Source organism: Perissodus microlepis, chromosome 1 (assembly GCF_051167445.1).
Source record: "Perissodus microlepis isolate ML-2025 ecotype Zambia chromosome 1, ASM5116744v1, whole genome shotgun sequence".
Classification (NCBI taxonomy): domain Eukaryota; kingdom Metazoa; phylum Chordata; class Actinopteri; order Cichliformes; family Cichlidae; genus Perissodus; species Perissodus microlepis.
Window position 1 is genome coordinate 8,656,154 of NC_140461.1, and position 216,651 is coordinate 8,872,804.

Genomic DNA, 216,651 nt, shown 5'->3' on the forward strand with positions numbered 1-216,651 from the left:
ATGCTCCTGCACTTCTATAACATTTTGCAGTCATTTTGATGATCTATTCCTCCTTCAGATGCCCACAAACATTCCTACCTGTGGCATCAGACCGTAACCTGATCATCCCCACCCACTCTTACCCCCTGCTCCCACATCTTCTTTGTCAGATTTTCCACTTTGCTCAAGCCACTCTCCCTTTCAACTGCTCTGTTCAAGCATCTTTTTCTGACCCGCTGCTTGTCTTTAATCTCTGCACCTGCTTTAATTTAATTGACTTGTTTGCATGTAAAAAACTGTATTACCTTCCCTTCCAATTAAAGACCATCTTACCAAATCTGCCTGTGTCTGCACTTTTATAAGTTTATTTATAGAAGCATTAAAGTCAGTGATTCAGTCACAAAGGTCACAATTATTTAAAGTATGGCTGTTAAAATGTTAAATCTGAAACAAAGTTAAAGGGAAATTATAATTCTCATTTTCAGCGTCTATATTTTTTATCATTGGACGCACCTAGCTTTGCATGATTCATCTTCATACTTTATCATCAATTCATCTTCTACCTCAGACAAGCTGTTTCACTTCTTCTCCAGATGTCCTCAGATTTCCTTCCATTCATAAACAGAGGGTTCAGACAGCAGGAGGTTAGGTTTTCTGCAATCAAAGCTAGTATTGTGTACCTGAAATCACAATATTAGGGACATCCATTCTATTCGGCATCATACAGAGCCAAGGGTGAAAAAAACTGAGCATCTCAAACTCTCTGAAACTCTCAATCTCATTTGAAGTGAGCATTCAGAGGAAATAAGAAAAACACAACAGATCTCTCTTGAAGAACATCTAATGGAGACTCTCTATCACCCGTTAGTAACCGATAATATTTTAATTGCTCTTGTACCGGATGGGTTTTATGTATTTAGCCTAAGGGTCCGGAGAATATTCAGAATTTAATATCTGACATTAGGCAGAGATAATGAACCTACTTTATGCTCCAATTAGCCTAAATGTTGTATAATGCTGCACCACAGGGGTGCAGTCTCTTCATTCATCCCAACAACCCAGCAGTTGCATTACAGTTGTAAGATCTAAAGGGAAGCACCATTGAGGGACAACTTTAACTCTATAACTTAGCTGCACAAATCGAAAAATAATCTTTACTGTTTTATTTCATGCCTAGAGGTTTTGTCAGCATAAAACCAATTTGTTCCAGTATGTAAAATATTTGTGCTTCTAAATGCATTAAATATTTTATGCTTGACTTCAGGCTTGTTTTCATGTCTGTAATTAAAAAGCTTTGGAAATTCCACGTTCGTCCCTGCAGTATGGGTTTATCTTGCCAATGTGATGTTTACAGGAACATTTGTGCACTAGATCAGTTTTCTGAAAGTGTCAGTACCAAGGGATCTGCCTCATCAGTGGATTTCAGCCAACATACATAGTTTATGCTTATCTCTATCATTTTATGCCATCATGTTTAAATTTGTGTTTGTTAGTTGTTTCTAGTTTGTCTTTTCCTTTTTTAGTTTTTAGATAAATGGTTTCTGATGGTCTTTTTTTTTTCAGACTTTTGACCGTAAGAGATCTCGGCTGTATCCCAGGAGGGAGAGTCCATGGCATGCTACAGGGTTGCGTGCAAGGACGTGATTATATCACAGTATTTTACTAACTGCGGGCAAAACTGCCCACTTGCACATATTTAATGCAACTAATGATGTTGTGTGGGACTTTCTGTTGTTCCCACTTGAGCGGGGGCGGGAAGGTGGTGGTGGTGGTGGTGGTGGTGGGGGGGGTAAGGTTGTAATTAAAGTTTTTAATTAAAGGATTTATTTATTATTTCATAATGTCAGTCTTATTTTTGGCTGTATCAGCACACTAGAATTTGTAAAACACTGACATTAAGAGCCAGTAAATCCTGCAGGGTCATATCAGGAACACAGAAGAAAAAAAGAGATTTCATGTAAAATCAAACTGAAAAAGTTCCCATCTGACCACATTCATATTAACTGATCTTTTTATGTACAATAATGTTTGTATATCTAACAATAATACTATGAAAACTGTCAGAGTTACAGGTCTTTGAGGTAAATATAGGGTGGGTCCAATTTTCACCTGTCACAGGAGATACACATGAACTGTATTGCGATTTATCACAGTTTCAATAGAAAACACCAATTATTTGTCTATAATGTTAACTGATCCGAGCATTGGTCACCTGGATATTATATCGGTTTTCTTCAAGATGTGTGACCAGCAGTGTTGGGTAAGTTACTTTAAATTAGTAACTTAGTTACATTACTAGTTACTTCTATCAAAAGTAACTCAGTTACTTCAAGTTACTCGTTACTTTCAGAGTAACTAGTTACTAGGGAAAGTAACTTTGGTTTTACTCAGAATTCTCTTGTTAATGTGTTGCTTCCGTAACTGGATACCCAGCAAGACTGCCAGTCTTCTAGCTTGCTTACTTGCCACAAGTGCACTGTGCCACCTACCAATAGAAAGGAAAAAATAATGTGCACATTTCCACGAGAGAAATCCCACACCTGATTCTATCCTAGCCTGCTTTTTACATCCAACACAAAAACTGCAGTCGTGGTGCTTTCGATTGTACTCAGAACTCGGAAATTCTGCCTTCTGAATAGGAAGATGTAGGTAACACCAGACTGAAGATGAGCTGCATACAGGGCTGGACTGGGACAAAAAAATTGTCCCGAGCATTTTGACTAGAGACCGGCCCACCATTATAGGAAAAATCATAAAGCCTTTGAATGAAAATAAACACTGTTGTGACAGTGATGTACACTGTTCTGATGGTATATATGTATCAATCTATCAATTGTTTGTTGTAAGACTCAGATAATTATTTTTTTAAAAGTGAGACATTTTAAATGAGAATAAGAAAGTATTTCCTTGTGCCCCCCTTTCCCTTTTAATGCCCTACATGGACCCCTGGCAACACTTTGCTAGACCCGCCCCTGCACAGTTACCAGCTGTCAGCTACTTAGAAAAGGATCCTGGTGTTATTTGTCTCTCAGAAACAGTTCATAACTTCCCTTCAACTCATCCATGTCACCTAAAAGGTAAACCTGTTTCTCCATCACAGCTCTGATGATTCAGTAAGGACATCTCCTGGTTTCATCTTCATGTTTCCCTCTCACCACATAACCAAACCGATATCATGACCAGCAGGTTTACAGCTGTGGCTCCAGCAAACATCAGCTGATACTAGAAATTAATATTAAATAAATTCTAACAACAGCTGATCAAACGTGCTGCTGTTGTTTAGCGCGACATCCGCGGTTTCCTCTTTCTGGCGCAAAGTGAATGATAAATAAACGAGGGAAAAGCCGATCAGCTGATCATTGATCAGTTTCATGATTGAAGTAGAAACAGGAGAGGGAGGGTGAGAGAATGAGAGAAGAAGAGGCAGCTGACAGCGTAAAGACAGAGAAAAACTCCAGCTTTGTGTCTTTTTCCATTCTAGCTGAAGTCCAGGACAAACTGTGTTCCTTTTCAGCTCAATACGAAACGCGTAATATTTTCTCTGAATACGAGACGATTCAGTTTTTTACGGGACGGTTGGCAACTCTAATAATTAACCGTATGAACAAAATAAAGTAACATAGCACATAGCATCAGTAACATAGCACCACCCAGCTGTATAGAAACTCCGTCATGCTAGCTAGCACGCAGTACGAAAAAGTCAGCATAACGAAAATAAACTCCACCTAAACTTGGTTCATATCTGACCCAGATGGACTGCAGGTTATAACTTCTTACCTGAAGTTCAGTTCACCTGATACTCGGACCGGCGGCCGCTTCGGGTCTCTCCTCTTGCCTCCCTTTTCCTTCATCCACCTGCTGGCTTCCACCACTTGCTAATGTTACTGAATCTGTGGAAGCTCCGCGATAGCCACCACACGAAGTAACGAATAACGAGCCTATCTAAATCCCAGTAACGAGTAACGCGTTCCCGGTTTTGGCATAATAACTAGTTACCACAATAATAACGTAGTTACTGTAACGCGTTACTTAATAACGCGTTAGTCCCAACACTGGTGACCAGGTGGCTTTTTATAACAAGTCATAGCATCTGAAAGGTCCATCCATCCATTCGCTACCGCTTATCCTTTTCAGGGTCGCGGGGGGTGCTGGAGCCAATCCCAGCTGTCATAGGGCGAGAGGCGGGGTACACCCTGGACAGGTCGCCAGTTTGTCGCAGGGCTAACACACAAGGACAGACAACCATTCACACTCACATTCACACCTAGTGGCAATTTGGATTGGGAAGAAGCCGGAGTACCCGGAGGGAACCCACGCAGACACGGGGAGAACATGCAAACTCCACACAGAAAGACCCCGGCCTGATGGTGGAATTGAACTCAGGACCTTCTTGCTGTGCGGCAACAGTGCTAACCACCGTGCCACTCTTTTTTATTTTTACCTATGTTTTGATACTAGAGTCATCTTCCAGCCAAGATTCCTTCTGTCCCAAAACAATTTCCCAGCGTTTTCACGTTTAAATACTTGCAAACATAGCTTGTGGCTTTGAAATAGAGAAATATTTCTGATGTTCATGTTCTGCATGATAGCTGGGTGATTGATCAAACAACTTTCAGTCCATTCTCAGGATCGATGGATACACTCCCCAAAAGTTGATTCTGTTCATCTGGACGTAGCGTTTTTAGTGGGAGAAACGTTTCATCACTCATCCAAGTGACTTCTTCGGTCTCAGCTGACTGCAGGTTTCCCCAAGCTTATAAACAGTGCATTTGCATAATGACTGAAACTAGCACCACTGAAGGAACAATGGGCTGGGAGGTCAGTTCCTTCATCATAATTATGCAAATTCTCATGACCATTGATCAACAACCACTGATCAAAGACCACAGATCAATGGCCATGAGTACCATTCACAGAGAGTTGGGGAATGGCTGCAATCACAGCATAGTAATATGGTGAAAGATGTACCCTTAGGCCTCCTTTCCCTTTTCACGTAAATGGCTTCAAACCAGCGTCATATGATATGACCAGTTCCTTCAGTGGTGCTAATTTCAGTCATTATGCAAATGTACTGTTTATAAGATTGGGGAAACCTGCAGTCAGCTGAGACTGAAGAAGTCACTTGGATGAGTGATGTAGCGTTCCTCCCGCTGAAAATGCTATGTCCAAATGAATAGAATCAACGTTTGGGGATATACCTGGATGATTGAGCATGCATCAAGAAGATAGATAAACTCCTTTTTTCAGCCTGTGAAGTCTTTCTTTTGGAAGAAGTTTGCATCTCCGTTTTATTGTCCAGCTGTGGTGAAACAGCTTGTAGTCAACTCCAACCAATTTTTCACTTATCAACATGCTGGTCCACCAAATTTTTTTATGTTCGCTTCTGTGTACAAAATCATCTTATATCTGTATTTTCACACATTTTATTACTTTAACTACAATTGCTCCCTCTTTGACAAGATTGAAGGAGAGATCTGAGACTACAGAGTATCTAGGTGAACATAAAGAAAACAAACAAACAAACAAAAAAAAACTAATCAAGAATAACAGAAATCATAATAGTGGTTTTCAGCTTTAATCAGGCCTTCTGCTTCAGGTCCTGTTCTCATTTGACTCTTCTTTCTTTCACAGTGTATGTGATAAGAGAGCAGTCCATACAACATGTTCACTTAAATGAAGATGAATTAATAAAACAGAAACACCAATGAGGCTTGATGAGATATGGATAGAAGCATCAGTTGGTGGGCAGTAAATTGCCATAAAATGGATCCAAAAATTGCCAATTAGGAGGACGAGGTCATCGAGAGATATGAATGACACAAAAGCAAAACACAATGCATGCGGCAAGTCAGGCAAGTATAAAATACTGCAGTTTTTTAATTTTATTTTGTTCAAATAGTGGCAAGTCATTGTTTCAGTAATTACTTGGCTCATAGTGAATGTTACAGAAAATAAATAGTGTCAGTGTGGGACTCAGTGAAGCTGATTTTAAACTGATTTTAACCACACCCTTGTTCCTTTAACGTGGTAAAAAGAGAACCATCCTCATGTCGTTAAAAACTTTGCCTCAGAAGACAACAGTGACTTAGATAACAAATGTACAACAGTATCTCTGACTACACAACAAGATGAACTACAGCAGCAGAAGACCACACCAGGTACCGTGCCTGCAAGCTAGAAACAGAAAACTGAGGATACAATTCGGAAAGACTCATCAAAATCAGACAATTGAATGTTGGAAAAATTCTGCCTGGATAGTACAAATCTAACCTTTGTATAGTAGAGACAGAGTTTGACACACACTGGGTGCTGCACTACCAGCTGACTTTGTTTAAGCAACCACAGTCAACCGGAGTATTGTTGCTGAGCCTGTCCACACCTTTATGACCACAGTATACCCATCTTCTCAGGGATACTTCCACCAGAATACGGTGATGTCTCACAAAGCTCAAATCATGTCCTTTGAGCACCTTTGGACCTTGGTGGAACGGGAGATTTGAATCCTGGATGTGCAGCCAACAATTCTGCAGGAACTGTGTGATGCTATCGTGTCGTTATGGAGCAAAATCTCCGAGGAATGCTTCCAGCACCTTGTTTAATCTGAATCATTAAGAAGTAAGGCAGTTTTGATGTCAAAATCCAGCCACCCAGGTACTGTCAAGGTGTAACTAACATATCGAGTTAGAGATGCTGAGTGTACATAATTCTTGAATTATGATTAAAATAACATTCAGAGAAAAAACAAAACGAACATCAGAAATCGTTTGCAGTTAGCTACAAAACCACTTTATTGAAAAAGCAGATTATGTCATCTACAGTTAAATGATACGTCCCGATTTTAATACATTAAATAACTTTAGACTTTTTCATGTTTAGATAAATAGATCTAGTTTCCTTTTTTAAAATGAACCATCTAGGTAATCAAAACACTTAGCGATATAAAAGATGTGTGACAGGTATCCAGATGTGCTTATTGGAACTACGAGTAGGAGAAGATATCTTTTCTTTCCAAGTGATTTTTGACAGAATTATAAAATAAAATAAACTAGCCTTTTTATGTACAGGGTAACTACCTGTGTGCTATGCAGCAGAAACTGAAGTAGTACTTTTAAACAAGCGAATTAAGACATCTTTGAAGGGGATAAACTGGGCTTGTTAAGTCGTTGATAAAACACAAAAGTTCAGAAAATGCCTCATTCTTCAAGTATAGCACACATGACTTAACCCTTGTACAAAGTTGAGGTTAAACACATCAAATACGGGGGGAATGTCTCACGTACCGTATGCAGTCCTTTTGTTCTTTTACACGTACTAGTCATTATTACATTCAAACGAATCTCATTACATCAGGTTACATTAAAAAGCCCTTTCGGCCTGTGGTGACCCCTGCCTTCAGTCTATGCTTCAGTCTCTGTTTTGGACACATTCAGTAGTATTTAATCAGACCTGCATGTATTACAGTATGAATAACAGCACGGCCAGTGTTTGCAAGTAACAATTGGTGATTGTTTTACTCAAGTTTGCATACTTGACGGGTGGAGTTTAAGTGCTACGGTCAAAGTTTGACGTATGAGCTACTGGAGCATTAGCTGGAACATGTGTAAACTTCACATGTTTGAGATCCAGTATGGTACAAGAGAGAAGTTCAAACAAACACCAACAATTAGAGACAAACATCTGGAATATGGTAAGCAATGAACAGACAGCATCATCACAATCATTACCAGGTTTGAGAGCGCAAGGATCAGTGTGCTGGATGCTGCTGAGCCCTGCAAACACAGTGAGGTGCATGTGCCATGGCCCTGCCACTAATACGCACACACACACACACACACACACACACACACACACACACAATATTAGACATTATGACAAGTTGCTCTTATTTCAAATAGGCTCATATTGTTGGGGTTCATCTGCAGAAGTGCAGGATTTCTTTCAGAATTAAGAGCTTTCCTCACAAAAACAATGCTTTAAATATAATCAGGGAATGATCAATAGACTGCCAGTTCAATTAAACACACTGATAACAGTCCAATGAAGAAGGTTGGGAATTTTTCCACGCTAACACAGCTTGAAGTTTAAAGTATTTAAGTCTCGTGTTGGTCTTCCTTTGCATATATGTATAGATATATATGCACATCACTCACTAAAAGACATACATATAAGTGCCTGCCAATGCACACACACACACACACAAACACACACACACAATCAAAGAAGGGGGTGTGGGTGGAACTCCCTAAAGAACACAGGTGGGACCAGCAGCTCCGTGTTCTCAGGTACATCCTCCCGAAACACAACAGCAGGCTTCATGGCAGACCAGAGAAAGACACACAAACAAACCTGTTCTGTCTTAAGGCATGTGGACAAGTGGAGATTCCTCATAGTAATGCACGATGTGCTGATGTGATTTAAAAAAAAAAAAAAGTCTGCAAAAACATCAGGAAACAGCACCCTGAACAGATCTGGAGCAAAAGGTATTTGTAGATAAGCGTTCAGTCTGTTTTAACCCGCTTGGTTTACCCATGGTAGCAGAGAGAGTGTCAGTGGTGGCCAATTCACTTGAGGCCTTTTATGTCTCTCTTTTAAGGAAATTCAGCTACTTCCTGGTTGAAACAAATGATCATATATTCTTACCTGCATGACAATCACCAGCCTATCAAAACGACACTGTCCCAGTCTTGTAGCTTTAAAAACTGTTTGAATAAACTGTCTTTAGCCAAGAATATACCCTATATAGTTTAAAACAAGGAGTTCTCACACTATTTTACTGGGGGAATTTTTTTCCACAACCACTATATTATAAACCCTAAACAGATTAATTGTGTTTAGTGTCACCAGATGATGTGGGCTGATATTTCTCCATGCGCGCCAGCAAGCCAGCGGTCTAATACACCAAGCTAAATAGTATCAGGAACATTATAATGCACCCTGAGAGAAGTAAGAGCTGGTGACAGACTGATATGATGTTTCCCAACCTAATGTGGGAGGGAAATAATGGATCCAATATGCTGCTTTTACTGGCGCAAATAGTTCCAGTCTGTATCTGTGAATTTAAACAATGAAGTTCAGTTTTCTAACTTACAGGAATTTATTCTGAGGACCACTTAGCTATAGGTTGCGGACCCCTGGGGATCCTCAGACCCCACTTTGAGAACTGTAGATAAAAAAGAGCTAATGAATGCTTTATTTTTGGAAATTTCTCCAACAGTGAGTCACAGCTGGAATTTTTCCTGTGAGCTGTGGACATCTGCCTTGTGCGACTGCTGAGTGTCCTTTAGTGTTGCACCAAAAGCCCTAATCCTCTGTATTTAAAGACTTATCTCCGGCTAATCTCTTAAGACGTTAGGATTAAGCTAAGTCTTAATCTTAATGATATAACTTTGATGACTTGTGGTATGATGACAGAAGGCATGAAGATAAAGTTTAAAGGGTCTGAAATAAAGATTAATATTTGTTTTACATTTTGTAGGAATGAACTACAACGTATAGCTGCCTCTATATAATCTGTGCGATGGGACTGCTTATCTGTTGTCTGTTAAAGACAGAGAATGATAACATTGGTTCAGTCAGGGAGCACATGACCAAAAGAAGTATTTTCTATTTGGCCTGGTCTGGGACTCCCTTGTCCTTAGAGCACCAGCGTGAAAATCCATCTCCTGTGATGGAGATGGGTTGCAATGTGACTTGCAGGTGTGTAGTACCTGTATGCAGGTTTAAAGCTTATTAAATAGTGCACCCTGTATGTGATTTGCTAATTGGATCTGTAGAAGGCTGTGAGCTGAGAAGAAGAAGAAGACTGCACCCAAGCCTAGTTTCAAGGCCTGCCTGAACTAATGCGATGCTTGATTTGTAAGCTTTCTATGGTGAGTAAGGGCTAAATGAAACTCATTTCAGTGGGTGTACAAAGTGGGACAAAACAACTGAAGGCAAATACTATTTGATCCTGGTCTGCTCCTACAAAGCCTGTGAATCTCTGACAGGCATGAAGAGGCTCTGTGTCCTGGAGGAGAAATGATACAACAGACCAAAAGCTTCTGAGGCTTTAGACTGATTCTACCATGAGCGCAGCAACATTAAAAAGAAAACAACAAAACAAGAATCTACATCTAAGATCTGATGTGGAAAACGTCTGCAAAATATATATCCATATATAAAAGACAATCTATGTGCATCTAAAATTTTCTGTCATCATATAATCATTAATTAAGACACTGCTTGTGACTTCTAAGTGGAATGTCAGTCCGTCCTCTGGGCTTGTGGTGCTACTCTGCATCGGTGATGTCGAGGTGGTGCAAGGGTGACAGTTTTTCATCACAGCCCTGTGTCATGAATGCTGGGTGTCCATTGCATAGCCTTTAGCAGGACTCCATTTCAGTGTTAGAAGCTACACGGGGAGAGCCCACTCTGAAGGCACGGCATGCCCACCGTTGGGCCTGTCCAGTCCAGCCAGCACTGGAATGCAGTGGCTCGTTCCCCGGCCTTCCTGACGCTAACATCAGCAGCGTTCTCAGATGTGACAGCACTGGTGAATTCACGTGGTAAATTGCTTCAGTCAAAGCATAAGAGTGAAAGATACAGAAAGGATGAGAGAGAAAGCAAGGAGAGAGTTGAATTTGCGCTTTCTCCTCCAATCCAGAAACCCTCTTTCTGATGAATGTGCTGGGGTCAGGAGGTGTGACGTCATCAGGGGCCTCTGGGTGAGCTGGCGTGTTGACTTTCAGGGTTAGGCGCCCAATGGGGAGGGGGATGGAAAGGACCACAAATGGAGGGTAAGGGAGGGACCCTTTTTCCCAACCCTGGCATGTAATAGCAGGGCTTGTGGTGGGAGCTGCACTGTGTGTGTTAGTCCACGGACTGGCTGTCCAGCTGAGGACGGGGGCAGTAACTCAGATGGCCACAGAGAGGCTTCTCTGGAACTGCTGAAGAGGGTGCAGGCCTTTTTTTGCCCACTGCTGGTGTCCCAGATCACCTGGGATGTGGAGCTTAGTTCTCCCAATCACAGTTCAGTGACATGGAGAGGGTAGCTGGGGGGCGCATGGGCAGGAACCTGCGACTGGAGCCGAAGGATGTGGCAGTCGTGGCAGAGCAGGTGGCCTTCCAGTGGATAACAGCGGTGCCTTTCCTCATCATTTAACTGGAGACCGCAGTCCTGAAATAAATATAATTACATATATTTAATAATCACGCTCACACATATTAATAAAAATCCATTTTAGACACTATAAAACATGTATTTTACATGCACTGGTCACTGGTTTTATGCTATTTTGCTTCCAAAATGTCTCAGACTGGTGGAACAATCATACAGTCAGGCATTTACCTTTTGCTAATTTGAGATTTTACACATGAACTTCAGACATTTTCAGCAGAATTGTGTTGGGATGATTTCACAAGGAGGAAACAGCAGGAAAGAGTGTGCTTCAAAGACTGAAGCTGAAAATGTGGTTTAGATGAGAGAGCTGCCTGGACAGAGCACGCCGGAGGCAGCACACATGGTGCTACTTTGACTACTGGCTGTACATTTTGCAGATCAGAACAAAAACCCCAAATTACCCATCGACCTTTTCAGAAGTGAGCTTGCAGCTTAAAGACTGTCTAATTTCATCTGACGTTTCCACTGTCACATGGATCTCTTGGGCGCATGCACCACTTGGCGCGAGTAAGCAAACACGTTTTGTCTTTTTAAGTAAAATAGTAGATGTTTATGATCCACAACCTTCTCTGTGATCTTCCTCTTTTCCTCTTGCCTGATAACTTCATCTTCAATCCTTTGTCTGATATATCAACCATCCCTTCTCTGCACATGTCCAAACCATCTCGACCTGAGCTGTTCCTCTGATATACTCATTTCTAAGCTTGTCTGTTCCAGTGATTCACAACAAATATCCAGGTTTCTGCTGTGCATATTTAAATAGTGAACTGTAGACCTGCAATACAAAGTAACTGGAGAGGTTTTAAAGTAATAATTATAAGCTTTCAGTATTTAACCAGTAAATATTGAATTTCAAACATATATCTTTAAAATCAGATTTCTTTCTTATATTTTAAGCCCGAAATCTCCACCTATAGCTACCAAACTTTCAATTTTTGGAGGTTTTAATAGCATTCAGTCACATTTATGGAAGATTTTACTCTTAAAAACTTGGGGAAAAAAGTATTTTTTTTCCTGTTGATAACAGCAAAAACAGATTTCAACAAATTAAGCCACCTGCAATATAAAAGTACTTTGCTCAGTGTAAAGTTAGTTAGTTTTTAATTATTTTTACTGTCTTTACCTGTAGTTTCTTCCCTTAAAGAAATAATTTGAGATTTTGGGAAACAGGCTTGTTTGCAGAAAATGAACAGATGAGAAAACTAATTAGTGACACCAAGTTGTGCCAGTGACTTCAGTGTGGGCGTCTTTCTGGATCCTCATTGTAAACAGGGTGCTGACTCTGAGACAAATCATAGACAGTGAGTGGGTTTATCCTTGAAGAGTTCAGATGTCCAGAGGGAACTGTGGGTTTGAGAGAAGCTGCCTCAAAAGGTGGGGATAGAGGCTGTGCAAATTGTATGCTTTGATGAATGAGCACACTGATCTCTGAGCCTGCAGAGGAATTCTGCACATGGCTGACACGACGAGACCCCGATGTGGACCCTGACCATGTTGGAGGGATTACATAAACTGACTGCTAACCACTCGGGTGATTTAAAACCGGATAAACAGCTTAAAAATGTACATATTATAAATGAATTTTCACTGTGCATCGATGTGATTCTCGCTGTATTTTCAAAACTCCAACTGTCGTGTTACAGCATTACAGAAAAAACATGTTTTTTTCCCCCTCAATATGTAATTATTTACCATCTCCAGAATGATTCAACTGCAGACTTTACCCTTCCTGTCCATAAGCCTCCCTCTCACCCCCCATTCAGAGCTCCACTGAATGATTACCCGATCTGATAACGATCTGATGCATTTCTATGAAGCGGAACCTCAGCCATTCAGACATATGCAAGTTGTAGCCTGCTCAGGGGATAGTAAAAATGATCTCACGATTTAGAAAAAAACCCCTGCTCAATCGCTGCAGGGAGGCGTGAAATGTTTATTTGTTTCACTATACATTCATGGCACACTTGAACTAAAAAAAAATCTAGCAGCCAAGTTGAGCGACAGGATGACTGAGATGTCAGAAGCTGGGTTTAAGCAGCAAGCCCCCAGCCGAGCTGCAATGCGCTTTGTCAATGAGTCACATATTGAGCTGTAACCTTTGGTTGATATCCATCAGTATGTTTTTTTTTCCGTCTGTGTCTCATTCATTCCACAAGAGCAGTGATTCACACTCGCTGGTAGAAAACAGTGAGTCTATTCTTATCCCACGATTTGGAGATCTTACCACAGTTCACTGTGTTTACGGGACTAAGCAGATGTGCACGTGTGTTAGTGTGTGTGTGTGCTAAAGCAGTGTGCAAATATGTCCTTGTGTGTGTTTTTATAATTTCAACCGCCTCAAAAGTTGAATCACGCACAGTGATGCTTAATTGACTCTAATCAAATCCCAGGCATGGCAGATCCCTCTTACTCATACCTTGTGAAGTGTGTGTGAGAAAGAGAGACTACAGTCAGTGTACGCAGTCGAAGTGACTCACCTCACAATGGTAGCACTCCACGTGGTAGTCCTTGTCCATAGAAACAACCCGAATAGTTTCCTCAGAGCCCTGTGGAGACAAACACACAGAAAGTGATGAGTTTGATGTTTGAGCCCTGCAGCTTTTATTATTATTTTTTGATTCATTCCTTCTACTTTTATCTAAAACATATTGGCTTTTATTTTCACCTTCAAAGCTTTTGTTTGCTTTGGTTTTTGTACATTTTATCTATAAGCATCTCCCTGTTGGTGATTGTGTGCTAGTAAGAGATCCATTAAAAAGAAAATCCATGAAAAATTCAATGAAAAAGAAAATCGGCCGATTCTTCCCTCACAGGGCGCCGCTATGTGGAGCTGTTATTTTTCGATTGCTTTGTGAAGTTATATTCTGACTTTGTGCTCGTTTGAATCTGCAATGGGTGTGGTGGATCTCCTTGAGTGTGTCAGAAGGGCGACTCTTCAAGTTGAATTTTTGAGAATGCAGATGTAAATGAAGGCAGTCAAATCTGGTGAGAAAGTGAGTGATGAGTGAGAATTAGGTTGTTCTATGTGAAGGTGCAGTTTGGGTCAGTTGTGGTGAATGTTCTCCCTCAGACACGTTGGGATGTTACAGAAAACCTCAACACTCTGACAAAGATCCCAGGGGGGGAAAAAATCACGCAGTAAATGTTTGTGAATCTGAGCTTGGACACCTGCTCTTTGCCTGATCGCTCCCGGTTGGTATCTGAGTTGTAGCAGCATCTCTTATTGCCATTCTTGATCCCAGATTAGATTTTGCCACCTCTTTTACATAGATTCGGAAAAAATTAGTTACATGAATGAGCCTTTTGCAAATACACCCGACGTTCACGTGATTAATGTCAAATTCTGGTCTCTGAGTCCAACCAAAGTCATCAGTAACACTCAAAAACAGCAAGATGTAATATTGTTTTGCTTGTTACCTGGGCTGGAAGGATGGGCTGGTTACATGAGGCACACTTGGGGGCAAAAACCCTGTAATGGAAAAAAAATCATCAACCTTGTGTTTAACTCAACTAAATCTAATAGCAAGTTGTTTTTAGACATATAATACACATTCATACCCAATTTTTGGATGCTGTTTAAAATGTAAACAAAAACAGAATGCAATACAAATCTCACAAACCTATATTTTACTCACAATAGAACAGAAAACATATCAATCGCTCAAGCTGAGAAAATCTACCACTTTAAGGGAAAAAATTGGCTCATTTTTCATTTGCTGGCAGCAACACATCTCAAAAAACTTAGGACGAGGCCATGTTTATCACTGTGTACCAACAACAGATGGGATGGGCGCAACAAATGATTGCTCTTGCCATTAAATTCAAATTGATGTAATATTTATCACGAAATAATAAAATATTTCAATTTAAACATGTGACATGTGATAATTAAATATGAGTTTATGAGAATTGCAAATCGTGGCTTTCTGTTTTCATCCCAACTTCTTTGGAATTGTGGTTGTAAATACCAGGACAATAATTAAAACAAACAGGAGGGTGTGGCGTACCCCCGTGATACCTACGTGTGGTAGTCTTTGACACAGTAGATGTTGTTCTCAACGTCCACAGTGAAAGGCACTCCATCTAGACCCTCCTTACACACAACACAGCGGAAACAGCCGGGATGGTAGGACTTGCCTAGTGCCTGGAGGATCTAAACTCCCACACAGAAAAAAATAGAGAAGAAAATAGAAGATAATAACAGTTCTTATATAGGACTTAAATAACAGGTATGGACATGCAGTAGGACATAATAGGCAGAGAAAGGGTTACACTCTCTAAAGGGCTGTCCAATTTTTTATTGGAATAGCGTTATTCAGACAGTATGTGAGATTGCTGGAGTGAAGGTCTCAAATATAATTGACTTTGGACTCCTGCAGGACAAAAAGATGATAACTTTATCGTGGAGAAAAATTGATGTAGCTATAGATATATGTATGAGTGAAGGAAATTATATCTTGTAAAAATACTGGATTATACAACACTACATCTTTTTTATCCGTATCTTCTTTAAAATTCTTTGTTAAATATGTAAAGTAAAATTCTCTGTTCTCCTCTAACGGTTGTGAAAACACAGCAGCATGCTTAACTGCTGAATCAGATTAATGATTTTTATTAAAAACGTGGTTGATAAGGAAAAAAAGGTCGTCATTGCTCAAGGCTCTTACCATCTCCATGATGAGGTGACCACACACAAAGCACTTCTCAGCCGTCTGCTGGAAACCAGAGTACTGTGGGTGAAACCAGACATGCAGATTATCATGCCGAGTATTGCTTTTTTGGATACTGTTGCACTGACTGACCTTGCAATCACAAGCAATGCTTCACACCTTCTGCATGAAAACATGTTTCAATCTTGTATTTATCTACAGAGGGAATTGCTATGCTTGTTAAATGAGATCTGTTATGCCCTTTTCTCCTCTATATCTTTATTTTTGAACTCTGCGTGAATTACAATCAAAAACAATTCTTATTTGTCTCATACTGAATGTAAATGTAGCCTCAAAAAAGCTGTTACAGTTTCTCTCACTTTCGCTCACTTTGGCTGGCTGCATCTTCTAATGGTTCACTTACACCAGAGCAAAAATAGGATGTCAACCACCTAGCAACTAAGCAGAATTGTTTGTTTCCCAGTGACTGTATTATTATTATTATTATTATTGTTTTGTTTTGCATTGAGCGTGTGGCACATTCAATTTCTGTGGGACCTCTGTGCTCACAGTCAGAGCTGTGCGTGTCAAATGACCATATAAGGATATCATCTCTCTGACATTGTACAGAACCAAGAGCTGAAAAAACTGCCAGTGTTCAGTGTTTTGAAGCGTGAGCTGTTGAGCTATTCAACCTTAATGTGTTGACCTCATTATTTGTAACTTTGACCATGTTAAATGTAACAGTTTAATTATGAAAGGAAATAAGTAAAAGCATAATAGATACACTTTATAATGAGATGACCAGGCTTTATTTAGAACCATCTCATCATTCTCTTAGCCTCCATTACTTTTTTTTACAGCTATAACTAATTCGTCAAAGATTCCTTCATGTTGAGGGAGTTTAGTGCCCTCTGTCTTCTACAGGAAATAAAACACTCGCCAACACATCAGTAGCTCCTTCCCTTCAAAGCTGAAGCCCAGGCGAATAATTAAAGCGACCATCTGCAGCACACAACCCCCTCTGGGTCGTGACCTGATTGATACAGAGGGGCCTGCTAGTGGAGACACTGCTACCAGGTGGAGGTGGTAGGTCATGATGGGCAGGCTGCCCCCTGCCCTGACATCTCTGCTCTGACTCTACCATCTGCCAGCACCTCCCCCCACCTATGAAGCACCCCCAGGGTGACAGCCCAGACTAGCCGTGCATCAGCCGTAGGAGGGAGGCGGAAGGAGATTAGTCTCATCCCGACATCTCAAAGGTGCTGATTGTAAATTGCAAAACAGGAATCTGAGTGTTTCCTAACAGGCCAGCAGGTTACAGGAAAGCTGCCTATAAACAGGAAGTACTGTCAGCACATGAGGCTAACAGTTATGGTGCAATCTGGACAACAAAACCAATTTCAACATCTGTGTTAGAGGAAGTGTTTGCAGCCACCTTCCTTGTTTGAAATTAGTTACATTTTATTCAAATCACATACAGCTAGAGTAAACAAAATATGATGGTCACGATTCTCAGTGTTCAGTGGAGCATGAGATCAGGTCCAGTGTCTGGCCTGTTAACCTGCAGCAGATGGACCAGGAGTCTGAGAGTTGCAGCTGTCCAACCCTCCTCCTCCTTCTCCACCTCCTAATTGTAAGTGCCGGGGAGCAGCTCGCAGTGTAATTGAGCTCCTTGGGGAAATTATTAGTGTGAATTGAAGGGGTGGTGCTAAAGCCCTAATTGTAGCTGTTCAGTGTTTTTCCTCCAGAGGGTTCAAGAATGTAGCCTGAGGTCCTAATTCTTCGCTCTTTCTGCTCCACCTGCATCCCCGTCTGACTCCAGCATGAGGCAAACACACAGTGATGCACTCATCACAGAACAAAATCAATAACCACGAGAGCACTTACCAGAAAGTCCTCCTCACAGTAGACCTTTCCATTGACGTTGTAGAACGCTTTCCCTCGTAGCCTCCTCCCTGAAAAGATGAACAGCAAATTAAAACAGTGAAGGGAAGGTATCTGCCAGTGGACTGATGACATCCAGATGTTACAAACTGAATCAAAAGGAGAACTAATGATATGTCAGAGGACACAAAGGCTATTTTCCGAACATATAAATATAGTCATCCCTTTAAATTCTGGCTTACACAAAAATTGTGAAAACCATTGCACTGAACATCGTTGCACACCAACCTTAGGCCCCCCCCCAACATCAACATGTTACCTCAGCAGAACAATGCTAACTGCTACATACCATGAAACCCACAAAGTTTTAGGAAGTAAAAAGAAGAAACCATCACAAACACAAAATAAGTCCAACACACAAACACTCAAATGACCCAAAGGCTTGACTGCCAAAGTGCCATGACATTCTCAAAGGTGCCATATTCTTGCTTTGAAGGGTCAGAGATGGCATGAGGAGGATTTACACGATATTAGGCAGCTGGTTTGAATGCTGTGGCAACAGTTTCCACTTTTCTTGCAAACTGACCGTCAGGTCAGAGGTTGACTTTCTTTTTGCATAAATTCCAAAACTTTTTAAGAGGACCTGCAGATTTTTTCTGTGTAACATTTATTTGGTGCAACCACACTTTAAAATCTTAGCTGAGTGGGAAAGAATTTGACAAAGTTTATTGTAAAACCATCCCAGAATACTAGAGAAAGCAAAGAGATGAGCTTATCTAATTTTCCACATTTTAAAATCTGATGATAAAATAGTAGATTTTCTTTATTGCTGGTTTGCAGATTTCTGTCACAGCTGCACCATCCACCCACTGTTTAAACCTACTGTTTGTAAAGGACATGAAAAGGAAGCTGAATTCGGAATAGAAGAAAGGTAGCTTAAATGAAGGAATGTCGGCCTTCTAGTGAAGAGCAGTTAAAATTGCATGTCGCAGGTAGAGAATGAACTGAGTAGCTGCACCGAGGTCCAGTATTAGAAAAATAAATTGTATCTTGAAAAACAAATCCTCCCGCAGACATCAATAATAAAAATATGGAAGAGAAAATGTGCACTTTTAGACTTTATTTGTTAGGTTATCACTTCTTTGTCCCCCAAAAACTAGTTTTGAAACAGTGTTGGAAAAAAATAAACAATGAACCAATTATTTCAGACAGAACATGCGACATAACACTTCTGTTAACTTTTACATGCAAAAACACATCCTACTGTATCCTCTTTTATCTTCCACGGCCACGGCACACAGAGTGCGGAGCAGATGGTTCGCCAAAAACAGGCAACTTTCTGCCTCCATTTAATTACCTCAACCATTGATCCCGACAAGAATCCATTCACAACCCATACACAATCAATACAGCAGGCTGCTTGCCAAACCTCCCCCAAAAATCTCCGCTCTTCCCTGCTATTGTGCACTGCTCACAGACAGACCAACAATAGCAGACTGGAGGGAGGATGCCCCTTATTCTGACACATACAGAAAACGACAACCAGCTTTTCAACACCGCTTCATTATTCTAAATAACTTTAAAACCCTAAAAAAGTCACAGGCCCACAACACATAAACATGTCCACACTGTGAGCCCAGGTTCAGGACACCGAGCTTCTAGCGCAGAGTGAGAACACTGAATTCCTCTGGGTTAGCCTTCATTCATCAGAATCCAAGTTTGAATCCAAACTGAAAAGGAAATTCTGCTGCGGGCTGGCTTCTACAGCCCCCTGCCATGCATCTCACACTGCTCACCCATTCAAATTCATTTAACAGCAGCGGTGTCTCTGTGGCAGCACGATGACTTCACCCAAGCCTGGCAGACGAAACCCATGGATCTCATAAATCTGCAGGATTAGTCAGATTTAATTGTCGTCCTGATCCAACACTGATTTTATGGGTGTCCCAGCATGAAAAAGATGCTGCTTTTTTTTTTTTAACTTAAATTTATGCAGTCGCTATATTTCACACACATGCACTCACATGCACTCACTCACACACACACACACACACACACTGTCACAATGCTGGGAGATGGCAATACATTAACATCCACATAAATGGCTGGAGCAGCAGAGGAATGTTGTCCACACAATAGGTGAGACTTTTAAGACTTTGAGACTGAGGAGCAATTAGCATTTTGGTAGCGAGGAGCAAAAAAGAAAAGGAGGATTGAAGAAGAGCTCTTCATAGATGAGACTTTGAAGGGGCTAAACTGGCAGGAGCAGTGAGATTATAGTGAACAGTGCAGCAGCAGGGGCTGCGAGGTGTTGCTGTGTGCTGGTCTGTGGCCTCTGCTCTGGAGTTTGGGGTCTGGAAGGTGAATACAAAGGCCCCAGTGCTGATGACTGTGTGGAGCGCTGCTAGGGGAGCAGGCCGACTGAGCAAACGGGGACATTCTTTCTGCCTGAGGTCACTAGCTGGTCCCATTCATCCCCCCGCACCTCTCCAGCACCCGCTCTCTGCCCACTTCCATCACCGAGAAAAAGAGGGGGAGGGCTCCATGCCTCCCTCTCGCTCCTTTGGCCTTTTGTGACCAGACATTGCTGCAGAGAGGCCGAATGTCCTCACAGTCCTGCAAGGCATTGAATCAGTAGCTCTATTTATAATTTGCAATCTACCTGCAGGTTTTACAGAGCCTGATCCATGATTATAGCTCAGTCAAACTGCTCCCATTAGGCCCCTGACTGCATGTAAACTTGAGCATATTTTACCCATCCTGGCATCATAGACTAGCTAGATGTGCAGTTTGGGATTTACTTTAAAATCATTTTATCATTTTCATGTCTCACTCTGCTTGCTTGTCTTAGTTATTACTTTTAGAAGTTCCAACCAGAGGTTGTGTTAGACTTTGTCACCGTCTTTCATTTTGATGGACAGGGTTGTGAAGTTTCCTAACTTATTCTCTCATTACCTACCTACAAATAAAAAGAGTATCCATTGATGAGGACATCAATGCATAAAGGACAAATAATGATACATCAAAAAAAAGAATAGAAATGTAAAAAATCTGCTGTAAGGTCACTCCACATGTCAGCACCAAAAGAAACAGATTTGACAGTTCAAGCAGAGGCACTAAAACAACCTTGTGTCTAAACTAGCAAATATAAGGTGACTTGAGCTGGGTGCTTGATTGAGTGTAATCAAATGCATCAAAGAGGGCTGCTGCAGAGGCAAAAGCTTTTTGTGTCCGATTTTATTTTATTCTGAAGGGCAAACTCTGTCCAACTTCGCTCTGCTGCTACACCCAAAACTGAAATTACCAGCATCATGTTTCCAGCAGGAAAGTGATCGTAAGTTACCAAAGGTTTTTCATGATTAAACTTTCCAATGCTGCAAGCGCTTACTTCCCCATGAGGTTCATTTTGCCTGCCTAATCTGCTCCTTCTGCATGAGGAACCAGCTGCACCCATGACTCAGTCGTAATCACGCTCTAACACCTCACTGGAGGATTCAACCGTGTATGTTTAATTTTAGGTTGTATATATAGAAGAGAGCAACTGGTGTGTTTATTTAATATTTTGATGAATCCACCATCTAATCCATCAAAAAGACTGACAGACTTCAGATTTTTCCATCACTGTTTAAAAAAAAGAAAAACATTTAGTTAACTGGAGTCAATTTTCAATTGATTCAATTTTAAGTCAAAAGTTGACTCAGGGCACTTTAATTTCAAACCATGCTCGCATTATTTTGACATCACAGCATTAGAAACTAGAGGTTTACAACTGATTTTGTTAGGTTATTTACATAGTCATTGTATTTACTTAATTTCATAGTTTATATTTTATAGGGACAGGTATGTAACATGCCTAACAGCTCAGAGCTAATTTTCAATGGCATTTAAAATCCATGAACGTCAGCACACCACATGCATATGAGTTTGGTATGGTTTATAATGACACATAATGATGAGTGATTTTCTCCTCTCCCTCTTTCTGCTCCTGACCTCTGCACGTATGACGGCCGCGTGCAATTTTTGGTCATTTACAAATCTCAGCTCATCTGTTAGTGCATGCATTTTGAATGCTGGTGTTGCCATGGAAATGAAGACTGATGTGTCACCGTGGCGAAGGTATCATTCGGCTAAATTTTCCTCTGGTGTGGCAGTTTCGGTTAAGCCTATTCAGTCAAAAAAAGAAAGAAAAAACCCAGCAGGAGTCACTCGTCTTCACTGAAAGGATAAAAATAATTTCATTGGGCATCCAGGTTGTTTAGACGCTTTCACCTAAAATGAGAGCTGTGTATTTTTTCTACACAATGTTAGTGTGTCTGAGATTCATCCTTGGATCATGTGGGGGATGTGGCCTTTTCTATGACTACCAAAATGAGAATGTAGGAATCTTATTTTTGCATAATACAAAAAGAAGATTTAACACGTTGCGGTGACTTTTTTTAAGTTGCATGCTGTTTCTGGTCTGAATAATTTTTTCCTACTGATAAGATACAGATATAATTGTGATCTTTTGTACTTTCTGGACGCAGGACATGTGTCGACTATTCTCTGCAACTCTAGGAAACTGACAAAAAAATCCAACCCTTAAGGTTAAGTTCATGGCTGGAGTTCAAATAGAAGTGAAGATGACAGGATTTCTTTCAGTGTAACCTGAGCTCATGGTATGCACATGAAGCTCGACCCAAGACTTCCAAAGCCACAGAGAGTCCCCTCTTTGGATAGTACTTTCTGAACATTGAGGAATTATTATATGTTTACTTTGAAAATCCTTGTATTATCTCTTTTGATTTTTTTAAGGACAGGCATTTATTAAACAGAGTGAAAAAGTGTTACTTCTCTAGTCATGTTATATGTCCAGCACACACACACACACACACACACACACACAAACATTAATTTTCTGTTGCAGCAATGGTAAGTTACTGACTTTTTCAACTGTTGGGCTTGATAGCTTTACCTGGATTAACGCACTGAATATGAAGCTGAAGATTTAAAGGAAGGAAATAATAAAGGTTTCATAAATATGATGAATTAAACTATGGGTAGAGAAATGAAGCATGCTCCACGTTTCTTTAGTTTGACTGACATTTTCCAGTCCAGTCCATTAACAATGGAAGTTTGAATTAAGACCTCAATAGCAGACTTTTTAACTGCAGCCTAAAAGGTGTCGCTCTCTTTGCAGCAGCTCAGTTGCATCAGCTGAGCTTATAGCAGCCACATGCTGCAAAGAGAAAGGGGAACATTTCAGAGTTTGACATAAAATAATTTCTTTAGTAGAAAAAAAATGAAAACCAAGCCTCTATTTTTTTAATGGTTCATAGTAGGGCTTTCCAGCTTTGGCAGAAATCATGAATCATGACTACTGAGGTTACAAACACTTATAATCACAAACTTTAAGCAAAGAAAGAAGAAAAAAGCCCCAGTGTGTCCTTTTAATTTGTCCATTTAAGTGTCCATAATCTTTAAATGAAGAAATACATATGAACTAAAATGAACTTCAAAACTTTGCAGGGAGTGAACATGAATTCATAAGGCTTTTTGGACTGTCAGTTGAAACTGATCCATTGATTTTGCAGCCTTACACTCTAAAAACTGATGAAATATTATTAAAACATTTTCCATGACTATCTCCCCAGACTTGATTGCTGGCCCTGTCTCTTTCTAACTAAAGATCTTTAGATATAAACCAATTGCAAAACGATATGAAGAAGACAATCGTGTTCCTTAATGATCTGTCACATATCATATCACATAGAATCCCATTTCCCATCATACACTCTCAAGCCGCTGCTGCCTTGAACTTGTGAAACTGTTGTTATCTGCGTTTGCATTGACGTCAGAAGTCAAACATAAGCCAGTAAGAACAATTAAGCAGATGTCAATCAGCTTAAACCCTTTACATTCTTGGTGATTGGGTCTAATACGGTAAAAGAAATTGTCAGCATAAAACAGACAACAACAGACAACTACAAAATGGCGCCGGTGAGGTCGGCTGCCGTGCTGGATGCTCTGCCCCAACTTCTCCACTTTTTCGTCACTTTTTGTTATATCTGCCATAATCTTGCATGGGCATCATGCAAAACACACAAATTCGCTACAGTAGAGACACTTTGGTTTCTATTGGTCTACAATACACGAACATTTCACCATGTTTAACTCCGGACCCAACCTGGCCAAAGGAGATCCTGAGAGAGAACAAAGGACGCGACCCTAAGCGACGGCCTCGAGGTAAACGAGCCGGCATCAGGAACAGGCTACGGGCTCGCGCACACCGCGCACCCATGCCCAGTATCCTGCTAGCCAATGTTCAATCCATCGAGAACAAGCTTGATGACCTCAGAGCCAGAATCAAGTTCCAGAGAGACATTCGGGACTGCAACCTCCTCTGCTTCACCGAGACTTGGCTGAACCCAGCGATACCAGACCACGCCGTGCAGCCGACGGGGTTCTTTTCGGTTTACCGCATGGACAGGACAATGGAGTCGGGGAAGAAAAGAGGTGGTGGAGTGTGTTTGATGGTGAACAACAGATGGTGCGACAGCACAAACATCTCCCCACTCACACGCTCTTGCTCGCCCAATCTGGAACTTTTGATCGTTAAATGTCGCCCTTTCTATCTCCCTCGGGAATTCACTGCGGTCATTGCCTGCACTGTTTACATTCCGCCTCACGCGGACTCGGACACTGCCTTATGTGAGCTACATGAGGCTCTCACACATCAACAAACACTTCACCAAGATGCCGCACTCATTGTTATGGGAGATTTTTACAAAATGAATCTCAAACGGACATTTCACAACCTTCACCAGCACATCAACTGCCCCACCCGGGGCACTAGGACATTAGACCACTGCTACACCCCATTCAAGAACTGTTACAAGGCTCAGCCCCTGCCGGCATTTGGAAAATCGGACCATGCCGCCATCTTCCTCATGCCTGCTTACAAACAAAGGCTAAAGCAGCAACCACCAATCAGGAGGGAGGTCGCTCGCTGGACGGACCAATCAGTGGCCGCGCTGCAGGACGCACTGGATGACGCAGACTGGGACATGTTTCGGCGCAGCTCTGATGACATCAACATGTTTACGGAAGTGGTTGTGGGATTTATCGGGAAACTAGCGGACGACACAGCAGAAAGAACTATCATCCGAACGTTTCCCAACCAGAAGCCGTGGGTGGATAAAAACATCCGCGACGCTCTGAGATCATGCACCGCTGCCTACAATGAAGGGCTCGTCTCCGGTAATATGGACCTATACAAGGCTGCGTCCTACAACGTGCGCAGCGCGGTCAGAAAGGCAAAGCGGAGCTACGGGGAAAAACTAGAGTCACAGCTACGACAGTGCGACTCTAGCAGCCTGTGGAAAGGACTGCGGACTATAACGGACTATAAACGACCACCTTCTTCAATGATGAATGCCGATGCTTCACTGGCTGATGAGCTGAACACGTTTTATGCTCGCTTCGATGCCGCAGCAATTAAAACAACAAACGGCTGCGCGCGCTCGGAGTGAAGAAAATGCATTCGTCATCACAGAGCATGCCGTGAGGAACACCTTCAGGAGGGTGAACACCAGGAAGGCAGCAGGACCAGATGCAATCCCTGGCCGGGTCCTGAGAGCCTGCGCTGACCAGCTAGCACCGGTGTTCACGGAGATCTTCAACCTCTCCCTGGCCCAAGCTGTGGTTCCCACGTGCTTCAAACAGTCCATTATTGTTCCTGTTCCAAAGAAACAACAGCCCGCTTGCCACAATGACTACCGTCCAGTAGCACTGACTTCAATTGTGATGAAGTGTTTTGAAAGACTGATGAGAGATAACATCACTTCTTCACTTCCTGCCATCATCGACTCACTTCAGTTTGCTTACCGGACTAATCGTTCCACAGACGATGCCATATCTCACCTGCTCCACACATCCCTGAGTCACCTGGACACTGGCAGAGGGAATTATGTTAGGATGCTGTTCGTGGACTACAGTTCAGCATTCAACACAATAATTCCCTCTAAGCTTTTCACCAAGTTGACGGATCTAGGACTCAGCTCATCACTGTGTCAGTGGATCCTCAACTTCCTCACAGACAGACCCCAATCAGTGAGGGTGGGAAAACAAGTCTCCCCCTCCATCTCACTCAGCACTGGAGCGGCTCAGGGCTGTGTTTTAAGCCCCCTGCTGTACTCACTGTACACTTATGACTGTGTAGCCACATCAGACACCACCTCCATTGTCAAGTTTGCTGACGACACTGCTGTTGTGGGCCTGATCTCCGACAACATCGAGACGGCCTACCTGGAGGAGATTAGGAACCTGGAGACCTGGTGCCAGGAGAATAACCTCCTCCTAAACATCAGCAAGACTAAGGAGCTGATCGTGGACTTCACTACAAAGCAGGCGAGGAATTACAAACCCCTCATCATCAGTGGCACGCCAGTGGAGAGAGTGGAAGTTTCCGATACCTGGGTGTCCACATCACTCAGGACCTGTCATGGTCCTGCCACATCAACACCCTGGTTAAGAAAGCCCGTCAGCGTCTCTTCTTCCTCAGAAGACTTAGAGACTTCCATCTGCCACTGAAGGTGCTCAAGAACTTATACTCCTGCACCATCGAGAGCGTCCTGACGGCAAACATCTGCACCTGGTTTAGGAACAGCACCAAGCAGGACAGACGAGATCTGCAAAGAGTGGTGCGCTCAGCCGAACGCATCATTCAATCAGAGCTCCCTGACCTGCTGTCCATCTACACCAAGCGGTGCAAGACCAAAGCTAGGAAGATTATGATGGACCTCTCCCATCCCAACAATGGACTCTTCTCACTGTTGAGGTCTGGGAAGCGCTTCCGCTCCCTTAAGGCCAAAACAGAGAGAATGAGGAGGAGCTTCTTCCCCCAGGCTATTCGGGCCCTGAACCAGGTGTAGGACTGGACTCTCCCACACACGTCACTGTAAGGCTGGACTCTCACACACATCACATCACCACACGCACCACCACACATTTCCTATAATCCTATAATTCCTATAATTTATAATCTTTATAATCTCTTCTGCTATTTGCACATTCTTTACTGTAAATTCCTAAGTTAATTTGTAAATTTTGTAGTGACCTGTAAATTGTAAATATTGTAAAACTTTTTTTCTGTCATTTAATGGTCGGGGCATTGTACAGCTACAAGCATTTCACCCCCATGTCATACTGTGTATGGTTGTGTGTGTGTGTGTGTGTGTGACAAATAAAATTTGAATTTGACAACGCACAATATAATATTTTACCATTAACGTTTGAATTGCTGATCTACTGAGCTGACCTTTTGGCCAGATAGAAAAGCTGAAACATCTACATCCCTAAAGCAAATGCTGACACAGAAGTGGATCATATCAGGTCACATTCCAACAAGAAGTATTTGTCAACTTCCTACTGGTGACACGCCTGCTGGTGTGTTTCAACATGAGATAACTGTTCCCCTCTGAGAGGAAGTTTATCCCGTGGCAAAACGTGCTTACTAAAAGAGCACTTAGAAAATTTGCTCTTACACTGCTCTTGCTAGCAGTTAATCAAATATAAATAGCATCTGAAAACCAATGACTTCCCAAGGTTAATAGTTGCATTATTACTTCCTCTACGATTTTATGAGTTAGTCAAATTTTATCAGTAGCCAAACAAATTTGAGCTTTACAAAAAAGGGTAAAGTGAACCCATCACACATCCTCAGGTTGGTGATTTTTGGTGGTACTGATGAGCATCTGAAAACCAATCACACCGCCGAGTTTGGCTCCTCAATCAGGTCAATTAGCTAGAATAAACAGTTCACATGACAGCACGGACCTGTCTGCAGTTACAAGGAGAGAGCTTCAGTACATACAAAAGCTTATTGTTTTACATTCACATCAAAAGACAACAGAAAATTTTGTTAGCTGTATTTTAATTTAATTCCGCGCTTTGTCACTGACAATAAACCAGCCTAACAGAGAGGAATGTGCTGGCAGAAGGCATCACTCTGTTCTCTCTCTGGCAGAGAAACCACGAGAGCGTTTGCCTGGCTGCAGGAACAGATAAATGTGGTGATTGGCTCACAAAGGAACTTCAAACTGATTTTTTCATACAATGCAATTACAAGCCTCTGCAGGCCTTCATGTTTTTGGTATTCTGAGAGAAACCCCAGTCACGGAGGCTACAGCAAAGTCTGCTGTAAGCATATTATCCAGCTCTGAACAGTGGAGATTAACATCATATAGACTGTGGATAAAAATAGACTCAAACTTTAGTGTTTTGCTCTGTTATGTATTTTCTGAAGCAAAACTTATCAATAAAGGGGAGTAACCTTGGTCACTGCATTCCTTAACTACATCATAGGCACAGATACTTGCTTAACTAGTGCTGAATAACAGATTAATTTTATATTAGGATTTAATTTACAAAAACAAAACATAAAACAAAAAAATATGGGTTGCATCACATTGTTTTGACCAATTGCCACCACACCCTTTGAGCCACACTAGATAATACTAAAACCAGGACAGACACATGCACTGTCAGATTTACTCCCAGTTTTGAGTCATCCAGAAGTTGGAAATGATGCAAGCTCCGACTTCTAGGGTATGCGCAAAAGTTCAGGTCAAAATATCTGGCAAAGAGACAGGTTTCACCTCCAAAAAGAATTCCGGAACATTGCAATAGTGTCAGATCTTTGCAAGACATTTCATTGCTTTCTGTGTGGACAAAAGTGGAAAACGAGAGAGAAAGATCTTCAAACTGCTGGTCTACCCTTTGAGTTGTAATGTATAACTGCAGACGAAAGGCAACAGAACTGCAGGATAACAGCTAAGGATGGCATGTCTTCAGCTGTGCAGAAAAAGATGATGTGTGGATGGGAGAGATATGAGTATGTGCAAAAAAAAAGAAGCTTTTTTGTAAAAAGAAACTCCTAATAATATCCTCCAGTTTCAGGCCAAGAATGAATGAGATACAGCAAGCGAAGGCCACACAATGATAAACCAAATGTTGTTCGTTGTGTCTATAAAATAAGTTTGAGTCCTTGTTCCAAAAGCAAATGAGTTTCCATTAAATAATGTTGACTTTTCCATGTCTCTGGCCTACAATCAACCTGAATGTTGTACATTCACTGGCCACTTAGTCAGGTATTTAACTGCTTCTTAATGCGCATATCTCAGCAGCTAATCACGTGGCAGCAAGTCAGCATCTTTAGGTATGTAGATAAGGTCAAGGCAAGACTGCTGAAGTTCAAATGAGTTCTGAGCATCAGAATAGAAAAGGAAGATGATTTCAATGATTTTCAACTATTATTCAAAATCTATTTCACTATTTCAGAGAGTGCTGGTCTAAATGTTGATGTCAGGGGTCACAGAAGAATGGCTAGACTGCTTTTAGCTGATAGGAAGGTAGCAGTATTCAAATACCAAAATATGCAGAAGAGCTTTGGTTGGTAGAGTCAGATAATATTTGTCCTTTTCTTTAGTACGATTGTGTCAAAGAATGAGCACATTTTTAGCCTCCAGCAAGCGGACGACTGAGTCTGTCCACAAAATAAGACAGTTGACGCAGACAAAAGAAATCTGTTCTGTTTACTGTCAAAAATAATAAGTTGTGTGATTTTGTTTTTAATGGCACCTGTTTTCATTTGAGGTGGTGGAGGGTGGGGTGCTCTAGTCTGTGATGTACCATTATTTTTCATTTAGCATTTTCTGCGCTTTCATAACGTAAAAGCAGACAAAGTAATATGTATATCTTTATTTGCTATATCTTAAAAAGAGATCCATACATATATTTTATTTGCTGTGTGAAGGTATAATACAGCAAATAAAATATAAAAAATACAGCACGGGTCTACTGTGAGCAACAGGTGATATCTGCTGTGCAACAAAATGTTTATAACGCTGTGTAAATGAAAACAATATTGGGGAAAAAAGATCTAAAAATAAATAGTTAAATTTTTCATGCATGACTGGCAATGAACAGATCACCTGTCTGAAGTATTTAAATAGAATTTTCCACATTTTTCTGAATCAACCTCTAACTTGCCTAGAATAGAAATAACATCAAAGTGGCAGCTGCAGCCCAAATTGAGGGCAAAGTTATGATACAGATCCTTGTTCCAACATGTCTCACAGCATCCAGCCTTCCTGTTATTCATTATAATAAAAGAAGGATCTTAAATGCAAGCCCAAACAAAGCAGAAAGGGTTCCACCGAGGGTGTCACAAACACAATACTGCTGCTACAGGCTCGTTAGCTGCCGGCTCACTGACCACCTGCTAATGAGAACAGTTGTCCGCTGCTTGCATCTATGAAGAAATATTTACCCAGCATGATTACTAATGAAGGAAGTTGCCTTATCCTCATTATCCATCCATCCAGTTTCTTCTAATAACACTACAAGTTTGCATATATATGACATGTACGACCTCGGGAGTAAAACAAAAAAGAAAATTGAACGCGCCCTGATTTCCAGTGCCTTGCAGGTGCAACTTGTGGCGGTAAACGATTAGAGAAATTCAAGCCCCTGAGCTGCTGCCTTTTGGTTCAGTGTAGCACACAAATGAGTCATCAGGTGTTTTGCGGTTGACAGTCTGCTCATCCAGTCTGAAGTGCAGTGTTTACTTCTTTTCTGTTCATCGACACCCTGTCTCGCGCTCATCCTGAAATTTTACATTCACCACGATTAAACTGTGTTTACGTTGAGAAATATGTCCATTAGGGATGTTTTGACAACTGTTTTCCATGCCAAATATAAATGGGAAAATAAATATCATAAACTAAAATTAAAAAGAAAAATAAAGCTCTCAAAAAACAGAGTTTACTGTATAATAATTAGATTTGCATTTAGCAGTCATTAGAAACAAATCTTTCAATAAAATTTGAATTTTAAATGTTTGTGCCATTTTGCAAGGACACAATGTGACATTTATTTATTTATTTTTTTTTGCAAACTGTGGCTAAGGTTAGCATTGCTAGGTCCAACAGCATAACAATTACTCATCCAGTCAGTTCAGGGTAACGTTTAATGCTATGACCAACAATTACAGCTGCAGATATGAATAAATTCATTGCTCAGTGGCACTATTTATAACCATAGATACCTCAGCAGATGCTTATTATTGCTAAAATAACCCTTTTAATGCCTGTTTATATACAACTGGTAGCTAAAAATATATAAAAATAGCAAGAGCGATGGTAATACAAAAGATTACAGGTTTTTCTGTTTTGCATTTTCTAATTTTAAATATTAGACTCAGTAAGTGAGAGATAGAACAAGACCTCATGTTTAAAGTTTACTTAAAGACAATGGTTAAACACTTTTGTCAGTTTTACTGTGCTGATATTATGTAGACCATAACCTTAGGTTTTACAATTTTTCTGATTTTACTTGAGTTGATTTGACTTACAGACCAAGTGTGATAACATTATATGTGTGTTATATTTTAGCCATCAGAAACTTGTGAATTGGCATAGACTGACTGACTTTACTACTTAGCATGATGGACACTAGAGGAAGAAAAATAAGATATTTCATATTAAAAAGTCAAAGTTCAAACCGATTAGACCCAAGATTTGTAAAACTATGTCCTCCTGTGGACATGTATTTGCATCCACTTTGGCGTACGTGTGCCAATGCCAGGCCTGCCCCCTCTGATAAGCAGGTCTGGTACACTTTGTGACTGTCTGACTGAGGTCCTCCAGGGAAGGTTGGCTGAAGTGGTGGTGGCGGCGGTGGGGTTTGCATTCTTGGCCATTTCATGAAAAAAGGGTGCAACCATGGGAGTAAGCCAAGAGGAGGGCTCAATTATGCATGGTTAAACAAAGCCCAAGGCTACCAGTGAGCAATGTCTCAGCAAACTCAACCTCACTCTGGAGCTTCAGAGTCCAGAAAGAAGAAAAAGAACCCGAAAAACAAACAGGGGACATAAGCACGAAATTCCCGATAAATCACTGGATTGTGTTATGACAAGACCAGGCACTTTGAAACTAAACTTCTCAGAGGCCTTCAAAACATTGCTTAAAAGAAAACATTCCCATTCACATGAGGTCAAATGAAACATCAGAGTTTATGTTACCAATAAACCATCTTTAGAGGAGAGATGGCCCATGAAGCAAAAAAGACAACTTGTTAACTAATCGTGGACATGATTTCTCCAATAAACGCAACAATAATTCTCCAGGGAGCTGTTTTTTGTCTAAAAGCAATTACGCTCCACATAGCTGTTTTATTATGTAGCTACCCTGCTCCCCACAAGTACTCCAGGCATGTTTTCAGGGTATTTTTAGCCCTCAGAGGAAATTATCTGGTTGTCTTACAAATAAGTCTGTTTGAAAGACCAAATGTCGAGAACAACCAGTGTCTTCCTTTGTTTTGGCAATGAACACTGACTCCTAAATGAACCCACAAAAAAAGTTATCAAGGCTGTTAAAACAGCTCTTAACCAAGCCAGAAGCCACTTTTCCACATTAAACACCCAAACTTCTGCAACTGGACACTCAGCTTCTGGCCCCTCTTTCTTCCAGCACACAATAAATAGGAAAGTATGTGGCTTTGGTTACATCTAAATTGTAGGAAGCTCTTCCAGAGCCGGAGGGGGCGAGGTGGAGGATCGGTATCCATGTATAGTTACACATATGAATGGAACCTGCCTAAAAAGCTTTCTCCCAAGATCTTCCTCTTGTTTCCCCAGGAAACGGGAGAGGAGGGCTGGAGTCGAGTGTCAGGGGCGTCCAGAAGACACGCACACAGACACACACACGCACACACACACAATCTATACTGTCCTTGGAGCTCGAGAACAGATTTAATTACAGCCTTACAAACCAAATAATGTCAGCATTTTATTTCTTTGTTTCATTATTAGCCTGTTCCCGCTGCAGAGAGCTGCTGCCCTTTTATTCTACAGAGCGGACTTCAGCCTAGGGGATTATTTTAAGAAGCAGATGTTTTGATCCAGACTGTAACACCAGATCTAACAGCAAGCTGGTGATACTAATGATGATTTTTTTAGGCAGAGACAGCAGCGGCAGAAGCTTACAGCACGGCTGGTGCTGCCTGTAAGAATTAGCACATTTGAGACATCACACTCCTGAAATGATCACTTCTCCAGGGAGCACGAAAGCTGGGCAAACCAAAAAACAAGCATAGACCCAGGTGTCTCAAGTAGTTAATATAACACAGTGCTCAATGGCCCTTTATAGATACAATGTTTTTGCCACTTTTATGTTAATGTTTTTACCTGATTTTTGCTCAGCTTTTGAATCTTTACTCACTCTAAATGACTGTGTTTATGTTGGGGAGAGTGGGTGGGTGAGAGCTGTGAACCAATTTGAATTCTTAAATTATATATATGTCTCAAAATGAGCAAGGATGTGCTTATTTTAAAAGATATTTTTGTAATGTATTTCTGCGGGGGTAAAAATAATTATGAATCGACATTTACAATACCAAATATCATGTACCTTCTGCCCTTTTTGCAACAATTTCGGGAGGAGGGGAGTTGCTTCTTCTAATAGAAAAAAACATGCTTATGGTTTTGGACAGATTCTATATGAAATAAGTTATGCAATTAATGTTTTTTCCATTGCTTCATGCAGTTTACTCTTTAGAGCTAGTATGCACATAAACTACTGTGTCATCTGCATACATTTGGACACTGAGTTCAGTACAGATGGATTTCAGGTAGTGTAAAATTAAATAGAAAGGCGTGCATTAAAAGGGGTTAATGACAGCTAGTTACCTCAACTGGAAAAACAACGCATGCATCATAGATTTGTGAGACTAAGTAATAGGTCACCATTTTCCTAAGCAGAAAGGAAAAAATCACTGCAATCAGCTGCATCTGAAAGCAACAAGCTATTTGTTGTAACTCAGTCTGCATGGCTAATTAGCATAGTGTAAAATTACAGAAATAAATGAATTACTTTGGTGAGGAATGAATGGCCATGGGGGGGAGATTTTTATGTCAGGAAAAACTGTAAAACATGAAAATAAAGTTAAAAGTCCAAAATTTCTGTTCTTCTTCACATTTTCCAAATCCATCCTGTGGGCCGGATTTGAGTCAGTTGGGCCCGATTCTGGCCCCAGGGCCTTATGTTTGACAGCCCTATTCTAGAAACAGCCTCACAGTCTTCATATTTAGAGTAAAGACACATCAAACTAACATACAGGCACATCAGACTAGCTACTTTTATTGTTTTCTTGATTAGCAATAAGACAGACAAAATTAATATTAACCTTTTTCATCTTGCTACAATATTTGCAGATGCTCAGAGTGACCAATAAAATTTTAACAGAGTCGTTTGGTACCGGGCCATGAGAGTTGAGGCTCAGGTGTGAAATTATTAGTTTTCAGGGTTTTTATCGGTTTTCAGCGTTATTTTGTTATCGTTTTGATCGTTAACTCGGTTTTCCTGGGTCTTTTCACGTGTGTTATGAATAAATCTTCTGTTTTTTCGGTACCGTTACTAGTTTTATTTTGTTGTATTTATCCGCGACACATTAAAGGCCGGTCCGTGAAAATATTGTCGGGCATAAACCGGTCCGTGGCGCAAAAAAGGTTGGAGACTGCTGACCTAGATAACAGGATAAAAGGTAAGAAAACAGGTAACATTCTACATATTTAGGTGAAGATGCTGATTAGATTCACTCACTGAATTTTACCTTTTACACTAGTTTTATAGTGTCTAGGGATGGGAAATCCAACGTATAGCTCACGAAACATCTGAAAATCTACGTTGCTGATCTGGAAATGGTTTTTTTTCCACATAGGTGTTACACAAACCATGAGTGTAACATTTTTTCACACATACCCCGCATATCAAGACTTTGTAGAAAAATGCTTCAGACAGAAGCCCTAGTGCATGACTGAAATTCAACAAGCTGAAATAAGATGTCTTGGGCGTCACCTCTGCAGAGAATTCTCATGAAGATGGCAACATGTTTTTGACACTGACACACAATACGGATATTTCTAGGACTTTTTTTTAGGAAAGGTCATGTAAAATATCACCATCTGCTCTTTAGAGTTTTTCACAATTCTCTAGGTGCCTCGATAACCACATTCACACTGCAAAAAGTAGAGCTGTCTGAAACAGAGTGCTTATACCCAGCACTTTTGGCTTCTAGGGTAATAAACTAAACTCATTATTTGAAACTGTTGCTATGTTGAATATGAGCATCCACCATTGTAACAGTTTATGTATGACAGAAAATAAGAAAAAAGCATAATAGACACCCATAAAATAACTGCCTTACTTACCACAAGAGCAGCAGGTGAAGCAGTTTGTGTGATAGAGGTTCCCCATGGCCTGGCACGCTTGGCTGGCTCCATACACACCCTTCCCACATTTGACACAAATACCTGTCGGAGACAGTGAGTCAGTTACATGATGATGAGGACAACAGTTTAATGGAAAAGTAGAACAAATCTGCGATTCTGCGAGGACAGAGACTGCACTGATGCTGAAAAGGTCTGTATGGTCCAGTGAAGACACAGTCTGTGTTGTTCTGTGTGTGACTCTGACATAAGGAACAATTACTGGACTTGATCCTGTCACATTTCTTGTTACACAGCAGGAAACCTGTCAATCTGTTTGCACATTTATTTAATTATGCAAATGAATAACACTGCAAAATTATAAATCTGCTAAGAATATCACACGGTTCCCTCGGCAGCTTTTGATCGCCTTTGAAGACCAATATCACAATGAAATTCGGAGCATTAAAACATTAAAGAGATTATTACAGATATTCAGGTTTTAGAGACAGAGAGGAAATTTTAGTGTTTGAATATTAATTCTAAAGTCATATTTCATGAAGCGATTTCTACTTTAGTTGTGCGCATTTGACTCCTGTCATTTCCATGCATTACATCATACTGTTTGAAGCCGACTAGATCAGGAAAGCTGATGATTACATTAAAATGCACTGACAGGAAATGCAGTAGAAGTGAGGGGATTGTTAGAAAGGACAGGGCGGAGAGAAAAATCATCTTCTACTGTCCTGCTGTGAAAAGCTGTATTCAAACGGGCCAATGTTGTTTGACGGAGAACAGATTTTACTTAATTGGTTATCATAAATATTTTGTAACCAAACTGACACATGCAAAGACTTTACAACTCATAGTGGTGCTGTTTCCTCCTTCATTATAGTATATTAGCTATTACCACAACCAGCATTTTATTACTGCTCGGATCATGAAGCCAAACTCGCAGTGGTCACCTATAAAGTTTAACCCAGTAAACAAAGATGACATGATAAGCAGCTATAAACCTGCATTCATGCACATGGATATTAAATAATTCAAAGAATGGTAAAATATACTGGAAATTAAAAGACATTTTTGACTACTTTAATGTTATTGACATTAATTGCGTGAATATATCCGCTGGAGTGGAGTCCTTGTTATAGTAACATTTGATGTTCTACGATTTTACTCATTTTTTATGAGCAGCTCCCATCTTTTCCTTTCTACATACACTTCCTGCCCACTTTATTAGGTACGTATTGCTAGTACCGGGCTGGACTCCTTTTTACTTAAAAAAGTGCCTGAATTTAGCATGGGATAGTGGAGGAAAGGTGAGTACAGTGAACTCACTATCATGTGCAAAGAAACATGTCAGTTTGAGCTTTGTGACAGGGCACGTTATCCTGCTGTATGCAATCATCACAAGACTGGTACATTGCGGTCAGAGAGAGATGGACATGGTCAGCTTCAATACTCAGGTAAGCTGTGGTATTTAAATGATGTTTGGTTGACATTAAGTGTGGCAACAAAATATTGCAGACACCATTACACCACCACCACCACCACATGAGACCATGGACCCATCATGATATAAGGCAGGGTGGATCCATACTTTCATGTTATTTCATACCATCTGAATGTTGCAGCAGAAACTGAGGCTCATCAGACCAGGCAACAACTTTTCCAGTAGTCTAATGTCTAATTTTGGTAAGCCAGTGTAAATTGTGAGTAGCATCTGATGTGGTCCTATGCTGCTGTCTTCCACATGCTTCAAAGGTAACAAGTGGTTATTTGAGTTATTGTTAACCGTCCTATCAGCTCAGAGCAGTGGGGCAATAAGCTTCAGACCTCTATCATCACAAGGCATTTCTCACTCAGAGAACAATCGCTTACTGGATATTTTCTCTTTTTCAGATCTGTAAACCCTAGAGATGGTTATGCTGAAAAATCCCAGTAAGACCACCAGTTTTTGAACCACTCAGACCATCTCGTACCAACAACCATCCCATGTTCAAAGCCGCTTAAATCGCCTTTTTTCTGATGCTTGGTTTGAACTTCAGCAGGTCATCTTGACCATGCCTAAATGCATCAAATACTTACCATGTGATCAGATATTTGCATCAACAAGCAATTCAACAGTTATACTAACAGAGAGATCAGTGAGTGTAAAAGCACAGTTGAATCCTGCAATAACCATGTGATGGTTTGTGGAAATAATTCATTTCAATCCATCCCTAAAGTCCAACAACAATCCATCAGATTACAATGCTGCTTTTACCCTTGAGGGGAAGTGATGGACTCAAATGCCACTTCACTTAAGCCTGAACTAACCATCAACACAAAGTGCTGTGACCTTTAGCGAAGACACACAATTGGAGGGGGAAAAAACAGTGGCTTAAAATTATTAGTAGACATCAGCAGCAGACTAACAACCTCCAAACTCTCACACAGGACAACCTCCACTTAGGCCACATTCCTGAGCGAGTGCAGGGTCAAAGTCTGGGTGGGGTGAGTCCAGGGTCACTGTGGCTAGAGGACACAATCTCTCAAGAGATCCCAACAGGGGAGCTGCACCACAACAACACCCCTAATTTAATTTGGTTCATTATCTCTGAAATCAGACCATGTATACACTTTCAGTGATGCACTTGTGGAATTTCCTGGCTTTCTGAGAGGGTTATTTCACTTTCATAACAGCTCTGGAGCACTCGGTGACACTGAAAACTGGTAAAGGACGAGCACACAGAACAAAAACACCCACAGCTTGAATGTCTTTACTGGTTATCTGAGGTGTTTCTGCATATTAATTATTTGGAATCAAAAGCTGATGTAACCTGGACTGACTGCACTCATTGCTAAGAAAACAGGAAGAACAGCGGGATAAGAATGAATGAGTGAACTTTAAAATATCCAAGCTGATCAGACAATTTTGCCAACGCGAATGTCTGTAATGTAATTGCTTTGCTGCTTTCTGCCTGTTAGAATCTAAAATTGTCCCTCTTATATTCACATACTGCATTAAATCCTACACTTCTACACAACTCTTTGAGTTAACTGAGTCAGTTATGCCAGGTTCTGACTTGATTATACTATTTCTTTGGTAACAAACCGATGATTAAAAAAAGATCCTGTCATGACTTGAACAGGCCACACGTCAGACGTTCCTCAAGCAATTACAGCTGGGAATAAATAGTTGTTAGGGAAACTAAACTCTCAGGGACAGAGAAGATGTACATTTTGTCCCTGCGAGTTCATTCTATACTAATGTACCTCCAATGGTTAATTACAGGGTCCTCAAATTAACTTTGTACTTTGTACTTTAAGATTTAAAGGTGTAACATTAAGATGCAGTGTGTGTTTGCTCAAGTACAAACATAAATCAAGTTTTGGTGATATTAAGTGGTCTTTATCACTGAAAAAGCACGATACAAATGACAGTCCATATCCAGGCATATATAATGAATTTAGTGTCCAAGTTTGAACCTTTTTTTAAAAGTTAATTTTTGTATGATTACATCCATGTTCCTGTCACAAGAGACAAGCGTACAAATAAATTCGCCCTTCTCAAGGGTTAAGGGCAGTACGTTAAATGGTGACACCCCCAGTCACAAGCCAACAGATACAATAAGGCATTTTTCTTTGAGTGTACCAGAACAAGAATGTGAACAGGCAATGACGTCTGAAACTGTGTATGTGATATTAGCGGTTTTGTGTTCAGTAAAGGCTAAAAAACAAAGAAAGAAAAATAAGACTGGCATGATTCATTGGTTGCACAAAAACTGGGTATGTGACGTTATGGTCTGTCAATCCTATAGTGTGTATCTGACCCTTGTGCAAAAAAAAGAAAGAACTCCATGCTTCTGTTGCTCAACACCATTTACCCAATCTATGTTGTAACATGAGAGAGAAGGTAAAAAAAATATACTGTATGTATAACATGCTCCGCTTTTCAGGTGTTATAAAGGACCCGTGAAGCTGTGTTTGACTCCAATGATTGGAGTCCGTATTACGCTGTCTGAGCCCACATTAGCCTTAGCAATCCTCCTACTTAATAAATATAATAAATATCCCCAGTTCACTCAGTAACTGCTCCACATCAAGGCTCTAAAATCAAGAAAAACTTCTTGAAAAAAATCTCACTTACAACCATCACCAGGCCAGAGTGAGATCTGAAAACTCCAGTAAAATTTTACATCCATCTAATGAAAACTGTAATTACAAGAGGAAGCCTTTAACCAATGAGTCAGTAACTACTGCCGTTACTAAAAAAATCTCACCTCCATCTCCAACAACTGTGATTCAAAAGAAATGAAGCATAGTAATGCTGCATTCTTTTAATTCAACCTGCTAAAAAGGCACCAGGTTACTGTTTAATAACTGATAAGGTCTGGCTCTGGTATGGGGACCTCCAGGGTGTTTAAAAAAGATAAACCACAGTCTGTTAGCATCATACTCCAATGTTCATACCAAGTTCTGTTTCCTTTCTGCTCTGCATCAGAACAGCGAACTTCCTTTTCCAATTATTTGGAATGACAACTATGAATAACTTGGACAAGCGTCTTTTGATGCAGTAATACTTCACAGATAGGAATGTTACTGTATGAGTGAAGCCAACTTCCTGTTATACTAAGACTACATGCATCAGCATGAAATGTGTAGGTGAGTGTAAGAAAGTCTCAACATTCTCCTTTCTACTGACTTTTTTGTGACTCAGCTCATATTACAGGGTGATGTACATGGTGCCTGTGCATTGATTTCTGCACTGCGTGACTTACTGTGAATCTGCCTGAACATCGATAACCCAAATCGCTGGTTCTCTGCATTGTACTCCTCAAAATGTGGTGGTGGTTGTGTGTATGTTTAGTGAAACAACACAATTTTTTGACGGATTAAAAGACTCGTGTATACCCTCCACTTCCAATTCTCACATCACCACGTGTGCCTATTTTTACACACATTATCCAGCTTCTCGATAACAAGAAAAGGTGATTCATAAGTGGTTTTAGGCTGTTTGTTTGTTTTTTAAATAACCCTCTAGCTCCTTCCTTCGTTGTTATTTTTTATTGGTTTCCCACAGAAGTGATCTATAGCTGAGAAATTACTAACATGACTTTTTGGCTTCAACTCTCTACCCAACGGCTAAACTGAAAACCTATGATTTATTCATGCAGCTACGTTGATTTACCTCTATTGCTTTAGTCCCGCTAGCTGCAACTATACTGCAGTTACTGTGTGTGAGTAGCAATGTCAAGATTTCATACACTGACATGTAAATGTCAACCATAAATGTGTTTTGGTGAACACACACGAAAAATGCGAAAGGGTCTCATGAGTGAGGATGCGGTTATTCCTTTACAGAGCAGCTGGGAAAATCTCTGAAGTGCTCTTTATTAGTCATTTAAAACAGGGAGCTGAACATCTCATGTGCCCATTTCACAACATATCCATTTGGCACTCGCAGGATGCAGTAAAACTAAGCAGTAATGTTTGATTTTAGAATAAACTGTAAATAAAGATGGCCATAGGTACCATTATGTCACCCACTGGTTCATGAAGGTCAAACGTGAAGCCTCAAACTGAACATTTGTCATCACCATCTTGATGTTTTGAAACCAGGCGTGATAAGTAAGGGGCAGGGGACAAATAGGCCCATATCTCATCGGCTAGTGTTTTGTCAAAAATAGTGTAAACTATGCTATGTTTCATCATCCTTTTTGCCTATAAAAAAGACCACATTTTGCAAAATGAATATGTTTTGTATCCAATAAGAAGTGAAACTACAAACTGAGGCCATAAACTAGTGAGGAAGTAAGCGAAAGAGCAATTTTCATAAAGACTTCCCATAGATCACAGGAGTCGCCCCCTGCTGGTGGATTTAAGGCGCTTCTGTGCTGGCTTCAATTTCAGCTACATCCATCTTTTAGATGCAGTATAAGAACTATGGATGGCAGTGGTGTAGTAAGCACACAGTGCAATGATTAGACTGACAGAGAAATAAGTGAGTGCATTTGAATTACAACTTGTTCTGAAAAAGAAAAAACACTAAACTCTAGTGTGGAAGATCACATAGAAGAAAATCTCTCCAACCATTCTGATCTAATATAATTAAAAGACATTAAAATGGTAAATTAGAGAGTATTTTATAAACACTCTGGTCCTTCACCTCTCTACCATCACTAAAGACAACAGCGGACGTGCTGTGAGTTGTAAGAAGGCCTGCACAGCCTGATTCATGAAACTTTAACCACTGCTCAGTGAGAAGTCAGTTGGACTTCTTAAGGCACAATATCAAACCAATCTCTGTAGATATGAGTTGGTTACATGAAAATCTTCAGTCAAACAAATGGAGACTCAAACCTGTAGCACAAGCAGAGGGATTTTTTAGTTTGTGTCGCCCGTTGCATCACTTCCGATGCTTTAAAATCTCTGCACGTCTGCAATGGAGAGATTCCATTACTGCACATAGAGTAGGTTTACAGTCCTGGGCATTATAGCAAATCCTGATTTACACCTACTCTAAAAAAAAAGACAATATAACAAAAGACAGATGCAGGAGAGGGGATCAAGAGAAAGCTGTGATTCACAGCACTGTAAACAAGCACATGTAGTCTGGTGCACACTGGGAATGAATAACACAGTTAACTTCCCACCATGTGTGGAGGGGGACATGTTAAACTCCTCAAGAGCGACTGCCCTGGTGAACTGTGAATGCTCCTGTAGCTTTTCACACTTCAGCGGACAATCTAGGCTTAAAACTTAAAGTGAGACTTTTAAAAAAATCTATACCTCTAATCTCGTCAGCTGCAGTGTGCATTCCCAGTACAGGCGTAGGGTGCAGTACAGCATACACACAGTGTGCTGTTGTCCACAAGTCAGCATGTGTGTGTCAGGCATGGGCATGACTACTGCCATTATAATTCTAGGCAGGTGATCAGACTTGACCCCCACCAACTATGTCTGGCCCGCCAGCCAAGATCGTGTGCCAAGTGTCTGGTGTTGCCCAACTCCCCACTGGCTGGTTAATGAAGGGCTTCGCGGGGGAGGCAGGGTGGGGAGGCAGTGGTTTAAGGTGGTGGTGGTAGAGAGGGAGGGACAGCAAAGCAAAAGGGTGGGGTGGGCCTCACTCACTTTGCTGCTTCAATTGCAAGCTTGTATCGGGCCAGCTGTTGATTCACAGCTCCTCTGCCACTATAACAAACAGAGGCCACACAAGAGCCAGCCGGCAGTGCAGAGTGGGCAGAGTGGGACACTGGCAAGCAGTGCTGGGCCCCCCGAAAAGAAGGCCCAGCGATCAATTTCTCCACTGTCGCTACGGAAACAGAGCTGTCTCTATTGGACCCGATGTGAGGAGCGTCTGACTGCATTCTTCTCTCTCCCTCCCTTTCCTTTCTTTCCCCATCTCTATCTATTTCCACCCTCTTGTTTCTTTATCTCTCTTGCTCCCCTCCCTGCTGTCTTCCTCGTTTCACCCTCCTGTCTTCCATCCTCCTTCTTTAACCTGTTTCTCTGGAACAAATCAACAGCTGTCTCAGACTCACTCTGAGCAAGTGCACCGGCTATAAAACAAACTACTGCTCTTCGTCTGCAGCCATTTGTCTGGCTATTAATTCAAAAGGTAGACAGAAACTTCCTCAGCTGGCTTTCTGTGGCTGTGTTGCTGCTAGTCAACCAAACTGTTTTAGTGTCAAGATTAAGTAACCACGTGTTCAATTTTCAACATAGGGCATCTTAAGGAGTCTAAACGGCAAGGGGAGGGCCTTTCTTTAAATCGCAACGCTCACAGTGACCGCAAACTCTAACAAACTCGGACCACACTGCTCTGAATGACCTGGCAGAACAGAAGGTTCCATTCAGCAACGTGCCGCGCTCTGCAAATGTTAGCTCTGCCAAGACAGAAATTAGTATTGCCCTGCAAAACCCACTCTTATCTGCCAGAGAGGGAGCTGTTAGTGGTGATATAGCTTTAGCAGGTTGCAAACAGACCTTGAAGAGATGGCAAACCTATAAATAAACCTGCCCGCACAGAAAAATACTCTTTTAATAGTTGCCTTGAATTGTAGATTCAGTGGGCAGATGTCTGCCCTTTTAACACAGATAGTGAGATTTCGTGGTAGTAATACCACAACATATTTGGCATTGCTATCATGCCTTGCCCTTGGTCAAAATTGGGCTGTTTGTATGAGCTGCTGTGCATTTTACAACCATTAGACACGAAAAGTTCATGAAACAAGGCAGAATCTCAATCAAATGTTAAATGAAAAAATTCTCTTGATTGCCTATAAGTTAATGCAAGACCTTTATTGCTTAATATGTGCAAAAAACTAGAAAAAGGTTTTGTGAAAGCCACAGAGTCAAACCCTTATGCCCATTCACCACCAAAATATAATAGTGATACAGGAAGGATTGCAAACTAGGAAAATATATAGTATTAGGTCACATTGTAGTTATGCTATGCCATGCAAGTTTAGTGCCTTGGTGTTCAGTGCCTTATAAGATTAATACTCTATATTTAAGAGTAAGTGAAATATTTAAATGGCATTAATTTTGCAATCATAAAATGTTTTAGGAAATATCATTGCAAACGTATGTGCAGGCATCATCACTGTGCCCTTAACAAGCACAAATTTTTAGTGCAACTTGCAACAAATCCCAGCTGTGGAGACACTGACACGGGTGTTTTATGCAGGAAAATGATATATAGTCTGTGTTTCGTATTTGTTTGAAATTTGTACTTCTGTGTGTAATAAACAATGGCAATAAACTGATTCTGCAACACAGATTTATGTTTCCAGTGATTTTGTGTTTGCAGCCATCGCTAATAGTATTTTTGTGTGTTTCAAAAACAAACCTACCAAAGTATTCCTTTTTCATGTGCATCTCTAACTCCTTCTCCAGCTCCAAGGTGAGCGCCTCCAGCCTTTTCTCCGCCTGGCTTGGTCCACTCTCTCGACTGGGGGTCACCTGGTAAGGTAGTTTAAACCTCTGGCCCGAGGAAGCCGTTTTTGAAGGCATCACATAACTATAAGAGGAAGGCGACCCTGAGGGTATATCCGCGGTCCCTCCCGTCTGCCCCGACTGCTGCTGGGGTTCAGGCACTGCCGAAAGCCCCTGGAGATGGATGCGATTCTGAACTCCGTTGGAGTCCCCAAACTCCTGCAGCAGCGTATCTTCGTGTAAACTGGTTCCCAGCATGGATGACCTAGGGGAAGGAAGCTGCAGATCCGGATAGGTGCTCATAGACCCCCTGGAGCTGCGGGAACTTCTGGAGCTGTGACTGGAGATGCTGGACCGGGGGCTGACCACGCAGTTTGCGCTTGTCCCCGGTCTTGCGCTCCCGTCCTGGCTGCAGATGCTGGAGCGAGGACTCGCCAGCGGTGCTGAGTGCAAGACTCCCTCCAGATCTTGGTTGACCACGGGCCCGTACCGAGAGTCAGAGTAACTGGATCTCGGGCTGGTAGTGAAGGAATACTGGCTCGCAGTGCTCGACCTGGGGCTGGTGTGCCTCTGGTCGTAGCCCATGCTGATGCCGCTGGTGCGGTTGCTGTTGGGCTTGCTGCAGCAGTCACAGCTGTTGAGGCTGGCCCGGGGACTTGAGTGTTTACTCGTGTCGCTGGCGGTGCTTGCATAGCTGGATCGGGGACTGAGGACACTGTTTCCTTCGCAGTGAACCAAACTAGATCTAGGGCTCGTGTACCTCTCCTGACCCGGTACCACCAGACTGGTACGCGGGCTGCTGATGCTCGACCTCGGGCTGGCATGCTTGCTTTGCTCTTGAGAAGACAGAGAAGATGCCAGGCTGGAGCGAGGACTGGTGGCGTTATATCTCCCGTCGTGGCTGCTGGCGATGCAGACACTGTTGCACCTGTTGCCGGGCACAGCCACCGGTTTGTTGAGCGGCACGCCGTCAAAGGTGGAGCCGGTGCTGTACCTGTGGCCCTGCACCTCCAGAGAGTACCTCCTGTGTCTCTCGGAAGTGCCTGTATAACAAGGCAAAGCTACTTCGGATTTGGTGCAACAACCATCCTCGTTATAAACCGCGTCCCTCTGAGGGGCGCAAAAATCCACAGGAACCGTCCGGTTGCAATTCACCGGGCGCACTGGAGCCGCGTTGTACACTTTATTCCCGGACGAGAAATTCTCCACTGTGTGATGCTGCTGGTGAAGCACAGAGGTCCCATTCATCGGCTTGGCTTTATGCTCAACCAGTGCCGGAGCCGAAAAGTCTAAATCGGGGTTAATCACCAAGTCTCTCCTCGCATCGTACATCCCGTCCTGGTACGCATCATACAAAGAAAGGTCCTCCATCAGTTTGGTGGCCCGGAGTCCCAAATCTTCCTGGTAATGCTCCATGTTGTGCTCCCGAGGAGAGAAACAAGTTCAGAGTGCGCTCCGCTGCGCGAGCCAAACTATAGAGCACCACGGAGCACTAATTGCGTTTCACATGGAAATCAAAACAAAACGCCGCCGTACAGCCGTCCCTCACTCACAGAAAACCACTTACATGCCCGCAAACCCCGCCGAGAGCCGCATCGTCTTCTTCTGCTTCCCCCGCTTCGCCGAAAACACAAACTCTTTCTCACAGTTTCAGCCGACAGCGATACGTTTGTCAACTTCAGTTTTTGTTAAGTTGAAAGGTCTTTACAGTCAACGGCGCGCTGCGCGGAGGAATTTCCCCTTGTTGGTTTTTCCTCTAGATTTCCTTTACGGCCACTGTGCAAGAAATCAAAGTAGGTCGGATAATCGTATATGCTGCAAACACCCTTTGTGTGCAAGCCTGAGCGCACAAAGAGCGCAAAAATCTCAACAAAACGCTGTTTAATGCAGGGGACTCGTTCGCGTGAAAGGAATGCGGGGAAGGAGACTGGATGCGCTGCGCCTCTCTGGAATGTGGTTAATGCTGCAGAGAAACAATGATTGCGACCAACTCAGCAAGGGGCTGCCGGCTCTGAAGAGAATAGTTTAAGAGAGAAGGGGACGTCTGCATTCATCCCGGGCAGACTAAAATACCACACAAAGCACGCCTCACCTGGTCCGACTCCTTTTACACCAGGAATGAGCTGCAGTGATTCGGTATTAATGGAGGGCAGATGCGTTTAAAATTCAATTTTCAAAGATGTTCTCAGATATCGTTTTCTACATATAAATAAAGGGTAGGCCTAGATCATGCTTTTAATGATTTATTTTACAATAAGCTGCATAAAAACACGATATGAGGATTTCAACTATAGCAAAACAGTTTAAGAATTATGAAAATATGCAATCTCGATTAACCTTGGAAAAAACATGTTATTACTCTCTGCAATAGAAAATAGTCGCTAAGATCTTTAACATTTATTTAAATATACAGATATATTTTCTAAATGCACCAATTAAAACATGTCTTCCTGGTGATAAAGGGAGGAGTTTAAAAATCAAAACCCACAATTCAAATTTCACAGGTCAGGTTTTATTAATTTTTGCACAAAAATATATTTAAAAATGTATTTCTCCAGTAATCATAGATGTTTGCCCTTACAAGTTAAAAAAGAGGTAGCATGTAAAAATTAAACTAACTTATGTTACTGCTTTAAACTGCGGTCATAGACTTGGTCCTTAGATGGCTGGATTTGTTTTAATGACTTTAAAAGAAAAGGTGCACATGGATGATAACATATTAAAATATGTAAACTGTCTTTTGATAGTCAGTCTTCACACAGTATGGATGATGTTTTGGGCAAAGTCAAAAGGCAAGACTACTTTACATTAACTGCCGACGACTGGCAGAAAAGACAGAGACACAGCCACCAAGGCAGAAACAAACAGGACGTTGAGCAGCAGTCGACTGAGGAAGGAGCGGTGACATTTCTTCCCGTGGCCTCTGCTTCTGAACCACTGCACGACCTCATCCAGGTTGTACTCCCTGGGCTCGTAACTGAGCTCCGCCTTTGCCTTTGCCATGCTGAAGTAATGCGTCACGCCAGTTTTATACACCTCTGTACGTGTCAGCAGCGGCTGGAAGTTATAGAAGGGGCCGATGAGGCAGTGAATCATTTCTGTGAGGAAGGCAAAAAAGTAAATGAGAGAGATAGGAAGGCGCAGTGTGGGGAAATGATAGCCTAGGCCTTCTACCAGAGGTCTGAAGAATTCAAAATTGTTGACAGGCCTTCCATCTGAGATGAAGTAGGCCTGGCCAGCGGCGCAGTGCTGCTTCTCTGGGGTCAGAGCCTCAGCAGCTAGCACATGTGCTGACACCAGGTTGTCAACATGGACGAACTCCACCAGGCTGCTGGGTTTACCGTAAACAAACCTGAAGATCCCCTTCTCTATATAGTCAACTATCCTGGGCAGATGCCTCTGCTCTCCTGGCCCATAGATACCTGCCGGACGCAGTGCGCAGGTGCTCAGCAGGCCCGAGCGGCCCTTCAGCACTGTGCCATTAGCTTTCAGAACTGCCATGTCAGCCAGGGACTTGGTTCTGGAGTAGTGGTCCGGGTGAAGATGGAGAGGTAGATAAGGCAGGCTTTCATCTCCGTTCTCTATTACCTGACCCCCGAACACCACATTGAAGGTGCTGGTGTAAATCAGCCTGGACACTCCGTGTTCTACACAGGCCTTCAAGATGTTCTGTGTGCCTTGTACGTTCACTGCCTCAATCAGCTGGCGATTTAGCTGCTCCCTGCCAGACATGCCATAGGAGGCAATGTGGAATACACAATCCACCCCTGTGACAGCCTTCTCCACGTCTGGATATTCACGTATATCACCCTGCACAAACACAACATCCTCTGGCAGTTCTTGACTTGGGGGGATGATGTCAAACAGGATGACTTTGGCTCCTTTTTTATGCAGAGACAGAGCAAGCCTTCAGGGGGGGAAAAAAAGCAGCCCTCCATTTTAACAAAATAACAGGCACAGTAAACCAAGGACAAAAGTACAATAGATGCACATATTTCTACCTTCAATCCTACCACAGTTCATGTCAAGAAAGTTTATCTTAATAAGATAACTGGTGTGATAACGCCACCTTGTGGTGCTTACCCCATGCTGCAGCGTTTGCCTGCATTTAAATATTTTATAATGTGTAGTAATAACACAAAAAAGGCAAAATTGTTCTTACCGATTACCGAAGTAGCCAGATCCACCAGTTATTAAAAACGTCTCTTTGCTAGCATTTCCCATTCCACGTGGATGAATCTGTGAGGAAAATTAAGAAAACAATATTATTAATGTTTGTTTGTTTTTTTAAATACACATAAATCAGCCTGATGCATTTAAAGAATAAAAGTATTAATAACTGAAATAAAATCGTAATTAAACAGCTTCCGGTTACCTAACGTCAATCACAGCTTGCAGATTCAATGACGCGTTCCACCTGAGCTATTAAATCTTTCATGCTGCTACGTCAGTGTATATTTTTGTTTCCCGAGGTGACTGCAAGTTTAATTCAGTGAATAAAATCTAACTAATCCATACTTGTAGTTGCTTGCGTGAGTAGAGTAAAGGTGAGCTTGAAACTATGCACATGCCCTGTGCGCCAAACTGTTAAAAGCTCACATATTCAACGGACACACCAACCTGAGCACGAGGCAGACAAAAACGAGACAAATAAGTGTCCAATATGACTCATTCAAAACTCCACTGTAATCCTGGAAACCTCCAAAACAGCGACAGATAGCACCACCAGTGTACCTCCTCACCAGTGACGCTGATTCGTTAAGCACGGGGACACAGGAAATCCAGCGAAATTATCTTCATGTAGCAAAGCATTGACAAATTGTAAAATAGTTTTAATGGTAGCTAAACGCAAAATTATACACCAGATCCGTAGATATTGTCGAATTTCATGGTTTAGATTTACAGACTGTCATAGCATACACTTTAATCTGGACTAACGATACACGTCTCATGCTTTTGTTTTGAAAGCTGTATTTTAGACTACGAAGACTTCCGATATTGACTTTTTTTTTTCACCGATTTTAACCAGAATATTTTTATTAACACGATACAAATTTTGCTGTGTGTATAAGCTGTGTCAATGGTGTCTGAAGGTGGCTATGGCTGCTTTCAGGATGTTGCTGTTAGAAACTTTCCGCTGTGGCCTGAAATCAAAATGATAGTTGCCGTAAAGTGACTGATACTGCTGTGAGGGCCCTGATATTTACAGGAAGGCTTCACAGCAGTCAAATCCTTTAAAAACATTAAAAAAAAATATTTGTCTGAGCCACAATTAAAAACAATATAATCATTTCCAGAATAAAAAAGTTTAACCCACCAATTTACAGAGAGTGGAGTTTTCAGTGAGAACTAATAAAGGAGTGAAATATTGCTCTATGTACACTGTACAGACGTTTCCCCTTGGATTAGTAGAATTTTAATTTAATCTGTAGTTGTGTGAGGGGAAAACGTGAATAATCCTTTTAAAAGGTAAAATAAAAAGAGGATTTACGTAAGTATTTGATTAGTAGTCCCTCTAGTGGTGATACAAAATGAAAATTGACGACGACGTCATATTTTACTCTCAGTTGCCACCCAGAACAACAACGCAGAGCTGCAGGTTACTTCAAAGTCCAAAGGTAAGCGGCTGTGTTATGTAAGAGAGATCAGTGAAGTAAAGAGTGCACTAAACTGTTAAAGGAAACAGTCCGGTGGGAGGCACGGCCAACGGGCTTTATGTTTCCTAAAGTATGCGTATTTGTCGATCTGATCGTAGTGACAAAAAAGTAGGGTATACTTTTACAGGCACACGGATGAACGTTTGTCGAAATTGCCTTTCTCGTTTTACATAATTTACTCACTTGAAAAACTTGCCCAAAGTTGAGCAGGCCTGCACGTTACGTATCTGTACAAAACGCACCACCCAAAATGTGCAAAATGTGATAAAACAGGAAGATACGCGTCATGAGCATGTTTAGGTCGAGTTACACCGAATTGTTGAAAACAAACAAAAACAAGTCCGTGATAAACTACTTTACAACATGTTTAGGAGTCGACTTTGCAGATATAAGTGCAACTTTTAACTTGATACAGGACTGATCACTAAATTCGGTATAATATAATCCGGTGTAAAGTATCCTGTGTCTTATCTGAGGAATATTACGAATGGTGTCATAACCTGCATTTTACAAACAGGATGGATGTGCGTGAGTACTTCAAAAGAATTGGTTTCCATGCCTCCTGTGATAAACTGGATCTTGCAACACTGAAGCTGATCCACAGACAGCACGTTATGTCCATCCCATTTGAGAACCTAAGCATCCACTGTGGCGAGAGGATCACCATGGACCTTGAGGTCATCTTCAATAAGGTCGTGAGGAGCAGCCGCGGAGGCTGGTGCCTTGAGAACAACTCCCTGTTTGGCTGGGTGTTGAGACAAATGGGTTTCAACACGACAACACTGAGCTCCAGAGTTTTCAATAGTTTCCTCAATGACTTTGGCCCACTTGACTCTCATCTCATTAACAAGGTCATCATTGATGGGAAGGCTTATATAACAGATGTAAGCTTTGGGGTGTCATCACAAGTGCGAGAGCCTCTGGAGCTTATTTCTGGAAAGGAGCAGCCCCAGGCAGCGGGTGTTTTTTGCCTCATAGACAAAGGGGACATGTGGGTGCTGGAGAAGACTGGCAGAAAACCAAAGGTTCCTAATCCAGAATTTGCTACATCAAGTCTAGTGAGCAGGAAGGAAACAAATCAGATCTACTGCTTCACCTTGGAGCCTCGTGGGGTAGATCATTTTGTAGATAAATGTCACAGGCTGCAGACCGACCCCGCCTCACTGTTCACCAATAAGTCCATCTGCTCTTTGCAGACTCCCACGGGATTCAGAGCCCTGATTGGAAAGACCTACAGTGAGGTCACCTTCAAACCAGAGGAAGGTGTTGATGTCTTAGACATGAGGGACATATCAGATGATGAGATAGAAGAAATTCTGATGGAAAAGTTCAACATAAAGCTGCAGAACAAACTAAAGCTCATGAGCAACAAATCCTGGTACACACTTTGAAAACAATCCTCACATATCAACATTTTATGTTGAAGCTCGTCAGCAAAATAAAATATTTGACAACTCCATGAATTAAATTATTTAGATCTTCAGAATTGTAGTTGCATAAAAACAGAAAGAAATGATGTGCACTGAATGACTGAACGATAAAAAAATAACTCCAATTCCAATTATTCAATTTGATTTTATTGTATTCATATAGCGCCAAATCACAAAAGCAGTCACTTCAAAGCACTTTATATTGCAAGGTAAAGACCCTACAATAATACAGAGAACACCACAACAATCAATTATCCACATAATCATTATATAATTATGAACAAATATTATTAGGCAAAAAACATAATGTGTTAAAGAAAAAAAAGAATACATATATATATATATATATACATATATATATATATATATATATATATATATATATATATATATATATATATAATATTTATTTATTCATTTATGAGATAATCTTTATTAGTCCCACAGATGGGAAATTCACATTGTTACAGCAGCAAAGTACACTAAACAGGAAAATATAAATAGATGCAGCATACCTAACCACAGTAAAGCTATGCAAGTATAAATGCAAGTATAAATATTTTAATTTCTAGTGTTATTATAGTGTAGTCGTTTACACATTTGCTTTTCCCTTTGGGTTTCCACCAGGAATGACAAATCGAAGGTAGAGCCACCTGCTGTGGCAGCTCCTTGTAAATAAGGGAGCAGCTGAAAGTAGCTTTTTTTGGAATTGTATTATAGTGGGAAGTGAGAAGAAGGGAGTAGAGGAGAAATGCTCAGTGCATTATGGGAAGTCTGTCAGAATATGTAAATTAGGCTTAAAACGTATCTGAGTTTTATCCCTAATTTTAAAAGTACATAGGGTATCTGTGCATTAAATAAAATGATTTACAGTATGAGGGAAAACATACCATGTTTGTATTTTTCTGGATATAATAGTGAGTGTAGTGATCTTAATATTTATAACTACCTTGAATGTTTTTGTGTCACCTTTTTTTTGTTTTATGTTTGTATATTTATTAATCCCATATATCATAATGCTTAAACTAAGATAACTTATTTCATAGTATTTATTCTCAACCTTGTAAAACAGCAAAAGATGAAAACTGAGCAAATCTGAAGACATCCTGACAAAAAAAATCATATATTGCTAGAAAGAGTAAGAAAATATGCACACTGCTTCTCTCCAGTTTAATAAATTCAATCTCAAAACATTCTTGCAAAGGCAACATTTTGATCTTGAAATGAAGAAAGAAGATTCCATGAATATTTCTATTTTTCAAACTATATTACCTGTTTATCTGTTCACCATTGTAAAATTATCATAATGCTTATATATGGTAACTGAGTAATTCACAGTATTAAAATGTCCTGTTTTGTGAAGTTGTTATAGTGTCATAGGTTTATACAAGGATGTTTGTATATCAAATGATTTGTCCTCAACGCCTCTACCTCTACATGACTGAGACTCAGATCCTCATCTTGGCCATCCAAAGGCAGTTCTTAGATCAACATGTGTTAGATAGAATAACCTAAATTGTATTTTAACAGACTTGAATGGACAGTGGCTCTTTGGGTTTCATGATATTAAACATACTTTGCTGTTTTATTCTATTTTCTGTGTCAAGGTTTCTTGCTTTTACAAAAATGATGTTGTCATTACCGATTATTCTCTTCAAAAGAGAGCAGGGATCATAACACATTATGATCCCTGCAGTGGGTGGGTCCTTTGACAGACAATACATAAATAAATCAGCCTCTTTTAACAACAGAAAATATGCTTTTGACAGTCTTCCTCTCAGTAAGAACTTTTGTTTTTCTTTTGGTAAACTTACCAGTTATCCTGGCAGCTGCTCTGCCACAGTTTGCTGGTTTTAGTAGTGTACAATGAAACTGACCACGTTCTTTAATAGACAATTATGCTTCTAATATTACAGTTTAAGTGAGTTCTAATCAGGCTGTACTGCTCGTACACATCCAGTTGTTAGATAAAATCAACCTCACATTTCACCCATTTCAAACTTTCTGCATGAATGATCTGTCCACCAAGCTCCTGTTAATAACAAACCTTTTGTAAAACCAACAACAGGACTTACTGTAAAAGAACCAGAGCATATATTCTTTCATATGATCACATTAAAGAGAAACTATTTTGTTTTGTAATATCATAGAAATTGCCATGATATGAATGATATCGGTCATTATCTGCAAAATCATTGACCATATTGTATTAATGTGGGTGTGTTTTATTGCCTGTGTACTGGACTTTTCTCTTTTGAGGCGAGGGATGCGTTATTTCTTCTTTCCAAATGTGTATATATTATAATTTTAATGTGCTGCTGAAAGAACTTTAATAACTGCATGGATAAAATTCTATAAATACTTCTTTCCATGTATGCATTGACTTCTCACTATTTCTCTCAGTGAAGCAGCTGAGTTGCACCAACTCTATCACTGATTAACTTATGATCAAGTAAATCAGTAATATACTGTCAGGTTCTTTTGGCTGTTTAAGCTCACCCACTTTATTGCATGAAGTTCACCAGGTAGAAGAGATCAGTTACTGCCCTCTTTTTTTTGCCTTCACAGATATATTCCTCAGAAAATAACTTTGATCACACTATCAAACAAAGTAAGGTTAAACATTTTTGCTCCGCATTTCTTGTTGCAGGTTATTTTCTGTTACTTTAAAGAAAGGAAAAGTGTTAAATATACTGATTTGCAATGACTGCAAGTGACATCTTTATCAGACTTGATTCAAAGAAGCTGCAGGATTTGCTTTTGAAGCTTTAAGGGAAATGAGATGGATTTGCAGCATAGTAAGAAAAACCATAAGTAGCTCACTTACCTTTTTCTGTTTTTGCTTCCAGACCCTCAAAACATATACTCGATCAAACACCAATTACATAAGGTAAGGATAAAAAATTTCAGATTAATTTAGTTGTATTCAACATTTGTCATTAGAATGATATTTATAGTATTAACCAAAAGAAGGTGTTAAAATGTATTAATTTGTGCAGTAAATGCCAAGTTAAAGTCAACAATTGCTGTACCCATAAAAACCACATTATTTCATGAAAAAATAATTTATCATTTACCACCATTTACAACTTAAAGAATTGTATTGGTAAGCTGCTGAAACGATGAAGCTAGGATCACTTGGTTAAAACACTAATGCTTCCACCATCTTGCATTTCCATTGTCTTTACGTGAACAGAAAACAGGAATTAAATGTAATTGTTATAAATTTAATGAGATACTCTTACATCCATCCATTTTTTTCCATTCGCTTCCGCTTATCCTTTTCAGGGTCACGGGGGTGCTGGAGCCTATCCCAGCTGTCATAGGGTGAGAGGCAGGGTACATCCTGGACAGGTTGCCAGTCTGTCGCAGGGCTAACACACAGGGACAGACAACCATTCACACTCACACCTATGGGCAATTTAGATTTTTCAATTAACCTATCCCCACAAAGTGCACATCTTTGGACTGTGGGAGGAAGCCAGAGTACCTGGGGAGAACCCACGCAAACACGGGGAGAACATGCAAACTCCACACAGAAAGACCGTGGCCTGATGGTGGAATTGAACTCAGGACCTTCTTGCTGTGAGGATACAGTGCTAATCACAGTGCCACCGAGATACTCTTACATGAAATGTTAATTAAGATTAGGTGTCTTAAATTGAATGATTGATCTAAGATTGTAAGGAAGCGAAGAGCATACCAGGCTAGACCTAGAGTTGGATATCTGGCTGCATCCTGTAGATTGACAGGATGTTGCACAAAATGAAAGGTGTTGTGGTTTTTTAATGTATTTTTTTAAAGCTTTGTCAATGAGATGGCTGCAGAACTAAAATGATTATCAATGTGTTGTCCTGCATTTTACAGGCAAAATGAATTTGGATGAGTACTTCAAAAGAATTGGTTTCCATGGTTCCTATGATAAACTGGATCTTGCAACACTGAAGCTGATCCACAGGCAGCACATTATGTCCATTCCATTTGAGAACCTCAGCATCCACTGTGGAGAGAAGATTACCATGGACCTTGAGGTCATCTTTAACAAGATGGTGAGGAGCAGCCGTGGAGGTTGGTGCCTTGAGAACAACTCCCTGTTTGGCTGGGTACTGAGACAAATGGGCTATGACACTACAACCTTGGGCTCCATAGTTTTTAGCACTACTGGTGGTGAATATCACTCTGAGGAAACACACCTCATTAACAAGGTCATCATTGATGGGAAGGCTTATATAGCAGATGTAAGTTTTGGGGTGTCACTCCAACTCTGGGAGCCTCTGGAGCTCATCTCTGGAAAGGAGCAGTCTCAGGCGGCAGGTGTCTTTCGCCTCATAGACAAGGGGGACATGTGGATGCTGGAGAAAACTGGCAGGAAACCAGAGGTTCCTAATCCAGAATTTGCTAAATCAAGTCTGTTAGACAAGAAGCAAACACAGGTGATTTACTCCTTCACCTTGGAGCCTCGTGAGCCATATCATTTCTCTCAGGTAAACCATGACCTCCAGACAGACCCCACCTCACTGTTCATCAATAAGTCCATCTGCTCTTTGCAGACACCCACAGGATTCAGAGCACTGGTTGGCTGGACCTACAGTGAGGTCACCTTCAAACCAGAGGAAGGTGTTGATGTGTATGACATGAGAAATGTAACAGATGATGAGCTAGAAGAAATTCTTAGGGAAAAGTTCAATGTGAAGCTGCAGAACAAACTGCAGGCTGTAAACAAAAAAGCATGCTACACACTTTAGAGAATTAACCAGCAGATGTCCTGCTTTGAAAAAGCTTTAAAACAGTAATCAGAATTAAAATCAGAATACTTTATTAATCCCTAAGGAAAATTCTGTAAATCAAGCTTTGCAAAATTTCTGTTTTCGAATGCCACAAGAATGTCACGTTTCATATGATGCATTTCTATGACTGAAAGAAGTAAAGTCCCTTTTTCAATGTGTTGTTTCATTTTATTCACACACACTTTTGCAGATCCAGAGTTGTAAATATTTTAGTGACCACATAAGGAGATCGGTACCAAAATTAACTTTTCCTTTGCATTTCTCAAATACAACTATGAAATTGTATATATTTAATTAAACAAATACAACAAATCATGTTCTGTCACTTGAAAGAAACATTTCTACCTCAGTTGTTCGACTTGGAAAGAGGTAAGTGGTACGATAACGACACCTTGTGGTATAATAGACATGGTGCAGTGTTTAACTGCGTGAAAATGTGTCTAATAACACTAATTTATTCATATCAGTGACCAAAACCGCAAGTCTCGTCCGTGGATAAGCAGATGCAGCTCTAATTACCTCTGCTTGTCGACACACAAACCTATATTTTATTTTGTTTTCATAAATGTGGTCGAATTGAATCTCATGTGTTTATACGAAGTAGATGGTTGTGGTACTTAAACGTGAATGAAGTTAGGAGACTCATGGCTTCACGCCTGAAATAACTATTAAAGATGCCTGTTACGTTCCCCTGAGGGGTCTAGGCAGTGAGGGGGAAGTAACAAAAAGTGACCGGGTCAGAAAAAGGAGTCAAGGAGGCAAAAGGGTTAAATTAAAGTTTTATTAAAGTTTCTATTAATACTAACTAAAAGAGACGGACAAGCCGCTATCACCATTTAAGAAAACAAACAAAACTCAGGCGTTGGTCAATAAAGTAAAACGTAAGCCAAAAAGAAAGAGTAGCTCACTAGCTGCAAACACCACAACCACACACAGCTCACTAGCTGCAAACACCACAACCACACACAGCTCACTAGCTGCAAACACCACAACCACACACAGCTCACTAGCTGCAAACACCACAACCACACACAGCTCACTAGCTGCAAACACCACAACCACACACAGCTCACTAGCTGCAAACACCACAACCACACACAGCTCACTAGCTGCAAACACCACAACCACACACAGCTCACTAGCTGCAAACACCACAACCACACACAGCTCACTAGCTGCAAACACCACAACCACACACAGCTCACTAGCTGCAGCTACAACCGCACTCTGGCACTCTGGCCCAGAGCTCACCTTTCCCTGGGCTTAAATCTCCTTGATTACTGACGAGAGTCAGCTGCACAAAAGGGAAAAGGTGGCACCTCAGGCAGAAGAGGTAGTGGGACACGCCCACACTGGCACCTTCAGGAGGAGGCCCTGCTAGGGCCGTAACAATGCCAAAGTGACGTCATTATTTTTGCGACAATAAATGACCTGTCAGAGACCCGAAAACAGAACAACGTAACAAGGAATATCGTTGAAATTACAAATTTTAATTCCCAACTCTTACACTTTAAAATCGAGACCTTTAGTGGAGCCTGGGAGAAAACAGCTGTTCATACCAGTTACATGATCTCAAAAGGATTCACACACTCCAAACCAGGATAAGCCAATAACACTGCACACGGTGAAATAATTCTTAAAACCCACACAATAGAGGTGTTTGCTTTTACGATTATGATTCTCCCAACGAGACCCACCTAATTTCTCTCCTGCCGCCAAATAATAAAATTCAAAATACTACAAACCATATTATGATGATTAATTATCATAAAAGCCTATGTATCCTTGTATTTTCTCTGTCTCCCCTGCCTGGCACGTGGTTTGGCTTGTACAATTAAAAGGCTTAAACCACGAAACCTCCAGCTCATTCTCATACACAGAATAAATAAACAACAGCACCTGATATCAATTAATGTTGCGTCAATGATAATGAGTTCCCAATCATTTTATAGTATTTACATAAATATGTTACTGCAGTCAAAACCAATTTAAAAAATAATAATAAATCTATATGCAAAGAAACGAAAGTCCAGTTTTAGATTTGAAATACAAATTTGAATAACATGTCGAATTTTGCCATAACCAATAATGCATGAGGTGGATTGTAGGGTTGCAGTCTTTGCACCTGATTTGGTACAACTCTTATTTAATCTGGAGCCGTGTGAGAGGAAAAGTGTTTATACAAATATAATTGAATTTCGTAAAGAGTTGGTTAGTAGCGCCTCTAGTGGTAATACCTGGGGTTTTATAAGTGCAGCTGAGCGTTGACAATCACGCACCATTTGACCATTAGCTACCGACTCTAACAGCACGCAGCTGCAGGCCACAACCCAGCCCACAGGTAAGTTGGACTAATTAAAGCAGTTACACAAAACAAGAAGCTAATGTGCTTAAAATAAAAACTAATAGTGACCACTGATAATACATTTTCCACACTGTTTCTGTACTTTGGCAATAGATGTAAATAGTCAAGCTAGGAGATATTTTTCAGATTGTTCTTGAGCAAAAACTTTACCGTGAACAAGACTTTTTGCTCCTTTTAGTCAGGGGCCAGCGCCATTTTGACGGCGGGAAAAACAAGGCCAAGTAATTATTCCTAATGGTCTTACCTTGAAACGGAGTTATTGCAAGTAACCTTCCCTCCAAATACTCCTGAGCAAAATGTCACAGCTAAGGTTTAGGATTTGCGCTAATGTGACTAGATTTATTAACGAGAACTGGGTTTCCAACACACCAGTGTTGGCAGTGTTCTACCGGAGGTCCACCACACAGCCAAGTGTTCAAATTCAACTGCCATCAAAAAAAGAAAAAAACTGTCATCCCTGTGTCAAACTCGGAGACATGGCGCCATGATGCTGTCTGCATTTACTCAAGACTTGACAGAAACTAAGAGGATGGCTTTCAGGGTCCCTTTTTTTTTTTTCTTTTTCCCCACCGAAGATAAAACCGTGTAGGAGAACCTACAGACCCGTTAAGGACTTTTATGTCTTATAGGAAGCTTTTACCAGTTGTCCTCTTATTTATTCAAACAGGTATTTGCTGGGAGTGTTATCTTCGTTTTAGCTTATAGGTGCTGTGTGTGGGTTTTTGTTTTTTTTAAAAAGCTTTAAATATGTTGAAAGCAACATTTGATGTGGCCACTTCATTCTTTAACACAGCTTGAGCTCTTAGGCAAGCTTTCTTGTAATTGAGCCTTCAGGAATAGTTTTCCCAGGCTTTTTGAAGAAGATTCCCCCCCCCATCCAGGTATGCCTTGACTACAATGCTAGGGTGTTTGGGATCATTATCATGCTGAAAAAAAAAAAAAGGAAACCTTTTCCAATCAGGCTTCCAGATGATATTGTATTGTGGCTCAAACTCTGATGGTACCAGTTTTGGCGAGGTCCCCAACACTGATTTAAATGCAGCCCAAAATCATGTGTGTCCACTGGGTTTTACAGGTGGCTGCAGATGCTCACTATACCTCTCCCTTGAGCTGGATGAGTCTAGCTCATTAGAAGGAATAAAGAGGATATGGTGTGTTTTGTGGGAAAAGGCTTTCATCACTCATTGGAGCAGAAACTCTGAGCCACATTCATGAAAGCTTATTTGTTTTGTGTATTGCTTCTGTCAGCTAAGCAATTGGGATGCGCCACCCCTATCACCATCATGATCGATGCATATTATTGAATGAGACTGGCTATATACACTCCTTTTGTAGTATAAAGTAGCTCACTTACCTTTATCCTGTTTTTGCTTCCAGACTCATCAAAACACATCCTTGATCAAACACCAATCAAATAAGGTAAGATTAAACATGTTTGCGCAAAATTTTCAGATCATTTTAATTGTATTCAACATTTCTGGGGGAGCACAGCCCAAAGACTAGTATTGTTAAGCAGCTGTTGAAAGGGTTAAATGAGGGCTAGGATAACTTGCCCTATTAAAACCCTAATGCTTCCACCATCTTGCATTTCCATTGTCTTTACATGAACAGAAAACGGGAATTAAATTTAATTGTTATAAATTTAATGAGATACTCTTACATGAAATGTTAATTAAGATTAGGTGTCTTGAATTGAATCATTGATTCTTAGATTGTAAGGAAGTAAAGAGCCTGCCAGGCTAGACCTAGAGTTGGACTTCTGGCTGCATCCTATAAATTGACAGGATGTGACACAAAATGAAAGGTGTTGGGGTTTTTTGGTTTTTTTTGTTGTTTTTTTTTAAAGCTTTGATAATCATTTCAGGTCTGCAGCATGTCCCTTACAATGTGTTGTCCTGCATTTTACAGGCAAGATGAATTTGGTTGAGTACTTCAAAAGAATTGGTTTCCATGGCTCCTATGATAAACTGGATCTTGCAACACTGAAGCTGATCCACAGGCAGCACATTATGTCCATTCCATTTGAGAACCTCAGCATCCACTGTGGAGAGAAAATAATCATGGACCTTGAGGTTATCTTCAATAAGGTTGTGAGGGGTACCCGTGGAGGTTGGTGCTTTGAGAACAACTACCTGTTTAGCTGGGTGCTGAGACAAATGGGCTATGACACTACAACCTTGGGCTCCAGAGTTTTCGACCCGAGCATTAATGACTTTGAATCGCAGGAAGTACATCTCATTAACAAGGTCATCATTGAGGGGAATGCTTATATAGCAGATGTAAGTTTTGGATTATCTGGCCAAATACGGGAGCCCCTCGAGCTCATCTCTGGAAAGGACCAGCCTCAGGACGGAGGCGTTTTTCGCTTCATATGCAAGGACAATTTGTGGATGCTGGAGAAGACTGGCAGAAGAACGGAGGTTCCTAACCCAGAATTTGCTAAATCAAATCTGGTCAACCGGAAGGAGACACGACTGATCCACTGCTTCAGCTTGGAGCCTCGTGAGCCAGATCATTTCTTTCAAGTGAACAATGACCTCCAGACAGACCCCACCTCACTTTTCACCAACAAGTCCATCTGCTCTTTGCAGACGCCCACAGGATTCACAGCACTGGTTGGCTTGATCTACAGTGAGGTCATATTTAAGCCAGATGAAGGTGTTGATCTCTATAACATGAAAAACATAACAGAAGATGAACTAGAGGCTGTGCTGATGGAGAAGTTCAAAGTGAAGCTGCAGAACAAAATGCAGGCTGTAAACAGAAGAGTAGTCCTTGAATTTTAGAAAATTATTCCTCATACATCCTGCTTGGGAACACTGGCATGAATGAAGCTCCCTGGCTTTCTGTTTATTTGAAAGATTGTCACTGGTGTTGAATGTGTTTTGTATGACTATAAATGATACACTTGCATGGAAATAAAAAAAAATAAATAAAAAAAGTCAAGGCATCATTTCAGTCTGGTTTTGTTTTTTTCCTTCTATTTTCCCCTCCATACACTTCTGCAAGTTCAGAGATGGAAGAAAACATATCAGTAAATTGTCTAGTATTTGATTATTATTTTTTTTATTTTTGTTTTTAAGGCTTTTAGAACAGTAAAACGTATAAACAGATAAAGGTCAAGATGAACATTTTTCCAAATATCACTCAAATGATTTCTAGTCTTAACTAAATGAAATCAATTGAAGTCTGCATTGTCCCTCTGACAGGAAGGTGACCAGTCCAAGGTGTACCCCTGCTTCTCCCATTGTGATGGCTAGAATAGGGTTCCAGAACAATGCCATCTCTGTGATCCTGAACTATGTGCGGGTGGATGGATTCAAACAATCATTGGACTATCTCAAATCTGTCTGCTCAAAGATTTCAAACTATTAGATGCATTTGAATCCTACTACAATGCTTGCATTTTCTCCCATGTAGTTTTTATGTAATCATATCAAACTACTTTCCATTCGTAAGAGCGCTTTCTGGAACATAGAAACCAGGTTTTCTTGACTGTTACATAAGCGAAACCTGCCGTCCATGCAGTTTGCCTGCAGCAGGCGGGACTTCAACGTTGGCACCGCCCTTTATTTGGGTCACACCCAATCATATTAGCTGCGCACACACTCGATCAGGATTGGTCAGCAGGCCTGTCCTACAGCTGAGGGGAAGGGTGTTGTAGCTGCTTCTCAGACCATAGACAGTGGTTCAGACATGAACTCCTTGGAACAGGCCGAAGGTAATCAACAGTAAAAGCGACTCAAATTAATCAAATGTAAAGTTTCAGCGGGTATAGTCGTTGCAGCTAAAGCCACGGAATGTTTACTGAGCAAACGTCTTAAGATGGGTTGTGAAATTTTGGCGTAACGATGCATTAGCCGGCTAGTTTTCTTAGCATGCTTGTTAGCCTAACTGACAAAACATTCAGCCACTGATACCCTTCATTATTTACACGCAAACACATGTTTAATTGTTAAATCCCCCCGCTTTTGCAACTGGGATCGTAGAGTCATAGCCAGCAACTTTTTTTTTTATTTTTACATATGTAGGGAATATGATCAGCTTGGAAGTGAAAGTGTAGCAAACCTACAGGGCATTTAAGAGCTTCATTTTAAGTAATGGTGGGTTTCTGTCTTCAGTTTACAACTTGGAGTGTTGACACCAACTGAGCTATAGGGCTAAGGCTGGCTTTATTTTAAGATTAAATTTCATGACATTCTTTTGGGGAAGAGACTAAAAAAAAGCTTTTCTGGGGATACCTGCGTAATCCTTGGTCCAAACACAGCGTCTGCTCATGGTCCTGTTGTTTTCTTGCAGACCTGAAGGCCTTTGAGAGAAGACTGACAGAGTATGTCTCCTGTTTGCAACCTGCCACAGGCAGGTGGAGAAGTAAGTAACAACAGCAGAGAAGTTACAGTGGTTGACATCTTTTTGATATTGCAATTAACCTGAAAGAAGTTCATGTTGATCTCAAACTGCAACTATTAGCTAAAGCTCTACGGTGAGTTGATTTAATATCTTGTTCTTATGTTTTCTTTCAGTGATACTGATAGTGGTGTCTGTCTGTACAGCTACTGGAGCTTGGAACTGGTTAATAGACCCAGACACACAGAAAGTAAGTATTTGTCGAGAAAGTCTGACTCGAAGAGAAATCAGAGGTATATATATATCCCTTGTATTGAACAGTATGGCCAACAGGGATAAGTGGTATCATTAGGTAACTTTTGATCCAATAAAAGCAGCCTCATGCATTAATAGATAATTGTTCATGTATTAGTACAGTTTAGGTGAGTTCTAATCAAGGTATAGTGTCTGCACATGTGTTTTAACTATAACTGACCACATTGTCAAATTTTAGGCTAGTCTTATAAGAAGTTTTTCTGTCCCTTAAGCCTCTTTTCTATCTCTGCCTGTCTGAATATCTCCATCAGCTGTAGCATATCTCGAACATTTAGCTTGTCTCCCTGGATGTGTTCATGGTTTGAGGTCTCCATCTTTCTGAAAATTTTTCATTCCTCATTCTATAGAAGACCAGCCAAATTTGAAGATGTTTTCCAGATTTTTGTATTTATTTATATCTTACAGTGTCTTTGACAGGATCAATGAAGTCATTCAAAATTTTACCTTCATTCTTTTCTAAATCTCCAAGTTAAAGGTCCTTGAAGTGCATATGGGCATGCGGAAATCTTGTCTTTCTTCATTTGTCTTTCATGCATTTCTGAGCCTCCATAACTTCATAAGTAAAACCAGTGGCAACATAAAAATTTCAAAATTGAAAGTTACATTTAAAAAGAAATACATTTTTCATCCACCCAGAAGTGTCACTTTTTCCCCCCTAAAAAACTGATCATCAATAGCATGGGACATAAAAGTTTTAGGAGCAAAAATGAATAATTAATTTCTATGTCATAAAATAGCAGACACAAGCACTGGTGCTAGATGTTGTCATCACATCCTAAAAAAAACATCTGTAAAAGTAAATATTTTCTTACCCAGATTGATGTTGCTTTGTTTCCTTTTGTTATGCAGGTATCTTTCTTTTCATCCCTATGGAATCATCCCTTCTTCACCATCAGCTGCATCACTCTAATAGCTCTCTTCTTCGCTGGAATACACAAACGAGTTGTGGCGCCGTCAATGTATCCTTGTTTTTTCTGCTTCAGTAAACACAAATTAGCGTAATATAATACTGACTCAAGTAGCTGGATCGGGTATCTGTGACAGTTGCCCATCAATTTAATTCAGTTAAGTTCCTATGTTTACTGTACCACACACATCTGCAGTAGTGTACTGGTGGCTAGTGTGGAGAAAATTAAACTGACTTCTTACAGTTTACATCTAGCCTGATGTTGCCTTGCAGATAAAATAATTCCCAGGCTGTGGTTTTTCCTAATCTCTTCATCTTGACCTTTGTGATAAGATCATGGGTCCTCAGACAATCTGATTATACTCATATCAGACAGATGAATAGTGTCATGGTGGATGCTGTCGACATGGGTCTGCCATGGTGAAACTAAGATGGACAACAGAAGCTTGTCTTAGATACTTTTGAATCTTATGTTTTGTGCAGGACATATAAAAAGAGAACATCTGGAGGGAAAAATCTTACTTTTAGTTTTAAATAAGTATCTTATTAAATGAAATAACTTGAAATGTTTGCCACATTGGCCATCCTGTCAACTCATATTTTCTCTTCCCACTGGAGAGATGATTCAGTCTAGTTCCTGCCTTAGTTCTGCCCATAGTCTATATTTATAAAGCTTTCTTTCCTACTATAAGTAAACAGGCCTCAAACAAGACAACAGCTTGATAAGAAGCAGTGTAGTGGTCAGAGTCCACATGTGGGTTTAACAGCCTGTTGTTGAAGGCTCAAAACCATATCAGGAGATTATGTCATGGAATAGAAAATGCACTGTTAATCAGGATTTGCACTGCACTTGTCAGCTAGGTTAATTACTTTATTTGATGTGAATGGACTTTGGTTTCATAAAGGGTGGTTTGGTGTACATTTTGTTGTAGGAGGTTATTAAAGCACTGAAGCATCTTTCTTTAGTATTTAGAGAATTTGACCAGCTCTTTTGGGTTCCATGCAGATACCTCTAGGTCACTTCATTCACCTTCCTAAACAGCCTGTTTGACTGGAATCCCATCGTCTTTGTCACAGTAAAGAATTGAGTTTACTGATTTCTCAATAGTTTCTGTTTTTGTACATGGTATCAGCAGATGCCCAAAGCTGATTTTTGTCAGGTTGAGGAACATCACATAGTGGATTTATTCCTATTTCCATTCCTGGTTATTGTCTTTAACCGTTACCCCTGCAGTATTGCTGCTCGCTGCCGCACAGTTTTAGCAGAATACAACATGTCCTGTGATGATGTGAGTCAACATGGTGATTTTTATTTTTTTACCATTTTACTAAAATTTAAGGTTTTATTTTATTTTTAATTTTTTCTTGTCTTTTCGCAGACGGGGAAACTTATTCTGAAACCACGACCAAACATCCAGTGACCACACGCTCCTGGGTTCTGTCAGGCCTCATCTTTGTTGATTGCCTTCTTGTCTTTAATTCCTTTGGATGCTCTTAGATGAAGTATGATGGGAAATGCATTTTCAGCAAAGAAATGAACTGAGAGGCCCTTCTTTTTTTTCTTTTTTAACAGTGTTGCTGTGTTGTCATCATTGAAGCTGCTGATTTACTCATGCAACCTTTGACATATTTTACACATTCAGAGTGAGGGTATATTTCTGTTTCTGTTCAGCATGTATTTTATCTAAAATGTTTCTATTTTAAAGGTTATTTGCCTAATAAATAAATTCATAAGACGTGGGAATATCAGGGCTGTCTCTTTATTTCTTGTTGCCTTCTCCTATTCTTCCTATGGAGTTTGTCACATGCTAGCCTGTGCGCTTTTGCGACAGCGTCGTGCTTTCTCTTAGCAACCAACACTTTACGGCAGGGAACAGTCTTCCACATGGCCTCCAACAAGGCAGAAGCCGGAGCGTGTATTTGATCCGCAACAAACTCAGTGTCAGAGAAAAGAAGAGGGGAGTAAACGCCGCGTTGTACGCGCAACTCGCACTTTAATAATCACGTGAAATGGGTAAAAGTAAAACCACTAAGTTTAAACGTCCGCAGTTCAACTCGGTCGGGCTGCCGGTGACTGTGGTGAAGGAAGGAGACGGTGAGGAGGAAGAGCATGGTGATGATAGCTGTCCAGCTGCGGAGTTGCTTGAGAAAGTAGGAATATACACTGCTTCTTCTTACACGAATGTCTCTAACTTTTTAAGAGCTCCTATTTTTGCAGTTTCTAACATTTTGAATAGCTGGTGTCACGTGCTTTTAAACACGTTTCCTATAGTTGCAGAGTCCCAGCGCTGATGTGCGAGAGTTTGCATGTGCCAGTATTTCTCGGGTGGTGCAGCAGAGTCAGACCATTCCGGGTTTCCTCCAGAGGGATGCTGTTAGGCGCCTGGGTCCCATGTTGCTGGACCGGAGCCTGGCTGTCAGAGAGACTGCCACTGGAGCTCTCAGGTGAGTCTGGGTGTAGCCTCTGTAGAAATTATCCACATATCTCACTTATCTTAACTGCACTACTGTATAGTTCTGTGTAAATAATCATTCTGTACATACGATAAATTTTAATCCTACAACTGTTTATAACTTGCATAGTTCACATTTCTGTATAACTCTATAGCTCAGATTTCTGTATAGTTTTTTTTTATTTCATATTTATATCCTGTTCATAGCCTGTACATAGCTTGTACTCACTACAGCCTGTACATACTTATAGTTATAGAATATTCATAACATACTTCATACCGTGTACATTATAACATACCATAATAGACCCATTTCTGTAATATACTTACATATCTATATTATTGCTAATATATATTGTAATATATCTATATCATGGCTAAAGCACTTCTGGATGGATGCAAACTGCATTTCGTTGCCCTGTACCTGTGACATGTGCAATGACAATAAAGTTGAATTCTATTCTATTCTATTCTAACAAATAATCTGGGTTCCTGTAGGGATGGGTATCGAAAACCGGTTCTTGTTGAGAACCGGTTCCCACTGTTTCAATTCCTTGGAATTGTTTGCCATTTTTGCAAACGATTCCCTTATCGATTCCAGTCGCCCCGAATGACGTCACCACGTTGCGGAGCGTCATTTACCTGGCAGGAAACATGGCGGCTCAAACGCTCAAAAGTTTGGTTATACTTTACCAGAACGGACGCATTTAGGTGACCATGATGAGAGAGACAGAGTCTGGCTCAGATGCTGGCAGTTCTCGCTGCAGTTTACCGGTAGCGTCTCCTTTCAGGCCAGGATAGACGAATGTCACCGAGCAGTGACTAAGTTTGTGGTCAAAGGCTTGCACCCATTTGCCACAGCAGATGCCCCGATTTTCGGTAAGTGGATGTGTTTAATTGTAGGCAGGGACATTACTGGATATTCTTGTGTAATTGCTACAGAATAATTTATGTTATACTTTGTTATTGCTACAGAAGAATATTTATTTTATTATTTTACATTTACTATTTTTTTTCCTGGGGACCCTGTGACACCCCATTGAAGAGCCATAGGCTGTGGATCTCTTAAGATCTCACTGTTGGGTTTGTAAGGCCATGTTACTCCTAAATTTCTATCTTGTTCAAAGAGAAGATATAAAACAAAATTCTAAGCTAATCGACCTTAGTGTTCTCCTTTTTTTTAAAAAAAAGAATCGATAAAGAATCGAATCGTTAAACAGAATCGAAACTGGAATCGGAATCGTGAAAATCTTATCAATACCCATCCCTAGGTTCCTGTCACTTGACGAAGACCTGGACCACTCGGGTCATCTCACAAGTAATCAACACGTGTGACCTATTTTGTTGCTAGAATGGGCCATTTTAGTGCTGGGGTCATCATAAAACATATTTGAACTTTTCTGTGTTGTCAGTTTGCAGTGATTTGTATGAGCAAGGGCACAAGAGAAGTGGCAGTCTCTGGTGGAGGTATAAGGTAGGGATGGTCGACCAAAACAGAACATCATTGCCGTAGTTAAAGTAGGAGGTGATGAGGCATGAGTGAGGGTGCCAGCTGCAGAGTTTGAGAATAAAGGTTTCAGTATGGACATGTGTTCTTGAAGTGCTGGAAGGCAGACTTAGAGATAGATTTGATGTTGTTGACCTCCAGAGACCTCACTCTTCGGGAGCTTTGAATTGGGAACCACAACCAAGAGTTCATTTTTATTGTTGTTCAATTTGAAAAAGTTTGCTGACATTCAAATTCTGATGTCTTTTAGGCAGTTTTACAAGGCACAGAGGAGGGAAGTGACTGTTATGCTGATGATAAGTGTGTATCATCAGCATAGCAGCGGTAGCTCAGCCCATGGTTATGGATGATGTGACAAATTAAAGGGCCCACAACTGGCAAACGGATGATGAGTTGTGGGTGCCCAAGGCTCCATGAAGCACATGGGCAGCAAATTGTTGCTAACAGAAGAGCTAATGAAACTTGCTGAAAACCTCAAAGAGCCAGTTCCTGGCATGGGTTGTTGCCAGAGTTGTTTCAGTGGCAGGTGTGGGACCCTCACATTATCATTCTGGCTGTTTAAACCTCCTTTGGTTAACAGTGTAGTTGTATGTAGATACTTTACGATGGAGTGAGAATCATCAAGAAGAGGCTGTTTATGCTAGCAAGACAATGCTTTTAATATTTTCTTCTCTCGATTACAGCAAGTGAGGATGTTTATTGCTTGACCACATGCCTTAATTTCTCTCCCATTTTTGTGCCCCAGATTACTACTTGACATTAGTAATGTTAGTGCTTTTCCTGCTGTGAAGAAAGTCAGGTGCAGGTAGAGGGAAGTCAGTTGTCAGTCACATGCTTCTGCAGTTTTTAAAAGTGTGTTATTGGATAATAAAAAAATAAATAAAATGAGTCACATTGTGCCATTTCATTTGGCTCCCTTATATATATTTTAGTTTACCTGCTACACATGCTTTTTGCTTATATGCATAATACATGTATTGTGTGCTAGTTTTTAGTGAGCACTGTTGATACTGCAACAGAAAATGCAGAAAGCTAAGAAATGTGTCTACAAAAGCCCTGGAAAACATTAGAAAATGTAATCATGGCTCTTTTCTTCCAATCACTTCAGTCAGTGTGGTGTTACAGAACTGAACTTTTCTCGGGCTTCACAGAGAGAGGTGCATATAAGAATACAAATAGCACAGCTCATAGTCCAGTGCGTTTACCTCTGAGTGGGTGGCATTTGTTGACTTCTACACACTATCCAGGGAGCTGCTTTGCCTAAACCCATCCTCGCATCCCTTTTCTTAACTGCTTATCCACCTCAGAGTCATGAGTGGACTGGAGCCTATCCCAGGTGTTATGGGGTGAAAGCTGAGATGTAGCCTGAACATGTCAGCAGTCTAATAGGGCTAACACAGACAGACAGACAACCAGTTTAGAAATCACAAGTTAACCTACTGTAGATGTCTTTGGACTGTGGAAAGAAACTGGATTATCCAGAGAGAAGCCACACAGACACAAGGAGAACATCCAAACTTCACACAGAAATGTTCACAGTTGGGCAGAAGAACCAAGGACCTTTCTGCTGTGAGACGACTGCATTAAACCTCACAGAATGTTTCTAGTACTTTTCCAGTGCAAAAGTCTTGAGCCACCCCTTATTTCTTTATATTTTTCTTGCAAGGTGACAGCCTTGCTTGCCATTTTGTTTAATGTCGGCTTGATCAATAGTTTTCCAGGCTTTTTTAAAAATAGTGTTTTTGCACCAACAAGTTAATTCCCAAATAGCTATTTAAAAAGAAGTGTGAGGATGACAGAAGAAGTGTAAGGCTTACAGCAAATGAAACGGTATCAGAAAGTCATGTCCTTAAGAAATAAAACAAATCCAGCACAGATGTGAGAACTACATCTGGCCTTTTAGTTAATCAATTTCCTGTTCACTAAAGTCTCATAAGAAATGGTCTCAGTTTAAGTTTGGCTGGCAAGAAGACATTCTTAAGGGAGAAAAGGCTAAGACATGCCAAATCACACAAGAACTGGAATGAAAATAAGTGGCAACAGGTCTAATAGATATAGATGGATATATAAATTTGAATGTTTTTGTTTCAAATTGTCAATATGTACAGAGGGAGGTACAGCAGTGAGTGTCTACAGCCATCTGTAAAATATGGTCCTGGCTGTGAAATTACAAACGCAGAAAAGTATTGTCAGATTTTTTTAATCCCTTTGCAACACCATCTGATAAGGCTCTGATTGGCAAAAAAAAGAAAAGACTTTTGCACAGTATTGTACATTGTGCGTAATACCATGCTGTGCATGATGAGTACAGTACTGTGTGTCATATTGATTCTATAGGGGGCGCCATGCTACAATCAAGCCATTGGGCTGTTTTAAGACTTTTGGTTTGGTTTGGTGGCTTCTGTCATTTTTCACAATCCTGACAGCTTAACAGGGATGCTTTCATTGATATTTGCAGATGGGCAAAATGGATTTGATTTGCCTGTTAGGTGTTCTTCCTGTTTTGTCACAACCGTTGCAGCCACTGAAACGGTTACCATCATCATAACTGTAACATATATTTCTTCTTCTTGTAATATTAACCTCTAGTCTGATTTGAGGCCTTTCAGTAAACCCTAAATAGCATTTCGTCTCCTCGAAATCAAAACAAAACCATTGCTCACAGTGGATCTCCCGGCTCCCCCCCACCTAGGGATGGGTATTGATAAGATTTTCACGATTCCGATTCCATTTTCGATTCTGTTTAACGATTTGATTCTTTATCGATTCTCTTATCGATTCTTTTTAAAAAAAGGAGAACACTAAGGTCGATTAGCTTAGAATTTTGTTTTATATCTTCTCTTTGAACAAGATAGAAATTTAGGAGTAACATGGCCTTACAAACCCAACAGTGAGATCTTAAGAGATCCAGCCTACGGCTCTTCAATGGGGTGTCACAGGGTCCCCAGGAAAAAAATTTGTAAATGTAAAATAATAAAATAAATATTCTTCTGTAGCAATAACAAAGTATAACATAAATTATTCTGTAGCAATTACACAAGAATATCCAGTAATGTCCCTGCCTACAATTAAACACATTCACTTACCGAAAATCGGGGGCATCTGCCGTGGCAAATGGGTGCAAGCCTTTTACCACAAACTTAGTCACTGCTCGGTGACATTCGTCTATCCTGGCCTGAAAGGAGACGCTACCGGTAGACTGCAGCGAGAACTGCCAGCATCTGAGCCAGCCAGACTCTCTCTCTCATCATGGTCACCTAAATGCACAGTAATGGCAGGTTTTGTAATAAGGCAGATCGCGCTAACATAATATGCACTGTTAGTTGATTATTTACCTGCCGCATTAACGGGAGAGGACGTGCAAACGTTACCGCTGCTGCTGGGTTGAGATTCACGAGTCCGGAGCGGAATTAAAAACACGACATTCATTTAAGGTCATCGCGTGTTTTGTGAGCAAATGCTTTTGCATATTCATAGTGTTTCCTCCCTTAAATGAAATATCTACTTTTCAAGTATTGCAAGTCGCCCTGTTGTCATCCGTTCTGGTAAAGTATAACCAAACTTTTGAGCGTTTGAGCCGCCATGTTTCCTGCCAGGTAAATGACGTTCCGCAACGTGGTGACGTCATTCGGGGCGACTGGAATCGATAAGGGAATCGTTTGCAAAAATGGCAAACAATTCCAAGGAATTGAAACAGTGGGAACCGGTTCTCAACAAGAACCGGTTTTCAATACCCATCCCTACCCCCACCCCTCTTCTTTCCTCTCCCACACACACACAATTACAAACAGCATCTCTGACCGCGAGTCTCCTCTGAGTGACTGATGACTATGCGTCTGTGTGTGTGTTCCCTTGACAGGAATCTGAGTGCATGTGGAGGTCAGGAGGTGTGTGAGGACATGGTGAAGCACGACGTCATGACTCCTTTGACAGCACTGCTTAGAGAGGTGAGACTCCATGGCTGCTTTTCGCTCACCGCATCACTTCAGTTGCTCCTCATCAGCAGCTGTTACAGCAACATCAAGCTATAATATCCTCAGCAATTACTTTGTATCTCAGAGCAAATATAGTTGTGGTTATATATAAATGGACACTGGCATCAAATCCAAGCTCAGTGTTGGCCTTTGTGTAACTTAAATTACCCATAAAAAGTTTCTCACATTTTTGAGGGTCAGAAATGATCTAAATATGTTCAGATGAATGATTGGAAAAATGAGACCTGTTTTACTTGTTCTGTTCACATTTGCAACACATTTGCTTTCCAGTGCTGTGCTGGCTTTGAAAGTGCCGTTGTGTCGATGAAAGACCAAAGTAATGCAGTGGAGGATGTAGCCAATGAAGCTGTACACTTGCTGTGGAATCTATGGTAAGTTGACCTTATTTGTTTTCATAGAAGGCTTTTTTAAAAATTATTATTGGCTCAGAAAGGTCAGTTTGGCCACATACATAATCAGCCAGGTCTTGCTATGGGTCTGACTATAAAATCTTTGGGGACATGCCAAAACATCATCCATTCATCTGTCCTTTGCTGTTAGTTAATGATCAGCTCATGAGGGTATTCTATGTCTAGTAACTACATAAAAGTAAAAGAAATCCAGAAAACCCCATATATTTGTGAGTTTATTCCTTGAATTTAGTTTTCTGACATCGTCTCTGATAAATCACTCTCATTGACCTAGGCATGCTTTGTATTATTTGTTTGTCTTTCAGTGAAAGCAGCAGCCAGGCGTTGTCTGTGTTTAACAAATCCGGTCTCTTGGATGTGGTTATTCAGTGCCTGGAGAAACACCCACACAACCTGGAACTAGCCATATCTGCTGGTATGTCTAAAGCATGTATTCTTATTTGCTATTTAACATTGAGATTTTATTAAATAAAGGTGTACATTTTGTAGGTTTTCTCTAACCATCTTCATTTATTAGGCGACACACCTCTAACAAGTACTGACAGGATGCTTAACACATCTGTGCTATTAATATGGTACTAACACCAGCAAAGAACTCCAAGAACAAAGCTAGCTTGTAGCTTTTGTGCCCAGTTTCAGCTTTTAAACACACTCTCCTCTGTGTGTTCCCCAGCTCACTGTTTGCACACTGTGACTGAGGATAACCCAGAGCTGCTTTGTAGCATGAACACTGCTGTGCTCGGAGCCCTGGAGAATGTGCTGCTGTCATCTCAACCAGGCGTGACACAAACTCTCCTCAGGACACTGGCTGCAGGTACAATTTGTCCCTTTTCATGTCTTTTTTTGTTGTTGTTCTAAACTTAACCACAATTAGACAAATTGACCAGCACAGGAGTCTGTAAATTGTAATGTGTCATACCCCTTCCTGAGCCTGAACTCTGTCTGATGTGTTGCTCAGGTACGCTGTGGAACATGAAGAGTAGTCTGCCTGCTGCTCGTCAGGCCGAGACCGTCAACGCTGTGGTAGCTACCTTATCACAATGCCTGGATTTGGATGCAGGTATGCTAATACCTGAACTTAGACAAGCAGAGGAGCTTCGCCACAGAAACGCCCCAGCTGTGTCAGACATAGAGGGCCAAGCTCCAGAAGAGCTCGCTGAGGAGGAGATGATTGAAGAGGAGGAAGCACCTAAACAGAAGAGGAATGGAAAAGCTGCGAAAGTTGATAATGACTTCTCTGACCTCTTGCCTGTACGTATTAACTCTTGCAATCTCTTAGGCCCATTTAGAGTTAAGAAAACCAAAGCAAGGACAGTTACAGTTGAGGAATTGGCTGTTTCATACCTCTAAATTGTCTGATCCGTTATATGGGTATTGAATTAATTATGCTCTGCTTAGTATTAAAATTCTGTACTTTCAGCCTGTGGGCCTCTGAGCATAGAGGTTGAAATCAGTAAACCCTTATGTATTGCCATTTGCATTCTTCCACTCATATGTAAAATAGTCTGAGATATTGACCAGTATTATTTTATTATATGCATATTGTCTTCTAATTTATTCATCAGCACAGAGCATACGCTCTGTTTTGCACGAGAGCGTGGACAAGTGTTTTCAACTGTAAAAATGCAAATGTTTCCAATTATGCTGAACAAAAAGTATATTCTACCTGAAGCAAAGCTTTTCAAAACTCAAAATTCCAATGTAAGCATGGTGTACATGATGCTGTAATGATCCCTTAAAGTAAAACCATTGGTGGCTGCCTATTGGCTAATTCAGTACTTGACAGAGGGCATTTGGGGTAGAAGAATGTATGGCTCTTATTATGCATTTTTCACTGGAAGAAAACTGACTTACTTTCATTTGGCTTTTTTAGACCAATTTTAAGTGATTAGGGTTGGGGTTCTAATGACTCATAAGTCAAAGTTTAGGGCCATTTCTCAGGTGTTTTAAAGGGTTAATCTCAATTTGGTTTCAAGTTTTTTGTTGTTAGGGTTTCTTTGTTTTGTTTTTGAGGTGCACATTAATGCCTGGTGAAAAGGTGGTGTGTGAGTCATGCTGAAATGTGAGCCAGAGCGACAGGGCAGACAAACTGTCGGGTTTAGGCGGGAGCAGATTAGGGACACCCAACAAGGTTCAGCTGAGGACCAACTTGTGGCTTCCACCAAGTTGACAGTCCCCAGACCTGACTCCGGCGAGACAGAGCTGTCCCTCTAAGCTCAGTCAGAGCCGAGGCCCTAGGATTGTGGGTGACATTCATGGTGACGTACCAGAATACCCTCTAATATTGCGGGTTGTTTGGGTTGTTCTAGTGTACCAGTATAAAGATTCATCTATGGTAAACCGTTTATTTATCATGCAAACACAGTTTTACACTTATTCCTTCAGGAGCAACACCCTTGAACTGGGTTTTAATGCTCACTGCACCGCAAGAAGGGCATAGTGGAATGCATCTGTAGGATTATTTTTCTTTGTGGCAGTCAGCTGAACCCAGTCTGGGTGATAAGAGTGCTAAAAGGCATTGTTTTAGTAGAATGTTGACTCACATGGCTGATTGTTTTTGTCCAGAGGGGGAAGGAGGAGCTGAGGGAGGCAACGGCCTTGCTGACAGCCCAGCAAACGTCCTTGGAGATCATCGTCAACATGTGCTGCTCTGACGGTGAGTGGTGTGGCCACGGACAGCCATGCTGACCCCGGGCACTTTTCATCAAATATATTTCCTATGACACAGTCACCAACTATGTGTTTGTCTATCGGAGAAACTATTATAGCAAGAAATGCACACAAAGGTCTCATTTGAGAACCTAAAAAAAAAAATCTTCATTGTTAATTTCTCTAATTAACTCTCTGTGTGTGCACATGTTCAGACCCTTCTGATGACGAGTGGGAGGAGGAATCAAGCAGTGATGAAAGTGACATGGGTCCCGATGGTCTTTGTGATGGAGTGTCCAATCTGATGTCTCCATTGTGCTTGTCAGCTGAAGTTCAAGGGGCTTTGATCAACCACAGCATACCACAAAAGGCAAATGACAGTCTGCTTCTTCAGTCACACCTCGGCCAGTTCATCACCAAAGCTTTGACGCGCTTGTGAATGTTGTTAAGCTGTCATTTTAGCTTGCATTGCTGTAAATACAAATTTCAGATTAGATTGATTATGTGGTGAACCTCACCCATCTTCAATCCTGAATGGATTGAGTTGTTTGTGCTGTTTCATAGAGAACTCACTTTCACATACAGTTTATATGCAACTACGCAGCCACTGCCAAATGTAAAAGGGCTGCCATAATATTCCTTTTTTTCCTGTTTTAAGGTTCTGAAGAAGACAGAGTTCCCTAAAAAGGAAACTGTGGATTTGTGCCATCAAAATCCCTCCTGGAGAGGCCTGATAAAAAAGTAAGCTTCCTCTCTTCTTCCATTGAACTTCACTGTCTGAGTTTAACTATCTTTATTCTTTCTCATTTATAAATAAATGAATTTTTTTTTAAAGTCTCTAAATTTTTAAATAAAAAGTCTCACCTTCTTTTTAGGATGGAGCGCGTTCAATCCCGGGCACTGACTTGCCTCCACAGTATCCTCTCCACCATGGATGCACAGTCTTTGGGTGGTGCAACAGCCCTGCAGGAAGCAGCACAGCATCTCTCCTCTCTGGTCTTTGGTGCTCCAGGTCTCACATTAATAAAACTTCTTCTGCAGTATTATAGTACCATTTGTTATTTTTCTATTTAAAGAATGCAAAAAAAAAAAAGTGAGTATGCATTTGTGAGAATGGAAACTACAAATCGAAACTACATTTGTTTCTTTCAGAGATTCCCAAAGATGAGGAGTTTCTAGAGGCTGTCATTAGCGCCATGCGATCTCTTTTACAGATGATTGCCTCCAAAAATATCCCACAGGTAGATAAGACGCCACTATTTAAATAAACAGCTAAATCAGTTTTGGTGATTACAAAAAGAGGTCAGTCTGTGCAGCCGAGGTCGAGGTATCCCGACTTTTAGCTGCTAGCTGAGGGTAAATGATAAAAATGCTTGATTCTACATTTCCCTGTGCCTAATTACATAGTCTTTGTTATCATGGCTGCAGAACACATGACAGGAGTGTACAGGTTGAATAATACTCCATATGTTAGTTCCGTCTTTGGTAACTGCATAAAAACAGACCTGAATGTAAAATTTCCGCCTTGAACGGAACTTTAAAATCCACTGCCACTTCACACTTGCTTCTTTTGACCGTTTTTGTTCCTGACAGCTCAGTATCTATGTGTTTGGCTTTTGTTTTTGCTAGTGTATGACCCCCCAGCAGCTGATGAGCTTGAGCGAAACGGCCACCCACTGTGATGTTGTCAGCGTGAGGGTCAACGCCGTCGCCATTCTTGGCATCACTGGCAGCACATTAGCCAAAGAGAAGGGCACTGCAGAAACCCTCCAGGTATCTCTTTCTCTCGTTTATTCTTTTGGAAAAGTCGTTCTTCCTCTAAGAACCTCTTCTTCCACAGATGATCGGAAATGCGTTGCTTCAAGTTGCCACAAGGGATCCTGAACTCGTTGTAAATGGAGAAGCCCTTGATGCTTTGTTTGATGTGTTTGCGGATGGAGAGGAGGCAGAGACAGCTGCAAAAAACATCAGTCTACTGCCTGCACTGAAGGCACTACAGCCTGTCTTCAAGACCAAGGTACCAAAGATAAATTCATCTTTACTGATCTGTGTGCTTGATGATTTCTCAATATTTTTTCAGCTATGCTTTTTTTTTCCCCTGGAAATATACGAAGCACATTTATTTTTTTCTTATCTCGCCACTACATTGTGTGAATTCTCCTTTGAATAACAATTCTTTTTTTTTTTCCACTACCAGATTCGTAAAGAAGGAAAAGGCAAATACTGCCCTCAGCAGCTGTGTGTGCTGGATAACATCAGAGTGAACCTGAGAAGATTTATTGGTTATCTGGAGAAGGTGTTGAAAAAATGAGGACTATAAAAGCCTGTTTGGTTTGGACAAATATGCTAGCAGGAGCATAGAACGAGACAGAATATGGTTGTGAAACCAAGTATTTATGTTTATATTCTTTAAATGATGGTTTACTGTTTGTTGTGCAGAGCAAAGGGAATGTAATAACCGTTATTGTATGCTGGAGTTGGCAGGTTTTTTTCCCACCTAAATTAAACTCAAAACAATTTTGAGACTGAGTTTGTATTTTCATGTCTGATTGAAACATTTTTGAAAGATCAGGTGTGGGATCTGACACCAACTTTTCTTATGGGCATCCTTCTTTGAATCCAGCGGGCTTGACGTTGGTGTTTGCAGTACTTCTACAAGAAGGCTGATCTATTCAAAGTATCTGTATAATTATGAGGGGGATTATATTGATGGCATTTACCATCTGGATATGCATTGTACTTTGGAATTCTAAGTTGTTGTTTTTTCCAATGAAGACACTGGTCTGCATACACATTTTTTCAGTAATTGAAGGAGATTGATGGTAAATTTTGTAGATTTTGTTTAATCTGTCAGTAAAATTATACACAGATCTGAACTGTCTAAATCCCAGAATTCCCTGTTTTGGTCATAATGTGGATATCATCATACGTGACTGACAAAAATTCACGTAAAGCTTGTTAGCTATTCTTGCAGTGGTTTCTTAGACTTTTTCAACAAAATATCCATAAACTTGCTTATTTCAGTAAAAATGAAATTAATGTGTGAATATGTCATCAGGCTGTGAAGGAATACCCTTTTTGAAATAAACCCTGATTTTTTTTTTTTTTTCAATGTTCTTCTTTTGCATTATGTGAACCATTTCAGGAATCTTTCCATGACTTTCCAAATACAAACTGGTGGAAACACTGAGATAATATATCTCAATCTCAATTAATTTATCTTCATAAGGTGTTGGACTGCTTCAATATATACTGGCATGCTGCCTGCAAATCTCTGGAAATCTACTGAAGGGACTAAACGTGCCTCCAAAATATTTTCCCTCATGTTGTGTTTTGATGATGGTGGTTGAGAGCATAGCCTTGTTGGTCCTAAATCACTCATAGGTGATTTAGGACAAGTCACAGAGGACTTGAGATCTAATGACTACAAAACCCCCACAGCATGTGACTCGCATCATTTTCCTACTCAACAAACCATTCAGCTACCCCCTTGTTCCACATGGAGCGTATGTGGGTGGGAGGTATGGTGGATGCTGACTGAGCAATTTACTGACCTTAAACAATATTCATAGTATGTTGCAACAGCTACCTTGACTCCCTCCATAACAAATATTCAAAGACCAGCATATCATATATTTTTAAGTATTGGAATTGATCAATAAAATGCTGAAAAAGTGTGTTGCTTTTGGGAATTTGAAAACTGAGTATGGGAACTTTTTTATAAGATTTGAGATTTTGTAGAATCATTTATTAGATTAGCTGAAAAAAAACATTAATAGTGACCCCTTTTTTTAAAATTGCCTGGTTAGAAGTTTATATTGCATCTTCATCTGTAAGCTGTTAAATCATGGTTTGCATTGTTGTGAACTATATTTACTCTGCATGAGTACTTAAACACACTGGGTGATTATTGCTGCCCTGCATCAAAATATAAAATATCTGCTGATTTCCAGAAAAAACATTATTACCTTGTTCAATTCAGTTAAAAATGCCTATAAAAATATTCAGTCTCATAGTTTTGTCACAAAAAAGCAAATCAAATTTTCTTCACTTATGGCCTGTTTGTGCTCATTGTATTTCAGCTTCTCCAACACAATTTGTATATTTGCATAGCCTTCTTTTAATTGCACAGAACGACCAATTGACCATAATGGCTATTATACAGTAGGATACACTTTAAGATGGCTTTTGACCTCTCAGTTGATGCTAGACCAAAGTAACCCAGCTGCTTCCTTCAGCAGATTAAAATCTTGTACATATATGTACAAAATGACCAGGCAACAAATAAGCTACTAGAATCTTCAAAATCATTAGAATATTGTGGCTCTGGAGAAAAGAAAAACCCCATCAGACTCTTCCCTCTCATTACCTGAGCCAGTAAAAATGTGAGGTGGTATTTAATCTGGAGGATGTACAGGTCTCATTACTGATGCCTGGTTAAGGTAAACGATAAATTATTTTGTTTTGGAACTGTATCTAGAAATATATTGATTAAACTGAAGTGGCAGTTGTCAAAGTGTTTTTGTGGCTCCCTTGATTAGACTGGAATACCAAAACACAAGTCTTTTCTCTTTCCCTTAATCCATGCTCTTGACACACACCCTGCAAGCTGAATGAGATGCTTATGGCTTGTCTTGGTCACCCACTGTCATCCAAAAAATGAACAAAGTATGCCCTTTTCATTAAATCTTTGATGTTTCGTCAATGTTTGGATGTAGTGGAGCATATAAATAGAAAAAAACCCATCTTTTCATATCGTATTTACAATCGCCACTTGTGAAATAACATGACTGTAGAGCAAATTGAGTATGAATTTTGACATCAGCAACCCCAAATTAGTAAAGTGTTTGATTTCATACAGCAAGTGGGATGCTAGACAGTGTATTGGTATGAGTACAAGTCTACTTTGCTCAAAGTGTCTGTTTTTACTACAGAATGGATGAATGAATTAGAAGGTATTTTCTTTAGCATTATTTTAAAAAGGTGCAATTAATGGTAAGAAAAGGCAATATCAAAGAAAATCCAGGGTGTCTGTAACATTCAGCATAATTTTATTTTTAAAAAGCAAGGCTCTCAATAAGGTTTTGTTTCCTATGTATGCTAAGATGTAAGTTAATAATAAGGAGTAGGAAGGCTGTTTTTTTTCTTGAAAATTTTCCCCCTGTCAATTTAACATTTTACAAGATAAATAATTCTATATTAAACATTAGTTTCTTTTCAATTGTTTCCCGACGGAAAAATTAAAATCATCAAATATGTCCCGAGTTTCTGTTCCCAAAGTTGGTTTAATTATTAGTTTTATCTTTAAATTAACTAAATTGAGCGTGTTATTTATGCACTATATGTCACGCGTTTCCCACGTTTTCTCCCATTATAATAATCAAATAAGGAGAATCAGACGTTATTATGTAACAAAAAAATAGTCGTCCGTTGCGTAACAACACTGCCCGCCCCCTTTTCACTCGCTCCGCGCATGCGAAGTACAGATATACAAGCCGCCATTGAGGGACCCACGATCTGGAGGAAAGGGTCAGAGAGGTACTTCTACCAGCGGTGCCTGCACGTTTTTCCAGTCTTCTGCTACAACTTTGGCTTCAGCTACCGTTTTTAATACTTGACTCAGGCTCTTGACTTATTTGCTGTGGATGTTTTTGGGTCGAAAACTGTCTTCATCGTTACTACAAGGGAGCCTGTTGTTTTTCTTTTTTTTTTTCTTTTAAAAAAAAGTAGATTCTAGAAGTAACGGGCAGCAGCTATAACGAGGCTACAGCAGGCTAGCTAACGTTAGCCAGCGACCTGGCTAGCTGCACACGAGCTGAGCATTGCTCGGTGGTGGCGGGGGGGCGGTTTGCCTACAGTGTCATTTGATGGATCCGAGGATCGCCTGGTTCCAACCAGAACAACGTGGACCCGCTAACAACCTGTGGATGCAGATTTGGGAGATGACACAGAGAATTGGCTACTTGTACGTGAATAACAGCTACACTACTGTATCGAGCCCAAAAGCTAACGTTAACGGGGTGTCGGGAGCCGTCGTCGCGGAAGGAAACGAGGCACCCGATACAAAAAGCAGCGGCATCGGAGAAGCCAAGACTCAGGGGATGTCGGCCCCGATGGGGGATGGAGAATTGACAGTACAGGGGGACTTTATACCACTCGAAACTAACAGCAACCACAACAGCCGAGTCGTTGGTACGGGCGGTGTCGGTGGAGGAGGGCAGCAACAGCACGGCAGCGGGGTCGCTGTTAGCAGAGTCACGGACGGACAGCCCCCCAAAAGAAAAAGGGACAACAAAGCTAGCACTTTCGGATTCAGTGTCATCTTGAACGGTGACAATAAAGAATATGTTGGTTACACGGGCACGCCATGGAAAGAAAGGAACTACTCAGAGGGAATTATAGGGTAAGAAAGAGTTTAACGAAGTTGGAAAAGAGAGAACCTTCATAAATCATTTTACTGTATTGGACCCTTAATGAGGGTGTGAATGTATAAGCCAACCCCAAGTAGGTGTTCACCTGCAGTATTTTATTTATTTATTTATTTAAAGCCTAACTTGAACACCTGCATGTTGAGATGATTAAGGCTGTCAGATCCCATCCCCACCCACTTTGTCAGCTCCACCTATCGTGTTGGGCAACCATGTGCAATGTTTGTAATTGCATTAAGGCTCATTTAAGCATAAAATTTCATACTTTTGGTTGAAAGGCACCTTATTTAAGACTATTATATAAGGTTATGAAAAGGTGCTGTGGTGGGAGTGGCGTGAGTTCACATGGCTCCTTGGCCAAAATCATATGGTATCTCCTTTGCAGTCCAGAGTTAAAAGAAAAAAAAGTTTGATAGTGCTCTCTGCCACTATCATGAAACACCAAAATAAGGAAGTATATTGTGGAAGAATGGCTTTTTATCCCTCCAAAGTTGCAGAGACTTAGAGTCGGTGTTAAGCTCTATGGTTTGCATATCGATGACCAGCTCCTTGTTACAGTCTAATTATTATTTCGATTCTACGTGGTTCTGGATAAATATTCAACACCATATGAGTCTCTGTAGTATTTAGAACATTATAGTGATCATTTAGGTTAAGTGATAAGTGTACACAGTCTTGTTCTTATACGTACTCATTACTGTTGCTGGGTAAAGTTCATGTTTGCGTTCACCAACAACTTTAGGCGAAAGTGGGGAGGGGAAAAACTCCTTTAATAGAAACGAACCTTTGGAAGAAACAGACCACTTCAACTGGTTATTAGAGGGAAGCAAAGAGAAGGAAAATGGAGAAATGACAAACAGTACAATAAAAAGTCAGTAAGTTGGTGGGGGTCAGTAACTGCGGATCAAAAGCCTTCTGCTCTTGAGCCAAACACACCTGCAGTACAAGGAGAAAGAGAGGACAAACAGTTAATGGCATTCAATGCTGGTGTACAAATGCTCAGAGGGTGAAAGATATGACAGAGGACAAATTGCAAAGGTAAAGAATAACATCATGACACTGACAAATACAAGGTGAAGGAATGCAAATCAACTCGAAACAGGTTGGCTAACCTGGGCTGATGGTAGATCAAATCTGCTGTATGGATGCTATACTACGATTGTGGTTGTGAAGTGGCCTTTTAGTTAGTGTCACTATGGATTTCTATTAGCCTGCGCAGTGTGATCATGTGCTGTTAGTCTGTGGACAGCTAAGGAGTGTTTGTAGCCCCTTTTAAGGAATTAAATTATTTTCCTGTTATTTCTAGCCACTAACAGCGGTGTATTTTAACACAGAGTGCACTGTGAAAGCAAAAGAAAATGCAAGTTAAAAGAATTTTTGGCAGTGGTGGTGATTTTTGACCAGCACTCACGGATGGTCAACATGTTTATAGCATTGTTATGGCAATCAGTCTGTTTCCCTGCTTACAAACAAACCCTGCTTAAAATCTGGTTGTATTTGAAATATTTATTATAGTCCTAATGCTTTTCCTTTGGAGAGGGGTCAAAGATTCTTTGGGTACCAACATTATTCATATGCAAGGGAAAAAAATACTGGAGTTTAATGCTAACTTCAGCAGTTATTTGATTCATAATTTCCACAAAGCAGATTCTGGCAGCTACTAAACTATACTATCACTTCATTTGAGAGACTCTCACTTCATTTATTGAGAATGAGATTTGATTCCGTAGAGAGCATGCATGTTTAAATTGCCGGGCTTATATTGTTACTCCTACCTACTACATTTAGTCTTCTAGCATTAGTCTACAGTATTGAACTACATGACACAATGAGAGAAGAGTGCCTATATTAACTTTTGGCCTTTTTCTTTTCATTCTTGTCATTTGTTTCTTTTAGATGTGATCACTGTGGGGAAATATTTTGGTGGGTGGGGCTCTGTTTTAATTTTCTTTTTCTTTTTTTTTAAAGAGCAGAAGTTTGTATCTTTTCCCACCCCTTTCTGTTAGGCAAGTGCAGACAAGCAGAACACCCTAGTGTGGAGTTTAGTCTTTGGCTGATTCTCATTTATAGTAATATTGCAGCTCTGTGTTTGCTTAAGGACATTCCTTAGTGATTAGCCTGGCTAATACCAAAACCTGAACCTCAGAGTCAGAATCGGACTTCAACCACCATGGAAGGCTTTCTGTTTAACCATACTGTAGTTAGTCACAGGGCCAATGTGATGTATGGCAGTACAGTAAATGTATTTTGAAAATGAACATGTGCAGAGCTACTGTATATGTGAATGGTTCACTGTAAAATATCCCTTGTTATACATGTTTTGTTGCTAGGGAGTTGTAGCCTGGGAGCACACTAATGCAACACCTTGAGTCAGACAGATGGAATATACTTTAAATCAGTGGCTTTAAAAAGCACTGCTGTCATGGGTGCTAGCATTAATGGTCATGTTGTTCATGAGAAGAGTATCTTGTGGCTGATTGGTTCTTGCTTAAAAAGACTACACTTTTCTACTGTTTTTGACTGTGAGATGTAGTTACCTGAGATTTCAAAGACCGCTTGTCCTATTTTATTTATGTCATGTGCACATTTCTTGATTTGGCAGGCATATTGGATGTGATACAACCACTGGTTGGTAGGGGAAAAATGTTCCCCAACTGGTTGGCAAGTTCCTGTGTGTCGCTAGGTGAAATTGGTTTCACCAATTTCTTTCTTTTTTTTTTCCCTTTTTTTTTTTTTTTTTTTTTTTTTTTTTGTAAATTAATTTTTTTGCTCAGAGATTGGCACACTTGCCCATAGAGTTTCATGTTTATCTTAGCGTACTTGCTAACTCTAAGCCCAGAAGTAGTAAAACTTGAGAGGGTACGATGGTAAACTGGAAACGGAGAATGCTTGCCTTTAAAGCAAAACCTCTGTATTTTGCAAAATGTTGGCTACACCACTGAGGCACAGCTTTTACTTTGAAGGTGAACCCTCTTCATGTTCAGTTTGCGTCACAGTTTCACTACAGCTTGGAGAGTAGCTGGACAGTGTTTCTTAGACAATCAGTCATTCCCATTCAAAGTACAACTGTAGCAATATGTCACCAAAGCAATTACAAGGCTGTTATTTAACCAACTGGTTGGGAGATAGACTTTTCCCTAGCAACAAGTGGTTACCAGGGGGCTGGCTGGCTAGTCTTTAGGCGTGCATGGGTGGGGATTTTAGTAATAATTTTCCCAGCAACTGCAGTCAACCTCTAGCAACCACCGAATGCTTTATTCACGTGATCCTACATTGTCACCATGACAAAATGGTGTGGAAGTTAATACCAAGTGATCTGTGGACATGAGTGTGCAAAACATCAATTGAAGTTGATGAGGTAATGACCCTCTGTCTTGAACTTTTTCAACAATTTGAATTTATAGGCTCAGTCACCAGTTTTCGTTCACAGTAAGACTTTAAGTCTACTCTCATAAAAATTGGGTGATTCTAAAGATCAGACCCAAGCCATGCTCATTGGTTAACCCCATCTCCACCTGCACTTTTAGTGGGATAATGTTAAGTTTTGCTGAATTGAATTATGGATTTGTTGCTTTGCTTGCTGAGCTTGCAGTGAAAATTCCAGTAGAATTCATCTTGTCAAGTGCTGTTACAGGTGTTAGCCAACCAGATGAGCTTTATTCAAATCATTTGGTGTGGCTTTGGTCAGTCAAATCAGGTTATTAAAATATACTGAGAATAAAGTGGTTGCACTTCTAGTTTGATGAACTGTAGACAAAATGAATCCTTGTGGAGAGTCATCACCCTGTCTATTAACAAATGTATTAGCATGCAAGCTAGCTTGTCTCAGTCCAAGATTTATTGTTGTACCTTTATAAGTTGCTGTTGCTATGACAATCATGCCAACATGACCAGAGAAATCTTGCATTACTCATGTTAAATCTTCCAAGTTTCTTCTCTGTGATTCATCTGTGATTAGTAAGAGCTATCTAAGTGAGCCATATAATAATAATAATATTGAGCAAGTGTTGGTTACACATGTGTGAAAAACTGTTCTAAAGCCTTTCATCTGCGCTCTTAGGAGAACAGGGTAGTGTGGGTTCAACACAGAAATTTGCAGACATAGTCTATATTGTACCTGAGCTTTTTGTTGTTGTTTTGTTTTAATAAACAAAACAAAAAAACAACAAACAACATAAACTGCCCACTGTGGCTACTGTTGGTGTCATTTTGGTTCTTCCTTTTCTCCTTCAAGCCCTCTTCTCCTCCAGTCAGGATTCTACTAAGATCTAGTGTCTTAGTTATTTCATTATGGGCTGTTGGTTGTGTACCCAGAATGTAGTGTAGGAATAGGCACACAAATTTTCCTTTACAGAGTGGTATAAAGCAAAAGCGGAAAATGAGCATTTCAGTTCTTCACCTTTTGATTTTTAAGAAGAAGGTAAAGAAGTAAAACAAAACAAACACTTTAAAATAAAAAATTCCACTCAAGATTTTACAGGGATTTCTGTCTGGTTTTAGTCTGTGACCAGCCAGATTTTTGCCATTTTTGCCCCCCTGTGCAGTGACATGCTTTAGATTCTTTTTCCCAAATCTGTCATGTCAATGTTTTGGGCAGCAGGCGTATGTAAACCAGAGAATCACTGTTGCATTTTTGGTATTTGAAAATGGCAAAACAGAGCAATAAACAGTGCATTTTTCCATGGGACAATCTGTACACTATATTTGGGCATGTGGGTTGGCTAGAGAGGCAGAGGCATGTGCTTATTTGTGTTTGACGCTCCTCCAGGTTTTCTGGAACTTAAATGGTCCAAGCAAGCAGCCTGCCTCTTGATGGCAATGGATCAGTGTTTACATGCTCCACACGGCCTTGCATCCATTAAACAAAGCCAACCCACTTGAGAGTGAAACCTGAGCCCTTTCTGTCCGTCCAATCAGATTAGGAGCTTGAAGGGAGTGTTTCCACCTAATTTTCTAGTCATGTAGAACAGCTATTTAGATTCTTGATATGGTCACAGGAAGTAAGTGTAGCCTGGTAGAACTGTGGCCTTTTTCTGTCCTGCAGAACACATGTTGTGCTTTTTATTGTGTAGATAATATCTCAAGGTTCAAGTCAGTTACAGCAGGGACATGATGTTAGAATTCAAAGTGATAGGTAGTTTTATTAGCTTACAAGGCTGCATGACTCTAGTAAATTCATAATCACAATTGTTTTGGTCAGTAGTGTTGTACTGTGGTGATTGTGTTGACTAAAATGGCTTTGCCCTTGACTGTTAAATTAAAACAAAACTAAAAAAACAAAAGGGGGGGAAAAAGAAGCAATTGAATCAGTGAGGAGGGTGGAGGACACATTGTGATCTGGTAGGACGTTTTATACCCAGACTAATAGGTGTTTTGATTATATAGCTGTTCTCAAAAGGCCAAGTGCTCGTCTGCCCCAACTGTGAAAAGTTTGCTTGTGCAGACGGCCCCAGTTGGCAGTAAACTTGCATGCCTTGGGAGACCTACACAGTAGTAACCAGAAAGCAATAGAGAGCCATAGCTAATCGCAAACCGTAGCATGCTACAGACAGTAAACTGGGTGAGAGATTCTGAGGGATCTCAAGACCAAAGTAACTGTTCATGATTCTTCCACAGATTCAACTGTGGAAATGTTGCTTTACTTCCTGTCAATTGGTAAACTTTACTGAAAGCCCTCTTCTCATCATTACTCTACCTGAACAAAATGGTGATTTGAGCTTTTAGGTTGGGGCAAAAATTCACTGCTGTAAAGTAAAAAGATGAAACCTGCTTTACAAAATGCAAAAAGGAGTCTTTAAATGCAGATTATTTTGTTTTGATGATCTTAAAATTAAGCTTGCTATACTACACGTGTCCATTTTTGTTAACTTAAATGGCGTTTCCAAACATGGGAGACAAAACATCTGAAATAGCAAGTCATAGTAACAAAGATTTATAGCTAATGCAAGTAGTCCAGAGGCATTTAAGTAGACGTTAAGGTACCAGGTTCATTGCATTTGAAGTTAACTGAATTTGTGTTTAATATTTTGGATATGTTTGTGCCTGCCCACAGCCACGACACAGAAATAAAAGAGTAAAACAAAAAAAAAAACCAACCCTCATGTCAAACCTGACCATAGTTTTCACCTTAGCTGAGGGCTCCAGTTATAGAGTACATCTCTTACAAGCTAATTAAATGTGTGGTTAATAGTTCACTAATGAGTTGCCTCACCATATTGTTTTATTACCATTTACTGCATCTGTTTTTTAGATATTTATATGACCCCAGGACACCCATAGACAGTGCCTCTGTGACTAAAACTCTGTTAGTGGAGCTGTGGTTCATCTAGTTTCTGCTGGCTTTGGCATCCATGTCACCCTCTCCTTTTTCTTTCTCTGCTTACTGGCTGGCTGTCAGCCAAAGTGTGTAAGCTTGTAGCGAGAAAGAAGCCTTCGTGCGTGTCCTGTGAATACCATGTAAAACGGGCCCCCTCTGAACAGCACGTGTGGGCAGCTGGTCATACTGTCTTCCCATGTGTAGTGAGGAATGTAGTTGTTTTTTTGGGTTTTTTCCCTTTTTTTTTTTTCTTCTCTCTTCCAGTCCTGTGGAAACTTCCTGTGTTCCAGAGCGATGCAGTGAACTTGTAAAACAGTATTTTCCAAAGGAAAGATCGTAACTGACTCTTGTCTATTAGCAGTTTAAAAAAACAAAACAAAACAAGAAAAACAGCCACACAAACTTTTTATTACCATTTTCTGGTTATTGCACTGTTGTAGGTGAGCTTTGCATGACTGACAGTTAAAAATGGAGCCCTATTTATTTAAAGCAAGGCGTTTTAGCTCCTCTTCTTTTAAGCTGATTTTCTTATAATTGGTTGCTCATTGCGAATAGAAGGTTTGATCAGCAAATGGGTGGACTTTCTATGCTAACAGCCTGGTACAGAGTTGACTGTCTGAAACTGAGTGCTTAGAGGACCCTGAATTTTGGTGGTAAATACACAGAACTCATTATTTAAACCTATCACAGTGATTGATATAGAGATTTTCCTGGTGACTGTTTCAACTAACAGAGGACTGAAGACCTAGTCTAAAAGCTAGAAAACGCATGGTTAACAATCATGTGGTTGAGTTTACACTGAGACTGCTGCATACTGTTCTTTTACATCAAAGTACTGCAAAACTGTGCTGGTTTGTCCACATGTTTACAACTAGCAGACGTACTCCTGGATTGTATTTGATGACTAGCCAGGGCAGCAGCATTTTAAACATTAGTTGCACACATCCTTAATATGAGCATCAACCATTGTAACTTTATTTATTTATTTTTAAACATGATGATTAGCATGATTTTCAAGCTCCAACTACTATCCTGGACTATATCAGGTTTCTGGTGTAGCTATTCCTATTTAGACCATAGCACCCTGGTACATCATTCAGGTGTACCCAGGCCTGTCACACTCAGTCAGCAGTGTGTGGGCTTTTGTGTAACTGGAGCTGTGTTGTCCCAGTGGCCAACATTTACCACCCGGATCAGTTCATTGATGAAACATTAATGAATATGCCATCTGTGTGACACTGACGCGTCTACTTCTGTTTGTGCTCGTCCTCATTTAGCAACGCTGTGTGTAATGCGACTGGTTTGCCTCCAGGCATCCCCGTCAGTCCAAAGCTACTGTTGTTGAAGATGTCGTTTCATAGACACAGCAGTGTCATGTAACGCTGCTTTAGATGTGCATGGAACCCTTTGTTGCAAAGGTTGGCACAGCACAAATTTCAAGCCTTGATTTGACTAAAAAAAGGATAATGTTTGAACTTGTTTTGGCTAAATATACCAACAAAAATGGTGAGAACTGTAGCATGATTAATCTGGTGCATAACTAGACTGCATTGAGCAGGTGTTTTTCGGCACAGGAATGTCTTAAAGTGGCCATTAAATATTAAATTCTAAAAGTTTGCTTCAGTAAATACATTTATTGGAGCATCCAGTAAATGTTGCTCAGTGTGATGTGACAGTAACCTCTTTTTCCTTCATTCTCACCAACTTAACAGATGGCTCTCATTCACATGAACGCTTTTCAGCACCACGCCCAATCCTGCATCTCTACCCTAATTTTTCTGTCTTACCGGCCCAATTATGCCTCCTGGACAGGGTGTGTCCTCATGAAGTATAGCCCCTTTTACAGGAATTTATTTACAAAAACATTCAAGCATGCATAAAAAAAAAAAGTGCATTTGGTTGGAGTGTACCGTCTTGTTTTCGAGTATAAATTTTAATGCATAACCTGAGTCCTTGTGATTTGTGCCAAGTTTAGTGGGGAATGAAGCCAACCAAGTTCAGGCACTCAACTCAAGCTGTGCTGTGTCAAGTCTCACCCTCACTGTCAGCAATTTGAAACTTAAGCTGCCAAGTTTTTCATCCTTACCTCTGACCTGTCAGTCCTGCTCCTGCACTGAATCACTGCCTGATCACTGATGTTTTAATCTCTGTAGGCTTTGAGGGAAATGGTTACTCATTGCTTTCATTTTCTATCTGTATCATATTTGTTATGCGATTAAGAGCTCAGAGCTCTGACTCTTCCGCTGTGATAAATCATTTCAAATGTGATTTAACTGACTGGGAAGATATTTTGATTATTGTGGAGCAATATCGTGAATTTCACTGATTAGGGCACATATGTTGCCCTACCCCCCCCATACATACATGACATTTCCTAATGGTGCTGGACACCTGGGGACCTACACGTTGAATTGCAGTCACCAACCAATCATTTGATAGAAAGTAAAACATTTTTAAATGTTTTCTAAGATTTGTTTGAACTTTTATAGTAATATTTAGCTTTTTAAGTGCAATTGGTGAAAACTAGACCTTTGACTATGCTTTCAGCTTTCACAGACTGTTTTCATAGTTTTTTCTATTTTTATAAATGAAATGATGAGTAAAAGCACTGCTTTAATTCCTCAGACTGACACAAAGTCAATTCTAGTACTCTGGGGAGTAGGGCTGTGCGATATGACCAAAATCTCATATCCCGATATAAGACATCTATCGTCCCGATAACGATATAAATCACAAAAATGTAGCATTTTCTGTGAATCTCGGGCAGCTCGACTTGCGTGAAGTGTTTCCAGCTGGGTGTCGTGTACCTGGAGTCGAGTGTTTTAACCGATGCATGAAACGATACATTTTTAGACATAAGTTTAACGGCCGCCGTTTTCTTTGAGTATTTATTACACAGCCTGCTGCAGGGAAAAGCCTGCTGTAACGTTTGAGTCTAAGGTTTATTTTTTAGCACCTGACGGCTCTTTTTTTGCTTTTCATCCGTAAATACTCTGCATACTCTTCCACGTGATTCAGTTTATTTTGAAAAGTCTCAACAGGATCTTGAGCTTTATTGTGAAAGGTTTATATGGAAAATAAACAAGCGGACACGCGTTGGTTTTACCGTCGTTGTTGCTAACGACAACGCATAAAAACAGGCGCTTGTCCGTCTGTAGTGTGATTATATTAAATATAAGAGAAAGAGAGAACTTTAAGAAATTAATATAGCCACTACAGTGACCATCAAAACGATGAAAAAATATTGCCGTAAACAGTTTATTTTGCGACACCACGAAACAAACGATAGCGTAAAATGAAACGATAGACGTTTTTATATCGTCATCCAATATATATGTTATATCGAACAGCCCTACTGGGGAGTCAAAAAGTGGTGTCAGAAGAAAATTCAACATTGCTCCTAAGCAGCTCTGCTCCATTCATATTTTATTCATACATATTGACCAAATTACACTAGAGTACAAAACATAACTGGTTTAAAATGAATCACTAATGTTAGAGGCAGCAATTGGGAATAAACATGACTGGCAACATTTCAAACACTAGAATAAGCTTGTTGGAGGAAAGTGTTAGACTTCTCTCCAAGTCTCAGCTCTCTGGAAAGCTGCTCTTCTAGATTATGTAACACCACAGTGATATAGGCAAGTGGGATTATGTGATAAATGGTACCAAGGGTCCTGATGCTTTCAAGTCAGGCAGGCCAGAGGACTGGGATGTAATTTGATCCTAGAAGGTGAGGCCAGAGGAGGAATTCATTATTTGTTTTTAAATGTGTGCTCTCATCACGTGAAAACAAGGGAGCAGTAGTACTGTTTGCTGTAAAATGAAACCTAGTGGTGCTGTTGGTAAATGAAACTGCTTGACATCAATGTTCTGTTGAGAATGCATTTGACAGAGGTTAATTTAACTTGACCTATTTTTAGGTATCCTGAATGAAGCCATGGTGACGTGTGTTCTCTAAACCATGAAATTAAAAGTAATTCTTCTGTAATGCAGATTGGAGCTTTTCAGTTTCTGTTTACCCTTAAATGAAACTTGGTGTGTGATTGAGGCTGAAATTTCTCCAGCGTCATTGGAGGGGTGGGGCAAAAAAACCCCCAAACAACAATTTGCATTCTTGGATGTCCAAAAGAAATGAATTGTATGTAGTACCAGCTTGTATTCTGTATAACCTGCACTTAAGGTTATCAAACTTTTCAGAAGGAAGATGCAAACAGCAGTAACATGTTTGATGTGAAAGAATGAAGCGAATGAAACTAAATGAAGCCATTCTGTTCACTTTATTTCTGTATTTGAGGTCAGCAGTCTGAAGATTTCTTTAAGATGAAACCATCCTTCCAGCTAATGGAAGCATCTATGTGACAGATGTAATATCAGCATGCTTTTCTGGGGAGAGAAAATTGCTTTGGGGATCTTGTCTTGTCTTTATCTGCCCATAGTGGTAATCAGTTTTCAGTTAGTTAGTATTACTTAAAAGTATAATCTCCCCACAATTTTTCTTTGCATTTTCAGTAACTCGTTGACTTACGAACAGCCAGTTGAGCAGCATTGAGACCCAAGAATAGCAGTTAAATATTAAAGTTTTCATTTATCACAGTTAGAACAGTAGTGTAATATTTTTAGAAATCATCCTACTTGACCCTCTGCTAATGGAACTAGAATTCCTGATTTTAAAAGTGTACTTAATTTCATAATGTAATCATTGCTCAAGTTAAATGCCCTGTGCTACTTTGATCTAGCATAGGGCATGATGTGCCCCTTTCAGAGTTTTGGGTGTTTCATAAAATTGTCTTAATTAATAAAATAGGAGTGCCTACTTTATAATTAATTATGATTATTGTTATTATTATTTTAACTAGCCATCTTTTTGTGTTTAGATTAACTGTTAATTTGTACACACAATGTTCTTGTCCAGCAAATCAGGGGTTAGTTTAAGGACATCAAGATGGCATTTGACTAAAGGGGGGGAGAGTTCTGCATTGTAGGTACAGTTAAGTTTCTGAAAACAAGAAATGATGAAGGTGAGGCTCAGTTTCCTTAACTATCAGGTGAGGAGAGCTTGATGTATAAAGCCCCAGTAAGCTGACACACACAAGCTCTTTGGAGTCGAATCTAAACAACAGTCAGCATTACCAGCTGCCATATGCTTTCTTTACTTTATTTTTAACAAAGTGGTGTCACTGTCTAATATGAATTGGTTAATTTTGGCCTAACATGTGTGTCAATTGTCTGCACACAAACTTGTCTCTCCTTATGTGTATGTAGACATGACTGGTCAGTGAAAATGTCAACACACGTGGACAAAGTGACCCATTCCAAGGACAAAAGCTTAGCCCTTTCTACTTTTTTCCCCCTTTTTCTTTTAAACGGACTTATGCACTGTAGAGGACCCTGTTGTTTTTACGCTGCCTGACAGTTTACGAAATATAAATGGTTGGCTTTAAACTTAAAACACCACGAGTTATGTTATGTTTGGAAGACTAAAACTTGCATGCTATTTGGAGGAATAACACCCAGATATTACGTGTCTCAGAACACCATTAGGCAACTCGTATGCTTTTTTTTTTTTTTTTTTCTTTTTTTCTTTTTTAGAATGATTGTACTGATAAGCATGAATTTGTTTGCCAAGGGAAGGTCAAGTCTTTGGATCCAGCCTGCTGAGTTGTCTTTAATTTTTGGCCTGCGCACTGTAAAATGTGCATGAATACAGTGCTTGCATCTTCTAAACAATTGTCCTTGCAAAAACTGTTCAAATATTAAAATAATTTGCCTGGAGATCATGCTCTCATGTGGATTTTCAGCAACTAAAGCTTATATGCAGAAACACTGCTGCTAGTTATATCCTTTTCTTGGCATTACATATTTGCAATGCTACTGTCAGAGGATCCCAGAATGGTTCAACCCAGTGAGAGAAATTTTACCTTTTGTTTTTGGCATTAGACTTTTACTAATTACTTTTAGTAATGCATTTTTAACTTTTGTTGTTATTGTGTGGGTTGTTGTGTGTTGTTGTGTTTTTTTGTTTTTTTTTTGACACAAATTTATATTGTGGTGGTTTCTGCATTATTTTCATTCTTTGCCTCTACTTAACTGGTATATGGATTTGGATGCATATGTCCTATATGATATATTATTGTACCGCTGTACTGTCACAAAGAACCAGATGGAGTAAGATTTCATGCAGTAATGACTAAACTTTAGATTTATTTATTTTTTTTTTTAAATAATGATACCTTATATTTTAAGTTTTATTTCAGTCTGGTATTCTTCCACTATTTTGACAGCACTGTTTTGTTCTCTACAGGCTACATGAGGAGATTATAGACTTCTATAACTACATCTCCCCACGGCCAGAGGAAGAGAAAATGAGACTGGAGGTGGTGGACAGAATCAAGGAAGTCATCCATGACTTGTGGCCAAGTGCTGAGGTATATTTTATATTTTATTCTTAAACCCCAACAACTGCAAAAGTTTTCTTTAGGCAGAATGTTGGTTTGGATATTGAGAGATAATAGATTTATTTTTGTCAGTGAAAGCACCACTTCAGATTATTAGCTTTAATCTGAAAGCTATCTAATGTCTATTTTACCGTATCTTATTTTATTTTTTGCACAAATAAATGATTTGTAACACAGTGAAAACCGTTAACATGCTTTCTTAGGTGAATTTTAAGGAAGTACTTAAAAAGGGCAGTTTCTGCAAATAGCTTTTATTGCAAAGTACTTCGTGGAGTCATAAATGCTGACAGAGACCGAGCTCTATGGCCATACTACCTTTGACACATTGGTCTCTGTAACTTATACAGGTCCTTCTCAAAAAATTAGCATATTGTGATAAAGTGCATTATTTTCTGTAATGTACTGATAAACATTGAACTTTCATATTTCAGATTCATTACACACAACTGAAGTAGTTCAAGCCTTTTATTGTTTTAATATTGATGATTTTGGCATACAGCTCATGAAAACCCAAATTTCCTATCTTAAAAAATTAGCATATTTCATCCGACCAATAAAAGAAAAGTGTTTTTAATACAAAAAAAAAAGTCAACCTTCAAATAATTATGTTCAGTCATGCACTCAATACTTGGTCGGGAATCCTTTTGCAGAAATGACTGCTTCAATACAGCGTGGCATGGAGGCAATCAGCCTGTGGCACTGCTGAGGTGTTATGGAGGCCCAGGATGCTTCGATAGTGGCCTTAAGCTCATCCAGAGTGTTGGGTCTTGCGTCTCTTCTCTTCACAATATCCCACAGATTCTCTATGGGGTTCAGGTCAGAGTTGGCAGGCCAATTGAGCACAGTAATACCATGGTCAGTAAACCATTTACCAGTGGTTTTGGCACTGTGAGCAGGTGCCAGGTCATGCTGAAAAATGAAATCTTCATCTCCATAAAGCTTTTCAGCAGATGGAAGCATGAAGTGCTCCAAAATCTCCTGATAGCTAGCTGCATTGACCCTGCCCTTGATAAAACACAGTGGACCAACACCAGCAGCTGACATGGCACCCCAGACCATCACTGACTGTGGGTACTTGACACTGGACTTCAGGCATTTTGGCATTTCCCTCTCCCCAGTCTTCCTCCAGACTCTGGCACCTTGATTTCCGAATGACATGCAAAAGTTGCTTTCATCTGAAAAAAGTACTTTGGACCACTGAGCAACAGTCCAGTGCTGCTTCTCTGTAGCCCAGGTCAGGCGCTTCTGCCGCTGTTTCTTGTTCAAAAGTGGCTTGACCTGGGGAATGTGGCACCTGTAGCCCATTTCCTGCACACGCCTGTACACGGTGGCTCTGGATGTTTCTACTCCAGACTCAGTCCACTGCTTCTGCAGGTCCCCCAAGGTCTGGAATCAGTCCTTCTCCACAATCTTCCTCAGGGTCCGGTCACCTCTTCTCGTTGTGCAGCGTTTTCTGCCACACTTTTTCCTTCCCACAGACTTCCCACTGAGGTGACTTGATACAGCACTCTGGGAACAGCCTATTCATTCAGAAATTTCTTTCTGTGTCTTACCCTCTTGCTTGAGGGTGTCAATGATGGCCTTCTGGACAGCAGTCAGGTTGGCAGTCTTACCCATGATTGCGGTTTTGAGTAATGAACCAGGCTGGGAGTTTTTAAAAGCCCCAGGAATCTTTTGCAGGTGTTTAGAGTTAATTCGTTGATTCAGATGATTAGGTTAATAGCTCGTTTAGAGAACCTTTTCATGATATGCTAATTTTTTGAGATAGGAATTTTGGGTTTTCATGAGCTGTATGCCAAAATCATCAATATTAAAACAATGAAAGGCTTGAACTACTTCAGTTGTGTGTAATGAATCTAAAATATATGAAAGTCTAATGTTTATCAGTACATTGCAGAAAATAATGCACTTTATCACAATATGCTAATTTTTTGAGAAGGACCTGTAACTGTCAGATACCAGTGTTGGTTTACAATACTAATCAGGCTGTTTGTGATGTAGCTAATAGCTACAGGCGTCAGGCTTTTATAAAGCATCCTGTTTTCTGTTATCTCGCTGCTGCACAGTACTGTTTGGGTCATTTTATTACTGCCACCTCAGGCATTATTGTACCCGCTGACTTTGATCCTGCTGATAGAGCAGTGTGCTTCAAAGTGTGTCTGCCCTGGGAATAGCAGCTCCTAAATGAGGAGCACAACACTGTCCCAATTGTGGTCAGCTTTATTCTTTTTTTTTTTTTTTTTTTTCCCCACCATGAAGTGAGCAGGAGCAGCGTTGTCATCAGGTCAGTGTGATGCCTGTTTAATTAGCTTAGATGCCAAGAAGTCCAGCAGTCACGCTGTTGCTGTACCAAATTGAAATCTTGCCAGGTAAACATGTAGGATTGTCTCATTCAAAAAGCACCAAGAAATGTTAATGGTATGTATGCAATAACTTGGCAGTTATTCACCACACTTAGGCCACAAGTGAAAGTGTTACTGGAGATGCCAAACTGGGATCAAACGACTCTTTTCACCTTCCTAACCACCTATAGTTACCTCACCCTTCACAGAAATCTTCAAGAACTACTATTCATTCATTCGGTCATGGCTCTACACTCAGCTTAATGCTCTACATGTGACAGTCCTGTAAACCAGAGTTTATACTTCTGGGTTATAGTGGAATGTGTAGAGGAGGTTTAAGGGAATTAAATATGGGCCACGGCTTAATTCTATTTGTGTAGCGCTCTGAGAGAGGTTAAAAGGGAAGGTTGAAGATGTGTTTTCATTAACAGAGTGCAGGTTATAAGATTAGTAGCTAAAAAGGCTGTTGTTATTGTAAAAGCTGTTCAATTTGTGTAAGCCTGCCACTAAATTATGTTGAGCTGTAAAAATATATTCATGCACGCTGTAGAACAGGTTTTTGTTGTAGTCAGTTGTAGCGTGGGAAAGTCAAGGAATGCTATCATAGTGCTTGTTTCAGTTTGCCAGCAGGGTAATCCATGTCATTGTTTGTCAGAGCTATAAAGGTGTGTAGGAGTTTAAAGAAACATTGTGATTAAAAAGACCTTTGTGACATGCTTTATCTGCATTTCTTATCCAAAACAAAAAAATATCTACATGTGTGTAACTGCTTGTCCTTTATCTTCAGGTGGAAGTGTTTGGGAGTTTCAGCACTGGTCTTTATCTGCCAACAAGGTGAGCTATGCAGCATTCATCATTTTTTGCCAAACTGTAACTGAACTGGCTTATTACCACAGTTACTTAACTCACCTATGGAGAAAGTGCTCTGTCTAGCCAGGCTTTGAGGGTCAAGTGGTTTAGTAATTTTAGCACCACTGATCCTGGAGCTCGTAAAGGATTTACTCAGAGTGGCTCCCCACTGCTGACAGACAACAAGAAGACAACAACACCCCACCCCCCTCAACACACAGGCAGGCATGCCACCTGCATTAGTGAACTCTTAACACCATACTGAGCGCTTTAAAAGGGCTCAGCTGTTTATTAATGCTTGATTTTTCAGTGACTGATTTCTTTGACATTTTTGGATCATTTCTAGAGACATGACTGTATTGAGCTGCTAGAGTCGAGTGTTTTGTGGTCTGCGTGTATATTTTTGTTTGCACGCCTCTTGTTTGTACTGGGTGCTTGTGTGTGACGCATGGCACTGCTGACTTAATACACATTGGCTGACTCTTAAAAGGCTCTGTCAGGAGCTGCACATTGCTTTTCCACAAGAGGGAACCAAAGCCATCTGCCATCTATCTGCAGTTATCTAACACACAGGATAGGTTTAAGGTGGACCACTTGTGCTTTTCCTTGGCATTTGTTTTGTGTATGCAGTTAGTGATGGAGGCTCATGCTCAAATTTTGAAATGATGTCACGATACAAGTAATTCTTCTGAGTCACACATTTGGGCTTCACACGTCCACACCCTGCTTGTAATGCTCAGCAGAGACTGGACCACAGTTTGAGAACCCACAGCCTTAAAATTACTTTTGAACTTCGGGGCTAAGACAGAGCAGTATAAGAAAGATGAGGATTATATAAAACTTTTGTTTACTTAATTACAAATTATGGAACAAGTGAACTTCAAATCCAGCTGGTTTATCATATAATACCTGTTATACCTGTTGACTGGAGTAGAACATTTTAGCAAAATCACGCCACACTCACTTGTACAGAGGAACAATGTGCAGTGTCTTTATGTGCGACGATAAATTTCAGCTGAAGTTGGGTCAATATGTTTGTCACATGACAAACTTGAGACTAAATGTTTTGCTGTGAAGATAAACCAGAAATGCTTCTGCGTTGTGTTGGTGTTTTTGAGGGACTCGTATAGAAGAGTTGGATTAAAATAACTTATAATAATTTTCCCCTCTCAACAGTGACATTGACCTGGTAGTTTTTGGGAAGTGGGAGTCACTCCCTCTCTGGACTTTAGAAGAGGCGCTCCGAAAGAAAAACGTCGCAGATGAAAACTCCATCAAAGTTTTGGACAAAGCCACAGTAAGACTTCATTTCCAGTTTTTCTTCTGTGTTTAGAGGTATAAATCTGTAAAGCCACAACCTGTGGAAAAAGCAAACATGGAATCATTGCAAGCTACTAATTATCTGCAATAAATCAGATTCATGTAGAGCAATTCGCCTTAGTTTTCAGTGTCTTCAATTCAGGCAAGCAGCTGTATGAAATCACTGATGACGCTGATAAGCATAGTTGTCTTATTATAGTCAGGCATGTGTACAGACATGCACATGAAGAGAAATGCCAGCATCAGAACTTTGGTATGCTTCAAGTGTTTTGTTGCTACAAATGACAGAGTACATTTCATCCAAACTAAAGTGATGTGGTTCTAGCAGTGGCACAGTATGTAATGATCTTGAAGCTAACATTGTCATTCATATCACATCATTTTTGTTTTTTCAACCAATTCCAAAAGTTTAATTAACAATCTGTGCTTTGTTAATAGATTTTTCCTAACATTTGGGTTTATACCACCTCAGAAGATTTAGTAAAAGTCTTTTCTGCTTTGCAACTGTCGCTTATTATGGTTCTTAAAAAGCCGATAAGCAGTTGAAAGTGAATATCAAGTGGATTTTAGTTGAGGATTATCAGTTGTGTATGATTGCATGTGAGCCTGTTGTTTTCACACTTACAGACACACTTAGACACAAAGTAGTTTATAGGTGCAGATTTAAAATATAAATGTCTTTTATAACAAGTGTGAGGGATTCGTATTCTGTGTCACGCATATTCCAGGTTCCCATCATTAAACTGACAGACTCTTACACTGAAGTTAAAGTGGACATCAGCTTCAATGTGATGAGTGGAGTGAAAGCTGCACGTCTCATCAAGGAATTCAAAGAGGTACAGTTTCTGTTCAGTGTATTTTATGTATGATCCATTTTTTGCCCCATGTAGTTTTCTGTATTAACACCTGTAAGGCTGAATTCCTTCTTTTAAAGATGTGTACATTGTTTGAGCACTGTTGTAGTTCATCTTAGACCTTAATCTGTGTGGGATCACCCCGAGGTCTTCCTGAATCCTGAAGATTCTTGCTTTCTCGTGAGGCTACTTTATATAAAAATGTACAATATAATAATCCCTGTTGTCTTTATCCTGTAGAAATATCCTGTGCTGCCTTATTTGGTCCTGGTGCTGAAGCAGTTTCTACTGCAACGGGACCTCAATGAGGTTTTTACCGGTGGAATTGGCTCCTACAGTCTCTTTCTCATGGCTGTCAGCTTTCTGCAGGTTGGTTCTGTAGTTTAAACCCACCCGCCCAATGTTCCGAAACAAAATACAAAGACTACAAAATATAAAAACCCTTACCTGTGAATAAAATGATCAGAAATTTGCGCTTTAAACTGAGAAACAAGAATTGCAGCTAACTTACTGATTTACAGTACTTCTAACAACCACCTGTACTTTGTTTCCAGCTTCACTACAGGGAGGATGTGTTTGGTCTCAACATCAACATTGGTGTTTTGCTCATTGAATTCTTTGAGCTCTATGGGCGCAACTTCAACTACCTGAAAACAGGCATCAGGATAAAAGACGGCGGGTGCTACGTTGCCAAAGATGAGGTTCAGAAGAACATGTTGGATGGCTACAGGCCCTCCATGCTCTACATTGAGGACCCACTGCAGCCAGGTAGAAATTATTCTAATTCCTCAGAGGTGTTGAATCTTAAATTGGTGCAGCGTGCATATTTAAATGCACAAGCCTTTGCTACACAAACAGTGTGTCGATAAAAAGCAAAGAAAATCCAGTATGATCTTCAGTATTATATTAGCGTGACTGTAAAAACTGCTGCTCGAGTCTGACTGTAATGTCACATACTGCAATTAAGACCTCATTATTTTTTGGCTTCAGACTTGCAGAGCCATCAGTGTTATTCTAACCAAATGTAATATATAATGAAGGCAAATAATTATGAAATAGCAGAAACCTTAAAAAGTGCAAGTGGTTAAAGCCATACTAGAGATGGACCGATCCCATATTACGTATCGGTATCGGTCCGATACTGACGTAAATTACTGGATCGGATATCGGCGAGAAATAAAAAATGTAATCCGATCCATTAAATATCAAAAAAAGGACCTCACAAAACATGCGACACGGCGTAACTCGCCTCATAACCGTAGCACATCGGAGCAGTGTGCTCACGTGATAGAGCGGCTGTGTGTATTTGTAGCCTCGCTACCAAACCAGCATTTCATCTCCGATGAAGTGATCCCAGAGAGAAGTAAAGCAAGTGTGTAAGTTCATCTCTGAATGTTTGTAAAGCATTCCCACGTTAAGCTTAACAACCGATTTATGGAGCGACTGCCTCTTCTTGCTGCTACTTCAATCGTGAAACTGATTAATGATCAGCTGATCGGCTTTTCTGTCGCGAGTCCGTCTCTCTTCTTTGTTTTTGGCCCACTTCTCACCAGAAAGAGGAAACCAGCGGCTGAACAACAGCAGCACGTTTAAGCTTGATAAGCTGTTGTTAGAGTTTATTTAATATTACTTTGTAGACCAGGATCCTTTTCTATGCAGCTGACGGCTGGTAACTGTGCAGGGGCGGATCTAGCAAAGTTTAGCCAGGGGGGCCGATAGGGCATTAACAGGGAAAAGGGGGCACAAAGACATACTTTTCTTTCTTATTCTTATTTAAAATGTCTAGCTTTTAATAAATAATTATCTGAATCTTACACCCAAAGTTTTAATCTTATGTAAAATATATAGAAGTCCATTACTGTATATAGTAACTGTTAAGTCTAATATACCCTAGTAAGCTATAGTACTTTTTCCTGTGGGAAGGTACCATCTGTGCAGTCTGCAATTCTGTAGAAGAAAGATGTTGAATCCATTTAATTATTCTTGAAAAATAATTTATTTCTGTGCATTTTTTTTCCACACTGCATCAAATTAAAGTTGATTACGTCGATTAAGCATCATGAGGTGGAGGGTGGGGGGTGGTTCCCTATTTTTCTTTTTGCAGGGAGTTTGCAACCCTATTAGTTAGGTTGCTTAATATTTCTGCTAAGTACTCTTTAAAATACCAGAATAGGGAGGATGGAGTAGGTTTAAGTTTATTAGATTGATCAGTATTGCTGAACTATGAAATATTTTGGGTGCAGTGTACTTTTTACATACAGGTATAACAGAATAGCTTTAGTGTTGTTGTTTATTTAAACTTGAGTATGAACTTATACAAAATGCAGCAAGATATTAAAAAAACAGTTTTATTGATTGAAAAACACACTATATCGGATTCATATCGGTATCGGCAGATATCCAAATTTATGATATCGGTATCGGACATAAAAAAGTGGTATCGTGCCATCTCTAAGCCATACCTTATCAAAAGATTCAACACAGAACTTAAATGGTAGAAAATGGTGTTGTCATTAAACGGGCAACGTGGAACTGACAATTCTTCTTCGTATTGGCGTGTTGGTAATGTTATCACCTTCTGTCTTGTGTCCAACAGACAATGATGTTGGCCGCAGCTCTTACGGTGCCATGCAAGTGAAGCAGGCATTTGACTACGCCTACGTGGTGCTCAGCCATGCCGTGTCACCCATCGCCAAATTCTACCCCAACAATGAGAGTGAGAGGTAAGGAACAAATTCAAGAAACTTGCGAGGACTTGTCTAATGCTAATTTAATTTCTTAATACTGAAATTCTCATTCTCTGGACTTAAACAACTGAGGCAGTAGTATCAGTGATTGTTTTGATACTGTCACATTCAGAGTGGAGGGTTATCAGCAAAAACAAGGGCTTCTTACAGTTTATCTTCAGTCTGTGAAATGATATCTACTTTCTTATACTTATTAGTTATTGTAAGAAAAATTTTTGTTGCTTGCATCACTTGATGCACACAAACCCTAATAACATTTGTATTCAGACTGCTGTTTTACTATGTATTTCTCTCTTGTGTCCTATCACAGCATACTTGGCCGGATCATCCGTGTGACTCAGGAAGTGGATGACTACAGAGAATGGATCCGAAAAAAATGGGGAAGCCCACTCAACAGTATGTTCAGGTTTTCTCGTGTGTTTGAAAAAAGTAACTGCAAAGTAACTTTGACCCACTAAAGATCAGCAGTTCACTGTCTGCTGAATATACTAATAACTCCAGACTGTAGCCCAAATGTAATCTTTACAGGCTTAATGTGTTCACTCTGCATTTGTCTTTTCCCGGCTTCTGTAGAAAATGAAGTCACATTGTTTGAATCGCAGCAGCTTGATGAGCGCAACAACAACGTTCCAGATGACGACGATGATCCTGTGGTGGCTGTACTGTCAACTCCTCTCAGCAAAACCTCCTCCAACTCTTCTTCCCCGTCACTCCGCTCCTCTCCCTCCTCCTCCCCACTGTCGCCGTCTTCCACATCCTCTACTTCCACCTCAAGTGATGGGGTCAGTCCTGTGGCTGCATACAGATTTCAAATATGACATTATTGCAAATATCTGTAACACTTAAAGCTTCCAAAGAAAGATTTATAGGTGACAAAATATTTTGAAAATTATATTTTGTAACAAATTTTGTCCCCCACCCAGGACTCTGATAGTACACCTTGTAAGACTGCCAAACAGCAGCCCAGCCGAGGATCCAGTGCTCACAGAGAAAAGTCTGCTGCTGTCAGCAATCACAGAACACAGAGCCACACTACCAGCACTCCACCTGGAGGCAACAAGGGAGGAAAGGTACTCACAGCTTCACATTAAATTAACACATACATCTCAAGATACCACAGACGTATCAATCTAACTTTTGACTAATTGTGATAGTTGTTAACCTCTTTAAATCAAGGATTTATCTTATTGAGATTTTTCTAAGACGAACCTGTGTACAAACAGATACAGTTTAAGAGCAAAGATTGAGGAACACATAAGACAAAAAGAAATTATAAAGGTTTGTAGGTTTATAGCTTGCAAGAGGAACTACAGATGCATAAATATAACATTTTAACATTTCAATTGCAAAATCATAGAATGCAACTTAATGTTTTTGCAGTAAAATTTGTGCAATATTTAAGAGTAATGGCTAATGTTCGAATGCCCTGTGCTGGTAACTGCTGGCTAACTTTGATTTGCATTTATTTTTTCTGGATAATGAAAAGATTGCAAAAGAAATGGAGAAGCTTTTCTAGTGTGCTTTTTGTCACATTTCTGCACCATCACTGGCAAGTTACATTGACACTGTACAGCGGGTAAAATATTGAACACATCACCAATTTTCCAAGTAAATGTATTTCTAAAGGTGCTATTGACATGAAATCACCAAAATGTTGGTAACAGCCCATCTAATCCACACATGCAAAGAAATTAAACCATAAGAAATGACATGAGGGGAAAAAGTGTTGAACACATGAAGAGAAAAAAAAAAAGAAAAAAAAAGGGAAGTGCAAAAAGGCATAGCAAGTCATGACCCCAGCTGAAATCTCAGCTCTCGCAAGACCTTTGCAACCTTAATATTGCAAAACACACAGATGGCATCAGTTACAGAAGAATTTCTAAACTGAAGGTTCCAGTGAGCACTGTTGGAGCAGTAATCCCGAAGTGGAAAGAACGTCATTTCACCATAAACCAGGTGCTCCTGTAAGATATCAGACAGAAGTGAAAAGAATTATTACAAGAGTTGTCCAAAAGCCAATGACCGCAGAGCTACAGAATGACCTGGAATCAGCAGGTACAGTTGTTTCAAAGAAAACAATAAGTAAGTATTTTAATGCCATAGTGCACACAATGTCTGGAAGTCAAAAGGCACTGCATATTACCCCCCAAATACCGCACAAACGGTGACGTACAAATCAGTGGAGCATCATGATATGGGGCTGTTTGTTTTTTTTGTTTTTTTTGGGGGGGGGGTTCTTCAGCATATGGGACTGGGATGCTTCATAGAATTGAAGGAAAGATGAATGGAAAAATATACCGACGCATCCTTGATTAAAAAATCTGCTGCCATCTACCAGGAGGATGAAGCTGAAACGAGGATGGATGTTTTAGCAAGACGATGATCCCAAACACTGCCAAGGGACCTCTCAATTGATTTCAGAGAAAGAAAGTACAGCTGCTACAATGCCCCAGCCAACCTGACCTGAATCCAACTGAAAGTCAGTGTAACAAAACAAAAACAAATAAAACCTCCCAAAAACTAAAGGTCAGAGTTCATAGAAGGGAACCTTCAGATTTTGAAGACTGTTTGGACAACTGGGCCAAATTCACACCGCAGGAGGGTCTTGAACAAACAAAGGCTTTTGTAAAAAGTATTACTTACATTTCAGTAAGTTTGTTCAGTACTTTATCCCTGTGTCATGTCTCATTATTACACATAATTTATGGACATCTGTGGTTTGATTTCTTTGCATGTGTGCATTGGCTGGGTTGTTACCGACATCTGGTGGTTTCATGTAAATGGCACCTTTAGAAATATATTGACTTGAAGTGCTTATTTTACCCGCTGCATGTCTACGGAAATTCCACCACTATTAATAACTAAATGTTTTGTCCTCTGCCTCCAAGGCCAGGATGTCTCGTTCTCACCAAAAGAGTGGCCATCACGGGCAGCAGAACAACTTCTCCGGTGGCAAAAGCCATCCGAGCAACAAGCCGCACCACCACCAGGCCACCAGCAAGAGGAGGAAAAATGTGCGAGACTCTACACAAGAGGATCTTTACAGATAGGGTTAATTTTGCTAGCATCACCCCACATCTCCCTTCCTTTTCTGCAACGGACTGTCACATCTTACTTCTGCTGCCAGACTCTAGGCTTGGGAGACTACTAGTATTGAAACATCGTCCAGAACTCTTTCAATCTGGCTTTTCAGGGTGACGAGCAACATCCTCTAGCAGGGAGGAAAAACTCACAAAGAGAATCGTAATTGGAAATGGACATAATTTCATGGACTTGAACTGAAATCACAAAGGGTAAACGGTCAGTTTCCAGCTTCCCAACAGCTTCTTGTAAGGAGTGGGGTTTTTCTTTCCATAGCCAGCACCTACACAATATGCCTCTTGCGCCTCCTGCTGTACAGGAATGGACAGGCCAGGTTTGTGGAATCAGCTCTGGAGCAATACCTGGAACTGCTGGCTGGAAAATAGGATCAAAGGTTTTAAAGAAAAATGAAAGTATGCAAATGGCTTAAAATGTACAAAAAAAAAAGTTATGTTGAACAGGAAATGTGTATGAAGAATTTTTTTTTTTTTTTTAAATGATGGTCACTTACAAATGCAATCAGTAAGAGCGGGGAAATAACTTATGCATGATATGTTTTTAGTTGATTTAAATTGTTTTGTTATGTCTAAACAGGTTATAAAAAGATTTGTACAAAAAAACACAAAATAAGCAAAAAACTGTTAAAAAAAAAATCACAACTAAGAGGAACCTATTTCGTATGACATTTTTACAGACAATTTGAAGTCGTATAAACATGCACATTTTGCTCCCGCTGCTTTGGGTCCCATTGCCAACAGAAATCATCAGCATCTAGTTTTTCTCCTGTTTGCTTTCTGAGTGTGCTACAGTGTTAACAGTTAGCCCTGAGTGAGCCTTTGCTCACAATACAGCCCTATAGATGAGCAGAGGGAGCTCGAGTTCTCTTATCCAGCTCAGTCGCATCAGTGTAGAGGCTTTAAGACTACAGGTTTGAAACGTATAGGGCGATAATGGGTTTTATTGGGGGGAGGGGGGACACAAAAAAAAAAAAACCCCAACAAAATCCTACACTTGAAAACGTGTCATCAATGCGATAATAATCTGTTTCTCTGATAATTTACAAACTACAAAATCATTTGTATTTGTTAAATGTATTTATTTTTTTATTAATTGTATGAACATAGTATGGATCTATGTGTTTAACATTAGAGCCCATATCTTTGAGTCCTATATTTGAAATGGGATAAGTTGTCGGGAGGTGGGTTGGGGTCGGGCATGTTAGGATACAGGAAGATGCCACCTTTTTATTGTTGTACTACTACTTTTTTTTTTTTTTTTTTTTTTTTTTTTTTTTGGTTCCACTGACAGTTGAGTGACCAAGTTACTTTGAACAATTTAAGACCATTTTACAAGTCATGTGGTGAGAATTTTGTATTAATGTGGCTGGTCTACCTAGTTTAAGAGAGACTATTTGTTTTACGGTTTATAAATCAACAAGAACACTTCTGTCATTGCAGTACAGCAACTAACCTGTAGATGGAGTTATTGCTCCAAGTCTTAATCCACAGAGTTTGGGCTTGTATACTGCATTTGGGTTTTTTTCCCTTCTTTTTTTTTTTTTTTTTTTTTCTCTTTTGGTTTGTGTGTGATTGTGATTGACATAAGCTTGGTGTCTCGTCTGAATAGGCAGCTGCACATAGCAAACTTTCAACTTAAACAGTTTTTCTAGGAGGGAGTCTCACACCGAAGCACAGTGCAGTCCCCTCGTCATCTACCTTTCTCAGATGTGACAAGAATCACCCACAGTAAAACAAGTAGCCAGCAATAACCACCACCTCATGTTATAGAATGCTACTCCACAATGACTACTGTAGCGACACAATGTTATGCTCACCACCGAGCTACGTTATGTGTTTAGATGGAGCAGGATCAGGACACTTTTAAGTCAACTTACTGTTATTTGGTGTTGAATTATTTAAAAAAACAAAAAAAACAAACAAAAAAAAAACTACAGTTCCACTACCCTTCCAACACCTCACTCATCCTCAAGTACTACAGCTGAGGTTAAAAATGCAGTATAACAGCGCTGGTCTGGTGAATCAAGGTGAATCAAGTTGTGCCATCTGAATGTCCACTGACCATGTTTCTTCACTGCAGGAAAGCTTTGACCCCAACTGTACTCATTTGAAATGTTTTCCTGCAGCTATTACAATCCATGCAATAAAAACCATATCATTAAACCATATGTTGAGACAAGTTTCTGGTCTGCCTTTGACTTTTATTTTGAATTGTCTGCCTCTTTGCTGACTAAATTAAATAATTGTAAGGTCACTTAAAATGAAAAGCAGCATTGTGTTGGGGTGTGAGAGGGACATCTCCAGAGGGGAGCTGATCTGAAAGTCTCCAAATGGGTGATCGAGAGCATGAAATGAACCAGTGGTGGAAGTTGATCCAGTGCAAATACTCCTGTATTTGACTGAAATGCTTTTATTTTGCATGCAAATATTGTATGTACCTTATACTCCACATTGTTTCAGTGATTAAAGCTTTAAAATGTATAAACCCTACTAAAAATGTATTGAAAACTTAAACCACAAGGTGGCAGCATCTTACCAAAAAGTTTTATTGTAGGCAACTACGCTAACCAGCATTACATTCTGTGCAAGTTTGAAATTACAGTCTTGAAAGACGTTTTTATGGTGGTTTTAACAAAACTGCACAGACGTTTCTAGTGTTCTCAATAAGTACGATGACAGAAATATAAATGCAGTACAGATATTAAGTTAACATCAAAGATAATTGCAGCCACCGTAAGCAAAAATAGTTTTAAACTCTTGTGCAAAACTACTCTTCACACAATACATCTCTCTTAGTTCATAGGACTCTCCTGCATGAGCCTCAAAATAGTAGCCAATGCTTTCTATACTATATTTAACCGGGTCTGTGGTCTCTCTCTCTCTCTCTCTCTCTCTCTCCCCCCTCCCCCCCCCCCCTGCCTTTTTTGGGGCTCCCATCTTTGCCCAATGTTGAAAAAAGTCTGGTTAACGCCCCTGGTGTGTGACAGTGATGGAGGAGGGGCGTGCTCGCTTGGCGCAACGCGCGCACGGGCAATTGAAGAGTAGAGAAGAGGCGCACGGGGACCACGCACTCAATGTGCACTTACCGGTTCGTTTATGTACGATTTATTTCCCGGAAGACCTTTAAGTCTCTCAGGTAAGATGCTAAACTCTCGTTTGATTTAAAAAAACTAAACAAAACAAAAACGACCCTTCCTGACACATTAACACCTGCATGCTCAAGAGAAGGGTAACTGGTTGCACGGGGGAAAAAAACGGTTAACACAAGGATGTCTCAGCGGAAAACTTTCCATCTCTGGCAACACCTTTTTCATTTAAGTCGAGGTTTACATACATGTGTAAATTTGTCGAAGTCTAAAGTTAAATAAAATGACACTTTTCTTGATCTCCGCATCGATTTTCCTTGACGCGTTTTTACCTGCCTGCTCTTGTCATCCAGACTGCAAGAAGTTCAATTGGTTTGTTTCGGAAATGAAGCTACTCACTCCTGGCTCGCTCTAAGCGAGCTGCCTTTGAGAGTTAGAGCTTCAAATGTTAATATTGAAATCCTCTTTGTCACATATTTAGTGCGAGTTTGATCGAGTTGTAGGTGGAGAAACTGGCTGAAACTGTGAGAAATCAGAAAGTGGATTTATCCCCCTTGTTCTAAACGGGCTTTCGGTCTGCCATGCGTTTGTGTCAAATGTGTATCTCCTTGTATGTCACCGGGTAATGACTGGTAGTGTTTCTCACTCATTTATTGAGCGCACCCATCCAACTATAACCAGTATATTTACTTCGGCATGGATTAAACTCTACCAGTGATCCTGTGATGTCTTTTTTCCGTTCTTCAAACCAACAAGTGCATTTTAGGGAAGGTAATATTTGTTTTTAATAAGTAAGTTGCTTTTTGGCAGGCTGGATGTTGCTGATTTAAAATAGTTTTATCTCTTCAAATCTCTTCCTACAACATATGCTCCCCGTTTCTACCACGAATAGTGCCCCTGTCAGTGCATGTATGCTCATTTTAGAGTGAAACTGGCTTTAGTCCTTTAGTAACTGGAGCTCAACACAGTGCGTGCTTCAGAAAGCGCTTTACTGTTTGAGTTTAAAATCGAAAATGAATTTGATTTATTTACAAATCAGTTTAAAATGATCTAATATTAAATGACGTTATCTGCACTTTTTAATTAGTGGTCATTAAAACAACAGTTGTGGAGCTGTGCTGCGAGATCCCAGAGAAAGCAGCATGAGTCATTTTTAATGAAATCAAAATAAATTATTATTAAAATCGGATGGTTAGTTAACTTCTCACACAGTGTTCGTCCATTTTTTTTTAGATAGCCATCTATGAGCTCAGATTTCATTTAAGTGGATTTAAAAAGACCTTAAATTGATTTTAATAATATATTCACAATGCAGAAAAACGTTGATTCCCATATCTCACTGACCACAGTTTTCACTGGGGCTTCTTTATTTTGCAGGAAATGGTCCGTGTATTATTTGGGTGCATCACAGTGAGTGTGAGGTAGTTTTATTATTATCTTAAAGTTAGACATATTAAGAGCTATTTTTGTTGTTGTGAAGTTCAGTCTGTTTCCTAAATAGAAAGCAACCGCACATTGTCAGCCCATGTATTTATTGAGCCAGCAGTGTGCATAATTTTGCCTGAATGTAATGTTACAGCATAGGTGATGTGATCTCTGAAAGCAGAACATACAGGACATAGTTTTAAGGGATTATAATGGTTGGCTGATGTATAGCTTTTCAGGGAAATGTGTTTATGTGCACACAGTCCACTCGCTTGCTTTGGTCTAAATAGAAGATTAGACATCAGCTGAACAGCTTACATACACAACTCGCAATATATGGCTTCACTTGAAATCGGTCTTTGTGATAATTTATTGCAAATAGTTTGAGAAATGATATGTAAACTCCATCACATCTGAGTATTTAATGTTGCACTTCCTCAGCTATTACTTTCCGTAAAGTGAAGCTGCAGCGAAGTCATTTCTTGGCATCGTCAGGTAGTTTAAACTGTGGATGAAGGCCATATTACTTCTCCTAAGAGCCAGGAAGAGATTGTGTAGCTGTACAAGTGACTTCTGAAAACACCAATTGGCTTTGTGTTTCTTCTCTACAAGGTATGAAAGCTGTTCTGGTGATAAACTCTTTACTTGGCTTAAAAGCTTTTTTTTTTTGTTTACGCTGTGATGACGTGTAGAAATGTGTAAACCCAAGAACCGAATGACATATGCATTCCTGCCATCATATTCTGGGTACATGGATAGGCTAATTCTCATGTTTCTGCTTGTTTGAGCCTACTCACTGTTACTGACTCCATCGGGATAAGAGACATAGCTTCTGTGGGGCGGCTGTGTATCACTTGCTTGATTACTAATCTGATCCCTTTTCCAATTCTCATAAGTACAGGCGGCTTATGGATTGACCACTTGCTGTTATTTTTAATGACATCACTTTGTTTTAATTTAATCTAGGCAGTGAAAAACATTGAAGCCTAAAATGGTGAGATTAACATGTTTAATGGTCAGTGTAAAATATCTGTGAGGAAGAGAAATCAAGGGGCATTGTTTTGACGTATGGAGCTCATGTGTTTTAATGTAATGGAGGGGTTAGTCTGTGCAGTGCAGTGGCAGTGGTGTTAAATTCTTGGTCATGGCTCAGCAGGTGAATGCGTTACTGCAATTCCCTAAATAACCCTAACCCGTTCACAGCTGTAATCTAAATCGTAACCTATACATTAGCATTGGCCTCTGGTGTGCAGTTATCCTTTGTGATGGTATGATGTATGTAATTTTGACACGATGAAAACTGTGTTGTAATTTTGCAGATTGATTTTACAGTTTGATGCACCCAGACAGGGTTTAGCTGTGAGTGCGCACAAAAAAATCCCAAACTAAAACAAAACAGATTGTGGGGAATGACACCAGGGTCTGCTTTGTGATGAGCCTCATAATAACTGGTAGTTCAGTTGTTTTGTGTTTCTTCGTCCTCTCGCGTGGAGCCTCAGCTGACCATGTCGCTAGTATAAGAAAGCAGTTCCCAGTGTGTGGTTTCAGTGCTAGCATGTCTTCATCAGTGGGGTTTGTTGAAAACCATTATTTTTCATGTTATGTATTCATAGTCTGCACTGTCATGCATCCTTAGTAAAAATGTTAATGCATTGGAGTAAAATGAATCAGGTCATTTTGTAGGCTAACGTAATCAAATTTATTCAAATTTGCATCCTTTGGTTTGGTGTTTATCTCATTAAGCTATGGCCAATTACTAACTCCACTGTAAAATTTGATGATAATACTGTGAAACACTATTAGCAATTATCCGATAGCCACACTTTCTGTCTGTTATCAGTAAGGTAGTAGCTTGCAGCTATGGTTGAGTAATAAAGCTATAACATTAATATAGAAGGTAGGCAGCAAATGTCACCAGACAGTGTCCATTTGACAGGACATAGTATGTCCAAAACACACTATGTCCCCGTGGATATCAAAGATGGTATCGGGTATCAAGTATTTTCCTCGGTATCAGTATCGAGTTTTGAAATTCAAGTATCGTGACAACCCTGGTTAGCGGATACCTGAGTCTGTCTGGTCTCCAAGCAAAGGATGGGCAGTATAGCCGCAAAATGATACCACAATATTTCAAGAAAATTTGCGATAATGATGTTACTGACAGTATCTTTTCATTGATCCTTGTAGCTTACAGAGAGCGGTAGCAAGCTTCAACATTGTTATCAAAAATATTTTCTACCTGAAATGTTATATTTAGGATCGAGCTTTTTAACCACCTGGGCCAAGCTAGCTTTTCCACCATGTAACCACATCCCTAATTTCTATCCACCTTTGCTCTTCCTGTCATAATGGAGTGCAGCCAGCGACACCTGGTGGAGTCATTTGTTTATATTTGTTTCGCACATCACCAGCTGTGTTCAACCTTTAGTGGGAACAGTTTTCCTGTATATTATGTAAAGTATTTTGTTTTGTTGGAAGCTGTTGAAGTAGCTCGGGTTTTGCTAAATCGTCCTCGGAGGCTGACGCACGGCTCTTGCCTTCAAACTTGCCCAGGCTTGTGTCATTGTTGAGCACACTGTGGAATGTAAACACGTGGTTTCACGGTAGCAGTGATATTTCGATTTGACATTTATTAATAGTGTTTAATTGCAGACAATATGACATGGCATAGCCCTACTCCAGACGTTAACAACAGCTACAGAATCTTGTTTTTGTCATTTGAGCTGAATGACGGCCTATATGGACAGAGTAATAAAGCAGAGGGCTTGGGGAGAAGAGTAATTTTAGGGCTTGGTAAAATACGTTACTGTAACTTCATTCCAGCTATCCATTATAACCCTTCTGTGTTGGTTTCCAAAAACACTTCTCTGGCTATATTTGTGTGAGTTTCACTTCACCTTTGGTGTAAATATAACTTCAGTCAGATGACCTGTTTGGTTTTTTTGCTGCAAACATTGGAAACCACCGAATTAAATTGCATAAGTGTTCTGCAGAAGTATGGACACCTACACGCCTCAGTTTGTGAAGGAAAAAAAAAGTACAGATAACTCAATATAGGTATTTAAACTTATGTTAAATGCACAATGTAAATGGGCATTTGCAGTGTAAATGGTGCCTTTCTCTTCTAAGCAAATGAAAGAAGATGAGTGTGCCCTGTTTAATTTGACCGCTCCTGTGTTTTGAAACGGGTACACAGCGTTATCATCAGCGCTGAAGAGAATCTTGCTGAGTTGTGCGTGGCTTACCTAAACGCACGCATATATATAAATGAGCTAACAGCTATGTGCAACATATACTCTTGGTTTGTGCTTGACAAAGATAATGACCTTGACAGGAAATGTGGGGAACCTTCACCGGATGCACAATGTGACTTCTCACAGGTTTTTCTTAAGAACTAGAGTTGACACCATCTGTGAAGCTGAGAGGAACACAAGCTGTCTCTTTGTGCTACTTTCAGTATCGTTCTTGCTTGGCATCATGCTTATTTCTCTTTTTGGCTATAATGTTTATTTAAAAAAAAAAAAAAAAAAAAGCACGTTTTTTTTCCAACAAGAGTGGGAGCTGGCAACACAGAATAGCACAAGAACATATTTAAAGTTTTTAAATACTAATACATTAAAACCCTCACCAAATCTCAGGAAGCATCATTTTTGAATAATCATTTTAAAGTACATGTCTGATCTCTTTGAGTGTATTGAGATGGGGTTGTGTGTCAGGATAAAGCTATTTTCCCTCTTTACTGTTGAGTACTTCCTTCCTATCAGTCTCAGTAGAGAAATTCCATCCAGATTTGTCCTCATTAAACATGCACGCACACACACAGGCAGTGTTTCTTACTAATAGGCATTTTCTGTTGTTATTAGACCTCATCATGTTCTTAAAATTCTTCTAGCCACTTACAGCACTGATAATTTCTCCAATTTCTCCCCTCTTTCCTGTCTTTTCTCTCTTCGTCGCTCATTTTTCAATCTCACTTTCTCTCATCTGCTTCGGAGCAGGCTCTCTCGCTCTGCTGTCTCTCCCCTTCAGGCTCGAAAGGAAAAGGGTTCCTCTAGGCGGACAGTGTGCTAATCCTCGAACACACAGTGGGGACTAATCGGACTCATTAACTCTCGACTCTAGTGCTTTCACCCAGGGATCACAGCTAATCCTTTTTCAGCACAGTCTTCATCGTGCATGCTGTAAATGCTCGTTTGCTTTATCCTCTCTTGCGCGATTTTATTTCTTGCATAATAATAGAGACAGCTATTTTTTTTTTTTTAAAAATTTAACAAAAACCATTGCTACAGAAGGGTACCCTGCGGTCTGATCTTAGCTTTAAACATCATTTCAACTATACTTCTGACATGGTGCCTTGATAATAAGCTTTCAGTGACACGTGACAGCTCAGTGTTTAAAGCATGGATGTAAACACAGCTATAAAAACAGAGCAAAAACATCGGTCAGTGAATCAGGCCACTTACTGTCGAGCGCCAGAACCACCAAGCTCTCCGGATTGTTTTCACACTGCTTGCACTTGTTCCATATATTTAAAGTCAACCTAATCTCATCTTGGTCTTAAAAAAACATGAGTCCGTGGAGAGTAGGGTGAAGATGACGTCTGGTTCGGCGATGTCTCTGAATCAGTTTCTCCCAGAATCTTTTCCCAACAAGATGTTGTGAAACTATAGGATGAAAAGGATGAGGATGCCACTGGGACAGGGTCTCTAAAGTCAACCAAGGTTCAAAGGCTGTTGTCATTGACGTCACCAGAATCATGGCTGACAGAACATTGGGCTAATACTTGGTTTTATTGCCCAACTCCTGTGACAGTTTGTAGTCTAAACTTTAGTAGATTGAAAGACAAGAGTCCAAATGATTATGCATTCTGTACTAAGTGCTAAGCTCCAAAATCACGCAAGCTATAACTAATCCTTGACTTTTCTTTGGAGCCAACCTGAAATGACAATTCAAGGAACACAATTTGGGGGGCTTCTGCATTGCTTGATTAGTAGGAACTCATTTTGAAGGTGGCGCACGGTAGTGGTGGAAGGCGGACAAGTGTAATTAAAGTTAATAGAAATATTCCTGGGCATCAAGAACAGCTCAAGATAGAAAACAACTGACAGTCAAAAAATTTAAGCTCTGTTTATGCGGCACTTTTGTAGAAAATAGTTGCTGTCAAAGTGGTCAGAAATATTTCAGAATTCTGCCAAGCTCTTTGTAAAATTTTGTCTGGCGGTGTGACATTCAGGGTACATTAGAGGCATGTTTACATGTCATTTTTTCTAATTTTCTGTCAGTTTGGACACAAAAAAGGAAATTCAATCTTTCGTATGTTCGGCAAATGTTGAGTTGCCTTTTTAATTGCACTAAATTTTGATCTGTGGCGTCTCTGAATTACATTTCGTGGTAGGGTAGTAGAGTGCTACTGTGTGTGTGTGTTTTGAATTTCATCATAGTGTGAAGCAGAAATAATAATTTGTGGTTCGAAAAATTACTTGAAGATGGTAAACAGGGTCATTACAGGAACTTTCAATTCACACAGACATACAATCACGGTTTCAAATCAGTGCTATTAAGGTTAAGTAAAAGAAATCTTCATAATCACTTAGGGAAAGAAATGTTAAGACGACCTGCGAAGCACAAAAGCCGATAACCTGTGGCTTTCCACATACTCAAGTTAAAAGAAGGAGCCCGTGATATTTGGAGCCGTGTATTTTTAGGAAGAAACATCCAGGACAGGTTTCTCACTTAAGAAACTTCTTCAGACTTTACTGCATACATTATAAGAGAGAGACATGGCACACAAAGGATCCTGAATTTAACTCTGAGACTTTTGCAACAGCAGAAATGGTGGTAAAAGTATAACTTCTGGTGTGAATTTATTTATTTATTTTTCAAAATCTTATATCAGGGCAACGTCCACATCTGATTTAATCAGTTATTGCTAGATGTGATTGCATTTTTTCCTGCAGTTCTTTCGACTCTGTGACCAAAGAAATCGGCATATGTTTTAGACAAACTATGACTTTACCTCTTAAGTATAGCTAGAGCAACAGCTGGCTGTTTGAAGAGCAAGAGGATGAGAAATCCTAATATGGTTGTCTTTGCTTTTTAGTCATCATTATTACACCCACTTGTTTCTAGTCCCACTCTGTTTCCATTCCTTGCCCTTGCTGCCCATTTCATGACTGTCACCGCAAAAATGTGGTATGCATGACAGAACTTGCCCTCTATCAAAATGAACTAACTATTAATCCTGAAAAAATCTGTTCTGTTAATGCACATGATAAGATTTCCAAGATTTATTTCAAAGATTCTCATATAGTGAGATTTATTCTGATCTACCTTAAAACATGTTTCTTTCTACAAGTGCCACTTATTTTCTTCTTAACTTATCTTGTTTTACCCTGTGATGGGCCAGTGAGCTGTCTGTGGAAGCTTGTTTCAAACACTGAATAATGAAAACATAATTTGCTATCGATAAGTCAAACTCTTGGTTTATGATTACAAAGTTTGAGTTGCATATATCCAAGTTATGACTTACTAACTGAAAATTCTGAGAAAATGACTCAAAAGTGAGAAAATAAGTATGTCATTCATTTGCAATTGTGACTTATGGGTGGCAAAAAATATATGTATTTCTGAAAATGTTCAGGAAGTCCCTGCCTCTCACCCAAAATAAAATGGGATAGGTTCCACTTGATCCAGACTAACTTGATCAGCCTGACTATAATCAGGCTTCACTTAAGCACTGTTTCCCTAGTGATGAAATGCAGTAAAAGCTTTACTGCAAGTTACTGCAAGTTTTAAACCAAACCTAAGAATAGAGGGAATGCACCATCACTCAGCTCACTTGACCACAGTTTACAGTATAAAGATTTCTGCAAACATACAAAAGAAAAACTGTTGACACCACAGGGATGAAATTCCTGCCAACTGTTGCTTCTTCCAACCTGTTTTGGCTCTCCTGCAGCTTGTGCACTGCCGTTGATGTGTGGTGTACGCAACACAACCTATAACTGAAATGAATGGATTTGCCCATAGAGCATCTACTTGTCACCAATGTCAGATCTGGCTTTTTGAGTCAAATATCAGATCGGGGGATCAGGGATACTGATCTCATGGAGTATTTATGTTAGTCTCCCAGCTGTTTTGCGCACTATGCACTTCAACACTTGACAACCCGCTGTGAAACTTTCCATGGTCTGCCACTTTGTGGCTGAGCTGCTGTAGTTCTTAAATGCTTCCACTTTGCAGTATTGCCACTTACAACTGATCATGGAATATTTATGAGGGAAGAAATTTCATAGACTGACTTGTTGCCGTGTTGGAATCTTATTACAGTGCCAGACTCAAATTCAGTGAGCTCTTTGCTTTCACAAATGTGTGTAAAGACAGACTGTGTGAAAATGTGTGTGATTTTTTTTTTTTTTTTTTTTTTATACAGTTGTAGCAGTGGGACTGAAAACACTTTAATTCAAAGATTAAGCGGAGTCATCCAATACTGTGAATTCTGTGCCCAAATACAAGCAACAAAATGACGACTGCATGAGAGTGTTTGCTTTCTAAGGTTATGGAGAAACCCCTTTAGGTTTTGCTGTTGGGGTTTTTTGTGCTGTTTTTCAACTTTTGAAGTAGGTTTTTAGGGAAATAAATGGTAGGACAGTAACTACCGTTACTGTTTGCTCTCTTGTCATCCTCTAGTGTCCAGTTTCAATCACACTTGATCAAGACTACTAATGTATCTTGCCAGGAAAGCTCTCTAGGGGCCATAAAAGGCCATGCCCTCTTAGTTTTGCTGTTTGGAGAGGATCAGTGCTGCTGAGATGGGATGCTTTGGAGTGCCATTAGAGAAATGCCTCTTCACCCCATTTGTTAAATTGTTCCATTTCCTGGACACCCTCCTCGCCCACAGTGCTTTTGTGTCAACACTCATTCTAATCTGCCTTCAGCAGTTGGGTGATAAGATACATTTTGATGTATGTACACAGTCAAAGCAAAACATTTGCCAAAAAGAGCCAATCGATACTATCTTCAGATTTATGAATCTTGTCTAATGTGTTGATGTACTGGCAAGAGATTTGTTGGCTGTAAAATGTTTTCGCGTCCCATGGATACATATGAGATGACCTTTTTGTCTCTTACTTCTTGATCGAAAGCCATTTTGAACATTGAAATGCCCTGCAGCTGGCATGAGGCGATGCCTGCCTCCTCTGAATGCTTGTTTGAGTTTGGATGGTGCAGATGTGTGGGTGTCCTGCTCTTTCTCTCTTTCTCTCTTACTTTTTTTTTTTTTTTCCTCCCAATTTCATTTTCAGAGTATTGTGCTTGCTGTGGTTCAAGGACATTATGTAATGCTTATAAGAGCACCTCATCTGGAGAAGTGCCATTGAGACACAGAGTTTGCAGAACTCATTTTAGAAATGAAAACTTGCCTGTGAAAGACATTAGTAACTAAGGACACTGAACCGAAAAGGAATTCAGCAGGTGAATAACTCTAAGACAAGGAAAGTCTTTATTTTTACCAATTTTTGAAGGATATTTAGGGAGTGATGCAATATTCAACGATATAATGCAAATATTACTTTTCTTACAGTTAATTTGCTCAGTGTATATATTTTTTCCTATAGAGCTTTTTAGCCTCAAGCTTGTAGTTATTTAGTTGGTACACAGCGCTGCTCTTGGTGTGTGCTGTTTTGTGTTTGTGCATTCACATTTTCAGAAATATGTGGTGTTTGCATGCCACAGGGAGGCTTGCGGCACTTTCCTGCTCCAACAAGCTGCTCATTGTGCTTGGCTGGTTAATGAGTGATTAGCCAGGATTGGCTCTCTGTTTGGGAAGAAGAGCTGGTAGATGACCTATCGAATGAATAGTGCAGAGACTAAGATAAAAGCTGGGAATGCTGTTGGAAAAATGTCAGATGGGTCTTGGGGTGCACAATTTAAATTGGAATAGATAAGATTATGTTTCGGGTAAACTGAAAAGCACATGCCTTTATGTAGATGTCATAGATGTGCCTTATCTGGTCAACTAGGGTTATTCAAGTATTTTTATATTTGGTTTCCAGATAAAATGTTGACATATACAGACCCAAACTGCAAAAGTACAAAGCTACAGCATATATCAACACTAGCCAAAGCGGTGATCATGAACTGTAACGAAGATTTATCCAATTTTGGCAATGGAACAGAAAACATCAGATTGTTTCATAGAGTAGTATGCTTTGAGTTTTTGAGTTGTTTGTGCGATGGTGGCATACTCTTTGTTTTTTTTATTTTGTTCTGGTTTTTTTTGTTTTGTTTTGTTTTGTTTTTTCTCATGCGGTTAGTCTTTATTCACCCAGAGACAGCAAAAATATATGTACCAAAACTGAACTGGGGTGGATTTTTAGAAATATCAGTTCTCACTTGGTAAAGTCATCATTTTGGCTGACGCATACGTCAGTGCTTGTCAATATATGAACAGCAGAATTTGAAACAGGGGAAAAAATACAACCAAAGAGTTATCTGTACAATGCCCAACTGCTGCATCAATCTGGCTCTGTTCCTTTTAGAAGTCCCAATGCTCCTGCAGCCACTTGTCATAGAGTTGCCTGTAGAGGATGACCTGCTTCCAACCTCTCTCAGCAAGCGTAAACTGCCAGCAACATGTCAGGACTTAGGAGCAAAACATCAGCTCTGGCTTAAGGGAGCGCCTCATCATTGGTCTGTTGACTTAACCAAAGTTACTTGGCTATGTTCTCTTTTGGGTTTACTCTAAAGCATGGGTGGAGTTTACAGCCATAACGTAATTTATTTCAACAAACACTGGTCCACCTGTAGCACTGCGACTGCACTAGACAGAAGGAGACAAATACACAAATAAAAGAGGGTGTCCATGTGGTTGATGAGAATCTGTGACTGTGGTAGTGGTGACACAGTGGAAAGATAACTAATTTGCCAAAAGGATTTTGAATAATGCTATGTAATTGCTTCAGATGCTGTAGGGCAGGGGTCCCCAATCCCAGTCCATGATGGCCGGTGTCCCTGCAGGTTTTAGAGCTCACCCTGGGTCAACACAGGGCAACAAAATAGTGCTCTCTTTCGTGCAGTATTAGCATAGCTATGTAGGAAACCTGCAGTGTAGGAAGATGATAGACGAGTAAGTGACATTTACACTAGGGTAGAGAAGAAAGGTCTTGGCCAGTATCCCAAAAAGTTGATTCTGTTCATCTGGACGTTGTGTTTTCAGTGGAAGAAACTTTTCATTACTTATCCAAGTAACTTCAGTCTCGGTTGACTGGAGGTGTTTTATTCACATGTACTGTCTATACGGTTGAGGAAACCTGCAGTTAGCCAGGACTGAAGAAATGACTTGAATGAGTGACGAAACGGCTCTTCCACTGAAAACGCAATGGCCAGATGAACAGAATCAATGTTTTGGGATTTCCTTACCTGGAAGATTGAGTATGCATTAGGATGTCTTAGCCAGTATTTTTAAGTATTTGTAACAAGTTTTGTTAATTTGAGTTTTATTGTCAGGCATAATATAGGCATTTCTCGAAGTATTAGAAATAACAGGAAAATGCATTGATTTTTGTCAAACAAAGCAGTATTGATATACTTTACTTTTTACAATTTATATAAATTCGGAGTGTTTAAAAAAACAAACAAAGTTATTATTTTTACTGTTTATTGACACATCCTACTGTAATATCACTGTCATAAATAATAACGTTACAATCTGGTAGCATCACAAACCTCATGTAATTGGGGATTCCCCAAAGGTATCGATGGGAACACCCTGTACACGTAATGGGCAAATTATGATTTGATATCCTCCTTTTCTCTCTTCTTTAATACGGTTCTGTCAGACGCTTCCTTCTTTAGAAACAGCGTTCTACTTCCCCACCGTCGCACCATAGTTTATCTTCTGATTGTTTACATTCTCTCTTTAATATTGCAGGATCTTTTCATTATGATATAAAGTGCCTTCTTATTAGCCTCTGCACATATCTAGTTTCGTTGAATGCTTCTGTTTTGTTGTGTAGAAAAAGAAAGCCACTGTCTTTAAAATATCATTTCTTTCGCATACGCCACACTCACTTCATCCTTTGTGGGGCTGTCACATGGGTCACTGCCAACACCATTTGGGAGGCAGTGGTCCAGTGATGCAGCCCAAAGCTTCAGGCTCAGGTGTCACACGGTCAAAAGACTGGTGTTCTGTTAATGCATTGTAAGCTCATCTATTCTGGCTTGGTGATCTGTCTTCTAGTTGATAGTTGTTGTAGCAATAAAGATTTGTGTTATGCTTTTGTGGCTGCATCTCTCTCATTTGTCAGTAATCATGGAATGGATTTCAGTTTTAGAGCCTTTTAAGGATCATTACTGCTCCTCTTGATGACAGGAACCATGTGTCCATAAATGAATAATAAATGCTTGGTTCTTATCTGCATCTGTGCTTATCTATCCCAAATAGATTCACTGTTTGTCTTGACAGGACTTAAAATCTGTCATTCCTTTCATAACAGCATCCATCTGTGACTAATTATACAGTGGCTGCAGGATCCTTTTTTTTTTTTTTTTTTAACGAAACTGTCCTTGCACAGTTGTTAGGGAAATGAGTCACGGTTGTTAAGGAAGTGAAATGGTGTGCGGTCGACTGTATGTCGCAGGGTATGACTGGCCTTCATCTGAGAGCTCTCAGAGCACTCAAAACCTCTGCAGTTGTTTGATGTTTGAGCTCTGCAGATCTTCATTCACATTTGGAAATAAAGAGAAAATATGGGAACAATGTAGCAATGTGATTGTACAGCTTATGTTTATGTATATCTTAATTGGTTTTAGTGTGATAGAGCAATCCAAAACTCATGGCAGCAACATCCGCAGTCAGTTACTCCGCGTTGTGTGGTAAGTGTGATCAAAGCAATGATTGGTGACAGCTGACAGCATACTGAACAAAAAGCTCACTGTGTTCCTGTTTTGACTCCTGGGTGATGCAAGAGTGTGTCAAATACCAATAGTGTGTGTGTGCACCATCTCTCAACACAACACAACGTTTTTAGTTAACCTTTGTATCACTATGAACAAGTATTTTGATGGTTTTAAGAAATTGGGAAATTATAGTGTTTATAAAACTCACTTGCAGACTGTAAAGATAACATAAGACTTTATTGATCCCACAACGGGGAAATTTTTGCGTCACCTCAGCTCAGGTACAGATATATGAAGGAAATACAAAAATACAAATAAGTACAATCAATGAAAAAAAGTAAGATAATACACTATATACAATGGTAGCATACAAAGTATGTGATTATGGATATAGTTGGAAATATGGAAGACATAAACTATATAGCTTGGAAGGTAAAAGCTGCTTCTTCAGTCAGTTCAGGTGAAGTAAAAAGCTAGCAGACACTGAACTTTGACCAAAAGCTATGCCTTTTCACTGGATTTGATTAAGTCACTTGATTGTGATAGTTGTAAGTTTATAAATTTGCACTTTTTCTACATATGCAGTAAAATCAAACTGTTTCAGACACATAGACTTTACTTCTTACATTAAAAAAAACCCAAAACATTTTCTCCGTACAAGACTCATATATATCATCTGCAGTCAAATAAATTTTGCACATTGGAGTCACTCTTATTTTGGAAATTAACCAGCTAGTCCCAGCCTTTCCTTTTCTATGTTTAACCCCTGGCTGGCTCACTGGGAACCCTTCATGTGTTAGCATCCACAGAGAGACCTTTGACTAATTCCACCATCTTGGGCAGCTAATAACTTGTCTATCACTGCTGCACTTCTGACATGTTCCTTCTATACTATGAAGATGTGCACTAGGTTTTATTTTGAGTCATTTTCACTTTTTCGTCATAGTACTGTTGCTTCTTGAGGTTTTTTGTTTGTTTTGTTCTATATAGACATTTTTTGTCTGTCCCTGGATGATCTGAGGAAGTAAAATAATCAAAAGAACCATCACACCTAAAACTCCAAAGACTGATTTATTCTGTGGTGAATCTTTGTAGGTCCTATAATGTAACCTATGCAAGAGCATTCATGCCTGGTGCATTGTGCATTATGCATTAATTAGAGTGCATGGTAGAAACAAAGAAAATGCTGGGACTTTTTTTCCGTGCTGGCTCCCCACTCTTCAGTACCCACAGCTGTGGGCTGCATTGAGTCGATATGTAGTTGCTTTTCTAAGAAGGTGCACATCAGATTATTTAACACGGAAGTTAAAAGCCCATTTAAATATTTTATTCTCTAGCTGATCACATCATGTCTGTCCCAGGAGCAGTCAAACTTTTGTTCTTACATCAGTAGTAACTGATCAGTGAGTCATTTTTAAACCAACGCTTCCAGTATTTTGCCTGGTAGCTCAAGAAAAGTTAGATTTATCAGATTAAATAGCTGAAGTTTTTCTTCTAATATGCCAGATGCACGCTTAATAAATATTTAACGAAATAAAAGTAATTAAATATGTGGAACTAATAACCCTAAAAATACTAAAATTAGTTCAAGGTTAGTTTCAGATTTAATCAGCCTTCTTACTGAAGGATGTTTTCCTTCTTTCCACAGGCTACTTATAGAAACTATCCATTTGTTAACTCTTTCTTGGGTTGAACAGTAACTTTATATTGCCCCTGTTTAAGCATGCATACAAAATTGCCCTTTCTAGATGGAGTTGGATGTCATTATAGGACAACTGGAGTCATGCACTAAACAGGGTGAGTTCTTCACACCTGGATGAGCTTGTCTTTATGCTGCACAGTGTGAGACTGTGACTCATATTTGGGAGGGACTGCAGTGAAACTGAAGCAACTCATGTCCGTTCCTTTGAGAGATCCTGCACAGACAGATGCTCAGTAGGAGTAACCTTGCTTTCACCCAATACAGCCAAAAACTCTTCATCCCACTCAACCACAGAAACCTCAGATTTGGTACTGCTGCCTGAAGACATTCCTGACTGTGTAGCTGTTCATCAGCAATGCTTTTATGCACATTTCTTGGCTTACAGTGGCAAAACATAAGGGGAGGTTTTTGCAAAATGTGTAACTGTAACCCTGCCGCATACTTTCAGACTGCCAACAACAAGGCCTCCATTCAGAATCGGAAAGAAAGTGTGAGCCAATGTAAAGCCTACAATGAAGTGGAACACAGACTAAACACAAATCGGAGGCCAGTCATATGGGGAGGCTGATACAGGAACAAACATTTTAAGAGTGCTAATGAAGACACTCAGCAAAGAGACAAGGATGCTATTAGTCAGCCCTCATTTACTCCAGTCATCCATAGCTCCCAGGAGGCATTTGAGGTAATGAGATCCCTCTGTGCTCTTTCTGCGTCACTCCCACTGTCTGACCTCTCTGTTGCTGGACAGCTGTAATTGAAGGCTTAGCAGAATGCGCTGTGCCATGCTGCACTTATAGCACATGCTGTCAGCATTTCTTTTGCTCATTACACGTGTATTATTTTCCACTGCATGGCTATTTGTCCCACACATGTACAGCAGGGAGTCACTCAATCAGTCTGGTGCTGAGACTTTTGACAAGTGTTTGGCTTACTCCAATAGTTAATAATATTGTACTTGTCTCCATGGGGAAATGTCTCATCTATTTGACCTGTCCTAACCACAATCATACAGCAGTCATAGAGCAAAGCTTGTGGATCTGCGCCAGTACACAAGCTTACGCCTTGTGTAAGTGTAATGGCAGGATTATTCCTGCCTAACGTGTCAATCTTATGGTGTGGGAGGAAAAGAGAAACTTGCAAATGCAGTGATGCAACAATGATAATTACCATGCTACTATAGAAGGAATCAAATTTTCCTCTTTTCCACTGCTGGGGTATTTTAGAATTTAAAATCCTTTCCTGAAGGGGAATTTGTCACTCATGTCCTGTGGGTTGGGAGAGTATCGCTCAATACAAAAGGTACATTTACCTGGAGCCTAATATTCAAGTGCTGAAAGACCCATAATACTTCATATTTCAGCTGATTACAGTAGGGTTACCCGTTGACTTGCATGCATGCCTGCTTGACTTTAATCTGGTGTCAAACTCGAGGCCTGCACCCAGTGCAGGACACATGTCAAACTAAACTGGCGATCATACCCTTACCTCACTAACAAATATGCTAACACACATTAGCATGGAAAAGGTTGGAAAAGCTGATCCATAAAACGGACCATTTCATGAGAGTTTGGACTCACAGCAGAGCTGTGCAGCCCAGAATCTTTATTAATATTATTCCTCTCATTATTTTTACTGAAGCTTGTCGAACAACCACCGAGTTGTCATGTTCACACTTGTGAAATAGGCAATGTCAAGCTTGTAGGATACCTGAGGATATAGTTTAAGCAATTGCTCTGTATTATCACCAGTTATCATATTTAGCTTTGTGAAAAAGGTTGATCTTTTAGTGTAGTTTCTAGTGTAATATTATTTTGTTTAACTAAATTTTATACTATTCAGAAGTAGCTTTATGTGGACCCAGTTATACATGAGAAAGCTATGTGATACTTTATCAACTCTAAACTGTATGTAGGTTTCTGGTCCTTGATGTGAGTGAGTTTGACACCCTTGGAGTAAATTGCAGCAGGTTGTGTGTTTTTCCTCTTTAAAAAAAATACTTTTCAAAGAGAATTGATCCCTTGCATAGCATTTGTATTTCATGTAAACTCTTGAAGAAATAAGAGCGGCACAGTGCTGGCAACAACTACTCTGAAGAGATGATAAATATCCATCTTCAGGGAGCTCATCAAACATGCGCTAAAGAGATAAGATGGCCAATGAGGAAGACAAATGCATAATGATTTCATAACTGTAGCCAAAGTCCCACAGCTATTCTGATTAAATGGGCGGTGCATGTAAACACCAAGCCACTACTGTCAACTCACCAGTCGTGTAATAGCACTGTTGGCCACTTGCATAACTTTTGCTTATTCCATGCTCTTGGGATCAGTGTTCCTAGTGTGCTGGGTGCGAGCGTCCAGAGACAGGGTGTGTTTGACAACAGTCGTTGGTCCTCTTAATTTTGAGCCAGAGCCAGGCAGCTCTTGGAGCCTTTGCAGACAGACTGACACCTCCCTGCATGTAAGCAAAGTGTCATATAAAATCTCCAATCATGAGTTGAATTCCTGAAGCCGTTTTAATACACCCTGTTTATATTCTTACATCAGATTTGTAGAAATAAAACAAAAAAAAGGAAAATATTTTACAAATAGCTGCTAAGATTCATTTTAAGATAAAATTTGTTCTTAAAGTCAACAAAGATTTGTGCAGTGACTGCATAGATCAGAGCCATGACTACTCCATATTCCAAATAATTTTTTTTTTAATATCAATTTTTAGGAGGTTAACACTAACACCTACTCCGCTTAAATCCCACAACTGTACACAGATGTTTTGAATAACAACGAGTTTGTGCTTGCTTCCTGGCCTCGAACCCACAAGCATTGCATAAATAATTTTTCTACAGGGCAAAAGCATTTTGTAAGACTCTTATTCTCTACTTGGTTTTTTTTTTTGTTTTTTTTTTACCATCTCAATTATGCATTTAAAAATATACATTTTGAACTTTTGGAAAATACCTGCATCAGCCATTGCACAGAAACGTGAGGAGGAGGAGCACAGTGGCTAAGTTCAGGCAGCCTGATGTTGACCCCAGATACCGGGAACAAGTTTATTCAGTTCACATGTATGAAACTGCCGATATGCTGCCTCTGATAAAAAGGCTACTTTTTCAGTTTGCAGAATTTAAGATGGTTCTGATTACTCGGAAACCTTGGTCAGAGATTGGGAGCTCTCTGTCATACCAAGTAACAGTTTCCATGGTGGAAATTGTTACTAACTAAGAGGTGTCCTCTTGCTTTTGAAATTTCTTTCCACACATCTCTAAACACTGTGCTGACATATTCTTGGTTTGTTGTGCATGCACTGCATGATTGTGGTTTAAGTTGATCTCAGTAGTACTGTACGAGTGTCCAATGAAACATGTTTCCACAAGAGTTTTTTCAGTCTAGAAAGAAGTTGATTATAATTAGTTAAATCATGAACTTCTAGCTAGAATGATCTGTAAAAATGGGTATTATTTGCCAGTAGAATTGCATTAATATCAAAACCTACAAAACTGTAAAACGATTCTAGTGCAGCACATAATGCAAGTATAAGCTGGCCCCTTCCAAGTTGTAATTTAAAATTGTACTGTAAATGTACTGGTGGTTATAGCAAGAGCAGTAGATGATGGCAATTTAACTCTTTTACTTGATTTGGCTTCAAGGTAACGTGTGTGTGTGTGTGTGTGTGTGTGTGTGTGTGTGTGTGTGTGTGTGTGTGTGTGTGTGTGTATATATATCAAGCTTTAGTTACATTGTTTGTTCAACCTTTTTTATTTGTTGATAAATTGTGATTGGCTGATTCACCCTGTGGACTGAATGGGACAGCTCCCAGTTAACCTGTCAGACATGATTTGGCGTTTACCATTGGGCTACTGTTTATGTCAGTCCTATATTCTTTATTAAGGCCATTGCATATTTATATTTCCTTTTTACCTCACTCATTTTCATCTTTCTCATAGTGATCCATCAGCACCTGTTTGGGGAACATCATTTTGACCTAATAATTTCTTTGCCTACTAGCTTCACAGCTGACAGTACTTCCTGTCAAAGCTCCTGCCAAAAACAACCAGCAAGAAATAGCAGCTGTACTAGCATGCTACGTGTTTGAGGTGTATGCTATGTGCAAACTTTAGTCATATGAGTCTAGAAGTCTCTTTTTATATCAGCAGGCTTTGTGTGGGATTTTAGACCTTCAGCTTTCAGGTCACATGTGCATTCACTTTCATTGTTATTATCCCTTTGAACTTGCCTTCAGACAGACATTAAATCTGTACTGTACATAGCACCACAGCTGTGGCTCTTACCTTTCCTTGTACTTTGCAGTAGTGTGATTTCTGTGTGTGAATAGAACCAGCTACAGACTAATGTAGAACCGATCTAGAACTAGACCTTTTCAATAAAAAAACAAACAAAATCAGACAGTTCCTCATAGAAGGTGTGTGTTGCTTTAGTTTAAAGGTGATAGGTACATATCAAAGGCTTACAGTACATATTTGTTTAGCTAGCTATGGTTTTCATATTATTTTGCAAGTGTGTTTGCAGTGCTGTTGGAGGATGACATGCAGCAATGAGTTGGAATACAACATTGAAAATTTGATCTATGCTAACATAACAATTAAATATGACTGGGGATGAAGTCAGTGTCCACATGGACTGACCCAGGGAATGTTAATCTCCTCGATCTAAAAGCTTATTTCACACTAATGCAGCACTGTATCTGAACATAAGGTCAACCAGTATAAGGGGTAACTTGCTTGTTTAGATCCCACTTAAACCTGTGTGGGAATTTAAACTATCTGATGCTGTGACCACAGAAAGCACGCAGCTCTGTTACTGTTAGTTTAAGGTTTTTTTTTTTTCTTTCTTTTGTAGGACTGGTGCAAAAAATGTATCTAGTGTCACAGCACTGTGTTAAATTATTTAAGGATAACAATATTTTATATACAATGGGATGAAGTACAATATCTCTCTATTGGTCGATTAGCTTAGTCAGAGCATGTAACTCAAATGTGCTACTGTAAAGTAAGTATTGTGACATAAATTAATAGGCATCCTTCACTTTGTTAGGTACACCTGTTCAGCTGCATGTTAACACGTGTCTGATTAGCCAGTCACATGTTAGCAACTCGGTGCATTTAGACATGTAGAAATGGTCAAAATAACCTGCTGAAGTTCAAACCAAGGATCTGGGGAAAAAAGGTGATGAGGTGACTCTGAATGTGTCATTGTTGTTGGTGACTGACAGGCTGGTCTGAGTATTTCAGAAACTGCTGATCTACTGGGATTTTCCCGCACAGCCATGTCTGGGATGATTTACAGAGACTGGTCCAAAAAAAGGGAAATGAGCAGCAGTTCTGCCGTCTTCATGCTAGAGGTCAAAGGAGAATGGTCAGACTCCTTTGAGCAAATAGGAAGGAAATGGTAACTTAAAAACGTACTCATTACAAACAGTATGGAGAACGGCATTGCTGAACACACTACATGTCAAACCTTCAGGCAGATTGGCTACAGCAACAGAAGAGCACACTAGGTCCCCCCCCTTAATGTCATGTTAAGAGCAGGAAACTGATGCATTTCACACGGGCGCACTAAAGTTGAATAACAGAAGATTGGAAAAATGTTGTCTGGTCAGATGAGTCTCAATTTCTCCTGCAACATTCATATTGTAGTGTCACAGTTTGGTGTATAGAACATGAAAGCACAAATCCATCGTGCCTTGTGTCAACGATTCACGCTGCTGCTGCTGCTGGTGTAATGGTGTGGAGATATTTTCTTGACACGCTTAATAGCAGCTGTTGCTTACCGTGTCTTTATGACCACAATGTACTCCTCTTCTAATGGCTGCTGGATATCTAGCTGGAGAATGTGCCATGTCACATAGGCAAAATTATCTCGAATGTATTTTTGGAACATGAGTTCACTGTATTCAAATGACCTCCACACTCACCAGATCTCAATCCAGTAGTACACTTTCAGGATGTAGTGGAGATTCACATATTGGATGTGCAGCTGACAATATGTCATCATATCAGTACGAACCAAAACCTCCGAGGAATGTTTCCAGCACCTTGTTGAATCTGTCATGTAGAATTAAGGCTGAACGAGTTCCAGCCTGGCACTGGAAAAGTGTACCTGATGAAGTGGCTGGTGAGTGCATGCGTAAGTACTGTATATCATATTTTGATGCAGAAACTCCACCACTGCAGGAATGTGATAAGTGCAATACAGAAAGATTAGTGTGTTTATAGAAAAAAATTTCCTGGGACTACTGACAAACTCTTTCAAAACAAAGATTGACATCAGTCTGGGGTGTGCCCAAAGAAAAACAAACACATGCATGTACGGCTCAGCTGAAGCAAACATTTACCCATCTTCTTTCTTCTACTATTATGTAATAGATACTATGTAATTGTACTGTTTGTTTGTGTTGTGTTGAGACCCATTTACCACAACCTGTTTTCAATGTGGAACAAGACATCAACCCACTAAACAAACATTCACAAGCAAATATTGAGAATCTAAAACATGTTCATGCACACAGTATGGATGCATATAGTGCAGTTCCACTGAAACCTCTGCATAAATGTAAAACATTTACATCTGGTGTATCTGTTAGCAAGTTTTATCCAATATGAACGAATCGCAGAAGACATGTCTCTGATGTTTTTCCATCTTTTGGTGACCCTGTCTCAGGATCCTGGCCAGACAGGACCGATGACAGATGAGGGTGTGGTGTGGCACATCTCACACATGCATACACGCGCACACCAGCAGAGTGTCGTTTTTATTAGAGCACTCCAAGAATTTGATTATAAGTAAAGGCCTTGCATTTCTGCCAATTTCAGGATTGACCTCCATTGTCTGTACTTCCCAGAGATAATAGAAGATGTCATCCAGTACATTTTCCCCGAATGCCCGGAAATCTTTGCGTCTGTGGCCACACAGAAGAGTGTTGTAGGCTGGGCTTACTCATGTATACCCATGTGAAAGCTTTAGTAATGTTTTACTCGTTATCCACTCATAGTTAAAGGATGTTCAGACTCCTCAGTGGCTTGCTGGTAAAGTGAAAGAAAACCAGCGCATTCATGTATGAATGCACATTATAAATTATAAACACAGTTAAAACAAGACTAGTTACAACAGTAGATTAGTAGATTGTAGAAAACATGCACCAGATGGCCCTGTCAGCAGACAGAGCTTTATGGTAGCCTGGAAAATTACCATCACCGTGTTGATCTGAAGCTGTCTCCCATTTCTGTTGGAGTAGCTCTGCATGATATCCACGGTAGGTTTTGTTTCGCTGTGTAAACAGCTCTCCTCTCTGCTAGATGCAGATGTTGAGATTTCTCTTTGAGTGGTAATGCCGGTAGTAAGCTGGCTGGCGTACTAAGGGATAATTATGGTTTTCTTATTGGTGGCGGCAGCGGTGGTGGCGGGGAAATGGGCTGGTGCATACAGAGGGTTCCTTCTGCTACAGATTTACAGGATGGAGCCTGTCTGGTTATGAAACGTGACATGGGGATGTGGCTGGCTATACCAGCTGGAAACAATGGTCTCTCTCACCGTATAGCATTCTTTCCACTCTTTCTTACTAAACTTTCTCTACAAATTACGTGTTTTTGGGAAACAAAACATTCCACGAAGGTCATCTCACATTGTGCGTCATCAATCTTATATATGTTGAAAGCACAAGTACAAATATGGAACGGGGTCAAATGGCTACAGTAACATTTGTAATCAACAAACAGCCTCACAACATGTATAGTTCAGATAGTTAAATATTGTTTATTAAATATGAAGAGCTGTGAAGTTTTCTAAAGATTTCTGTCCAGGTAAATTGCACTCACGTGTGAGGTATCCACATACGGAGTCTGCCATAGTGAACACTTTATGATTTTTAGGTATTTTGTATAAAACAATTACTTTGGCCAGACTCACTCACTGTTTAATTCTGCTTGAGGCAAGATGATGACAATGATGGAAAAAGTATAAAATACATTCATTGTGGGTAAATTAATCTGTGGAAGGATCATTAACATTATTTTATGGGTGACATTTTTCGTTGGGTCTACAGGTGTTTTCCCAATCCATAATGCATATGAGAAGGAAATGGCTTAGACAAATTCAATCAGTGCTTTCCCAGGATTGGATTTGGACGATGGTTGATATGTTTAGATGTAAATTCTATGCTTCTTTAAATCAATAAGCTCCTCGTTGGAGTGCTCTTTGTGTCAAGCAGAAAAATTGGTGACTTGAGCTCAGTTTGTAGAAGCAAATGTGAAACAGTTGAGCAGCAGCAGCCAGCTTCCGAGCACGTGGTGTTTTCGCTTGCACTTCCTGTATTTATTATCAGCAACAGCATTTAAAGCTTAAATCATTGCTGAAATAGCATCCTGCTAATATTGTTAAGGGTCAGCAGCTCCTTCTGGTCAACATGGTTAATTTAATACCAGTAGACAGTACTGGGAGGAGAGTTGGAGATATGGAAAAGGACAAAACCTAATCTAATATGCTGGTTGCATTTTTGTACATACATAAGTCATCAGTTTATGTAAAGGTGTACAGGCAATCTTCTCCACAATTACAAAGGTAGTCCACCCCTAACCTACCCCTGTCCTGACTGGGATAAACCTTGTTCCATGTACTGACTGAAATATGATAGTATTAATCATAATCGATTATGCCTTGATTATGGCGCTCGGAGCAAGTCATTCAGGACATTCAAGCACTTCATGTTACTACACACTGTTACTCTCTGTTTAGTTTTGGTAACATCTGGTTTAAATTCAGGATTCAGGCACAGTTTACATTAGATTTCTAGCTACAGACAGAGCAATCATTTATATTAACTGACAGAGTAGATTGATCTATCTATCTCTCTCTCTATGTCTCTATCTCTATCTGGTGCAACGATACACAAAATTCACGGTTCGGTTCGATACTTTGGTGTCACGGTTTGATATTTTTTCGATACAAAAAAATGTTCATGTCTTTTTAATTTGTCATTTATTAAAATTATAAATATATATTTTAACTCAAAAGTACAGTTTTTAAATTTAATGTTGCTGAAACAACAAAATAATAATTAAAAAAAAATCCATCTGATCGAGGAATCACTCATCTTTGGAAAAGAGAGTTTATTACAGAGAAATGGCTCTTTCCAAAATAAAAGCTATACTATACGCTTCTTCTGGGCTATATTCTCAGCACCATATTAAACATATCTGGTCCCCATAAGGAGAATCATGTGCTCTATATGTATGTGTGTGTGTGTGTGTGTGTGTGTGTGTGTGTATATGTGTGTGTGTATACGGCTGAAAATGAAATCAGCGATAGTTCCTAAATACAGGGAGTGCAGAATTATTAGGCAAATGAGTATTTTGTCCACATCATCCTCTTCATGCATGTTGTCTTACTCCAAGCTGTATAGGCTCGAAAGCCTACTACCAATTAAGCATATTAGGTGATGTGCATCTCTGTAATGAGAAGGGGTGTGGTCTAATGACATCAACACCCTATATCAGGTGTGCATAATTATTAGGCAACGTCCTTTCCTTTGGCAAAATGGGTCAAAAGAAGGACTTGACAGGCTCAGAAAAGTCAAAAATAGTGAGATATCTTGCAGAGGGATGCAGCAGTCTCAAAATTGCAAAGCTTCTGAAGCGTGATCATCGAACAATCAAGCTTTTTCATTCAAAATAGTCAACAGGGTCGCAAGAAGCGTGTGGAAAAACCAAGGCGCAAAATAACTGCCCATGAACTGAGAAAAGTCAAGCGTGCAGCTGCCAAGATGCCACTTGCCACCAGTTTGGCCATATTTCAGAGCTGCAACATCACTGGAGTGCCCAAAAGCACAAGGCGTTCAATACTCAGAGACATGGCCAAGGTAAGAAAGGCTGAAAGACGACCACCACTGAACAAGACACACAAGCTGAAACGTCAAGACTGGGCCAAGAAATATCTCAAGACTGATTTTTCTAAGGTTTTATGGACTGATGAAATGAGAGTGAGTCTTGATGGGCCAGATGGATGGGCCCGTGGCTGGATTGGTAAAGGGCAGAGGGCTCCAGTCCGACTCAGACGCCAGCAAGGTGGAGGTGGAGTACTGGTTTGGGCTGGTATCATCAAAGATGAGCTTGTGGGGCCTTTTCGGGTTGAGGATGGAGTCAAGCTCAACTCCCAGTCCTACTGCAAGTTCCTGGAAGACACCTTCTTCAAGCAGTGGTACAGGAAGAAGTCTGCATCCTTCAAGAAAAACATGATTTTCATGCAGGACAATGCTCCATCACACGCGTCCAAGTACTCCACAGCGTGGCTGGCAAGAAAGGGTATAAAAGAAGAAAAACTAATGACATGGCCTCCTTGTTCACCTGATCTGAACCCCATTGAGAACCTGTGGTCCATCATCAAATGTGAGATTTACAAGGAGGGAAAACAGTACACCTCTCTGAACAGTGTCTGGGAGGCTGTGGTTGCTGCTGCACGCAATGTTGATGGTGAACAGATCAAAACACTGACAGAATCCATGGATGGCAGGCTTTTGAGTGTCCTTGCAAAGAAAGGTGGCTATATTGGTCGCTGATTTGTTTTTGTTTTGTTTTTGAATGTCAGAAATGTATATTTGTGAATGTGGAGATGTTATATTGGTTTCACTGGTAAAAATAAATAATTGAAATGGGTATATATTTGTTTTTTGCTAAGTTGCCTAATAATTATGCACAGTAATAGTCACCTGCACACACAGATATCCCCCTAAAATAGCTAAAACTAAAAACAAACTAAAAACTACTTCCAAAAACATTCAGCTTTGATATTAATGAGTTTTTTGGGTTCATTGAGAACATGGTTGTTGTTCAATAATAAAATTATTCCTCAAAAATACAACTTGCCTAATAATTCTGCACTCCCTGTATATAAATTTGCTTTTAGTTAATTTTGTGTAGAAGTGCACAAAAGTAAAGTGCAGCATTGAGATTTGCAAATGTTGACAATGGGTTCTTAACTCATCTCACAATTGGGTTATATGTGTATTGAAGACTTATTTGGTATATGCATGTTGACTTTATAAAATGACTATTAAGGCTAGATTAGCAACCTCAAAAGCAGTTAATAATAAAAGGAATAAAAAGAGGCAATAATAAAATTATTAATCAGAGAGATTAATTAGAGGGTCATGTTTAGATATGTGTGACTTAAATTCTTGGTAATACTAAGCGAGCTTTGTCAGGTGCCTCGGGTTGATATGCCCTTTACCCACATCACCTTTAACCCTGACTCTGTAGAGCATGGGTTGAAAAATGCGGTTGTCTGTCTTTAACGGAGGTCACTCTTTGTCCCTTTTTTGTCCAAGCTTATTGAATACCAACACAAAGGCGATCATAAAAGCAGAGTAGTTTTCTTTTGGAATGAGGCTTGCCTGTTTGCTCTCCATAAAAAGGATCCGAATGGGCTTAGGCTTGGTGATGATTCAACTAGATCAGATAACATTGGCTTATTTCCAGTGAGGTGATTACTTAGCATAAATAGAATAGATTGACCATTTCTGGGCAGCGCTCAAGCATACAATTTGAAATCATCAATGAAGAATTCACGCCCTTTCAATCAGACTCTGAAAGTAAGAATTTAATGGGCTAAAGCACAGAGCCAAAACTGAGATTGTGTCAAGGTCTAAAAATCCAGGCGCTGCACTGTATCTAGTCGCTTGACAGGACACCTCTAGTTGCTTCCTGTTAGGCTCCTGGTGTTTTTGGCTACCCAGCAGATACTTACTCCTGCTTTGTTTCCCGAGAGGCTGAAGATGTCATTCTGCTGCTTAACAGACTGCTGGTACACAACATACAAAAAGTATCCGTGAGTCAATATGGAGAAGGGATGTCAAACAAGTGGTCTCACAGTCCCAGCTAGCTTTCCTGTCCCTGGTTTGGTGATGCAGAGCTAAGACAGTAGTGATTTTTTCTTTTTTTGTATTTTAGATCCGGACAAGTCATTAAGATTTTGTAACTAAGCAATAGTAATTTAAAACTGTACAGGTGAAGGGTCCTCAGCATGATAAATAATAACACTAGACTCAGAATGTGGGACAGCTGACAGGTATTACTAAATATCACTTATTGTTCTTAAAACATCTCAGGTTGTTTGTTGTTGGTTTTGTAAATGAATCACTCATTAAATATGAGAACATGACAGATCACCTGTAGTGGCTTATATTCTTTACATTCAAGGACTGGGGAAATCTATATTTTTTTAAATTCATTGCACTGTGCTCTGTGAATATGTCCTCAGGCTGTTAGTACAGAGGTCTGCTGGAACTTCCTCAATCATTCGAGAGCTACCTGGATGTTAGCCTGGAATCATGCATAAGCACTCAGACACATCAACATAATCTTTGCTCATTGCCTTGCACCATCCTCTGGATTTGCCTTACAGTGGGTTTGTCCAGAAAATGAAAATGAAAATCAAGTTTAAGGGTTTTTATTTTTTGCAAAGGCAGGTGTATGTTAGTGTAACTTTTCATTTTAGTCACATACACATATGATGGTTACCACACTTGTCATAGTCATTGTCTTTTCTTCTGGAACTATCCGTTTTGAGAGCTCCCAGTCATCTCACCCTCCCTTTTCCTTGACACCAGGACCTATACTTCCTACTGCTCAGAAGCCAGCACACAGTGACGTTGGTTGGTTTTGTATGGCTGCTGTTCGAGGATTCAGTGACGCCAATTTACAAGGGTGCTATGTGATCCTTTCATTTGCCGGGCTTTTATAGTGAAAGGCCTGGCAGTTAGTGCAGCAGTTTCAATCCTACTTGCTGAGAGACTCCGCTCTATTGAGGCATACAGCCCTGTGTGTTCTCCCAGCTCCCTGCCACAGAGCAGCCACAGGTTTGATGGTTCTGCTTTTTTGCTATGGTTACTTTAGAGTTGAAGTATAAAAAGCAGTGTAAGTGTCAGGCCCTAGAGCTTTGACATGTGGTAAATGAGAGTCTTTGCAGTGTGGATTGGTTACCTAAAGACTAGACAAACCCATTAAATACTTAAGTCAATGGGTCATCCTTTCATCTGTGATTGAAGTTTTGTTTTTGTTTTTTAAATTTCTTTCCTTGTGTGTGGTCATTGAGGGGGAAAAATGGAGCTGGAGTAGGGGCTTATTGGCTTTGTTCTCCATTTGCACTTCAGGCTTTTCTCTGCTTGTGTTTAGATTTGCCACTTAAATTCTAAGAGCCAATAAAATCATCTCTTAACAGGTTTAAACTAAATTCTTTCTAATCTCCTCTATTGGTAAATCTAAAAATAAGTTTTAAAAAGCCTCTTTCCCCACAAATTATACTTTTACTAGACAATTATGGCTTCTTTTACGGCTTAGTCCAGGAAACCAACACGAACATCTCTTCTCACCCCACCAGTCCGATGAACAAATCTTATGCATAAGCCAAAAAAAAGGTCTACTTTCCTCTGTCTTTAGTACAGTTTAAAAAGAAAAACTGCTGAATGTTATTTTTTTTCACTTCACTGTATAGTTTGTTATATAGGAAGATATATTGCCAGATAGCAAATAGAAGGACTTTACTGCGAGTCCATTGATAGGTAGTGTCCTTGAGATCTAGTGTAGGTATAATAGCTCCCTTGTTCCCTCGTAGACACACTGTCTGGACTGTTTCACTTCACTTTAAACTGCTTCATGTGTTAAATTATCCCATAATGCGCTAAATTGGACTCCTCTTGAATTCCCTATTTTTTTCATCAGGTGTTATCACAAGTTTATTTGATGTTTTGCACCATTGGTTCAGTGTTTTTACCCACGCATGTCAAGTTTCCATGCATGTGATCATAAAGGTATATATAACTGACATGTTCATTCCCCATTTATAGACATTTATAGTAACATGTTTAAAGGATGTGCTTACAGCTGTTCCCATGTTTAAGGTCTAGACATGGTATTTAGTGGTTATGTGGAGTAAATGAATCCTACAGGGTCAACAGCCACTAAACATCTACTCAGGGTTCCCTTCTTGCAGGCCAGCTGGTTCCTACTGATGCAGTTGGAGGGCTTGATCCCCCACTATGCACTTTATTTTACCTCCCTGCTCACCCTGTTGCTTTTACCGCCCTCAGAGTGTCGGCTGAGTGTTATTTGAGGCTGGGGAGAGCCAGCTAGATGATGTTGTGTCCAGCAGCAGGGGTGAAAGGGAGAGTTCAAAGTGGCTGTAAACTTCCATTGGACCAGTCCTCACAGTACTTATTGTGGCAGTGCATTTTATTACTACAACGCTGAAGGATTGCGGCTGACTCTTCACCTACATGCAGTGTTATAGGTGTCCTGTCTTTTTTTTTTTTTTCTCTCTGCCTTACTCTTCCCTCAGCTCTTTTTATGGCACATGGCATCCGCTTCAGTTGCTATGCGAGAGACAAGTATGAAGTGGTGTCTTCCACACACTGCACACTGGGGCAATGATATAAGCAAGTGGAGGAAATGAGGTTTCTATTAACAGTGGTGTGAAGTTCAAACTGCTTCTATTGAGCTTCAGGACAGCACCTTCTCGTTCTGTTGCTTAGAAATGGACAACAACATGCAAATTCTCCCTTTTGTATTTTATTTCTCTTTTTTTTTTTTTTTTTAATTATTTTTTGAGGAATTTAATTTCAAATGTCAGCTTTTAGAAGGATTATGTTAAATTTTGTCAAAACGATGGTCAATTGCTCTCTTTGGTTTTTAGCATATGGTTGTGAGGACCTCAGCTCAAATGTTTTCTTCAAAAGTAGAGCAGGTATTTAGGCCATGTTCTGGTTTACATGCGGACAGTTATAGGAAGCATAAATTTGTCTTTGTCTGCTTTTGTTACTGGAAGCTGAGCTGTAGCTGTCTGGCTCTTTAGTTTGTTTGTTGAGCAGGCATGCGAGAGAAATAATTTGCATAACTGTACAGGAGCTCAGAAGCTTGTATTATTCAGTTAATGTGACCACTGTGGTCATCCATATGGCTGCTTCCTGTAAAGCTTAAAAACACTGGTGTAATCACAAATTTTAAAGAGATCAGGCGTAAATTTGATCCGTATTGAAAACTTTATTTTAGGTGTTGTAAAAGCAGCTCAACAATTCATGTAGTAGACCTCCACAAGAAGTTGTTAAAATAAAAATATGCTAGACATGCTGCATCTGGCAGAGTAGAAAATGTTTTGGGAAGAGGTCAGAGTGACACGTGAGGACGTTTGGTTCTTATCCAGAAGAATGCAATTATAAAAAATTGAAAAAAAATTTAATAAACCCGACACTTATGAGCTCTGAGAAGCTAAAAGCATTGTTTTGCAAAAAATAAAAAAACAGAGACCAAACGTTGCTTACTTGAAAAAAAGAAATAATATCGAACCTTCCCTTAGAATCCATTCAGCCATCCGTCCATAAATTTTTGCTTATCCAGTTCTGGGTCCCAGTGGAGTTGGAGCCTCCCCACCTGTCACACAGCGACTGTCCCAGGTGTCAAAGGTTAATTTCTCCTAGAATGAAAAATGAAAAATATTTAAAACCATCTGGATCTTTGATTCAGATCTAACAGAAAGTTGATCAGAAGAGAGCCAGGATCCTGCACATAGCAGACAGGGGTTTTTTATGCATAGATTTTACATAAGTATGAGAGTTCAGGTGTGAGTAAACCTGTGCTCTGTGACTGATTTGGATATCTCTTTATGTGCCCATAAAGTGCCTGACTATTTGTTCCCTTGTGTGTAGTGTAAAGCATATGAAAAAGGCCTTAAAATCAATTGAGCCTTAATTTTTTGCCATGTTTTATATGAAACCTGTGTTCGTTTTGTGATTTTGTGTGTGTGATTTTGAAAATCTTTATCATTTTCTTTTTTCTCTTTCCTTTGTCTTGCCTTCTTCCATCCTTCAGGTGCCTTGCAGGACTGAAGTTCCCGACCTCTGTGCTGAGTTAAATCCTAAATCCTGGTGGGATCACGACTGACCTTTGTTGCTCCGTCATCGGCTCCTGTTTCCCTCCCGCTCTTCCTCCAAACTTCTCTCCTCCCCTTTCTTAAACTCTGTTCCCCTCCTCCTCTGTGTCTGTGTTTCCCGGGCTTATTACTCACTGAAGGGAGCAGCACAGTAGCTGGCAAAGGATGAAGCGGGTCTGCCTGCCAACACCCGACAGAGGATAGAAGCCACAAAAGGACTAGGAAGGGGGGCAAGAGAGGCCAAGAGGGAGAGAGACTGAGAAGAAATCTATCAGAGAGAACCACAACGAAAGTGTGAGAAGCAACAACAATCAAGATGCCTCGCCGGAAAGACAGAAGTTTCATCAGCTAGGAAGGTGCCACTAGCAGATCTGTAACTCTGAACATTTTTTTAAACAAACTTCTAACCTGCACACACAAAAATAAGTTGTGGAGACAGATGCTCCTACCCTCTGGAGTCCTTGTTAACACCTGCTATGCCTCTGTAAAAAGTGTTAGCCATGCCAGCCAAGGGAAAGTACCTGTTGAATGACCAGGAGCTCAGAAATGAGGCACTCTACCGCAAATACTCCTGCATCAGCCAGTATCAGCCGCTGGTACTCCTGCTGGGCCTCTCCATGCTCTGCTGTGCAATTCTCCTTATTCTGTTCTTTGCCCTCCGATTGGTGAGTTTTAACATACACATTTGTTTAAAAGTTACACTGACTGCAAACACTGGAAAGCATTATACCTTTTAAATATGAATCCCAGTCTGTGATTTTTAACGATACAGTGATTATATTCATGACCTCTGAGGCAGAGGAGAGGAGTCATTGGAAATGATCAATAGTTCTTTTGAATTCCTTCATTGGGCTTCAACTGCATAAAATGTATTAATTGGTCTTAAAATGACTTAAGTCAGTTTTTCATATACTAAGATATGGGCACCTGGATTTTATTAATTGTACTTGACATTATAATTTAAATCCTCCAAAATATGATTGCTAGGTTGCACTGTTGAGTCATGAAAATTGGCTCTTTTGCCAAGATTTTACCCAACAGCTGAATCCAGCATGCAGGTTTTCAGCCACACGTGGTGCATTTTGTGTGCAAAGTGTTTCCGGTGTGGCACAGTAGGAATCAAGGAAGTGGAATCCAGTGCAAGTTCCAGTTCAAGTAATTCTTGCAAAGTAGCTTGACTAGATTAGATTAAATCACCAAATATGCTATAAACTTACTGGAACTCAGATTGTTGTTGTTTTTTAAATCAGCCTTACTGATTTGCCTATCTAGGAATAATGCAGTGAGTGTAAGGAATAACTGAATTTCTGAAAATTGGTAGCCTCCATAAACTGTTGTATAACAATTAAATTGAGAAAAAAAAACAAACCCTGACTTTCACAGCATGGTTTCTTATGACAATGGCAGCAAGATGCTACACATAAACAGCAGCTCTTGTAGTCATAAACTCAGTTTTTCTACCTGGCATTTTCCTTTTAATTGATGAAAATATCTTAGAAAAGCAAATTAAAGAAATCACTCATCCAAGACAGTATGCAGTTAACAATTAAGATGCTCTAGATTAAAAAAATCCAGCTTGGTTCAAGTATTGTTTTGAGGCACGTCTTAGAAGATGTTTATTATTTAGTCAAGGAAAGAACCTGCTGAGCCAACATACACAAACACACCTGCAGTTTTCCTGCTTTTTGCCATCACTGTTAGCTTTTATTGCTAGGTGACACAAATTGCTGTTGCAAGTATTGACATGCACCAACGATGAAACATCATTGATGTTTCTTTGAGAGTTATTTTAAAGACCTACAGACCTGTCACATCCTGCTTTAACGATGATAAGTTTTAGTTAGTCTGTGTTTGGGGGAGAGATTTGGCACATTAGGACAGCAGCAGTAGCATGCTGTGTTATGAAGCAGGATGTGGCTGGATGTTCAGTTTGAAACCTTAGGTCACCAGTGAAAATGTGGGAGAAAAAAACAACACTCCTCTATTTTGATAGCTGCTTGAATAAAGCACTGTGGGTACAGATGTAGAGGAGTGTGAATGAGTGAGTGATTGTGTAACTGTTTTGATGTGAAGGAGGATGTATCTGAAGTAGGCATGAATATGGGGAATGCAAATTTCAGTTTCAAGATTATATAAGGTTATACTGTTTTTGTGCAGGAAACGACGTGAAGTGTATGTTGTCTCAGTGTCTCGTTTATCCACAGAGAGATGCGAGGTCAAGGTTGGCTAGAGAGGGCTCAGAAATACTTGCGTTTAGTTACTTTTTTCCTCTGAGGCACGTTCTCTCTGTTAATTGTTTTACCCAGCAGTTAAAACTTGCATAAACTTTGTTGGAGATTTGAATAGAATAAAACAAATCAAGAGAAAACTAAGACATGCAGTAAAATGTTTAAAACAATGCAGCTGTCAGAGTACAGCGACTGCAATTGTGCTTCCTACCGTGACAAGAAAAGACATGTATTCATTGAGTTCTGCTGTTCAGCGGCATGCTGTTGATTTTGGCACGATGGCAGGTAGCTGCTACAGCTTCTGTCACCGTAGCTTATATTGCTTTCTCCTGCTGGAAAAATCATTTTAACCTTCCTTATATTGTGTTGCTGCAGTCTTTTTGGCACACTCCTTTTTTTTTTTTCATGTCTCTCTCAAACATTGGTTCCATCACTCTTGTATCCACTTTACACACACGCACGCTCGCACGTCCATGTTGGTAATATGTAGCTTCTCATTTGGATTTCAAAATATGTAAAATCTATTCACACCTTCAGCAATCCCCTGGCATACCATTACACACTCCTTTTTTTTTCTTTCCTTTCTGCGCATGCAGTTGCCAGGGGTACAGAGGAGTTAAGAGAAAATGTTGGGTTGGAGCTTGTATAACACTGTTATTAAATGCAAAGGAGGGGCACAGCTTAGGGGGTGGCCATCAATGTCAGGCAGTCACTTTCAACTTATGTAACTCTTCTTTAGTCGTGGATATTGGATGATAAATGAAGGAAAAACTAGAGAAAACTGGCATTAAAAGTGCGTCTTCTAACACCTGTCTCGGGTCCTGATTGCCTGGAAGGTTCTTTAAATTTTATCCAAATACAGTGGCCATAGCATGTATAATAACACTCTTAGACCTAAATATGTAACTCCTATAAATGCATTCACTGTAGCCTTGAAACCTGCTTTTGCTGTCTCCATATAGTTGCTTGCAGGTTTTCATTTTTATTAAACTTACTGCAAAACGCCCCTTTTTCGAATGTCAGTGATGATGCTGAATCACAGAAATAAAAGTCAGAATGATCAGTGCAAAGTCCCACAGAACTTGAAACACCCTGGCTAGTTTTGTGTGATTCCCCCCCCCCCTCCTTGGTGTACCACATGTTAAACATTAAAGCCGTATCTGCTCACGTGGATTTCTCTGGAGCTGAAACGAAGTAATTGTGCTTTTGCTGCCGTCAGGAAGGTTTTGTCAAGACTCTCATCTACACGGGGAGCGGAAAATGCTTTAGTTGAGATCTGGCCTTTTCCAGTGCTGCCATGGTAACCAGAAAGATCAACATACAATGCAGAGATGGCCTTCTCCGTTCAGAGATCTATTGACTCTGACTTTGTGCGTCTGTCTCACTCCTGAGCGCTCTTTTAACCCCTTACTTTCTCTTGTGTCCTCCCTCCAACACCTACTCTCTCTCCCAGTTAACGCCAAGGCAATCACACATCATGTGCACACATGGACGAACATGGCTGCTGTTCTCATGCATGTAATTACCTACGCTTTTGATACACAACCATAGACACGAAAACGCTCTTCTTTTCACAAATGCATTCTTTTTTCCCCCCTTTGTGCCAGCTTCTCACTGTGCAGTAACTCAATTAGGAAGATGTTGACCTGGAGGCAACAGCACATGAAGCAGAGACAACTGTGAATAAAAACACGCAGTAATCTCACATAGGCCTTTGTTCTCAGGAGCATTTTATGTTGATTTTTTTTTTTTTACCTTCAGCTTCAACTGCAGTGTACGAGTTCACCAACAATACAAAAAAACAAAAAATATTGAGCTGCTCGTTAAAATATTTTTAAAAAAGTATATAAGTAGACTCTACAGTACATGCAAGCAGGTGAAAATATAGATTTTTCACACAAAATTTACAAATACTTCACAGTATTGGCAAAATCCATAATGTTTGCTTTTCATCTTGTGGGAAATAAAGGTGGTTATTGCAGGAAGTGCTATTATTAGTTGTGCTTCTTCATACTAGATGGCTAACATAGTTCTTCTGCCACTGATACACCTGTGGCCCATGCACAAATGTAGCTACTGACAGCTACTGACCTGAAACTTGCCTTATATTGTGTTTAAATACTAGCAGCTGTCTCTTGTTAAATCTGACTGTAAATACTTGTGATATAACTTTTGTTATACAGCAGTCCTCTGTGGAAAAACCTCTGCTTCAGTTGAGCAAACTTCAGAGATGTTATCTAAACAATATGTTGTAATTTAAACCTGGTTGAGGATAAGGTGTTGATCATCTTCAACCAGGCTTGAAAGACACTGAGCAACCCTGTAAGAGTTTAACAAATTGTGTTTTTATTTTTCTCTCCCTGGCTTCTGTTATAGGGAGCCGACAAACATTATGTCTTTGTGAGTGTGGTGAGCGCCAGCCTGTGTGTGTTCCTAGCTGTGTTTGTGCTGGTGTGTACAGACGTACTCGCACAGCGATGGAGGCGTCTGCTAGGCCTGATTGTATGGGCAACACACCTCACCTTGGGCTACACCTTCATCTTCAGTGGACCTATTGTCTTACCTTGGGACCAGGTAACTTCACTTTACAGCAGAGTTTAAACTGAAGTAATGCAAACTTTTTCCAGAGGCAAAAATCTTGGGAAGCTGTGTAAAATGTACACAAATACTTAAATCATTTAGTCCTGAAAACCATATATTTGCTAGAAAAACTACAAACACAATACACTGAATGGTTGAAATGAAAATTTAAAAATCGATTTTTCCACTTTTTCCTGCTTGTCCAATCGAGAGCTGCAGCTTAGCACAGGCACCATTCACGGGGACCATTCAGACTTACATTTTACCTGCGACCAATATAGAATTGCCACTTTAACTAACTATCTTTCGACTGTGAAAGGAAGCCAGAGTAGTTTTAGAGAACCCCCAGAGGCACCTACACAGAAGTACACAGTGGATTCAAACCCAGGACCTTGGGCTTATTTTAAATTTCAGGGACGAGGTATGTTTCCCACTGTGTTGGATCTTTCCTTCTCCTTTATTTATTTATTTATTTTTTTCATCGAGGTGGTCGGCTCCTCAACACCTGAAGCCCTCCCTTCTGTTGCTGGGTTTCGTAATGTCCCAAACATTATCAGTGGGTAACAGGCCTGGCCTGCAGGCATCGGTTTTATATCTGACTCTCTGCTACAAACCAAGGCTGTTAAGAAATATATGGAAATTTTTTGACAGTCTTTTTCTTGAAAATGTCATAAGTTTAACAACCTTTTCCTGGCATCTTTTATGTTGTTGTGCATTAATGGTGCTCTCATAGATCTTACTTATGTACTGTGTACTGTTAACAACCCATATGGTCCCTGTCCTCTTTAGACCAGTGTGCGTCACTGATGCTTTCCAAAAGTAATTTTCAGACCACAGGGCAGGTTTTCATTTTGCCTCCATCCATCTTAAGTGAACTTATGCCTAGGTTGACTTTACTGGTGTTTGTTTAGAGAGTTATTCTTAGCATAACTGATTTTGAATCTCCATTAGTGGTTGCAGGGACTGTGCAGTGCTGCGTGAGATCAAGAACATCACGGACATTAAATATTAGCTTTTGTTTTTTTTTTGTTTCTGCATGTTGTATATTTCCATTTAGAAGAAAAAAAATTATGAATATTTATACTTTCTAATTCTCACCAAGTTGCTGGTTTGGTTGCGTAAAACTGATTTTTTTTTCTTCTCATAAATCTTCTACAGCTTAGCTGTGAAATGTCTTTTAGCTTTGGATCTGTGACTAAACACCAGATGATGTAATTGTTCCAAAAAGTAGGAATGATTTGAAATGACTCAGTCTTTTCCTATATGTTCCCAGGTGCCTTTATTCCTCTTCATCATCTTCTCTGTATACACAATGCTGCCATTCCAGCTGAAGGACGCTGTAGTGCTGAGCGTCATTTCCTCTCTGTCCCACATTTTGGCCATCACGATACACCTCAGCTTTTACAGCACAGAGACCAGTTACCTTGCCAACCAGGTAAAACCATTTGAATTCTTCTAGTAATTCTAGTTCTTACTGTTTTGTGATGTTAATCAATCTGTGGCTGTTGCTTTAGTGTGAAGAATGTGTTCAGCACTTCAGGTCAATATAATTTGTAGGAAAATGGCAAGTTGCAGTTCATAATTACAAGAACGTAGGAATCCTTCAGGAAACACTGAAAACTTACAGATGTGAATCTCAGTGTGTGATGTGATGGTGTCAAAATATTGTGTTTATTACTGGCCAAGTTAAACACAAAAAAATGGACCAGTAGAAAGCCAAAGCCATTGACGTAGGAACTTGAGTATCATTAATTTGTAATGTCCCGTTCCAGCAGGCACACAGAGGTTCAGATTCATGCCTGCGTCTGTGTGTGTTCGTGCATAGCAAGTGTTTCAACTTGAGCTCTAACATCTGCTGCTGTGCCTCTTTCTCTAGCTGCTGTCCAACCTAGTGGTGTTTCTGTGCGGCAGTGTGGTGGGAGCCTTTCATAAAGTCCTAATGGAGAAAACCCTGAGGCAGACTTTCCAGGACACCCTGAGGTCCCTGCGAATGCGGATGAAGCTCGAGATAGAAAAGAGACAACAGGTAATACAGTGGCTTTCATTGTGTGGCATGCATGCTTTAATATGTGTTGTATGAAAATTTGTTTCTGCAAATAGGTCTGCAGTGCAATGACTGGATAAAGCGTGGCTTGGGTAACGTGGTGCTTTATCATGAGATTTCACAGCTTTTGTCTATATTTTGAACCCTCACCCTCACAGAATGTAAACAAACATTACAGACAAATGAAAATAGCTCATCGTAATCGTTATTGCCGTACTCTTATTATTTTATTGCATTTAATTTCTGAGCTTTGCCTTTGGCTGCCCTTACGTTGACTCTCCCATGAATGTTTTCAATGTGACTACCAAATCCTTCTCAAATTAGATTTTCCTGTGATGCCTTTTAAATTACACGCATCTGTGCTGACTTCTTCTACTTCAGGAGCCTTTTTGCAACAATTTCCCCCTTTTATCATTTGTTTTGACTGTTGCTTAGTAGAGGACATAAAACATGCTGACAGGGAGGCTTCAGTGTTGCCTAGCAGGAAAAAAAAGGAATGATATAGTCGTTAACATTCAAACCTTCTCTTCTTGTTTTGAACTGTGGCTGGGAGGAGAGGGGAAGGGAGGGAGTGGGAGAGAAAAAGAGGAACCAATGACAATCGCACACTGTGTCAATTCCACTGGGAAAAGCCCAGTATGTTCCCCCGTAAAGCTTCTTGGCAGGATGTGAAGGACATCTAAATGATATTCAAACTGTTTGTTTATGCTCCCATGTGAAACCAACATTAATAAAATTGGTTTAATAACAATGTTTATACATGTTAAAATAAGTATTATACTAGGGATCGTTCATATACATTTTCATTCACATGTACACATTATATAAAGAATGACATTTCCAGAAGCACTTTACATACTGTCCTCTGTGCAAAGGTCCCTTTATGAGAGGTTTTTCTTTTTTTCCATTGTGACTAAAAAGCAGGTGATATTGTAGCACAGAGGAGGAAGCATGAGCCCCCCCCCACACACACACACACACACACACACACACACACACACACACACACACACACACACACACACACAAATGCATCTGTAAGGACTAACACATAAAATGCTTTGCCTTAGGTGAGTTCTTAACCCTCATGATCTCTCCCACATTGTTTGTGTTTAAATATTACTACATGTGGATTATTTGTTTTTACTTCGGAGTGGTAGTGACTCAGGAGGTACATCAGAGATCCACTAATCAGACGATCTGTTGTTACTGCTCCGGCTTCTCCTTTCTACATGTCGAGGTGTCCGCAATCCAGATACTGAAACAAACAAACAAATAAAAAACTTCCCATATATTTGTGTGTAGCAGCAAAAGTATAATTATCATGTGTAAGCTTTTTGAGTAATTAAGAAGACACAACTGTATGTTGTCTACTGTTTACACTCATTTAAATGCATGTGTATGTTCTTACTTCTTAATTTCCCTTTAAATTAATTGGAAAAAAAAAAAGCGTGCGTATTTGGACTAAAAAAAATGAGACTCAAAATTTATTTTCATTCTCTCAGGTCCTTGATGTGTTTTGACAGCTTGGAGAGTATCCACAAACCCTCCAGGGAAATAAGTCTTGTGACAACACACTTGGCTTTTCCAAAAAGTCAGAGACATTTCTCACATGTAAACTACTAAAGCACTAAATTTAGACACAAATCAGCTGGTATATAACATACCTTGCATGCCATGAAGTGTGGTAGTGGTATCTCTGTGCCAAGCGAGTGGAAGTTCGCCAGGTCCTGATTAGCTGAAGTAAATAAAAGGGTCCTAAAATAGAGCAATATTGTAGATTATGAAGACAATCAGTGTTGTAGCAATACAATGACTTGAACCATGTGCCAAATGACGACAGGAATGAGTGTGTGTGTGTATGTGTGTATATATATATATATATATATATATATATATATATACATACATGCACGCACGCACGCACGCACGCACGCATCCATCACTGTAATAGTATGCGTATGTATATGGCATAAAAATGTATAAATAGGTCAACTAATTTATTCGTGCACAAAGAACTGCACATCAACTTTTCATTTTAATGCTTTCTGTACAAATATCTTACTCAGATCTCATGATTATTGTCATCACAATTACAAATGTTTGTCCCCTAAGTCAATTAGCAAAAAAGACTAAGTATTCTTGCTCTAGTGTTTTGAAGGATTTTTAAAATGCCAATGAGACGTTTACCTCGCTGACTAAAGGAAATATATTTGAAGCACTTTGCAGTGACTTGTTGAATTAAAATATAACAAGCCTCGTCTCAGCCAGTGTAGTCAGATGATGTAACCTGCCGCCCTTCATATGGTGTGAGAAGGGATTAATCATTTCTTTGGAAGTCAGATTTGTGTCTTAATGAAGCAGTCGAACTTTGAACATTTCTCAGGCCTTAGGGTATTATGGCTCATGCTATACACATATTTCTTCTGCTGTCTCATGTTAATCATGGACTAGATGCAATAGCAGCATGATTTGTATGTGTTTGGTGCCACTGCACCATTTTTAACCCAGTGTGAATATTCTGGTCTCTATATAAACCACTCCTGCTCTGAATGCTACGTAAAAGTTCACAGGTGTGGGGACAGTGCTGAGGAAATAATAGGACTGATACAGACTGGGACTCAAAGTATGATGTGATTACAGACAGAATTAAAGATGGTCACAGGAAAAAAAATGTTTTAATTGGAGCTTTTGCTTCCTGTGTTCTGGTCATCATATTTGTGGATGTCTTCTGTTCTACCCTTTCTGTTTCTGGTAGACCTTTGTTCACTACAGGACCTGACCACTCATGGCTGAATACTGAGTGCAGCAGTCAAATAAGCTTAATTTCCTGACTCTCCTAAATTGCACTTATGTAACTAATTGTGTGTGTGTGTGTGTGTGTGTGTGTGTGTGTGTGTGTGTGTGTGTGTGTGTGTGTGTGTGTGTGTGTGTGTGTGTGTGTGTGTGTGTGTGTGTGTGTGTGTGTCTGTTTGTATTTGCAGGAGAACCTGCTGCAGTCTGTGTTGCCAGTCTACATCTCCATGAAGATGAAACTGGCAATAATGGAGCGCTTGCAAGACTGTAAAGACAAAGAAGAGCAACAACGACTCGTCAAAGATAACAACTTCAAAAGCCTCTATGTCAAGAGGCATGAAAATGTCAGGTACAACCGCAACCATCTTTGGGATCGCAATATTATTTTAAATAATAACCTCGTTGTAGAAGCCTCATTTTAGTCAAAAAATGCACTCATTGTTCTGGCAGCAGATATTGGCTGTCCAATCTGACATTTTGGAAATAAGTGTCTGTGGCCTGAATTTGCTCTGCTTATAATTATTAACACTGACAGATTTCCAGACTAAATAAAAGACTACATTTGTGTAAGCTTAAAATGAATCACTTCAGATGGATTGTGACTCACATCTAGTATGCGTGTCTTGTAAAAGACCCGCGTTTTAAACAGAAGTATTTTATTGTATTTATCACGTTGACTTTGAATTAGAAAGGACTTTAAGTAATTAAAAGAAGTGTATTGTATTTTTAATCTAAATGTAAATCCTCAGGCATCACTTCATAAAACAAACAAGGCAAGAAAAAAGCAGGGGGAAAAAAGCAATTCGAGACAAATTCTCTAAATACTGGAGATTACTATGTCTGTTTTCCGAGCAGTGACCCAAATATAGCTCTGCTTTATGAGGTTTTCATTAATTTAGCAAGTGCTGACTGATATCAGAACAGCCGAAAGCGAAATGATTTTTCTGATACGGAAACAGGACGCCGTTCTCATCTCCCGTCACTAAAAGCATTGCAGGTTTTCCTAAGAGCAAACTGAATACTCCGTAAAGGCAGTTGTTTTTTTTAACAATATTCTGCACGTGGACGCAAAATGAAACTGTAATGGCATTAAACACAACAAAACTAAACTATTTTCTTTTTAAGATGTTTGAAGAAATGCTTGAAGATCTATAGAGGTTTTGAATTTTGCAATCAAAGGTCCATTGTGACATCATCTTTGCTTCCATGTTCATTTAAGGCCACTGCAAAAAGGTGTTAAATGATAGGCCGTGTCATATACAAGTCTCTATAATTACCTGAGTCAGTCCAGTAATTAGCTGTGTTCTCAGTCTCCTGAAACACCTGGCTCACTTCAGTCACGTAGTGGAAGCAGGTGCAGTATCTGTGTTCATCCGCTGGTCACTTACGGCCAGTGTTACTCAGGCCAGGCTTCAACGCTGTCAGTAATCAGCTCCACTCGGTGCATTTGCCTATATGTACACAAGCTATGAATATTTGTGGTTGTTTTTATTAGAGTTTAACAGTTCCAAATAAACTGAACCATGGGTATTCTTGGACATAGTTGATGGCTTCTTTAATAGTTCCCTTCAGTAGTCTTTTCTAAGCCAGATAAAACAAATCACATCATGCTTCGTGCAGGATTAATCACGACTGTTGACATAACCTCTAATATGGTCAGGTGATTGTATTCACTTAGCTGGTGTGAATACAGATATGTTAAGACAATGAATCCATTGCTCTCTTTTTGTTTGAATTCATGCCAAGCTTCTAGTCTTTATTTTGGTGGTGTCGGGGTCTTTGATAGGTCATATAAGATATCAGTGTTCAGCATTTGAACCAAACATGCCTTTAAATCAGGTCTACTGAAGTTTAATGGGTGATAGTACAGATATTTTTGCCCGATCAATCCCGATCAGCACAGCCCATAATGGTCACAATGGATCATAATGGGCTGTGCTGAGAAAAGCTGCTGTTTTGGGGCCAAATTTGAAGGGCTAAAACTGTTTGAGCTTTATGGCCATTAGTATCCTCCAGTCCACTGCACATTGGTTGATTGTTAACAGAGCCTTCAGAAAGTCCTTGTCAGCATCTATTGTTAATTGGTTGAGTGACGAAAGCCACTGTATTGAATGATGAAAGACAGTATTTGTTGTTCTGCCAGTATTTGTTCTTTTTATCAGCCTGGGCATGTGAATCGCAATCACATGGGTTTGGCCCAAAGTAAGCTAAGCCTGGTGGTTTTCTTTAGGAATCTCCTCTTTTAGAATTTAAAGGATTGCTTAATTCAGTGGTTCCCAAACTTTTCTTGCTAGGCCCCCCTTTGTTTTACAAGAAAAATGTTCGCCCCCCCCCCCCTCGCCCCCCCGCACGCGCACGCACACATCCTGCAACCGCACACACCCATATTTTGCTCCATTGCGGTTTATTTCACACCTCAAACATTTAGTAAGCAATTAAGCAAATACAAGTAATCTGCAATAAATTACAGGTAGTAAGGAAATAAACTGCTAACTCTTTTACGCTACGTCCACACCTACACGGGTATTTTTGAAAACGCAGCTGTTTCGTCCACACGTAAACGGTGTTTTGAATCACCGAAAATGGAGATTTTTTTAAAACTCATTTTTTGCGTTTACGTGTGGACGAGGAATACAGAGTTCGTCACACAACGTCAAAGGGATGTGCCTTTTTTCACGTCACACTGTGCGCCATGTTATTGTTTACATGAGATGAATTGCAGAATGGCAGATAGAGACAAAATACCGTTTCTGTTAATCTGACTATCTTCAGATTTTACAGCTTACATATATACAGGCAGTTACTGTCCCTCCATTTAGAAAGGCAGAGGCGTCACGGTGTGATTATTTTAGGTGTAGTTGTTTTTTTTCCCTGTGTAATAATATTCAACATTGCAATCAAATCAAAAAATGCCTCTCTGTGCAAAATGGGTTTAAAAACATAAACAGCTGTGGGATACTGTTTGTCCGTGATTTGAACCGGGGGACAAATCGTAGCAGGATCAGCCTGATATTATTTGTATCCCGCTGTAACTTTACTGTATAAAGAGCTAACATCTCCAAAAGGTCAGGAGTAGTTAGTCATTACAACAAGTGTTTGTGAACTAAAAATCAAGAATGTGGGATTTTATTGTATTTATCACGCTTCACCATATTTTCTAGTCTTTGGCTTAGAATGAAGTTGGTTTGGAAACATATTCAGCTATGCTTCATCTCCTGCTTTGCGTTTCTGTAGGCGCCCCGTGCTAACAATGTCCAAGCGTTTTGTTCCCCCCCCCTTTCCCCCCCTGCCATGGCTGGGGGGGGGCGCACTTTGGGAAGGTCTGGCTTAATTAGTGGGATTCTTGTAGTTTCTACAATCAAAACATCACCAAACAATTAGAATTTTGAGTTATTCAGTCAGGACCACTGTAGTATTAAAAAAAAGTTTGACATCAGATGTGTCATTGATAAAGTCAGAAGCATGTATGCATGTAAACTTTGCCAGCTCTAAAACCTATTTTGTTTGATAAATGCTTGTTGCACATGTTGAATGGGTATTCTTTCATTACATGTGAATATTTCTGTGTTAAATGTTCGTTCACTTAATATCTTTCAGCATTCTGTATGCAGACATTGTCGGTTTCACCCGACTGGCCAGTGACTGTTCTCCCAAGGAGCTGGTCATTATGCTCAATGAACTGTTTGGCAAGTTTGACCAAATTGCCAAGGTGAGTTAAGACATTAAATGAAAATACCTTTTATATCCAAGTGTCGAATGCCCAAAGGTAATAGGTTGCACAAACACAAAACTTCCATTGTTGACAAATCTCAAACACACCAATTTATTTAGCCATGCTAGCAAACATGCTAACATTTCAGCCTTGTGGAAACAAAATAGAGATCATATACTGTACATCAGCGGTCCACGACCCCCAGGCCACGGACCGTGAAATTTATGGTTTTCAGGGTTTTTATTGGTTTTTAGAGTTATTTTTTTAATCGTTTTAATCATTAACTCAGTTTCCCTGGGTCTTTTCCCGTTTATTATGAATAAATCTTCTTTTTTTGGTACTGGTTTTATTTTGTTGTATTTATCCGCGACACCTTAAAGGCCATGAAAATATTGTCGGACATAAACCGGTCAGTGGCACAAAAAAGGTTGGGGAAAGCTGCTGTACATGCTGCAATCTGTCAGATGATTGGCTTAAAACAATCACATAGTAAATCACTTTCTAATCTCATATCACCCTCTTAAAAATATGCAACAGTAAGTATAATTCTTAAAACAGAGTAGTGTGTTTACAACTGAGGCTACAAGTTTCATCATAAACATTCTGTATCTTTGTATATATCATTGTTTGCATTGGTGCTTGTTCACAAATGGCAGTTTAAGATTGAACTCCTCTCTGACAAAGCTTAGAAAGATCGCCCCCTCTGGCAGGAAGAGTTACATGCTCAAGACCAATTAAATGAAGATGCTAGGGGAGCCATGTTTAACCTCATGATAGTGTTTGGCTATACCATACTCCACATTTCCAGTACAAATGGCTGTTTTATGTTCTGAAATATGTTGTTTTTGTGCTTTCTCCAGTATAAGCTTGACCACAGGGGCATTTCTGGGCCCATTTATATTCAACTTGCACTTCAGTATTTGCCTCTTAAAGCACTGTTGGCACTATAGTGAAATAATCTTCATCTCAGAAAATCAGGGTCTGACAGCTGAAAAAGGAAACGCTCACTAATTAAGGTCTGACTAGGCACTTAAGCCCTAATAGGCAAAGCTGTTTTGTGCAAAGTGGCACATTGATTTATTTATTTATTTTGTGAATGACTTATCCGTTTTTCTCATTCTTTAAAGGAAAACGAATGCATGAGAATCAAGATCCTCGGAGATTGCTACTACTGTGTGTCTGGGCTGCCGGTGTCACTGCCTAAACATGCAAAGAACTGTGTCAAAATGGGTCTGGACATGTGTGAAGCCATCAAGTAAGTTTTTCTTATAACAGTCACTTTTAGCTGTTTTTAATGTACAGTTATTTTCAAGATAGATTGTGTAATGTTTAAATAACCAGGATTTATGCATTAATTATTTATGAAGAGTTAATGTAACGTGTCAGTGGAAGGTATATTAAACTGCGTGGAAGGTCTAAGGGGAAGATTTTTACCATACAGATTAAAACACAGAAACGTATGGTAGAGATGCACTGAGACACACACATACATCCTTGCAGTGTTATTGTGTTTGGAATTACTGAAAATATAGAAATAATATTAAAGAATGAAAACAAGTTTTTGTATTTCTGCAAAACTCCTTCAGGCAGGTACGAGAGGCCACAGGAGTGGATATCAACATGAGAGTTGGGGTTCACTCGGGCAACGTGCTCTGTGGTGTGATTGGACTTCGTAAGTGGCAGTTTGATGTATGGTCACATGATGTCACTCTAGCCAATCATATGGAGTCAGGAGGCCTTCCAGGGTAAGGAGCACAACCCTTTTTACCTTTTCTTGTTTCACATTTAATATCAACTCTTAAAGTTGAAGTTACCAGATTCATTTATTTATTTTTTTACATTTGGCCAGACGTGTCCACATAACAGAGGCGACTCTGAAGCACCTAAACAAGGCGTATGAAGTGGAAGAAGGAAACGGTCACCTCAGGGACACCTACTTAAAAGAGCTAAACGTCCGGACCTACCTAGTCATTGATCCACGGGTAAGCTCTAAGTCCATATTCCTAAAAAACACAGTTTGTGAAGGACGGAGAGAAATCTTTAGCATTTCAAATGTCTCCTCATACAGATAACTGCTGTTAGGATTTTGAATTTTACGAATAAAACAATCATATTAATCATGTAAATCATTTTTATATATTTCACTTTGTATTTTACACACTGTGGGGTTTTTAAAAATTGGATGTTGCTTGCCATATGTCAAAGAACAATATGTGTTGATATTTTAACCCAAAATTAATTTTTTAAGCTATATTACACTCACCAAATGCTAGCCACGGTACCCTTTTAAAAAAAGATCTTTTTTTCCCCTTCCCACTATACTTTTGGGTGTTTGTTTCTCACGACCTCAGCAAACGGTTTTTCCTTTTTTCTCCTTGGTGTCTCATCTTAGGTCAGATTTGTCACTATAAAGAATACTGCATAAATGTATTTTTTGTTGCAATTTTCATCTCTTTTTGAGCCGATGGGATGGATTCTTTGAGCTATTAGTACATGATATTCACTATCAAATCTTTGCATGTTCATCTACATCTTAAGTCTTAAGTCATCTACATCTTAAGTCCTCCCAGAACAACCAAAGGGCCCCCAAACCTCGGGTGAATGATGGTCTGAAGATGCGAGCATCTGTGCGTATGACCCGCTACCTTGAATCCTGGGGGGCTGTCAAACCTTTCGCCCACCTGCAGAACCGAGAGGGCTTCACACCAGACACGATTGTCAATGGCAAACCACGTTTCAAGGTAAGGTCGCTGGATTGTACACCATGGTTTATTTACATTATTATCAAGATGACAATGAAAGAGAATAAAGTTGTTGTTTTCTTTGTGGCTTAGAATGGGATTATTGTGAGGTTGACCATGCACACATACATGCTTGGTCAGCATGCGGCAAAGGCAATGAGTGTGTATTACGCGATTTAGCAGAAGGGGATTTTAATGTTATTTCTGAATGTGATAAAGGAAATCAAACATATCAGAAGTCAGAAAAGCTTATTTTTACTTTCAAAGCATTGAATTTTTAAAAAAGCTTTAAGAAATCAAGAGATTTAAAAATTGATTTTACACGTCTTTCATCAAAACTAAGGAATCATTGTCTTGTGAGAACATTTCCAAACCAAAATGCTATATAACTACAGTATTATCCTCATCTTTTTCAGGATATTCCTTTGCGACCGAGCTCCAAGAACCCTGAGAGGTAAGACGAATCTTGAGCTGCTCCAGTAGCTACAAAATTAATTCACACATGACTCAAACACAACATGAAAGTTGACATGGACTAAAAGCTTTTTCACACAGATGCACGCTGGCTTTTACAACCAACCTACTCAGTAGCATCATTATGACAACTGCCTCAAAAGAAAAGAGTTTCTGGCCAGCAAATTTTCCAGCCAGGACATTCTTATCAGTCCATAAACCCTGAAGTCTTTGTAATGTCTTTATTAATACTGTATTATATAAGACTATATTGAAGCATTTAGAAGCATATTATAGTTTAACATCTTGCAGATGTTACATCAATGACTATATTCAGCTATACTTATGGAGATTAACATAATACCCAAAATGTATGCATTTCTGAAAGATCTGAGATTTCAGAGTCATTTTAGATGATATCTAAAACACCAAATAGCATCTAGTTTGTTATCCTCTAGAGTAACTTGCGGTGAGCGTACAAGCAGCGTGCTGAATATGTTCTTTTGTGTGTGCTGGGCTGTTGGAAGAGGAATATGGTACCATTCTTGTTTGTTATTCTAGCTGCTCAGCAGCCCTGAAGTCCTAAGACATCTAATATTGATTTTCAGCCTTGTGCCTTGCGCACAGAGATTTCTCCCAATTCTTGGCATACTTTTATGATATTATGTACTGTAAATTATTTGACAGTCAGCGTTTCACAATTTTAGGTTATTCTGAAATTGCCCATCTTTACCTCTGAGAAACATCCCCTGTTTAAGATGCTATTTTTATACCCAATCGTGTTACTGACCTGTTGTCAATGAACCTAATTGCTTGCAAAATGTACCAGTTACTTTTTCAGCCTTTTGTTGCCCCATCCAAACAGTTTTGATTCGTGTTACTGCCATCACATTCAAAATGAGCTAATATTTTTCCTAAGATGGAACACCTTCTCAGTTTGGACACATGATATGATTTCTTTGGGATTTCTTTCTTATTGTGGATAAAATGAGATCTGTAAATGACTGCATTCTCTTTTTACATATATTTTACAAAGCATCACGGCTTTTTTGGAACGGTGTTGTAAATAGCAGATGTAGTAGCATTAGTAGGTCACTTAATATGTAACACAGATGTCTGACGGGCAGTTTATGCTCACTGTTGTCATGCCTTGCCAAAAACGATCTAATTAATGCTTGCAAATGGTGTTGTTTTTATTTTTTGCCCTGTCTTGCACTCTTTGTCGCTCTGATGCACAGTCAGTCTGAAGGCAGGTTGGTCTCTATAAGAATTTCAAGAATACATCAGTCTTGAAGTGTAGAGTTTCCATCTTGGAAATCCGTAGCGAGAAATTGCTGAATGTTTTTATCATTTAGGAGAAAACTCCACTGTGTCAAGCATGAGTACAAATGTTTATGGTGCTTTGATAACACCAAAGTTCATGCCAGCTTTGACTACAACTGCCATCATCTCCTGTTAGCGTGGTGAAGCAGCTTTTTGGGGAGCTTCCCCTTTTTTCTCAGCACCAACACTTATTATTTAGGAGAAAACTGCAGTGCGTTAAGTGTGCTTCAAAAGCGAGTATAAACGTTTATAGCGCTCTGATTAGGTCACAGCTCTTGCAAGCGTAACTACACAATTGGTGTTTGTTGATTGGTACAGATTTAATATTTCTTAGAATCACAATGATTCTGTTTCATGGAAGCAAAAGCAGTGCTCGAGGATTCGATTTGACTAACAAATATAGATTTTTTTTTTTTAAAGCTGTGCTGCAGTGGCAGTTATTCCTGCAGAGGGGTAGGAGTTCTAAGCAATATGAGTAGCCCTTCCACTAGCTTTAAATAATGCATAACCAAATTGATTGTGGTCATAGCTTTTAATGGTTAATTCTCTCTCCCCATCTGGTGAAGGCAGAATGAAAACAGCAAAGCTACTGATCAGTGGGCAGGACCCGCCTACACAAAACAGTGTGGGCTGAAGTAATGTGATTAGAAGAGATAAGTGTGATCCAAGTGCACAAGCATTCCATCCTGAGAGTGTGTAGGTTTGTTGTATCGCGGAAACTGTCAATTTCATTCATGTATTCACAGTCCAATAAGGCTGAGGCTGTCAGAGTGAAATGATCTACACGGTTTTAATGACACAACATGGTAGATTATACTGATCTCTGATTAAAACTGACAGTTGTTATTGCACTACGCTCAATTTTTTATCTTAAAATTATTATAAATCCTGTGTTTTTTTTGGCTCTGCGCTGCTCTGTTGTGATCGATGTATATTTGTGTTTTACTGTTGGACCCCGACAGCTTTGATGAGTCTCTAGAAGAGGCATTCTCCTTACCCGCCCCGCCGCTCGGCAACCCTAAGTGAGTGGAGCCTTCACGGCCCGCAAGGTCCTCAGTCCTTTCAGTGCAGTAGTTCTCAGCCTTTCAGCTTATTCTCCCCAACAAATGCCTCACGTGCGCTTGCGTAAATGCAGACTACAGCGAGCTGAGTTTTACTTTAAATTATGCACTTGCCAAGTTTTGTTTTGTTTTCCCAGTCCCCTGCAATCAGTTCGCTTTATGCAGATAACGAAAGAAAAGTTTTAAAGGGGACCTATTATGTGTTTTTATATATTTTTTTTATTAAAGCTGTCACTTTTTACTCATGTATGTTATTTACACATATAAAAACAGCCTTTAAAATTCAGTATGACTAAACTTCAAACACGAGGAACAAAATAAGAATTATTTAACAATTATATTGGGGTTTTTTTCTTTTGCTCAGCTCACCCACTTATGTTCAGTAGTAACAGTAGGCTAAATCGTAACCATTTGTGCTCTCTCTGTGTCTTTCTTGTTGTACTGGAAATGACATATGTGACATATCTGATATCATACATTCTGTGCCACTTGGGAGAGAAGCCAGCAGCGTTGATTTGTTACTCAGTTTCATACTTAAGTGTGGAGGTTTTTCAAAATCTTGAGTGTATAATTCAGTTAGAATACTTGACAGTTGTGAGTACAAGCATAGAAGCTTCACCCACCTGCCATTCAAGCCTTCTGTTTATGAGGGACCACCAATCGAAAGAAAGATGGCTGGAGATGGTAGGAACGTAAAATGGTGTGTACCAAACAGAGAATAACCTGAGGGGGTGGCATCAAGTCCCAATATAAGATAATTAAAAAATGTTTTGAACTCATGCACAGCAACTCGAGTGCAAGAGTAAAATTTTGGCCCCGGAAGTGAGCAGAATAGGTCCCCTTCAAATATTTTATATGCATTTTTATAATAATTTTAAAAAGATAATTACTCTAAGTTTGAATGTAATAATTAAAAGCAATGAAATGTTAAAAACTAGACCTCCAGGTTGAGAACTACTGTCTTAGCAGAGAACCTTGCTGTTCTAACACTAACCCGTGCAGTGGTGCAATACGTATTTTCTGACCTTTTCTAACTGCTGCCTCTTTGTAACAGGGCAACATGCGATCTCGAAAGCCCCTAACCTTTGTTAGTGGACTGACATGATCCTATTAACGCTGATCACCTACTGGGGCTTGTGTGGTAATCAGGGTTTCTGCATCTGTGTGAATGTTTCCTTCCTGATGTAGCAGGGGGGTTTCCGAGCAGGAGCACGACAGAAACACACCAACCATATCCCACTGAGATCATCTAACACACAGATCTCTGCAGCATTACCGGCACACTCCCTTTTCATACAGTAACACTCTTGCAGGCACAACCTACGTTTCCCTTTTCTCACTAATGCTCAGAATGGCATTAACCAAGTGGCCTCCAACCACAGCTACACTGGACCAGAGTGACCCACATGCTTGATCTGGTTTTCCAGCATCTGTTCCAGTCACTGTACATGTCTCTGTGTTTGTCTGCATGCCACTTCCTTATTGTCTCTGTTTTCTGGTCCAGGAAATCCCAGAAGACTCGGTTTGATGAGGAGCTGCACAATGAGATGACCATTGCCATAGATGAGCTCAGCAACAAGTAGGTCTATTTCGGTCGAATCACAATTTATGCAATATTTGTAGCATATTTGATAAAATATTGTAATGTGTTGTATTTAACAGGTTTAAAGCAATTGCACAGTGGAGGAAATCCTCTGCTGAATTGTTTCTGATCGAGGTTACATCTTGATCCTTGATGATAAACCTGACTAATTGTTTACTCTGTTGTTTCCCTGAAATTCTGGATTGGCTGTGTGACTGGTTCTATATGCCAAGATGTTGCAGTTTATTTTTATTCAGCTACTATTGCTTGGTTGTTGGTAATGCTGGTTGTTGATACAACCAACAAAATATTAAAATCCATTAACCCATTTTAAAATTCAGCGATCTGACACCAGCCTGTGTCACAAGCTTTTACTTGAAACCAGCAGCAGCTGAGGCCCTGTGTTGGTTTACCTGCATCCTCTCATGTCAGGTGCTGATCAGAAATGAGCACAGATGACAAATTTGTTCGCGTTTGGTTCATTTGGTTTGTGCTTTTTTGGTATAGATACCACAGTTTTGCTTAACTGGTCTGTGACAAAAATATTTGCACAAAACAAAAAGCTCATGGTGACAGTAAGAGAAACATTTTGTCGCTGAATTTATACTCTGGTACATTAAAAGTGCATGCATGGATCTGATGGAGCAATAGATTACAGACAATGATTTAACTGTTATTTGAAATGTCACATTAGTAATCTAACTGTGACTGTGAACTTTTAGACCTTGACTGACTGTGCAGATGTTTTAGATAATTAGTGAAGTTGCTGCTTTACAGCTTCAGATATTACAGATTAAAAATAAAGCTTCTCTGAAATCGGAGGCTGCAGCTAAAACACACATATCGTTCCAGCTGTTGTGCAATGATTTCATTTCATGAAACTGAATGGAAATGATGCACCAATTTAAAATAATAATAATAATAATAGCAAAACGAAAAAGGTGATACAGTTTTTTGTGTGTGTGTGTTTTCTACTGTTAATTTATAATTATGTGTATTTTTTTTGTTATCAGAGATGTTTTTGTATATGCACAACCATGAGTATACAAAAGGTTATCTAAGTAGATTTAAGAGCAAATTTAATTTGCCTTCTCTGTTCAGCACACAAAGAAATTAAAGAAATAAAGAAAATTGTATAAGAATTGTTCTGCCCTCCTTTGAATTGGACCCTTAATGATAAGTGAGCACTTAATACTTAACTATTAATATTGTAGCATTTATTTGCCATTGCACTGACCTCCACTTAAAGCTGTGTGCAATGTCTTTGTTAATCTTAGAGGTTAAAACATGCAGATTAAGTTAAGAGCCTCCCTAATGATCTGTGGTGTTCAGTAAAATTATTTGTTTATAATGAACAGAAATTATGACCTCAGTGTTTTTTCATGTTTTGAGATTTTTTTTTCTTTGCCGTTGCATCAAGTTGTTGCATCGGGTGTGATCCAACACAGAGCAGTGCAGCATGTGCCCAGTGCTCACCTGAAATGTAAATCTCATAGAAGGAGACGGTTAATAACTCACATTCCACCATCATTCTCTGCTTTTCTTCTTCCATGCCCACTTACCTCCCTTCATATGTTGTAGGCAGTGGTACAAGTTTGAAGAGAGCGGCTTAGCTCTGTGGTTTCTGAAGAAAGATCTGGCAAAACAGGTTGGTGAGATTTAATGTTCAATATAAATGACTGCTTCGTCATACTTTTACATTTAGTCATTTTAATACTGAAAAAGAAACATAATAAGTGTCTCCCGCCTTTCTTAGTATCGAGCCCTGGATTTGCCGATGTTCAAACACTACGCCAGCTGTGCCACCTTCATCTTCCTCTGTATCTTCATCATTCAGATGTTTGTTGCAAGGGAGTGAGTATGTTTTAAGTTTTTCGGATATTTGAATATCTGTTCTTCTCATGAGTACAAACTCGAAGGAGGAACAGTTTTTTGAGCATTTGAAAAAGGTTTTAAAGCACACGACGAAGACGTTTTTATATTTAGAAGGTGAGCTGGAGATTGATGTTATTTTGTTTTTTCATTCGTGTCTTCCTAAGGCGACAGAGACTGGCGGTGTTATTTGGAGTGCTGTTTTGTGTGCTGCTCCTGGTCCTGGCGATCTGTTACGCAGGTCACTTACAGGTTTGTCCATTGATTCACATTCAGTATCTGGTTATTTGAGTGATTTAGTACAAGATTCTTTTCAGGCCCCGTTTGTAGAAACCAGGAGAAAAAGCCTTAATGACACAACAACTCTTTCATGCATCTTTACAGTAACATCTAAAGCCAAGCTGGATGTTGGTCAAGCATCAGTGATAAACAGTTTCTCGTTTATCTAGAAACACATTTTAATATTGTATATTCTTAACACACAGGTGGTTTGCTGAAGACATTCAATTTAATTTCCTTGTGCATGGGAAGTAGAAGTTTAATGTTAAATTCTTTATAGACTTTTTTTTTTCAACACATGATGATGATGATGATGATGATAAGGATAATTATTATTGTTAGTACTTTGTAAAAAAAAAGTTTAATTATCCAGTAAGTACATAAATATAATCAGAGTTGAGGCACTGTTTGATTGTCTGTATTCCTTTTTTTTATTTAAAATGCCTGAACATACATTGAAAGAGTAATTGTGCTTCAGAGAAACTGTGTTTATGAGATTAAATCCAAACCCAAAATTTCTATTTTTAATGTTTTATATTCGCAGCGTTTTTTTTTAAGAAAATACCAAGGGGATGGGACAAAAATGTCACACAACTTTCCATGTTTCTTAACTTGTCAAGATATAATACAAAATTCCTGCGTGGATCACTCCTAAATTCAAGTCCAGTGCAAATGCAGTGCTTAATTAATTAATTAGAAAAACAAACAAACAAACAAGAAAACACAAAGATTTTAAAAATATGTTTAAAAAAATGAAAATGAAACAATATATTAGGCAAATGAAAAACTGAATTCATGTTTTTATACCCAAATTCGGCGCACTGGACTTCTCTTGGAAATCAGAAATTAATCAAGCGTAACATTCATTGAAGTAACAATTTCAAAATCGGCATCTGAACCAAAAAATAATGTGTTTTCCCTTTTTTTTCCTGTCTTTTTTTATTTTATAAATTTGAAAAATCATGAATAGCGGTAATTATATATTGGCATTAAAAATATTATTTTGATTAAAGACCTTGCACATACTGTTGGATCAACCATTACAGAAACACAAGAATTGATTTTAGTACCCTTTAGTTACCCTGCCACCAGCCCCCACCCACCCTATTGGCACAAGTAATAAAAGCATGAGTGAAAAGGACTTGTGTTTTTGTGCACACTGTGCCAGAATTAGATGATCTGAGAATGGAAACATGGCATGAAAACTATCTCCTGCATTCACTGGGCTACAGCTTACTATAGACGCCCTCTGACTCTGCAGATGACATCTGACATTCTGTTCTGGACATGCAGTTTTTTTGGTTTTCTCCTCAGACAGATTCCTTTCCTTGAAAGAGCTAGCTGTGAATCACTCATGCATGCTGTCTGCAGATAGCTGACTGTAAAAAAGTCACATGTTGCTCGTACCTGTTTGATTGCATTTTGTCTTTTTTTTCCCCCTCACTTCACTGCAGCGCCTGTTTCCGGAGAAGCTGTCAGGTTGCCGGTGGCTGCCAGCTGTGTCAGAGGCAGTGGTTAAACGGCCGTTTGTGCGCCTCCCTCTGGCAACCATCACCACAGCGGTCATCATTATCATGGCTGTGTTCAACCTGGTGAGACTCTGCTCACCTGTTGAAGGCTAAGACAGATCCATTTAGTACTCTGGAATTTCTAGCTGTGCTGCACTTCATAAATGTCATGCCAAGCCTCAAAGCATGTTGTCAGGTCGTTGCTTGTCAGTTGTTTATTTATTTGTTTTTCCACTCCCTGCAGTGCTTTGACCAGACAGATAAAGACGACTACTCTTGCCTTCCCGTGAGTGATAGATTTAATCCCAGACACGATGGTGTATAAATAGCAGTATTACATTTTAGTGTAAAGTAGTGTGTATTAATTGTAGTTCTCCTAACAGTAAAAAAGAGTGTAGTGTTTTACTTGTTTGCATGCTGCTTATAAATTTGATTTAGAACATTATTTAGATTTGCTACAAGTCTAATTCCATTTTATCCCCTTTTCTGTCCCTCAGTACTCTGTCTACTGCTGCATCCTATCACTCATTGCCTGTGGAGTTTTCCTTCGGATGAGCTTTGAGCTTAAAGTGCTCTTTCTGACTGTGGCCTCCACGGCATATTACGTCATCATTATCAGCAGCACGGATAAATTCTTTGATGAATACAACCAAAACCTCAGCACCAAGAATGACCTTGAAATCTTCACAAATTTGAACTGCAGGTGAGACTGAAGGAGAAGGGTGAATCCCACAGCTTTTTGGGAAATGTATTATTTCCTGTTTTCACGCTGATGACCTGCAAATGTATCTACGTACCTGTGGCTTGTGACCAGTGAAGTTACCACACCGACAGCAATCACTTTTGTGTTGCTTTAACTATCTCTGTCAGATTCACTTTATGCCACAACTCACACAGGTAGAATTAGGCTGTTGTTTATTGGCTGAGTGAAGCACTGGAGACCATGAACTTTGGAGGACTTAATTCTTACTTTATTTACTCTCAGCTTTCTGAGCTCCAGCTCTCCAGCTACTGATCTCTGTGGTTGTCTCACAGGAGTTTGTTTGTTTCTGGTTTGACTGAGTTGCTGCAGTTTGGCGTTCAATTTTAGCTTTATAATACTGTTTTGTGTACAAACTGTGTGCTGCATCAGGGACATTTGTTCGCACTATTTAGCCAAGTAGTTTCCCCCACTATTTGCCTCAGTAGGGAGACTAGTGAATTAATAAAGTTGAAAGTAAAAAAAGCAGGATTTTGATTGGTGGAAAAATCTTTTTGTTTAGATTGTGATATTATCCTGAATATGGTGACAGCCTTAATGCAAACATGCAAAGGTTGCATTTTAGATTGCATCTGCTAGCATCATGTTTTCTTTATCTGAATCAGGGTATGGCTGCAGTGCAGTAATATTTATCATATAACATCAGATCTAGTTCAGCCCAATAGTCAAGACCTGCGTCAGAGCAGCCAAAACATTATCAACGAGCAAATGGCTTAAATCGAGTAGTTCAGTGAGAAAGAATACGACAAAAGAGTCTAAAATATTATAACAATCCTCTCTAAAGTAAATTAACTGTAATTTCATAATGCAAAATAAAACCCAATAAAACAAGCTTAGTGAGTATGACAAAAGAAAAGGCACAGCAAATGTCAGGTGATGAGAAAGTGGCTCAGCGAAACAGAGTGGAGAGTGTTCTGATTGTAGTCTTTAAAAGATGGATGTAACCATAGTGATCTTACCAAGGAGTTTGGACTCAATTTGAAACTTTAGTGTTTTATGTTGTGTTTGTGTGTTTTTTTTTTTTTGTTTTTTTTTTTTATCTTATCAGAGGTTAGATTGCTACTTCTGGGGTGGTCTATCACACATACCATAATCTTAATCAGACAAGTCAATAAAAATGATCTAAGGCACCAATATCTGCATATTTCTTTCTGAATACATGAATGAATTGGATTCTTAATCAGAGAATTATAGCAGAGAATTTTAGTTTACTGTTATGCCGCCTTATACTTTTAATCACTAGTGGTCAAAGTCATAACCACTGCAAGTTATTATTTTCCAAGTAAAAGTGGAGTCTGTGATTGGTCATGTTCTTGCTTGTCTTGCAGTGTAGAAATCCTGAAATGTTTAGGGCTGGTAAAACATCCCCAGTATATGAGTTGCATATACATCACACTTTTCCTGGTCACCATGTTCATCATCTCACTGCAGGTAAATGACAGTTTTTTGTTTGCTGAATTATTTTAAAAAACAAAAAAATGATCTCTTGTGCTGATTTTCCTCTAAACTTGCCATTCCTGTGGATTACAGAACGAGTACTGCTTCCGCCAGGACTTCCTGCTAAAGAACAAGAACCACACAGAGCAGGATGAGATCGAGACGAGAGAGAACTTGAACCGCCTGCTGCTGGAAAATGTGCTGCCGGCCCACGTGGCAGCGCTGTTTGTTGGGGAGAATAAGAAGAACGAGGTGAGATTTCCAAAGTTGATTCTAGTCCCCTGGATGCTATGAAGGACTGGTGAAGAGAGTTAAAAACAAAACACTCCCGTGAGATAACCCCCCATCATTACATACTGAAAGTGAACATGAACCAGGCGGCAATAATGTGACCAGTTATCTGAGGTCATCTTAAAAAAAAAATTTAATAATTGTTATTTCCAGCATGTGGATTTTGGGTGTTAAAAGACCCAAAGAGAGGGACCTTTGAAACATAATACTGTACACAATCAGGGTGCCAGCTGCTTACTCATCAGGTTTTCACTGGCACTGAGAACAGGACACAGAAAGTTGTACTGGACATATTTTAACCTCCTAGAACCTGGCGTCCACATATGTGGACATCACATTTTGGGACATTTAAACCAAAATACTTAATTTTTCTCTACAAGGGCCTGATATCCACTTATGATTATACTGCCACTGTTCTATCAAAATTTGAAACAAATGTCCTCATATGTGGATCTCATTTTTCTCAAAAACAAAAATGAGGTAAAAATAAAAATCTGGTAATTCTTTGTTTTTACATTCTTTAGGTCCCAATCAGCCCAAACAGCAAAGAAAAATTAAAAATGCATGCCATGAAAGAGCTCGGGTCTTAGGAGGTTAAAGTACAAAGTTCATCAGGACTACAAGCGGAGATGCCTTTCAGTGTCTTGCTGCTTCATTGTTACACTCAGCATGAATTGCCCTTTCAGTGTTATCACAGTTAGAAGTAACAGGAAGGTTTAAGTATCTAAATGTAACAATCCCAAAAATCTTCATATTGTCCTTGGTGAAACAATGCAAAAATGTAAAAACATGGCGGGAGGAAACGGCCAGCTCCTTAAGCCTCAATGTGCCAGAGGAGTGTGGGTATATAGAGGTGCTTTATACATTTCAATCATTTACTGCTTGAGTGTGACATAACCACACAACAGAACCCTTTTTGGAACCATAATTGTGAAGAAGTGAAGAATTTAGATAACAGGCTGGCATGCTACTGTCAGCTAGGGGTGGGTTTTGATAATCGATTTATCGATTAAAATCCATTCTGGCTTGGATAACGTGATATCGATTCATTAAAATCCTGAATCGATTTTTTAATATAAATTTATTTTGCCCGAAATGCCAGAATTTCAGGTTAAACCTCACAAAATTTCAACAACCACCAAACAGCTAAAACAGTAAATGAGAGCAGGTACACGGATACCCAGCCCTACTATCAGCGATATGACTCTGCAGCTATCACAGAAAATCAGGAGTGGCAAGTAACGCAAGCAAGCTTCTTGAGTACAGCATGGCAGTAATTATTCAAAAAGAAAAACTACAAACTATATAAGCAGAACTCTATACTATAACTCTACAAATAATCATAACTTCCAGATAACGTGGCTCCATACAACATAAAAGTAACATGTTGCCTGTACAAGCTTTATCTGTTGGTTTTGTGCTTTTCCCAATAGGACCTCTACTACCAGTCCTATGACTGTGTGTGCGTGATGTTCGCTTCGGTGCCGGATTTCAAAGAATTTTACACCGAGTGCGATATCAACAAAGAAGGTCTGGAATGCTTGAGACTTCTCAATGAGATCATCGCTGACTTTGATGAGGTCAGGAAGTCAAAGTCTTACCGAATATTTGTCTGAGATACAAATGTCAGGGGCTAATCATGAAGACCCAGTAATGGTTGGGATGATAAATGCGTGCACCCCTCATTTTGTTTGTTTGTTTGCCTCTAACTCAACAGCTGTTGTCCAAACCAAAGTTCAGCGGTGTGGAGAAGATCAAGACAATCGGCAGCAGTTACATGGCTGCTGCGGGGCTTAGTGGGTCACCTGGTCAGGAGAATAATCGGGTGAGGTAGTTACTACTTCAGACCAGGGTCGGGCTTTAACTTTAACTGTTTGAAAGCAAGCCATGACCAAACCTCATAATTAGGCTGTGGACTGACATCACTTTTTGTTGTTTTAGGACAGAGAACGGCAGCACGCCCAGATAGGGATCATGGTAGAGTTTGCCATCGCTCTGATAGGCAAGCTAGATGGCATCAACAGACATTCCTTCAATAGCTTCAGGCTTCGTGTGGGTGAGTGTGCATAAACCTTTAATTCAGTAAATACTGCATTGTGCAGCCTCCATCTCTGTTAAGGCTGGCACAGGTTTCCTTGGTTACTCAGTACATGATTGGCATTCATGTACTGTTCTTGCAGTGAGAGTACTAGCATTCACTGACACAGGTTGTTAAAAGCTCATGCCTATAAAAATAGTCACAAAATTTCTGGAGTTGAGGCATTTTCTTCGTGTTAAAGCAGTTCCCACTTTATATCAGGTTGAGCCATGCATAAATGACTCCACTGTAATGTGGTGGAGTATTTTTCCTAGTTACCCTAAAATAAAAAAACAGTAGATCTCACAGAAGAACGCTATATGAGAAATGTCATTGGCCGTAGTAAGTTCTCCCGCAGACCCTCTTTTCTTAGTGACAATCTGGGACTTAATGAAGCAATAATGCTTCTATTGTGTAGAGCTGAATAGGCTCTGCACGTGATAGAAAGGACTCTGATTTTATGCCAGTTAACTTCCCCTTGCATACATGTAGGACTAGAAGAGTACATCATGCAGGGTAAAACATGTACATGTAAATATAAGCATTTCAATTGCATACCCTGCTCTGAGTTTTACCTTTGAAAACACTGGGGCTTTTTTCTGGATTAAGATTTTTAAGAGTTTTGCCTGGTTTGTAAATGTTGTTTTTGCAATGTCTCAAAATCGAGGCCCACAGGTGAAAACTGGCCCTTTTGTAACTTTGAATCTGGGTTCTTAGTAAACGTTAGCCTAGCTAGTTGTAGCTGTGATCTACACAGTGGCATGCATGCTGTCCACATATAAAACTAAGAAGCTGGCTCGCACACAGTGCAACAAAATGAGTGTTGATGCTGACTACAGAAAGTTTTAAGAGTGATTGGAGACGGAATAAACTGTCTTTAAAAGAGAGTCAAAAGATTGTTGCCACAAAGCAATTTCTGTTTTGCAGCACATTAAGCACGTTAAAGAGACAACGAGCTAATGCAATGCCAAGGAAACTGGAATTTAGTGAGACTTGTGATAACCTAATGGGTTTTCATCCGAACTGTACTCAAAACCTTAAGGTCACATTTGTTTTCTTATCGGCAATAACTTGTTGATTATGATGGATCCTGAAGCTACTACCTCACTGACGTTCTGGTTTAAAAACATCACTTTCACACACCAGCAGAGCAGAGCCCGGGTCAAGTAACAGCACAGCTTCAGAAGGTCACAAAACTGAAAACTGTTACAACAAAATGTTCCTTAAAGTCTAATTTCAAAGTGATCGTGCTGTAAAGGGAAGTTCAGTTTTTGTGTGCAGCCAATTTCAAGAAGAAGCCTTAGGCTGTACAAGGATCTTCCTGTGCAGTTAAACAGGAGAGGTAAGACATGTAGGCAAACATGCAAAATGTTACAGATTCACCTCAGGATGTACTGGGTTTATTGTCTAGTACTATCAGTAGCTTTCATATTCAGCTTTGTGAAACAGATCCCATCATTTCAGATACATCTTTTCCTTTTATTTTTACTGCATTCTATGTGGTTCTTTTTATCAATCTGGATCAGTTACTATGAGCCACTTTAGTCCATCAAATAGCAGGAAGCGAATGTTTTACTCAAGTATAGAGCCAGAACCTTTTAGAGAGTCTGACAAACATCATCCTCTGCATTTTGTGTCTACAGCCCTGACATCTATGATAAAAACAATCAAAACATTTACATTTTTGGAGTTAAAAATGCACATAGTACAAACAGTGAAATTTTTAATTGAGTGGCATCATTTTTCTTCATCAGTGGCTGTGTGCAACCACCTTAAAACCTCCTTTGTGTGTTTATTAAAAAGATATACATTCTCTTTAATGCACTCAGAGCCTGAGTACATTCATTGATTAGAAGATTTGTTTCCCGTTAGTCACCTAATGTTGTGAACAGCTTTGCACTACCAGTTAAAACAATAGTTTAAAACGACTGACGACAAGCCAGAATGAGGCTTGATACCTGCTGAGAGCCTCGCTTCCAGTATCAACTCACCACACATTTTATGAGTTTCATGTCGCTATTGCTGGATTGGACTCCTTCAACAAGCTGCTGGAAATATTCCAGAGTATTTTGGTCTATATAGACATGATAACATCACACGGTTGCTACAGATTTGTTGACATAAATCTCCTGTTTCACCACATTCCTAAGGTGCTCTGTTTTGTTAAGATCTGGTGACTGTAGAGGCCAGTTGTGGAGTACAGTAAAATTTTTGTCATGTTCGAGAAACCAGTTTGAGATGCTTCGAGCTTTGCGACATGGTACACTATCCTGCTGGAAGCATTTGTCAAAAGATGGGATCAAAAGATGAGTTGGTACTAAGAGACCCAAAGTGTGCCAAGAAAATTTCCTCCATACCATTATGCCTCCACCAACAGCCTGTACTGTTGATACGAGGCAGGACAGATCCCTGCTGTTATGCTGTTTACACCAAATTCTGACCCATCTGAACGTTGCAGCAGGAATCAAGACTCATCAGGCCAGAGAACGTTTTTCCAGTCTTTCTACCAAATTTTAGTGAGAATCGTAGCTTCACTGTTTTGCTTCAGTCTTCTGTATGTGAATGCATGCCTCACGTGCATTCATTATCTTTGTCATTAAAAACGAAAAGAATACATGGCAAGAAAACTGGAGTAGACTCCAGCCACCCCATGATCCTGGATTGGGTAAGCAGAACAAAAATGAAAGGAAGGAGATGGTCAGAAAGATCAGAATAACAAGCGCAGGCATTTCAGAAATATTGTTAACACTTGAATAAAATTAAAACCCAGTAGGCGTGTTTTTCAAACAGTTCATATTATATTTTGAATCCATCTGATTCAGAATACCTGCGTATGCTGATTTGAAGCTTGTGTTTCTGCCGGTGCCCATAGTCTTGCATTTATCAGAGTTAGACAGTAGAGGTTCCGTTTTATATTGGTTTAAAATACACAGAATTTCTCAATTTGTTTCATTTCAGTAGCGTGATCAGTTGTGAAGTCTTTGCACTGAAACATCTTAATAATTACTGTGAACTTTTACATTTCTATCATGTTTTCATCGTGTTGTGATTTATTTGCAAAAGCAAATCCTACTCTGTTTTAGACTCACCATGTCTTTAAGAGCAGTTACAGTATTGTCTGTGTCTTTTAGTCAGGTACTTCAGCATCTGCTGCACAAAAGCTTTTCTTTTAAAAAATTTATGGGCCACTCAGAAAATTTCTCTTGTGGTCTAATGGCCTTGATTATAAACTGGTTGCAAACTAACAGCACTGTATTAATGCATTAAAATGTTTCTTTTATTTCTTCCTAATATTTCACCTTTTCTTGTACCTGTGATCCTCTGTCACCTCAGCCTTGAGTAGATGAAATATTTTTCTTATTCAGTCTTACATTTTCATTCCATTTTACCTCTATAAACACTGCACATGAACTTTACAGACTTTATTATAAAATACAGCATTAAACTTTAACATATCGGGGGGTTGTTTTTCTTCCACAGGAATTAATCATGGCCCAGTGATAGCCGGAGTAATCGGAGCAAGGAAACCTCAGTATGACATCTGGGGCAACACAGTCAATGTAGCCAGCAGAATGGAGAGCACTGGAGAGCTGGGAAAAATCCAGGTATGTTCTTTAAGGTCAAATGGTCACTTCTCACACAGCATATCTCAACATTTACAAAAGATCCAATTTCGAACTGGACTCGGGTTTTATTTTCCTTACCTATCTCAACTGCTGCAAAAATAAACTCCTCCTGTCCTTAACCAGCCACGAGAACAACCTCTGAGAAAACCGTTACATTGTTTCTTTCTCTTCCAATTGCACTTTATGCTCTGTATCACATTTATTGGCAGATCAAAAGCTATTCATGCTTTAACTTGATAAAATATGTAAATTACATTGGAATCAAAGCCATTAGCAGAGGCAAAGTGCCACCTGAGATGCGTATTGTTTAATGTAGTCACGGGAAAACGATTTTGCTGCAAGGAAGGTCTCGCATTGAATTTGGGCTAATCCAATTTCCTTTCCGTTTGCTTTGCCTGCTTTCAGGTAACAGAGGAAACGTCTGTCGTGTTGCAGGACCTGGGCTACTCATGCGAGTGTCGAGGACTAATCAATGTGAAGGGGAAAGGGGAGCTCAAAACTTTCTTTGTGTGCACCGATATGAGCAAGCAGCAAGGTATGGGTCTGAGCTGAGGCCAGGTCAATGCTGCAAAAAGAACTGGGGACAAACTAGTTTACAGACTCCTGCTGGTCACACATGCGGACCTGCTAGCTGCGTTCCTGTGATGTTGCTGAATTAAGGATTTTTAAAGGAACTGCTTATTTGCTGTGTGGTGGATATTGCATTCAACACCCAGCATCTCACGGTTGGATCAGGAGATGACTGAGGAGATGGTCAGTATGTACAATCACATTGACACAAGTGATCGATCACTTTTGTACTATTTTCCATGTCTGTAATTTTATGTGATAGAAAAAAACGTGTATTGTACTAAAGCCAAATGCAGTTGAGATTTTGGATGTCCATTTTGGTCTTTTAAAACAAAAAATAAGAGGGGGAAAAATCTCCAGTGGATTCTGTTTGAATCTGAAAGTTGTATGGGTTCCGTTTTGAGAGGCGATGGACACTGTTGCTGTTACTGTGTAATGAGCCAGACATAAATGTGTTAAGCTGTTTCAATGTCAGAAACCAGCTGTGCAGAAGACAGGGAAACTTCTCTTGCTCCCATCTATAGAAGTAAATCTAGAAAGCTTTACTTTGTGGCTAAACTGCAAATCCTGAAGCAGATTAAGATTAGGTTTCCATCACTTTGTGGTCTTTATGTGACCTTTTAGGAATTCCAGCTGTGCTGTTTGGCCTTAGGAACAATAATTTAATATTAAGATGCGTACTGTGTTTCAGGAGGAAATACATTTTCTTTATGTATGCCATCTGTGTAAGTGTTTAATCTGCTCAGATAAGAAATCCATTTTCAGCATCTTTGCCTGCCTGTCTCCATATATGCTGCGATGAAGGGTATCTGTGACGCTCTCTTCGATGTCCTCGATCTGTGTGATCTAACAACCTGCCTGCTGTGAATGTTTTTTCTGGCCCCAGCTCAGAGACCACTTAAACTGATCTGGATCACTTTCTGTGCCTCTGAAACTTGTCTTGTGGCCTTATCTTCTGAGACCAACATTCTGTCTGTAATTGTGGTTACATAATATTAACAACAATAATAATAATGTACTGGCCTTTCCGTGAACAAATGTGACATTGACTTTTGTACAGTTACAGAATGTAATAAATGTTTTAAGTCTGCAGTTTGTCACGCAGCATTACACAAGAGCCAAGGTTGTTGGTTATTATTAAAAAAAGGTTTATTGGCTGAAAAGCATACAAATGTAAAACAAAAAGCACTTTTTGTACAAAACTTAAGTTATTACACTGAATGAGAGTGTTTGGAATTTCATTACACAGCGATGACTGGCACCACATCTGGACAACTGGTCTCCATGGCTTCAGCCGTGTCCTGCACTGAAAACGTGGAAAAGTTCTCGTCTGCAATTTTCTGTTTTTTGTAAAGTTACATACTGCATTTCACACAACTTAAGAGAAACTGCCTTTTACCTGTAGTGAGGTCTATGAAGAGCTCAGGTGGGTCTGGAGGGGCAGCAATGCCCATGGCCTTCCTGATGCCGTAGATACTGCTGACATCACATGGGGCCACCTGACTAGTCAGCTCAGCCAAGTTTGATGTCACCTTCTCAGCTGTAAAGGTAGGAGGATGAACGTGAAGACAGCAGGAAATTAAGATATTAAGAAAAAGCAGATTTAAAAAAAAAAAAAAAAAAAAAAAAAAAAAAACAGATGTAGGACTGGTTGTTTTTTAGTTTTTTAATCTATATATCTATTGATACTCTGACTTGGATCAGCTGCTGTTTGTTTTTGCAGCTCCAAACATGTTGGCAACAGAGTGTCCTCTGGTGGGCAAAACAGGCAACACTCATATTCGAAGGGTGTTTCTCACATCTCTCCTTTACTTTAATTTTCATTTATTAACTGTTGAATACACAGATACAGACGTATTGACAAAATGCTAATAATAAATGTGATGGCAGGAGCATGCTGCTGACATGTTTATCATGGTGACAACACTTGAGGCAAGATAACGGAACTGCTATTAACCTTGTTATTATATTAATTAAATTATCCTACATTTTAATGGTGAACTGAATAAAGAAATAGCTTCCTGCCTTTACACTTAACATGATTTGATTGGCTGGTGCCTGTATTGGCATTCTACATGACTAACTATTAAGTTATCAGTACAAACGGCGAGCGAGAGAAAGAAAGAAAACAGATATGAACTGAACCACATTTCTTAAGAACTGTTACATCCATTACAAAATGTCACTTTACAGGAAGTGACCTCAGGAAAAACAAGCTGATATGTTGATACATGTTAGCTGGAAGTGGCTTAAATATATGGTTTAAATGCTCTAACATGGAAAGGAAGCAATCAATGAATCATCCTAAATCAGTGAGTAAACTGATGGGCAGGTTTGCGAAATTGTATTTAAACAAAAAAAAAAATCATTCCATTCTTGTCCTATTGTAAGATAATCAGCCTAGTGTGGCTGACTGTACTTACAGTAATTGACGTTTCATGTTTAAAGTCTCCTACATTTTGATGCTGAACTGAATAAGGAACTAGCTCCCTCGGTTTAATTTGATTGGCTGGTGCCTGTGCTGGCATTCTCTTAAGTTATCAGAACAACACTACTTGTTACAGCATGTAACAATTCAGTTCAGCACTGCATGAAGTCACACCATCCTAAGTAACAATTTACCAGTAAAAAGGTTATTTTAAACACAAAAGTATTAAATGGTGATCAAGGACAACTGTTTATCTGAAAACCCCATTAATTGTAAATATAGCCTATGAAATTAGAGGTCTCTTTTTAATTTTATAAAGTCATCTAAAATAGAGAGCTACAGTATTGCCATTCAGCATAAAAGTTCTTTTCCACAAAATGTGTCTCTTAACCTCTTAAGCCCCAAGGGGGTTTCTGAGCTTCCTGCTCGAAAATGTAATGCCCAAATTTGATTGCTTTTTTTTTCTCTGCAATTACAAACTCTGTCCTTACAATCTTGGTATTAAAATAAAGCTAACACTTGGGAAATGTCATCAGAGGTGTAAATATTGAAGCAGATATTACTGTGTCGTTACTTTTTCTGTGTTCCAGTCTCAGTAAGTAGATTTTATCCTCACCTAATTTTTTTTTAAATTTTTTAGCATATAACCCTTTTAAAAATATGGCTCAGATCACATTTGGTTCCAGACATTCAGTAACCAACATATAAACATCATCTGTGCAAAGATTTATGTTTCTAAAGTGAAACAGTGAAAAATTACAGCCCTGTCAATACATGAATATACAGACGTTGTACAAAAATGTCCAATTTTGGCACACAATTGGACACCATGCCCGTTGATTTTTTTAGGTATTAAAGAGCAGACATTAATAAATTTTATTAACAGGTCTAAAAATGCTTTTTTTAAATATATTTTTGAAGAATTAACCACACATTTACATGGTAATGGCCCTTTTCTGCAGTGCGCATAGAGCGTTTGATTGGCCTCTGGCCCTTTAAACTTTGGTTTAAGGGGCCCAGGTTTTGGTCAATTTGCGTGATTGACACCTCTTTTTAATCGTTTGAGCCAATAGAGTCACTGTAACGATGCCACGTTCACGTCACTTCAACCAATCAGACGTTGTAATGCCAAAACCCACGTGGGCCCAAATTTACTGCATGTGGCGTCTGTCCAGTCACGTGTCTGTAGGTGGGTCTAAAATGGAGGTTGTTGACGGAAAACGCCTCTGATGCGGCTAGGTAGGCATGGTAACTACTGGTAATCACGTGGCTACCGGCGAAGAATAACGGAGGAAATCGGGATGGTAAGCCAATTTCTGTCTTAGCGCATTTGCGCCGCTGTGTGTTTTTGTGGTCTTCTTTTGCGGCTCATTCAGTGAATTTTGGTCTGATCGTGGTGAAACTTGGTGTGTGGAGTCAGTGATAGCCCTGGAAGCTAACCAGCCTATCTTTAGCCAGTTACATGAAGTCTGTAGAATTTCTGGTTCGGTTTGTTTAGCGGACTTCTGCGCATTTACGTAACTGCTCGTTTAATCACGGCTTGTTTTCGGTGTGTTTGGTGGTTGTAGAAATGGTTTATATGACATTTTGGCTGAGATTCTGAGGTTTCTGTGGATACCACACATGTCTGGACTTATATTTCTCAACCCGCGTTATAACCGATTAAACGTGATCTCCTCCTTTTTGCCCCCGGTACGGGGGGTGGGGTTTAAGTGGTTAAAAAAGAAATTTTGGCACAGGTTACATCAAAATGTGTTTTTTCCCCGCTGGGTTCACTCTTTTAAAGACACCAGACCAATGGATGCCCTTTTTAACTGTAATTTAGATATAAGATCTTGGATGGCAGAAAACTTTTTACAGCTTAACCAGGACAAGACTGAAGTTTTAATCATTGGTCCTGAGGCTCAGAGAGAGAAACTCTTGTCTAAATTACAGGCATTTTCACTATGTCCTTCGCTACAAGTGAAAAACCTGGGTGTTATTTTTGACTCAGAGCTTGGTTTTATCCCACATATTAAACATGTAACCAAAATTGGATTTTATCATCTAAAAAATATAGCCAGAGTCCGCCCTATTCTCTCTTGGGCCAACACGGAGATGTTGACGCATGCTTTTATTACCAGTCGCATTGATTACTGTAATGCCCTGCTCTCTGGTCTCCCCAAAAAGAATATTTCACCTTTACAACTTTTACAAAACTCTGCAGCTCCTGTGCTGACGAAGACCAGAGGGCGGGTCCACATTACACTGGTTTTAGAAACGCTGCATTGGCTCCCAGTGTGTTTCAGGATCGATTTTAAAGTTCTTTTATTGGTTTTTAAATGTCTTAATGGTCTTGAGCCTTCTTATCTCTCACATTTGCTTTTACCATATGAACCCTCGCGGACCCTGAGGGGGGATGTGTATGTATGTATCCATGATCGTTTATGTTAATGAGAGTGTGGGGAGTGAGTTGGAGGGCGGGGTGGGGTGGGCTGCTTTTAACCATGTAAAGCACTTTGTGCTACATTTCTGTATGAAAAGTGCTTTATAAATAAAGATTGATTGATTGATTGATTGATTGATTGAAAGAAAAATATTCTGGAAAGGGGGTCCCAGTGATCTGAATCAGGCCAATGTCTACCACACCTGTGAAGGATGCAGGCTACAGAGGTAAATGAAGTGTTGTTCGAGGTCTACAGCTGACTTTAGTGGAAGAACAAAGACGCCCATGCACTATGAGGCTCTTACCCAGCTCCAGCTCCTTGGCAGTCGGGGCCAGCAAGCAGATCATGTTTGGTGGCTGCTTGGCACTCAGACGTTCCCTCTGAACTTCCTGCAAGTTGCGCAGGAGCTTTGTAGTCTCGTCCAATTTCTGCTGGATGTTCAGGGCTTCTGTGTGAGGGAAGGAGAACACGCAGCGAGTAAATACTTCCTCTGAGTTCCTCCAGTTACCTTCTGGTAACCCCCCGCAAATCATTTCTTTCTAACACAATATAGCCACTGTTTCTGAGCCCTGGGTTCTCGTGTTACATTAATACTCGAAGGTGCCGAAAGCTGATGACAGAAGAACTCTAGAAAGATCTCAAAGGAAAGATAATAGGATGATGGACAGCTAATATGTCGCTCAAACAGTTTTAGACATTAAAATGTTTACATTATATACTATCTTGACAGAACAATGAGCCACGGTACACTTATGTATATACATAGGAAGAACAAATATTATAATAAATAATGGCCATGAATTTTAAAAAGTACCATGACAGATTTTTCGTCATATCCCCAATACTATGTGAACTTGTATTTTTCTGATTCTCATTTCTCTTCTCATTAGCATGAGGCAGGTCCTTAAACTGCATGTAGTGCCACAATTCTTCTTATTTCCTGCCATCAAGAAAAGGCATTAAAAATATTTCTGCTGAGTTAAAAATTAATACCACTAAGAAGGAAAATAAATCCCTTTTTGATTGTCATACCATCAAAGAACGATGGGAAGCCAGTGGGGACATTAACAGTGCATTCATGCAGAATAATTGAAAAGATACATTCTCAGTTTTATTTAAATAGCAACAGCATTCATCCAAAGGTACTTTTGATCGTAAAGATAAAGATCCTGCAAAAAATTGGGACTAAGAATTATGACACGAGAACTGAAGGTCTGCAAACTTGTATCATAATTCCATCATGCTCTATCGCAATATCCATTTTAGGATGTTAATGCTCAGCTAGATCCTGGTAGTTTGGTGAGTGCTGTGATATTTAAAGATGTTTTTTTTTCTCCAGGTAAATTTCAGTATTTTGATGATCATGTTTATGATTAAGTGATGTTCCCTGTGGTAAAAAACAAAAAAAGGGCTGTTTTCCCTACTGCTCATTTCCCTAAAAAAAACCCCCAAACAAACAAAAAAAACCTCCCCAAAAAACAACAACCAAAACCAAAACCCAGGTATGAACTGAACCACTTAAGAATTGTTAGGGTCAGGGCTGTAGTGACTGAAAGTTTCCTGTGGATGTAGATCTACATCTGTATGTAGATGTAGAACACTAGGTGCTTGATTTTGGCAAAAAATTTCATCACAATTACTAAGGTCACAAGTTTTTGGTCATGTAATTAACACAGATCCAGGGCTCAGGACTGGGCAGTGGCAGTGACAAAAGATGAACTAAATGTGTCCATCAATGTAATTTGGGCTTTTGGGTGGAAAAAAAAAGTAAAGTGGAGGTGCCTGAATGACAAAACAAGAGCATGATTGCGAAACAGAATTCGGCACAATAAGCATTTTATCTTGATTAGCTTGTTTTCATCATGGAAAGATGAAAAGTATTCATGACGTGTTTATAGTGCTTTCTAAAGGAACCAAATTAAACATTTTTAAAGACTTCAAGATGTTCTGATCATTCCTAAAAGTGTAATTAGCTGCAACTTTAAATACAGGAAAAAAAAGTCAGACATTTTACCCTCAGAAAGCTCCTCAGTCATCTGCAGGCCTGCAGCAGAGCGCAGGAAATCCAGTCTGTCAGATGTTTGGGGGTCAGCTACCTACCAAAGACAGAGGGGAAACAACATGGTTAGTTAGATTAGAAAAATGCATTCCACACTGGACATAAAAGGGAACATCACAATCTTTTGAAGCTTCTTTTGTCACGCTACTTCTTCACTACAATAAAATCAGGCCTAATCAAAAGCTGCAACACCCGAGCAGGGGATGAGAGTAAACTGGAGGGCGGCCAAAAACAGCAAAAAGCTAGCACAGAGGGCCGCTGTTTGTCTGACGGTGGGCCCCTGCTCTGGTTTCCTCTACTGCTCTGAGGAGCGATTCAGCTTCACAGTCAGTGGGCAGTAGAGGAAAACAGTCCTCTCAAAATTCTCCAGCAGTGGGCCTTGAGCATGTAGCACTGCTGTGTTTTAAAAGGAAATGTTCTTTCCATCCTTACGCCAGGCCCCTGCTATGTTGACACAGCTAGTGGATGCAGCAGTCATCAGCTGAGGCCATCTAGAACACAAATTAAATCCATGGGGTATAATGGAGGAGCACGTGATATGCTTTGCACTGAACAGCAGCAGCTTCAAAAGCAGTGCTGATGAGGATGAGTGGCTCCGGTTTTGTATTACATAGCGAACGCTGGCACTCGTCACTCGACTCACTTCATGCACATTTCTATTACATGCTGCACATTTTTTGATCAGGGTTTCAGCTCCAGATTCTCTCACCTCCACGGTATCCTTGTCCTCTTGTATATTTGACAGCTGCTCTACTTGCTGGAGGAAAAAATGACAAAAAAACCCACAAAGCAAAACAAAAACATTCATTTAGTCAACTGGAAGACTTTCCTGTCCTGAAACAAAAAACAACAAATGACATCAGAGAAAAAGCTTACTTGCTCGGTGTCCTTCAGGATTCTTGAATGCTCTCCGTTTGTCACTGCATCCAGGAGGTTGTCTGCCAGTTTGTACACATACTCTTCTGATTTGGCCAGGAACTCTGACAAGCTGCCAAACAACCAACCAAATGAAACTTTACTACAGTTATTTCCTATGCAGCAGCGGTGTAAAAGTCTGAATCATTTTGTTGACTGAGAATAATGACAAGTAGTTGCTGCACCTCCTACACAACCAGTCAAATAAGGACGTGCTACTAATGGTAATGAAAGATTTTCATTAATTTGTAAACAAAATCATACTGTGCTTTTCCGTTTAGAGGAAAAAACAGACACAAGATACAATGAGAATGTGGTAACAATAAGCTAAATACATATAGTACTGTGCAAAAGCCTCAATTCATTCTTCATTTCTTTATATTTTGCAAGGAAAACATACATAAAAATACAACATTTATGGCAAAAAACAGAGTCTGTGCAACTTGACAGCCACCTCTTTAATACTGAGGCTGCTAGGTTGGAGGGAAAGAAAAAAACAGACTCCAGTATTTAATGGTCACAATATTGGTTGTATGTGACATATGCGGTCTGTTTCTGAATGACAGATGTCAACCTTTGATTTTGGAGTGCTCATCCTTCACAAGCATGAGAATGGCCAACATAAACTAGGTTTTATAAAAGGGGTGAGCAATTCATTTTCCCAAGGGGCCACATGAGAAACTGGGGGTGTTGTGAAGAACTGCACCGGTCCCAGTTTCCCATGGCCCCTTGGAAAAATTGATTGCTTACCCCCCTATTTTTTAATCAACTTGCATTTACTGAACTTTTCAGTTGAATGATTTAAAGATCAACCATATATATATATATATGTATTTCCTTAAAATTCACCTAAAAATTATGTAGACAAATGAAATTTAAATTTAAATTCTGTCATGGATAACTAATGGTCTCCACTGGCTGCAGCCTTCATCATAGAACGAGCCCATGTAGCTTCACCTACTCAAACCCTTTTATGGCTTTTATATTCCCTAGATCTTTTTCATTCTGAACACTTTGGAGTTCCACAAGATGTACCAACCTGTTATGAGCATGAACATAATAAGAGAGATAAATAAGAGAATAAAACAGAAACAAGATGAAACTGAAGTTTACGAAGAGATGAAGGGTTTGAGTCAGGGTGAGGCTCCGCTTACAGTTTACCTCCTCCTGATACAGAAAATCCAGTGGAAAAAGAGGAACATCTGGAAAGTAATCAGTGAGGAATGCCTCGCTGCGTAAAAGACACAGAGCCTGGGTCCTTACACAGACACACTGTTCATACCTGTCTGAGCCCTGCAGGCTGGACTCGTCTCCATAGAGAGAGTAGATAAGGTCAGAATCTTCCTTGCTGATGTTGGCGAAGCTGGAGTCGTAGGTTGGCGCGTAGGAGGTGAATGGCCCATAGTTCATGTAGGACACTGTGGAAAGTGCGGCACACAGATAATTTATTGTCTTTCCTTTGAGACTCTGATATCAACAATATGGAGAAACATAAAGGTAGAGCCGTACCTGGGGTGATCCTGTTCCTCTTGTCCTCCCTGAAACCCTGCAAGGTGTTCACACCGCTCTGCAGCCGGTTGGACATCATGCCGAGTTTCACAGGACAATAACCCACATCTGCAACAGCAAACAGTTTTTTTTCCCCCTCAAGTCTCTGGCTGCATCATCATTTCGTTTATAGGTCTGGAAATACTAATCAAATTAAAATTTCCCACAGTCATAGTTTACAGAAATTAAAATCAAAGAAGCCAAAGGAAACTTATATTTCACTTTTGTGTATAAAATGTTGTTGTGTAAAGTGGATATATTATGCTTCTATATTTGTATTTTTGGACTTTACAAGAGTGGTGCAGCCTCTCAGTTCATCCACGGCCAGAGCCTACGACAGAAGCTGATGGTGTTTTCATTTATAACTGTGTGGGCTGCAGTGATGGAGTTGTGTAGTTACATTTCTAGGGTTTCAGAACATTTTGCGCTTATAATGTCTCTGTGATGTAGATTTAACACGGAAGTATAACTCCAACTGAAAACAGACTGTTTTAGCTCCTCTTTCTTTAAGTTGTTTCCTTCTGATTGGTTGTCCTACATAAACCCCTTTGACTCAAAATTCAAGCCTGCACTTTTGGCCTAAAGGGATTAATGGTATATGTGCTGATCTTTTTACATTAAAGCCATATTCAATATGAACATCCACCGCTGTGGCAAATTGTAATAATTGGTCTAATTGAGCTCTTTTATAGTTCCAAAATGGTATCACCTCCTGCTGAGGGATCTGCTGGGTTGAGGATAGCCAGAGTGGTGGAGCCATCTGACTTCCGCCTTGCAAACTCCAACTACAAAACAAACAGTGATAGTGAAAGAGGAATAAAAATAATGAGAAAATATTACATTATTGGATTGTAGTTAATTAGATAAGACACAATGGACATCAGATAAATAACCAGCACTGAATCTACAACATCGTCTCCAGAGTCTAAAACAAAAAAGGTGTGGATATATTTTAAACTGGGGCCCTTACTGGTTTTTAAACACAAAGCCTAATTTTTAAAATAGTGTGCCAAAGCTCTTTTGGCAAAACAAAAGCAGCAAAGCATTTTTATCCATGCTCTAAATCTCTGTGGTCACAGACTGCGCACACAGCCTGTAAAAATAATAACACTAGTGAGCACTGATTACATACCAAAACTAAAAACACAGTGTCCAGAACATGTAACTCAAGTCTTTTCAACCGTAAGCAGCTGTTCTGTAAGTCTAAAGAAATTACAAAAATGTGAAGTAAAAAAACAGAAACTATTCTTCCACTATGATCTGTTTATTAATAAAAGGAAACATCAGTATATCTTGATTCAACTTTATGGGCCAAAATTCCTAAATGGGGCAAAATAGCGAGTGAGCACAATTGCCAAATAGCGCTAAAGTTCAAAAGGTTAACAACTCTTACAATTTTGTCCATTTGTAAATATTGAGAGAACTTTTTTTTCTGGTGCAATATATTAGTAAATCTGGCCCTATGGGGTTAAACGAGGATCTGCTGGGGTTAGTTGGTTCGCTTTGTCTTACTTTTTTCCCCTCACTGAGAAGAAAAAAAGAAAACATAAGTAAATATTTACAATTTATATGTAATGGAAATCTGAAAGGATTAATATACAAACCGGATTGCAAAAAAGTTGGGACACTAAACAAATTGTGAATAAAAACTGAATGCAATGATGTGGAGACGGCAAATGTCAATATTTTATTCAGAATAGAACGTAGATGACAGATCAAAAGTTTAATCCGAGAAAATGTATCATTTCAAAGGAAAAATATGTTGATTCAAAATTACACGGTGTCAACAAATCCCAAAAAAGTTGGGACAAGTAGCAATAAGAGGCTGGAAAAAGTAAATTTGAGCATAACGAAGAGCTGGAAGACCAATTAACACTGATTAGGTTAATTGGCAACATGATTGGGTATAAAAAGAGCTTCTCAGAGTGGCAGTGTCTCTCAGAAGCCAAGATGGGTAGAGGATCACCAATTCCCACAATGTTGCGCAGAAAGATAGTGGAGCAATATCAGAAAGGTGTTACCCAGCGAAAAATTGCAAAGACTTTGCAGTTATCATCATCAACTGTGCATAACATCATCCGAAGATTCAGAGAATCTGGAACAATCTCTGTGCGTAAGAGTCAAGGGCGTAAACCCATACTGGATGCCCGTGATCTCCGGGCCCTTAAACGACACTGCACCACAAACAGGAATACTACTGTAAAGGAAATCACAGAATGGGCTCAGGAATACTTCCAGAAACCATTGTCAGTGAACACAATCCACCGTGCCATCCGCCGTTGTCAGCTGAAACTCTACAGTGCAAAGAAGAAGCCATTTCTAAGCAAGATCCACAAGCTCAGGCGTTTTCACTGGGCCAGGGATCATTTAAAATGGAGTGTGGCAAAATGGAAGACTGTTCTGTGGTCAGACGAGTCACGATTCGAAGTTCTTTTTGGAAATGTGGGACGCCATGTCATCCGGACCAAAGAGGACAAGGACAACCCAAGTTGTTATCAACACTCAGTTCAGAAGCCTGCATCTCTGATGGTATGGGGTTGCATGAGTGCGTGTGGCATGGGCAGCTTGCATGTCTGGAAAGGCACCATCAATGCAGAAAAATATATTCAGGTTCTAGAACAACATATGCTCCCATCCAGACGTCATCTCTTTCAGGGAAGACCCTGTATTTTTCAACAAGATAATGCCAGACCACATTCTGCATCAATCACAACATCATGGCTGCGTAGGAGAAGGATCCGGGTACTGAAATGGCCAGTCTGCAGTCCAGATCTTTCACCTATAGAGAACATTTGGCGCATCATAAAGAGGAAGGTGCGACAAAGAAGGCCCAAGACGATTGAACAGTTAGAGGCCTGTATTAGACTAGAATGGGAGAGCATTCCTATTTCTAAACTTGAGAAACTGGTCTCCTCGGTCCCCAGACGTCTGTTGAGTGTTGTAAGAAGAAGGGGAGATGCCACACAGTGGTGAAAATGGCCTTGTCCCAACTTTTTTTGGGATTTGTTGACACCATGACATTTTGTATCACCATATTTTTCCCTTAAAATGATAAATTTTCTCAGTTTCAACTTTTGTTCTGTGATTTACGTTCTATTCTGAATAAAATATTGACATTTGCCATCTCCACGTCGTTGCATTCAGTTTTTATTCACAATTTGTTTAGTGTCCCAACTTTTTTGCAATCCGGTTTGTATGTCTCATATTAGATTTTCCTTATCTAATCTGCAATGACTTTTCTTAATCCTGCTTCTTCTCATGTCTTTCTCATCTACCCTTCAGATCATTTCATTCAATTGCTGCTTTCAACTTTCAACAAGCTCTTGCTGGCTACGTACTCTAAAGCGAGTTAAATTGCATCCGCACTTAAGTGTAAACAATTGGGAGTTATGCTAAAGAAATGACATTTCCGCTGTATGTGAGTTTAACTTCTCCTTTCCATGGATACTATTTTGATTCATAAGATAACCATGGTGCAAAATGCGTTATACTGTGTGATAATGTATTTAGTGTTGGAAATTTTGTCTAAATCAGTAAAAACTGCTTAAGATTTAAGAGCAAGTCATTCCACAAAGAAGAAAATGGGACCTGTAATACCACAATGCCATCTGAAACATTATGATCTAAAAGATCAGATATATCAGTTTGAAAGCGTGTTCTTGTGTTTAACCCTGTTTTCTCACATCAGACTGCAGCACTCTGTTGGACAGCTTTCCTCCAGACTTCTCAATGACCTTGCGTATTTCCTGAAGCTCTTTCTCTGCTTTTGCTGCTTCGTCCTTAGAGTCTTTGTCCTGTCTGCAAATGAAAAGCAAATTGAAAGATGCCAGATGATGAGACACTCTGACCGTGAATGTACTTTGTGGCAACAACAAAAAGTATACACACAGCAGAGAGGAAATTTGCAGGAGTTTTTCTGTTCATTGTATGCCCACAATCTGTGTTCATTCCTCAGATAATTTACCTGTAAGCTTTTGCTGACGTCAACGAACAGATTTTGAGACAGCATATTTTACGAGATAAAAGGTAACTGAATGAAAAACTGCCTACTACGTGGCTTTCTGGGGCTCGTCCTCTTATAGCGAGTCATAATAAAGTGCATAATGTCAGCATACGGGTTCTGTTACATCACCAAGTTAAAACACAGCTGTAAAAGATGATAGCCAAGAGAAAACAAGCCCCAGCATGTCATCAGGCATTCCCCACATTCTCAGCCTCCAGCTCCACAGTGGAAAACAAGCTCACAGGAATCAACACGGTGCACTTATGGGAAACCGTTTCCACTCATATGTTGCATCTCTTCATATTTCTCAGTTCTGCTGATACAAATGTGAAACCTTCTACAAATATGTAATTGTGTCAGGCCAACTGTAATTTTAAGGGGTTAAAATATTGACAGTATGGTCAGGAGTATTATTAAAATCCCTCTATGAATTGCAGTCTGGGCTCTCCAAGCTACACTTAAATGTGGCATCAAGGCTTAAGGACACGTGTGCAAAGTCAACATGTGAAAGGACCTGGGAGTGCTGGGTGTCTGTGACCTCTCACTGCTGTCTGTAGTCGCAGGTCCCTCCTTGTTGTGGTCCAGAAAGGTGCTTGTTTGTTCCTCAGATTTCAAAGGTTGTTTGGCAGAAGGGTCAAGACCAGCGACAAAATCTATGCTTTGCTTCAGGCTGTCCAGCCTTTCCTATTAGGGAAGGTGAAAAACATGCTTTTTACTTGGATTTAAGAAAGAGAAAAAAAATAATCAAGGAGAAGAAAACTGTGGTGCTGAGTTTGTGAGCATCTGCTGCCCCCAACTGTTGCTTTGTTCCTAAAGCAAGGTTACAGCAGCCTGACTTACAGATTATTTTACAGCAGGCTATTTATCAGTAGAGAACACCTGGGTCCTTATTTGAGTGCTATTTTGGAACTTTTAGTACATAATTCACCTTTCTCTTGTCTCAATTATTGTAACTCACTTTTTATGTAAATGGTAAATGGCCTGTATTTGTATAGCGCTTTACTTAGTTCCTAAGGATCCCACTACACTACACTACATTCACCCATTCACACACACATTCACACACTGGTGATGGCAAGCTACATTGTAGCCACAGCTGCCCTGGGGTACACTGACAGAGGCGAGGCTGCCGGACACTGGCGACACCGGGCCCTCTGACCACCACCACCAGTGGTGGTGAAGTGTCTTGCCCAAGGACACAACGACTCAGACTGTCCGAGCCGGGGCTCAAACTGGCAACCTTCCGATTACAAGATGAACTGCCAACTCTTGAGCCACGATCTTTAGATTACTATGAGCCTGTTTTCAAATTGTCCAGAATGCAGCAGCTCTGCTGCTCACAAAAACAAAACATTTTAGTTAATTTTAAAATGTTATTAATAACACATAAAGCCCTACATGGCCAGGCTCCTGTCTATATAACAGTGCTAGTGACACCACATTCCAACAACTGGCCTCTCCGGTCATCTGATTACAGTCTGTGAACTATTCCACACTCTTCTATTTTAAATCCAGAGACGACCAAGCTTTTGAGGTTGCAGCTCAAACTTTGGTACACACTTCCTTGTTTTAAAAGACTGATGACAGCAAATTTTTATATGTTAACTTTTCTTAAAATGTTTACCCCTTGTATGTAAGAACGAATGTAAGACTGTATGTTTCATTTTCTGTCTGCATGCTGGGTAGTACTATGGAACTATGTGTTTTAAAAAGTGCCATTCAAATAATGTTATGGTTATATAATATAATATAATTATAAAAAAACAATTGGTGCATATGAATGCAGTATGTTTGTGTGCATTTTTATTGCTGACAGATGTCTAAAAAAAAACTACAACAGCTAATGTAGACACAAATCGTCTTTACAACTTTAAAATTACTGCAAAGTTTGTCATACATAAGGCTTTGTAAAAATTTTGATGCACAAAAAATTATTTGAAATAATTATAAATAATAAATTTTTGGGGGCTTTCAAACGGAAGTTTTCTGTTATCATGTACACTGTTTTAAAATAAAGCTCCTTAATTTTTAATTTTTAAAACTTGATGAACCCAAATTACCCCCAAGAAAAAGAGGTCAAAGAAAATAACGGTCCAAGGTCACGATACCTGGCTCAAGATCTTCATTCCGGAATGTAACAGTTTCCGTGCTGCTTTGTGGTAGATTGTCTCAGGTTTGTTGTAAATCATGGCATTTTCACACATAATCCTGAAATCAACCTGCATCAATGACATGCGTAACATTTTAAAGCATGACAAATACAACAGTTTCTGTTAGTTAAAACACACTAAAAATGTGTTCAAATGTGGCCTTTAGGGAAAACGAATATACTTAACATTTTTAACATGATTTAAATTTTTTTTGAATAAGATGAAGACATCATTGCCAAAAAAGGTCAACCAGTTTTAGCAGTTTGATCAAACAAAGAAGTATAATCTGCAAATTGCACTGAAGCTACTTGTCATCAAAGACAGGCAAAAAACATCAAGTATCAGAGCATACATTAAGAAGGGAAAAAATACTAAATTTTTCACCCAAAACAAGTATCTTTAGTGGATGTGAAAGGACCTGGGAGTCCTCCATAAGCACCACGTCAGTGTGTCCTACAGTAAGCTAGAGTATCAGCAATTACAAGAGCTGTGTCTTTAAACTTGAAAGAACGGTTTTATTTATTTCTTCTAACCGAATGCAATAGTACAACTGGCCATAACACAGACATGTACCTTGAGTTCATCCAGTGACTGGTAGCACTCTTTCTTTACTTTGTCCTTCATTGTACTGAAGTCCATGGGACGCTTGATGACTGCAGAGTAACCAGGAGCAATGAGGTCTGTCACTGGAAATGAAAAGAATGCGTTCGGGTCTTTCCTGCAGAGGACACACAAACAGTTTTTAGTCGCAGAAATATCATTACCTAATGCGGTGTGTTGCTCACCTCATTATTTATAGATATTACTAAATGTCAAATAATAAATAAAAAAGCAAATGCACAATTATCCCTGATCAGTCGGTGATAAATGCTGCTGCACCTTTGGAGCTGCCTGATGAGCTGATTCAAAGCTTCCTGCAGAGGAGTCTGTTCTTTTTCTGTGGAAAGGAGCAAAATAACTTAAGATTCTTGCTACAACCTTCAGAATAAGTGTTAGTATTAACTTGGGAAATATTTAACATTACCTTCCTGTTTATCAATCTCTGAACGTATAGGAGTCCTGCTCTGCTCCCGGTCATCATCTCCATCTGCGTCCTGCCCTTTCTTCTTTTTAGTTACCTAAAATAAACAAACAAACATACATTAAATTCACACACACACTACCCTTTTAAAATATTTAACATTATATGCTAAATTATCTATACCAACAGATATGATGTTTACCTTCTTCTTCCCCTTTTCCTCCTCTGGTGACCCAAAGCTTTTCTCTTTATCCTTTTTCTTCTTCTTTTTCTTGTCTTTGGGTTTGTCAAAGTCAGCCGGCTGTTCGTCATAAAAAGTGTCAAGGCTCGAGCTTCCTGCCGTCACTTCATTTCCGGACACTTTCAGCACCAGCTTCAGTGGTCTGTCTCCATATTCTGTACAAACAAATATCGATTAATAATCAAAATAATGGTGTGTGACTACAGTGAGAACATACGGCAGCTTAGGAAAGCTAGAAACAATAGCCGCTAACAACTAACTCGAAGTCATTTAACTTACGCTGCACGTCTAGCGAACAATGTATTGTATTCGCACATCACCACCTCAGTATTATTATTTTTCATAAAAAAAAAATGATGGAAACGTGTAGATATCCATATAACTAAGCCGGGAAGGTAGTTTAGCAATAAGCTACTTTACCAACTAGCCCTACTGTCGTGCTAACAGTGCTACAATACAAAAACACAGGGGCTACGAGTTAGTTTAAAATGTAAAAACGGTTTATTCTGATAAGCAGTTAAACTGTGTGGGATGAAATACCTTCATATCCATGCTTCTCGGACTTATGCTTTTTGTGCTTCTTGCCCATTGTCTATGTTTTGGTCTGCACCCGCGGCCAACTGCTGTGGCTGAGCGTTGTGGTAGCAGAAGTAAAATTTCACCAGAGGCAGATACACTTGCAGCGTCACCTGTCGGTGCGGCGGTGGTAATACCCATGTCTATGGGTACGACCGCCCTTTCAGCCGGAAGGAGGCGACATAACCTTTGAAATAAACTTCAATCACGGAACCAGGCCTGCATAACTGCCATTTGCCATGACCCCCCCCCCCCCCCCCTTTAAAATAACATACGATAATAATCGTTCACCTGGAGAAATCACTCAATCAAGCTTAAGCTACAGGGAGCACATGCCAACCACACTCGTTATGTATTGATAATTCAGCACGCCTGAATCATATACAGAATGTCCATTTTCCTTTAATATATGGATAAGTAAAAAAATAAATAAAATAAAAAATCGAGATGCTTAGAAGACATGTCCAACTGCAGTACTGTGAGTATAAACACATACAACAAGGGAAAGTTCATGATGAAAAGAAAAAAATGTAGTATTGCACTTTTATGAAGCCAGGAAATTTGCAAGTGGCGCAATATTAGAAAAAACCTGAAGTAACAGCTTGTTTTTTCCTTTTTTTTAGTCCACTATAAATGTCACACAGTAAACATGCCGAGCTTTTCTTTCCTACAACCAAAGTTGGTCAAACTCAATGCTAAATTTAAAACACAGGTTTTCAATTTTACTCGGATTACATCAAGATTCGTTTTTAGAGCTGACATCAGACAACTGTTGACTGTATTCGTCAGCAACTCTTTAATACACCTAGAGTGTTGCATACTGATGTGTTTAAATGATCCATATATATTAATTTTAATGCACTGGGTATACTTTTATTGCACTTTTTTCCATAACATTATTTCAATGATTGAAATCAGTGTCTTAAGACCCAGACTTATGTCCTCTACATGTCTTCTATATGCAGCTAACCATGATAAGCCAAGGAAATGTTTTATGCACAGACATTTTTAGCCATAAACCATAATATTTTTCTAAATGTAAAAAATTATTGGGTTGTGCAAGACATCACAAAAAGAAAAACAATATTTCTGAAATCACAAACATTAAAAAGTATATTTGTGCAATCACCTGCAGAAATTTTACTCATCGTATTCTTTGCCTGCTTATAAACAAACTGTGGCAGAGAAATAAAAGTATCAAATACAAAACAAAATAAATGAATAGTATAAATATGGTAGTTTACTTGGAAATTGTGCAATTATGCCACTTGTCAACTCTCCAGCCTCTGGATGCAGACTTTAGTAGACTTTTATTTTTTCTTATCCTACAGAAATGTAGTAAACTGGAGCAGAACCCTCCACAAATTACCCTGAATGGTTCGTGTAATGAGTTGGCAGAATATATTGCCATCTTCAACACGGGTGAAGTAAAGTGTCTCTAAAACACAGCGGTTAATATTGAGGTCTTTCTTAAAACTTAAATTTAAAATTTGTTAAAAAAGCAGACACCTCTGTAAAGAAAAGAGAGATGATATTTGGTTGAATGTTGACTTCGCAGGACTCTGTAGCTGCAGGAGCTTCCCTGTCCGTTTCGGAGCTGTTCTACTCGGTTAAATTGGGACATATTGTACTGTCTGATGAATGACAGATGTTTTATTCATGGCGGAAAGATAGTCTACATTCTTTGATGCACATTCCAGGTTTTATGAAAAGGGCAAAAGATGAAGTGGAAAACTCGAAAGGAATGAAGATTGACAGAATCCACTATTTGAGCCATTCCTGGTCATAGATGAAGACGTAATATTTATACTCTGTTATCGTTTGAGTCTCCTATCTTAGCAAACTCATCCCCAGCAAATTACTATAATACATTCTTTACATATTCGCTGCTATTGTGTTGGGGAAAAAAATCAGTTGCATGTTATCCATGGCCATATTTAAAATTAAAATAACCAGAAAATTTAGTGTAGTAATTCAGAGACTGGTGGTTTTCTTAGGTGTCACTTGTGCAAACGAAAATGCACATACAGCTGTAATTCACTTGGAACTTGATTTAGACCCTCCCTGTGATGAAAAGCCACTGAGTTCCTTATGAAATAGAACGGTCAGGGAAAGTGTTTCCCAGCATTATGCCCACAATTCTCTGAGAGGTAATTGTGTTTTCTTTCCTCCTTGACTAAAATTAAACACACAAATAAAAGATCATTTGTGGGCCCCAAAAAACGATGGATTTTCATCCTCCCTTAAACCTCTGAAGGCAGCAGAAACAAGTTTTCAGCCTGTTTACACTTCCAGCAAATATGAGTTGGAGATTGGATTTGTCTACATAGTAAATGCTGTTAGGAAATTGAGGAAATAGTTTCAGGCCCTAAAACCAAAATAATAAGCTGAAAGACACCAAAATCTTCCACAAAGTTGAGGAGCTTAGTTTCATTTTGGATTGTTTACATACCAGGAATGATTGGTACAGCTTTATAGTCACTCATGAACATACACATTTTCTTTCCAGAAAAAAAATATTTGGAGTCGTTTACGTGTGTTGTATGGTGTATGTTATTGTGTATCACAATCCTGGATAGTAGCTTTGAACAAAGTGATTATAAAATCCCTAATATCAAATACATTTTGGCCTTTTTGAGCCTTTCTAATGAACATTTTAGATAACGACAACATGAGAACAAACCTCCTTTCAAAATGTTCTTTATTTACTGTCCATGCAATGTAATGAGTACAGCAGTCAAAGATAGATGTCTGTGTTCTCTACAGATTTGCTAGTCCAGTACTACTCTGCAGCCCCAGAGAGGTCGTGGGATCCATCTGCTTGAGTCCAGCTGCAGAGCTGCGCACACATTGGAAGTCCATGGATTAAAAGAAGATCAGTTACACCAAACAGGGTTAACAAATGGCAGATGTTGTGAAATTCATTATCCTCTGTCACAACAGAGGGGCTAAAGGGACCCGGAGACCATTTCCACATGAAAGCTGCTTCCCAACAGAACCATGGGAAACCGCTTCCCGCCCTGCAGACGGGATGGAACTGGCATGTTTTGGTCTCTGCACATATACACAACAAAAATACAAACAGGCATACAAATGCAGGCTTTGAACGGTTTATCTGTTTTGCACATGGTTTGACTGAACCAGCTTTGGAGATAAAATGTGCTGTTTGGACTGCCTGAGCCAGAGCACCACAGTCTCCCCCCCCCCCCTTTTTTATGGTGTTGGGACAATCTGGTTTGAGTTGGGCTGTAAAATGTCATCCTGGTGACAGTCCTGTAGTTAAAAACCATCTCTTAAAAATAATTTAAAAAACAACTTCCCCTTTATTTTCACTCTTGGTGTTTTCGTGTATTTTCTCTGATTTTGCAACTTTTTGTTCCTACCTCTGTTTTCAATCTTGTATATTAAAGTTATAGCTTCGTTTCATGCTAATTACATCAAACTTAAAGCCCATGGCAAATGGAAATGAATAACGTCTGCCCTTTTGGCTGAATATGAGAATATTTGATGAAGTTCAGTCATAGAAGTCTTTTCACTAGAAGTTGTGAGCGCGCTACTCAGCTATGACAGATGAAATGTTTGGGGTCATTACAACTGTCAACGCAGAACGGGTTTGAAGATGTAACCAGCCATCACAAATAAGTCAGACAGAAACATCAAAGAGGAGAAGCCAATCATTCTGCCTCAGTGTTTTTCTCCCGTATGCCAGTCTGTCATGGCAACATCTTTGAGCATCAATCACTCATCCCCGTCAAAGCGCTATGTGTATGGTGACTCTATTTTTATTTGAAACCAGAACACTTCATGCACGTGGGTTTGATTGTCAGTTTTTACAGCTCGCCATTGTCGCCGTGTTGTTGTCCTGTGGTCCTCTAACATTCTACCCAAGTCTGTAGATGAAAGTATGCACTCTTTTTTTGTGCTCTAACAATCACTTCTTGTGATGTAGAGACTGCAAAAAGCTTGTTAAGTGCAAAACAATGGTCAATATAACCTTTTCCAGGGCAGAAAAGTGTTATGAAATGTGATAGACATTTCATAACACAGATTGTTTATAAAAGATGGACATAGCCGCAAAGATGTCACACTAAGGTAGTGTAGATGGACTAAGGTAGTGAGATTTACCAGCATGCTGCATGGATAGAAGGCGCACAGATCATTTTGTGAATATCACTTAAAAGTAATCAAATAAAATGCTAGAAAACCAGTCCTTAAAACCAAAGCACAAACGTCTGGACAATCTGAGTCACAAAAAGGGTAATATTATTTACAAGATCTTTTAATTTAAATGCTGCAAAAGGCACCAACGCTGCAGTAATTTCACTGATTTGATGGTCTGCACATTGGCAAACATTTGTCTGTGCCCTGACTTTAAGCCTGTGTTTTAAAATAGCTTAAAAAACCTTAAAATGTAAGCTAACTGTATCAACATAATGTTAACAAAGACTATCCTAACGCTAACTCTGGCAAAATACAAAAACTCCTGAAGAAATGAGGGCAGAACTACAAAGAAATATCAAAAACTGAAAGAACAGCAGGGAAAATGTTTCAACACACCCACTGATAAAACGCTGCCCCTGGTGATAAAAGTTGTATATTTTGGAGAAGGTGATTACAGAAGTTACCTTTTGGTAAACCTGAAGAAGTCAGGCATTTTGCAGCTCAAGTGCAGTTTTAGCACCTATGTATTCACTTTTTTTATTTCTGCCCCAGAGGTTACCTCCTGGATTTAACATCATGACCTCAGATGCTGCTTTAGTTACTGAATGTGTTCTTATTAACGTTTGACATCTTCAGTTTTTAGCCACAGTATTCTCTGATCTAGTTACTCCTATGTATATTTCACTGGGCTTGCTTAATATTTTATTTATTTTTTTTTTAGTATAATATCACTCTTTGCTTGAATGTACTTAATGTATTATTCTGCTTTTGAAAACTCCATTATAATGGGAGATTCTCTTAAGGGAGGCTGATCTGATGTGTGACTCTACAGGGGATTCTTGGTGGGAGTTATCTTTGTGTAAATGCATAGCGCACACGCATCAAAAAATGCTTACATGCATCATAAATTTGGAAGTGTGTGAGTGTGAGCACATGTGATAGGACAAACAAGGTGGGTAAAGGATAGGGTGGGAGTGGGGGGATGATTTCTGTCGATCTGAGTCTTTATTCTCCCCAAGCCTCTGAAGACAGTGGTCCTGGGGTGGGTAAAATACACAGGGGAGACGTGTTCAAAGCCTGCGAGCTTGGTGACGATCCTCGTCAGATCCTTAGCTGTTTGAAAAGTTCATATAAACTGAAAGACAGCCGCTGGGAAATGGTCTTTGCAAACTCAATGAGAGTTTATCGTCTCAACACAGGGAGAGGCACTGTTTGAGGTGGAAGCGCGCTGCCTGTAATCTTATTCTCCTTCAGAGGTTTATCAGGGGCCGCTCCTTCCTCAAAAAGTGAGTAAACCTGGGTCCTTATAAACAAGGTATCTCAGAACAAGAGCTGTCATTCGTATTAAACAACACAGCTCCGTTTATGACCTGCTGACGGTAACACAATTTATGGTTTTCTCTTTAAGAAAAAGACCTGTTAAAAGCACAATTATCCGAGTACCTCATTATTCATTATTTGTGCATCTAATTAAACCCCTAATGAGTTATTTGTGTCCATTAATTGTTGTTGTCTGCATGAACAGGTCATTAAACTGTTTCCCTAAACAATAATTGTCTAATATTAGACTGGAAAAAGAAGTTAGAGACTGCAGCAAGAAATATGGTACAACTTCAAAGATGAGGACTTCATACTATCGAGAGGAAGAAAAATAAGAAGAAATCCTTGTGCATCACTAGAAATTCTTCTGAGTAGTCTTTTACCACTGATGTGTCTGTGATACACAAGTGAGGCAGTCAAACGTGGTTATTCTAGAAGGAAATGGTATAGAGACATTACATCTCACAGAAAACACTGTGATTAACTGATGACAATGAAGACAATTGTTGCCTTTTTGTCAGGGTTAGCTGTGTGATAGGCAGGTTGCAGAACTCATGACGCAGGAGTGGAATATAAAACAAGGCTATGACACTGATAATGGAAAATAAGAAAGTCCAAAGGTAATTCAGAAGATAAGTTTAAACCAAGGAAAACACACATCAAGGAATACATGAACTACAGCACACAACATTGAAGGACAACACTACAATTAGAAAGAGGAGATTCAAAGAGTATATATGCAAGGTAATGAGGCTGGGGGAAATACTGTGGGAACAAATCAGGGTTAACGAGACAAGGGGACTCAAATGAAGTACAAAGCACAAGGGACAAAGACCACCAAAATAAAACAGGACAGAACTTACACTGAGGCAAAAACTCAACGTTTACATGTAAAGACACCATGGAGAGCAAACCTATAACAATCCCAAGCAAAAAACTAAAAGAACAAAAGCACTAGAATAACACACCAAAAAAACAGATAACAAACAATATAGAACTACAACAAAATCCCTTCACAAAACCCAAAAGGAATCATGGACCCACAAAACTCAAAACTCTGGGTTCAAGACGCAGTGACTACAACACCTTTTAAGTGCATAAGGAAGCCTTTATTGAATTTGTGTAATAAAATTATCTTGAAACCAGGCTGGATTATCATCTGATCAAGTCTTAGTCCCTGTTGGAGCCCCGAAAATTAGGTTTATTCAACATTGTATGGCATGTAATCTGATGTATTGCAATTTTGTTAGCAATTTGCACCACAAAAGGATGATGGCCCAGTCCTTTACAGTTTTTTTTAATTGGTTTGGTACTATTTTCATAACTAAAGTGTGCATTTTCAAATCTCTCAGTACAAAACTCACATTTGATCACATTTGTAACACCACTAGTCATTCTTTCAAATCTGATGTCATGATTTCATTGTATTTGCACATATTTTCATTCCACTTAATCATTGTTTCAGAACACATGATCATTGTGATATATTTTGAGAACATTTGCTTTAATCACCCAAACAAAACAGTAAGATCTTTTTTCAACTTAGTACTTTTACCAATCATTTCATTCAGGAGCAAATAATACAAAGTAAGCGTTTCAAATTGTCCTTGGTGATGAATGAGTGTAACTGAAGTGTAAAACTTTACACAGCAAATATTACACTTATGTTCAGACATAAAAAAAAAAATATATATATATATATATATATACACACACACATACATACATACATACATACATACATACATACATACATACGTACGTATGTGTGTATATATATATATATATATATACATACATACATACATACATACATACGTATGTATATATGTATGTATATATGTATATATATATGTATGTATGTATGTGTGTGTGTGTGTATATATATATATATATATATATATATACACACACACACACACACACATACATACATACATACATATATATATACATATATACATACATACATACATACATACGTATGTATATATGTATGTATATATGTATATATATATGTATGTATGTATGTGTGTGTGTGTGTATATATATATATATATATATATATATACACACACACACACACACACGAAAAAGGGAGAAAAAAAACAAGTCATTTACATAGGCAAAATATATTTTTCTTTTATTTTTATCACTTTTACACAATTAATCAAGCCGGTCCTTAACATTGGGCCATAAATTTTCATCAACATCACAGTGGATGTCTTCGTTGTTCAGGCACCGTGGGAAAAATCTCCTGGCATGACGAATCCAGGCTTGACATTGCTCAGCAGTTATATCACCACAAGCTTCACACATGGCTTGAAGAAGAGAGACATGCTCATGGGGATGGCGATCGCACACCTTCCACCTCCATGTAGAGAAGAATTCCTCAATTGGGTTGAGAAAAGGGGAATATGGTGGAAGATGGAGGGTCATGAAGCGAGGATGTGTTTGAAACCATTCCTGAACCAGCTGTGCATGGTGGAAGCTGACATTGTCCCACACAACAACATAGACTGTGTCTTCTCCCTGACAGGCCTGCTCCAGTTCATTTAAAAAAAAACAAACTATCAGGTGTTCAGTGTTGTATGACCCTAGAACTGGTCTACAGCCTACCACACCATCTTCAGATATAGCTGCACACATTGAGATGTTTCCCCCACGTTGTCCAGGGACTTGGATGGTAGCCCTTTGTCCAATAAGGTTACGTCCTCTGCGTCTAGTTTTTGCCAGATTGAAACTGGCCTCATCAACAAAAATATACTTGTGATGATTCACAGCAGCGTCTAGCTCCATCACCCTCTAAAATGATAATTAGTTAGTGTTTTTTTTTTTCCAACTAATAGTTGTCAGTACTGTTACAGTAATTGCATGCCAGTTTAGTGTTGTACCTGAATATATTCTGAACGCAGTTGTTTCACCCGGACATTGTTCCACTCAAAAGGAACCAAGTAAATTTGTTTCATGGAAACCTGGTGCTTCTTGAAAAGCCGGGCAATCATTGGAAGGCTAATTGATGGCACATTGGCAAAGGTGTCATTGCTGTTCTCAATAGCCTGTTTGATTTCAGACAGCCGTATGTCATTCCTTGCCCTGACCATTTCCACCACAGCCAACTCCTGCTGGTCAGTCAAAACACGTGGGTGACCACCACCAGGTTGTCTCCTGTTAATTCTGAGGACAATCATATACTGTCAATATTGAAGTATTACAAATTACATTACTGTAAACTGACAATTACATGTTGTTCATCTATACAATAGAGTACTATATTTTAGAAGTGAAGTTGCTATAGCAGACATACCGATTTTCTTGGTGAAAAGTTCTGATGATAGAGCTGACAGTTGACCTTTGTAAATTAGGCTGTACCAACCTGGCAGCCTCAGCCATGGTAAAGCCTCTGTTAACCACATGGTCAACAATGATGGCCCGGACTTCATTAGAGATGATGCTGCGTTGTCTTCTGCCTACATTTCTCTGAAGACCACCTCTCTGTTGAGGAGCACCACCACCTCTTTCTCTTTGTCTGTGCCCACCTCTCTGTCAAGGAGCACCACCACCTCTTCGATGAAGGTTTCCTCTCCCTACGAGTCTATCCTGCTCCATATTTGAACAGTGCAAAGTCTCAAACACAGTTCTACTTATATGGTAACTAATTGTGATCATCAGGGGGAAACAATTAGCAATTAGTATTTCTAGATTGAAAGCTCTTGCAGCAATGTGTAACTTACAAATGACCAGACAACAATCAGTCAAGTTGAAAATCCATGGACATAATGAATGATTCATTGATTAAACATTAAGATCAGTTGAATTAAATGACAGACAAATGTATTAAACTGAATAATAAGAGATGCAAATCAAAAATTTTATAGTGATAACATTATGAAAGGCAGTAACTGTGAACGAAACATTTATTTAGATGAAACACTTATTTTGTGTAGTGAAAAGGATATTTTGTCATTATGTGTATTGTACTAACACAATTGAAAATATGCTGAAATGTTTGAAAAAGGTGCACTTTTGATGATCTGTTGTGATATAAGTACTAAGAGTTTTGAAAATGTACCAATTGCTTGTGAAAACTGCGCCAAACCAATAAAAAAAAACTGTAAGACCTCAAATGTATCAGTTTATATTGAACTTATTCATTGTAAAGTGGGTTTCAGAATTTTTTTCTTCCATTTTTAACGGATTTTAAATAATTAATGAACTGAAAACCTCAATGCAAGGTGGCAATATTTAATTATAGCAGTGTAAATTTATTGTTAACTACTACTATCAACTTCTTTATGAAAGACATTCATAATGTGGCCAATAGCTGTGACTTTATAGAATTCTTGCTTATAAATCTGTTCAAAACTGGTAATTATTTTTTTGTTAGTTGCCTAATGAATTCAGCTCTGGAGCACAGCTGGTTTTTGGCTCAATAATAAATCTGATGTTCAGAGTGAATGGGTCAAAGGGAGGTTTATCTGACCCTGGCTGGAAGGATTTAAAAGTTAGCTATGATCAGCATTTTCAACCGATTTATGGAACTTATGTTAGCTTAATGACAAAGCTAGCCACATTTGCTATTTTGTATTAAAACTATATACTGTTTAAAAAGAAAAGAGGTAAATCGCTTGTTGTGAACCACTTATTACGCTAGAACAGGTGCACCAGAAGGAAGGAAGAAGCATTGGGTTTAGTTTTCTGCCTTGGTACTCCTTCAAAATCTGACTTTAACATCGAGTCATTGTTTGAGCATTTAGCAATATCTAGAACAGTGGTCCCAAACCTTTTTTGCGCCACGGTTTATGCCCGACAATATTTTCACGGACCGGCCTTTAAGGTGTCGCGGATAAATACAACAAAATAAAACTAGTACCGGTAGCGAAAAAAAAGAAGATTTATTCATAACACACGTGAAAAGACCCAGGAAAACCGAGTTAACGATAAAAACGATAACAAAAATAACGCTGAAAACCGATAAAAACCCTGAAAACCATACATTTCACACCTGAGCCTCAACTCTCGCGGCCCGGTACCAAACGACTCACGGACCGGTACCGGTCCGAGGCCTGGGGACCGCTGATCTAGAAGAAAATTCACTTCAGAAACTTCCTTGTAAAGAAAATCTTGCTGCAGTTGCTTGGGGCTGGTTGTTCTGCAGTCTTACTCATGTTGCAGCACACAAACTTACAGTCTCCTAAACTCATGAACAATCAGATCCTTCCCACTGGTTAAGCATAAAAAGACCCACATGACAGTGATTTCCAGGGCCCTGCAAAAGTGGGAGGAAACCCGAGATCACTTTGAGGGGATGACGGTAATTGTCTCATTTAGAGACTGATGCCCACAGGTAAGAGTAATTACGGAGGGCCATTATTCTCTCCTGTCTGCATGTGTGTGTGTTTGTATACTGTGGAGGCCAGTTTTTCAGGCGAGTGCCAGCAGCAGATTACAAAGGTGTGGCTGCCGTGCAACATCCAAATGTGACACATAAAAGACAAAAGTGTGGATCAACAGAGGGTGTCTCAGCCCCATTCCGCTACTTTGCCGTCAATCTGACAGATGGCATGGGCCCGTCTGAGGCCCAGGCAATGAGGAGAGCAGTGGCTTCAAAGGCCCTCTGTAATCTGCAGAAACATCACAGGCTGGGAGAAAGTGACTGTCTCCCAGACTCCCGCCCTACTAAGAGGGCGAGCGAGGCGCTAATGAAAGGCAGATAAAGGGATCGCAGGCACAGACAGCGCCTTGTGAAAAAAGAAAAAATTGATAGAAAACATCAGGTAGGCTTGCCTTTTTTCTTTGCTTTTCCTTTTCTTTTATAGAATCCACAGATAAATGGTCTCGTCAGTGCTTTTGTGTTCCCAGAAAAACAGCAACACACAGATAAAGAGATATTTTCAAAGCTCTCCTCCCCCATTGAGTATGACTCAATTCAGACTAAATGGTCAGTGCTGAGTATGGGGTAAAGTTAGTGATGACGGAGATTGGAAATGTCACTAGTGGCTTGTTTGTTTGGTGGCTTTGATGTGACAGTCAGGCCTGGCGCTTGCTGTCAGACGTGGCATTAATCAGAGAAACTTGGTTCTTTGTCAACCTGTGCCACATTCATTTACCGCCCAGGAAGCAGCTGCATCCCTTCATTTGGACTAATCAATTCTTCTTTTTAGCAACATCTCAGCTCACAGGAAGTTTGCATGTCCTTTCATGCAGCACTGATGCATCACAGCACCAATATCAAAAGCACAATATGTGCTTTACTTTACTTTAAAGGAACTTGTAGGTTGAAATCAAGGTGTCCGTCTCCCAAGTATACATAGCATTTACCTAATAAAAGGCTCAGGTTATTGTATAAAGGTCAACCAATTACTGTCACCAGCATTGGCCATGCTACAGCAGTTACAACAAAAACAAAAGCCTGATTCCCAGTCTCCCTCAGATTGTGTGATGTGGAACTGGACAGCCAGAAGGTCCCTGAAGTAATTTATAAGTTTTGCGGTTAGCACTGACGGGTTCAGTGAAGTGAGCTAGAATCAGTCATAGTGTGCAGACCCCTGGCCAGAGGGTTTATTAGCTAGTCTCAGGCTAACCAGCCCAGTCTTCATTTCAACACATTGGCATGTTTTTTCCTGACAAACCCTTGAACTGTGAAGGCCCTGTCAAAGCTGGAACTGGCTCATATATTCAGGGACTACCCACAGCTTATGTTATCCATGCCTTGCAGTGAGTGAAACCATATAAAAGAAAACTACAACAACAAAAACAATGATACAAAGTTTAACTATCTGGCTAATAATTATGGTGTGGAAATGCAGTGTAATAGGCTGATAAGATGCTACCACTCCAATCACTCAAATATTAATAAGATGAACCCTGAACAAAAAGACCTGTATGTGTATGTGAGGGTCTGCTAAGTTGTTGTTTTTCTCTCTCTTGGTGACCTATCTGTTGCAAATAACGGGCTTTCGACTCTGATATTTGCAGATAAGTGCTGAATCCTCTTAACTTGCTTGGGATTCTGCTGCCTCACGTATTAGAATGGCATATTTGAGTGGGTTTGAGCTTTCCGGTGCATCTGTGCTGGATTACTGCTTTCACTCTGCTTAATTTTACAAACAACACTCAGAGTTGGCGTGAGAGTATTTTTATTTCCCAAGGTGAGGAAAACTGAGCCATCCAACATCTAAAGTGGTGGTAAAATGAAACAAAATAGTTTGATGACTGAATAGATCGTAAAAAACACTGCTGGTGTCCAGTAATTAATCTGAAATGTGCTCCTTACCATTTTTCATGAGAATTTGTAAATTAATAGCCTTCAGTGGTTCAGACTGCAATTATCAGTATCTAATTATTTGTTCATTTGAACAGTTATTGCTTCTCTTTGAGTCTTCAAATTGAAATAATTCGTTTTTTTTAACCAGTCACTACAAAGTAGATGGCATTTCCAACAGCTTCAACTGTGGTTTGTTTTTACTGCTAAATAAGCAAAGCCCTGATGGACTTCATATCAAAGGCTAATGTCTTTACAGTGACTCAACCAGATTTAAACTGGATGAGACTGTTTTTCAGATGAGATGTAGATTATTGTGACTCCTGGCCAGTAGTGGGCAACTCCTCTGGCTGGAAATAGTATGTATGAAATTCAATTCAGTTCAATTTTATTTATACGCAGTCCTGTCAAGATGTGTTAAACTGTAAGGTAAATACTACAAGGACTTTCCCTACAGGGAAATACAGAGTAACTCCAACAAGCTCTGGCAACAGTGGGAAAGAAAAACTCCCTTTTAACAGGAAGAGACCTTCAGCAGGACAAGACTCAGGGAGGGGCAGGTTAGGAGAGGGAGACAAGACAAAAGACAGAGATTAATAATAAATCATAATTAAATGCAGAATGGTGTATAAACACATGGTGGGTGAAAAGAGGTGAGAAAAGAAGAAACACTCAGTTTCTCGAACTCCTTTAGTATACAACCTCAGTAAACTCTTTCCTGATAGGTCAGTGTCTCAGCCGCTAGTTATACTAAATACAACATGAACTCTATTTTGTAAATCATGGTTCCTGTTAAAGTCAAGAAAAAGGTTAAGCCACACCAGGATTTATCTTGTGACTAACAAATCACTATGATACATGACAAGCAAGTATCACGGCGAAACGTGTAATAGACACGCCGGTCCACCGTGTCCATTTCACGCTTTGCCTCTCCAAAACGTGCAATTACTGCAAGCAGAAATTGCATTACCAGCAGGTAATGCAAAATGTGAAATGGACACTTTGGAGTGGCGTATCTATTACATGCTTTGATATTGACTCGGACAGTGTACTGTTTCTTTGTTTCGGTCAGATTTTACCCTCACTGGTCTCATCTAGTTATGAAACACTGAGTTAAAAGGCTAAGCTACTGGCTTCACAACGGGAATGCTAACTAATAGATGCTGTCTTGCTCGACAAGTGCTATTATATATTGAGTTGCTAATTTAGGCCAAAAGTAAAAAATATGTAGAAAAATCTATAACAAAATGTACTTCACTGACAAACTGAACAGACTCTGTGTGTCTCTTAAAGCAGCACAGTTAGACCAGATGTCACAAAGTTGTTAAGTCTTGACACTTACATGAGTGAGTTATATTAACTGTACCCTGTATTATCCCATACACTTGCCATTAAAGGGGAAATTAGCTACTTAGGCAAAAAAAACGCCATTTTTTAAAATAAACATGTTCACTTCATTTGAGCTGGACATTTCAACATTAAAAAGGTTTCAGTAAAATGATTTCCATTCATTCTTAGTTTCTTAAATATAGATGACACAAAATATAAAAGAAAAGACCCATAAACCACTTTAAAGAGCATCTAGCTGACACAACAAGTTAGGCTCCTAGATTACTGACATATAACACTCCACCAGCACCATTTTGAACATCTGCAGATGAGAGGCGCTTCCATAAAGTTCTGGTTTTGTTTTAGGGCAGCTTACAGTAAAATGTCTGGGTGTCAGCTGCTGTTTTACTTTTAGCTCTGCCAGATTCCTCTCCTCCCCACGTCCAGCTGGGAATACAAAAGTCATTCAGGAGTTCTGTAATTGGCTGGAGTTTAATTAAAGGCCAATTTGGGGAAAAAGGCAGACAAAAAGGCAAATTAGAGACACTTGTAAAACAGAAAATGAAATGCTTAACAAGCTCAGCATCGCTATTCACTGACCTAATTTACATGCCAAACCTTTTCAGTGAGTGTGTTTAGAGCTTTGTGGCTTCGGTGTTACTGTTACTATAAAGCTCACATTCTGTAATTAAAATATGGCAAACATTTTGCAGCAGCTCAAATCTTAGTGCATGGCAATAATTTTAAGTTCACAATGCGTGTGTCCCACCTTAAACATTTTAAATATAGAAGAACGGTTTTCTGTCAAAGTCTAATGAAAACTAAGGAGCCCTTTGCTCTTCACGCCACATTTAAATATGAAAGTTAACCATATACTCATGATCTTTATGATGTGCAGCAAATCAAAAATAATTAATATTCATTAATGCATTTTGTCAGTGGAAATTATGATGCAGTTCACATGAGTTAAGCATTGTCCAAAGATTAATTTTTTTAGTTTAACTCACACAGCTACACTTATACTGTATACATAGTATATCCCTCAGTTCTTTATATTTTTGTTCCAAGGAGCCAGACTTTCTGAACAATATTCTCTGAGCTTTCTGAAGATCAAAGTTTTTGTATTGGCTGCTTTTTTAGTCATTTTCATCCGAACCTAAAAAAATCAGTGGCAACAGGGCTTGTATAGTGATGAACTTGGTGGTATAAATTATCATGAACATGTAGGGAGGAGTGTCAGGAAAGAGGCGCAACAGTGATTGTCTACAGCCATCTGTAAAACGAGGGTGGGTCTGTCGTGGTAAGGTGCTGCATTCCATCCAGTAGTGCTGGGAATCTTGTAAAAACTGATGTAATTATGAACACAGAAAAGTACCATCAGATGTTGATTCACCGTGCATTACCGCCTGGAATAGATCTGACTGGGAAAATTTCTTTTTTCAGCATAAAAATCATTTAAAAAACACAGCCAGTGTAGTAAAACCATACCTGGATTGAAAGGCACACAGTGGACCACTATAAGTCATGGATTGGCCTCCCCAGAGCCCAGACCTCAACATTATCTAAGCAGTGTGGGATTGTCTTGACACAGAAGGGAACAAAAGGCAGCTCAATTCCAAAGAAGAGCTTTGAATGCCCTCGCAGAAGCCAAGAGAACTATTCCTCAAAGAAATTACAGAAAAGCGTGCCTAAGAGAGTTGTGTTGAAAAATATGATCCGAAACTCTGTTTTGCCTTGTATTGTGTAAATTGTGTATTTCCCTTTATGTTGCCATGTTTCACTAAATCACTGCACCTATTTCCTATTTTTTGAGCAAAATATTTAAAAAATCCTTTTTTGACAAAAGCAAAACAAAAAAATACAGAAAAAAACAAAGTAATTCCTGTGATTGACAGGTTAAATGAAGACTATGTAAATGCTGAATATAATTCAGTCAGTACAAGACCAGGAATCTCTCAGCTCTTTAAAAAGTAATGAAAATTTGAGGCAGAAACAATGTAGCCATGGAAAATAGGCTACAGGGATATGCATCCACAATGTGACAATATTGAGCTAAAAAAAACCCAAACCACAATTCCCCTGGTGTGTTTCAGAGTATATGACATATGACTTGTCAAAAATCAGCTTGGCAGACATTTAAGGTGGAATTATATGCCCCTCCACCCATTAAATGAATTTAGAGGATCAAAACTTTCAGTAAACGATAAAAACGTGATTACCATCCACGCGTTTGAGGAGCTCTTTCACTGCCAAACCTTTTGATGAAGCCTCAGCCTTATGCAACAGATTTAGCAGATGTTGTGGTATTTTGAGCTGAAAAGCAGCTCTCAGACATTTTTCAGGGCTGTTGAGGGATAATTTGCAAACAGTCCACAAATCCAAGAAAAGGGTGAGTGGTATCAGGGACAGTGACAGCAGTACTGTTCAGATCTGTTGTTCTTTGCCCTCTTTACAACAGCCTTCCCTTCTTCCCTGCTTGTAAAGCAGAAGAAGAAGAGATTATAGCAGTATATAGCAGGATTATAGTACACTTTTTTTGTTGGCCAAATACCAATGACTTTGCCATTCTGATGGTAATCTAAATCTGGTCACTAAAGTGCCGATTTGCGCACCATACGAAGCAATCCACATTTTTATAAGCTGCAGAATTTTTAAAAGTAAAACGATGCAGAAGTGACCGTGAATAATCACATTGTGCCATGAAACTGCAGTAATTCGATGAAATTCTTTTGTAGTGTAGAACATTACACTGTGAAAGTGACATTTACAGCCTGATAAACTCAGCGGGGTGGCGATAAGTTGAACGACACTGAGAACTTTTTCCTCAAACTGCGACACACTTTCCTCAGTGTAAAATAAGAAAAAGGCGTCGATTCTGGAACTCCTGCTCCTTCAAAGCAGCCCCCTTTACGGAGAAGCTGGCATGACCTTGTTTCCTTGGGAGTAAAAGATACAGAGAGCTGGAGGGGCTGGGTGAGGAAAAGGAGGGGTGAAGGAAGGGGGTGGTGGTGGGGTGGCATAGTGGAAGAGGTGGGGTAACTTCAAAACCCACATCAAAAGGAATAAATAATTGTTTCTGCTGGTTTTGTTGTTGTGATATGGATCGGCGAAGCAGAAAGTGGCGAGCAGGAAGCTTTGATTTGAGGCAGCCTTCCTGGAGAGGGCTCCTTCTGTCGGCAGCTGAGCAGAGAGAAGCAGGGCCCACTGATTAAAGTCCTGTTTGTTTTAATCTTCGCTTTTGCCCAGGGGAGGCCTATAGAGAGGGAGAGATCCTGCTGGGGGGTGGGACAAAACTGTTCTCTGGGGGCCAGTTTCTTCATCTTCTTCTTTTTCTTTGACATCCTGAAAAGGAAGCGATGGCGCAGCATCCAGATGCAGGGTGAGGCCGCTTGAAAGGGTCAGTGTGGGTTCAAGATTAGGGAGGCTTTTGGGTCAAAAGGGAATGGCAAATTATGGGGATAATATTAATGTATTTAGTACACCCACAGCCCAGTTGATTCATTTTAATGGTTAGTTCACAGGCATGCATAAAATTCCACTTTAGATTTTCTCTGTAATTACAGCAATACCCTTCTGACCACCTCCCTATGTATGTACTGCTTTAACTGCAATTACAAACCTGTTTAATGAATCACATCCACATTAATACAAATATTAAAAGCTGGTTTTGGAAAACCCGTTAAAAACAAGCACACATTTGTATTTATTTGAAGTTGTGAGAAATTTGAATTAAATGTTTGTGAGAAATGTTTGAATATATGAAAAGTTAATCGCATTGATGTTTCGCTGTGTAACGAATAAAATCAGACATTACATAAAATTTTGCCTGAGCTTTAGGGAAATTCAAATGCATTAAGATCTCACCAGAATTAATTAAAAAACACTGTTTGATCACTCCTACAGGTACCTGCAACACACGATGCATGAAATTACATTAATCTTAATGTCATTCTGCAAAGCTAGAATATTCCTTGCCATCACCTCTCATTTCAAATAAATGTAATATTTGCAGTGTGATATAATCTGAGTGCTTCCCGCTGATTTGCATCAACTGATATGTGCGACACCAAGCCTTTGATTCTGACAGAAATCCACTATTGGCAAAAGTGTCATCAGAATTGCTGGAAGAATGAAATAGACTTGCTGACGTGCACATTGCTTCTAGCCTTTTATGCAGTTATTCAAACAAAGTAGTCTCATTGGATCTTATCGACATATGACGAAACAGCGGAAGGCAGCACTTTCCATTCTTGACAGTAAACAGACGCTTCGTCCACGGGCCTGCCAGTGTTACAGACAGAGCTCGTTAAGAGCTGACATCAAACGCTTATGGAGACTGATGATTTAAATATTGAATCGACTAGCGGCAGCACCCAGACAGAGGAGAGCTGGTATGTGCTGACACTAAAACAGATGTATATTTTAGCAGCCTTTTCCTAGCTAAACTAATGGCTTTGGGGAAGCAGATGAAAGTAAGACCTGCAGATCTGCTGGGACATCTCTGGGGTTTGCTGTACTGTAAGTGGCAAAGACCCCAGGTACCCTTTCCAAGTTCCTCTGTCCTTATCTCCTGTACCCCATATATATTGCTGCTCCACTGTCAGTTGAATCAGAAGAGAGGTATCCCAATCAGAGGCCTCTCTCCCCAGCCAGCGGGGACACTAACAAGCTCTAATGATCTCCAGCTAGGCCCGTCTCTTTTCTCTTCCTCCACTCAGTCACAACACAACCTGCAGCACATGCCTCATGCATGCACCATTACTTGTCCAGCTATGTTCAATTTATGATCTTAATCAAACAGCCTCTGCTAGGACTGGATGGAGCAGTCCCCAAGAATGTGCACTGATAAAGGTACATCCACAAGGGTAAATTGTTGTAAGGTTTGATAAAAACATGACAATGAGGCCATTCTTTTTTTCAGTTCTGGCTGTGGTTTACTGAGTTTTGCTGGCATGTATACTCTCCAAGGAGAGGCCAGATGTGAGGCACTGGAGGGTTGAAAATAATTTCAAACATGTTTTTGTCTGCTTCTTATCTTGATGGATCCAAGCATATCTAACACCAAAGAAGTGCAAACTCTTCTCTTCCCTAACAAAACAGCTAGGAGCCAATAGGGCAGGTTGTAACTGCGTGAATCTTAAGATCTATGGTCATTAACTAATGCTAAAAGAATAGGTCCACACCACAGATATTTACACATCTTAAGCTTTGTGTGTGTGTGTGTGCGCGCGTGTGTGTGTGTGCGCGTGTGTGTGTAGGTGTGTGTGCGCGCGTGTGTGTGTGTGTGTGTGTGTGTGTGTGTGCGCGTGTGTGTGTGTAGGTGTGTGTGTGTGTGTGTGTGTGTGTGGGGTAGGGGGCGGTGTATCTTCAAAGTAGGTAAAATGGGTGGGTGATATATATATATATATATAGTCATTTTAACATCTATATTTTCACTCCAGGATGTCACCTTTGTATAATTTACTATTCAGCGAGAAAAAAATCCTTTTCCAGGCCTTTAGGTGAACCTTGGAAATGGGCGATATTATCTTAGGTCTCTTTCAACTCTGGCTTTCTGTTGGCCAACATTCATAAGCTTGCCAAAGTGCACTGCCCCATCTTTTTGTTCAGAAGGTTAACATAAAATCTGATTCTTGGCTGGGAATGACAAATCTTTATATATATATCCCTACATATTAGAACCTGATTTGGAGTATAGGAATAAAAGGTAAGAACTAAAAAGTAGGAGACTGATGTCAGAAAATAAAAAAGATAACAGAGCCAGAAAATGTTAATTCGATGCTGCTGTGAAAGTGAAAATTTTGTTTAGCCATGTTGGACCATGAATGTCCAAGTATAAAACATTGTATATATCGGGGAAAATAAACAAGAGCATATCTAATATACATGCAGGCAGAAAATCTTGGGTGATGTGGTGTTGGATGGGGAATTTGTCTTCTCATCTTCTGCATATAAGATGCATTTTTCTTTTTGCACTATAACTATTTGGTTAGCTAGTAGATAAAAATGTATATATTTAAAATATTATGAATGATTTTCTAAGAACATACATTTTAGGTTTAGTGTATCTAAAATGACAGAAAATTATGTGTATTGAAATATTAATTTAGGAAGCAGATCATCAAAAGTTTTGTGTATAAGAAATTGCTACATTAAATTCATTAAATGTATGCAATGTTTTTGTTTGTTTTTTCCTTTTTTAGTTGCTAATGTGTGAACAGAGCTAAATTGTAACTTTAAAAAATGAAAATGTCCTAATTTCTTAGTTGCCATAACAACCTTTGAGCTGATTTCTATTCAGCCTATAAGACACTGCGAGAACTTCCAGGGAAGCCATAATGATATCATCCAATTTTTGGCTGTCTTCCAGTTGCCTACAGTGCAGTGAACACCATCTTACTTTAGTTTAAAACACAACAACTTCCAACCTTGTGAGCTAATCTTTTTCATTTAGTGTTGTATATTAATAGTGTTGAATATATTTTGTGGTTTGAAATGTGTTTATAGTAAAGTACAACCTAGTTATTGGTATTGTGCAATTATTCCTTTCTAAATGCAATCACCGCTTAGCAGTTTCGAGCTCAATAAGCAACAGGGACCTTAACCAATCAGAGACACTGCTGTTTGAATTCAGGATTGTGGATAAAGTAGTACTTTTCTGTGACTTACAGTGGTTTCTGCAGAAGCACATACCATTGTTTCACAATATTTTAACCCATAATAAGTCCACTTTCAATGACTCATTGTCGCTCACAGTGATCAAAATTCATATTAAGATGATAACGATGAATTATTTTTACTGTTAAACACTATATATACACAAAAAACAAAGTGACCAGACTTTCTGTTTCGTGAGATAGCGAGCAAACAAGCTCCGGTAAGCTAGATTTAGGATGCTTCTCTGCGCAGATCTGTAGTTGATTAACGTACCCTGTTACACTGGCAAATAAAAAAGCAAGCCAAAGAACTAAGCCAAACAGTGTGGATTAATTAGGTGATGTTACACACTGAAAACAGGCTTTATTATGGCTAATTCACACAGTCCACCTTTGGGGGACTATGCTTTCAAGCATGAAGAATCTGTATACATTAAAGGCAAGTGTACTGTCTTGTCTGGCTAAACACTACACATTTTAAATGATTTTGGGCCATTTAATAGACAAAAATGTCTTTTGTTATTAAATAAATGAAACCCAAATTAACAGAGCTTTAAAAACCATGCAATGTTTTCCCTTTGCTCCAGATAAAATTGTGGGAGGAGATAATTTTTTTCTCTATGTAGAAAAAGCCTCTAATACAACATTAGTTCACAGAAATTAGTTTATTTCCAGCACTGTTCTGAACTATAAACAGGCCCATACAAAGTTATGTGTTTGATACATGTGCAGGCTGGCATGCAAGCCAGGCTGGATATGCTTGCTAAAGAAAAAAGAAAAAGACTGCATCTGCAGCACATTGTTAAGATGCTGCTTGAAGTCCAAGACTATAAATGACTTTGGATTTTAGTCTCAGGGGCAGTTCTTCTTCCAGTCTGTTTGAGGCTAACTCTGTCTGACTAAACAAAGCCAGACACTTCAAAAAAAGTTCTCTGCATGGCACAAAACAGTGAACAAGGGTAAGATAATTACAATTTATTCATGCATAGTTACTTGATTAAATATCATGATGTTGTGGTTTGGCGGCAATATCATTATCAACCTAAGTTTAAAGCATAGAGAGAAATAGGTACATAACGTATTGCTAAACACTTTAAAATATATTACATCTAAATAATACAGAAAAAAAAACACAGTTTACAATGGGCACTATTTTCAGTGAACTGTCTGCTACAAGTCAGATCCTCTTTTGTAGAGCACTCTCCTCTGGGAATAATGAGCATGAGGCGATCAGACAGCAAAGCTGGTTTCACTGTCTGAAGTTTGTGCCAGAAACGCACATTGTTGTTAGATTGGTCCACAACTACTGGGAGCAGAAAGTTCCTAGCTTTTGCTGTTGTGAGCTATTGTGTTTGCATCACTCTCTAACCCTTAAACCTTCAAGTGTATAATTGAGTGGTTACAGAATATTTTCATTAAGTCAGAAGTTGCTGTCCAGCTCTGGCAAGCAGCACGTCTCTGCTGCAGCTCAGTGTACGTCAAAGTTTGCTTGAAACTTAGCCCTGTTTTTATTTCTGTCAGTCTTGAAGCCTGTGTAATCAACGGGGAATTGACTTGAAGGTCTTAAAAGGTCCACTTTGAAATAGATCAGTACGCACTTGCATCCCTGGATATGAGAGGTGTGGACATAAATTTCGCATTGGACAGTGGATGAAATGAATATGAATTTCCAATATTTTGATCTAAGCATTGAGAGAGGATAAAAGGCACAGTCCAAAGCGCATCTGAAAAAGAAGCTTACATTTTCTATAATACTGAACCTAAGTCAGCCTTTGATCTTTTAATCCTGTGCTCATAAGGTTGTGAGATAAGCAGGCATGACTAACGTCTCCTTCTAATAGTCAAGAAAAAGCAGAACCCACATAATGAGCTCTTTTACTCCTTTTGAAGACAAATTGGACTGAAATTCCATGTTTAATGGATCTTCCTTTCAATAGAATTCTGTTTAAAGTCAAAAAGAGAGATGGTCAGTCACGTTAACAGTGCTGTTCAGCCCTTAGGATGCCTGGCCTTGTTTTCCTTTCAGCCTTCCAGATGTCTGTCTGAACTGTCTCTTTGTTGTCTTTGTGGTATCATCCTTCTTATGGCTTTGTTTAGCCAACACTGTCATTTAGACTGACTTGCAGGGTTTACGTAAATACGACACAGCAACTCAAGTGTGGTGCAGTACTGTCAGTGTTTCTTGTAATCTCACCCGTCGGTATGCCGATGTCAGCCGTGCTGACCACTCTGTCCTCAGCTGGCATCCTTGAGCTAGGCACACGTAAATATAGAGTTACACAGGATTTTAATGCAGCCCAATAAAAACAAAATATGCAAATGACTTCAGTAAAACTGTGGATTTACAGCTGTAGGGCCTCAGTGAGTCAGATTAGAACACATAGTAATTGTGCATTCAGATAGTGTGGAAATAATTGGAAAAATGTTTCAGATCAAAGTAAGTATTTTGTCGATGCTAAGAAATTTTAGATTGATGGTGCAAAATAATGTGTTGCAAATCAAGTTCCAGCATCCGCAAACAAGTCAAATGTTCTTTTAGCTCTGTTATTGGTCTCCTTGGGGGCTACAAAGTATTTCCCTGTGTTCAAAAGCTAAATACCGTGTTTATACCTGTGTTTCGGTGCTAGTTTGGAGACAAACTAAAGGATATGGGTGTTGTTTTATTTGAATCTGGATGTAGTAAAGATACTGTATTTGTGAAAATGAAATATGGAGATTTTTTTCCAGAAGCAGATGTGAATATCGAGCTGAACCGTAGCTAAGTTCTGCACAACTTCTTCATGCAGCTATATGAGTTACCCCTTACTCGACATTAGAAAGGATGCATGTGTAAGGCACTTCAACTTTGTTTCAGTTTTTCAGACTGGAGACTATTTGTGCCTACTTCTGTCCTCCATAGCCATACACATGATTTTCCAGTTTACTGTCAAATACTTATCCTTTTCTGGAATAAAATAAATATAGTGAATACCTGAAACACATAGGTGGTACATTTTCAAGAAAATGATAAATTGTATTTTGTAGCAAAGCACAGCATTGGACTGGTACACAGTGGCTGTGGTGCGTATGATTAGTGTTGGGTTACATCAAGTGTAGAAGACTAATTCGCAATTTAGATGATGAAGGCGACATTAAATGATTGAAATCCACCTTTATACCAAATGTATATACTGTTAGTGTAGGCAATGTAAATCAAGTAAGATAACTTGTGAAACTGCAGACATCTTGTTGAATTCATATTTGTAAATCTACAAAGAGCAGCAGGTTAGCTGAGCACAGCCTGTAGGCTAAGAAGATCTACTGGAGAAATTTTTGTGAGTTATGATCCTTTTTCCCACCCTGAGCCACTACAACTACAACCAATCTTAGCGTTCCCCCACATCCCATAGCTCGCTTTAACCCCTGACTGTACTCATTTTCCTGTTCAGGTTTGGAGGCAAAGTCTATCTGCAATGTAGGAAACAGAAAACAGTTATTTTATTTTATTGCTTGTGTCCTACATAATAGGTTCAAGCTGAGCACATTCATTAGAATAAGAATTTAGATTTGAAATAACATTTGTATTCCCAGGTACTAATATTATTTAATTATTATATTAATATACCACAATGTCCAGCTACCTTTGCAATACATTTCAGAGCCTGTACTTTTTCACTTTTAATTTTGTAAAGAAGTTGATTCAAAACTTCATTTTTAACTTGAATATTTTATATCTGTACTTCTTTTTTCCTACCTCAGCAGAAACATTATAGATACTTCTGCATTTTATTTTGGTTTGTGCCCCATGGGGCACTGCAGATTCAGGTGATTCAGCGCGCGCTATTTAACACTGTCACTTTGCTTTTACATTGTTATTGTAAATTTATAGCTGCCTCAAGCTGAACGTACACCTAACATACTGATGTAAATCACAAGATAAAGCTGAGCCTGATGAAGGTAATTTTAATCTACAGGGAACATTTTCAGGATTTATAATGCAGAAACATCTCTTATATGGTTAAGAAAATTTAAGAAGTCCAAATTCTAATTCTGACCTTTGACACACAAATAACTCCCAAATAAATGTTGATAATTAGCCTCTGCAGGCCATTGCAGGCCATGTTATCATTTTTTCAAAGATTACAGCCCTTTGTGCCCTTTTTAACTACAGCCGGCTAATAGTTTCTCTTTGGCTCTCCCACAGGCTGTGCTGAACCTTTAATTGGGTGACACTGTTTCCTGCATGCTCCCGCTCTCTTTCTCTCTGTATCTGGCTTTCATAAGCAGACAAAGTTATTTAAATTGTTCTAATACTTTCATCTCATATTCTCTTTGTATCATTGTTATGCAACCACATGGACTCAGATATAAAAGACACTAAGGGTACAAAGAGAGGATTTTTTCACATTACTTCTCTTCAAATATCTTGCATTCTCACCAGACAAATTATATTCCAGATATGAAGTGGCGGGGGGTGTGCACGAGGTTGAACAAGGCCAATTTGTTTAAAGGCTGGTCTTCAGGATGAGGCACACCACAAAGCTATATTCATTACATTTGCGATTTTACACTTCTGACGGGCGCTCTATCGTGTGGCCGTTTTCATCTCTGTGTTTGATGATGGTTAAGGGAGAAGGCAGGCATTGTCCTCTGTGGCCTGCAGGCATGTTCGGAGCTACGCAGAGTGAGTCAATGGAGAGTCGGGGGCCGGCTAAATGTCAGGCGCACATGGCCACGCTCGCATAGCTTAATGCAGCCCTGTGTCTGGCCCTTGTCCTTGTCCCCCTCCGACTCTGTGTGTCTTTATCCCTCTGTCTCCAGCTTCTCCCTCTGTCTCAGATGTACACGCCATCTGGTCTGGCTCCACATCTGTGGATATTCTGTCTACAAAGCCCGGACAGCAGCGCCCTTTGTGCAGTAACGCTTTGCATAGAAGCTCTTTGCACTCTCAGGCACCTGCCACGGCTTAAATCACTTTACCCATGCAAAAGAGGAAAGCCCATTAATATTGTCTACCGTTAAACATTGCATGTTGTAAAGCACTTGCTGAATATTGTTTATAGCCTCAGGCTGAGATGTAGCTTTGCTTGGGAATACCATAGCAGCTTTACAGAGGAAGACCATTTGCAATCCTGTCAGCGACCTGCATGACCACAGTGCGCAAGTCATTAATATATCAGCCTTTTGCCAAAGAGGGAAATGTGACTGGAACTACAGTCCAATTAATGATATAGTTGAATCATTAATTAGTGTTTATCAATTGAGTGCCTCTCTTTTGATAAATGCTCATTTCTTTCTTTCCAGAAGGCTTTTACTCCCTTTTTTGGTGACTTCAAACAATGATATGAATGCAAAGACTAATTGCCCTTCACTGTTTTGGCAGCACTTTGCTCCACAGATGTGTTTGGTATGGAGCAGTCACAGCAAGTACATGTGCACCAGGAATGAAAATACATGACGCTTCCCACAGGGACAACTGAGGAGCTGTTGGATTCATATAAAGCACTGAAATATCTATGTTTCAAGGTGTCATTATGATTGCTTTAAAGATGCAGTGAAATCCTTTTAATTAGATTTTTTCATGATTTGCGTCAAACTGACCATTAAAGAAGAATATTGTATTTATTATAGGTTTCTGACATGTGCACATTTCTACAGATAATTTAGTCTACTGTTTTTAACATTTTAAATCCCAGTTTGTTATATGTTGGGAATATGCAGAATCACTCACAGACATGTTTTAAATAAGACCAAAAACAGAAATATTGGGAGATTCATTGATTAAACTGCAGGTGCAAACAAACCTTTCATCACTGCATTTGGAGTACTGAATTGCAGTATTGTAATAGCAGATTTTTATGTGTGTAACATAAGCAGAATACTTGATTCAGCACACGCTGTAGCCTGTTAGAAAACCCTTGAAAACATGGGGAAAATGAGTGTTTTCTCATTATTTTTTCTCCAACTGTACATCAAGAAGTAACTTGGATATTTCTGTAGCATACTGCAACATAAAGTAATTTTAACAACTAAAGACATAATTCACATAAAAATAATATCAACATTATGCTGATTATTAGCTTCTTTTTTTTTTTAAAAAATTAGTCTTTATGCTTGTGTCGCTTAGTCACTCTATATTTCCCTTAAACCCTCTTGCATTCCACCACAAAGCTATCCCATATGGAAAAGAAATGGTAAAAACTTATAAAAGACTTGCATAAGATGTGGCCTACTTCATATAGTGAATCATATAAGGCTTATATGATTTACTCATGAAAGTGGCCACTTTCTCGTTACTTTCATATATTGTTTTAGGAAGTATCCAAAACATACAAGTTTCATTTATATAATTTTTCAAGGGATCTTATATCTGTTTTCACTCTTGTATGCTTTTCATTCAAGTTTCACACAAGACAGATACAAACTTTATAAGATTTATATATATCTTTTCCATATGGGATTGCATTATTCCCCCAGTGATATTTCTCCTTATACAGTTCTCCTTATACTCTTTCATA

At 39.6% G+C, this 216,651-nt stretch overlaps 10 protein-coding genes across 17 annotated transcripts; 7 read left to right on the forward strand and 3 right to left on the reverse strand.

Moving 5' to 3' along the window:
• Positions 1–5,840: 5,840 nt before the first annotated feature.
• Positions 5,841–45,918, reverse strand: wtip (WT1 interacting protein). Its single transcript, XM_084928944.1, has 8 exons — positions 43,762–45,918; positions 34,922–35,023; positions 17,677–17,744; positions 15,805–15,867; positions 15,160–15,290; positions 14,555–14,606; positions 13,615–13,683; positions 5,841–11,134 (listed from the first exon to the last, which is right to left on the reverse strand). Exons 1-8 carry the CDS (start codon positions 45,257–45,259, stop codon positions 10,982–10,984), a joined length of 2,136 nt encoding a protein of 711 aa, XP_084785070.1. The 5' UTR covers positions 45,260–45,918; the 3' UTR covers positions 5,841–10,981.
• Positions 45,919–46,333: 415 nt separating this feature from the next.
• On the reverse strand, positions 46,334–48,946 carry sdr42e1 (short chain dehydrogenase/reductase family 42E, member 1). 2 transcript variants are annotated; one of them, XM_084928959.1, is made up of 3 exons: positions 48,464–48,946; positions 48,006–48,082; positions 46,334–47,750 (listed from the first exon to the last, which is right to left on the reverse strand). In XM_084928959.1, exons 2-3 carry the CDS (start codon positions 48,065–48,067, stop codon positions 46,652–46,654), a joined length of 1,161 nt encoding a protein of 386 aa, XP_084785085.1. In that variant the 5' UTR covers positions 48,068–48,082; positions 48,464–48,946; the 3' UTR covers positions 46,334–46,651. The 2 variants fall into 2 exon arrangements, with proteins under 2 accessions (XP_084785085.1, XP_084785094.1); XM_084928968.1 differs by lacking the exon at positions 48,464–48,946 and adding an exon at positions 48,219–48,444.
• A 432-nt stretch (positions 48,947–49,378) lies between these two features.
• LOC146393280 (arylamine N-acetyltransferase, pineal gland isozyme NAT-10-like) lies at positions 49,379–51,252 on the forward strand. Its single transcript, XM_084929015.1, has 2 exons — positions 49,379–49,461; positions 50,018–51,252. The coding sequence occupies exon 2, from the start codon at positions 50,019–50,021 to the stop codon at positions 50,889–50,891; it is 873 nt and encodes a 290-aa protein (XP_084785141.1). The 5' UTR covers positions 49,379–49,461; position 50,018; the 3' UTR covers positions 50,892–51,252.
• LOC146393281 (arylamine N-acetyltransferase, pineal gland isozyme NAT-10-like) lies at positions 49,389–55,871 on the forward strand. Of its 4 annotated transcripts, XM_084928996.1 has the most exons (5): positions 49,390–49,461; positions 53,499–53,541; positions 53,780–53,820; positions 54,219–54,257; positions 54,798–55,871. In XM_084928996.1, exon 5 carries the CDS (start codon positions 54,803–54,805, stop codon positions 55,673–55,675), a length of 873 nt encoding a protein of 290 aa, XP_084785122.1. In that variant the 5' UTR covers positions 49,390–49,461; positions 53,499–53,541; positions 53,780–53,820; positions 54,219–54,257; positions 54,798–54,802; the 3' UTR covers positions 55,676–55,871. The 4 variants fall into 4 exon arrangements, with proteins under 4 accessions (XP_084785130.1, XP_084785122.1, XP_084785106.1 ...); XM_084929004.1 differs by lacking the exon at positions 53,499–53,541 and having other exon boundaries at positions 49,389–49,461; XM_084928980.1 differs by lacking the exon at positions 54,219–54,257.
• Positions 55,872–57,931: 2,060 nt separating this feature from the next.
• Positions 57,932–61,027, forward strand: LOC146393282 (arylamine N-acetyltransferase, pineal gland isozyme NAT-10-like). Its single transcript, XM_084924635.1, has 3 exons — positions 57,932–58,058; positions 59,460–59,501; positions 59,991–61,027. The coding sequence occupies exon 3, from the start codon at positions 59,996–59,998 to the stop codon at positions 60,866–60,868; it is 873 nt and encodes a 290-aa protein (XP_084780761.1). The 5' UTR covers positions 57,932–58,058; positions 59,460–59,501; positions 59,991–59,995; the 3' UTR covers positions 60,869–61,027.
• A 663-nt stretch (positions 61,028–61,690) lies between these two features.
• Positions 61,691–65,400, forward strand: cnep1r1 (CTD nuclear envelope phosphatase 1 regulatory subunit 1). The gene is made up of 6 exons (XM_084929040.1): positions 61,691–61,803; positions 62,382–62,453; positions 62,606–62,679; positions 63,594–63,703; positions 64,886–64,940; positions 65,031–65,400. Exons 1-6 carry the CDS (start codon positions 61,779–61,781, stop codon positions 65,070–65,072), a joined length of 378 nt encoding a protein of 125 aa, XP_084785166.1. The 5' UTR covers positions 61,691–61,778; the 3' UTR covers positions 65,073–65,400.
• Positions 65,401–65,497: 97 nt separating this feature from the next.
• Positions 65,498–78,365, forward strand: heatr3 (HEAT repeat containing 3). The gene is made up of 15 exons (XM_084929027.1): positions 65,498–65,802; positions 65,924–66,096; positions 71,471–71,558; positions 71,877–71,977; positions 72,322–72,431; positions 72,690–72,830; positions 72,975–73,267; positions 74,582–74,672; positions 74,881–75,035; positions 75,324–75,406; positions 75,541–75,677; positions 75,818–75,906; positions 76,295–76,438; positions 76,506–76,682; positions 76,863–78,365. The coding sequence occupies exons 1-15, from the start codon at positions 65,662–65,664 to the stop codon at positions 76,974–76,976; spliced, it is 2,037 nt and encodes a 678-aa protein (XP_084785153.1). The 5' UTR covers positions 65,498–65,661; the 3' UTR covers positions 76,977–78,365.
• Positions 78,366–80,154: 1,789 nt separating this feature from the next.
• tent4b (terminal nucleotidyltransferase 4B) lies at positions 80,155–107,256 on the forward strand. Its single transcript, XM_084929052.1, has 12 exons — positions 80,155–81,068; positions 93,714–93,837; positions 96,997–97,043; positions 98,235–98,355; positions 99,107–99,214; positions 99,473–99,601; positions 99,787–100,000; positions 101,829–101,955; positions 102,290–102,375; positions 102,553–102,761; positions 102,903–103,049; positions 104,868–107,256. Exons 1-12 carry the CDS (start codon positions 80,533–80,535, stop codon positions 105,027–105,029), a joined length of 2,010 nt encoding a protein of 669 aa, XP_084785178.1. The 5' UTR covers positions 80,155–80,532; the 3' UTR covers positions 105,030–107,256.
• Positions 107,257–108,096: 840 nt separating this feature from the next.
• On the forward strand, positions 108,097–173,147 carry adcy7 (adenylate cyclase 7). 3 transcript variants are annotated; one of them, XM_084929065.1, is made up of 27 exons: positions 108,097–108,213; positions 139,057–139,782; positions 143,722–143,919; positions 145,199–145,360; positions 145,802–145,951; positions 148,954–149,114; positions 152,363–152,474; positions 153,605–153,732; positions 154,064–154,222; positions 154,327–154,459; positions 155,039–155,218; positions 155,635–155,672; positions 157,957–158,016; positions 159,560–159,634; positions 161,219–161,285; positions 161,394–161,491; positions 161,677–161,761; positions 163,243–163,380; positions 163,541–163,582; positions 163,794–163,999; positions 165,385–165,487; positions 165,587–165,745; positions 167,218–167,364; positions 167,502–167,609; positions 167,726–167,840; positions 171,342–171,466; positions 171,893–173,147. In XM_084929065.1, the coding sequence occupies exons 2-27, from the start codon at positions 139,618–139,620 to the stop codon at positions 172,037–172,039; spliced, it is 3,261 nt and encodes a 1,086-aa protein (XP_084785191.1). In that variant the 5' UTR covers positions 108,097–108,213; positions 139,057–139,617; the 3' UTR covers positions 172,040–173,147. The 3 variants fall into 3 exon arrangements, with proteins under 3 accessions (XP_084785191.1, XP_084785209.1, XP_084785201.1); XM_084929075.1 differs by lacking the exon at positions 108,097–108,213 and adding an exon at positions 108,239–108,934; XM_084929083.1 differs by lacking the exon at positions 157,957–158,016.
• Positions 173,148–173,181: 34 nt separating this feature from the next.
• Positions 173,182–189,508, reverse strand: brd7 (bromodomain containing 7). 2 transcript variants are annotated; one of them, XM_084929095.1, is made up of 17 exons: positions 189,389–189,508; positions 188,810–189,003; positions 188,611–188,704; positions 188,466–188,523; positions 188,160–188,304; positions 187,545–187,655; positions 185,951–186,120; positions 185,117–185,231; positions 182,143–182,218; positions 181,395–181,502; positions 181,168–181,303; positions 179,847–179,958; positions 179,680–179,727; positions 178,926–179,007; positions 177,216–177,359; positions 173,457–173,597; positions 173,182–173,363 (listed from the first exon to the last, which is right to left on the reverse strand). In XM_084929095.1, exons 1-17 carry the CDS (start codon positions 189,435–189,437, stop codon positions 173,299–173,301), a joined length of 1,848 nt encoding a protein of 615 aa, XP_084785221.1. In that variant the 5' UTR covers positions 189,438–189,508; the 3' UTR covers positions 173,182–173,298. The 2 variants fall into 2 exon arrangements, with proteins under 2 accessions (XP_084785221.1, XP_084785229.1); XM_084929103.1 differs by lacking the exon at positions 179,680–179,727.
• Between the last annotated feature and the right edge of the window lie 27,143 nt (positions 189,509–216,651).

What these genes read in the sequence shown, in the direction of transcription:
- wtip (XM_084928944.1), bottom strand. Translation starts at nt 45,259, where the DNA reads ATGGAGCATTACCAGGAAGATTTGGGACTCCGGGCCACCAAACTGATG. An exon ending in GTCACCTCATCATGGAGATG is followed by an intron (nt 15,291 to 15,804) that starts GTAAGAGCCTTG and finishes GTGGGAGTTTAG; the next exon opens with ATCCTCCAGGCACTAGGCAA. An exon ending in TGTGTCAAAGACTACCACAC is followed by an intron (nt 14,607 to 15,159) that starts GTAGGTATCACG and finishes TTTCCATTACAG; the next exon opens with GGTTTTTGCCCCCAAGTGTG.
- sdr42e1 (XM_084928959.1), bottom strand. Translation starts at nt 48,067, where the DNA reads ATGGGAAATGCTAGCAAAGAGACGTTTTTAATAACTGGTGGATCTGGC. An exon ending in TCTGGCTACTTCGGTAATCG is followed by an intron (nt 47,751 to 48,005) that starts GTAAGAACAATT and finishes CCCCCCCTGAAG; the next exon opens with GCTTGCTCTGTCTCTGCATA.
- LOC146393280 (XM_084929015.1), top strand. Translation starts at nt 50,019, where the DNA reads ATGGATGTGCGTGAGTACTTCAAAAGAATTGGTTTCCATGCCTCCTGT.
- LOC146393281 (XM_084929004.1), top strand. Translation starts at nt 54,803, where the DNA reads ATGAATTTGGATGAGTACTTCAAAAGAATTGGTTTCCATGGTTCCTAT.
- LOC146393282 (XM_084924635.1), top strand. Translation starts at nt 59,996, where the DNA reads ATGAATTTGGTTGAGTACTTCAAAAGAATTGGTTTCCATGGCTCCTAT.
- cnep1r1 (XM_084929040.1), top strand. Translation starts at nt 61,779, where the DNA reads ATGAACTCCTTGGAACAGGCCGAAG. An exon ending in CTCCTTGGAACAGGCCGAAG is followed by an intron (nt 61,804 to 62,381) that starts GTAATCAACAGT and finishes GTTTTCTTGCAG; the next exon opens with ACCTGAAGGCCTTTGAGAGA. An exon ending in TGCCACAGGCAGGTGGAGAA is followed by an intron (nt 62,454 to 62,605) that starts GTAAGTAACAAC and finishes GTTTTCTTTCAG; the next exon opens with TGATACTGATAGTGGTGTCT.
- heatr3 (XM_084929027.1), top strand. Translation starts at nt 65,662, where the DNA reads ATGGGTAAAAGTAAAACCACTAAGTTTAAACGTCCGCAGTTCAACTCG. An exon ending in CTGCGGAGTTGCTTGAGAAA is followed by an intron (nt 65,803 to 65,923) that starts GTAGGAATATAC and finishes CGTTTCCTATAG; the next exon opens with TTGCAGAGTCCCAGCGCTGA. An exon ending in CACTTGCTGTGGAATCTATG is followed by an intron (nt 71,978 to 72,321) that starts GTAAGTTGACCT and finishes TTTGTCTTTCAG; the next exon opens with TGAAAGCAGCAGCCAGGCGT.
- tent4b (XM_084929052.1), top strand. Translation starts at nt 80,533, where the DNA reads ATGGATCCGAGGATCGCCTGGTTCCAACCAGAACAACGTGGACCCGCT. An exon ending in ATGGGGAAGCCCACTCAACA is followed by an intron (nt 102,376 to 102,552) that starts GTATGTTCAGGT and finishes CGGCTTCTGTAG; the next exon opens with AAAATGAAGTCACATTGTTT. An exon ending in CTTCCACCTCAAGTGATGGG is followed by an intron (nt 102,762 to 102,902) that starts GTCAGTCCTGTG and finishes TCCCCCACCCAG; the next exon opens with GACTCTGATAGTACACCTTG.
- adcy7 (XM_084929065.1), top strand. Translation starts at nt 139,618, where the DNA reads ATGCCAGCCAAGGGAAAGTACCTGTTGAATGACCAGGAGCTCAGAAAT. An exon ending in AGTTTGACCAAATTGCCAAG is followed by an intron (nt 152,475 to 153,604) that starts GTGAGTTAAGAC and finishes CATTCTTTAAAG; the next exon opens with GAAAACGAATGCATGAGAAT. An exon ending in ACCTAGTCATTGATCCACGG is followed by an intron (nt 154,460 to 155,038) that starts GTAAGCTCTAAG and finishes CTACATCTTAAG; the next exon opens with TCCTCCCAGAACAACCAAAG.
- brd7 (XM_084929095.1), bottom strand. Translation starts at nt 189,437, where the DNA reads ATGGGCAAGAAGCACAAAAAGCATAAGTCCGAGAAGCATGGATATGAA. An exon ending in ACAGAGTGCTGCAGTCTGAT is followed by an intron (nt 182,219 to 185,116) that starts GTGAGAAAACAG and finishes TTTGTTTTGTAG; the next exon opens with TTGGAGTTTGCAAGGCGGAA. An exon ending in AGCAGATCCCTCAGCAGGAG is followed by an intron (nt 181,503 to 182,142) that starts GTGATACCATTT and finishes TTGCTGTTGCAG; the next exon opens with ATGTGGGTTATTGTCCTGTG.